The sequence below is a fragment of the Balaenoptera acutorostrata genome, chromosome X (genome assembly GCF_949987535.1).
Source record: "Balaenoptera acutorostrata chromosome X, mBalAcu1.1, whole genome shotgun sequence".
Lineage (NCBI taxonomy): Eukaryota > Metazoa > Chordata > Mammalia > Artiodactyla > Balaenopteridae > Balaenoptera > Balaenoptera acutorostrata.
Window position 1 is genome coordinate 112793622 of NC_080085.1, and position 286607 is coordinate 113080228.

At 46.4% G+C, this 286607-nt stretch overlaps 5 protein-coding genes and 1 long non-coding RNA gene across 25 annotated transcripts; 3 read left to right on the forward strand and 3 right to left on the reverse strand.

Annotated features, from left to right (window-relative positions):
- Window positions 1-30329: 30329 nt before the first annotated feature.
- On the forward strand, window positions 30330-92150 carry BCORL1 (BCL6 corepressor like 1). 13 transcript variants are annotated; one of them, XM_057538662.1, is made up of 16 exons: window positions 31014-31181; window positions 31748-31827; window positions 50338-50467; window positions 53523-53679; window positions 55109-55196; window positions 55475-58747; window positions 63678-63843; window positions 65112-65192; window positions 67296-67685; window positions 71038-71261; window positions 76001-76222; window positions 78335-78501; window positions 79325-79470; window positions 86633-86710; window positions 87785-87938; window positions 91237-92150. In XM_057538662.1, the coding sequence occupies exons 6-16, from the start codon at window positions 55592-55594 to the stop codon at window positions 91517-91519; spliced, it is 5067 nt and encodes a 1688-aa protein (XP_057394645.1). In that variant the 5' UTR covers window positions 31014-31181; window positions 31748-31827; window positions 50338-50467; window positions 53523-53679; window positions 55109-55196; window positions 55475-55591; the 3' UTR covers window positions 91520-92150. The 13 variants fall into 13 exon arrangements, with proteins under 13 accessions (XP_057394638.1, XP_057394645.1, XP_057394647.1 ...); XM_057538664.1 differs by having other exon boundaries at window positions 53523-53599; XM_057538663.1 differs by having other exon boundaries at window positions 53526-53679.
- A 4894-nt stretch (window positions 92151-97044) lies between these two features.
- On the reverse strand, window positions 97045-145223 carry ELF4 (E74 like ETS transcription factor 4). Of its 6 annotated transcripts, XM_057537850.1 has the most exons (11): window positions 137586-137724; window positions 111451-111572; window positions 111298-111351; window positions 106878-107049; window positions 106374-106466; window positions 104791-104982; window positions 103838-103921; window positions 103569-103761; window positions 102504-102881; window positions 101085-101643; window positions 97045-100467 (listed from the first exon to the last, which is right to left on the reverse strand). In XM_057537850.1, the coding sequence occupies exons 3-11, from the start codon at window positions 111313-111315 to the stop codon at window positions 99973-99975; spliced, it is 2184 nt and encodes a 727-aa protein (XP_057393833.1). In that variant the 5' UTR covers window positions 111316-111351; window positions 111451-111572; window positions 137586-137724; the 3' UTR covers window positions 97045-99972. The 6 variants fall into 6 exon arrangements, with proteins under 6 accessions (XP_057393833.1, XP_057393832.1, XP_057393835.1 ...); XM_057537849.1 differs by lacking the exon at window positions 137586-137724 and adding an exon at window positions 145143-145223 and having other exon boundaries at window positions 111298-111572; XM_057537852.1 differs by having other exon boundaries at window positions 97045-99777; window positions 111298-111572.
- On the forward strand, window positions 137546-147698 carry LOC130706359 (uncharacterized). The gene is made up of 3 exons (XR_009006608.1): window positions 137546-137684; window positions 146868-147033; window positions 147198-147698. It is a non-coding gene; the product is annotated as an uncharacterized LOC130706359 (long non-coding RNA).
- A 3865-nt stretch (window positions 147699-151563) lies between these two features.
- On the reverse strand, window positions 151564-180230 carry AIFM1 (apoptosis inducing factor mitochondria associated 1). Its single transcript, XM_057537853.1, has 16 exons — window positions 179974-180230; window positions 172495-172640; window positions 168190-168289; window positions 167076-167200; window positions 166821-166951; window positions 165487-165577; window positions 161239-161323; window positions 160502-160578; window positions 159476-159584; window positions 158615-158722; window positions 158202-158290; window positions 157603-157743; window positions 155836-155978; window positions 154253-154377; window positions 152154-152350; window positions 151564-151837 (listed from the first exon to the last, which is right to left on the reverse strand). Exons 1-16 carry the CDS (start codon window positions 180077-180079, stop codon window positions 151766-151768), a joined length of 1845 nt encoding a protein of 614 aa, XP_057393836.1. The 5' UTR covers window positions 180080-180230; the 3' UTR covers window positions 151564-151765.
- Window positions 180231-185010: 4780 nt separating this feature from the next.
- Window positions 185011-195785, forward strand: RAB33A (RAB33A, member RAS oncogene family). Of its 2 annotated transcripts, none has more exons than XM_028166177.2 (2): window positions 185011-185728; window positions 195241-195785. In XM_028166177.2, exons 1-2 carry the CDS (start codon window positions 185459-185461, stop codon window positions 195694-195696), a joined length of 726 nt encoding a protein of 241 aa, XP_028021978.1. In that variant the 5' UTR covers window positions 185011-185458; the 3' UTR covers window positions 195697-195785. The 2 variants fall into 2 exon arrangements, with proteins under 2 accessions (XP_028021978.1, XP_007181032.1); XM_007180970.2 differs by having other exon boundaries at window positions 185021-185716.
- A 17074-nt stretch (window positions 195786-212859) lies between these two features.
- ZNF280C (zinc finger protein 280C) lies at window positions 212860-269143 on the reverse strand. Of its 2 annotated transcripts, none has more exons than XM_007180969.2 (20): window positions 269019-269143; window positions 258872-258917; window positions 258702-258748; window positions 254015-254161; window positions 251312-251377; window positions 251076-251212; window positions 245618-245732; window positions 242539-242709; window positions 242280-242389; window positions 240489-240709; window positions 235879-236036; window positions 235090-235190; window positions 234181-234327; window positions 228045-228176; window positions 223546-223838; window positions 222935-223075; window positions 218533-218595; window positions 215050-215168; window positions 214599-214635; window positions 212860-213942 (listed from the first exon to the last, which is right to left on the reverse strand). In XM_007180969.2, exons 3-20 carry the CDS (start codon window positions 258730-258732, stop codon window positions 213588-213590), a joined length of 2544 nt encoding a protein of 847 aa, XP_007181031.2. In that variant the 5' UTR covers window positions 258733-258748; window positions 258872-258917; window positions 269019-269143; the 3' UTR covers window positions 212860-213587. The 2 variants fall into 2 exon arrangements, with proteins under 2 accessions (XP_007181031.2, XP_057395000.1); XM_057539017.1 differs by having other exon boundaries at window positions 213803-214473.
- Between the last annotated feature and the right edge of the window lie 17464 nt (window positions 269144-286607).

The window sequence follows — 286607 nt, forward strand, 5'->3', positions numbered from 1 at the left end:
TTGAGTATCTATTATGAGCCAGGTGTTTTCCAGTTGATCTCATTTCACCTTCACCTTATTGGGGTAGGTTCTGTTATCCTGATTTTGCAGATGAGAAAACAAGACTCAGAGAGGTGAAGGGACTTACCTAGGTCCCCCAGATGGACAGTGGCAGAGCTGAGATTCAAATCCAAGTCCTGTGCCCTTCTGCTATGCTGCGCAGCCTGCCTCGAAGAGTGCCAAGCAGGCTGCCACCTGCTCTGCTTCAGTTTGACAAAATGCAAGACACGCTATGTGTGTCCTTGCACTGTAGCATGCATACACACGTGCACGCACAGATGCATGCACACCCACGCAGCAACCTGCATGTTCACAGTAGGATTGTAAAATAATTACACTGATCTTTGTCTGTGGGGTCAGTATTCTCATCTTATAAATCACCCCTTAGCCCTGTAAGCATGGAAGGAAGAGGGGGTACGAGGGGGCAGAGGGCTGAGCAGTGTGTGTGTGTGTGTGTGTGTGTGTGTGTGTGTGTGTGTGTGTGTCCCACGGGTTGAGGGAATTGTGGAAGCCTCTCCCAGATCGCCTGGGGCCAGTGTTCTCAAAAGGGAAACAAAGTCTCTTTCCCTGATCCCAGTGTTCTCAAAAGGGAAACAATGTCTCTTTCCTTGATCCCCCCAGTACAGTACATTCTCTTCAGATCTGCACAATGACCTTGCAACACGCACCCTCCTCTTCAGCCATGCTGCCTCCCTGAACAAACCTTGCTCTCTGCAGCCTTTGTTCTTTTGCACCACCCCCCACCGCACGGGGATTCAGATTTGTGGTGTCCCTCTAGTCTGATACCCTCCCCACCTCTTTCCATACCTGAATTTTCCAAGTCAAGGTTCAAGACTCACCTCCTCCCAGAAGCCTTCCCTGATTCTGACCACCTCTCAACTTTTTCATCCTGTCTGATTTTTTTTTAACCTGAATCTTGATGCTCTGCTCTCTTGCCTTGTTCTCTAGTTTCTTATAATCTGTTTCCTTGCCCACACTGTAAGCCCCTTGAGCTCACAGTTTTGGCTATAGAGAAATAAAGGAAAGTTTTTCAAGAAAGACACGTGGTTAGCTTCCTTTTTCTTCCCATGGTCCTTGCTTCCTCCATGTTGTCACCTGGGTTTGTAGCTTTGCTGCCACTGGCATCTTTTCTATGAAGATCATGAGGTAAAAAGGAGATTCACATGTTTACCTTGATCTCTTCTTTTTACTTTTTCATCCTTGTCTTTCATTTGCTCAGGTGGGCAGAGGGCTAACTGGGGTCTGAAAAGCCTTAAACCACAGAAGATTCACCCTGAAGCTACTCTCTGGCTTTGCGGGTCTTTTTTTCTAAGCATTTGTGGGAGGGGAAACAAAATCTATTGGGCAGGTTAATACCTGCAATACTACTTCCCATTTCCCTCCCCTCTACCTACTTCACCTCCCTCTCCCCCCTCTCTCCCCCACAAACCGCCCCAACACACACACACACACACACACACACACACACACAATTACAGCTAGAAAAAGACAGCTCATTTTCCAGATTTCAGGAACTCCAAACAGCGAAGTTTTGGACGACAGTGTTCCACAGACTCAGAGATGGGGCCACCTTATGCCACCAAAGGAATTCTTTCCACTTGGCAAGATGCTGAACATTGAGGGGTCGCCTTAATCTTTGAGAAGTGATGTTGGAATAGGTTTCCCCTGCCGGGCCAGGGAGGATGGAGAGGCGAGGGTTGAGCCCCCTCCCTTCCTCCCAATACCACCCCTGGAAATTTAAGGGGGGGCGAGGAGCAGTGTCGTAGCCCTTAAAAAGGCCTATGCTAAATGCCCAGTCTTCCAGTGCCTATCAGTAAAGGCACCAAAATGAATTATAACTCTCTTAGTGTGACGTGTACCTCCCTCCCAGCTGAGCCTGAAACTAGAGATGCTTCAACAACGGTGTACCCGATTCTTATGCATTTTCACTTATCTCCCCAAGGAGGCGGGGCCAGGAAGGCTATTGCTGCCCCATTGTACAGGTAGGGGGAACTGAGGCACTGGTCCAATTATCTCTCAGGAAGAGAAATTCCTTTTCAACTTTGGGGAACTCCTTATCCCTCAGGGAGTCCCAGTCCCCTCCGCTGGGGTTCCCAGCACGGCGGAGTTCTGACAGAGCTTCCGGGAATGAAGGTGAAGAGAGGATGGTCCATTCCTTCCTGTAGCTCCAATTCCTTTAACTAGGCATCACGGGTCGCATCTTTTCCCTCGATCTTTTCTGGCGCCCCTCCAGCAGCTCTCAACACTCCCCGCCCCTGCGCCCCGCCCCTGTTTCCCAAAGGCCTTTCAAGAACCGCCCTACACTGGGCCGCTCCCTTCCCTCAGCTAACTCGGGGACCCCGGGAAAGGCCTCCGGGCCTGACCCTTCTGATCCAGCAGGCTGAGGGCCCCAGAGAGCCACATGGACGGATAGGAGAGATGTTCTCAAGAGGAGCCAGACTCTCCCCAAGTTAGAACGCTGGCTCTGAGTATCCTCCGTTGGAGCCCTGGACTTGCCTTTGTCTTTCTAGTTAAAAGGTGCCTGCCTGCCTGCCTGCCTGCCTGCCTATAGGAAAGTGCTGCCCTTGACCCTTGAAGGGAGGAGGTTGTATCGATTCACCCATATTCTGCCCCTGTCAGCCTTTCCATCATACGGATTTGTATGATGGAGGGTGAGGGTGGAGAAAAGGCTCCCTGTGCGACACAGATCTGAATTCAGCCTCTGGCCAGGGCTGGGGAGATTGGTCTGTGTGTGGAGTTGAGGGGTCCATTGAGGCCTGGATTAATGGGGTTGGGTTCAGTCTGCAGCCAGGGTTAGGGCCAGGATTAGAAGTCAGGGCAGGTGTCTTATCTTTGGGGCCTCCTATTCAAGAATGTCTAATCATGCTCCCTGTCAGGAGCTGGGTTTAACTGGGATCCCTTCCAGAAGGCAGTGAAAAGTCCCTAGAGTTGGCCTCAGGGGGCTTGACTTCTAGTCTTGGCTCTGACACCCATTTTCTGTGTGGCTGGCTTTAAACAAGTCACTTCCCTTCTTTGATCTTCAGTTTCTTCATCTGAAAAATGGGATCAGTCTTAGTCTCTAAGGTTCCATCTAGTTCTGAGAATGTATTACTTTGGGTCTGTGGGAATGTAGAAAAAGCTGTTCTACTGATCTTGTAGAGTTAAAAATAAGACAATGTAAGGGAAAAGAGTTCAAAAGAATGCAAAAGACCAGAGGAAAATGAAATGCTATTTTTCTTTCATTAAAAACATTATGAAAGTATCACATGCTCGTTGTAGAAATTTTAAAAATACAGGAAACTGTGAAGATCATAAAAAACATTTGTAATCCTACCACATAGCTTACCATCGTTAACATTCCAGTCTTTGTATTTTACTATATATTTTAAATAAAGTGGAATCATGCTGTATATAATTGGTCTGTAACCTACATTTTTTATATAAAATGTATATTGTAATTTTCAATGTCATTAAATATTTTTTGAAAACATGATTTTTAAAGACTTCATAGTATTCTGTTCAATGAATGTGCCATAATTTATTTACCCACTCTTTTGTTGGGTATTTAGATTGTTTAGCTTTTTCCATTATTATAAATATAATTTATTATGAACATCTTTTGTGCATATGTGATTTTACGAAAAACTGGATCAAGAGGTATGAGTATTAAAATGTTATGATTGGAACATACGCAAAGGTAAAATAGTTTAACAGACCCCCATGTACCCATCTCCTAGTTTCAATAATAATCAACTGATGGCCAATCTTTTTTCACCTACACCTTCACCTATTTCTTCCTGCCAATGGATTATTTTGAAGCAAACCTTGTACATCATGTAATTTTGATAGGTGTATATCATGTAATTTTGATAGGTGTATTTTTAATATTTGACACACAGAACCAAATTGACCTATTAAAATATTTTACTAGTTTACACTCCTACCAGAATGTTCATACCAGCTTTATTCACAATAACCCAGTCAGTGCAACCTGGAAACAACCCAAATAACTATCACCGGGTAAATAATTTTTTAATGGTATATTTATGACAGTGAAATACCACTCAGAAATGCAAAGGAATAAACTCCAATACAGGTAACAACGTGGATGAACCTCAAAAACATTTATGCTGAGTGAGAGAAACTAGCCAAAATACTATATACTGTATAATCTCATTATATGAAATTCTAGAAAATACAAACAAAACGATAGTGACAGAAAGCAGGTCCATGGTTACCTGGGGAGAGAGGTGGGGGAAGATATGGACTATTAAAAGCCAAGTTTTGGGGAAGATGGATATGTTCTGTATCTTGATTGTGGCCGTGGTTTTATGGGTAGATATATATACCAAAACTCATTAAATTGCACGATTTCAATGGACATTAATTGTAGCTAAAGTATCCCTCAATCAAGCTGATTTTTTAAACATGCTTCCCTAAACTCTTACCAACAGAGTATTATTTAAATAACTATTATTAAAATAAATTTAAATGTATACATATATATTTGTGAACTTGATGGGTAAAAAATTCTATGTCAATATCTCAGTATTTGACTTTGCACTTCTTTAGCAATATTGAATATTTTTCCTACTTTATTGGCCATTAGTATTTCTTGTTTTGCAAATTGCCAATTCATGTCCTTTGCCTAGTTTTCTAATGAAATGTTTGTCTTTTTCATGTGGATTTGTAAGACTTCTTTATATATCAAAGATACTTAAACTTTGTCATATATTGTAAATACTCCTTGCCGTCTAATTTTGCTTGTGGTGTTATTATTTTTTAAATATAGAAGTTTTACATTTTTACATAGCCAAATCTATATTTTCATGTCCTTTATTGTTTCTTCGTTTACCTTTATGTCTAGAAAGACTTTCCCTATTCTCAGGACCAGAGGAATATTCCCCTATTTTCTTCTAGGTTGCTTATGGTCTTATTGTTCGCTGTTCTTTTCCACTCTGGAGCAGAGTGTATAAGTGCAAGCATTAGCTCTGGAGTCAGATGGAGCTGGGACCAAAATCAGCTCCACCCCTTACTTACTAGCCCTGTGACCAAGGGCATATTCATCTTCCTCCACTATAAAGTGGGGATAATAATAGTTTCCAACTTACAGGGTGGTTTTCAGGATTAAATGAAATAATATATGTAAAGAATTTGTAGAGCAATGAGGGTGCCATCTCTGGCTGGAAGGGTGGAAACGAGACTGGCATGCAGAGAGTCCTTAAGGAACCCCCATCCCAGGCTTAGGGGGCAGGGTAGGGAGTGGGAAGAGACAAAGATGGCAAGGGGAACATGTATAGCAAATTGATAGTGCTCAGGAAACATCAGCAACTGTATTTGGACATTTTTTATTTTGAGTTGCTCAGTATTCAAGCACTCTGATGATTTGAAGCAAATCCCAAGACACACGAAGGCAGATATTCCCTTTCTCTATCCACCAGCAGCTTGGTAGCAGAGATGTGGCCCAGGGTCTGCCAGTCAGATGCTCTCTCTCCCTCTGGACTTTGGAACTTGAGTGGTACAGCACTGCAGGGGAGAAAAGCAATTATTCCTGGAGATCTCAGCAGCCAGACATCCAGAAGAGCAGCAGTTAAGTCTCTGGAGGGGACCATGCAGTCACAGCATCCTGAGCAAGCCCGTCCTGTGGCATGATCCTGACTGTGCCTGCCTCCCCTGCTTCCTACCCTTTTCCTGAGGCTGGTTCTTTAACATAGTCACGGTCACAGTGAGATCCCCAATAGCCTTCCAACAAACTCCTTTCCTTCTTCAGTTAGTTCGAATTAGATTCTGTGGTTTGCAACCAAGAACCTGACTCATCAGGCTACTATGATTTAACTATGGAATTTACATTGGCAGATGGCATGAGGTGCTAACTTTCCCCCCCAAATAATTAGATATCCACAAACCATTTGTTAAATAATCCATTCTCTTCCCACCGATTTGAAATGCGTGACATTTTCCACCAAATGAGCTCTTGCTCTTGGGACTGTCCCATTGACTAGAATTCCTTGTCTCTCCTAGAACACCAGAGGGTTTTTCATTCTCTTCTCCACAAGGGAAGTCTCCTGTTCTAGAACCCCAGACTGCCTGCTTCATACTGAGCACTCTGGATATCTAAGGACTTCTCTCTCTTTAAGCTGGAGGACTGCATTAAGAAACATGTCTGCTGGGCTTCCCTGGTGGCGCAGTGGTTAAGAATCTGCCTGCCAATGCAGGGGACACGGGTTCGAGCCCTGGTCTGGGAAGATCCCACATGCCGCGGAGCAACTAGGCCCGCGAGCCACAGCTACTGAGCCTGCGCGTCTGGAGCCTGTGCTCCCAACAAGAGAGGCCGCGATAGTGAGAGAGGCCCGCGCACCGCGATGAAGAGTGGCCCATGAAGAGTGGCCCCCGCTTGACGCAACTAGAGAAAGCCCTCGCACAGAAACGAAGACCCAACACAGCCAAAATAAATAAATAAATAAATTTTATAAAAAAAATAAAAAAATAAAAAAAATAAAAAAAAAAAAAAGAAACATGTCTGCTGACTTTAGGTCTCCCCATAGCAAGACATCTATTTGACGATTCCAGCCCCCATTTGGAGAAACTCAGAGGGGTTAGAAGTGCTTACCTAATGAAAAAAGAAATGCCCCAAGATAAGCACCCACTCCCACTCCACCCACCTCACTGGTTCCTTATTCTGTATAATTCTCATTGTCATCTGTGGCAACACCCAGGAGAGAAGAGGACCTACTAAGCTTCCTCCAGACACAGGAGCTTGATCTATAGACCCCCTGAGACCTGCCAGTGGCTACAGTGCTTGCCTCCTGGTCTATTTTCTTGGTGACATCAAAACTGAGGTTGTTGGGAGTTCCCTGGTGGCCTAGTGGTTGGGACTCTGGGCTTTCACTGCTGTGGCTCAGGTTCGATCCCTGGTCAGGGAACTGAAGTCCCGCAAGCCGCGAGGTGTGGCCACAAAAAACATAAACAAAAACAAAAACAAAAAAACTGAAACGGAGGTTGTAGAGCAGTGGAGGTGCCATCTCTGGCTGGAAGGGTGGAAATGGAGTTGGCATCCAGAGAGTCCTTAAGGAACTCGCAGCCCAAGCTTAAGGGGCAGGCTAGGGAGTGGGGAGAGGCAAAGGTGGTGAGGGGGAGGAGGAGAGGGTCCTCTGAGGCAGGGACTGTGTTGAGTTACAACATGGTACCACAAGGCCTGAGAATGTCTGGCTGCCAATGAGTGTATGGAAGGGCAGACACTTGTGGAAATGCCCAAGTGAAAGGACCAATCCATGTCACAGAAAATAACTAGATCTGAACGTGGGGGGTGGGAAACAGGTGGTTCTATAATTGTCTTCAGCAAAGACATGGTGTTGCCGGGCTGGTCATGGGTAAAGGATAAAGGAGACGGTAGGACTGGGAGCTTTCATTTATTTTATTTGTTTATTTTCTATTTCCCAGCTTTATTGAGAAATAATTGACATATAACCTGGGAGCTTTTAAAAAGCAACAGGAATCGACGCAATGGGCTATTACATGGCCACTAAAATGATGTTTACAAGGACCTTTTTAATAACATGAGGAAATTCTTTTTATAATTTTAAGTAAAAATAAAAAAGGCAAGCTATAAAATGGTATATTGAGTTGAATCACAAACTGTATGGAAAAACTATGCCTTTTTAAAAAGACTGGAAGGAAATGCACCAAAATATTAACCGCAGTTGATTGTCTTTGGATGGTAGTTATTTAACAATACTAGGTACAGGCAAACTATCAAAGACCTATTAAGTATCAGGTCTGTGCTTGGCATTTTACTTAGATAAATTATCACATGTCTTTGCACAACAACCCTGTGAGGCAATTACTCCCACTTTACAGGTGAGAAAATTGAGTCTCCCAGAGGCTAACTAGCTGAAATCCACACAGCTCAGAAGTGGCATAATTAAAAATTATTGATTAAAAATTATGTTTCTGCTTTTTTCTATTTTCCAAATTTTTGACAATGAACATGTGCTTTCTACCTTTTCCCAACTGTCCCTTTCTTCAACTAATTAATCCTTCTTGGATTAGGAACAAAGGGAAGCATTCTCTCCCATTCCTCAGAATTTGTGATCTCTTTCTCAGTAGAGCAGTAGTTCCTGGTGGGGAGGGACTCAGTCCCCAGTCCTGAACACAGAGGGGCACACAGTGATGCTGAATAGATGTTTGTGGAATAAAGGACTGAATGAAGGAATAAATGAGTAACAGTCATAAAAAGTTCATTGTGGTGATGTTAATACTGTGTGTCTACAAGGTGTTTGGGGAAGAGACAGCCCTTTCACCAGAATGTTGAGAAGGGTACCTTTAGGACTATACACCTTCCTATGAGACTTGGGTCCCCTTGCCCCGAGCAACCCAGCCAGTCATATCTCAAGTGATATCCCTAATCTTGGGGACTCCATGTACTGGGCCTGCCACCCAAGGCTTGTAGCTACCATGTCCTTCCTTCCACTAAAATACCCTTGTGTTTGTCAGGCCCCAGCTCCTGGCGGGCTGGAGCTGGGAGGGGGTCTAACTAAGGTCAGGGAGATGCTGGAATTTCAGAGCATCCTGGAAGGCCCTGAGGATAACAGGGAGTTGACTGTATTTTGCAAACTAAAAAAGATGAAAGATAAAGGAATTCACACGATTAATATGCCAATATGAAAGGCCTGGGATAGCCAAGGAACACCTGACCTGCTCACAGGGACCTGGAATCTGGATTTGGAATCCCTGCCCAGTGACCCCAATGGTGAGGCCAAGCAGGCAGTGAGAGGGGAGGGCAGGACCAAGGCAAACCTCTCTGTGCCCCTGGCCCAGACTCATCAGTGGGTGGTCACCTCCTAGCCCTGTGGGGCAGGGGGACAGGGGACAGGATACTGACTTCATTTCCTCCTAGCCCGTGCTTCCCCAATGGAAAAAGTGGAAAAAGCGGGCTGAGGAAAGTTTTCATTGAACTGGTAGCACTTTGTAAAATTATAGCCAATTCCCAGTAATCAGCATGAACAAGGGGCCAGCAGTAGGGCCTGCAATTAGATCAAGAAAAATAGCAATGTTTACAATCCAATTTGTTTTAAAACAGCAGATTTACCTTTATAATTATGAACCAGTGCAGGTTCCTGCTAGAAGGAGCTAGCCTGTGCTCCAGCCCTTCTAATGCTCAGATTAATCCCTCCACCTGCACCTACATCCCCCAGACTCCAGAGCTCTCCTCAGTCTTCAAGGCCATGTTCCTCCAAGAAGCCTTGCAGCTCCTTGGTCATTTCTCCTTCTTCCATACTCCCTCTAGCTCTTTCCTAGTGCTGGGTAGAGTCCTTTCACAGTCAACTCTGACTGTCCGACTGTTACCGCCTCTCTTAGAGCGGAAGCTCCCAGAAGGGAGGTCACAGCCTTTCAGCTGTGCTGTCCGTCTCAGCAGCCCCCGGACCCAGCACAGTGCCTGGCACAGTGGACTCCTCACCCAAACCTCGTTTCTTGTTGCCCAATGGGCAACAGTGTCTACCCCGCGGGGTCCCAATTCCCAGTGGACTTGCGGGGACGGGGGTAGCTCTAAGGTCTGGAAGATTCCGGATTCCCAGGGCCCTGGGGAAGCCCCCCTGCGGATAACAGGGAGTTGCCCTTATTCTGCAAGCTAGAAAGGAGTATTTACCAGGCCCAATTACAGCTGATTTTGTCGTTCCAGGAATGGGGAAGCGTCAAGCCTAGCTGCATGGGCAGAGTGAGACAGCGAGGGGAATAAAGGGCTCCTTCCGCGGGAGGACCGGGTCTCCGGCCCTCATTGGATCACTGGTCTCCCCAAGTGGGGGACCTGAGAGTTGAGGCTGGGGAGGAGAGGGAAAGGGAGGGGGAGACCCGGGGCCGCGCTGCCCTCCCTCCGGCTCCTCCTTCTCTCGCGGTCCCCGCCGGCCTCCCTCTTGGGCTCTTTGTCTGTCGGTCGGTCTGTCTGTCGGCTCTCTCGCGCACTGGCTCTCCTGCTCTCGCTCTCTCTCTCCCCCCCAACCCTCGGTTCACGTGACCGACTGCTCTCAACGGCTCCGATCACCTCTTCCTGAGGCAGCACCTTTCGGTTGGTAACAGGAGACACTCGGGTGTTGGGGGCAGGATGGGTTTCCTTCCTCCGTTTTTTCCTCCTCGCCTTCTCGGGCAGCTCCGGCCGCTCCTCTCGGCTCGGCCTCCGGCCCCTCCACCCCTCCAGCCTCTCCCAGCCCCCATAGTGCTCGCGCCCTCTCCTCTCCCCTCCCCTCTCCCCCTCACCCCTCGCCCGGGCCTCCCTCCTTCCCCGATGCCAGCCCTCTTTGGGGAGGGGGCTTCTGCGCGGGGGACAGACAAAAGGGCTCGGACGGACTCCGGGGGCACCCCTCTGCAGCTCCCCACCACGTGGCCCCTCCCTCCGCGGGCGGCGTGCAGCTCCCCCGTCCCCTCCCCAGCCAGAGGTCTGGGCAGTTAGGGCCCCCGAGGCACCATCCTTTCCCCGTTCGCGCCAATCGCTCTGCCGCGGGTGCTGAGCCTCCGGGCGCCTCGAACATCAAGGAATGCACCGGGCGCCGGTGGGGGGAGACGCTCCGAGGACCGAGGCAACGCTCTCGGTTCCCAGGCTGGGGAACCGCCAGCCTCACTGGGGAGACTAGGACCCCGCCGTCGGAAGGCTCCTGGTCCTGTGGGGGTGGATGACAAGGTCTCCAACCTCAGGGAGCCAGAGTCTGATGAGAGAGACTCAGTCTCCCTCTTTTGCAGTACAAACTCAATGAAAAAAAGGATGAATCCGAAAGTGCCCTGCAAAAGCAGAGCTGGACCTACATATTCGTGAACTTCTGGCAGAACCAGATTGTGTTTCCCTGCCCATCTTGGCCAGCACTTAGCGAACTGCTGCTCCCTGGCCTACCAACCCCCGCCTCCAAAATTTGGAATTAAAAGTGAACTCTCTCTCATTCCATACCAGGGTAAATTTTTAAACAAAGGCCATTTAGAGATGGAAGTTATCAAGTAAATCAGGCAAACCATTTTCAAAGCTGTCTCACTGTAAATGCACACTTAGCTGGTGCCTAGAGCCATGGTACTAGCCTGGCCCTAGATACCATGGGCATGTGTTTTAGAGCTTACGGAGGGACAGTTTCCCTGAGCCCCGCCCCCCCCTACTGACCACAACTTAAAACCATTTTAGTCAATAAAGCTAAATTCCCTCAAGGGATACTGCCTGTGGCCAAAGTCACCCTTGCCGCACCTTAGGCATATCCCGAGCCAATCCTGATAACAATTACCCAAATGCTGGGAGGGGAGGGGTGCCGGAAGGAATTCCATCTCTCCAGGATCTTAGGGAGGGACTTGAGCTGAGAAATGCCCCAGGTTTGATAGGTAACAGGTAACACAATACTTAACTTGCAATTGTGAAGCAATTATACTCCAATAAAGATGTATAAAAATAAAACTTATTAAGAATGGTCACCACAGCTACAACGTATTGAGCACGTAAGAAAGTGCCAAGTACATAGTACACATCATATTTAATCCAATAACAGTCTCATGTGGTAGGTACTATTATTATCCCGGTTTAACAGATAAGGAAACTATGGCTCAGAGAAGGTAACTTGAAGAGGTCACACAGCTGGTTAGTGGCAGAGCTGGGTTTGGAATCCAGGTCTGGCCAACGCCCAAGTCCAGGCCCTCAACCACTCACTATACTATCTCGCCTCTTTCCCACAGCGAGTGATTCTAAAACTCTCCCAGAAGGAACAGGGACAATCATGGGCCAGGGCACAATCTTGCTGGAAATTGGCTGGCTACCAAAACGTGGGGGGTCAACAGCGGCCCTGGGTTACCCCACTGGCATTGTAAATGCCACAGACTCCCAAATGAAAGTCCAGACTCCTAGATTCCGAACCTAGAATCCAAAGAACACGTCCTGTCTGCCCATCCCCACAGAAATCATCCCACTTCCGGTTTCTGCTTTTCTGGTAGTGGGGAGATTTGCAGGCTACCAGGCCTTCAGTGAGCTTCTTGGAGGCAGTGTTATGGGGGGTGGGGGTGGGCATGATAATGGACCCCCACTGCCCTACCCCCAGTCCTCCCTGGAGGGAGGACAAATAGGCCCATTGATTTGAAACTCTCCCAGAGGGCATTAGAGTAATGACTCTGGACTGTGTGATGCCTACACCCCCTTTGACCTCCCTACTGACCCCTGCCCTGGGAGGTTCCAAAGGCCACAAATCTCGGTTGCTTGTGGGCCATGTGGTTTGTGGCTGTTTGTAGTTTTGGAAGGGAGGGGGAAACTACGGGGGTAGGGGACACTGCTTCTCACTGTGCCTGGCTTCCCGAGAGAACTAGCAAGGGGCGGGCAGGGCCCCTTCCAAACCCTGCCAAGACACACTGCAACTACTGATACGGGCTCCATCATTTATTTTTGAAAGCAGCAGGGCTCTTGGCTCATTTGCATAAATGTTTGCACTGCCTGCTATATTTTGGTTCGGGAGAAGGGCACCAGAGTACAGAACATACATAACAGATTTGTAACTGGGCAGCTTGAGCCTGCCCCTGGCTAGGTGAGCTAGCCAGACAGCCCAAGACGGCCCCTCCCCCCCCCCGTGTCTACTTTTGAAAGCCCCTCTAACTGCAGAGTCCAGCACCAGGGATATGTGGCAACAGAAAGATCTTGCTCCTAAAGGGGTACTTCTAAGCCGGGTGTGTAGGTAGATGGGTAGATAAGAGAGCATTTAAAAGAAAAATATTTATTTATTTATTTATTTGGTTGCGTCGGGTCTTAGTTATGGGATAAGAGAGCATTTTGACTTGAAAAGGGTTGGGAGTCTGGACTCCTGATTTCCATTGTTCAAAAAAGAAACATTTATTGAGTGACTCCTATGTGCCAAGCATTTTATTAGGCACTGAGATCACATAATAAATATCAAGACCCTGTCTCCATCATTGAGGCACTCACAGTCCAGCAGTGCATGGGTGACAGAAACGCGATTTTAAAAAAACCCAGAAAACAAAAACCCTAAGTGCGTTGTGCCATCAGAGAGAGGATAAGAGAGGATTGCTAAGGTAGCACCCAGCTAGTGGGAGGCATGGAGTCTGGAGAGACTTGGTGGGGGATGTGATTGCTTAATCTGAGTCTTAAACATCAACCCCTGCCCCCCATCTCCAAGGTGTGTTTTAACCTCTATTACTAATTCCCTGTGTGAGCTCAGCAAACGTCCAAGCTCTCTGGGCTGCCTCGGTTTCTTCATCTTCAAAATGGGAGCAATAATCTGTGAAGTGGGCCCCTGTGTGCCCTACCTCCCACCCTGCTTGGTCCTATATCCAACCTCGACCCCAGGTCGAGAGCATAACTACCAGTTTCATCGAGATGCCACGCAAACATGTGGCGAAGCCGGAGAGTGGGGACTATTGAGAGGTGATGGGAGTGGGTGATGCGGTGGCGTTCAGGGGGTGTGGCCCCAAAGGAAGGTGCGGGGGGTGGTAATCTCCTCGTTTCGCAGTTAACTATCTTTCCCCGGCGACTTCTCTCCCCCGGCGTCTTGAAGCGGGAACTAAGTAGCAGCATCGGGGAGGAGAGTGGGGCTGCTGGGGAGAAGGCACCTCAGGATAGCAGTCGAGCGTCGTCTGCTTCAGGCCCCCCACTCCATGCCGTCTATCTTGAGGACGGAAGCAGAGGGAAGGGTTGTCCTTTCCTACCTTCACCCCTCCGCGATTGGGATCACCTTAGTTTCTCTCTGGAGTCGGGTATTTGCCCACACTTTTTTTTTTTAATCCTAAATCTGGCCCACCTTTGGGGAGGGGGGGTCACCCGTTCCGTTAAGTTTCCTCCTCGCAGAGTAAAGAAGGACTTCCTTTTACCCGTCCTAAACGACCCCCCTAGGGCTTCGGGGAGGCGCGAGAGCCGGGGGCCGGGCCGGGGCCGAGCCGGCTGCGCTGCCCCTCCAGGATTTCCTGCACTCGGCGCGGCGAGGTCGGCTCGAACTTCGGCCTCCGAAGCAGGCGACTCGGCTTCCCTTTAAAATGCAGAAACTCCCGGCCCACACCCCCGCCCCTCCGGCCACCTCCTCCCCTTCCCCCTCCGCCCCCGCCCCGGCTTAAGCTCCTCCCAGAGCCCTGGGCGCGGGGGCCTCCCTGCCACCTGCCCGCTGCCCATCCCACATGCAAAGCGTGACCGCCGGGGAAGGAAGGCAAGCGCGCGCCCACACCGGCCCTGCGCCGCGGCGACAGCGACAGCGAGCAGCTCGCCTACTCCGTCCGTCTGCGCTTACCCAGCATGCACTTCCAGGCCCCGAGCTATCTCGGAGCTGCAGCCCCAGGGTCAGAGCGGCCGGAAGAAACAGGAAGTTTGGGACGGTCCTAGTCGTGGGGCCGGGAGTCCTAAACGGCAGGCCCTTCGCTCGGCTCTGCCGCTCCCTTCCCCCGCCCCCTCCCTCTGGCGGACTTCCCTGGGGTCCGTTTCGGGGGCTGGCCCGAACTCCAAAAATCCAGATGTGTTTGGGGGTCATTCAAGGCGCACTCCCAGGGTTCCCTTCGCCGTAGCATCTCCGGGCTTTAGGGATCGAGGGGTGGGAGGGGGAGGGAGTGCTCCCGCCCTGCGGGTGGGTGGGTGGTGGTAGGCCCCGAGGGTGGTTTGTCTTCTGCCCGCGGAGAGGGAGAAGGACGCTAGGTGGGGTGGAGGTTGAGGGCTGCAGGTTAGCCTCCCACAGCTACCTCTTGGGCAGGTAGGGCAGAGGTTGGAACCTGGTGTCGAGTCCAGAGTTACTGTCTTCCCTCCCCTCCGCCAGTTAGCATCGCTCTAATCTGCCCTCCGCGCCGACTACGGCTACCCCATCAGCAACCATCTCACTAACGTGCACTGCTGTTAACCAGGGCCGCCGGGGCAAGGGAGACAGGATGCCTAACGCAACCACGTTCCTCGGGCAGAAAACTCAAAGGGCACGCCCTGTTGAAGGCGCTCTCCATCCACACACCCCTTTGGCCAGGCAAGAAGGACTGGAGTCTCAGTTCCCTTGGCCTCCCTCTCAGTCTCCATCCCTCCAACACCAGGCAACCTCACTCAACTATCTGCAACTATGGCTCTCCCTGGCCTAGAGCTGAGAGGGGTAGGGGTCACGGTGGATCCCAGTGGGTGGTGCTGATCCTAGCATGCCACTTGGCCAATCCTTTTACGGTTGTGCAGACAGGCCCTTTGTGTGGAGGCGCTGGTTCTCTTCTCATAGCCTTATACTCCCAGCCGGGAACTTCTCACTCCCAGCTCGCTAGGAGTTTCTAGGTTCTCCTGGTTACCTAGACCTAGTGTGCATCTTCCTAGATTTCCTGAGAAGAAGGCTGGCTAGGAGAACAAGGATGAATATTTTGGAAGTAGGAAAGTGAAGGTGAAAGCTCATTGGCTGTAGAATGATTGTGAGACTGTCACTGTAGTTTCTGTCCCAGACACCTCCAGGCAGAATTAATTGGCCTTTCCTCTGGGCTCCCATAGCATAGGATATATACCTCTATTATCACATTGTATTGTAATTATTTGTTTACATGTTTCTCCCCCTGCTAGAGGTGAGTTCCTGGAGGGCAGAAACTAAGTCTTATTTATCTCTGCAGCTCCCCCGCACAGATCCCGGCTCACAAAAGGGGTGTTGAATAAATGAATCAGAAATGGAAGGGATTCAATTAAATGACCTACAGGATCTCATTCAGCTCTAATATTCTGTGATGTAATTTAAACACGCACCCATAGTTGCACTCACACACATGTAAACACACAGCAAATAGACAAACACCATCATGCCACAGTCCGGGTGGAAAGCGAACAGACGTTACATGATGCCAAGTAACTGGCCTTTTGAAAGTTGAATCTTCAAACCTAAACATCTGAAGTGTCGACAACCAACGTCACAACTGGTTTGGCTGATTTTGTTTTAAATAAATTTATTTATTTTATTTATTTATTTTTGGCTGCGTTGGGTCTTCGTTGCTGCACGTGGGCTTTCTCTAGTTGCGGTGAGCGGGGGCTACTCTTCGTTGCGGTGCGCGGGCTTCTCATTGCGGTGGCTTCTCTTGTTGCGGAGCACGGGCTCTAGGCATGCAGGCTTCAGTAGTTGTGGCACCCGGGCTCAGTAGTTGTGGCTCACGGGCTCTAGAGCGCAGGCTCAGTGGTTGTGGCGCACGGGCTTAGTTGCTCCGCGGCATGTGGGATCTTCCTGGACCGGGGCTCGAACCGGTGTCCCCTGCATTGGCAGGCGGATTCTTAACCACTGCGCCACCAGGGAAGCCCTGGCTGATTTTTTTTTTTCCCCCGCTGCTCTGACTTTTTAAGTAGCCATAGCCTTACATGTGGAAACAGTGAACATTTGAGCTGAAAGGGCCCTCTGAGATGCTCTGGTACAAGTCTCTTCATTTTACAGAGGAGAAGGTCCAAAGTCAGACAGGAGCAGAAACGTCAATCCCGCATTCGTGCCACTTGGAGCGTGCACATGTATGACACGTTTGTATGCAGACACGGCTGCTGACATGCACAGACGTGGGTGCATCCCTGAAACATGTGCCACCACTACACCTGGGTACACCCTCCCCCCAACACCCACCTAGCAAACAAGGACGCCCCCGCCCCCATGTGGCTGCTGAGCAAGGAAGGGAGGGCAGGGGTCAGCCGGGCCTAGGCAGCCCTTGCCAGAGTTCGAAGGGGACCTAGAAGCCTACAGGTTTGCAGCTGCCATTAACGTGCTTGGCTCGCTCAGCTCCCCTCGGCTCTCCTCGGTCTGCAGAGGGCGAGGAGAGGAGACATTCCGGGCTCATTCCAGCGAGCCGTGTGCACGCTGCAGGCGTGGTATGTGAGCAAGCGGCGGGCTTCCAGCTGCTGCCTTCGAGGGCTGACAGGCAACCCCCTCCCCCCAGACAAAACTCCTCACCCACCGCTGGCCTCTCTTCACATGGGCATGATTAAGGCAACCAGGACCATTGCAAGCCCTTCTCAAAAGGAGAGAAGTTACGGCTTTTTCTCCACCTCGCCCGCCCACGTTTTCCTAGGGGAATCTCCTCTCTCAGACCCACCTCCAAGTGGGAGTCCAGGCGGACTTAAGCCCCCCGGCCCCCGCCTGCCCCACTAGCCCTCTTACAACATGCTCCTTTAACACTCCCGTGGATAGCTTGCACCCTAATCATTGGTGCCCACTCATTTCCCGCCATCAGGGTCCTCTCTCCCACCTCTACCCCACTTATCGTGAGCATCCCTTCCCCGCCTTTGAAGGGTGCTTTATAGCTTTCAAAGCGTGTTTTATTTTACCTTTGCCACAACCCTGTAAGACAAGTATTAGTAGCTTCATCCGACACACCAGGAGACTGAAGCTGAGAAGATAAGCAAGCTGCCCAAAGTCACACAGCTAATACGTGAGGATGGGGCAGGGCCACAACCTCCATTTTTGACTATCAAGGGCATGTTTTGCCCACTCTGCCACCCTAATGCCCAGTTGATGTCCAGCTCCCCAAAGTGAGGGAGGCGCCTTTCTGCTTCTTTTGTACCTCCAGGGTACCTGATGTAGCACGGGCTCTGCACACAATGGGCATTCCGAGGCCTGGGTAGACAACAGACCGATGATGCCACCAGCCAGAGAATCCTGGAAGCTCCAGGAAGGGAGAGGCACTTGCAGACCAAGGGTGTTGTGTACCACCAGAGTCTTTTCAGCAGCCCCCCACCTTGTCTCTTCTCAGTTCTAACTTGCTCAGGGAGAGCAGTGCCAAGGCCAGAGAGGAGAGCATCTCTAGGGTCTCCCCTCCCCCTCTCTACTGGGGCTTCGGAGTGTTCAGAGCTCATGAATAAAGCTAATATTGGAACTAGTCGTCTACTAGTTCGAGAGGGACTGTTGTCTGGATCCTTCTTTGCAGGGACAGATTGTGCCAATAGAATGCCCCAGGCCCCAGCCCTTTCTTGCGGCTGGCTCAAACCGAGGGCGTCCCCCCCCCACCGCCCCACACCGCCTTTTTATGAGTCTCAGCTGATTTCCCTTGAGGGCCGCCCTCCTCGGCAGCCCCGCCCCTCACCAATCGGACTCCCTCACTGTACCTGGGCCCCGCCCCGACTGTCCTCAGGGGCGGGGCCAGCCCTAGGGCAAGCTGGGGCAGGAAGTGGTTGCAATTACACACTCCCGCCCCGCACTGGCTGCCACTGCTGGAGCGACAGTGCTAACTCGGCCGGCCCCAAATGTCAGGGTAGGAGCTGGAAGAGGGCTCGGCCGGGGGCTCCTGCGCTGGAACGAAGCTCCTTTCCTGAAGGAAGGGAGTTTCCAAGGCTGGGCAACGCTGGAAGCCTCAGTTGGCTGCTGGTCACATCCAGGGATGAAGGGAGGAGATCGTGGGTCTCCGTCCCCATCCCAGCATGGCAGCCACTAGGCACAATCGTCCCTTTTAAACCTGGCCACTAGCTAAAAGCAGCTTTTCCCTGCTGTTTGGGCCCCCTGCTTGCGACTGCCAGGACTGACGGCCCTGACCCCTCCTACCAGGGGAGGACAAGCTTTGATCCTCTACTGCTGCAAATCACCAGAGCACAGTGGCTTTATACCCCCTATTCCTCCTTAGTTCCTTGGGCATTCCCATCTGGGGCCAGCTCTGGGCCAGGTGGAGGGTGTGGCTGGTATGGCCTGAGCCATGTGCTAAATACCACGTAGAGAGAGGGATGGGGGAGTTTGAGAATGTTTGGCTGGGATGGCTTCAGAACAATCTGGGGTGGACTTTCACTGAGAGCATTTTTAGCTCAGCAAATTGGGGCTGCATTAGAGGAATGGCGGGAGAAGAGGGCTCAGTGAAGAGACTGGAGAAATGAAGGGGATATGGGAGTATGGGAGGGAATGGGGATGAGTGAACTAGTTAGGGTTAAAAACAAAAAAGCCTAAAAACCCAGTGGATGCAATGGGGGCTCCTCTTTGCCCTTCACTAACATCTTCTCCTGCAAGACCCAGGCTCCTTCAGTATGTCTGCATCCTGCAAAGCCCGCACTCAGCGGTTGCCTCCTCAGCTTCAAAGCCCCATTTCACATCCTACTAAAAGCTTCATCACACCCTCCTTTCCTTGTTCAATTGAAAGTGCTCCTCTTCTCCCAGGCCAGGCCTGCCCAATCCTCTGAGGTGGTTTAGGGCTTATTTGGGGGCTACCCAAAGAGGAGGGTCTCCCCTGCCCACCCCACCCATCCTGGCAGGAGCCAAAGGCTTTGTGGCCCAGTTTGAGGGGCTACTGATCAGCAGCCTTTTCCCATGGGCTTCCAGGCTCCCAAGAGACTGGGAAGCTGAGTCATAGGCAACTCCAGGCTCCACAGACAGCACAGCAAGAGAAAGAGGGAAGAAAAAAAAGAAAAAGGTGCAAAAACAAACGGGGGGGGCAGGTTCATTACCTGGGGAGCGGAGTGGTGGAGCAGGAGGGACTCTTAGCCCTGCCTTAGTCTTGCTTCACTCATAGATGGAGATCACAATCAGAAGATTGTCTCTGAATATGAAAGATGACGACAGGACACAGGATCAAATAAAGAAATAAGGATGGAGGTGTTTTGTAAACTAGTAAGTTCTATACAGATGTGAGGGATTACTATTATTATTGCTATGCATTATGAATTTTCATTTTGCTCCCATGGATCTGGTTTATTCAATACTCTCCTTAATAGAGGAGCATGACATAGCCAGGTTAGCCTTGCGGCTTTTGAGGCCCTGAGTGAAGCAGTGTGTGTGTGTGTGCGTGTGTGTGAGTGTGTGAGAGAGAAGGAGATCCAGAGACACAGAGGGAGGGAAATGGGAGGGAGCCACTGGGTGGAACCCCTTCCCTCAACATTTGTCCCTGGAAAGATAGGGTTATAATGAACAAGGAGCCATTTGAAGGGGAGAAGACCTCACAGATTACATGGCCAGGGAGAACTAGGAGACAAGTCTTGTTCGTCTCTGCACCCTCAACACCCAGAACAAGCTCCTTCTGAGCTCAAGTACTCAATGTCTGCCCATTGAATGACTGATGGAAAGGCTGCTGGAAGGAAAGAGCGATGGGTGTGCCCACCCTTCTGTCTCCTCTGCTGCCCTAGTGCTGACTGTGTGCAGATGAGTCTCAGCTCCTTTCAGCTGTAGGAGTCACGTCCACCAGCCCAGTCCCCCGAGAGCTGATATGCCCCTGCAAGTCTGTGACAGTCACTGTACCCCTGATGTCTCTGCCACAACTAGGTGCCTGGTGTTCGGAGGCCCTGCACACAGCCAAGGCCACTTGCGCCACACGTCATTGCTCTTTGAAGCTTCACAAGACCCTCCAGGCTCTTGCAAAGCCTCGGGACCATTCTGAACATCAATCAAAAAACAAATGGGGTCATGGATGGGGAAGCACTTTGTGACCAGCAAAGCCCCATACAAATGTAAGGGATTATTGCATTGTATCTCAAAAAGAGCATTCCGACTCTTTGAGGGTTGTAGTTATTTGGATTTTGGCAAACAGGAGTTTACCACATTATAAAATGTGTGTGTGTGTGTGTGTGTGTGTGTGTGTGTGTGTCGGGGGGGTGTCTGCACAAGTGCATGTTCAGTGATAAGACCCACAGATAGAAACCTACTTGGCCAAGTAACACAAAGAGTCGTTTAGACCATGCAGAGCCATACTGGTAAGTTAACAAGAATTCGAATTCCCTGGCCTTCTGTCTTTTTCAATATGCTTCTATATAGGTGCTCTCATCAGATTCTCCCACAACACTGTGCCACTGTTAAGTCTCTGTGACTTGAGTTCAGTAGAATAAAGCACACAGTGAGCTCCGAGGAATCTACTTTTGAGACTTGCAGGCTCTGAGAACTTTGCCTGGGAGAAATTTTCAGGCAGAGAAAAACATGGTCTGTGTAGGTCCTGGCAGGGCACTCCAGACCCATGCCAACTTCCCTCCATTCTCTGTCCCCACAGAGCAGCTCTACAATGCCTCCATAACGACCTCCAGACCAAGAAGAAGGCTCTCTTTCAGTCAGTCATTCAATCAACAAACCTGTTTTGAGTGCTTTCCCATCAGTTCCAGGCCTTCTGCTAGACCCTGGGGCTACAAAAATGAAGAAGCTTTCATTGCTCACTATTCACCTCTCGCCTCTCAAGCGACATGTTTTGTAGCATCTTTTCCCCTTCAAGGCTCTCCTTGATGTTCATTTTATTCTGCTGAGTGAAGCCAGGGCTAATGATTTTGAATCCAGCCCTGGTTGTTCGGTCTCTGATTGGGCAACAAGGGGCCCCTTTGGAGAGGGCAGTGCTCAAAACATCAAATGGGGCTCTCAGACATGGGGCGCAAGTATCACAAACCTCCAGAGGAGATGCAAGCCTGACTCTTTTTTTTTTTTTGTCCACACCCTTGAAGAATCAGGAGAAAAATCATGCGATTAGCATTGTGTTGGAATAGCATTCTCACCTTAGGTTTTGTCAGAGCAGATGCTCTGGGTCTGGAAAGCCTCTCTGGTAAGTCCAGCTTAGGCTGTCACCTTTTGGTGGGGGCGGTTAAAGGGCTGTCTTATTGGTCCCCAGTACATGGCCATGTGCATCCTTGGTGGGGAAACTCTAATTAGTTAACTAGAACATTCAAACAGAATGCCTTCCTGGATTTTGGAATTTTCCAATTTAGTAAAGGTTAACTTCCACCTCCTTTCTTGTTTAGCTTCTTGGTGTGGAAAACCTTTCTCACGTGCATGAGACCACTTTCTAGATTGTCAGTAGACTTTAATGAGCAACTCAATAGAACCTCTCTGTTGACTGGGTGTCTTGCAGGGATTTGCAACCAGTGGATCCCAAACTGGGGTCCCTGAACCCATAAAAGCCTGGGAGAGAATCAATGAATTGCACTGGTATTTCATAAAGTCTAGTGAAACGTACCAGCATGAGGTTGCAGAGGTTAACTACAAGGGCAAGTGTTTTTGGCTTTGGCTGGAATTAAATGACCTCAGTGTGACTATCTTGGGCTGATCTGAAGTTCTGGCCCAATTTTGTATGTATCTGATACGTTATTCAATGGAAAATTATTACTTTAAAATATATCCTGTTTAAGTAGATAAATATTTTGAATAGAGAGGGTTAAGAACACAGACTCTGGAACCAGACTGCCTGGATTCAGATCCCGACTTCAAAACTTAGTAGCTGGGGGACTTCCTTGGTGGTGGAGTGGTTGGGAATCCGCCTGCCAATGCAGGGGACATGGGTTAGAGCCCTGGTCCGGGAAGATCCCACATGCCGCGGAGCAACTAAGCCCGTGAGCCACAACTACTGAGCCTGCGCTCTAGAGCCCGCGTGCTGCAACTACTGAAGCCCATGCGCCTAGAGCCTGTGCTCTGCAACAAGAGAAGCCACTGCAATGAGAAGCCCGCACACCGCAAAGAAGAGTAGCCCCTGCTCGCCACAACTAGAGAAAGCTCGTGTGCAGCAACGAAGACCCAGTGCAGACCCCCCCCCAAAAAAAAACAAAACTTAGTAGCTGGGAATGGATAAACAAAGTACTGCACATCCATACAACGGAATATTATTCGGCCATAAAAAGGAATGAAGATACATGCTACAATGCAGAGGAACCTTGAAAACTTGATACTGACCAGAAACTAAAAGCCACATATTATATGGTTTCACTTAAATGAAATATTCAGAATAGTTAAATCTGTAGAAACAGAAAGCAGACAGGAGGTTGCCAGAGTCTGGAGAGTGAAAGGGGAGCAACTGTTTAACAGGTACGGAGTTTCATTTTGGGGTGATGAAAACATTTTGGAACTAGTTAGAGGTGGTGGTTGCACAATGTTGTGAATGTACTAAATGCCAGTGAATTGCACACTTTATTTTTTTTTCAGTGTTGAATTTATTTTTAATGAAAACTGATAAATATTTTCTAGATTTCTAATTTTTGAAATGGAATGTTTTTATAGAACATTTTGTTAGCTCAAAACACTTTAAAAAATTTTTAATTGAAGTATAGTTGATGTAGCATATTATATAAGTTACAGGTGTACAATATAGTGATTCACCATTTTTAAAGGTTATACTGCATTTATAGTTATAATAAAATATTGGCTATATTCTCTGTATTGTACAATATATCCTTGTAGCTTATTTTATACATAATAGTTTGTACATAATAGTTTTATAGAACATTTGTTTATTCTTTTTTACTGAAGTATAGTTAATTTACAATGTTTTGACAGTTTCAAGTGTACAGCAAGTGTATCCGCTATACACACACATATATATTCTTTTTCAGATTCTTTTCCATTATAGGTTATTACAAGATAGTGAGTATATAGTTCCCTGTGCTATACAGTAGGTCCTTGCCGTTTACCTATTTTACATATAGTAGTGTGTATGTGTTAATCCCAAACTCTTAATTTATCTCTCCCCCCACCCCAAATTGCGCACTTTAAAATTGTTAATTTAGGGACTTCCCTGGTGGTCCAGTGGTTAAGACTCCGTGCTTCCACTGCAGGGGGCGCGGGTTCCATCCCTGGTTGGGGAACTAAGATCCCGCATGCTGTGTGGTGCGGACAAAAAGTAAAATAAAATAAAATTATTACTTTATTTTATGTGAATTTGACCTCAGTTAAAAAAACCTACTAGCTGGGCAACTTTGGGCAAGTCACCAAACCTTTGTGGGCTTCAATTTCTTCATCTGTAAAAGGGGAAAATAATAGTATTTACCTTATGGAGTTGTTAGGAGTATTTAAAGAGTAACTATTTGTAAAATCCTTTTAAAAAATATTTATTTATTTATTTTTATTTATTTGGCTGCATTTGGTCTTGGTTGCGGCACACAGGATCTTCCGTTGCAGCACGTGGGCTTCTTTCTAGCTGTGGCACACAGGCTCAGTAGTTGTGGCACGCAGGCTTAGCTGTCCCACGGCATGTGGGATCTTAATTCCCCGACCAGGGATCAAACCCGCATCCCCTGCATTGGAAGGCGGATTCTTAACCACTGGACCACCAGGGAAGTCCCTGTAAAATCCTAAAACAGTGTTTAGCACACACTAAGTGACATATAACTGTGTGTTTAAAATGGGGTCTATGAGGGGCAAAATAATAAAACCTTTGGTGGTGAAAAGTTTGGGGGTCCCTGGTGAAGATGAAAATAGAAAAAGTGCTCAATGTCTTTCAGAGGGTCATCTAAAAATCCTCTGGTTCCAAGTTCCCGGTAGTGCTTGTTAGAAATTCAGAGTATGAGGCACCACCCCAGACCTATTCAATAAGACCCTGGGTGGGAGGGTGCCTTGGAATCTAAATTCTGACAAGCTCCCCACTCCCCCCAAGTGATTATTGTGTATATTAAATTTGAGAAATTTTGGTGTGAGCATTTAAAGTGAGTATGTACTGAAGGCAGAATGCTGGCTTCCTGGATTTTTAAAAAATCTAAATCCCAGGTCTCAACTTGTTTTTTTAATCATCTTGTGACGACTGTCTTCCCAAAATGGACAGTTCTTCCTCTGGAGCCCCTTGAAGTTTAATGAGCAAGAACAGACACACAAGAACACATATAAACACACAGGCCCGAAATAAGCATGGTATCTTTACCAAGTTATCTACAGCAGCAAAACCATGTGCTTACTCTAGTCTGTAATGTTGGAAGTACTATGCTGGGCTGTGTGGAGGACACAGTAAAACATGGCCCTTGCCCTCCGGATACTTGCAAATTCTAAGAGAGAAGATGGCTACTGAAAAGGCTGGGTGGGGTGTCCTGGGAGTGGTTGATTTGAGGAGTGTGGTACGTGGGGGGGGTCGGGGGGTTGGGAGACAATAGTGTGGCCCCGACTTGAAGGGTCCCATGCCCCCACTGAACACCTACTGTCAAACAATCCCAAAGTATTCCTGGAGCTCTGCCTCCTTGAATGCTCCCAGAAACTGTGGGCGATGCACCTTCTATGACTATGACAAGTCCCTCAGATGGGGAGGTAGAACTAAGGCACAGAGCACAGAAAAGAACCAAGTGCTAAGTAGTACTTGCCATGGGGCCAAGAGTTCAGAGGCAGAAGCATTCAGAGAAAGCTTCATGGCAGCGGGGCTTGAAGGATTTGGCCAGGTGAAGGGGCGCTCAAGTGTAGGCACACAGATAGGGGTGAGAATAGTATGTGTAGCTTCAGCAGGGCACGTCAATCCTGTGCCGGCATCCTGAAGCCGACACAGAATCACCACCACAGCCAGAGCAATGCACCGCTCTGGGAACAGGAATTTGGTGAGCTCCCACTGAATGTGGGCCACTGGACTAAGTGCTATTCTCAATCTTCTTTAGCCTCTTTGGAGGAAGAGGTAATAGTTCGACTGACTCAAAGGTCTTGCTAAATTTTATTCCATTCTCCTCTTCAAAAATACACCTCTCTTTTTCTTTATGTTCAGGTTGTAGCTTTTATTCCCAGGCTTGAATTAAGCAGGTGCTCCCAAGTTCTGAACTCTTTAAAAACTCCTCACATTAAAAAAAACAAAAAAAACCAAACTACTATGGGGTGTCTACTAGGGGCCAGGCCCTTTTCTAAGTGCTTAACATACAAGAACTCATCTGATCCTTGGAACATTTTCAGGAGGTATTTATTAGGCCTCATTTTATAAATGAGGAAACTGAGGCTCAGAAGGAGGTCGAGTGTCCAAGGTAATATTGCTAGGAAGTGGCGGAGCCAGGATTCAATCATGTCTGTCTAACTTCAGAGACTGTGTGAATTAAATGGGAAGAGAAAGACTAAAAAGGACCAAGATTTAAAACTGAGTCTTTGGGAATTCCCTGGTGGCACAGCAGTTAAGAATCTGCCTGCCAATGCAGGGGACACAGGTTCGGGCCCTGGTCCAGGAAGATCCCACATGCCACGGAGCAACTAAGCCCGTGCACCACAACTACTGAGCCTGCGCTCTAGAGCCCACGAGCCACAACTACTGAGCCCACATGCCACAACTACTGAAGCCCGCGTGCCTAGAGCCTGTGCTCCACAACAAGAGAAGCCACCGCAATGAGAAGCCCGCGCACCGCAACGAAGAGTAGCCCCTGCTCGCCGCAAGCCACAACTAGAGAAAGCGCGCACACAGCAACGAAGGCCCAACGCAGCCAAAAATAAATTTAAAATAATAATAATAATAAATTTAAAAAAAAAACCCGAGTCTTTAATAACTGGCTAGAAGGGAAGCCAGGTCTGGGCCTCAGTTTCCTCACTATAAAATAAGAGGGTTGGATTAGATGATCCATTCATTCATTCACTTAACAAACACTCATAGAGGGCCTACTCCGTGCCAGGGTGGGGAATGTTTGGAGGAGAGGACGGAGGCTGTGACACACGGATGAGAAATACTGGGTTCCTTCATCCAACAAAGGGAAAATCTGGTTGGAGAGCTAAATAGGCAGAGCATAGAAGTGCTAACTAAAGGGACAAGCTCAGTACTGTGGGGTACCACTAAGGAGGGAGTGAGGAGGTCTTGGGGGTCAGGGAGTGGGGAATCAGGGAAGGTGGCAGGAAAGAGCTGGCTTAAGTAATGGTTGAGTGGCATTTCAACATGCTGAGAAGGGCATAGAAAAAGCTGAGGGAGCAGTCAAAGAAGCGCTCCTCTTGTCCAAGGAATGGCAAGAGGGCCAGTTTGGTGAGAACAGAGGCCCTGTGAGCGACATGGGAGGAAAGGAGGCTGGAATCGGATCGGGGAAGGCCCTGAAAGCTAGGTGAAGGCTCATGGACTTGATTTTGTTGGCAGCTTGCAGCCACAGCCAGTTTTTCAGGAGGGCAGATGATTTCTTAGAGTTCCTTCCACCTCTAACACTGTCTGTTTGATTAAGAACCTTGTTAAGTGCCTAGGAGTCTTAGGGAAGGGGGGAGGCTTGACCCAGAGAGACCTCTGGGGTGATTTTAGTCCCCTTCCTCATTTCCCCCCCTTTGGCTATAAAATCCAGAAAGGTTGTTGGTTGTTTACAGAGTTAAGTTTAACCAGACATACTGTCTCCCCATCTAGACCCGGGGCTCTGAGAGGGCAGAGACCAGGCCTTCCTTAGCTGCAGTGAGCCACTGGAATGCTTCTCCAGCAGCAACCTGCTGCAATAGGGTTTGTGCATTTGAGATTTACGTGAATAGGGGGCAATGAATTTTCCCCTGTGGCCCCTCCTAGAGCATAAAGTGAAACACTTGAGAGCACATAGTGTTTGTAACTCATGGTCAGTCTTACTGACCTAGTACCAGCCCCACTCTTTTCCCACATTTGCAAGGTTCTTTCTGTACCCCAATCTCCCCTGGTCTGCTTTCAACTGGGGTGACTTAGAATGAGCCCTTCAGCAGTCTTGAGACCCTGGGTTCCAAACGTGACTTCACCTTCAACTGACTGGGGTGCAGGGGATGAAGGGATGACCAGAAGCAGCAAATGTGCTTCATTCTGACACTCTAAAGATCTAAACCACTGGGATTTTATTGTTGTTATTGTTGTCATAGGGCTGGGCTGTTTTACCAGAGAGACAAGGCCTGTGATTGCAGAATAAAGCAGAGAATTGAAGCAATTATCCTATGAATTTAGCCAGAGGTTGGTTTGGAGCTTAAATTACCCTGGGACCCCCCCACCCCCAAGTGCCCTGTTTTGTCTGGTAAGCTTCAGGAAGGTAGGGCCCAGGCCAGTGTCACCCCTAGGTCTCTGAGCTACACCTAGGGAGGCTGGTGGTGCCAATGCTGATAATAATAACTCTTGCATGAGCCCAGTGGTTTACAGTGTACAAAATTCTTTCCCATCCATTATCTCATCTGATGCTCAGGGGTGTCCCTGTAAGGGAGGTATGACAGGTGCATTGATTTCCATATTTTAGAGCAGGGGGAAGACCCAAAATACAGTACCGGGCATCAGGCTGGCACTACTTAAATGTTAGGGCTTGCTTGAGGTCACACTGCTAGCTATTGACAAGACAGGACTGGGATCTGATTCTTAGAACTCTCCAAACAATCCTCTTTCCATTACACCAAGCTGCCTCTCTGAGTCCAGCTGTTATCGATGGGAGAAACAATTAGAAAAACAATCCTGCCTGAAAAGGAATATTTTGACATGAAATGGAGGCGCTATTCCATATTAAAAAGAGCTCCGGATGTGGAAACAGGACTACTGGGGTTGAATCTTGGCTCAGGCACTCACTAGCCATATGACCTTGAGCAAGCCACTCATAGCTGCTCATGGACTCAGTTTCCTCAATTACAACATCAAGAGTTGTAGTGAGAAACAAATGAAATAACACAAGTGAAAGGGCTTTGTAAACACTCTGATGTTGTACAAAGGTAAGGTATTATTATGATGATGTTGTGGTTCTAGCCTCAAATAAAAGAATCATTAAACTCTACATTCTTTACAAGGTTTCCCACAGCTCTCCCCACCCTGCTCCTTGGTTTCCCATCATCTCCTGTAGGGCAGGAAGTGTGGCCCCCCAACAGGAAAAGGCTCAGAAATGCTAGGGCTTCAGCCAGGAAATAACCATCTTGCCCCAACCTGTATTTCGCCAGATAAATGATGCAGCCAAATGGTGAGACACAGATCAGTGGGAACGGAGGTGTCCAGAATCTGTTTCAGCCTCAAACCAAGGAGCAAAGTAGCCCTAAGGCCCTAAGGGCCTTAAGAGACGTGGAGATTTAGTAATTACCAGATTAATTAAAATCAGTGAAGACGGCCAATTTAAATCAAAGCAGAAGTGGTGGGGCCTGCATTATCAGGCCTGATAGAGGCAATTTCCCCCCTTAATAATGCATTTCGAGTTCATATGTTGATTAGCTTAAACAAATCATTTCCCAATCTTCACTTTCCCTTGGTGCAACTTAGGCCACTTTTTAAGGTGTGTGTGGGGTGCATGGCAGGGCAGGAGTGGTCAAGTAAAACAGCTAGTGAAGAGGTTCCCAAAGCAAAGCAAAATGGCAAGCGGTATGTCCACACTGCTGGCAACAGATTTTGACGTTGGTGAGGACAAGCAAGAGGGGTCATAGAACACCAGGCCTCATCCAGCAGCAAAGCCACTGCAGCCTTAGTGGCTTGCCCTCCTCCGCAATACTCACACACATCCTTCAAACCAGGTGAGGGAGACATACCAGGCAAGTCTCAACTGCCATCTCTAAAGTCCTTCCAAAGGAGAGAAGGAGAGAAGACACCCCACAGCTTAGAGATGGAACCTCTGGGCCTAGGACAAAGGAGGGGGGCGGGGAGGAGGGGAGGAGGAAGACATTAATCCTGCAGGGCTTCCTTCCAGTCCACATCACCCTCTGGCTTCCTTAGTATAGATAAATATATAATAAATAATATCAATATATCTGCACATTAAAGATTGTTTTTTCAAATTCCTGCTATTCATTTCACATTCCGTTTACAAAGCCCTGAACCCTCCAGGAACTGCAGGGCACCTCCCCTAATACCCTCTAGGTTGAGGCGATGCCTTTGAAGTCCCCACCACCGACTCAGGGTTGGAGCTGCTAAGAAACACCCTAAGACTGAAATAAGTCCGCCTGGCAGCTTCAGCTCCATCGCAAGCTGCTCTCCTCAGAGTTAATGTAAAGTCATCAGAGTTCCAATGTGGACCGCAGGCTTTTCAGCCCTTCAGTGCCGGGGATAGCCTGGGATGTAAACACATACGAGGATTTATTCCTTTGGCCAGGAGAGGAGTCGTTACGGTAAAGGGTAAGGGTCAAGGGGTTCAGTTTGGTGACTGAGGAGCCCGGGGAAAGAGAGCCAGGTTTTCGGCCCGAGTCGTGCAGGCTCCCCCCTTTACAGACCTTTCGTCCCCCTCCTCCTTCCTCCCTCGGGCCTCTCACTCCTACCCGCCCCCCCACCCAGATGCCTCCACGCCCAGGCCAGGGGCTGCCCTTTGAGTTCTGCCCAGGGGGGCTGCAGCCCCGGCCGTTGCCACGAAGGGTGGGCCGCCCCGGAGACGCGAGGCGAGGCAGCGAGCCCCGGCATTTTCCCTTCCCCAGCACCTGTCCCACTTCGGCACCGGGGCTGGGGCTGCACCCGCGGGCGGCCTCGGTGCCCGTGCCGGAGCCACGCACCGAGGTCGCCCGGGTTAGGGAAGTGGGGGGCCGGGAGAGGGGCGGGGCGTCCGGCGGGGCGTCCGTCCCCCCCGCAGGCAAGACCCTACCCCCCCCATACACAGAGGCTAAACGGAGAAAGAGAGAGCCACACATAAAGCTCGAGCGAAAACGCTTGCTCTCCAACCCCGAGCGGCGTTGCTCGCCCCCCCTCCTTCCTGGAGCCAGGGGCTGGCCGGGGAAGGTGGCTCCGTTCTTCCCCCGTGGCCAGTGCGGGGTCTGCGGCTGCCCGGCGAGGTTCCGGCTTCCCCGGGGCTGGCAGGGGGAGCCCCGAGAACTGCAGGCCCGCCCCCCCTTCCTCCTCCTCTTTCCCCTCCTCCCCCACGTGTCCTCCCGGAGCCCAGCGGCCTGATCCCAGCACCCCCCTCCACCTCCCTCCTCCTCCCGCTTCGCCCGCTTCCCCGGCAGCGTGGAGAAGAGCAAAGTTGCGACAGCGGCCGAGGGGCTCTGCCCAGGTGAAGGGGGCTCCGTGGGAGCGGGGAAGGGGGGGGACGGCGCGGCCCTGCGGCGGGGGCGGAGAGAAGATAAAGAAACTTGCTTTCCTCGGCCCCCACCCCGCGCGGGTTCGGATCTTGCGTGGACCCAGCCCTCGTGGCGAGACGCGGCAACGCCGCCGGGACCGAGGCCGGCACCAGGACCGGGACCAGGACCGCGCGCCTGAGTCGGCTCGGCGGGCGCAGGCAGCGGGCCAGGCCGGCACCCAGGCAAGGGCGGGGTGGGTGGCCGTACACCGGACCGAACCGGGGACTCCGGTGGCCTGGGCGCGGGCCGAACCCGGATCGGGCCGAGTTGGGTGGCGAAGTAGGACGTGGATTCGGGGGCGGGGCGCGGCGGGAGGGGGAAACCAGGCCCGGCCGGACTGGCCTGGGCGTGGGGGCGGGGGGCGAGTTCGGGGCACTTGCTGGGCTCGGGACCGAGCAGTAGGGCGGGGCGGCGCTAGGGGCTGGGCCGGACCAGCGGGGAGAGGGCGAGGGGAGGGGGAGCCGGGGGTGGAGTAGGGGCGTGGAGTTGCGAGCGGGGTCTGGCCTCGGCCGGGGGCGAAGGTAGATCGGCGGGGCCGCCAGCGGAGGGAGGGAGGCCCGCGGCAGCGCGGCGGCGGCGAAGGCCAGCTTCCGCGGAGTTTGTGCCCGGGCTTCCCGGGCTCCGGCAGCCTCAAGCGCACAAATGGGGCTAGGGGATTGACTGGTAAGCAACTACGAGTGTTAGACGGTGTTCGGTGGCGATTCCGGGAAAAGCTAGGAGAGACACTGTCTGCAATTATGCCGCACCCCCCCCACCCACCTCTTTAGCATCTGGATTCTGCTCTCAGGGGGCCGCGGACCCTCCCCGCCGCAACCCTTTCACTCTCCAGCACTCCCACCGCCTCCCCCCGCCCCTTACTCGGCCATCTGACTCTCCTAGGGTTGTGTGTTTGGGGGTGGACGACGGCGGGGGGGGTGTAATACTTTTCCTCTCGCGGCGGCAGCCTAGTTCCTATCTTATTCCTACATGTAGCGTCGCTTCGAGTAGCATGGACATTGGGGTTTAGATAATCTACCCCCAACTAACGCCCCCCCGCAAGCGATTTGATGGCTTTTAAGGAAGGGGACGAATCCCTGGATTTCCACGCCTGGGATGAGGTTTGAGGATTGGGATTCAACCCCAGCTCACTTCCACTACCAACCCCTCTTTCCTTGTGAGCCATTTCCACGGGGATCCGAACTTGAGGGGGGGGAACGGGAGAATTAATGTGCTTCTCTGTCTCTACACAGGGTCGGCGTGGCCAAGGACGGCTAGTCTCGGAGGGAAAGTAGCCACCAGTCCAACTCGGGTCGCCCCCACTATTACTTCGGTGAGGGGGGCAACGCTAAGAAGGGGATACTGGTGGGTAAGGGCCCAGTATAAGGGAGGGGGCTGGGTAGTCGCCCCCGAGGGACTCCCTTTCTTGGCTGGGAGGGAGACGCGAGCCCCGGCTTCAAGGGAGGGGTTCCGGGGAGGGAGATGGGGGGTGGCGATGAGGGGGGGCGGGAAGAAGGGGGGAGTCACGCCCTGCCAGCAAGGGGAGCCTCCCTCAGGCCCCTGGGAGAAGGGGACTGAATGTGTCTGCTCTGTGCTGCCGGGCAGGGGAGATCTGGGGTCTCCGGATTTGCACACTGGATCCAGCACCAGTGGCCTGAGAAAGTCAGGTCGGGGCATAAGGTGGAGAGCGTTGGAAGAAAGAGAGAAACCCCTGGCCGTGGTGCACTGATCATTTCCCTTCCTCAACCTCCCCCTTCGTGGGGCGTACGGGGGGGGGCGTGGAGCTCCTGCAGCCTCTCGAATTGAGCGCCTCCGCCTCTCCTGGGAGTCTAGCTTTTTGCCCGGCTTGCTGCAGCCACCGCTGCCTCCCTCTCCGGAATCCGCTCGGTCCTCGCAGCGATCCCCTCCTCCTCCCCTCCCCTCCCAGTGTCACCGGGGCTGCTTGGCTCTGCCCCCTTCGCCGCCGCTTGCTCCCTGCTTTCGTCCCTCCCTCTCTTGCTCTCTCCCTCCCTTCGCCTCCTCCTCCCCATTCCTCCCCCCGGACAGGCGGCATTCTGGGAGTTGTAGTCCCGCGGAGCGGTGGCTGGCGCCGCCCGCGAACCCGACCGGACTCCACTTCCCGTCGAGCCTTGCGACCGGCACCCACTCCACCAGGCTTCGCTCGCACACACAGACACACACACACACACACCGCTCTCCCCCTCACTCTTTCGCTCGCCGCGGCTGCTGCCAGTGTGTGGCTCTGTCTCTCCTCCGCTTTGCTGAGCCCTCCCTTCTTCCTCTCAGTTCCTAGAGTCCGACCGCCGCCGCCGCCGAGAGAGAGGAGAAGGAGGTCGGTGGCAATAAGGGGCGGAGGGGGCATCAGATCGGGGCAGTATTAGGCGGGTGGTGGCTCAGAGGGGGTAAGAGGGAGTCCGGGTGGCGGCCTGAGCCTCCCCGCGGAGCCGACTCGGGAACAGGTGCGTCTTTTTTTTCTCTCCTCCAACCCCTCCACCCCTTTTGACTCCCCGGCTTTCTCGTATCCTCCACCCGCTCCTTTCTACCTCAAGCCTTTCCCCAACCCTGTCCCTTCTTCGCCCCGCGGCCGCTCTGCTTGCCCCCCGGGGGCGCCGTCCTCTTCGTGTCCCCGGACGTAGCGCTCCCTGGAGCTCGCTCTGTCCTCGCCCCTCCCTTCGGGACAGCTCCCCTCCACTTCCCACCTTCGTACCCCATTCTTGCCCTACCCTACCCCCTCCTCACCCCTTCTCCCTTAGCCAGGTGAGACTTGTTAGCCACGATCCGAGAGTCTTCATCCCGGCTGGGCGGGGGTCTCCATGGAAACGGGGGTCGGGTTGATCCTGGGGGGGAACCATTGGAATTACCCCACTCCTCGGAAAGGGAGGTGAAGGCTACGGTCTTGTTAACTACCTGGCCCCAACCCCCTGATACAAGGATCCGACGATCCGAAGGGAGGCTGGCCAGCAGGGCAGGGCGAGAAAGGGCTTGTTTTTTTGGGGGGGGGGGCTGTCCGTGATGAAGTCCTGAAGAGACCAGGAGAAAATACCCTCCAACCTCAGAGGGGAGGTGCGACGGGTGCTCTTAAGGGCTGCTTTCTCCCTGGTGTCGGGGTGCAGGAACCGTAGGGTAAGGGGTACCCCTAGGTGGCGGCGGGGCCTGGGTTCGGGAGTGGGAGTGCTGTGATGGGGGCAGGGGCAATTATCCGAGTCCCTGGAAAAAAGGCGGGGGATGACTTCGGAGCGCCCTGGCTCCGCTGCCCTCGCTCTAGGGGCGGGGGCCGCCGGGCCGGGCGCGGCGGGGAGGGGGCTTAAATTGAAGGAGGATGAGATCGGGGGCAATTCATACTAGCCCCGGCAAGCCAGTGGGGAGATCCGGCGTGCAAGCTCTCCACCCGCTTCGCGCCAGGCCTGGAAGCAAGGGGTCTGAGAGCGAAGCTGAGGGCTGCAAGGAGGGAGGCTCCGGTTACTGGGCCGGGTTTCGGGATCGGGGGCAATCCCCCAGCCCTTGGAGAAGGAGGGAGAGGGATGGCCGCGAACCCCAGGGCTCCCCCACCCCGGGTCCTAAGGGGCGTGAGGAACGGACAGCAGGCCTGGCGGAGCTGGATTCGAACGGATCGCGGCTGGGGACTGGGGTGGGGGGGGTGCTTAGTGGTGGGCTTTGGGGGGAGCAGTCCCGCGGCGGGGCGGGCGGGCGGGGCGTGGGGCTCCGGCGGGCGGCGGGGCGGGGCCGGGGCGGCGCTGCTGCCGCCGCCGCCGCTGCCGCCGCCGCCGCTGCTGCTCCTGCTGGGGCCGCCGCAGCCGTTGCCGTCGCCGCCGCCGCCGCTTCTGGGCGGGGAACGGAGGCCAAAGAGAGTCCCGTGCCGGGGCAGAGGGCGCAGGCGGCGCGCGGTGGGGAGGGGACCGTCCTGGGGGCGGGTGCAGGCGGGGGGTGGAGCCCCCGACGGGGGGCGGTACGAGCCGGGACGACGACGACGAAGAGCCCCGGGGGCCGGGTGCATGGAGGACGAGGTGCTGGGAGAAGGAAGCGGGGGGTGGGTCCCGCGACGGGCCTCGTGGGCTTGGCTTCTCGAGGTTCTGCTTCGGGACAGAGCCCTGCGGGGGTGCCCAGAGGCCCGGGAAGGGACCGGGAGGTGAGCTGGACGATGGAGGGGGCCCTTCTTGCTGGGGTCCCGCCGAGAGGAAGGCTGGGCCAGAGGGACGTCCGGGGCAAGGCTGGGAGGAGCCGGCCGCACCTCAGCTGGGGATTTCGAGTTATGGAGGTGTGGGAGATTGTTGTAGGGAAAGACGTGGTCGAGGGGAAAGGCGGGAGGGAACCACACTGCAAACCTGGGAGGCCGGTGGGGGTGCCCTTCTATTCCGCCCCCCCCCCAGTGGAAGCACTCTGGTTTTGTTTTATTGTTTTGAAAAATTTAAGTGTTGGCTGTATGAAGCTGTCGATGCGGTGATATTTATTCTTGGTGTCTTCTAGAGTAGACAGTAAGGACAGGCGTACCTTGGTGAGGACGCATCTAGCCCAGGGTTTAGGGGCTCTTTATGCGAGTGTGGGAAGGGGGCCCTGTAACTTCTCCGGCAGCGGAATACTCTCAAGGCAGTTTGGAGGCAGTCCCCGTGGCACAGAGGAGGAGTACAATTGCAGAAATGTTTGGTGAGACTTCTGGGGGTGCAACTGTAGGTTTGCATTACCCTGGTTAGCCCGTGGTTCTTTCAACTTAGAAGGCTATTTCTCAAAGTCACACTGCTGAAACGTTTTTCGGGGGAAATGAATGGGGTATGTATTCGGGGTTGGGAGTAGATTAGGTTGATAATAAAATTACAAGGTTGGAAGGGACTTTAAAGGTCATCTAATTTTCTGTTTACCTGTCCTGTCCTTGAATGTTGGGTGAGAGGAAGCTTTATTTGGGGAGAGATGGTAGGCAGCACAATGGAGCAGAGTTTAGGGGTACTTAAATTGGATGGTGATGTCACCATGTAGTACTGAAGAGGACAGTATGTAGGAAAGAAATTTGGAGGATTCCACTGGAGGATTAAACGGGGTAACCTAATCCCAAGAATCATCCAGAGGCTCCAAATAGAAGCAAAATGCAGGAGGAGGAACCTGTAAAATTTTGATGGAGAAGCGAAGTTAGTAGGAAAGACTGGGGGAGCTAGGAGGAGCAGGAGGCTTGGTGATGCAAGTTAAGAGAACCTGAAGGCTGATGGAGTTGAGGAGGGACATGGCCATCTGACTAAGCTATGTGGATATTGCTAGGCAGTCTCATCTTTTGATATGGCAACTGAGGCAGCTGCCCTTGGGGTGGATATAGGGGACAAGAGTCACAGGCCATGGGGCACAGAGACTTACTCAAATTGATGTTAAGAGGGTTGACCCCGTTGCTAGCTTTGCAGCAAAGGTAGGTAGGTTTCTTTTTGTTATGGCCCTGAGAAGTTGCTGATGAAGGAAGGGGAGAGGACTCTGATGTCTCGGTTAAGGAGGACTAGTTCTTGAGGCCACAAGGAAGAGATGGCAAATTGTTGGGACAGGGCAGAGGAAAGCTAAGTCCCTGGGAAGTTCTGCAGTTGGAGTCTGGATTGGGCAGAGTGGAGGGGATTTCCACAAGAAATGGTGGCTGTACCAAGGACACTTGCAGAGCTAATTGTTTTGATTTGCCAGGAGAGGATAGGGAGGGAAGGAGGATCCCTTTCTTTCTCAGTGATGTAAACTTTCTTGGGAAGCAAAGGGGGTTCCTCCAGAGGTCTCTTTGCTTTACTCATGCTACAGTTCACTACATAGGAAAAAAAAGGTTAGTACAGGGGGCAGAGGATCTCAACATGATGAGCCTGGATTATGGGTTTTAGAGAGGGTATTCTTTTAGGGGAACAGAATTATGGGAGAAAAGGACTTGAATACTAGAAAGAAGGAAGGGAGAAAGAGAAGTCAGAAGTGGGTTGGTTGGACAGTGAAGAGGGAAGAAAGGTGATGACACTGGTTCCATGTTAGGGCTAAGTACGAAAAAGTGGAACCTTGAAATCTCCAGGATAATGTTTTCTGAAGTAAAGTTTGAAGAATCTTTAAGGCTCTTTACACTTCCATGCTAGAATCAGTAAGGTCTGGGCAAGAGAGAAGGATGATCTTTTTTTTTTTTAATTTTATTTATTTATTTTTATTTTTGGCTGCGTTGGGTCTTCGTTGCTGCGTGCGGGCTTTCTCTAGTTGCGGCGAGCGGGGGCTACTCTTTGTTGCAGTGGGTGCTCATTGTGGTGGCTTCTCTTATTGCGGAGCAAAGGATCTAGGTGCGCAGGCTTCAGTAGTTGCAGCACGCGGGCTCAGTAGTTGTGGCTCACGGGCTTAGTTACTCCGCGGCATGTGGGATCTTCCCGGACCAGGGCACGAACCTGTGTACCCTGCATTGGCAGACGGATTCTTAACCACTGTGCCACCAGGGAAGCCCGAGAAGGATGATCTTGGGTAAAAATAGGGCTACAGAGAAACTGATATGTAGGAAGAAATAGAAATATATTTACACATAAGGAAATAGGGAGTTTAGAGATACTATACAGGCTGAAAAATGCAGAATAGAGAAAGAGGGTGGGATAACAAGCCAAAGGAGGAAGGTGTTTATTCAGATGTCATTGGGAGCTGGTGTGGGGAAGGTAAAAACTTGCCTTTGATAGCCGCTGCCCTGGGAGGGCCCAGGAAGCAGAGGTTAGCTGGGATCCAGGGCTTATAAGTCTAAGCATGAATTAGAAAATCTAGACTAAAGTAAGGATATTGAATGGGGGAAGGAATTAACTGTCATAAATAGAATGGCCTTGAAAGAATGAGAAAGTGGGAATACACCAGTTTTTCCAGTCTGCAAGTGGGAGGAATCCTAGATATATGGAGATGGATGATGGAAATTCCAGAATGAAACAGGATAAAGAACAGTGGCCTGAGAGCCTTGGGCCAGAATTGGAGGGTGGAGTGGGGGCATGGAGAAGAGGCGCTAATCAGGGGTTGGACAGCTGGAGTGGTTCATTGCTTCTAGGCTGAGCTAAGTTTGAGATGGACTAGAATGGCCTCAGAGGGTAGAGAGCTGTTTTCCAGTGTCAACCAGCATCTGGGATTGAGAGAGGAGGAGTTCATGGTTGAGTTGGGTGGGAAAGTGAACACTAGAGGGGAACGGAGAGAGTGCTGGGGAAAGTGGAAATTGTTGGGATAAAATAGACAGGGAAAAGGAGAAGCCACTGATGATTACATGAGGGGGGAAGGAAGGCCCTAGACCTTTGAGTTTTCCAAAAGAAAGGAAATTTCTTAATGTTGGAGTTCCAGTTGGGTGTGAGTCTCTGCTTGCCAGAAGGTTTAGCGTCTGACCGGCCAAAGAGGGAGGTAATAAGAAGTAATCTACCTTTCGGCCACTAGGATGCTATACAGTATTTTATATAATCTCACATACAAACTAGGCTTTATTAACGCCAGTTTTGAATGGTCATCCTTAAAATAACGTAGAAACTGTTCTCCTTCTAAATCATACGCTTTCCTACTGTTCATAACTTAAAAGCACTCTTTTATGATGAAAACTTTCTTTGGTGAACTAAAGTTGAATTCTAGTCAAGAGTAAAATTTAACTCTGTTTCTATCCCCATCATTCCAATATGCTGTTCTGGTTCCCTCTTTTTTTTTTTTTTTTTTTAAAGCAGAAGCCACCCTTTCCCCATGAAACATTAAAAAGTGAATCATTGTTTAAAAAGTGGCTGCAGGCTGCATGTCAAGGTCATATCCTCCCTGCCCAATGGATTGTGATGAATTTGAAGAGAGATGATTTATTATTTGTAAAATGGGGTAATTTTTAGCTTATTCATGAGAGTATGTGACGCAGGATACATCTTCATTTGGATTTTAAGAAGACCTTAAGCTAAGTATCCATGAAGAATCGAGAGTACTGAGGGGCAGGCAAAGTTTTGTGTTATAGGCTTCTTTGACCGTCTGCTAAGAAACAAAATTTGGTTACCTCATTGCTAAGGTATGCCTAGAAATCTTAGTGTTAGTGCCATTTAAGGGTACAGTCGAGTTTTGTTATAATGCTGGTGTCCGGGGACAAGGAGAGCAAGCAGGTTTTCATTTTTCCAAGTTCTATAGAGAAGTGCACTACATGTGGCTCTGAGCCCAGGAGTGAGTGGATGCACTCTATACCTGGACCTGAGAGGTGATTAGGTGTCTTACTATGATGAGGCTTTACTCAGCGTGACTTGGTGGTACCACGCACGGGTTAGTGTGGTCCAGTGGTTCTCAGACTTTAGCCCGCATCAGAATTACCTGGAGGCCTTTGGAGACATACAGCCCTCAGTTACAGTCCACATTCTTCTACTTCCTAGTCGTGTGGAACTTTCTTGAGCCTCAGTTTTCTCATCTATAAAACGGAGATGATAATCCTAGTCTCACAGGGCTGTGAGGATTACACAAGATGATGCATCTATAGTGCCAGGTCCATAGCAGGTGCCCAATAAATGGCATCTATTATTATAGTATAATCTAGTTTTTCTTATTCAATTGTGTCCTATGACATTACCTTTTTATATCACACGATGGTAAACATGGTGGCAGAAAGAAAACTATCAATAGCTCCTGAGTGCTCCCCTTATATCTTGATTCTCTGTGCTCTTTCTCCATATTCCTGTTGTATTAGTACACATTTAGCATTTACGACGTGGTAGGAGGAAAGAGCTTGGCTCATCACTGCATTATTGCATCCACCTTTGAGGTGGAAGTGGCAGCTTCTTTAACAGCTCTGCTGTAACCCTGCTTAGTATTTCAGAGCAGGAACTGAAGGGTGTATATCCAGTCGAAACTTCACGGCACATTTTGGTCCGTGCTTTAGAAATGACCCAAACGTAGTTTACCAGGGTGACATTTTAAAAAGCCATTGCTTTCTGAAAAGGGCTGCTGTGTTTAATTATGACTGGTTGGGCTTTCCAGCTGTCTCTGACATCTGGAAGTTCTACAAGAGCTGGTAGATAGAGCCCAGGTCTGGTATGGCTCTATGGCAAGGATGTTCCTCAGTGATTGGATGGGAGAGATTAAGGTCTCAAATAGCTCAGGTATCCCCAAACCAAACTTTTGGGCAGAGAAAAATGATGGGCTGTAAAATATAGTCCCTCTCTGCAGCCAAAGTGAAGTTTGATGCCAACAATCAGCTATGCCAATATAGGGAGAGTGTGATACCAGGCCAATTTAAAACTAGATCAGTAAACAGATTAATAATTTCTGTTTGACTTCAGAAATGCATTATTATTCTCTACCTGTCCCCCTCCCCAGCAGATCTACCTTCCTATTTATATTATGCTTAGGCAAATATTAAAATGAGTTGTTCCCTGAGCACACCTCTACTGTAAGTGGCAGAAGGCAGTCCATAAGTCGGCTGGGTTTAAAAATTAGCTGTGGCTAAGCTACAGATAATTGGAAGTTGACTTTATTGTTTTGCCCCAGCCCAATTTTATTTTATTTCTGTGGTTTCTTTATCATGGAAGTAAGGAGAAGAAAGAAGAGAAAGTTTATGAGAGAGCACGGGAAGTAAAAGGAATTCAAAAACCCAATGCTTTTTTAAAAAATTAATTAATTAATTAATTAATTTTTGGTTGCGTTGGGTCTTCGTTGCTGCACATGGGCTTTCTCTAGTTGCGGCGAGCGGGGGCTACTCTTCGTTGTGGTGCGTAGGCTTCTCATTGTGGTGGCTTCTCTTGTTGCGGAGCACGGGCTCTAGGCGCATGGGCTCAGTAGTTGTGGCATGCAGGCTCAGTAGTTGTGGCTCGCGGGCTCTAGAGCACAGGCTCAGTAGTTGTGGCGCACGGGCTTAGTTGCTCTGTGGCATGTGGGATCTTCCCAGACCAGGGCTCGAACCTGTGTCCCCTGCATTGGCAGGTGGATTCTTAACCACTGCACCACCAGGGAAGCCTGACCCAATGCTTTTTACATGGGGTTGTTCTTGGTTTCTGTATGGGGTAGAGGGAATTTTAGTTTTTCCCCGTAGTTTAGCAAGTAATTATCGAGCGCATATTGTGTGCTTTGTGTCATGCTAGACACTATTGGGAAGAACTATTAAAAGAAGTAGAAAATATTTTTTCTAGCCTTGAGAAACCTATAGACTGGTAGCAGGTTGAGCCAATATTGAGAGTTTGAAATTCTGTGAGCTAATTGTGTGTGTACCTTTGAATGAGTAAATATATAAAATGAGTTAAGCCCATATTCTGGGGTGAGAGAATAGAAAAAAAAAATAGGCTGATATGGCCTCTCCAAATATTTGTGTAAGAGGTCCAGGAGAGCTTTTTTAAAAAAGGCCAAAGTTTGGTGAGGAGGAATCCTCTTTAGGTGAAAAATTCCATATCATGAATGCTGTATACTGAAATGGAGGACCTGAGAACCACTGTCACAGTTTATGGCAGGGAGGACACAGAAGCATCACAAAAGGGACTGAAGTCTCAGATTACAATGATTCAACTTTGGAGTGTGAAAGACACACCAAATATTCACATGGTCCTGCTGAAGACCAAATTGAGGAAAGCCAACTCATTTTTTTGATCTAGTAGAAATGAGAAGTGCTCAAAGGATGACCCTACTTACTTAGGGTGACATTTTGAGGTGCCTTTGGAAAAGGACTGATTAATTTCATGATGTTTAGGTTTTCTAGATATCTGTGACATCTAGAAGTTGTACAAAATCTTGTTCCTAGAGCCTAGGTCCAGTTTAAAGCTATGATGAGGTATTTTCCTTAAATGGAGTAAAATAATTTCCTTGCAGCAGGAAATGGAAGTGAGTACTATTTGAATAATAGGAAAAAAGTATCTTGGCAGTGGGTGGAAAAGCTAAAATGATCTGGTGGTATGAAAATATACGTGAGAGATTAAAACTTTTGTTTTTGCTTACTTCACTGCTGAAATCGACTACCTTTGGTCCGTTCAAGTGCTTTTGTGTTATTCTCAGTTTTTGCAGATGACATAGTAACTGCACATAGTGAGATGTCTCAGATGGTTGAGAAGTGGGGGTTGAAAATACCCTCCAAGTTTTGCCCCCCACAGTTTAGGCTTTGGGTACTAGCGTACAGCCGTCCCTTGGTATCTGCGGGGTATTGGTTACACGAACCCCCGTGGATATCAAAATGGAGACGAAAATCCGTGGACACTCAAGTCCCTGACGAAAAATGGCGGAGTAGAAAGAACACAGTCGGCCTTCCGCATCCTCGCGCGAGGTTCGCATCCTCGCGCGAGGTTCGCATCCTCGCGCTAGGTTCGCATCCGCGCACGAGGTTCGAATTCTCGCGCGAGCTTCACATCCTCGCGCTAGGTTCGCATCCACGCACGAGGTTCGCATCCGCGCACGAGGTTCGAATTCTCGCGCGAGCTTCACATCCTCGTGCTAGGTTCGCATCCGCGCACGAGGTTCACATCCGCGCACGAGGTTCGCATCCGCGCACGAGGTTTGCATCTGCGCACGAGGTTCGCATCCGCGCACGAGGTTTGCATCTCCGGATTCAGCCGACTGCGGATGTGAAACCCCCGGTTACCGCCGGTAAACTGTATATCATTCTTCAAGGGTATTACCGCTGTGATTAGATGATTCTGAATGGGTTTTGGCAGTTTTAAAACATCAAAATGACTCTGAATGGATGGATGCAGCGCTCGTGAGGAGACTGAAAAGGCTGTGAGTTGGATTGAGAAAGGTTTGGATGGTAATGCTCACCGGGAGAGCTCCAAAGAGATCGCAAGCCTTGGTCACTGCTTCGAGATGAATGTCTAGCTTTCCAAAGTGACTACTTTGTCGGTAACGACATTTATTCATTTGAATGAGTAAGCTCTCATGCGTTTAGCAGATAGTTAACATTCCTTTGTGTCTAAGTCTCATAAATGTTTATAACGCAGGGCTTTCAAACATGGAGGTACCCAAGGAGTCTGTGAAGGTGTCTGTGCTAGAGCCGTGTGCAGACAACTCCTTAGCCTTCTCGGTAAATACAGGAATGAATGCATCTGGGAACAGGGTGCAGTGTCCCTTATAAGACTTATCCCTTGGAGTAGAACTCGTGGAACTATTTGGATAGAAAAAAAAAAACCTCAGGGTAACCAGGAAGTGCTAGAATAGAAGGTGGGGATGAACAGTGCAAAGGGCCCCTTCCTCCTTTCAATTGCCCAGCAGATTATTTTCAGTTGATTTTGTGTGTGTGTATGTTTGTGTGTGGTGGTGTATAGTGGTAGAGGAACCTGTTTTGCATAAAGGGAAGCAAAGTGATTGGGGCAGGTATACGGGACTCTTCAGTTTCAAGGAATGGTATTTGGTTAATGGTAGAGAAAGAAGAGGGGATAGTGATACTGAGTGGAAAGCTGGAGGAGAATATTAGAATATCATATGGGAAATCATTAAATTAGAACAATTTAAGTTGGAAGAACTTCCTCATTGGGGGGTGAGGTTTAGGATACGTAATTAAGTAGGAGAAATAGGAATGCTAGTCCTACACGTGGAAGAAGGCAGAGGGACAAGGAGGGTAAGACATGTGGTGAGGGTTCTATATCTAAAGTCAGGTAAAGTTATCCTTGTTGGGTATGTGTAAACTTTCCTGTTGAAAACAATGATTTTGAGACATTTTGACATCCCTCTAAAGGCACTCCAGTGACTGGGTGGAAGCCGAGGCCTTTTCATGTTCCCTAGGATCTCAATGCCAGTGATCACTTGGATCTCCTTGGGGGTGTCTTAGATGCTGCTTTTCCCAAAGTGGGGTAGTAGGGTGGCCTTTCCTTTGCTTCTGTGAAATCAGAATGTGAATACCTCTGTCTTACGGGAGCTTTCCCCAGGGCTCTGGATTTCTATTGGAGCAGTAGGTCCCAAAGTTGGTTTTCTTTACTTATTAGTCACTGACCCAGCCCTCCTTCTTTAACTGTCTACTGGCCACGCCTATCCTCTTGAGGACAGATTCAGGGCCAGGCTTCAAGAGGAATATTTTCCGGCTCTTTCATTTTTTTAAAGTCATAATTGCTTCCAGGTCACAAGACAGTGTGAACCAAAAGAGTCCTGGGGGAGTACTACCAGATTTAGTTTAACTGAGGCCTTCTTAATCGAGTTTCTAATTTACTGTCTGGATGGTAGAGTCCAAGCAGGAGTAAATGGGCAGGCTTCATGCTATGTGTAGGGGTCCTAGTTGTATGCCATGCGTTGCCAGCACCAGTTGTTCTGCATGTAAGGGGTCTTTGGCCACAAAAGGAGCTATGTGATTCTGGGGAACTGGTCCACTAGACTAACAAACACCCTATTTGGTCATTTTCTTTTCTTTCCTTTTATTTTTTAATATATTTATTTATTTATTTTTGGCTGCATTGGGTCTTCGTTCTTGCGTGTGGGCTTTCTCTAGCCCCGCGGTGAGCGGGGGCTACTCTCCGTTGCAGTGCACGGGCTTCTCATTGAGGTGGCTTCTCTTGTTGCGGAGCTCAGGCTCTAGGCACGCAGGCTTCGTAGTTGTGGCTCACGGACTCTAGAGCACAGGCTCAATAGTTGTGGCGCATGGGCTTAGTTGATCCGCGGCATGTGGGATCTTCCCGGGCCAGGGATCGAACCTGTGTCCCCTGCATTGGCAGGCGGATTCTTTTTTTTTTTTTTTATAAATTTATTGTATTATTTTATTTTATTTATTTATTGTTTCTGGCTGCATTGGGTCTTCGTTGCTGTGCATGGTCTTTTCTCTGGTTGTGGCAAGTGGGAGCTACTCTTCGTTGCGGTTCACGGGCTTCTCATTGCGGTGGCTTCTCTTGTTGCGGAGCACGGGCTCTAGGTGCATGGGCTTCAGTAGTTGCAGCACGCGGGCTCAGTAGTTGTGGCTCATGGGCTCTAGAGCGGAGGCTCAGTAGTTGTGGCCCATGGGCTTAGCTGCTCCGCGGCATGCGGGATCTTCCCAGACCAGGGATCGAACCCATGTCCCCTGCACTGGCAGGTGGATTCTCAACCACTGCATGGCAGGCGGATTCTTAACCACCGTGCCACCAGGGAAGTCCCCTGTCTGGTCATTTTCGGGGGTAAAAACTAAAAGTTTTTAATAATGTCTACTTTCGTAAAAAAAAAAAAAAGTCAGATAGATGCTCTGTTACCTCTTGTCATGTCCTCCTCTTCCTCACATGCAGGATGAGCATGCTTTTGCTTGTCCTTGTTGTGAAATCTGCTTGTTTTGGCATCTTCCTTTCAAAACAGAACCAAAAATGTCTACCCAATCTGTACAATCTCCTTTGAGATTTTAGTGCTGACTGTCCCTTATTACCAACTCCCCCAACCCTAACTTGGGCTACAATTCGATGTTCTTCCCCTTTTGAGAACATATTCTCTCTAAACTTTTCTAAAATGTCTGCCTTCAGTGCTTCCCCCCAGTGTTTCAGTTTGGCCCACTATGGTGAAATATTTCAGGTTCCCCTATTTCATTTTTTTCCTTTTTGGTTGTTATATGCTATGGGCTTCTCTTTTATGCCTTTCACACCTGCACTTGTCTTCGAGCATTTTTTTTTTCCGTTTGGATTTTTGGGGGAAAGAGTTCTGCCTCATCATGGTTTTTCTTCTACTACCTGCTCGCCCTCAGCTTAGCTGCTCTTTTCACCATTTTAAGGTTATTGCTCTCCTGTTAGTCCATTTCTCTTTGGTTTCCCCTGTTTCATAGTGCGGTGATTGTGCCTGGCTACCTGCTTTTTGCCGCCCGCTTCTTGGATTCATTCCCTTGTATCTTGGTCAGTCCTTTTACTTATGTGTACATGTGCCTTCTAAATCAAAAAGTTTTCTTTATTTATATTTTCAGCCACACTTATCACTTTGGATTGGTGGAGCATGTGTTCTCCTTTGTTCTCACCACAAGTTGGATGTGTCCTTTGAGTTTTTCCCCCCAAAGTGGGGACAGCTCACAGTGGTCCTGCTGCCTTCCAGGCAGTGACCAGCATTTGATTCTGGGGCCGTGCAGCTGTTCATTTCTTAGCAATTACATGGTTGTGACATCTGGGAAAATCCTTTGCGGTATTTCGTATCCCTGTGCCTGTGCTTCCTGGGTCACTTGAGATTACCAGGTTTCTTCCAAGTTCCTTTTAGGAACTTCGCCTTTTGCCTTTGATGTGATGGTTCCCATCAGAGAGGGAGTGAGAGAGAGATTGAGAATTGTACACCACACATGAGTGCAGGCACTACGAGCAAAAGCAAGCTGGGCCCCAAGTGTGTACACCAGTGAAACCTACCAAGTGTGGCGTGTCTGTAGGATTTTTCCTTTCTGCTCACCTCTCCTGAGGCGTAGTGTACAGCTGAGTGGTTATTAATTTGATCGGATATGATAATAACAAAACAAAACCCTGGGCCTACTGGATCAGAAATTCCAGGGCTGGGACCTATGAATCTGTATTTTGAACCAGCACCTCGGTGATTCTGACTTGGGAAATATTGGTGTGCATTGTCCATCTTGACTCCTCCTGTCCTATGTGGGCATTGACGCCACCGGTGCCTCTTTAGAAGTTCCCTTTGCCTACTCTCTGGCTCAGGAGAACCGATCTTTGCTTCTTGTGTAGACCACTTAGCTCTGTGCTCTCCTGACTGCGCTTTCTACCCCTCCCCTCCCCTCCCTGCCTCCGCAAAGGCTACTATTAATTAGCAGCAGAGGACTTCACGTAAGAAGAGGTGTTGGTCTGACAAAATCATAGTGGAAGAGTGGGAGGTTGAGATTAAAGCAGATGCTCTATCTTCAGGATCTTGTGAAAGTGGGGCTGCCTAGGATCAGGTTTGCTCTCTAGGTAGTCATAAAATGCACATTGTATGGTAATTATTTTGGTTTTTACTTGCTTTTCTTGTTGTTGTTATTGTTATTTGGGGATTTGGGGGGTCTAAAAACTCCCTTATCTAGGTAATGATATTTTATACGTTATTCTGTTTCCAAATGCCAGGATACCCCCTCTGATTTCTGTCCCAGGCTGGTCAGCCAACAGGCTGAGCTATTGTTTCCTAAACTGGGATATTCCAAGATACTCTAAGAAACAGTCAAAACTTGATCAACCGGGATGTTTAGGGAGTGGGATCCCGGTGACCTGATGTGACGCAGACAGTCAACCCATTTGTCTTACCCCTTGTGGAAATCTCTAAAATTATGTGTGAGCCCACATAACTGTTTTAGGAATGTTAAAGATAACTTTCAGAAAAAGATAAAATCATCAGTCTCTTACAGATGTAAAAATGAACACGTATTAAAGATTTTATTTTACTCGTTAATCAGCAAGAGAACCAGACAGATGTTATAGCTGGTTCAAAGAAAAAGTCCAAAAAGCACAAATTTATATGGAGTAAAGGAATTGAATTGCAAATGGAGGCAAAACTGGTTTTTCCACAGTGGGGAGGAAAGTTAATCCAAACTGCATGGGACAAGACAGAGTTTGCATATCCATCAGTTACCTGCAATTTACAAAGGTGCAAAATAACTCAAAGACAATGAACTGGGCTAGAATCGGGCAGCTTGGAAGGGTGTGCTATAGATAATGCATAGCGTTTTCATTGAAATACGTTTTTTTAAAATAGTAAGCATGGTGAATACTTTTTAGGGAGGTTTCCTTTGCTTCATGTAATTTCTCAGGGTCACCACCTCAAGTCTCATCCAGGTTTCACTTCCATATAACACGTATATACTGAGTACTTACTATACGTAAGATATTGCAGAAGAACCAGAGACAGAAAAGACAGTATTTCTTACCGTAAGTAAGATTGTCTGGGGGTGGGGGCAAGACAGACGTGCCACATCCCCAACTAACCACACAGCAGAGGGACTAAGAATCTGTGCTGTGGTAGGGGTGGGAATGAAATGTTTGAGGAGAACCAGAGAGGGAGGAGTTAACCGACCAGGGGCTGGGGCTGGGGAGATGACATGATGACATTTAAGCTAGGCTTTGAGAGAGGACAGAAAGGAAGAGGGGACACAGGAGAGGCCACTTCAGGGAAGGGCCAGGAGTCGGGGTGGCAAGGGCGCAGGGAAATAGCAGGATGTGGCTGAAGAGGAGGCTAGAGGGGAGGTTTGAGAGCAGCTTGTGGAAGGCCCTGAATGCTGTGCTAAGAAATGTGGGCTTGATTCTGAAGACAGAGGAAAGCTATTGAAAGCTTTGGAGGAGGGAGGGGGTGATGTGATCGAACTGGTTCTTTAGAAGATGAATTGACTGTAGAATCAAGAGATTGGAGGCAGAGGGACTAGTTAAGAGGCTAGTGTAATATTCTGGTCGAGAAATGATGAGGGTCTGCATCAGGGCAGTGGCGAGAGGGGTAGAAGGAGAGGATGGAGATGGCATTATTAAGGCTTGACTCCTGATTGCATGTGGGTGGTGGGGGAGAGAAGGAGTTGAATGCTGAAATTTCCAGGCTAGGGGATAGTGGTGCTATTAACTAAGATAGGAAACACGCTGGGTGTGGGGGTGGGGAGCAGGTTTATGGTAACATAATGAGTTCGGTTTGAGACACATTGAGTTTGAGGGGCTCGGTGGACATCCAATTAACAGCAAGTTGCTGGCAGCTGGAAATTCTGGTCTGGGTCTAAGGAGAGAGGTCAGGGCTAGAGATACAGATTTGGGAGTCATCAGCGCACGAAGGGGTGAGTTGAAACTGAGAGCTCTTGAGCTAAGCGAAAAGGAGGGGCAGGACACACACACACACACACACACACACAGGGGGAGGGGGTTTAGGGCAGAGGGAGGGGGGCGGAGGGGTTGGGGAGAGCCAGTGAGAGCCAGACTTGAGCTAGAGAGACAGGAAAAGGAGAGACAGAGGAAGACAGAAGGACAAGAGAGGGAGACTGAAGGCTGAGGCCCGAGGACTAAGAGTAGAGGCGGGGGGGGGGGGGGCAGCGGGGAGGGAGGAGAGAGTGGAGCCTGAGGGGAAATAAGAAAAGTGAGATAAAGGAGGGAAAGGACAGGGGCAGGAGGGTGGGAAAGGGGAGAATGTTGGAGGAGAGGGGACCGTGGCAGGGGAGGAGAGAGAAGGAGAAGAGAAGCAGAGGAGAGGGGAAGAGAGAGAGAGCTGGGAGAATAATAGGGGGAAGGGGAATGATGAGGAGGAATAGAGAGAAATGGGAGAGAGAGATTGAGAGAGGAGGGGGAAGGGAAAGAGAGAGATGAGTGGGGTAGGAAGAGAAAGAAGGAGGGAAGGGGAAGGGATAGGAGAGGGTGGCAGAGGTGAGGAGAGATGGAGGGCCAGGTTTCTGGGGTGGCAGGAGAGAAGGGCCCCAGATAGGCCAGCAGGCACTGGGTCTGCAAAGCCAGGAAAGGGGCAAGTACAAAGGAAGGGGCGAAGGCAACGGTATCCTATGCGACAGGGACAGGAGTAGGATGAGGACTGAGGAGAGAATGGGGGATGTGGCCCTGCTCTCCTCTCACTGACTCTCTCCCTTGTCTGCTCCCTCTGTGCCAGCCACACTGGCCTCCTGGCTCTTTTCTGATCTTAGCAGGCACCTCGTGCCTTAAGGACCTTTGCAAGGTTGTTCCTTCTGCCTGGAATGCTCTTCCCCAGATATCCACATGGCTCACCTCTTTGCTTCCTTCAGGATGTTTAAATGTCTCCTTCTCAGCAAAGCCTACTCTGATCACCCACTTACACATTGTAGCCCATTCCACTCCCCGCCCCCCACCATCGCCCTTGCCCCTTAGCCTGTGTTATACCACCTTCTAACATACTGTAACACAGACTCATTTAACGTGTTTATTGTCCATCTCATCCCACTAGAATATAAACTCCATGAAGGCAGAGATTTCTGGTCTTTTTTGTTAATTGTTGAATCCCCAGTACCTAGGACAGTGCCAGCACATAGTAGGTGCTCAATACATATTTGTTGAATGAGTAAGTGATGTTGTGTTGAATATGGATGATCTCTGAAAATTGTATAAAGGATAAATGAAACAAATTCCTGAGGTGACTATATTTTACTGTGGTTTACTTCTTTGGAAAGTGGAGAACAGCATAAAATTCTGATCACTGTAGGGTTTTGTTCAGTTGAGCTTTGATGAATAAGGCTTTTAGCTAATAAGTTAATTTGAGTTTGAGGGTCTCAAGACAAGCTCATTGGATAAACCTCTTTCTCTTGATGCCTCATTTTCTCTGGAAGGTGAATTGGCTGTGCAGTGGTTGTCAACAGCGAGAACCCGACATTGGCTGGTGAAGGGGGCGGTAGGTCATGGGGATGACAGACCGATAGGAAGGGACAAGGGCAGACATGTGCAGTTCTTGCTGGAGCATTGTTTTCTGTTTGTGGTCAGAGCGCAAGGAGTATGGCATCTGATCTGAAGGGCACTTTAAACCAGGTTAGGTATATGCATTATATCTGTATAACTCCTAACTTGAAATTAGAATGAGTATATTTGAAGGGCTTATAAAGAAAGCATGTGCTTCCTCTGGAGAGCTTAAATTGGTTATGTCACTCAAATACTTCAGTACTCATGGATTGGAGAGTTGACAAGAAAAAGATTCCCCAGTAGTCTTTCGATGCCCTGTTTATATATGGGAATGACCCCCTAATTGTAGTTGGTTAGACTAAATGTGTGTAGAACAATATACTGGCATCTCACTTGTCTGAAATAGATTGAATTTCCTCGAACACTCATGCATATCTCTCTTTCAGATAATTTAAAAATCACTCTAGGTGATTAACAGCATCCTCGTCTCCATCCTGAAACCTATGGATTCCTGGAAAGCTGGTGCTCCCTCATCCCCATTTGGACCTTAATTTTCCATAGCAGGCTGGCTTGTGAGAGAGACTGCTTTAACATTTTGGTGCTCTAATTACCTTTATTTATTTAAATGTTTCCGCATAAAAGGTGGTTAAAGCAGCTGTCCGTGTTACAAGTTTTGATTTTTGGGAGTTCTTTTTCCCCAGGGGGAGTGGCCACAGCAGGTCCTAGCTGGTGGTGAGTGGCTGTCATGATCTCTACAGCACCGCTCTACAGCGGCGTGCACAACTGGACCAGTTCTGACCGGATTCGCATGTGTGGCATCAACGAGGAGAGGTGAGGAGGCTGGGAAGGTGGCCGTCGCCGGCTTCCAGTGAGCGGTGCCTGCTCCCTGGCGAGGTAGCTGCAGCAGCGCCTGAGGGGGGACCTTGGGGAGGGGGCTGCTGGTTGTTTCTAATTTTCCTGAGATGGGCTGGGGCTGGGGCTGTGTGAGTGGCCTGCTCTGCCATGCCGTCCCTGTTCAGATGAAAGTGAGGAGGCCAACAGATGACCTTTTACCAACTAGTATTTGTCTACTCATTAAGAACTGTCAGACTGTGGATTAAAGGGAGGCTCAGGCAATTGCAAGTTTTATTTGCTGCATCCATGTTCTGTGCTCAAGGATACGTGTAAGATATTTTTGGTCCTCGATCTAAGCCTGGAAGAAAGGCGATTTTGTCATTCAGCTTTATACTGGAAACTGTTAGTGGGTATTCTGGTGATCAGCACTTTCCTGCCTCACGAGGCTAATGATGATTCGCAGTGAGATCCTTATGAAGTATCAAAGGAGGATCAAACTGCTTAACGTAGTTTTTGTATGAAATTGAGAGTTGGTGATGCTTGCCTGATCTGCGTGTGTTTTCAGTTTTCTGTTCACCAAAATACTGGGTTGACCAGGCTGTTCCATTTCCTGATCATGCCCCGTATGAAGAGCACTCAAAATGGCCTTCAGATTCTACATTTGATTTTCATAACCCTTGGCCAAAGAGCTGTGTGTGATGGTTGCAGTGCCTCTCCCATTTTTAGAGAAGGTATGGCTCCCCCATGCTTGCTGGTTTCAATATATCGACTGTTGAAATCCAAATACATCAAATCAGTCACCTAGAACACAGAACGGTATGGCTTTCCCTGGGATTCAAGATGTGGCATTTCCTTGGGGAAATCTTGGAAGTGTGTGCATGGGTGTGTGTGCATGTGGGGGAGTGTTGGTAATATTGAAGGGAAAAGGAATGGACGTCTTTGTGTGTATCTATTTTCTTCTTCTGTTCTGAACTGGAGAAGTATGTACTTGTGTGAGGTTCAGGTTAGGAGAATAGACCTTTTTATTATTTTTTTAAAGCCATTAGCTCCTGATGGTTTAATGTTGTCTATACTGAGGAACAAGTTAGAGATGGACTTAAAAGGAATTTAATTTTAGAATATAAAAATCAAGATGAAGGAAAATAAGACAAAATTCTTCTCAGATCTGCACGAGAAAGGTATTTTCCTTTGCATATGAGGTATGTCCTTAGATAATAACTAAGAGATGATCTGGGGAAGGCAGAGCGCTGGTATTGATTTGCGTGAGTATTCATTGGCAACTAGTTACAAGTAGTTGAGGCTTTGATGTAGAGATCTGGACTAGAGCCTTCAAAAAATCAATGAACAAGTTACCTTAGTTTACTGTCTATTCTAAATCCCCTCTGAAAAAGGACCAGGAAGTGGGCCCGAACCTGATTTTCCCTCCTTATGGACTTTTCTTGGGATGTTAGATTACCAAATATGCCAAGTGGTTAAGATGACCTTTTTTAAGTGTTGTCACTTCTGATCTCATCTACCCATTGCTGTCACCTTCCCACTACAGCCCAGGCCATGCTATAGCTGATTTCCAAAATGTGATCTCACCTTATTTAAAAACCATCTTCCTTAGCCCTTGACCACCTGTAGAACTTCGACATTTCGGGTGTAAAGCTGCATCTGGGGGTTAACTCTTGAAGTTATGTTTGAGAAGCCTGCCCAGTGCCATCAGATGTAGCTGAGGACTGTAGAAACTGGGGACAGGGGGTTTATGCTGGCCTCAGGTGGCCGACTCTAGACAAGCCTCCAGCTAAATCCCTCTGTTTGCTTACTTGCTGCTTCCTTTCTTGTACCCATTCATGCCATCATTCACCAAACATTTATTAAACTCAATCAGAGCAAACCAGTAGTCATGGGATATTGGTGGTAAGTGCTGTCGAGTGGCATGTACAGGTCCCGTGGGAGTCTACAGGCCAGAATGAAAAACTTCCTGGGGGAATAAGGGAAGGCTTCCCAGAGGCAGTGACCTTTGCGCCGGGGCTTGGGGGATGAGTAGGAGTTTCAGGTGAGGGCTGGTATTTCTCACATGGTGTGTTTGCGGGAGACCTTGGCTGGAATGAAGGCAGTCTTGGGGTGCTATGGGAAGTCTGCAGGGGCTGGGATCTAAGCGAGATGTGTGCCATGTAGTTAGGGCCCAACAGGAACTGAAAAAGGTCTGGTTTGACAGTGATGCTAGCCCTTAATAATTAGGGAAACAGCCCTGAAAAGTTATGGCTGTTTCTGGTTTAGGTTCAACAAAGCCTTGAGTATAATGGCCCAGGGTCATCTCTGTTGGGAAGAAAAGGTGGGATTGATTTGCAGACCTGACTGAAGCCTGCTTTGACCCCTGCTCCCTTCTCCCCGCCACCCACACCCTCCTAATCTTGCCCAGTTGACCCTCCTCTCCCCATGCACCCCTGCCCTGCAAGCTGTCTCTGTCCCAGGTTCTTCTCTCAATGGAGCAATTTAACGTTTGCTTGGCTTTACACACCTCTCTCCTCAGAGGGTTTGAAACGTGGCCGCAGGACATTTTCCCAGAGCCTTGGGGGCTGGCACTCAGGTGTGGGTATGGCTGGAGTAGCCACGACTGCTGTTGGCCGCTGCCACCTCCAGAGTCTCTGGGCCGGTGGCTCTGCCGTTCTCTGGTGGCTGCCTTCGAAGGCAGGGTTTCTACTTTCAAGGTGACTTTATGCAGGGTGGGAGCCGAGCAAGGAGGACCAAATATGCAGCTGAACTCCCCTGTGTATGGTGAGGATGGGGGAAATGGAAATAGTGTCTCCGCTCTGCGGTCCCTCATGTGGGGTTGGTGAAGGGGGGGTTCCCTGCCGCTCCTTTATCCTCGTCACCATCCTCCCCACAAAACCATCCCTGGCCTGGCCTAAGGCTGGGTATTGGTCTTGCTTTTCTGGGCTCTCAGGGATTGATGTCGAAGTATGTTTTCCCTTTCCCTCAGGCTCCCCTTCCTCCCCTTCCTTGAGACCCCCGACTGCATCTCCAGCCCGCCTCTCTCCTTATGATCATTTCTGTTTGTCACCAGCAGTCATTGCCAGCAGTGGAACCCTCCCACTTCTGCCAGCCTAGATGCCTTTTAAAGGGAACAAGCCTTTCCCCCCGGTTAGTCCCTTCTGGAGCCCTGAAAAGATGGGGAGAGGCCCACGGTGATCCCCTTGCCTTTTTTGCTTCTCTTGCCCCAGGTACAATTTTGGGGTCCGTCAACGGTGCCCTGTTCCAGTGGGAGGGAAGGAGTTAGTTCTTGTGGGGGTTGGTTGTGGGTGCCCTGACTGCCCTTTGGTTAGGATGGCTGGTGAGGCAGGTGCTGGCTTCTTCCCTGGCTGTTGCAGAGCTCAGGGCGAGGCTCTGAAGAAGGGGGGCAAACCCCAAGGCAGTCTAGCTCCCCAGAGGTGCACAGAGCATTCCTGTGCTTTGCACCCTAGGAACCACATCTCAGGGCTTCTTCTGGAGCTTTATTCCTGCACCTCAGCTTTCCACTTGGCCACTCACACCATGGCTCCTGCCCCACTGGTGTCTTCCCTAGGGCAGCAGTGGCACGTTCTTGCTATAACTCAAAATACCAAACTTCCAGTGGGTGTTTGTTTTCTCTTCAACTTCACCCTCCCAGTCTGACCTTTTTTTTTTTTTTTTTTTGGTCAGGATATACCATTTCCTAAGATTCTTGCCCAAATTTTAGAGAAGACATTTTGAGGAGGTGAGGGTACAGTTGAGTTTTCCTCCTTTGGGAACCAACTCTCTGGCCTTGAGCATTTCCCTCTGCAATATACCAACTTGAATTCGGGATCTGTAGCTTTGAAGGCTTCCTTCCCTTTGCGATGGGAGAAAATGCAGTGGTGCTGGGAGGCCAAGCGGAGAGTAGGGGAGCTGGCAGGGGATAGGATGCAAGCAAGAGCAGAAAGGTAGGAAGGAGGGTGCTGGCTTGAGCTCTCTGGTACCCTAGAAAAGGGGAAGAGATACCCTAGAGGGAAAGAAGTCGTGCCCTTGAAATGCCCCTTGATGCTCAGTGACCTGCCTCAAATCAGTATCATCATGTGTGCTAATAAACGTGTATCTGCTCTAGGCAAGCTCATCAGGTGACTAGGTGATGATTTGGATTTAGAACATGAACCACAATGGGGGTGGTTATTTGTTTTAGGAAAGGGTTACCCTTATGGTACCTGTAGCCAGCTTTCCTTGTAGACTTAAAATAAGATCATATTTACGAGGAAAGCAGTTTGCATGCCTTTTGGGATCTTCTGTGAATTACCTCTCCCCTTCTGGCAATGCCCAGTACCTCCTGGACGGTCACCTTGATGGATAAGCTCTAGGGACAAGGCAAAGGTGCTGGGGTCCTCCACACTCCTGGTGAGAGCCCTAGAATACACAGCCCAAAGAGGGGAGTCTAGTCAGATCAGGCTCCTTTGCAGGAACTTGAAAAGCTGGGCACGGAGGCTCCGGTTTGCAGCCTGGACCTCCTCTACCCCTAGTTCCTTGTGATTTCCCCCAAGCCACCAAAGGAAGCGAGACAGGAGGGTTTTATGGGAACCCAAGCAGGCAGGGGGCGTTCTGGGGAAGGTGGCGGCCTGAAGACTAGGCCTCACGTCCCTTTTCTGGTTGTGTCTCCCATGCTAGAAGAGCACCTCTTTCTGATGAGGAGTCCACGACAGGTGACTGCCAGCGCTTTGGATCTCAGGAGTTTTGTGTCAGCAGTTTTTCCAAGGTAAGGGGCCATGCAGAACCACATGCCACCTGCCAACGGGTGGAGCTGAACTGCTCAGGCAACGTGCCCAGCCTGCCATCCCAAGAAGGGGGCCAGGAAAGGACAGGGTGTTTCCCAGGAGTTGCTGTATGTGAGACAGAAATTGGCCAGCTTCTCTTTGCTTCTGCCTGGTTGGTCGAGTTGCAAAGAGGACCAGCAGTCACCTCTCCTGGGCCTCGGGACACTTGCACGATCTACAGAGAGCTCGCTAAGATGGGCACGCTGCTCTGTCGTTGCAGGTGGAGCTCACGGCAGTTGGAAGTGGCAGCAATGCCCGGGGGGCAGACCCAGATGGCAGTGCAACAGAAAAACTTGGGCACAAGTCAGAAGACAGGCCTGATGACGCCCAGCCGAAAATGGACTATACTGGGAATGTGGCAGAGGCAGGGGGCCCCTTGGTGTCACTGAGCAGCCCGGGAGAGGGGCTCAAGCTTCCCACTTCCGACGGCCTGGAGGCCAGCAACGGCACGGCGGACTGCTCCTGGACGCCCCTCAGCACCCAAATGAGCAAACAGGTGGACTGCTCGCCAGCTGGGGCGAAGGCTTTGGACTCTCGGCAGGGTGTCGGGGAGAAGAATACTTTCATTTTGGCAACTCTAGGAACTGGCGTCCCCGTGGAGGGCACCCTGCCTCTGGTTACCACTAACTTCAGTCCGCTGCCAGCCCCCATCTGCCCCCCGGCTCCCAGTTCAGCCTCTGTCCCCCCATCTGTTCCAGATCCATTCCAGGTCCCCCTCTCCGTCCCCGCCCCAGTGCCCCATTCCGGGCTCGTTCCCGTCCAGGTTGCCACTTCGGTTCCGGCCCCTTCCCCTCCCTTAGCACCAGTCCCGGCTCTGGCTCCGGCGCCACCATCAGTGCCCACACTCATCTCCGATTCGAGCCCTCTTTCGGTTTCGGCCTCAGTCTTGGTGCCCGTGCCAGCTTCTGCTCCCCCGTCGGGCCCCGTCCCCCTGTCGGCTCCGGCCCCTACCCCCATCTCAGTCCCAGTTTCAGCTCCTCCCTTGGCTCTGATCCAGGCTCCCGTGCCCCCTTCGGCTCCGACCCTGGTCCTCGCACCTGTCCCCACTCCAGTTCTGGCTCCGATGCCGGCGTCCACGCCTCCGGCAGCTCCCGCCCCTCTGTCGGTGCCGATGCCCACCCCGACCCCGTCCTCTGGCCCGCCTTCTACCCCCACCCTCATCCCTGCCTTTGCTCCCACGCCGGTGCCTGCACCCACCCCAGCCCCAATCTTCACTCCAGCCCCCACGCCCATGCCGGCTGCCACGCCCACTGCCGTTCCCACCTCTGCACCTATCCCGGCGTCCTTTAGTTTGAGTCGAGTGTGTTTTCCTGCAGCTCAGGCACCAGCTATGCAAAAAGTCCCCCTGTCCTTTCAGCCAGGGACAGTGCTGACCCCAAGCCAGCCGCTGGTCTATATCCCGCCTCCAAGCTGTGGGCAGCCACTCAGCGTGGCCACACTGCCAACCACCCTGGGAGTCTCCTCCACCCTTACACTCCCTGTCCTGCCATCCTACCTGCAGGACAGGTGTCTCCCTGGGGTGCTGGCCTCCCCAGAGCTGCGGTCTTACCCATATGCATTTTCTGTGGCCCGGCCTCTGACTTCGGAGTCCAAGCTGGTCTCTCTGGAGGTGAACAGGCTCCCCTGCGCTTCCCCGTCCAGCAGCACCAGCACCCAGCCGGCACCCGATGGGGTCCCCGGGCCTTTGGCAGATACTTCCCTCTCCACTGCTTCTGCCAAGGTGCTTCCACCACCACAGCCTCTGCTGCCAGCCCCCAGCGTGAGCTCAGCCCCACCGCATCCTGCCAAGATGCCAGGTGGCAACGAGCAACAAACAGAAGGGACTTCCGTCACTTTCTCTCCCCTCAAGTCACCTCCACAGCTGGAGCGAGAGATGGCCTCTCCGCCCGAGTGCAGTGAGATGCCCCTGGACCTCTCCTCCAAGTCCAACCGGCAGAAGCTCCCGTTGCCGAACCAACGCAAGACGCCTCCCATGCCCGTGTTGACCCCCGTGCACACCAGCAGCAAGGCCCTCCTCTCCACGGTCCTGTCTAGGTCCCAGCGCACAACCCAGGCTGCCGGCAGCAATGTCACCTCATGCCTGGGCTCCACTTCCTCGCCCTTCGTCATCTTTCCTGAGATCGTGAGGAACGGGGACCCAAGCACCTGGGTGAAGAACTCCACTGCGCTGATCAGCACCATTCCCGGCACCTACGTGGGAGTGGCCAACCCAGTGCCTGCATCCCTCCTGCTGAACAAAGACCCCAACCTGGGCCTCAACCGAGACCCCCGCCATCTCCCCAAGCAGGAGCCCATCTCTATCATCGATCAAGGAGAGCCCAAGAGCACTGGTGCCCCCTGTGGCAAGAAGGGCAGCCAGGCTGGGACTGAGGGACAGCCAAGCACAGTCAAGCGTTACACCCCAGCCCGCATCGCCCCTGGGCTGCCGGGCTGCCAAACCAAGGAGCTCTCCCTCTGGAAGCCCACGGGGCCAGCAAATATTTACCCACGGTGTTCAGTCAACGGGAAACCCACCAGCACCCAGGTCCTGCCTGTTGGCTGGTCACCATACCACCAGGCGTCTCTGCTTTCCATCGGCATTTCCAGTGCCGGGCAGCTGACCCCCAGCCAGGGGGTGCCCATCAGGCCCACCAGCGTCGTTTCTGAGTTTTCTGGTGTGCCGTCCCTTGGCCCTGGTGAAGCTGTGCATGGACTTCCCGAGGGGCAGCCACGGCCCGGGGGCCCCTTTGCTCCAGAGCAGGACACGGGCACAAAGAACAAAACTTGCCGAATTGCTGCCAAGCCTTACGAGGAACAAGTGAACCCTGTCCTCCTGACGCTCAGCCCTCAGACAGGGACCCTGGCACTGTCTGTGCAGCCTAGCAGTGGGGACCTGAGAGTGAATCAGGGGCCTGAGGAATCAGAGAGCCACCTCTGCCCCGACAGCACTCCTAAGCTGGAAGGCCCCCAGGGGGCTTGCGGCCTGAAGCTGGCAGGAGACACGAAGCCTAAGAACCAAGTGCTGGCCACCTATATGTCCCATGAGCTGGTCCTGGCCACCCCCCAGAACCTGCACAAGATGCCCGAGCTGCCTTTGCTACCTCATGACAGCCACCCCAAGGAACTCATCTTGGACGTGGTCCCGAGCGGCAAGAGGGCCTCCAGCACAGACCTTTCACAGCTCGGAAGCCAGGTGGACCTGGGGCGGGTGAAAATGGAGAAGGTGGATGGTGATGTGGTCTTCAATTTAGCCACCTGCTTCCGGGCCGATGGCCTCCCAGCAGCTACCCAGAGGGGCCAAGCTGAAGTGCGGAGTAAGGCCGGGCAGGCTCGAGTGAAACAGGAAAGTGTAGGTGTCTTTCCTTGCAAGAACAAGTGGCAGCCAGACTCGGTGGTGACCGATGGGGTGACCGAATCTCTGCCGCCCAAGAAAATGAAGTGTGGCAAAGAGAAGGATGGTGAGGAGCAGCAGCCACAAGCCAAGGTTATGGTCCGGAGTTCCCATGGACCCAAGGTGAGTGCTGGGCTGAGGTTGAGGGCCGGGCCAAGACACCAGGGGTCTGCTTTGTCCTGCAGACGTCAACCTCGTGCAGTGTTCTTTAATTTTATTTATTTATTTATCTATCTATCTATCTATTTATCTATTTATTTATGGCTCCATTGGGTCTTCGTTGCTGTGCGTGGGCTTTCTCTAGTTGCAGCAAGCGGGGGCTACTCTTCGTCGCAGTGCGCAGGCTTCTCATTGTGGGGGCTTCTCCTGTTGTGAAGCACAGGCTCTAGGTGCGTGGGCTTCAGTAGTTGTGGCACGTGGGCTTCAGTAGTTGTGGCTCGCGAGCTCTAGAGCGCAGGCTCAGTAGTTGTGGCGCACGGGCTTAGTTGCTCCGCGGCATGTGGGATCTTCCCGGACCAGGGCTCGAACCCATGTGCCCTGCATTGGCAGGCAGATTCTTAACCACTGTGCCATCAGGGAAGCCCTCGTGCAGTGTTCTTGAGTAGCTCTGTGAACTGAGCTGATTGGAAGGCTTGTGTAAAGTGAATCATGACCCTTACCAAGTAACATTCTCCATATATGGTGTTTTAGCGTGGGGAGGGGTGGGCTTCTATTTTGTAGATGTGGGAAATGATTCGGTCCCTGAGGCTAGGAAAGCCATTGTCCCAGATGAGGTTGGAAAGTGGAAGAATACCGTACGATACGGGGAGGGAAATCAATTAATAACAGGCCCTTCCTTGCATGGCCATTCTTCCTTTTCCTTTTCTAAGATGACTGCTGGCCTTGAGAGCTTAGGGTCCAGGGAGGCAAGGGGCCTTTGACAAGGTTGTTCTCTGCACCACCGGGGTAAGCCTGCTCAGGATTTGCTTGGAGTTTTGTGGGGCTTGAGCCAATTCAGCTTCTGGGCAAATCCACCAGTTTCCTATCCCCCTAATGCTTGGGGTGGCAGCTGTGGGTTTCAGCCCATTGGGAATTTGGTGTCCAAGGCAGATGGGCATCTGGGTCTGGGTTCTTAATAGGCTAAGGATGATGGCAGGGTTCTAGGCAAAAAGGTGGGCTAAGAGGACTTGGCCTGAATCCAGTGTTCCTCCAAAGAGGATCTGAAGGCCACTAGTGATCAAGGAGATTCTTGAAGCAGTTGAGGATAGGGCTTATTCAAAATATGGAGCAATTTGAGGTTATGTTAACAAGCCTTCAAATTGGATGTTGAATAGATCTCTAGCCAGAGCACTATGAATTTGTTTGTGGCAGAAGCTCTTAGTCTTTTTTGGACCATAGAGCACTTTGGGGAGCTGATGAGAGCTGTGAACCCTGCTCCCCGAAACATGGCCTCAGAATTTTGCCCATAATTTCAAGGGGCTCATGGACCCAACCCGCTCCCCAAAGCCCACCCATGGACTCCAGGTTAAGAACCCTGGGAGTAGAGTTTGGGTGGGTTTTTCTCAGTGACCCCATGACCACCTCAGTACGGCAGAGACATGCCAAGTAGGAACATAGGTCATTACATAGTAGAGCATATGTCTAGCATTTGCTCAGGTAACTGCAATCTGCTCTTGGTGGTAATAATAGTAGTTCATGTCGTTATGGTTGTTACCGTTTGTTGAATTCCTGCTATATACCAAGTGCTTTCTACATATGTTATCTAACTTAATCCTTCAAATAACCCTATGAGGTGAACACTACACCCAATTCACAGATAAGAAAATGAGTAAGTTGTTACCCAAAGTTACACAGCTACTAAATGACAGAAGTGGAACTCAAGCTCCAATCTAATTGGTTCTGAAGTTCACATTCTAAAACAACTATACCCCAATTTAAAAAAATTAAAAGAAAAAAAGAAAGATAAAGTTCATGTTCGTCTTGAGCTATGCCACACTGTCTTCCACTCTGCTTATGTATAGCTGTTTCACTGACCATTTAGCAAGTGTTTGTTGAGCGTCTACTATGTGCCAGTCCTTGCCAGGCAGTGGGAATACATCTTCAGGAGGGCAGTACAGCATTTTGGTGAGGAGTATGCTCTCTGGAGCCAGGCACAGCGCCTGAGTGTGAATCCTGGTTCTGCTTCTTCCTAGCTGTGTGATATCAGTCAAGTTACTTCATCTCTCTCGCCCTCAGTTTCCTCATCTATACAATGAGACAGTGATAGTATCTACTCATAGGGCTGTGTAAAGATTAAATGAAATGATGATGTGAAATGTCCAGAATGGGCAAATTGATAGAGACAGAAAGTAGATTAGTAGTTGCCTAAGGCTGGCGGGGATGAGGAATTGGAGAGTGACGGCTTAATGGGTACAGGGTTTCTATTTGGGGTGATGAAAAAGTTCTAGAACCAGATAGTGATGATCCTTGCACATATCCGTGGTTGTATTAAAAACAGTTGAATAATAAACATAAATCAGTGTATGATATATCTCAGTAAATTATATGTCAACAAAGCTATTGTTAAAAAAAGATAAAATGAAGTGATACGTGTAAATGCTTAGAACAGTGCCTGGCACATAGTAAGTGCTCAGAAAGTGTTAGTGGCTGCTGTTGATATCATTAGTATTACAAATAGGATAGACCCTCATGGAGCTTATGTCTTGCAGGTGACTCGCTGACAGGCAGGCACTGCCCCTTCCTATATTAGATGAACAGTTCACTGACAGATGCAGAGGGCAGAGAATAAAGTCACGGCATCAGGAGCCTTGAAGCAGCCCTTGGCAACTGCCTGTAATGATACAGTAAATGTCCATTTTTCCGGAAAGCAAATAACTTAGATCTTTCTTTTCTTATGTTCCATTTTCCTGAGAAAGAAACCATTGATAAGCAAAACTAAGATCAGGGGTCGATTCAAAGCAGCCCCTTTCAGGGTATGGCCAAGAATCAGAATACTCTCTGTAGTGTATACAGCAGTAGGAATATAATGTTATGTACATGAAACTTATATAATGTTATAAACCAATGTTACCTCAATAAAAAAATTAAATAAAAATTTTTTTTAAAAAAGAATCAGTCTCCTGTCTCCTACACCACCTGCCCCAAGGCCGCACGGAATCCTGAAGGACCTTCTGAATCATCAGCAAAGAAAGTTCTGCTTCATCTGGTGCTGGTTGTCCTCTCATCTTTTGGAAAATTCTTTGGAAAACCCTTCAAAACTCTGTTAACCAGAACATTCATCTTACATGGTCTGTTCATCATCGCAACTTTTTGCCTAAGTTGGAGTGTGCGATATATTTTTACTCTGAGTGTTGCCCTTGCAGAACATACAGACACAGATCCCTTCTAGATGTTCTGTTTTACTTGTTTTTGTCTCTCTTAGGAAGTAAAAGTTAATGATCTGTACTTGAAAGAGCCAGCTAAAAATGATATTCAGAAATAAATACGACATGTTCAAATTGACATGCACTGAACTTTATTCCGCCTGACTTGAGGTAGTTGTTCTGTGGCCATACCTGAAGGTCACACTTCAAGCAGTAGTTGCCCATATTCCTCTTTCCTTCCCATTTCTTTCTTTCTCCTAACACTTTGGTTTGTAGGAACTGGCAGCAAGTAAAGGGAGAAACTGAATTTTCAACTCAGCCCTCTGCTGAATAAGAAGCAGGAGGAGTTCATGGGATAGCAGGAGTCCCTGGAATTTGATGGGGAATGGTGACTCTATGGAGACATATTCCCCCCACCTCCCCCGCCGGAAAAATGTTCCATCAGTAAGACATCTGCCATCCCCTTAGCTGGAGCTGGACCATGATAACTTTTTAGAATGTGGTGTGCGGGTCTGCTTAGGGGGAAAACAACTCTTCCTTTCTTCCTAGGGCCCGCTGTCATTGTTAAAATGTTTTGCTTACTCTGCACTCCCTGGATCCTACAATACTAGAAACCCCTACCTTGCCCTATTACTTGTTGGGTGGCATGGAGAGATCTCAAAGCTTGTGAGAATCTGTGACTGCTAGGCTCAGAGTGTCCTTGCAATGTGTAAGCACAACCATTGTGCCTACCCCATGCGCCGGGCAGTAGGTATGAGTGCGGATGACCAAAACCAGTGGAGGACACAAGTAAGGAAGAAGAGGAGTGAGAGCTGAGGTGAAGAGGCCCGGGCTGGGTGCCAGGAGCCCTGGGTCTTAGTCCTAGCTCAGCCGTTTTCTCACTGCAGGCACAGAGCAGCTAACTTGCAGGTTTGCCTAGTCCCTGACGGCCCCTGAGCAAGTGGACGCCTTGGGCTGTGTTGCCCTGGACAAGTCATTTAACCTCTTATCTTGGAGGCTCAGTTTCCTCGTCTGTTCAAGGGTGTGATACTAGCTTTTTCTCTCTGGGTTGTTGGGAAGAACAAATCGAATATTAGAGTCTTTGGAAAAGGTGAAAGGGCCTCAGAGTGTAAAGGGTCGTTATTGAAAATGCCTGGGCCTTTTCGGTGTCTTTCCTAAGTACGGGGAGATTGGAATTGCTGCCGTGGTAGACTTTTCTTCTTGCCTTAGTTGAATCTTTTTTCTGGTATTAATCTACACGTGAAAATAGATAATTTTTCTTGAGTTGGCCCATATGAGAATTAGTTTCAGTTGTTGGTGTCAATACTATTCACAGTGAAGTTATTTGAACAATGTAGTCATCCAACTTGCAGAAGAGGCATTTTTGTTTTCTGTCCACCTCTCTGTTGCTGTTCGGATATAGAGAGTATGGGGCCTGACTTTGCACCTTTTCAAATGACTTTGGGTGTTTATTCGGCTTGTGAATGCAGACTCTGTGGACGTGTTTCAAATGATGGGGTATGGATGTCTATGGGGATTAGCTAGGGCACTGGATTCAGTCCAAAAAGCCTCTGTAGCCCACTGTGGAAGGCAGCGGGCGGCCCCTTCCCCCCAGCCTCCACCTGGGCAGCTCGTGTCCGTGTGTCAGTATCAGGGCACAGGGCTCAACATTAAGAGGGCTTTCTTAAGAAGTGAAACTGACCTCAGACCTGACTCTCTCCACCTCTCCACAGTGCCGGAAGCCACCTAGTGACCCCCAGGAACCCACCAAGAAAAGCTCCAGGGGGGCTTCAGATTCAGGAAAAGAGCACAATGGAGTCAGGGTAAAGCACAAGCACCGGAAGCCAACAAAGCCAGAGTCCCAGTCTCCAGGAAAACGAGCCGATGGCCACGAGGAAGGTAGGCCCCGTGGGTCCTGGCCCTCTTGATGGGCTGCAGAGGGATCCCTATGGCGGGTGGGGGGGGAGGGGCTCTGAAACTGACCAGGAAAGTGAGACTTCCTCACTGTGGGAGAAAGATATAATTTGAAAAAAGTATTTATTTATTTATTTGTTTGTTTGGCTGTGCCGGGTCTTAGTTGCGGCACACGGGATCTTCGTTGCAGCATGCGGGATCTAGTTCCCTGACCAGGGATTGAACCCGGGCCCCCTGCATTGGGAGCACAGAGTCTTAGCCACTGCACCAGCAGGGAAGTCCCAGGAGGAGGATATAATTGACACCTCTGAAATCTAAGCGGAGGGAGAAGGGAGACGGGAGTGGGGGCTTACGCTGCTCACCCTGGTTGCTAGAATAAGGCACACTCTGAAGTGGTGCTTTTCAGACAGACAAGAGTCAGTCCTACAGCAGAGTAGCCAACCTATTACCCTGCAGTGGGTCTAGGCTCAGAGAAGAAATGGGTTTAATGAGGATTAAGACCAAATGGGGGTTATTTACACTGTTTTCTCTACCTTTGGTATATTTGGAAGCTCCCATTATAAAAGTTAAAAATTAATAGCTAGCTAGCTAGAAGGGTTAGAGGAATCCTAAACCCCTATTATTTAGGGACACACAGGATGTTTGGGTTGGGGAGGTGTGTATGTAAGCCGTATGCTCTGCCACTAATAGTGCCTTGGCGCCCTCAGCAGAGGGAAGCCCGCGTATTCCTGCCCATAGTAGCCAGTGTTCACAGCCTTGCCTGTCTGAAGTGACCTGCCTCTTTCTAGTCTGTTCTTATATAGCAGTTTTCCGCTGTCCGCCGCTCCCTGCTCCCATCTTCCTGCCTCGCTCAATCCTCTACGATTCACGGAGGTCGCCCTTCTCTGGGACCTGCTCCAGCTCAGTTAGAACGCTGTGGAGGTGCAGCAGCCTCACAGTCGTCCAGGCAACCGGGCCTTCCACTTTGTGGCGTGCCGGCGAATCGATGCCGTGCACTGCCTTTTTTGGTGTCAGCAAAAATGACCCAACTCCCAGTTTTCAAAAACCACCGGGAAAAGCTCCTTCTCTAAAAGAGATACGTAGGTGATAGCAGCATAAGGGGAATTAATAAATGTAATGCAGGGAGAACACAAACCCTCCCTTGAGTTTTCCATTTGAGCCTCTTGGGTTGGGAGGGTGGGGGAGGCTTTCCTGTCCTGAGACTCTGATTGTGATATTCCTGCCTTCTGCCCTGAAACCACACACCACTCCAGGTTCCTTGGAGAAGAAGGCAAAGAGCAGTTTCCGTGACTTCATCCCCGTGGTCCTGAGCACCCGGACGCGCAGTCAGTCTGGTGAGTGACCCTGAGGCTGAGGCCCATCTTGGCACTTCTCTGCAGAGAGGTAGAAGTCTGCTCGAGCGATTTTGCCATTGGCCCAGGTGGAGAGTTGGAAATTTGATTCACCGTGCCAAGATGCCCAGTTCCTTGAAGAGACGAGAGAGCCCAGGGTAGGAGCTGGGTCGTTGCCCACGATTTTAGGATGATTTACTTAGCTTTTCATAACAGAGATTTGACATCTCTTGTTGGCAGCCAGTGGTGGAAAGAGGAAAGGCCTGTGCCACTCAGGAAAACTGGTTCTACTCCAGGCTTTGGCATCTCGTGATTTTTGGGGCCAGTCTCTGGCACAGACATTTAACCTTTGGGCCTCTGTCCTCTTGCCCTGTGTGCCAGGCATCATCCAAATTGGAAATGGTCACTGAGTCGTCAGGGCCAGCAGAATCACCTCTGGTCCCCTGAACTTCTATTGGTCAACCCCCAGTGTCCAGAAAAGGATAGCCCTTTATAGCTACTACTGTTGTCTGCTAGCCTCCAAGTTGGTATTTAGTGATAGAAATGGTTGCCCCAGTTCACCCAGATTTCCATGCAAAGTGGATGGAATGGGGAAGCAGGGCACAGTGTAAACTCAGTTATCTGACATTCTATTAATGGGCACCTCAGCACATGGAGAGCACGGTGGTAATTGGGGCTCGTAATGACAGCCTGGAGGCCTCGAAAAATCCTGAAGTGTCCTCTGAATCATCAAAGAACGATTACATTACAGCCGTTCCCATTTTAGTGTTAAACACATTGTAGTGTATTTGATTCTTTGGAAATTGGTGATCCCTGTGTGATCTCTATGGTGATTCGTGTTAACCAGAATATTAGATTAACTAGAACACTTCATTCCCTGCCTAGTCTGTATAATGGAAAGTTTGCCGGATATTTGCTGTCTTTAAGCGGTCTGACTGACTTGAAGCTTTGGTCAAGAGCCACTGCCACTCTGTTGGCCTCGAACCTTTTCTTTGTTTTTTTGGCTGCACCGCGCGGCTTGTGGAATCTTAGTTCCCCAACCAGGGGTTGAACCTGGGCCCTTGGCGGTGAAAGCGCGGAGTCCTAACCGCTGGACCACTAGGGAATTCCCTCGAACCATTTCTTTCTTCTGCTGACCTCACTTGGGTTTGGGGATTGTCGAGTTAATAGCCAGGCCTCAAGAGAAAGATGGTGGTATCTCAGAGCTGCTTCTGAGAAAGATGTCAGATCTCCTGGATCACTGAACCGGGCCAATTTAGGACTGTGCTTGTTGTTAGCAGAATTGAAGGCAGGCGTGGGGAGGAAAATGGCCTCTTGGCCGGGTGGCAGAGGAGGGTAGTAAAGGTCCCATCATCCTGGGGTGGTGGGGAGAGGAGGGGGAAGTGCCTGCCTAATGGTGAGGAACAGCTGCAGTGGGCGGGGGGGTGGAGCTGGGGAGAAAGCTCCACCCCTGGACTCTTGGCTGCTCAATAGGAGGTGGGGTCAAGAAGGGAAGAGGGCCTGGCTGAGGAGCATTTGGGCGGGACTAACGCAGGTTATGTCACAGGAAAGGGGCTCCTTCTTGCTTCACTTTTCCTGAGACTCTTTGGTGACAACTCTGCTTGCCCAGGGTGACTCTGTCAGCAAGATTGGGGGGGTCACATAGTGAGCATGGGCGGGGGCGCCATGTCAGTCTGCCCTCCCTCACCCTCTACTAAACCCTGTGGCCCTTTCCTGACCCTCAGACAAGTCTCGGCACCTTATAAGCACAAAGTAAGAGTTTGTGGAATGAATGAAAGTGGCAGGGCAGCGTGGATGAGGAAGGGTGTGAGGTTTGGATACTTGATAGCTGTGTAACATATTGGACTCTGTAAAGCGCTTAAGGGTGAATTATCTCATTTGAGCCTCAGAACAGTCCTGTGAGGTCAGTAAGGCAGAGAACAGTATTCTCATTTTATAGACGAGGAGACAGAAGTGAAGGAACTTTCTGAGAGCATACAGCCAATAACTGGCAGAGCCTGAACTCGAACCCACCTTCAAACTCCTAATCCAGGGCACTTGCTTCGACACCATACTCTTGGTCCTTTGAAGAGGTACCTGACCGTCCTCTGTACATCCCGTCCACAGGAAGCATCTGTAGCTCCTTTGCTGGTATGGCAGACAGTGACATGGGAAGCCAGGAAGTCTTCCCCACCGAGGAGGAAGAGGAGGTGACCCCCACCCCGGCCAAGCGTCGCAAGGTGAGAAAGACCCAACGGGACACCCAGTATCGCAGCCACCATGCCCAGGACAAGACCCTGCTGAGCCAGGGCCGCAGGCACCTGTGGCGAGCCCGAGAGATGCCCTGGAGGACAGAGGCTGCCCGGCAAATGTGGGACACCAACGAGGAGGAGGAGGAAGACGAGGAGGAGGGCCTGGTGAAGAGGAAGAAACGGAGACGGCAGAAGAGCCGAAAATATCAGACTGGGGAGTACCTGACTGAACAAGAAGAAGAGCAGCGGCGGAAAGGGAGAGCAGGTAAGGCCGGCCAGGGGCTGCTGCCCCAGGGAGCTGCTGTCCCCCGTCCCCAAACCACAGTGACTCTGGCTTCTGGGGACCCTCGGGCATCTTGGGTGTTCCCACCTCTGCCTCCTCTACGCCAGCCAAAGGCCTCTGCACCCAGAGAAACATGGTGCTATGAGCTCCAGCTGCCAGAGGGGGTCACTCAACTCCATTCCCGAGGTCTTGGCTTGGGGTTGAGATTGAATGACATTGGACTGACCTACAGGTGAGCTGAGGACATGCAGCCCCGAGCTCTCCAATTTTTTATAAAAGTCTGAACCTGTGGGCAAGGCCACAGTGACGTCCTTGGTGTGGGACAACTCAATACCAGGGAGTTCTCTGGTTGGCTTGAGGGAGTTGGGTCTTTTGGGAGGTTGGGTTTTCTCTCCTAGAATCCTGGCTTCAAGAAGAAAGAGGTTATTGGCTGCCTTTCCTGGGATGCCTCCAGCCCCTAAACTAAAAAGAAGCACAATGGTTTCCTCAACCCAACAGAAGAACTTCAAGTAGAAGCGGGCACAACTTGGCTTTCTTGGTTAAAGCCACAAAGGTTATTAAGAGGCAGAGTGAAGCTTTCAGATGACATCATTTTTGTTGGACCTGCAGGCATCATTTTTGTTGGAAAATCAGGCAGCCCAAGGAGAGAACACCAGGCTTTGTTTGGCCACGTTAGACGCTATAATATGTAATCACGGAGGCACAGACTGTCACCAAGGCTAATATCAGTTTGTTCTGCTAAGTGCTCTTCGGGCCCATTCCTATAGTGGATTTCTAGATGAGCAAAAAGCACATCTCTGGGTTCAATGAGAACACCTCTGTCTCTCACTCTCTTTCTCTGACCTCTGCCCTTGAAACAACAATTGATTGGCTCCTATAATGTATTCATCCTGAGCTGCCGGTAAATATCTGCAGTCTCCATATTAGTGAAAACTGAATAACCACATCTGAGTGGGTAGTAGATTCTGGGTTTGCTATAATGCAAAGATGGCTAAACCTCATTTCCAGCTCTGTTTAAGTAGAGATATATACAATACCTATTCCTACACTTAAGAGAGTGATCGAGCCAATTTTCATCAACCGTGTGAGAGAGGGGGGATGATTTTCCCAGTTTTCTGCCATAGCCATATGGATTGGTCAGGAATGAGTTGTCAAGCAGTTGGCCTCAGCCACTTGTGTTAGGATGAAGAGGAGCTTTTGTATCACCCAGTCTTCTCTAATGAGATCTGGTTTCCTAGAAGCTTGGAAGCTTCTTATGGAACTTACCGGCTTTTGGAACCAGAAGGACCTTCGAGATTACCTGGCCCAGTTTTCCACCCAGTGCGGAGATCTCCACAGCACTCTTGACAGGTAGCCTCAACTTAACCACCTCCAGGAGCATGGGAACGCCATTCAGCAAGGCATCCTGCTTGTTGTGGAGGCAGCTCCAGCTGTTGGAAAGTAGATCATTCTCCCTTTGAGTTGAGTTTGTTGGCTTTGGCCTGTGGTCTGGTCACCTTCCTCTAGATCTGATGGTGACTCTTCATGAAGGAATTGCCTGGCAAACATCTCTTTTCTCCGAAAGCTCTGATCCCTCCTATTGCTACCCTCTTTCAGGTTGACATCAGAGAGTCAGGCAGAGACCAAACTAGACAGGTCACTTTACTCCTGTCTGGGCCTCATGATCTTTCCTTTCGTCCTTGGCTTGGGTCTCTCTTTTCTTGATTTGCAGAAGGGGATAGGAAGAGCCATTGCCACTCATACACCTGCTACCTTCACTCTCTGTTCCTTTCTGTGCTACTGTGAGGCTGCTCCACTACAGTTGAATAAACTCCACAGCCTGCCCTGCCCTGAGTACATAGGGAAGGGGCTGCTGCTTTTTCTGTGGCATTGAATGCTGTAATATGGCTTCCCTGTGTTTCCTGAGGTCCTCACAAGGCATGGTTCTGTTCCTTCCTCTTTTGCCTCAGCCCAAACTTGTTGCATCAAAAGGCCTGGTTGAGAACGTGCTGGCTGGAAGTGCCATTAGAAGCCATCCAGCACAGCAGTTCTTAGACAGATGTGGGGACCCACTAGTGGGTTGGAGCTAGTTGGGAGGAAGGGGTGGTATGGCAGCTGGCCTTCTAAGAGCTGTGCATAACCTGCAGACAATTCCTCATGCTGTAATGATGGTTCCTACATCCGGATCTGCCCTTGGCGATTTCACACGTAAGAGCGCGTGCAAAGGTCAGGGGAGGCGAGTTGAGAACTCTTGGATCTTGCTCAACCCCCTCGTTTCACAACCTGGAGAAACTGAGGCTGCAGTCACTCACTTCACAGACATACTGATCTTTTGCCGTGTACTGGGCACGGTGGCCAGTCCTGTGGGGGAGATAAAGAACACATGGGCATGGCCCTACCTAAAGAGCTTACACTTAAATTATACGATAATGATACCTTATTCTTTATAACACTTTATAAAGGGGTGATGTGGGTTATATGCTCCCATTTTACAGACATGGAAACTGAGGCTCGGGGAGATTATGACCTGCCCTCAGCAGTCACACAGCTAGTGGCCAAGTCATGTAACACTAATGCTAAGAGATAAGGATAAACTCAATCTGTCCCCCTACCTCTGGAGTTTAGGACTGACCCTGTGGGATGAGGCTCTTGGTAATGGAGTTCCCAGCAGGCCTGTTTGAAACTGGAATGTGCTCTGTTCAGTGAGCTATGGCTAGAATTAGAGACGTTGCCCAGTGTGTCCCAGTGACTTGATTTCCAGCCACGGAGGGCAGCAGGTTTCTGTGATTGCCCACCAGTTAAGTCGGCCCATGGCAGCTTCTGGTTTCAGGGAGTTTCTGTGGCTTTGATCTTTGTGTGCTTGGAGAGAGACCAACAGGGCAGTCAGGCGGGTAGAGCTGAGGCTATGAAGGAAGCCTTCTACCATTTACTCCCCACCCCAGTATACTTCATATTTCACTTCAGCAGAGCTGCTAAATTTGTTTTCATATTAGAGTGGAAAAAAAGACAAAGTGGGGAAAAGCTGAAAAGAAAGTTCTGATTTGCTCTGGGCTATGGGGAAATCCTTTTAAAATTACCCTCATCTTGGGGACAGCCAGATGGGCCACCCCCTGCTAGCAGGGCTGGGAGCTGTCTCCTGCGTGTAGAAGAGGGACTTTGATGCGGAAGCACAGTGTCCATTCGAGAAGCATTTAGTGGAATAGTCAGCACCGTGCCAGATATGGGTAGCGAATAGTTACACAACTTTGTACTGAGGTTCTAATCCCCAAAGTCCTCTGATTCAGCTTAGAGGAAGGCGTTGCTTTTCTGTGTTCCATTTCCCTGACATCCATTCTTTCCTGTTTCTTGCCTTCAGATTTAAAGGCCCGTAAGCAGAAGACTTCCTCCCAAAGTTCGGAGCACCACCTCAGGAACAGGAACCTTCTCTTGCCCAACAAAGCCCAGGGGATTTCAGATTCACCAAATGGTTTCCTCCCAAATAACCTAGAGGAGCCAGCCTGCCTTGAAAATTCAGAAAAGCCATCAGGAAAACGAAAGTGCAAGACCAAGCACATGACGACGGTCTCAGAAGAGGCAAAGGTACATTACCAGCCAGGGGAGCTGTAGAGGAGGAGCATTGTGGCGGCCGGGGCCGGGCTAGGTTGGCACATTTTCCAGGCAGGCTCCTCAGTCAACAGTCTTCTGAGTGAGTGAGTACACGGGGTGGGGTGGGGGGGAGATCAAATTAACCCATATTTATTAAAATATTTTAAACTAGTTCTAAAAGGGTTGGGGTGTGGATTTGAAGAATGGGAACTAAAGTTAGAGCTAACAAGAAGCATCTGCAAACTATGGGGTTTGGCCCATGATGGCTTTTCCTTGACAATCCTTGAATCTCCTTTGAGTTAGGGAAGAGCTAAAGAATATGGCAGGATGTTACCCTGAATAGCTTGTTAACATCCAATCAAGAAGCTTTTGTATGGGCTTAACTCACTGGAAACCAATCAGGGAGCTTTCTGAGTCAATCAAGGTAGAAAACAACTTACAGAAGCAAGGATGTTGATGTCCAGGCCAAGGTTGCCTAAGGGTGGGGCCGAAGGAATTCTTCCACTTGGGCCGGTCATAGCTGTACTTCCCCAACCCCACTCCTCAGTTCCTTTGCTTCTCATGGAAGCAGAGGAGCAGGTGAGTGGGCACTCACCAATCAATAGCCAGGCAAGCGTTCTAGAACCCCTGTTCAAAATTGACGTCTCTTTTGGGTCTGATGTTCATGGCACTGGTGTTGAGTTCCGCATTGCACAATTCAAAAAAAATTACACCGTCCTTATCCTGGGTGAGCTGTACATTTGAGAGAAGTGAGGTTCAGGTTCAAATGTTTACCTGTAATATGTGTTTGTCTTGACAACCAAAAAAAAGGTCATATTGGGCTTGTTTTGGTGGTTGTGATCCTTACGGTTCTTTCCAGCTCCAGAGCAGGGATCCCTGTGTGGCACTGGCAAAAGGTAGGAGACCCAAGTGCTTGAGTCCCCCCTCCTTTCCCCTTCCTCGTTCTGGAATCTGGTTCCAGCTCAAACAAAGTACTCAAGCCTATTTCTTCTTCTTTAAAAATGGAGATGATACTTCATGTCCTTTCCATCTCAAGAGGGTGCTTGGGGGAAGAAAGGAGGCAACGGATGTGAAGGGCTTTGAGAACAGTAAAGTGCTCTCTCTGAGGCTGGTGTACATCCTCGAGTTTCAGGCCGAGGTAAGAATGAGGAGACAGAGGCTCGGAGAGGCAAGGTAGCAGTGCCAGTTCCCTGCGACCCCCAGAGGAGGCCTAGGCAGGAGAGGGGAAGTCTGGTCTGTGCCAGGTGCTCTGCTTGCGTGATCGCTCTTAATTCCCACAGTAGCTGTCCTTATTCTATGGTGAGGAAACTGAGGCTTGGGGAGGTTAGTGGACTTGTTCGAGGTTACTCGGTGACCCGAGTGAGAGACTTGGGGTGTGAGGCCGGCCTGGCTGCCCTTGGCGCACGCCCCCCACTCTTTGCCTATGTCTCCACCCTGTGAATGGGTGGCTTCTGTCTATCCGGGAGACACTGGGGGAGGGGGCAGCTGGGCAGGGAGACACTGCAACCCTGAGCAGCTCTGGCGAAAGGTGGGCTTCCCCCTCCCCTGCTCTTCCCCACACACTCAGATGGCCCCGTCCCACACAAAGGTGGCCAGCTGCCTGACGTTCAGCAGCACACGCTGATGCTTCTGTCTGGTTATTCTGCCTGGCGGTGTGTCCACTGACATGTTCTCCCAGAGAGGTTTTCTCCCTTCACAGGGCCTCCCTTTCTCCCTCCCGCCTTTCTTTCTCTCCTAGTCACCACCACCTGCTCCAGTTGCCCCCATGGCACGGTGCTTTGTAGTGGGAAGCAAGGTGGTGGGAGGGTGGGGGACGCACGTGCAACACTAAAGCTGGGGCATCGGCCAAAGGCTTCTTCCCACAGGGGTTCCGAGCCAGGGAGGAAGGGGGGAGGGGGAGGTGGTCCCCATTTGCTCTTTTTTTTTTTTTTTTTTTTTTAAGATTTCTTTATTGATTGATTGATTGATTGCTATGTTGGGTCTTCGTTTCTGTGCTAGGGCTTTCTCCAGTTGTGGCAAGTGGGGGCCACTCTTCATCGCGGTGCGCGGGCCTCTCACTATTGTGGCCTCTCTTGTTGCGGAGCACAGGCTCCAGACGCTCAGGCTCAGTAGTTGTGGCTCACGGGCCTAGTTGCTCCACGGCATGTGGGATCTTCCCAGACCAGGGCTCGAACCCGTGTTTCCTGCATTAGCAGGCAGATTCTCAACCACTGCGCCACCAGGGAAGCCCTCCCCATTTGCTCTTGCTCCTCCCTCAGGCAGCCTCCCTTGTCTCTGGCAGCTCTGGCCCCTAGAAAGAGAGTCACCCTTTGGCTCCTGGCTTGGCTTAGCAAAAACCTGGGTACTTTACCCAGCGTCCTCCAGTATCGCCATAATACACCTCTATCCTCCCGGCAATAAAGCGGCATTCTACACTCATAGCCGGTGCCTTCCTGCTAGCTATCGTACCTCTCTGCCCTTTTGGGATGTGGACATATAGCAGCTCTTGTCTTGGGATTTACCAGAGGAAACAAATGCCCTGGGACCTTGTCTTTTCCCTGCTGCCATTCCTTTCCTGGCTTCGTGTCTTTCTAGGCAACTCTTCTGGCTGCCCAGGGCTCTCCATATAGCTGCCTTGGATCAAGTCAACAAATGCTTGTTGCAGTGACGTGCCCAACCCCGAGTTAAGTGTTGTAAGGAACAATGTGAACCCTGACCCCGGGGAGCTTCAAACGTAGCAGGAGAGGCCAGACTTGTCCGTGAAACAACGGGAGGAAATTGACAGTCAGACATAAGGCATTGGATTATGTGATTCAGACTAGGTGTTCTGGGTGTTGCAGAGAAAGAGGGCAGTGGGGACCAGAGTGTTGTAGAATGTTGTAGAAGACACAGGATTTAAGTGAGACCTTGATGCTCTAAGGGACTTGGGTAAGTGGGATGTATTAGTTATCTATTGCAGTGCAACAAACTACCCTAAGAGTCAGCAGCTTAACCCAACAATAAACATGTATTATCTCGTACACTTTCTGGGGGTCGGGAATTCAGGAGCAGCTTCACCGTGTCTGGCTTGGGGTCTCCCGTGCGTGAAGTTGCAGTCATGGTGTCAGCCAGGGCTCCATTCATCGGAAGGCTTGACTGGGGCTGGAGGATCTGCTTCTAGAGTGGCTCCCTCACATGGTGGCAAGTTGATGCTTGTTGGCAGGAGGCCTCCTTTACTTGCCCCGTGGGCCTCTCTAAAGGGATGCTTGAGTGTCCTCATGACCTGGCAGCAGGCTTCCTCCAGAACGAGTGATCCAAAAGAGAGCAAAGCAGAAGCAACATTGTCTTTGAGGACCTAGCCTTGGAAGTCACACACCGTCATCTCTGCCTTCTCCTGTTGGCTACACAGATCAGTCCTCTCCACTGCAGAAGGGGGCTACACAAGAGCATGAATATCAGGAGGTGGGGATCATCAGGGGCCATCTTAAAGTCTGATGAGGGCACATTCTTGTCCTCGGCCCCCCAGTGATTCATACCCTTCCACATGCAAGTCATACCCTCCTCTCCCAAGGCCCCCCCCAAAGTCTTGTCCACTTACGGTATCAACTCCAGGTTTCGAATCTCATCATCTAACTTAGGTCCAGGTGCAGATGAGGCGCCTTGGGTCTGGTTCCTCAAGTACAGCTCCTCGAACACAGTTCCTCCCCATCTGAAGTCCCCTCCCTTCATCTGAAAGAGACAAGTTACCTGCCCCTATAGACTCACTAAACCGTGCTGGGCCAGGCATGGGAACTTGCTCTAGACTTTCCAGTTCAAGATGGGAGGATAAAGGAGACATGCAGGGGTCATTTCATGAGGAAAGGACACTAACGTTTTGTGAGCACCCACCTTGTGCATTGTTCTGGAGCTGCTCTAGTTCATTATCTCAAAGACCCCGCAAGGGAAAAAGCGAGGCTCCGAGAGGTTGGGTCTTGCCCCAGGTCTTACAGCTAGCGGCTGGCAGAGGCAGGATTCAAAACCCGGTCTGTCTGCTTCGTGAGCTTGATGGCTTTCCACCAGCCCAGGTGGGCATGAGTGTGATCGGGGACACAGTGTGGTGAGAGGTGGGAAAAACCTGGTGAGGGTTGGATGTGGGGGGAAGGTTTTTTTTTTAAATTATTTATTTTATTTTATTATTTATGGCTGTGTTGGGTCCTCGTTTCTGTGCCAGGGCCTTCCCCAGTTGCGGCAAGTGGGGGCCACTCTTCATCGTGGTGCGCGGGCCTCTCACCATCGCGGCCCCTCCTGTTGCGGAGCACAGGCTCCAGACGCGCAGGCTCAGTAATTATGGCTCACGGGCCTGGTTGCTCTGCGGCATGTGGGATCTTCCCAGACCAGGGCTCGAACCCGTGTCCCCTGCATTAGCAGGCAGATTCTCAACCACTGCGCCACCAGGGAAGCCCGGGGGGAAGGTTTTTGCAACAAGAGTGAAGGCTTCCACAGCCGTGCCTCTTCAGTCAAAGCTAGCTGTCTCCACTTCTCTTTACTCTGAGAGTTTGCTCCCGCTTATTTATCGAGATGACTTGTAAAAACCACAATAAACGGGGACTGAGGCAGGTAAAGAAGGCATGCAGAGTGCTTGAGAGAGGCTGGGATGTCTCCTCAACCTGCGCTTTCCAATCCGGTCGTTATTCCTTGGTTTCTGGGGTTGAGGACTTGAGCCCCTTAGCGTCTGCTCACCAGGTAGAAATGAGCGGGGACCTGTGCTGATCTAGGACTGCGTCTCTGCTTTCCAGGGCAAAGGGCGTTGGAGCCAGCAGAAGACACGCTCTCCCAAATCTCCCACCCCAGCGAGACCCACAGAACCATGCACGCCCTCGAAGTCCCGAAGTGCTGGCCCAGAGGAGGCCTCCGAGTCACCTGCAGCCCGGCAGATCCCCCCAGAGGCTCGTCGGCTCATAGTGAACAAAAATGCTGGCGAGACCCTCCTGCAGCGGGCGGCCCGTCTTGGCTATAAGGTAAGGAGCCGCCCCAGCCACAGGATGCCATTGCCCGAGCATCTGTGGAGAAGCTTCTCGCCACTGGCTCTTCTGTGGCCTGGGCAGGGCTTGGTTTGGGGCTTGAGCCCAGGCTGGCCTCCTCCTACTGCGCAGACGGCCTCTGGGGCCGCCTTGACCCTGGCGTGGTGTGTGGGAATGCAAACCCTTTTGAAAGGCAATTTAGGATGAACAGAATTGAAATGGTAACGCAATATCATCCAGTACATTCCTAGGCCAGAAATGGGATTTGGGGGTTTTTATGTCGTCTTGAATTTCCCTGTGCTGTGGCTCCCCCACTCAGGGACGGGGGTGATCATTGCTCACTCTTTACATCCCTCTCCAGCTTCCCCTCGTTTCGGCTTCTGGTAGTGGGGGCGTCAGGAGTACATTGGAGGGGCAGAGATGAGCTCACCTGACCTTATGCTACTTCCCTATGGATCGAAAAGAAATTAGGAAAGGAAGCTGGTGTTTATTTTGTCGTGTTGAGTTCTCATTACGTCGTGTCCTTTCATCTTCACTGTAAGCCTATGACAGTAGGTTTTATTAACCCCATTTTATAGGTGAGAAAATCAGGGGTTAGCAATGTTAAGTGATACATCCACAATCACTCAGCTACTACGTACATGTGAGTCTGAATTCACACCAAAGTCTTTTTGATTCCCAAATGCCAAGGTAGGGGCAGAAGCCTGACTCATTTGCCATCATTCAGTTACCTTGTTGGACATTTTTGTTGATATGAGCTCCTTGACCATGCGCCTTTGCCCGCCACACCACTTATTTCCCCAGGATTTGCTCTGAAGGGTGGAGCTGCTGGGCTTTAGAGTAGGCCCTCTTTTTTTTTTAAGGCTTCCGACACCCATAACTGACTCATTTAAAGACAGCTGCACTCCCAGCCAGCCTGGTTGGCACGGGAGAGCCGCTTTGACAGTGTCTTACTGGCAAGCCACGTATCTGTCTCGAGCACCTCGTGTGGGGGCCTGGGTAGCTGCCAAGGGAGATCGAAAGAAAAAATGATGACCAACACTTGCCCTTTAAGTGAACTTCTTTTACCTGGGGCCAAAGCAGCGAACAGGAAACCACAGGCCAACCAATCAGGACAGGGCAAGAGCAGGTTGGACAGCCTGTCATGGGAGGGAGGGAGGGAGGGAGGGAGGAGTAGTCTGAGGCCTGGAGGAAGAGGCAACATCTGCACTGATGAGGAGGGTAGGGGGCCTTGTGGTCCCCTGGGTAGAGGCAGTGGGCACACACAGGCTCGCGCGCTTGCTAGCTCTAGCCAGCCAGCCAGTGAGCTAGCTGTCAGTCAGGACGACTGAGTCCCATCTCACCAGGGCCTGGGGGAGTTGATGAGAGGCCCCTGGTAGCTGCTGTCAGCCTCTTTCCCTCAGAAGAGGGGCTGCCTCTCCCCTCCCCGTCAGCGTATTCACCAGCTTCATCCTAGACTAGCTAGGCTGCTTCTCGGCCTGGAGTCCCACTTCTGGTCCTGTCGTCTCAGCCCAGGGAAGCTAATCATTACTATGGATGAGTGACCATACTGGCTTATCCTTGGAACAGTCTTGATTTGAGGGGAGGGCTGGAATTGACTGCCCAGGGATAAACATCCAGCGATAGTACTTAAAACAATTAAAACCAGCATCCAGGGATAGTACTTAAACCAATTCTTTCTTCCTTTTTCTCGAATTACTGCCAGGGGCTGTGCTTGCCAGCACATGTCTCATTTCTCTGGTCTGGGGCTGTCTCGAAAAGCCCCAGACTACAGAAAGGGTGCTCAGACACTTGAGGCCTGAGGGTGTAAGCTCTGGGTGGGCAGGTGAGCCTCTCTGAGGGCCTCACGCCAGCAAACCACACCCAGATGAGTATTCTCGGTCACTGGAATTGCCTCCCCACGGCTGAGGACACGGCCCAAAGTTGAGCCCCTGGCGATGGCACCTCAGGACTGATTTTGTTGGCAAAAGATTTTGAGATTTGCCTGTCAGTCTCTGGACTAAAGAGCAGGTTCTGAGACTCTGGACATTTGGAGAGCTTCACACCTAACTCGGGTGATTTCCGGAGTTTGGCCTCTGTTTGCTCACGGTGCTCTCCCTGTTCCCACAGGACGTTGTTCTCTACTGCCTCCAGAAAGACAGTGAAGATGTGAATCACCGTGACAACGCTGGCTACACGGCCCTGCACGAGGCCTGCTCCCGGGGCTGGACTGACATCCTGAACATCCTGCTGGAGCACGGTGCCAACGTAAACTGCAGCGCGCAGGACGGCACAAGGCAAGAAGGCTGCTCCCCTTACCCCCCGCCAGCCCCCCCCCCCGCTCAGCCCCCCCACCGCTCAGCCCCTCCCTCAAGAGAAGCTGCCCCGGTTCGCACAGGTTTAGGGCAAGGCTGGATGAGTTCCTGCTGGCCAGTGCACAGTGCTCACTGAGGGGGGGCTGGTGTTGTCTAGGGGTCATCCTGTGCACCTGTCTCAGGCAGAATCTCGGGCTTTAGGAATTGGGAGGTTGACCTTAGGGTAACATCCCAGATACGATTCTTGAATTGATGTCTATATACTTAAGAAAAAAAAAAAAGACACCTGCCATTGTCTTAAAGAAATTGCACCCGTTCTCCTGTGCTCTATTCGAGGGACTACTTCCTGGGTAAAACTGACACAAGTTGCATACCGTGTGGGGGGACTTGGGTCAAAGGATGTAGGCTCTGCTTGGCCACCGGCCTGGCGTGTGGAGCAGCTCTGCTCATCCCTGCTCTGGGGCAGTCGTCTGGGTTTTGCCGTTCCTATCCCCCAGCATCTGCTCTAAGTTTATCCTCAGTCAGGGGCCCGTTCTCTCCTGAGCTCCAGAGCTAACAGTGGAGCTCCATTGTGCCACAGGGACTGTCCCGTCATGGTGGGGGAAAGATAAGAGAGAGAAATGGGAGGGAGGAGAAAGGTAGGGCTAGAGGGCAGTGCAGGCCAGCAAGTGGTTCCCCTGCCCTAAGTCTTACCCACGTTACACTGCGGTCATCTCAGTTTGCTTTCCCTGATGAGGTGGCGTGAGGCCTAGACACCCAGCTTCCCACTTGGGCCCTGCTGTTCTCACCCTGTATCACCTCGCAGGCCAGTTCATGATGCGGTGGTCAACGACAACCTGGAAACCATCTGGCTCTTGCTGTCCTACGGGGCTGACCCCACGCTGGCCACCTACTCGGGACAGACGGCCATGAAGCTGGCCAGCAGCGACACCATGAAGCGCTTTCTGAGCGGTGAGTAAGGCCCAGACTCAAAACCTCGTTCCTAGGTCTGGCCTCTGATCCCTGAGCTCCCGAGATGCCCTTCATCTCCCTCCATCTCAAGCACCTCCCATGAGGGGCGTCAGCCCTCTGCACGGGCTTTCCTTCTGGCGGCTCAGAAATCTCTGTGAACTTTAAAAAGTCAGAAGGTCGCTTCCTCTTGTCCCTGTGCTTTGAGTGTCCACATCACACGCATCCTCTTCAGGGCCCTGGTAGCCCGCGGGGACCCATTTCCCCGCTCGGTATGTGGGGAGGCCTCCCTGTGGGACAGCAGCCCCACTAGTAGATTTAGTTGGGGGCAAAATGTGTGGACTTGTGCTTTGAATGGTATGTCGGTTGCAAAGAAGTGACACTTAACATTTTGCTTTTGTTTTTGCACTTTGTACTTTCTCCCTGTTGGTGATCAAAGTCCAACCCTTGGGACCCCTCCAGTGCTTTCTTCCTCACACTCTGTGGCGACTGTGATGTTCCCTCTGCATCCTCCTGCTTCTTTTTCCTCCTCCCTCACCTGCCCCCTCTGGAAAAGTAGTGTTAAGGCCCATGGCAAGGGCTACAAGCCAACTTGCATTTATTTTCTTATTAGCGGATGACAGCTGTTTGTCTGCAGTTAGATAGCTCTGCCGAGTTGGGCAGCAGGGAGGAGGGAAGGAGGGAAGTCTAGCTTGGGCATGCTCAGTGGGAATCTCCTCAGACTTGACCTCTGAATGAAGGAACCCCGCCTCCTTCGTGACATCACAGCTTGGCCCTTGCACTAGCGGTGACTTCTTCAGGCTGCCTGAGCGGCAGTTGGTCGGATGGAGCAGCTGGGAGTTGTGTCGCTGATCCTCCGCGGAGGCTTCAATGTTTGTGGTACAGCCCCTCTCGCCTGGAAGCCCACAGGGCCAAGGATTCGCCCGAGGCCGCTCCCTCTCTCCCAGGCTGTGGCCTCAGTCCCCAACTCTCCCCACCCCCTGCCTCCCCCAATACAGTCCTGGGCTCCCAACCAGGGGCTCATTTGTTTATTGAACAAAGGTTAACTAGGTAGCTGATGATGGAGGAAGAAACAAAGGAACCTGAGCTAAAGGTCCCCATGGAAGGAGGACTAGGTGGGAATTGCCTTCTAGGTACTAATAAAAGCTGGAGGGGGAGCGACAGGAGGCCGCTGAGGGAGCCCTTGACTCCTGCTCGGCCAGCCCCCATCCAGTCCACAGCCAAACCCACGCATCCCTGCTGGCCACCCGCTGTGTGCAGGCCTCCCGCCCCTAGCAGGACCCAGCCTCTCTGGCTGCAGCAGGAGGACTGCCTCCTCCCTCTGCCAGCTCTGGGGTCCCAGGCCCCTGTCTGTGAGGGGTGGAGCCGCTTGGGGATGCTCCTTCAGGCCTTTGTTCTGGGGCAGTGAGGACTCTTGTTCACTTTAGCTGGACCATCACCGGGGCACGGGGCTCGGGGCAAGCCACCCTCTGTGGCCTCTTCCTGCATGCCGCGCACCGCACGCACTCTCCTCCACGCGCACACGTGTTGTCTGCACTCCACACAATTCCCAGGAAAAGCTGGCACACAGGAACATCTCAACATGATAAAAGCACTGCACGAAGCTCTCCTTTGATCAGCGGGTCTCATCTAGGGGTCTCTTTGGGCTAGAGACTGCCCTCCTGAGGGCTTGGGGCCCTCTGGGTCCAAATAAAGCTGTCTCTGACCACCACTGCACGCAAAGTCTTTTCTTCCCCGACCCCTTCTCCAAAATCCCCAAGGAGTTTGAATGTTGAAACCATTTTAAGTAGTTAAAGAATTAGAAATAAACATGTTTTTCTCTCTTCTTCTCATGTCTGTTAACTAATCCCAACTACTAGAAAGCCTTTTGATGCCTCCTTAAACTAACTTGAATGCTAGTCTGTGTTGCAGACGCAAGAGAAGACTTTTCTTTCTTTTTTTTTTTTTTTTAGGGAGCATTTTCTTTTTTCTTTTTTTTTTTTTAATTTTATTTTATTTATGGCTGTGTTGGGTCTTCGTTTCTGTGCGAGGGCTTTCCCCAGTTGTGGCAAGTGGGGGCCACTCTTCATCGTGGTGCGCGGGCCTCTCACTATCGCGGCCTCTCCTGCTGCGGAGCACAGGCTCCAGATCCCACGGCATGTGGGATCCTCCCAGACCAGGGCTCGAACCCGTGTCCCCTGCACTGGCAGGCAGATTCTCAACCACTGCGCCACCAGGGAAGCCCCGAGAAGACTTTTCTTAATTCTGGCACTTCCTAGCCTGTCCAGGCTGAACACCCTCATTCAAATCTTGACATTGTTTCTCAACTTTATGGGCATGGAGCTATAACTTCATAGTGGGAGCCGGGAGCTGAAAGGAGTGTTAAAACTGGGCCACCTCTTTTCCATGCAAATACTGAGTGCCGATTGAAGACAGAGCTCTGACTGGCTGTTAGGGAAAGTGCTCAGTCTGGCTAGGACCTTGGCAGCCGGGAGATGCAGGCACCGGGAGGAGGGACTTGAGCCCAAAGGCTGTTCTGGGGGTATGAGAAGTATTACTCAGGGCCTTTTTTAAAAAAATAAATGTATTTAGTATTTATTTATTTCTGGCCGCGTTGGGTCTTTGTTGCTGGTTGGGTCTTTGTTGCTGTGCGCGGGCTTTCTCTAGTTGCGGCGAGCGGGGGCTACTCTTTTGCTGCGGTGCGCGGGATTCTCATTGCGGTGGCTTCTCTTGTTGCAGAGCACAGGCTCTGGGCTGCACGGGCTTAGCCCGCTCCGTGGCATGTGGGATCTTCCCAGACCAGGGCTCAAACTCGTGTCCCCTGCATTGGCAGGTGGATTCTTAACCACTGCACCACCAGGGAAGTCCCCCCCCCACCACCTTTTTTTTTTTAATTGAGGAGAAACTCACTCAACAGGACCATTTTGAAGTGAACAATTCAGCGGCATTTTGTACATTCACGATGTTGTACAACCATCACCAGGAGCTTTTTTGATTCCTTGAACCGGGTATTTCTCTTTTTTCATCTCCATAGCGCTCCCCTGCCCCAAACCTCAAGGAACCACTGGGTAGAGTGGCTGCAGGAAGCACCATGAGGTTGAGGGTTGGGGAGGCCCCTACACCTAGATGCGTCCGTGTGAACTTCGGATTTCTTTTTACCTTGCCTGTCTGGCCGAGGTAGTTAAAAAGCTTTTTGCTTTTCATCTCCAAGCATTTGCCTGACCAAATTCTCCATAGATTAATTGTCTTCTTCCTCCCCTAGTGGAGATCCCACTGGGCAGCAAATGAAGGCGAGTCCCTGTAGGGTGTAAAGGGCAGAAACGGCGAGCCAGAGAGATTATCAGGGTTGTGCCTCATGTAGAGCATCCCTCGTTTTGTGCAAGTCCCCTGCTCTGGAAAAGTCTGGGAATCAAATCCTCTTTTAAATACAAGGGGATGGTATCCGGTAGTGAATTCTTCTGTAAAGCAGAAGATGCTGGTAATTTGTGTGGGTTGAAAATGTGGATTTTCCTACATTGGCTTGGCTTAACACGAGGCCCATTTCTCCTGAGATCCTGAAGGGTATAGCGGTGCTCCTTCATGCGTTCGTTCATTCGTGAGTTTATAGAGCACCTGTTAGGTTTCAGGTACAGTTCTGGGTACTGGAGGTCAGACAGTGAACCTTTTCTCTCTCGTCCTTGGGCTCGGAACACCAAGCCATCCAAACCCTCCGAGAGAGGCCTTTGGAAGACCTCCTCCTTGGGCCAGATTACAGGCAGGCATGTGACCGATTTCCCTTTTACCCTTTGAAGAAAAGAATAATATCCAACCTACCCAAGGGAAAACAGATTCGTTTTTCGTCCTCTGTCAGAAAGAATGTGGGAGCTGGGGGGAATTGTTGCAGTTTGGGTTGGGGCATTGGAGGAAGTATCAGGACTGCTTTTCCTTCCACTGATGAAAGGGTTAGCAATTTACCACTTGAGGTCACTGAATCACAGGTTTTTGTTTTTCCTGCCAGAGACCTCAGCCATATGACCCCATGTCGAAGACCGCTTGTTTTTTGTTTTTCTCTCCTTTCATGTCCCTCAGCTGGTGACTTGGTTGGAGGAGATGGGGAGGGGTACGATGGGACCCTGGGACATAGAGAAACTCTGATTGCCAGGGTCACGGCTCACGTTGAGTACTTTAAAAAAATGTTTTTTTATCAAGGCAAAATTCACGTAACATAAAATTAACTATTTAAAAGTGAACAATTCAGTGGCGTTTAGTGTGTTCACAGTGTTGTACAACCACTACCTCTATCAAGCTCCAAAACATTTTCATCCCCCCAGAATGAAACCCCATATGCATTAAGCAGTTGCTCTCTACCACCATGCCCCGCCCCCTCAGCCCCCTGGCAACCACCTGTCTACTTTATCTCTATGGATTTGCCCATTCTGGACATTTCATATAAATGGGATCATACAATATGGGGTCTTTTGAGTCTCACTTCTTTCACGTAGCATCATGTTTTCAAGGTCTGTCCACGTAGTGGCATGTTTTTAAGGCTGAATAATATCCACTCGTATGGATAGATCACATTGTCTCTTATCCATTCATCAGCTGACGGACATTTGGGTTGTGTCCACCTTTTGGCAGTTGTGCCTACCTTTTGGCAGTTGTGCCTAGTGCTGCTGTGAACACGCGTGAACAAATATTTGTTTGATTCAATATTTGTTTGTTTTCAATTATTTGGGGTATATACCTAGGAGCAGGATTGCTGGGCTGAGGGTTCTTTTTGAAGGCAAGGTAAGAGAAAAGAACTGAAAGTTAAGGGGACGGCAAGGGAGAATCAAGGAAAAGGAGTCACTCCTCATCCTGATTGTACGAGAAGACGTGAGGAAACGTGCCTCAAAGCTGCCCCGTCAAGCAGACCTTGATGGTTCCTCTTGTAAGCCACTCGTGGGCCTGTTCCGACTTTGGCATCTTTGCCTGTGCCAGTTAACTTTGGGCTGTCTCAAAAAGGCAAATTCACCTGCAAATGACAAAGATCTGTTGCCAGCGAGGAAAATTAGAGGAATGTGCTGGGGGCTCTGAAGGCAGCTCCAAGAGAAGCTTGGAGCCCCAGGAATGTGGTGAGCAAGGGCTGCTCTGATGGAGTCCTCGTGTGACCTGTGCGGGGGACAGCAGTCACTTGAATGCATATGTTCCGGACCCAGGCTGAGTAAGCACATGACTTTATAGTCTCACCTTACAGTAATTTCTGCCCCGCCGCCCACTTTTTTCCCCATGTGTTTATTATGCTCTTACTGTGTGCCAGGCACCTGGGCTTCGGTACCAGGGAGGCAGTGATGAACAGGACAGACGTGGGCGCTGCCTTTAGGGAACTTACGATCTCATTCCTTTATCTTCCGGGACACCTAGCACAGGGCTAGGCACAGAATAGACACCTACCTGACAGATGCCTTTGGAAGGAATTACTTCCAACTCCCAAATGGCACAGGGTACAGAAGAGGAAATAAGCTGGCAGCCGTGACCTCAGAGTTTTTTCACATAGAATGCACAAAAGATCTAATGTACATGATGAAAGGTTTTCCGCTCTGGCTGCTCGGCCATTACTTGAATGCTTCTCTCTGACTGCCTTTTCCTCTCGGAAGAAACCCTTCATCTCCTAGAAGTTTGCTAAAAAACGACTGCTTTCAGTAGCTCACAGCAGCTGATGGGCATTTTTGCTGATAGAATGTGTGACCCAAAGGGAAGGTATATTGGACCGTGGCGGTGCCTTCCATCCAGGAAGCTTAGCTCTGCTCCTTTAAGAGTAGCTGCCAACTTCCTCCTGGGATTTGGTTTTCAGGGGGCACCCTCACCTCACCTGTGCCCTTTGGACTCTCTCCTGTCCTGTTGCCCAGGTGTCACAGCTAAATCAGCTTGCCAACTGTACTACGTGGCATATTGGCAACCACTGGGCCATGTGCCCACAGATGACACAGTTGAACTTGTCATGGAAACCTGCCTTTTGTCCACATGGGGCTGAGAGGTGAAACAATTCACCTAGATGATGCTTAGCTAGGGAACAAGGAGGCTAAGGGGTGACCTGATGTCTGTTCTCAGATCAAGTAAGCAAAAGGTTTAAAATGGGGTTTTTTTGGAGAATTTGGTGGTCCAGTGGTTAGGACTTGGTGCTTTCACTGCCAGGACCTGAGTTCAATCCCTGGTCGGGAACTAAGATCCCACAAGCCATGTGGTGCAGCCAAAAAAAACAAAAAACAAAAAACAAACCACTGAGTCCTAACCCCTTAGCCTCCTTTTTTCCTAGTCTCATCCATGTTATAGTGTGTAACAGTACTTCATTCCTCCTAATGGAGGATTGGATAATATTCCATTGTGTTTATCCACATTTTTTTTAATCCCTTCATCAGCTGAATGACATTTGGGTTGTTTCCACTTTTTGGAGATTGTGAATAGAGCTGCTGTGGAACATTCATGTATGAGTTTTTATTTGAATACCTGTTTTTAATTCTTTTGGGTATATACCTAGGAGTGGAAGCAATAGGTTTTCATGAGGATAAACTTGGCCATTCCCCTCCCCACCATGTTTTCAAAGATGAAACAGAAGGAATTATGCTTCCTTATCTTACTTTGAATTGGCAAGATCGCGATTGGATATATGAACATTGTGACCAACAGGGAATTGAAATCCTGGGATAGGTCTAGGATTCTGCTTGCAGAGTAATTCCCTACATCATTTGAAGCAGGGGTCGCAGGCCTAAATGCCTTCAGGCTGATTGTGTTAGAGAGCAGAGCAGGCTGGGTGGGGCCTGCTGAATTGGAGAACGCACATGTCGCCTCTCCCTCCAGCCAACTGTTGACAAGTAGGAATGTGGATGCAGTGTTGCCAGATCTCCTGATTTTTTTTCAAGAAAAGTTGGAAATCCGAATTTTTAAGTGAAATTTCCCGATTTTAAAATGTTAGAAGTTAATTAAATTATAGGGGTTTAAAACACTGGACCAAAACCTAGACAGTAAGCGGGCTAGATTTGGCTGTTGGCTGCTGGTTTGTAACCTCTGATGGATAGCAGGAAGCGGATTTCTCTTGGGTCGCTCCCAGCCCCTCTTATGGTCCTTCCTTTCCATCTTCCATTCTCCTAACCCCATATGGATATACTTTGCTTCTAGATTCCTTCTCTAACCTACCTCCTTTTCTCATTTCCCTCTCTTCTTTCATCAGATCACCTCTTGGATCTTCAGGGCCGGGCAGAGGGTGATCCTGGCATTTCCTGGGACTTTTACAGCAGTTCTGTGTTGGGTAAGCTTTAAGTGGGATTCTTCCCACCCTTGTCTATGGCTCAGAGGTTTGGGATCTGCTTTGGGTTTCACTGATTCTTCTCAAAGCTAGGAGTGACCTAATGGAGGTAGCCCTTCTTCACCCATTAGTAGCTTACAGACCCTTTCAGCCCACACTCTAGCCCATGCCTCCCCCAGACTCAGAACTTGTTGGCCAAAACCAGGAGATGCCATTGATTTGGAGAAAGCCATCCGTCATTAGCCCTCTACCACTCCCCACCCTGGGTACTTTAAAAATTCTCTCTTTTCCAAGTCCCTTTCTCCTCCGTTGCTTTGTCCTAACCCTGCCAGAAGCGCCTGTGTGCGTTGTCACCTCTTCTGGTATTGCTCACGCTCCAGAGGGACCCAGCCCCTCATCTGGCAGCTACCATTCCCTCCCTGCCCTGCCCCCAAGATGCACACAGAGTTTCTGAGATAGCTGCTGTCTCCCGAGCCCTTAGCCTTCTTGCCCGAGCTTTCCTTTGTTGGAAGAGCAGTGAGCCTTTATCTGTGGCCGTCATCCGGCATTCACGCATTGGACCAGGGGCTGCAGATCGAGGGAGGCGCCCACTACTAAGCTTGGGGGGAAGCTGGAGCAGGAGAAACAGGCCACACCCGAACACACGGCTGGGGAAGGGAACAGGTTGAGCCCCCTCCGGGCTTCTGGGGACGCCAGCAGGCAGTCTGGTGGCTTGGGAAAGCTGCGGTTTGAAGGGCAAGTGTTTTCCCTTGCCTTCGACTGCTGATGACATCTTCAGGCTTCTGTCTCCAACAGTTGGGCAGCGTATCCTTCACACCACCTTGCTTTTTTCCGGTTGAAAGGTGGAGGAGTATAAGGAATCTCTGGCCACAAAGTACTACCTCCCAGGGCTAGAACTTTCACGTGCCCTCCCAAGGATGTGAGCCACGAGATGAGAGACATTTGGCCCTGACCGGGGATCTGGTTGTTGGTCTCCTGATCACCCACCGCCGCACCTCTTTGTCTTGTTGGAACATTTCTTTTCTTTGGTTTTATGCATGTAGCTAAGTCCTAATTCCCTGTATGATGTCTTTACAGAGGAAAAAGAAGGGTTTGCCTGTGACCTCCTACATAATCCTCCTGGGAGCTCCGATCAAGAAGGAGATGATGTGGAAGAGGATGATTTTATGTTCGAGTTCTCAGACAAGCCTCTTCTCCCTTGCTACAACCTCCAGGTGTCAGTGTCCCGCGGGTGAGTGTTTGAGAGATCTATGAGGACCAAGCACTAGCAGCCTGGCAACCCTGGCCCGCCTCCCTGCGAATGCTGGAGTTCTCCAGAAGGAAGCTGAGACCTGGAGAACAAGTGCTAGAGCATAGGAAAGATAATATATGACCAAGTCCAGCCTGACTTTCCAGCCCAGATTAGATATGTTCAGAATAGCTCTAGGTACATTGACTATGTGTGTTTTCCAAAACCAAAATCTAGATTCACTCTCTGAAGGATTTTTGCCCTGTTCCTGGGTGTAAGAGATGATCTGGGAGATACTTGGGCTGGTGAACTATTAGAATCTCTGGAACATTTTTGTGGTTTCTGGGGACAGCCAGACAGAATATTTGAAATTGAGATTCTTGGAAAAGCCGGGACATATGGTTGCCATAGCTATGGGGCCACCGGGGTCCTTAAGTAATCCACAGGCTGGTTTCTCATTTGCCTTAATGTTGGCGAGATGATGGCGTGGCCGCTGTCCTCTCAGATTACCGTGCACATTATAACGAGGATCACCCGTTTGCGGAGGCTAGGATATACTTGATGCTTAGCATTAGACTGAACCCAATTTAACCTTTATTTGATGATTCAGAAGGGAGTTCAGCGGCCTGCAGGGCCGTGGCTGTACTGGTTAGGAGGATGCAGGATACACTGTCCTTTTGTTCTTGGCCTCCATCATTAAGTGTCCTCTTCTTGGTATCTTCACATATTTCAAATACCTTTGCAGACACTTTTAAGGATACTTTTTCTTTGATATCTATTTTTAAAATACCAGACCCTATTTTTTTTAAACGAAAGCACATGAAGTGCACTTGATAGAGAGACGGGGAGGAGGGGGCAATGGATTAGGAACCCTGTGAGGGAGCCCCTCAGTTGACGACTCTAACCACTAGACCACAGTTTCTTTGCATCCCTTCCCCCCTGGCCTGATAAGAATAAAAATAGCCTCTATGATGACACTAGTAGGGATCAAGTTTCACGGGGTTTTGGTCCTTATTCTTCTGGGCATAAGCTGATCCCTGAAGGCGGGGCTGGGCCTCTGGGATATAGTATTGCACAGTTAATTAATTCCTCCAAAGTATTCAGCACCTCCTTCTCTGAAACAGGATCTTGGGCCCCAGGCAGTAAAAGGACCGGGGTAGTGTGCTTTAGGTGCGGACAGAACACGGGGCAACCGAGGGCCGCGCACCACTCAGCAAGCTGGGCGGCAGGCAGGTTTTCCGTTGAGAGCTTGGTACCAGCAGAGCTGGTTTTCCTGATGTTACATCCTCCAGCGCCACTTCTGAATCTGCCCTTCCACAGGGCTACAGCACGATGTGAACGTTTATGTTCTTAAAGAAGTGTGTGTGTGTGTGTGTGTGTGTGTGTGTAGAATGATGACTCCGAGGCCCTGTGGCTTTCAGAAGTGCCTTCTGACTCATCAAAGCAAGACTGAATTGTGATCACCAGTGTTAATGTTCTGAGGGGGTTTTTCCTCCATTCTTTGAAAGCGATGTCCAAGTGTCTGGCATCTGTAGTCCCTTTCCCTTAACCCAGAACACCCCATTCCCTGATTGTGTGAGATGACAGAGGTTATTGTCATTTGGAAGAAATGCTGCATTTTAGGGATGAGGACTGTGGGTCTGGGTAGAAGTTTTAGGTGCTGTACAGAACATTCAATTCCAGAAACATGTCTTAATCAGTTGTACCAGGTCAAACCCTGAGGGCTAGAATATAGCTCTGGCCTTCAAAGAATCTCCAGTCTGATAGAGGACACAGACAAGTATACCATTAACTCTAATAAAAGACCAAGTTCCTAAGCAGATTTATTATTGTAAAACACTCAAACAGTTCAGAAGGGTGTCAAGTGAAAAGTAAAAATTCCGGTCCACCCCAAGTCCCCATTCCTGTGCCACAGAGAGCCACAGTTTACATTTCTTTTATATTCTTTCTGAAATGGGCTCTGTTACAGGTATTATAATAGGGGTACAAGCCAAGTGCCATGAGACTGTGGAAGATGGGATGAGCAACCGGTTACATCGGGGGAAGGCTTCACTGGTGACAGGGAGTCTGCACTGCGCCAGTGAGGAGAGGAGGATGGAGGGTGTGGCACGAGCAAAGGCATTGAGACATTCAAGTTCAGAAAACAGGGCTAGTCCTTCATCAGATGGCTGGCACTTGGTGGGATGGGGATACAGTGCGTGTGTGTGTGTGTGTGTGTGTGTGTGTGTGTGTGTGTGTGTGTGTGAAAGAGAGAGAGAGGGAGATTGGGTGGAGACAGGGATGAAGGGGTTGAATGGGGTCGTGTTTGAATGGGGTCTTGCATGATAATCATGCTAAAGAGTTTGAAGGGTTTTTTGCTGGAGATACTGGGGATCCATTGAAAGTGGTTTAGGGAGCGAGTGAAAAGGTCCGATATTCTTTTTAGAAAACGAAGAATAACAGAGGACCCAGTGAGGGTGGGTGGGGGGTGGCTCTTGGCAGAGGGAAACCAGTTAGGAGGCTGATGCAATATAGTCCAGGCTAAAAGTGGTAAAGGCTGGAAGTGGGACAGTGGAATGGTGAATGGCGAGGAGGGACAGCCCTGGAAACAGGGACCACTGACATGGGGATGCAGCATTTCCTCGTGGTTTAGTCAAAGCAAGCGTTTGGCCCGGGCCAGGCTAGCAGCCCCCCCTCCCAGCTGCCCCCAGGCTGTCGCCCAGTCGGGTGTGCTCAGCAAAGTCAGACTGGCTGTAGCTGTAACGTGAGCTCTGGCCCTGCAGAAATGATGGTGCTCCGCTGGAGAAAAAACTTGTCTAATGCATTCCAGAGCCAAAGAGAAATGCCTTTTGGATTACCCGCAGTTTAGGCCTTTCTCCACGGCTCCCCCTCTGCCGGGGAAGGTCTTGGAGAACAAGGAGGCAGGGGAAGCAGGAGTGAGAACAGGAAAGGGAAGCCAGACAGGCTGGCAGGGATCGCTCGGGGCAGAACTGGTCCCAGCAGATGGTAAATTCCAGGTCACGGGTGCGGGTAAGGCCTGGGGAAGCCTGCTCAGAGTTTTAGGTTCTGGAAGGCCCATTTCCCTCCCGCTCCCAGTTTTTGGAAGAGGTCACTCATGGGTTGAGTGCTCGCCATTTAGCTGAAAGCTGGGCCTGCCAATGTGGGGGACAGGAGAAAATATGCACCTCCGCTACACCCATGGGGTCTGTGGCTTAGTGGAGGGTGGCCAGACTGGCAGCCCTCCCACCTGCTCCCAGCACCCCACCCCCGCCGCCCCGTCCCCTTGGCCCCCTCCCCTAACTCCCATTCTTGCCTTTTCTAGGCCCTGCAACTGGTTTCTCTTTACCGACGTCCTGAAGAGGCTGAAGCTTTCCTCGAGGATCTTTCAGGCTCGGTTCCCGCACTTTGAAATCGCCACCTTGCCCAAGGCCGAGTTCTACCGGCAGGTGGCCTCCAGTCAGCTGCTGACCCCCGCCGAGTGGCCTGGAGGCATGGACGCCACCTCCGCCCCGGGCTCCTCTGAGACTGTGGAGCTGGTGCGGTACGAGGCGGAGCTGCTTCGGCTCCTAGGGTCTGAGGTGGAGTTCCAGCCTTGGAACAGTTGACCGGGAAAACAGCCCCTCCCTTTTCTTCTTTCTCCTCCCAAGTTCACCCTTCCCCCACCTCCCATGTCTTTCCCCCACCGAGCACCAGACTGCAGAAAGAGGCAATAATACGGACCAACAAGAAGCCGCCTTATCAATGCCAGCATTAGTGACTGGATTGTTTTTTGTTTTTTGTTTGGTTACAGTTAGTTCTCATCTCCCTGTCATCGTCATTGTTGTCGTGGTTGGTGACGGGGGTGGAAAGTTGAACTCCACGTCTGAGGACAAGAGGTCCCAGGGGTGGTGGGAGGTGGCGCCAGGGTCCCTTGGACTGGCCTCCTTGTGTGTGACCAAGACCAAACCTGGGCCCTGGGTGGCCACGGGCTGTCCGGAGGAGAAATGAGAAAAGCCCAAATCTCTGAGCGCCCCCTCTGTTCCCCTGTGTTCTTTTGTCTTCCATAGTATTTATTTTATTAGTATTTAATTTGTATTGTTTCATTGGTTTCTGATAAGTCTGTATCACTGTGACGATTTGAGACAACTTGTTGTATTGAGGGACTTTCTTCACCTCCTTTCTTTGTCTTTCTCGATTAAGCTCTGAAGCTGTTCCCTCCCTCTGAAAAAGTTACTCCCAGGTTTTTTTCCACCACTGGGGAGGGGGTGGGGAGGGGTGGGGGGGGTCATTGGCTTGTGACTAATGATGGTGGCTGGTGCTGGCCCAGGTCTGGGGGGTGGGGGGTGAATCCTGAGTCTTTGGTGCTCACCCCTCCCCCAGTTTTTCCCCGTTTCACCCTCCTGCCCTTTGCAGCAGCCCTGCTGTCTCGAGATTAGTGTTTACTGGGGAGGGGAGGATTATGGGAGTAAGGGGTTAATGAGTTACTCTTACGGAGGAGAGTTGAGAATGGGTCTGAAGGATAAGGTAGCCCCCTCCTTGCTGTCCTCACCGCCCTCCTCAGAGTGCACAATATGGGTTTGTTCCTGCAGCTTTCCCCCCTGAGCCCCCGGCCGCCCTGGATACTGAGCCTCTCAGCTCCCCACCCTTGTCCCCATCTCTCCCCCTTGCCTGACTCAGAGCACCCCTTTCCTCTCTCTTCTCTCTCTCCTCCCTCTGCCCCCCACCCCTGTTCTGCTTTGGAATCTGCAGAGGGCTCTGGGATTGCCTGCCAGATGTTGAACCCAGGCCTCAGCTATTTCCTAGGTTGAGGGCAGGAGTCTGGTCTCCGGCCAGCCTCCACTCCTGCCTGGGGACCTGGGGCTGAGTGTGCGGCCCTACCAGGCTTCCCTTCCAGCGCTGGGTTTGTTCATGGAGAGAGAGGGAGGGGCTTGGGCTGCTTCCCTGTCCCGGCTCCCTCTGTGGCGTTGTCTTTCCCACTCTTGTTCTTATTTTTCTACCAATTGCTATTTTTCCGAACAATCCTTGTAGAGAGTATGTGCCATCCAAAGGCGGGAGGGCCTCCCTATGGCCAGCTCTGGTTGGAGATGGTACAATTTTATTGTACAGGTGCTAAAACAACAACAACAAAAGAAGAAAATGGAAAAAAAAGGACAAAAAAAAAGGCAAAAAAAAAAGAGCCAGTTTGAGGATGGGACAATCTGTTCATTGGAGACTCCTGACCCTTGCAGGAGCATTGGTGGTTATTTTCTTTGTATTGTGTTTGTTCTTTGTTCCCAGGGGGAAGTTCTAGGCCCCCTTCTGTAGGACTGCTCCCCGCCCCCACCATACTGCCCAGTTGGTTTTGAACAGTTGTTCTCCCTTTCTAAAAAAAAAAAAATATATATATATATATATATGTATGTGTGTATATATATATATATATGAAATTGAGGGGTTTTGGGGGTTTTAATTTTTTGGTTTTGTTGGGGTTCATGGTATTGTGTGGTTTATTTTATGTTTGCCTTTACTTTTTTGCATTTGGGTGTGTATTCTGGCTGCCCTTTATGTTTAATTTTAAGCAACTGGCTGTGGAGTCAAAAACACTTGCATACTGAAAAACCTGTGTCAGGGCTTCTGTCTCCTGTCTTCTCTCCTCCCCGTATTGGCTCTTCCGTGGTTACAGAAGGTGGGCATCCCCATGAAGTCAGTGGGGAAAGCTCTGATCCTGCTTTGCAGTTTTGGGTCCTGATGGGCACAGCAAATGAGGACAAGGTGGAGTGGCCAGTGAGCATTTGGGTCACTGGGGCAAGATCTGGAAAGGAAAGGAAAGGCAGGGGCAAATCCTGGGGGTGGGCCAGTGGGGAGAGTTGAGCACCTGCGTTGATTGGGCGCGGGGGGGCAGGGGTTGGTGGGGTCCCCCCGCGCGTGTGCACACGTTCCTCGTTCTGCACAGGAGGAGCATGATCGGAGGGAGGGACCCTCTTTAGGTGGCTGTGAAGGATGATCCTCTTTAACTCAAGGAAATCACCTGCCTGCCAGCTCTCTTTCCTGCCCTGGGCCACCTGTGTCAGCAGCTGACTTCATGGTCTTGTCACTGCCCTCACTGTCATGCCGGTGTCCCCCCTGCCCCCCTACCCAGTGCAGTCTTTCTGTGGTTCTGCTTTCCCAAGACCCAGCTACTATGGAGGCAAGATGCCCATCCTGGATTTTACAACTTTTCTCCCTACTTCTGAAAACCAGTGGTAGAAGCTATGATTCCTTCTGACTGCTGGCTCCAGAATGAGCCCGTTATTGTTTGAGGGGAACGGGATGCCTTCAGGCCTGGGATGAGGCCCTTTTAAGCTATGTTCTTAGGACCTCTCACTGTGGCTGCAGTCTCTGGAGAGCCGTATCAGCATACAGGCCAGGGGTCTGTGTGTCTGGCCGACGGGAGTCCAGCCAGCCCCCGAGTGATCTGTGAGCTGCCCAGATGGAGGAGTGGCAGCAGTCCTCCCCATTGGCCTCCACTTACCCACTTTCTGATCCTGAGGCCTCGGGTTCCCAAACAACACCTGAGGCCATGTGGCGAGTGCAAGGATCCAGCTAGGCCAAGGATGCTATGGGAGCTCAGAGGGATGGGCAGGGGCACAGGGTTGTTCAGAAGTGATGCTTAGTTGACAAGTAGGAAAATGGGAATTAGAGGTGGCAGGGAAGAATCTTTGAACTAAGGAGACATCTGAGCACAGGCTTGGAGACAGACAAGGGTAGTATGTGCAGGAAACTACAACCCACTTCAGTGTCACTGGAGCTAGAAGGTACAGGTGGGGGAGGAGGGTGTAGGAGCCCTGCCAGCCATGCCAGGGAGTATGGCTTTGACTTTTGCCTGAGGTGATGGGGAACCATGGGAACTCTTTAAACCAGGTATGACAGAGTATTTTTTTTGTTTTTCTTTTAATACATTGGTAAAAATGTGCTGGAGGTAGGTAGGACAGGCAGAGGGAGGGGAAAAGGTGATTCCTTGAGATTCAGAAGAAAGGATGAAGGGAGAGTCGTGGGGATGCTATAAGGATTTCCATTTAGGGCAGGAGGGAGATGCTGTGGGCAAAGTCCGAATGACCCCAAAGGAATAGGTGATGGTCCTTTGGGCACCCGTGGACAGCCATGGGCGTTTGGGGTGTGTGGGTGTGCACACCCCTTTATTTCTCTGGAGAAAGGGGATGAGTTAAAAGCGGGACCAAACAGCAGTTTCTTTTCTTGCTTTTGGGTTCCCTTCCCCACACCTTTTCTGGAGTCCTCTCACTGCCCTTCTGCCAGAGTGGGAAGATCAAAGCAGGAGGTACGGACTGTGAATCCCATAAAGCAGGAGGTAAATCTGCATCCCTGGTCCGGACGAGGGTGAGGACGATGGCCTCTTATTAAATGATCTAATCCTTTCAGTGCGGCCTAGGGGAAAGAGCCAGCCCACCACTTAGCATCTAGGCTGACTTCGGGTGAGAGAGAACCTAATCTTTCGAGCCTTCATTGCTCCATCTGCCAAATGGGGCTCAATTTACTGCCGACGGAAGAAAATCATACTGAGTAAACATGGCTGTTTAGCTGAAGTTAGTTCCTCCTACACGCTGAGGTCACGAGCTTACAGTTAATGATGGTCTTACCAGAATGTTCATTTTTGGGGTGCAGTGTTGAGAGGGAGGCCCTGTTCAACTCTCCGTACTCCGAGGAAGGATGACCCGCGATCCGTTTGGGTTGGGAGGGGCGGAATTGGGCGGTAAGCTCCTGCCCCTTCCATATTTTACCCTATGACGGGGAAGCTTGTTGGGTGCTTTACTGTGTCCCGTCCCTGCTAAGACAAGTGCGTGTGTGGTTCGCGGAGGATGAGGTCCGCCCCAAGGGCGGCCTGCTTAGCTCCCAGGGGGAGGGGCCAAGTGCTGGAGCCTTCTGGACCCCGCAACGGGGCGGGCCAGGCTCCACGTGTTCCCCGAAACCACGGGTTTCCATGGCGAGGCGGGCTGCTAAGCTGCAGCGTTGGGCAAACGGACTCGGACGCCTCCCAGGAGCCCGGGCTCACGCCGCGGGCGGTCGGGGCCCTCCGCGCGCAGACGGCTGTCGCGGGTGCCTCGATCACTCTCCGATTTCAAGGTTGAAAGCGGCGGTGCGTGCAAGTGTAGCTAAAGGCAGGCCGCGGTGGGGAGGTGGCCAGGCCGGGCGCCCCGCGGCTGGGGGCGGCGGCCCGGTCTCACTCCCGCCGCCCGTGCGAGAGTGGCGGCCGGCGCAGGAGGCCAGGCCCGCCGCGTGCTCACCTGCTAGTCCCGGAGGCTGGGGGTGGGGGGCGACGGGGCGGGGCCAGGGCGCGACCGGCCAATGGGGAGAGGGCATTCATTCGACTGCTGAATTCCCTCTGGAAAGGGGAGGGGGAGGGGGCCGGGGGGAAAGTTCCAAGCTACGGAGCGATGGAAAGCCTTGGTGGGGGCCGGAGCCGCCCAGGGACAGTTTGGGGCGCAGGGGCAGGACTGAGGGAGAGGAAGATGCCGGCCGCGGCCGCCTCCGCCAAGAGCGGCGCGCCCCGCCCTGGCCGCCTCTCCCTTCCCGGGCTCCGCTGGGTCACCCGCCCGCCTGCGCCGGCTCCATAGCGCCACCTGCTGGACGCCGGCCGCACGCCTGGAGTGCCAAGGCGGAGGCTCTCACAGGCTGCGACCGCCTTGGCCTCTCAGGCCTGGGAGCGGCCGGAGGGCAATGAGCTCACCTCGGATCCAGCGGCTTTGGAGCCGGAGGCAACCGTCTCTTTAAAAATACATGATGGGGTCAGAAAGACTGCGACCGTGAGAATAACTTCTTGTTCTGCCCCTCCCACAGGGCCTGACACTTCTACCACTCAGTCCCACCCAGGGATGAGGAAATAGTGATGAGTCTGTCCCAGGAAGGGGGCAGCAGAAAAGGGCAGGAGTTCAGAGTCTTCGGGGCACCCGGTGGCAGCAAGGCACTGCTGGAAGCAGCCTTGGTCTCCTTGTGGACCCTGCTGTCCTGGGGTGGCCGCAGACGTGGGCAAGGGAGGCAGCTGCCTGCAGTGCTGTATGAGGGGAAAAAAGCCGTGGTAGCCCCCAAGTATGGGTTGTCCTTTTCTCGCCCCTCTTGCCTGCCTTAGTATAGGGCTGAAATCCCCATGATTAGAAACAGGACTCATTCATTCTTTCAATAAACATTTATTGAGCACCTACTGTGTGCCAGGCACTGTGCTAGGCGCTGGGGATACATCAGTGACTAACACACAGTCCCTGTCCTTGAGGAGCTCACAGTCTATCGGAGGGGAAACATACATAAACACATAGCTAAGGAGCTACCATGTGCTAAGTGCTACAATAAGAGGTATATACAAAGTGCTGTGGGAGCTCAGAGGAGGGAGTAATGCATCAGCTGCTGGGGGTGAGGAGCAAGTCTCTTGACTGTATTAAACCATTGCAAAGGCAGGGATGTTGTTGCCACGTGACCCTGGTTGAAATGAACCTGTCTCCTGAGGCTCTCCTCTAGCCCTCTCCCATAACTATATCAGCACAGGTTAGTTTATCAGATTAGCTAATTTAACACTTCGAGTAGGAAAGAAACTGGACAGGTAAGTTTCTTTAGGGGCAGGAGATGTTCAAAGTAGTAACAACTCTTGGGTGCTAAGGCTGGGGGGGTGGGGTGGGGGTACCATGAGGGCACTGAGCCAGGGAGGGCAGGCCCTGGGCAGTGGAGCACCTGGGGTGAGTGCCTGTGCAGAGGGGAGGTCGGAGGTCACCTACCTCAAACTTTGGTCCCCCATCTCTCACCAGCTCAATCAGTAACCGTCCGCTGATGCTCACTAGTTGCTTCGTAGTGTGCCCTGCTCTTTGGGTGATACAGTCCCCTGCCCCTCAGAAGGTAACACACTAATTGGGGAGACTAAATAGGTTCAGGTCACTGAAGATTTGAGTAACAGTTTGTGATTATTATAGAGGAGATGTCACAGGCTGCTCACAATCAGTTGCCAAAAGAGTGGCAACTGCAACAAGTTTAAATGAACTCACTTAAGGATAGGCTGGTCTGGGGAGGCAGCTTCCATGAACCAAGGCTTGAAGGATGGATACAACTTAATTGGTACTAGCGGGGTGGGAAGACCATTCCGGTTGAGCAGAAGCAAGTAAAGCAAAAGCACAGAGGTGGGAAACTCCAACAGAGGCACATTCAAAGTCCAGCCAATCCATCCCTTTGACTGGAGCAGTACACAGGTCAGGGGAGCAATGTTGAGCCGATTGGGGAAGTCAGGCCCTGATGGTGAAGGGCCTTGCCAGAAGGTCAAAGACTTGGGAACCTGTCTGAAGACAGAGCTGATGCTAAGCGCAAAATACTTCTGGAACGGCTGCCCTGAGCCCTCAAGTGCTCCCCCACACCTCCTCCAGGACCCCTGGACTGCCTCACGATTCAGAAAATAAAGGGTTAATGCCCAGCTGCTCAGAACAGATTGGAGGTGAAGTATTTTGAGTGTCACCCCGACCTGGAGGCATCCTGGCAGAGGAATAACAGAGGTGGTGCCCTGGCAGATTGGACGGGCTGAGTCGGATCACCCTGGGGGGCTGCCAATATGTCTGGGGAGGGGGTTAAGCTCTGAGTGAGTTTCAGCTAGGCTGGGACTGTGGAAGAACGGCCAGATTTGAGAGACAGTGGGGAACTGCGCTGGAGTTCAGGAAATGGGGAGGGGACAGGGTCAAGTGAACGCAGCCGTCAGCTGGCTCTGAAATGTCAAGCTTAGAAGGTCAGGAAAATGGTGGCACCATTAACAGAAACAGGCAAGTCATGACGGCCGTTTTGTTTCGAAAGGTTTTGTGTGTGTGGAGGACTTTCAAAAATCCATTTTTGACAGAGGGGCACTCTTTGAGGGACTGACAGGCATCCAGGTAGAACTACCCAGCAGACCGCTAGAAATGTGAGCCAGAAGCTGAGGAGAAGAGTGAGGGCTGGAGCTCTAGATTTCAGACCCAACCCAAAGAGCCCTCCTGGAGCCAGGAGGATGGATGAAGCCCTTGCGGGCACCCACACGTAAAGTGGTAGATGTGGAGCCAGCACGGGCACAGAGAGAGAGGGTGACAGAGGGCTCGGGTGAGCCCAGCTAGTGCCGAAGGGGATGGGAAGTAGTGTCATGTGCCGTGAGGGCTCACAGGGGCCAAGAACTGTGAAGAAGACCTTCGTATGATGAGTTCTATGGGGTTGGGGTGAGGGGGGGCCGGGCCACTCTTAACCCATGTGGCACCTTTGTGCCAAAATTACTTTTAAAGGTGACCCTTTTCAAGATGCTTTACTTTCCACCACCAGGAAATGGTCATAATAAACTGATTTTATTAGAAAAAGTCACGTTAACGCCAAGCGCTGGAGACGTGTAAGAAATACACCTGCACAACCATATATGCTTCCCTCCTGGGGGGAGAAGAGGGAGAACAAGAGGACGATAATGGGCTTGGCAGTGACCAGGAGAGAAGGGCAACCAGGGGAGGTAGTTAGGTCACGTGGCTGGTTTTGTGCCAAGGACATAGCAAAGGTCCTGAGGCACTGATTCACATTAACCAAATTCATCAGATAATATCACTGTTTCCAAGGCTGACACATTAGAGCTCTTAGCCTGGCTCTGAAACTTGGCGGAGAGAGGAAAGCGAATTCACAGAAGAGAAAGGGGACGGGATGGAGGCCCCAGGTCGAGGGGTTGACTTCACGAGAAAGTTGGCTGAGCCCTTCTCAGAAAGAGGAAAGACGGAAGGAAGGCACGTGGAGAGACAGGAGGGACGGGAAGCTCACAGCTGCTGGCTCCCATCTTCGTGGAGGAGGAATCAGGGTGAGGTGAGAAAGCTGGAGATCAGGGGCCGAGGCCCACTGGAGGTGGTCTGCTGCAGCCGTCGCGGGAGTGGCTGGGTGGACCGACCTGTGAGGGGAGTAGAAAGTAGGCTGAGCAGCAAGTAGGCACGAGCGGTGACGGAGGCGGGCCCAAAGCACGTTGCTACTGGATTATCCGACTGTCCCCGGCACCACCTGCCAGCAGGGAAGCGGCAGGGGCAAAATTAATCAGGAGGGAAGCCAGGATCCGGGGTGCAGGGCAGGGCGCCCATGAAGGCTGGTGTTACAGCCCGAGCCCTTGGCGCAAATATCCAGCTAATTTAGCCCCCCTCCCCCTGGGGACTTTGTGGCTGGGTCTGCCCCCGGAGGGGCGCTTCAGCAAAGCACTCCGGGGAGCTGACGTTTCCGGCCTGCTGGCTGATGACTGGTGGGCAAAGAGGCTGAGCCCAGGAAGAAAGCGTCTTCCCCAACACACGTGCCCATTGAAGGTCTCCTCCCGTGGACCTGCTCCAGCTCTGTGACATCTCTCCAGATTTGGGGGCTCCAACCTGTACCCCATAGGCTCAGAACAACCGAATCTTGGTTTGTACAAAGGGAACCGGAGAAGGCTTTCCCTTAAAACAGAAAATTCCCCATCTCTGTGGCTGACCCACAGAGAGACACACACCCTTGAAGACCTCACAGCTACACCCCCGTCCTCACCAAAGAAATGGAGATACAGACCCACGAGTACACACAAATACGTACAGAGATATTCACATACGGGATAGTAAATACTCTGTGGAGGGAAAGAAGATGGTGAAATACAGCCAGGTGAAAAGACTCTTTTCACGAAGCCCCTACCCCAGCCCTGGCTACAAACGTCTCAGGAGGTCTGCCCTCCATCACCAAGTGAGCCTATTACCCCGACAAGAACATATCCCCTAGTGCTCTTGAAAGCCGTGGTCTGACACCAGGGATGCTCCGACTGGGCCTGTCTTGGCCATGGTGACGCCAGGCAGGGGTGGGGCACGGGGGTGTGGTGTACTGACACCCCACTGAAATATAAGGGCAGGTGCACTACTTAAGTCAGTCTCTCTTAGAGGAAGTCCGTATACAAATGCTGCTCAACTTTGCCTGGTGGGTCACACTTCCCCCCAAGCCCTCCGTTTATATGTCATGGGGCTCCATCTTAATGAGGGAAGTGGGGTTGAACGGGGAGAAGGGGGCTGGGGTTGGGGATCTGGTCAGCAGGCTCCCAGATGTGGTCACACTAGGCTCAGCCGTAAACAGGGACCCTGAGCCCGAGGAGAGCTCAAGTTCAGCCACCGGGGTCAGCCCAACAGTGGGGCGGCTGGGAGGAGAGAAAGTCTGGTTTCCCAGAAGGCTCGGATTGTGGGAACCCCTTGAAACTACCTGGGTTGGAAGTGGCTGAAGGTGAGCCTGATCCCTCAGGAGCTCCCTCAGGGTCTCTTCAGGAACCAGCAGCCCCTCCATGGGGGCCCCAGTCATCATGCCCTGTACATAGGAGGAGGGCCTCAGCGGCCCCTCCTTGACCCCAGGGGCTGCTGTGGCACCGGAAGTCCTGATGAAGGCCGCAATCACAGTCCCGGGGGGCTGAGAGCTGGGCCCGGCTGGGCCAGCCCCTGTGACCGAGGGTGGTGCTGGATTGGTCGCACAGTTGCCCCCAGCCAGAATTTGGGGGAGGCTACTGAGAATCAGCGGAGCCCCTGGTGCGGCCACCTGGTTCTCTTGGAAACTGGTGTTCAGGGGGAAGGAGGCCTGCAAAGTGAAGGTGTCCTTGAAGGTCGAAGCAGGCGGAACACTCTGGAGAACGAGCTGGGTTGAAGCAGTAGTACTGGCAGGAGGCCCGTTGGTCAGCACGGTGGTCAGCGGGATGGTCTGCAGGGTCAAGGCCGAGCCTGACCCGACAGGGGCCACTCCTAGGTGGATGTTGCTGGGCACTGAAGACGTACTGAGGAGAAACAGAAAACAGATTTGGTTCAGGTAGGAGGCTCAGAAGGAGGGCACAGGAGGAACGGAGCCGAAGGCGTTTTCTTTCTTTGTCGTCACTTTGGCTACCGTTTGTTGAGCACTTAGTAAAGGTCAGGGATCATTCTAACCGGCTGGCATGCAGGATTTCACTCAATCTTCCGATCAGCCCATGAGTTGAATAAGATTAACAATCTGATTTTACTGTGTGAGGAAACAGGAACAGAGAGGTTATGTAACTTGCCCTAGACCACACAGCCAGTAACAGGGACACATCAAGGCTTTCTGACTCCAGAGCTCGTGTTTGTCACCGCTCCACTCTACTGCCGGCCCTCTTCAGAAGAGCATCCCTGTGGCCCACACCAGCGTAGTAACAGGTACATACATATAAGCCAGGCAAGGCCCAAAGTTTTCATGGAAAATTGGAGGCACCTTAGTGTGGACAAGAAGTAGCAAGAGCTTTCCTGGTGGGCTTGGAGGGCCTGAGGAAGGCAGGATGTAACATTCTCTGTTGCCTCTTTTCTGGAGTGGAGGAGGCTTGGGGGGATGGGCCCAGGAGTGGAGGCTCCCGGTGGCTGCTTGGGGAGCACTCTGGGGTAACAGAAACAGCCCCAGCTGGCAAGAGAAGCCCCCCAGGTCAACAGCTGGCTCGGCCGTTACATTGGCGTGTGACCTCAGGCAAGTCACTTTTCCTCTTTTAACCAACAAGTGTCCCACTGGCTTCCCAGGGATGCCACAAGGGTCCCAGGAGACCCGAGAGAGTGCGGAGCTTTGCAAGAAGCTGAAAACGCCCCCCATCACGAGGTACTATGGGAAGACTTGGAACGACCTGGGTGCACTTACCTCACAGCTTTGGTGCGTTTGGCCTGGCTCTCTGGTGGAGAGACAAGCACCGTGGAGGTAGTGGGGATCTCCTCGTCTAGAGACAGTCCCGATTCCAGACTCGCAGATGGCTGTAGACCAACGTGCTGAACCTTTGGCTTTTCCCAGGAAGTGGCGCCCCTGCCATGCGGGGCAGCTCTGGATGATACCCTGGAGCTGGCTCGCCGGGTGGTGCTGCTGGACGAGGTGCAGGGAGCGGAGGCCTGAGGGGATGTGGCTGTGACTTCACTTCTCTCATCTTCGTCTTCAATCACCACCAGGTCCTTGGGCATCTCCTTAAACTGGTACACCAGCCTCTGTCCTTCCACTTTGGCAAGGATGCCTCTTTGGTAGTAATATCTGTGGGACATGGGGCAGAAAGTGGGGGGTGAGCCAGGGACACACCACCCTCCCGGGCAGGGCGCGCATGAGGTGGAGGCTGGTCAGGGAGCCAGACAGGAGCCCAAGGGCAAGGGAAGGGGTAGGGCCAACTCTCGGACTTGGAAGGCTTTTATGAAATTTCTGATCTCTCCCCCTGATGACTCAAAGGGTCCACAAGAAGGGATTGCAAACGCTGATCCCCATCCTGCTTTGGGGCAGAGGACGGGGGTGAGTGAAGGATGGGAGGGGGTGGACGATGGGGGTTCAGCGGTCCCCCAACCTGAGAGACCGACCGTGGGTAAGTCAGGCCCATCTTCCTGGGCCCCTAGCTTGCAGAATGTGAAGGAAGCCCTTCTTGGGGATGGGGAGCCCTAAAGTTCTCTTTCTGCTCTAAAAAGAAAAAAGGCTAGGACAGAAATGCAAGAGGAAGGGGACTGTCCCTCCCAGGCGGGACCTGGGAAATGGGCTGGGGGGCAAGCAAACGGGAGGGTCACAGGAATTCCCTCCTCCGAAGAGTGTCCCAGTGACCCAGGCCACAGGAGCGAGGCACTTACACATCACCCAGACAGAGCCCAGTCTCTTCAGGGAAAATTGGAGACCCCTTAGCGACGGGACTCCTTGGACAGAAGGAAGAGCTTGGTGGCCCCTCAGGGCAGGGGCTCCTACCTTAGTGCCCGCCCCATCGTCTCATAGTTCATGTCAGGCTTGTTCTTCTGCTTCCCCCACAGCTTGGACACCGCTTTGGAATCCACCAGCTTGAAGATGCCTTTCTCTCGCTGGGTCCACTTGATGTACTTGGGGCAGGTGTTCCGGTCTTGCAGAAGTGCGAGGAGGAACTCCCACAGGTAGATGGTGCTGCCTGCAGAGCGGCGGGCGGTGAGGGGGCGCCCAGGCCCCCCGGCTCCCTACCCGCCTCACCTGCCTCCCCGCCATACCTTTGCCATCCTTCGATTTCTTCCGAATGGGGATGCTGGGGTCAGTGACAGGTGAGGTACTGCGGTTGCCCTTGGTCTTCCGGACTGTGGGGGGATGGTGGGAGCAGGATGAGGCTGAGCCCAGCCAGCATGAGCGCTGAAGGGCAGGCTCCTGAGAGGGAGGGCCCAAGCGCTCGCCGAGTTAGGGGTGGTGAGGCAGACAAGGAAGAGGCAGGTTGGGAGGCCCAGGGTCACTCTCCACAGGCATAGCCTTCAGGTGCCCGCACCTGCCCAATGGCCCGCCCTCGTTTTCAGGCCCCAAAGGTAGAGCAGAACACCGCTCCTGTGTGCGGCAATGGAGTGCTTGCCGATGAGCCACCTTTAGAAGATCAGAATCTGCCTCGCCTCATTTCTGAAACAAAAAGGCAGCCTAAAGGCGTGACTGTGGTGCGGATAAGTGTGGCACCAGGGTTTGCTTGCCGCACGGACGCGGCAGTATCGACCAGCCATCGCCTGAGTAAATCAATAACACTGGCGCTTGGGAAAGCCCAAAGTCCTCTCCCATACGTGGTCTCGGCTCCGTAAGCTCCGAGAGGGAAGATAAGAGCACGGGTTGAGGCAGAGGCCCCCAGAGGGCCAGGGACTGGCCAGGGGGCCAAGCCTGGTGTCTGAACACTCAGTACAGGATGCAACCCATGGGGATCATTGGGTTTTTAAAAGTTTACATATCTGCTGGGCAGATGGGGGTGGCCTGGGCAATGTCAGGCTTTGGGCAGGCCACCTGATGAGGCCCGTCTTTCCAGAAGGGAGGACTTTCTGTCCACCCCGCCACACCAGAGAGCTGTTCTCTTAATGTGTCTGTGAGCCTCACCCCGACACTCACCCCTACTTATGGTCTCCCTGAGCCCCTCCTACTGCCCACCACCCTGAAGGAACACTCTCCCTCCCCCCCCCTCCCCCTTTCTCTCTCTTACTTCTCTTCTTCGATTTTCCAGTCTTCTTGGCACTTTCTTCTCTGGGGACCTTCTCCTCCAGACAGTGTTCCTCCTGGTCACCAGTGTCACCAGCCCTGTTCAGGGCGTCGGGCTCAGAGACAGGAAACAGGTAGTTGGGCAGAGTGACAGCTGGAGCAGGGTCCGGGTCTGGAAGCATTTCGGAGGTGCTGACTGCAAGAAGAAAGGCCTGAGGTGGCTGGGGCCCAGGGCACGGCCTCCCAGTGCGCAAGAGAGCGGCGGGCTCCTGGGGGGGGCGGGGCGAGGCGCCATTCCCCACGGTCCCAGACACAGGATACACCTGAAAACGCCTCCCGTGTCTCACAACACTAGGAGAGGAAACATCTGCAGAGCTGTGGGCACGAGCTGGCCCCAATCACGGCGGCCACGTTTATAGCCCACTGCTGGTGGTGGGGAAGTTCCAGGTGACACCCAAGGAAAACAGCCACCTTGATTTAGTCATCTACTCATTTCACAACCGGAAGGGGCCTTAGACATCATTTAGCCCAATTCCTCTGCTTTTCTGGTGAGGAAACTGAGACCCAGAGATGGCAGAGCATGTGCCCAAGGTCACACAGCAAGCTGGTCACACATGCCTGGTACATGCAGGCACTCAGAAAATATTTGTTGAATCCTGAATGAATATTAGTGACAGAGTCGGGGTTAGGAATGCTAGGATTCAGAATTTGCAGCTTCAGGGCTTTCTTTCCCCCACTGTATCCCAGCGCCTCCTTGGGAAGGGGCAGTTGGGGCCAGGAATCCTCCTGTGGAGTCACGGCAAATGCCTGGGGGGTGCCGAGGGAGAAGCCTGCCTCGGGGGCCATCGGAGGAGGTAGGGGCCAACCTCCCAGAACAGTGAAGGGATGAGAAAGCTCCCAGCCTGGTCCATTTCTAAATAAGCCGCACCCTGCACGGTCTTCCTGGGAGCTCAGCAAGACAGCAGAGGGGCCTGAAGTTACCCTGGCCAATAGTATTCAGCCTTAAAAAGGAAGGAAATTCTGACACATGCTATACATGGACGGACCTTGAGGACATTACATAAGTGAAATAAGCCAGTCCCTCCAAAACAAGTACTGTAAGCTTCTACTTATCTGAGGTCCCTAGAGGAGTCGAATTCATTGACACAGAAAGTAGAATGGTGGTGGCCAGGGGCTGAGGGGAAGGGGAAATGGGGAGTTAGTGTTTCATGGGGACAGACTTTCAGTTTTACAAGATGGCAAGAGTTCTGGAGAGGATGGTGGTGGCCGCACAACATAACAAATGTACTTAATACCACGGACCTGCACACTGAAAAATGGTTCAGGTGGTCCATTTTATGTTATGTGTATTTTACCATAATTGAAAAACTAGAAAAAAAAAACCCCAAAGAGTCACCCTGGCCATCTTTGCTTGTCTCCAGTGCCGTCCTGCCCTTCCCATTCCAGTCAGAGCCAAACAGCACGTGCACGTGTATATGGGTGGGTGTGGGTGCGCACACATGTCCCTGAGAATCTAATACACGGATGTGATATTTTTAAATGGAATTTTGTATTGCTTCAACTTAAGGTGCCAGGGTTCAAACTTACAGATCTGCTTCTCATCCAGGATGTCATTGGGAGACTCGACGTTGAGCAAGACTTCAGTGGTTGACATGGTTTGCGAGGTTGCTTCATTGTCATCTGGTGCCGGGTTCCATGATGTGGGGGAGAAGAAAAGTTCCCTCAGGGCATAAGGCAGTGGATGCAGCTACAACCAGGGCCAGCTCAGAGAATGGAGCTAAGGAGCCCAGGGGCAGCCGGGAGGGGACCAGAGCGCCTCCCACCCTGGTTCTCCACCTTTCTCTACACCCATCCCAGCTGGTCTCCCCTCACTGTCCCGCTCCATCTCAGGAGATCATGAATCCATTTAGGTGGTTTCCTCCTCTCTGAAGTGGTACTACCTCCTGCTTATCCTAATCACCCCATCTAATTTCCACCTGTTGGGGGCCTTGACCTTGGCTGCGTGGGGTCACTAGAAGCCATTGTGGACTACTGTTCCCTGAAGACAGAACCCCTTTCTCCACACCTTCTCTGCCCAGGAAGGAAACAGACCTGCCAGCAAAAAACTGCCCTCCAGGATCTGATCCTGAGTCATGCACAAGGTCCCGTCTGTTATGATGCCATTGTGAACGTCGTCCAGCTCCAGGCCTGAGTACAGATGCAGTAATTCGGGGTAGGGGACCTGCTCCACGATCACAGCTGGGAACACTGAGGGGTCTTCCAGCTACGGAGAAGAGAGGGATCTGGTTCAGGGCTCACCCGCCTCTCCCAGGAAGCCCTCCGTACCAGAATCTGGCCCTTCTTGCAATTCCTAATTCTTGGATCCCTCAGGGGCTGTCCTTTGTAGGGCATGACATTGCTCTGGGTCCAACCTCACTAGGTGATGCTTTGAGTGGGTTCTTAATGAATAGAGATGGGTTAACTCTGTACCAGCTGCACTCAACCAAGGGCAGACAGTTCTAACTGGTCGTAGTTATGGGTTAATCAGTGACCAGGGTTAGTGCTCAGTCTATGAGGATAAGGCTCATTCTGAAGCCAGTAGGAAAGGATTCGTCAATGGCAAGGGCGAGGGACTCAGCCTACCCTCAGGGTTGGGTACCAGGGTTAGGGGCTCAGATTGTGAACATCTTAGGGCTCAGTCTGTGGTGATGAGAGTAGGAATGAAGACAGAAGAACAGAGGCATTATAGAGGTAGGAAGGTGAGGGCCTAGTCCCTGCCTGGATGGGGGGAGGGTTCAGATTTCCAGCTTGATTCAGTGGGTGCATGGGGATACTGTTCTTGTTAAGGGGGAACCCAGAAGGACGTGGAGCAGGTTTTTGGAGAAAGATAGGGAGAAAGTGTCTGAATATGGTGAGTTGGAGGTACCACTGAGGTATTTAAAATGGAGATACCTCAGGGAGACAAAAATATGTATCCAAGAGCTCATCCCTGGGAGTGGATAAAATTATTGGCATGAGAATTTGACCCCCAGAGGACATAGTTGTTCTAAAATCAAACAAAGCTAAATTTAAAAAATGAGTGCAATCACCACTGTTTTTTAAAAATGACGAATAGGGGCTTCCCTGGTGCAGTGGTTAAGAATCTGCCTGCCAATGCAGGGGACATGGGTTCGAGCCCTGATCCGGGAAGATCCCACATGCTGCAGAGCAACTACACCCATGAGCCACAACTACTGAGCCTGCGCTCTAGAGCCCACAAGCCACAACTACTGAAGCCCATGCGCCTAGAGCCCGTGCTCCGCAACAGAAGCTACCACACCACAACAAAGAGTAGCCCCCGCTCGCTGCAACTAGAGAAAGCCCGGGCACAGCAACGAAGACCCAATGCAGCCAAAAATAAATAAATTAAACAAATTTTTAAAAAATGACGAATAGAAGGAAATATACCAGGATGTTCATAATAATTATATTTTGGTTGTGGGACTTTGGGTGATTTTTTTTCTTTTCTACTTGTCTGTATTTTCCAAATTTTCTTTCATGAGTCTGTTAATTCTTTCTTCATGAAAAAAAGAATGAGAATGCTCAGTTCTGCCTAATGTTCCTGAAGGATCCAGAAGAATAAAATCGATGAAACTGGCTTTGGGTTTGGCTGCTGGGCAGTCACCCGGCTAGAGCAGTTTCAGGGGAGTGCTGGGGTCCCAAAACACATTACAACAGATCTCAGAGAGGACGGACAGAGGGAGGCAGGCAGGTGGGCGTAGTGATTAAGGCCACAGAGTCTAGAGCTACCTGTCCAGTACGATAGCCAGTAGCCACCGGTGACTGTAAATTTTTTCAAGATTAAAATTTCAGTTCTTCAGTTGCACCAGCCATAGTTCAAGTGCTCCATAGCCACATGGCCCCACATTGGACAGCGCAAATCTAGAGCATTTCTAGCATCTCAGATAATTCTATTGCACTGTGCTGATCTAGAGCCAGACTACCTGGGTTTGAAACCAAACTCTGCTATTTACGAGCAGTGTGATCTTGGGCAAGTTACCTAACCTTTCTGTGCATCGGTTTCCTCCTTTATAAAACTGGGGCGATCATATTATTGACCCCATAGGGTTTTTTAAACAGATCAATGTAGATAAAGCACTTAGAACAGGGTCTGGCATAGAGTAGGTTCTCATTAGGTGCTTTAGACATCAGGGGCTTCTAGGAGACTAGTAACGTTTTATTTCTTAACCTGGGTGGTGAGTTAATGCGTATTCACTTTATAGTTATTCTTTAAAAAAAAATATATATATATATAATTTATGCACTCTTTTGTATTCATTTTTTAAATTGAAGTATAGTTAATTTACAATGTTGTGTTAGTTTCAAGTGTACAGGAAAGTGACGCAGTTATACATACATACACACACATATACACACACATATATATGTTCTTTTACAGATTCTTTTCCATTATACGTTACCTCTTTTGTATTCACAGTATATTTTGCAACAAAAATTGTTTCCTAAAAAGAGTGAGAGAAGGGAGGTGAAAAAGTAAACCCGGAGGGTGGAGGCTACACTGGGGAGAAGAACAGAGCTAAGAAGGTGGTATGTTGGAGGAGGCGGGCAGAAGGGAGGAAAGGGTTTCTTTTAGGGTTGGGGAGACATGAAAATGTTCTAGGTTGAGGAGAAAGGTGTGGGAGGTCTGAAAGGTACAGGAGAGAGAGGAGGTGATGGATGGTGTGAGGTCTTGAAGGCGGCAGGAGAGAAGAGATTAAGCACTGGGGTAGGTGTTACCCTTGGAAGGAAGAGGGACACTTCTTTGTCCCAGGCCGGCGGAAAGGAAATAGGAACAGGTGATGTTATTGCTAAGAGGGAGAAGGGAGGGAAAGTGAGGGCGTCCTTGGGTTTGAGCTTCTCTGTGGATTGGAGGAGCGGCTGTCTGCTGAGGGTGGAGGGGCAGGCGTGGGGTCGGGAGGGAAGAACAGCTTCGGTGAAGAGCAGCCTTTATGAAGAACAGAAATAATTGCTGAGTGGACTAGAAACAAGTCAAAAAGTGACTAGCGGAGTTGAGAACCCAGGTGAAGTTAGATTTTCCTTCCCTTCGTCCAGGAGGCTAGGCACGCCAGAGATGCTGGATAAAACTGAGCAACTTTAGGTTAAGACCTAGCTGGACAGTAAGTACCATGTACTCCAAGCCCACTAGGGGGCAGCCTTTGGTAGGTCACTAGAGATTGGACAAAGTTTCCCATCCTCACAGGGATCTGGGATAGACAGCATCAGAATTAGGCTGGGGTGCCCTTGGAGATAATCCAGCTGGACCTCCTCTTGGTGAAGACGGGGAGATGGCAGCCAGATAGGGTCGGGGACAGGACTTGCCCAGGTGACACTGTGGCCACACTGGGATCAGAGCCCAGGACTTTGGACTTCTAATCTTCCATTCCTTCTACCGGACCTGGCTGCCTCTTCTTCTCCAGTGTGTGGAAGGAGGGTAGTGGAGGGTAGGGATGAGTGTGCCAGGACACCATCCAATGGGTACATATAAGTACCCTCGTGCCAGGCAAGGTATGGAGCAGTGGGGGCCTGAGTGCCAGAATTCTGTCCTATTTTCCAATTTCCTCCCACTAGAGGAACCTATCTCCAGTTTATCCTGAATCCTTAGATCGAGGCTGAAAAGACGGTTATGGAAGGGCTCATCCACCGGGCTAGAGACATGAGTCTGAAGGTGCTGGGGGTTGGACTGTACCCTGCGGTGCCAGCTGGCAGTTCTCAGTCCCGCTATGTGGTTGTCCCAGCACCTTACTCACTGTGACACTGGAGGTGAAGCAAAGTGGCCAAAAATGCACATGGAGGTCAGTGTACACCTGTGCATTCAGCCCCTGTTGCTGACTGACAGCTCAGCTAGTGTACTCAGCAGCTGCTTGGCTGGCTTGGGAACTATACGTGCCCTGTAGTTGCACGTGGGCAAAACCAGCTCACTAAATGACCACCCGATGACTACTGCCTGGCCGCATGGGACTCGTTGGTGCACAGTCTGGCTGGCAAGCAGCCCCTATGTCCTGAACCTAGTAGGTGCTTGATCAATATTTGCTGACTGGGACTTCCCTGGTGGTCCAGTTGTAAAGAATCTGCCTTCCAATGCAGGGGATGCAGGTTCGATCCCTGGTCGGGGAACTAAGATCCCACATGCTGCGGGGCAACTAAGACCGCGTGCCACAACAACTGAGCCCGCATGCCTCATCTAGAGAGAGAAAACCCGCATGCCACAACTAGAGAGAAGTCCAAGTGCTGCAACAAAGAACCCGCGCACCACAACAAAAGATCCTGCATGCCACAACGAATATCCCGTGTGCCGCAACTAAGACCCGACGCAGCCAAAAATAAACATACATACATAAATAAATAAAATATACATTAAAACAACAACAACAACAACAATATTTGCTTTCTGGCTAGCTGGCTGGTCGGCCGGCTCACTGGCTGTCTGCCTGCCTGTCTGTGTCTATCTGATCGTCTGCGCTGGCTGACCAGGCTCTGTTCTCTGGGGCCATACCTGGTGGATGTCATCCATTCCGTTGCTTGCAAACTCAAAGATCAGGTCACTGGGCTGCAGAGTAATAGCCATGCTGTCTTCTCAGAGGGCCGACTGCGGGATCCGCAGGGCCCTCTGGAGGCGTGGGGTTTCCTAAATGAAGAGATGCTGTACCTTGGAGCCTAGAGCCTACACCACGAGCCACGGTAAAATAGGGGTTGTAGAGAGCTGGAGTAGGTGGTGGCCTAAGCCAGGTTCAAGGCTGCATGCTGGGCTGGGCCAAGCGCAGGAGCGACCTATAGAGAAGGGAGAGATGGGGGCAGTGAGTAAGTCCCCTTCCTTGAGGTCTGTTCCTAGGACAGACTGCCAGAAGAGGGATAGCCAAAAGTGGAGGACAGTGGGAGCAGAAGGGGGAGGGAAAAGAAAAGGAGGCAGGTAAGGAAAGAAGGAAGAAGAGAAAGTTAATTGAGTCACCTTGAGGGGGAAGAGGCTGAGCCTCGATGCCAGTCTGGGTCACCAGCATCTGCACCTGAGCTGGCCTCCCTCCCTTCCCACGCCCTCTGGAGAAGGTGAGAGATAGCGGGAATTTGGGCTCTCTCCACTCTGAAGATTAATCCCCAGGGTGCGCCACAGGGGAAGCCAGGGGCAGCCCATCTGGCCTCATGGATGGAGCATGAAGAATCCCTACAGAACCCTTGGCTGGGGAAAGAATCTGTGTGCGAGACTTGGGGTGGGGACATTTGGGTGCACGGGATGGCCTTCTAGGCTCTGCCTGGCTCAGTTTGCCTTGGGAGTAGGGGCCACTTAGTTCTGAAGGGCAGAGTCCACAGTGGAAGTAATGTCTCACTGTAGGGGTTGTGCTGTCAGGGCCAGTGACAGCCTGACCCTGCTTGAGGGGATGGGACTCTCAGACTCAGCCACGCCTCCAGAGAGCCTGGAGACAGAGGGACAGGTGGGCCGCATGTCCTGCGCTCTCGTCAGCACCCAGCCACCGCCGCCGCCTGCCAGAGACGATGGCCTCTGTGCCGTATGTGGCTTGTGCTCTTGGTTTAGCTTTGCTTTCAGTTTCAAGACTGAACTGTCACCCTGGGAACCGGCGAGGAGAGCCGCAGCTGGGGGAGGGGCGCAGGGAACCTTCCCCATCGTCCAGGGCCAGCTCAGGGCCCCCCTCTTCCAGGAGATCTGTCTGCTGCAGTCCACACGTCTGTCCTCTGTGGCACTCACAGTCTGTACCTCAGGTGCTCACGTGGCACCCGGGCCTCTGATTGTTTCCTGTGCTCGCTGCCCTTCTCGAGTCATCTGCGCAGCACCCAGGCCTGCCTCCCAAAGCCCTGGCTCCCCTCCCACGCCCCTCCCTCCACCGCGGTCAGCATCTCCAGCCCGAACACTCAGGTAGCACAGCTTTGGCCCCGAGGGTTCTGCTCTGCGTGGTACCCGCGTGTGTGTACGTGTGGCAGGTCTATGAACAGCCTGGTTCAACCATAAGCGTCTGAAGAACTGGCTCCACGCACCATAGGAGGAGCGACACACTTGACCCCCAGCTCCTCGACACTCCTTTGGCTGTGTCAGGGTGGCAAAACCTTCTCCTGGCCCGTAAAGAAAGGAGGAACTTCAGAGAGGGACAAAGGGGAGGAAAGGGAGGGGGATCACGGGTGACCTCCCTGATGACCGCTCTCCCCCACAGGAGACACCCAGGCCTCTCCCACTTCCTTTCCGTTAGCCCACAGGGCTGGCTCCGCCCTCCCCCCCCACACCTTTCCACCCACCCCCAAGCAAAAACTTTGAGAAGTCGCTCAAGTCAACGTGGCAGGTCTTAGTTTCCCTTTGGGTGAATGAGAGGCTGAGCCCCGCTAGCACGGCTTTCCACCACAACCCCCCCACCCCCCCCACCTGCACGTGACCCGGGCGCCTGTGGCCTCCTGGAGAAGCCTCCCAGGGCCATTTATGCTTGGAAGGTCTGTCTCCCCCAGCCAAAGTGCCCCAAGGCCCGCATTCCGCAGCTCCCGCCCTCCCACAGGCCGCCGTCTGCCCCCAGGAAGCATTCTCATACTAATCAAATGAAAGGCGATCACTTTCACCTAATCCCACTTTGTCTAAACATGAAACTCCTGTGTCTGCCCCCTCTCTCCTCCGAGGTCATTCCGCCATGGCCTTTCCCTCCAGGTTTGCTCATCAATTTGGCTTCTCTTCACAGTTCTGTGCACCTCCCTTACCTCCCCCATTGGAACGTGGCTTCACCGAGGGCATGGATGAAACTTTAGCACCTTGCACCGTGCTGGGCATGTAGCAGGCGCTCAATGTATGTTTGTGGAACGAACACATGAATGAATGGTACTGGTCAGCTAGTACCAGTGAGGTGTGTTTCCTGGGCAATAAGTATACCCATGCGTACACTGGGTGTGGGGTGGGTGTCACGTGCTCTAGCTTACAGGAGAGAGAGAAACGTGTGCACTCTGTGTGTGTTACATCTGTGTATTTCTGCACTGTAATTTACAACGAGGGGAGCTCGGGAGGGAGTTTGCTGTGGGTGTGCAAACACACTGTAGATATACATATGTGCAGGGTGTGGGGATATGTGCGTGAGAGCCTCTGTGTGTCAAAGGGCTCTGGTCCTGGCTGGGCCAGCACAACGACAAGCTCAGTCGTCGGTTCCTCCTCCGCCAGGCCTGCCTTTGTGAGAATGACAAGCCCGAGCTAATACTGGCTACACACCAAGCTGATGCCGGCTGGCAGAAGCTGGCTGTGGTGAAGTGGGCCGGGGCGGGGCCCAGGGTTCTGCTGGCGAGAGGGCAGCCACGGCCACCCAGCCCCCCCCACGGAAAACTCAAAGTCCTCTTGCTTCCCAGGAGGAGAATGCCAGTAGCAGAATGTGTACGTGGCCCACGGGTCCTTGGTGTGAGCCCCCGCCAGGCCCGCTCTCCTAGGGGGGTGGTGGGAGAGGGAAGGCAGCTCCGCACTGGATTGGATGGAACCCTTGGCCATCAAGGCAAAAAGGAGAGGTTTGAAATACAAGACAGAGACGAATCCAATTGCCTTCTTTAGGTATCAGCGTGTCTAAATATCCAAATTCAGGACTTGGTTGGTGCAGGTCCCGACGGCCCAGAATTGTGACTACTGTGAGGCTGCACCCAGCACCCAAGGCTGATCCTGGTTTCTCGCTCTGCCCCGAGCTCGAGCCTGAAGCTAAGGTGAAGAGGTGTGTGCGGTGGGGGTGGGGAGCTAAGAAAAGTCTCCCCTCACCCCCATGGAACCTTCCAGTCCAGAAGGTTTCACCCTTCCCCCTTCAGATGTTTGAGGATTTGAAAGTGAGAGGTGGGGAGAGGCTCATTTGCATGTTCACTCACTCTCCCCCAAGTCCCTCAAAATAACCTCCCTCTCCCAGGAACCTGAAACCAAAGAAGCCACCAGCACAAGAAGGCCCGCCCTGCTGGAGGCAGGGGAGGCCCGCACAGGGGCTCCCCTCCCTGGCGTCCTTACAGACGCCCTGGGACACACATTCACTGGCCTAGAGCCCTGGACACCGCCTCATGGGTGAGTGGGGGGCTAGGAAGGTCCACAAGGACACTCGGCTCAAGGAATCGGGCACCTGGTTACCCTTAGTAACCGGTGCTGAGTTCCTCCCACCCCGCCCCATCATTGCAAAGCTCACAGCTGGCTCCAGTCAAAGTCCACTCCCAGGGTGGCAAGAGCTCCACTCCCTTTGAGGCCACTGCAGTATCCCTGGCTCCCAGGGCCTGTCCTACTTGGGCTGAAAGCAAAGCCTTTGTGAGAGCATATGGCCCCGGCCTGTGCGTGTGCGCGCACATGTGCGCATGCGCCACAGGAGGGAGCAAGAAAGCGAGGGCGCCCACACCCCCGGCCTGCAAACGCACACCTCTGGTTCTCTGTGGTTGTGATTGCATTTCAAAACCAAAATAGCAAAATAGAAGTGGTTTGGGCTGTTTCTGCGTCATCACAGCTGGGCCCCCTTCAGACGTACAGACCCTTTCTGGGGCTGTCACTGGAACACGTCAAGCGGTGTCCAGCACCCACCCATCTGGGCCTCCCCTACAGGAAACAGCCCCTATGTGAAAGCCACGTCCACAGTCTCCGTGGAGCAAGTTTAAATCTACACCCGTTCGGCTGAGCCAATGGCTCTCACAGAATCACTAATAACACCCGTGGCATTTTCACACACGCCGGCAAACATGGGGGCCAGATGGTCAGCTCGGCCCACAGAGCAGAGCTCTCCAGTTCCTCGCCCTCTCGCAGCCAGCTCTCACTCCTGAAATACCCCGTCCTCCCTGAAACCTTTCTGGAATTCTCTGGAAAGGAAGTGACAATTTCCTTCATGCCATTTCCCACTCCCTCAACACCCCTCCCCCACAACCACAAACAAAATGGAAACTACCCCAGGAACAGCTGTACCCTCTACTTAAAAACAGCCCCTCCTCCGACTAATAGTCATCAAGCAGCACATTTGCACACTGCACCACATGACCAGTGGCGTGTATTTAAGAGGCAGAGGGCCAGACTCGGGGGTCCAGTCTGTAGCCGTGGACGTAGCAGAAGTAAGCCAAGTGTGGGACTCCTGCACAACCTTGGTCCAACTAGAGCTGGACTCCAAGCAGCCAGCTAAACCCCCCTCCTTGAACAGATGCCCAGCGAAGGGGCCCTGGCCACAGCTATTTTGTCAGCTTCTTCTCCTCTATTCCTGCCTTCTTACCACTCCCTCCATTTGAGATGAAATCAGGAAGAGGGAGGGAAAAAAATAAAGGTTTTGCAAGCTCTGTTGGTTGGGGTTTCTCTGTGCTTATTTACAAGAAACCCAGTTTCCTTCCTTGGCCCTCGGTCACTGCCTGATTCTCGTGTAGGGTTTGTCACAGCTCTGATGGTAAGGCAGGCCTAGAGCTCTTCTCCAACTGCCCCTGCCCTTTCTCAGCTCCAGGCCTGCCCCTACTTTCCCGGGCCGGAGCTGGCGCAGTGGAGGGGGGGTTAGGGCTGCAGGTCGCAGGCACAGAGATGTCTGCTCCTCTTTCTCCAAGAGACCCAACAGCCCTCTCCTGGCTGCATCCCAACAAGAGGTGTGACCCCGGAAAAGTCAGCCATCTTTCTGGGCTGTGGTTTCTGTCATCCTTAAGATGGGTGAGGGCTGAGGGGAATCCAGGCCTAGCAGCTGCTCACCAGGGAGTCTCGGGTGAATGAAGATGGTGGTGGGAAAGTGCTTTGAAAATTAAAACACACTCATTCAGATGATGAGTTCCAGGTGACCTCCCAGAGAGCAAGGGGGGCTGGGGACCCCATTAAGCTCCTGGATGCCCCCCCATGGCTCTAGAACATAGACAGGGTGGGCTGCAGGCTTCCAGTTGTCAGCTTGGAAGGGGCTGGCTCCTCTCCTGGGATGGGGGCCCTGTAGGGAGGGACAGGCTGCTGTGGTTGAAGGAGTGCTCCCAGTCCCGTCCTCACCACCTCCACCCAGCCCCAGCCCTCTGGGTTGTGGTTATGTGGCAAGAAGAGCACTACAGAAGCCTCAGTGGGGGGGGGGGGTGAGGGGGGGAGGGCTATGACAAAGGGAACCTATTTCCCTAGCTGCCCTGACTCCCAGGGGCTTGGCCTGAGAAAGCCAAAAGAGCGCCCCCTGGAGGTGCCTGCAGCCACCACACCCTCATCTCCGGAGCTCCAGGGACCAGGAGGAGGCAGAGGGGCACCGAGCGCTCCTGGGAAGCGAAGAACAAGTCAGTGATGGGGAGAACATGCTGCGGGAAAGTGGGCAAAGCCAAATCCAGGGCAGCTACTGAACCCCAGTGGGGTGCGCTACCAGCCACAGCCTAGAAGACCCCAGAAGTCCCTGCAGACTGTAAGGGCATGGGCTTCCCAGCGAGAGGACCCAGCTTTGCCTTGGGGCTTAGGCAGGTCACCCTCTTCCTCTGGGGAACGAGGCCATCCTCCCTAGCTCACGGGATTGTTGTGGAAGGCCAGCAGGTCAATGTAGGTGAGAGCCCTCTGTTACTCCCTAAGTGTGTTTTTAGATTTCCTGGTCAGATCCGTGTCTCTCTGGCTGAGGTCATGCATTAAGCATTCAGGATATCTTTACCTGGATGGACAGGAAGAAGGAAAGGGAAATGGAGTGGTGGGATGAAATGGAGGCTGAGGGGGGACATAACCAACAATTATCAAACATGGTAGAGAGCGGAAACCAGTTTGACTATGGGGAGGAGGTGGGGCTGGCTGGGGGCGGGGGCAGGGAAATCAGGGGGATAAGTGCTTAGGCCTCGATTCACCAGGTGGTGGAATTTGAACTTGATATGGAAAGCAACTGGGAGTTACTGTTGATTCTTGAGCAAGGGAGGGGCATAAGGCAAGCAGTTCTCAAGGAAGATCAGTTTGGTCTGAGTGCATGAGTGGAGCAGATGGAAGGGGACCAGGTGGGGCACCTGGAGCCAAGGAGGTGAATCCCAGGGCCACCCTGAAGGAATAAAATGACAGAGTACAGGGCCATACAGTAATTGCAGAGACCCCAAGATTGCAGCCTGTTCTTGCTGTGAGAATTGTAAAAGATAGAGAGTGACTGGGGCAGGAAATATGGCAAGAACATGAGCTCAGTTTGGACATTTTGAAGTTGGGATTATCTTGAAAAATCCAGGATTAATGGTGGAAAAAAGAGGGCCCAGACAGTCATTTTGCTAAACACACACACACACACACACACACGCGCGCGTGCGCACACACACACACCCGGGCAGGGGGCCCTCAACAGGCCTTCAGTGGCCAGAGGAGCAGGCCTGGCCTGGCGAGGCTGGCATTCTGGACACTGTAGCAGAAAGCTGCATGTGCTGAATGAAAATGCTTCGAATGGCACACGCTCCACCCCCACCCCTGCCCCCAGTAAGGCCTGCCCGCTTCCACGGGGGGGGGGGGGGAATGGGCGGGGGACAGACACACTGACCAGAGACTAATTAAATTTATTAGTGGGTTTTTTAGAAGCTGGGGCAATCTGTGGCTGGGCACCAACAGGATATTAAGTCAGATAACTTTTATTGAAGGGACAGTGTTCTTTGTCGAGGCCCCTGCCAGCACGTGTCCTAGAAACGAATGCAGAGGCTCCCTGCTGGGATCTGGGGCTCCCCCAGGTGGGAGGGGCGGCGCGGGGTTTGAGACCTGCTTGGCTCTTGGTGCCCCTTCCAAACACCCCCTTCCCCTACTGGCTACTTTCCAGGCAAGGAAAAGCAAGGGGCAGTCCAGCATCCCCTGTACAGAGGGGCGGGCTCGAGAAAGGATGAGGTGGAAAGAGCCAATGGGCTGGGGTGGGCAAACAGGGAGGGCACCTTCAGCCCCGAAGGCACCGTGAGCTCGCGGGGGCTCCTCCCTCCCCCTCCCCCACATGGCTGAAAGCCTCTCCTTGACGCAGTCTCAGGATGCCAAAGTTAAAAGAGCCTGAAAGATCATGGCATCCATCCTTCCTGTCATCCAGCTGCAGACACCGAGTTCTCGAGGAAGGAGAAGTGACTTGCTCAAGGTCACACAGCTAGTTGCCGTGACTCCCAGGTGACCTTTCTTTCTCCCCTCCTCTTTGTCTCTCTGGCATCCTCAAAAAAAGCCAACCCTTTCCTTTGGTGAGAACAGACAGCAGCCAAAGACCCAGGGCTGGCAAACAACAATGAAGCCACACATGTGCAGAACACATTTAACTTTCGCAATGACTTCCCCACCTCCGTGCCTTTGTTCACACTGTCCCCTAGGCCTGATATGCCCTTCCCCAATTTCTGTGGCTCCAATTCCCACACGGTATTCAAGATCTGAAGCAAATGTCACCTCCTTTACAAAGCCTTACCTGCTTCCTCCTCACCTGATATATCTCCTCCTCTTCTTAACACCTTAGCTTGACTTACATTAAAGCAGGAGGTCTTCAAACTATGGCCCATGTGCCAAATCCAGCCCACCGTCTTTTTGTGTGGCCAGTGAGCTAAGGACGGTTTTTGTATTTTTTTAAGGATTGGGGGAAAAAATCAAAAGAAGAACAATATTTCATGCCACAGGAGAATTATACAAAGTCCAAATTTCAGTGTCCACAAAGAAAGTTTTATTGGAATGCAGCTACGTGCATTCGTTTACATATTGTCTGTGGTGGTTTTGCATCATAAGTTGAGTTGCTGTGACAACAGTTCACATGGGCCGCAAAGGCTAAACTATTTACTATGTGGTCCTTTGCAGGAAAAGTTTGCTGACTCCTGGACCAAAGGCTTCACTCCCCTTCAGAGTGAATAAATTCATCAAGTTCCTTTCGTAGAAGAATGTCACAGAGACTCAGAGGTGCCTGGAGGGAGGCGTGGAACATCAAGTACAAACTCCTAATTTTCATCAGAAAGTTCTGGCCCTAGCTCTGCCCATACTGTGACCTTGAGGAAGTCACTTTTGCTTTGTGGGCCTGTTTCCTCAGCTGCACAGCGAGGGGGGTTGGCCTGGATGGCCTCAGGCCCTTTCCAGCCCTACAATTTAGAGACTCAGCAAGCTGCTGCATTTCCAACTCACACAGTTTTGAGCAGGCACCATTCTGATCATTTTCTCTCCGAACAAGACCTTACAGAAGGTTCCCCTGCCCAGCTGTGGCTTTCCCTACCATTGTGGGCCCCCCTCACTTATACTCACCTGCCCCGCCCAACCCTTCCCTTCTGCTGACCTGTCTGCCCTTCTCTCCGAACTCCTCTTCCGGCAAAATGAACATGGCCTCCTCTGAGGAAGCACCGCCCCCCTTCACCCGGTGGTCCAGGAGCCTCCATTTTGCAGGGTGGGGCGGAGGCAGGGAAAGAAGGGCTCTCGGCTCTCCTCGGCCTCCCAGGGCCCACAGCAGACAGGCAGTGGAGCAGGAGATAGGGCCAGCCCTCCCCGCACCCCTGCTCTGCCAGAGGAAACAGCCCCTCTCTGCCACTTCCTGTCCCAGGGGTTTCAGCAGTTTCCCCTTCAGGGCCTGCGGGCCCTCCCAGCCCCGCCCCTGCCCCACACAGGTCAGAGAGTGCAGAGAGGGGAGGGGCCCTGTGGGTGAGTGGGGAGGATCCCTCACAGGAAGGCTGAGGAGACAGCTGTCTACACAAGGGGACGCCCCAGCAGCTCCTCTGCCAGCCTGCTCGGGCCGGGGGAGCCGGGACCTGGGAGGGAGGTGGGACTGCCTCCACAACCGGCTCCTGTTAGCAGATGGGCACACGTGAGCTCATCACCTCACCTAGCGATCACCTTGGAGAGCACAGGGAGCCTGCTGGGTGAAAGAGTGGGCTGTAAGTGCTGAGGTCAATTCCGCCTGGGCTGAGGACCAGCCCTGGGTGGCTTCAGATGGAGAGCCGGGTTGAAGCGAGAGAGCCTGGGGAAACCAGGCCAACCACGGTGGTTCATTCGGAGCAGCAGGTGACACTGAAATCAATGGCACGTCAAAACTTTGCATGATTTTGTCCGTAGCGCCGATGGACAGAGGCAACAATGGAGAGCAAAGTATTCTATTACATGCGGGTCAAGGGTAGTGGCGTTTTCTGGGTGATGGAACAGGAAGCTGTCACGTTCCACAGCCGCTGCTGATTTGGTGTGGTGACTTCTACTTGTAAATACCTCCCAGTTGCCTTTGCAAGGTGGGGCTCCTAGCAGTGGGGCTGTGTGCCCGTGAGGGATCCGGGCAGGTGACCAGCTCTGCCAGGCCTTCCCAAGGCAATGGGTCAGAGGCGCAGTAGCAGCCTGAGGCTCTGCACCTCTGCCCAGTTGTCAGCACCCCTGAAGACATGTTAGAAGTACATGATGATGGTTCTAGAAGCCTTGGTGCCTGGGATGGGGGCCTAATAGTGGATAGACACAACCACCTTGGCCCCCTGTGGTAATATTGTTCCATGAGGTGCAAGTAGCAGTGAGCGAAGCTAAGGGTAAGGGGACCCCTCGAAATGAGGGTTCTGAATGGGCCAACGAAAATGGATGGGAAGATGGTCTTGATACCTCTCCCGGCTCTGAGAGGTCATCTTCTTGTGCTTTTGGCCAAGAGCCCTGACCAGCCAGGCCTCCTGTCAAGAGAACAGTCCGGCTTCGCCCTCTCCCCTCTCCCTCCATGCCTCCAGAGCCAAAAAGACCCAGTGTCCCTGCGATAGAGCCCCATCGCCCCTGAGGGGAGTGCCCGCTCCACCCCGCAAGTTGGAGTAAATACTGCTTCACAGCTGGTATGGAGGATGCCACGGAAGCCTCAGAGACAACATCTGGATGTGCACCTGGGCTGCTGCCAGCCCCTCCCTACATCTGCAGTGCAAACCCAGGGCCAGGGTTTGGTTACAAGCCCAACTCAAAGCTGGTGGCACGTGTTTGGAAAGCACACCTGACTGGGCGGAGCGGGTGGAAGCACTTGAGACCGGTGCCAGCTCAGGGCAAGCGCTTGCGGGGTTGGCACCGATCTGAGCTAGTGCTGGACCCGGGATGGCGGGTGTAGCCACTGTGGCCTCAGCCGTGGGCCTGTTGCAGGATGGGCAGAGTGGCGTGCGTACTCGTTTGAAGTGGGCAAGATTTTCTTTTGTGCCCTCTGATATCACGCCAGGCTGTTCCCTCTGCTTCTGGGGAAGGGGACCGAACAGTAAGCATTACAGGGTGACAGGGCGGAGCATAGGGAAGATGGCACGGATTTACATTTATTGGGTACAAGCTGTGGGGGTGGTGTCGCGCCAGTCACTTGCCGTAGGGCTATCTCCTTTCATTCTTACAGCATCCCAAACAAAGTAGCTCGTCAGTGGCAGAGCCCGGGTTTGAACCCAGGTTTATTTCCAACTAGTACGCTCTTTGAACTTTGTTTTCAGTTACATCTCTTTTGGTAATAATCCTGTTTTAATAGTTCCATTTTACAAACAGGAGAAGTGAGGCTTAGAAAAGATTAGGTAACAGGACCAAGGTCACACTGCCTGTCAAGAATGGAGGCAGAACTCAAACCCAGGCCTGTGTGACCTCAAAGTCTGTGCTTTTTCCCACTGCTCCATGCTGCCGACCATCTGCTCAGATTCCTAGCTCAGAGCTTGCTCGCAACAACCAACGTTGAAGGCTCGGAGCCCCTATGATGTCCTTCAACGAAAGCTTCCCAAGCCTGTGTCCCAGACGCCTCCAAGCTCCATCTGATAGGTGAAACCTAACTTTCTGGGCAAAGATGCACCAAAATGGTGACGAGTTGAGCCCCTGTGGCCAGCTGTGGAGGAAAGGTATTGTAGAGCACAAGGCTTCCGGCTCTGTTGATGAAGGAGGCTGACTCTACTCCTGTACCTCAGGAGACTACTGTCTCCAGAGTGTTGCTGGCTCCAGACCTGGAGTGGCTTAGGCATGGTCCCTGCCCCATAAATATACACTTGCTCTCGGCTTACACATAATTTAAGTCTGGGTTCTTATCTCAGGGTGTTGGTTCACATGTTTTTTTGAAATATTTATGGGAAGTCAGCCCCGAACACCTCATAGGTGCCAGGTCTGTGGCCAGGGGCCTATCGCTGGGCCCACCCCATTCTTCTCTGTGGTAGGGTCTATTTGTATCTAAGTTCCCGGTAAGCTGGGTTAGCCCATCTGCCTAAACAACATTGCTGGGGTTTTTTCCCCTCAAAACACTCCCATAGCAAGTGTCTCTTCAAAATTGAGGCTCGGAGGTTGGGGGAAAACGGGGAGTGACTGCTAATGGGTATAGAGTTTCTTTATGGGGCGATAAAAATATTCTAAAATGGGTTGTGGTGAAGTACATACAACTCTGTGAGTATACAAAAAGGCATTGAATTGTATACTTTAATTGGGTGAATTGTATGGTATTGAATTATATCTAATAAAGCTGCTATTAAAAAAAAAAAGTGGCCAGAGAGGGCTCACTCAAGGCCACACGAAAGTTCATAGAACAGCTCAGGCCAGACTCCAGGTCTTCGGATTTCTGATTCTGAAGCTCCCTCCTCCCATCAGCCTCCCCATAACCCTGAACAAGCATAACTGCTGAGGTTCAGCGAGTATGCAAGGCAGCCCTATGCATGATGGTTGGCGGCTGGATCTAGAGCAACAGCGTAGGAGTAGAAAATGCTCTAGAGCTGGGGCTTCAACTTAGGTCTCCATGAGCGTGGCCAAGTCCCTGCCCATCTCTGAGACCCAGTGGTCCCATCTGTTAAGTGAAGTGGATGAGTCTGGTGATCCTTTGCAAAAGGCTCCACCAGCTCTGACCATCTGCAGTTCTAATTATAAAGCCCTGCAGGATGGAAGAGACTGGCATGTCGGATATGGGGTTCTTCTTGGAGTGCTGCAGGGGGCCTGGACACGATTAGGTGTTCCAACTGATGCTCCTCACGCAGAGTGACGAACAGGACTTTCCCGTGAGAGTCAGATGCTCTCAGAGGATTCCACTGCTGAGTTTCTCTATGGGGGGGTAGCTGGTTCTGATTTCGCTCCCCCCCCCACCGCCCCTGCCCACCAGCAGTGCTAGGTGGTGGAATAACCCACAATAGAGACCCGTTGATCATGTCCTTTGGAGATGTCTGGAACCAGGTTCTTGGCCTGGCCCCTAGGCAGCCCCACCGCGTGCTGAGCTTGCCTCCGTGGTGGAGGGAATGATTGCTGATGGCCACGAGTCTAGTCCCCACTGGACAGGATGTTTCCACATCAAGCCCCACTTCCTGCAGCTAGGCCTGGGCTCCGGTTTCCCCCTTCTCCTGCCATCTGGTTGCCTGCCCTCTGCCCCCTCCCCTTGCTGGGTGTTTACAGGCTGCCTTATCAGCCTGGGGAATCTGGGCCTCACCCAGTCGGCTGCCCTGCCCCGCCCGGCGCAGCCAGCCTGCCCAGGGCCCTACCTGCTGTGGTTTCGTCACTCCAGGCAGGCACCCCTACACCCCCGGCAGGCAGGGGGTGTGGATGAGGGCTTGCTGCCTGCCGGAGTGAGAGCTGAATATTCATAGCGCGTCGTCCACCTTGTCCAAGCTGGGGGAGGGTATGCCCTCTTTCTACATTGTCATTGTCTCTACCTGCAGGCTCTGGGGACAGAAATGAGGCGCTTGGGTTGCTGAGGAGGCTAACTTTGGCCTGGAGAGCCTCAACGGCTCTTCTGTTCTCAGCCACCAAGAGGTGAGCGGGGGGCTGGGGGCGCAGTCGTAGGCTGGAAGGCTCTGAGTGTATAGACAGTTGGTTGTTTTTTTTTTTTAACTGCAGAGTACTGTAAACACTTCACACTACAGGTGGGGCAGAATGAGGGGCTGCAGACTGAGTGTGGTGGAGTAGGGAAGGCTGGGGAATCCGTGGGCACAGCCTTCAGAGCCCAGACCTCAGAGCTTCCTGGGTCCCACGCTGTCTCCATCTCACCTTGGGATCTGGTCACCCACCCAAAGGCTAGGATGAGGCCAGAGCCAACCACTGAGCAAGTCCGATGACTTCCCCTCAGAGCACAACAGCTTAGATTTTTCCATCAAATGAGCTTGAACTAAGGAAGGGGACAGGAATGGGGACAGTGGGCAAATAAACATGCAGGAGGTGATGGATTTCCCTTCCAGCACTTTGGGCTAAAACCTTGAAAGTTCACGTCCTGACCTGTTCCTAGGCGGGTCCCACAGGGACAGGGCTTGCTTGCTAAAGCTGACCAGTCCCCAGAGCAGGGATCAAAGCCACAGTCCGAAACTGCTCCTCTTCCAGGGGCTTCCATTTTGTTCACTGAGAAATCAATTAAAATATGCTCAGGCAGTACATTGCGGCATTCACACTACAGATAAAATGCCACACTTCAAAGAAATTTTATGCAGCTGTGTCTTTCTAGGTCTCTAAGATACAATTCAATAGTTTGGGGCGCTTGGGTGGGAAAGTTTGGAAAAACTCTGCTCAGGCAATTTTGCCATTAATGGGCTATGTAACCACAGGCATGCCATGTCACATGGCTCTCACAGCCTCGGGCTTCCCCCGCCCCCCTCCACCAGAGATTTCATGCTACTCAGAGCTTCTCACAAGCTTACTGACCCTAGTAGCAGTCAGGGCTCCGCAGGCCACCCCACCTCCCCAGGAATAACTTCCCACCACTCAGAAAAATCATAAACCATTTAGTGTTAATGTGTTAATGGGTGATACTGGGTTAATGTGTCACCTCTCTCCTCAGCACATTTTCATTTTAAAAGGCCATCCGGAGCTACCCTGCTTTAACCTAAGGAGTGGCTCTGGGGTTAATAGGGGTGCCAGTGAGCCAGGGAGTGTTTCTTGCTGACACCATTAGCCCTGGAGCGAGCCGGCCTTCCCCATCTACTCCCCATGCCTGTGGTCTCTGTTGGGAAGCTGTATAGAGGGGATGTGAAAGTCTTTGAAAAGCTAACCAGGCCTGGTGCAGCAGAAAGCCCACTTGACTGGGCATGAGGAAGAGTGAGTTCCAGTCATGGCCCTGCCTCTGCCTAGCTCCTCCCCTAGCCTCTGAGCTGGCGCCTGCTCCTACTCCAGGGCACACATGTACATCTACGGCCGTGGCCACACCAGCCCTACTCGGCAGAGCTTTACAGTCCAAACTCATCTGCTTGCTTTCCAAAGGTCTTTCACAGTCTGACCCCACCCTACCTACTCAGCCTTGTTTCCCATGATTTCCCAACTCAAGCCTGGGCTTCAAGCCCAGTGGTCTCCTCATGGTCCCCTGAGGGAACATTCCAGGCTCATTCACGGAGTTTCTCAGGCCTGCCAGGCCCTTGCTGCTCTGTTTTGGTTAATCAAATAGTGCCCATCCAGCAAGGTCCCAACCAAGTCCCCCAGATCCACGGAGCTGGTTGTGCCCTGATAACGAGAGTCCACACCAATGGAGCCCCCTTCTAAACTCCCATAGCCCTTAAATTTGACCACAAGATCTCTTAATCCCATGCAATCTTGAATTGCTCTTTATTTCATGTGTATGGCTTATTTCCCCAACAGGTGGTAAAATCCATGGGATCAAGGTCTATTTAATCTTCTCCTGACTCTAACACAGGTCTGGGCATTCATGAACTAAGTCCATGTAAATTCTCAGCCCAAGTGAGATCTCTAGAAAAGAGACCCCGAAACCTGATAGATCTGAGGGCTACAGTCTATGGGTGGGGATAGGGATAGAATTAGGGGGCAAAGGTCTCCAGGCTCAAACATTACTCGTCTTCTCTTGCTCCAGGCCTCTACTAAGGGAAACACATACCAGCTAGAGTCATTTATTCCAAACGGCATCAAGAAGGCGGTTGATGATCAATCAGGTCATCATCAGAGCATTCTCTCTTCGTACAAAACCACAGTGTTTCTACCTGGTGAATATTGGGTGCTGGTCGGATCACTGGACCCTTGGGAAAGACTTCATGATGCTGGATCAGTTCTAAGAGCTAAAGTGGTTCAAGAGAATGCGGTGTGAGGATAACTTTTTTTTTTTTAAAGAGGTCTTTTGTTGGCTAGATAGACAAGGTTGAAAAGGGATATGACTGTCATCTAGAAAATGATGTATGGAGCAGATAATCATGGAACCCTGCACCAAAAATAGGTTATAAACGAAGGGCAAATAATAAATAGTTCTCTTTTGCAAACGCATAGTAAAGTTAAGAAACTCTTTACTGAAGAATATCAATGAGGGACTTCCCTGGTGGTCCAGTGGTTAAGAATCCGCCTTCCAATGCAGGGGACATGGGTTTGATTCCTGGTCAGGGAACTAAGATCCCACATGTCGCAGGGCAACTAAGCCCACTTGCCGAAACTATTGAGCCCACGTGCCTCAACTAGAGAGCCGGTGTGCCACAAACTATGGAGCCCACGTGCTCTGGAGCCCGTGAGCCACAGCTAGAGAGAAGCCAGCATGCCACAACGAAGATCCCGTATGCTGCAACTAAGACCCGACACGGCCAAAAATAAATAAATAAATAAATAAATAAATAATTTTAAAAAAAGAATGAGTTAAAAAAAAAGAATATCAGACTTCCCTGGTGGCACAGTGGTTAAGAATCCATCTGCCAATGCAGGGAACAGGGGTTCAACCCTTGGTCTGGGAAGATCCCACATGCCGCGGAGCAGCTAAGCTCATGGGCCACAACTACTGAGCCTGCGCTCTAGAGCCCATGCACCACAACTACTGAGCCCATGCACCTAGAGCCTGTGCTCCACAACAAGAGAAGCCACTGCAGTGAGAAGCCTGCATACTGCAATGAAGAGTAGCTCCCGCTCGCCACAACTAGAGAAAGCCCCTGAGCAGCAACGAAGACCCAACACGGCCAAAAATAAATAAAAATTTAAAAAAAAAGAATATCAATGAAGAAATTAAGCATCTTCTAAAATGACAGTAACATTAGGGTCATCCATGATTATAAAATAAGATCACAAAAGCACAGCCAAACATATCTGCTATAACAGTTAACGTAAATAGAATAAATTCAAGTATTAAAAAAAGATATTATAAATAAGCCATAAGGATATATTGTACAGCACAGGGAATATAGCCAACATTTTATAATAACTCTAAATAGAGTATAACCTTTAAAAATTGTGAATCACTGTGTTGTACACCTGAAACTTATGATATTGTAAATCAACTATATGTCAATTAAAAAATGATACTGACAATCTGATTCTAAAATTTACATGGAATTGCAAACGACTTAAAATAGGCAAGAACAACTTTGATAAAGAACAAAGTTGGAGGGCTAATACTACCTGATTTTAAGAATGATTATAAAGCTGCAGTAATCAAAACAATTGGCATTAGCATAAAGATAAACAAATAGATCAATCAACAGAGCAGAATATAGAGTCCAGAAATAAACCTATATATAAGGACAACTGTAACAGACTAACGATAACTTTTTCAACAAGTGGTGCTGGAATAACTGGATATCCATATGTAAAAAGAAAAAAATGAATTTGGATTTGTACCACTCATCATAGAGAAAAATTAACTCAAAATTGATCGAAGACGAAAATGTAAAACCTGAAACTACAAAACTTCTAAAAGAAACCATAAGACAAAATATCTGTGACCTGAGGCTAGGTGAAGCATTCTAAGATACAACACCAAAAGCATGATCCATAAAAGTAAAAACCGATTGGTTAGAATTCAACAAAATTGAAAACTTCTGCTCTTCAAAAGACACTATGGGACTTCCCTGGTGGCGCAGTGGTTAAGAATCCACCTGCCAATGCAGGGGACACGGGTTTGAGCCCTGGTCTGGGAAGATCCCACATGCCGCGGAGCAACTAAGCCCGTGCGCCACAACTACTGAGCCTGTGCTCTAGAGCCCATGTGCCACAACTACTGAGCCCACGTGCCACAACTACTGAAGCCTGTGCGCCTAGAGCCCATGCTCTGCAACAAGAGAAGCTACCACAATGAGAAGCCCGTGCACCGCAACGGAGAGTAGCCCCCGCCCATTGCAACTAGAGAAAGCCCACAGCAAGGAACACCCAATGCAGCCAAAAACAAACAAACAAACAAACAAACAAATAAATAAATGTAGTAGTAATATTCTGAAAAAAAAAGGCACTATGACTCTGAAGGCATGTCTACATTAATAAAATAATAACTTAAAAATAATTCTTCTAGGGCTTCCCTGGTGGCGCAGTGGTTGAGAATCTGCCTGCTAATGCAGGGGACACGGGTTCGAGCCCTGGTCTGGGAAGATCCCACATGCCACGGAGCAGCTGGGCCCGTGAGCCACAATTGCTGAGCCTGCGCGTCTGGAGCCTGTGCCCCGCGATGGGAGGGGCCGCGATAGAGAAAGGCCCGCGCACCGCGATGAAGAGCGGTCCCCGCACCGCGATGAAGAGTGGCCCCCGCTTGCCGCAACTGGAGAAAGCCCTCGCACGAACCGAAGACCCAACACAGCCAAAAATAAATAAATAAATAAATAAATAAATAAATAAATAAATAAGAAAATCCTTTAAAAAAAAATAATTCTTCTAGCTCATTGTAATCACTAAATGGCAAGGATTTTATGTGGCTATATTTTGTCTTCAATAAAAAATTTAAACCCCTCCCCCCCCAAAAAAGACACTATGAAGAGAATGAAAAGACAAGGCACATACTCAGACAAAATCTTTGCAAAGCATGTATCTGATAAAGGTCTTATATCTAGAATATATAAAGAATTCTCAAAACTCAACTACAAGAAAACAAACAAGTCAATTTAAAAATGGGCCAAAGATTTGAACAGACACCCTCACCAAAGTAGATGTATGAGTGACAAATAAGTACATGAAAAGATGTTCAACTCCTCAGTCATTAGAGCAATACAAATTAAAACTACAGTGAGATACCACTGCACACCTATTAGAATGGCTAAAATTTTAAGACTACCCACACCAAGTGTTGACAAGGATGTGGAGCAACTGAAACTCTAATACACAGCTGGTGGGAATGTAAAATGGTACAATGACTTTGGAAAACAGACTGATAGTTTCTTAAAAAGTTGAACCTACAACTACTGAATGATCCAGCCATTCCACTCCTAGGTATTTGACCAATAGAAAAAGACACATATAGCTATAGAAAGATTTGTACAAAGATGCTCACTGCAGCCTTTTTGGTAACAGCCAAAAAGTAGAAAAAATCAAAACCACCAAATGTCCACCAAGTGATGAATAGATCAACAATATATGGTATATCCATTCAACGGAATTCTACTTAGCAATAAAAAGGAATGAAATACTGATATAGAAAACAACATGGATGGATCTTAAAATAAATATGCTGAATGAAAGAAGCCATACAAGGAGAGAGTACATCCTATATGATTCCACATATATAAAACTCTAGAAAATGCAAACTATTACAATGGGTAGTGAATAAGCCCTAGAACTCTACTGCACAGTGTAGCGAATGTAGACAGCAATATTGTATTAACAACCATCAAACTTGCTAAGAGACTAGAACTTAATTATTCCAATCACTAAATAGAAAGGATAATTATGCAACATGATAGAGGTGCTAATTATCACTACAATGGCAACCACATTACAATATATAAACATATCAAATTACCATGGTGTACACCTTAACTTTACACAATGTTATATGTCAAATACAGACGGTCCCCAACTTAATGATGGTTCAACTTATGATTTTTCAACTTTACGACGGTGCGAAAATGATACACATTCAGTAGAAATTGTACTTCAAATTTTGAACTTTGATCTTTTCCCGGGCTAGCGATATGTGATGCTGGGCAGCGGCAGCCACCACATCGCCCAGTCAGCCACACGATCACGAGGGTAAACAACTGATAGACTTACAACCATTCTGTATGCAGACAACCATTCTGTTTTTCACTTTCAGTACATTATTCAATAAATTACATGAGATATTCAACACTGTATCATAAAATAGGCTTTGTGTTTGTTAGATGATTTTGCCCAACTGTATGCTAATGTAAGTGTTCTGAGCATGTTTAAGGTAGGCTAGGCTAAGCTATGGTGCTCAGTAGGTTAGGTGTAATTGATGTATTTTCAACTTAAGATGGTTTCAACTTCCGATGGGTTTATCAGGATGTAACCTCATCATAAGTCAAAGGAGATTTGTATATTTCAATTAAAAAATGAATACTAACTGATAGTCACAGAAAGCAGATAAGTGGTTGCTCGGGATGAGAAGGAGGGATTGCCAAGGGGCACAAGGAAACTTTCGGGGGTGACGAGTTTCGCGAGTATATACATATGTCAAATATTATCAAATTGTACACTTTAAATATGTGCAGTTTATTGTATGTCAATATTGCCTCAATAAAACTGTTAAATAAAAAGAAAGAAAAAGGTCCCCAGATTGGGTAAAATAACAACAGCAGCATTTACTATGTAATTTTAGCAAGTAATATTACTGCATAATTTAACTATGCAATAGTATCACTATATGAGAGCAGTGAAGACAAAAGAGGCAAGAACACGCACGCTCTCCTAGAAAACACATTCCTTGATGCCACCAGTGGAGACAAATTCTGAACCCTGGAACTTACTGAGTGTGCTGATTCGAATGTGTTTTGTTGTTTTATCTTTTGCTCACGCTCCTGCCGATGTTATTGTCCCACCGAGCCTGGAAGGCCCCTAGAGCACAGCCAATGCGCTCTCTTTCCTCTTTTGAAAGGCCATCTGCCCTCTCACTTCCAGGAGACCTTCCCCAATTAAGTTAAGGAGGGAGAAGAATGATCTTCCTCTAGGTAAGCCCTCCTCGAACCCACCATCACCTAATCTACAAACCTTAAGTGCCACAGGCTGGTTCGCACTTCAGCTCCCGCCCGCTGTGAGGCTAAGTGCATGTGTATTACTAGAGCTCCAGAATTGGGTTTAGATTCTTCAGAGCAGCGGCCTGGGCCTGCTGTGTTTTTTTTTTAGGATCAGGGTGGCGCCAAGAAAGTGGTCACCTAATGAGACAGGTGTTTTCTGTGCATGGATTCCCACAGAAGCAGCAGAGCTGAACTAGCCTCTCTTATCCTCTGGGGGAATTATGGGAAAAAGACAGATTATCTCCTAAATCTATGTCTTAAGTACCTCCTTGTTATCAGGTCATCAGGAATTTGGGGAGGTTAAGACTAATTGCCCACTCTCCCATCCCCCATCCCATCCCATCCTCCAAGGCCTACGGGTGGGGACCAAGGGACTGAGTGAAGTGGCTCAGGGGTGGTCCAAGGGTGGTCCAGGGCCTCCTGCCCTTGTGGGTGGTCACAGGCTTCTCAAGCAAACAAAATGCATTTGCTAGCAGATGGAACCTCCAAGTTACTTTCTGGGAGGCCTTTGGAATGGGAGTGGCCCCCAGCCCCCCAGGAACTCTTCTGGGCAAAGGCAGTGTCCCAGCCCCAACCCAAGGCCTCTGGGCATGAGCGAAAGGAGGCAGAAAGTGAGCAGTGGTTGGCCAGTCGGCTCCCAGAATTCTACACTCAGTAGGGTAATAACAACAAACTGATGATTGCTAAATACTTGCCAGGGATGGAACATGAGGCCTTCTCTCAAAGGAACGAACTCACTCGTATTCCTGCAGAGAACGAACCTTGAGATGAAGTGGTGAAGAGATAAAGATGGCAATGTTAATAAAAATGTTAAAGACTTGATTTTTACTCTTCACTACAGCACTGCCTGCCACTCAGAAAGATTTTTAACACACACACACACACACACACAGTCTTCTTCCACATCCCTTCCTTATCCTGTGTGACAGCAGAGTTAACAAAAAGTTAGCAGAAAGTTGTGGAAAATCTCCCTGTTGGTTTTATGAATGGGCATCGCGTGCCCTGCCAGCACTGCCAGAGAAGCAGTTGATCCCTGGAGCCTGGCAAAGTCAAGGGTGTGGGAGGAGGAAATGATAAGAACAACAACAACAATAATAATAAGAGCCACAGAATAATAGCAGCTAACACTTACTGGGTGGTTACCATGTGCCAGGCACCATGCTGAGCGCTTTACAGGCATTATCTCATTTAATCCTCACTCAAACCCTGGGAAGTGGGCTCTGAGACTCAGAGTGGTTATGTGACTAGTCCATAGTCACACAGCCAGTAAGTGATAGGTCTGGGATATGAACACAGAGAGCCTGTGCTCTTCCTCCTCCGGACAATATTGGTCTCGAGAAGAATATTGGGTTAGACTGGAAGAGGAAGGGAGCTTCGGGAAGGGCAGGTGGAGTGAGAAGTGGGAAGTGCCAGCACTGGGACAAGAAAATGGTCCCTCGAGAAGATGGGAACCTAGGGCAAAGCTTCCTCAATCTGGGCAAGTTGTTTAACCTCTTGCTTCTTGTTGGTCTGGCTGAGAAATGTTCTGGCACTTTCCCTCGCAGATCCTCCTGCATGAAACACCCCTCCCTGCTCTGCCTGACCCTCGTCATCACCCTGGGAGAAGGCTGGGTGGGGTCTCTTTGCCAAGAAACTCACGTTAGGACACAATTTCCCAGGCGGAGAAGTCAGGGCACTCTGGTGTGCCTCTGTAGTTTTGCAATGTGCTGGGGAGGGTGCAGGGCAAGAGGGCAGTGAGAGAGGAAAACTGATGCATGGCGGGGGCGGTATGTGTGTGTCCAGGTGTTTTTATCCAATTAAATCCAACAAGGACCAAGTCCCCCTCCACATCCAGGCATGGGAGATGCAAAAGTCGCAGAACAAATACATGGCTAGTCCTCGCCCTTCCCCAGGGGGTCTGGACAGAAACATGTGGGACATTTTAGTTCTCGGCTGGCTGAGAAAATGGAACTCTCTATCCTCTACCTGAACCTCTGGGCTTCCAGAGCAATCCGAGGACCCTGGGGAAAGATGGGACTCAACCAGCCCGTGCCTGCAGTGAACACCTGTGGCGGGGCAGTTTTCCTGTCCCTTTGGTGCCCTCTGCCTCTCTTTTTCCCCTCTCTCCCCTCCAGGGCCTGTGCATGGGTGGTGGAGGGGACGGAGGAGGCAGGAGATCAACCTGAAATCCCCTCAGCTTGTGGGGCGGGAAAGCCTGGCCAACCTTTGTGTCTTATCAATCCGTCCTGGGGGCGCTGGGCTCCCCACCTGGGCCATCCACTTTGCATCTCCCGGGATGGAGACTGGGGCTTGCACCGAGCCACCCACACTGGCTGACCTGGTCTTTTATGTGACATGCATTCGCCAAACAATTATCGAGGCTTTGAAGGTCAGCCTGTGGCCAGGGAAGAGAGAGAAAGGCGTCTTCTCGCCCTTTTCTGCCTAGCCCAATCTCCCCCGCGCCACCCTGCCCCCTTCAAGGTCTAGCTCAGAGCCGAGGCCCTCACAAAGCCTTCCCTCCCTCCCCCAACTGCTGCTGACCTCAGAGCCCCGGCCGCCTCTGGCCCCTGCTCCAAGGAGCACAATTAGCACCTGACCAGCCGCTGGCCTGGCTGCTTGTCCTCGCCTCTGATTGTCTCAGTGTCTTAGTCATCTCCCCCACCCCGCCCCCTTCGCTGTCTCCCCTACAGCACCTAGCACAGGTTGGGCACACAGTAGGTGTTAATAAATGTCCATTGAATTGAAACTCAGCAGCCCCTATGAGGTCAGAACCGTCATAAGCACCCCGACCAGCAGTTCCTTGGCAACCAGCGCTGGGGTCCGAGCTATAGGGCATTAGCGGTGCGGCCGCTATTACAGGCCACGCAAGACTCAGCAGCCAGAGATTTGCAGGCAGGTTGGTGTTGATGAGAAAAGCCCCTGACCCCTAGGAAAGCGCCCATGGGATTCTGGGTACCTCGGATCAGTTTCCTCTCTCCCCTGCAGAACTAGTTTTCAGTCTGAGAACCACAAAGGGAATAAATTGGCGGTGAAGCCAGAAACCTCTTTGCAGCTTAGAAATCCTGGAGAGAGAACCAAGCCTGCGTTGGGGTCAGGCCCAAGCCTGAGGGGAGAAGGCTGCCCAAGGCCCTTCCAAACTTGGTGGGGGACCTCCGGGAGGTGCTGGGGGCGTGGCAGGCAGAGGGGCTAGAGGGGCGTCTGGGGGTGGCCCTAAGTAACGCCGTCCTGTCCTGCAAACCAACAAATCACACCACTGAATGCTTGCCACCTGCAGCCCACACAGGAATTGGGTCTCCCACTCCCTCTCATTCACCCAAATCCCAGGGCAGGCCTCTGTCCAGGGGTGGCGTCCTGACCAGAGCCCAGCCAGTGTCCCCAGACAAGGAGAAGCCTCCAAGTCTGGGGTACCTGGCTCCCCACACTGGCTTTGAATTAGGCATTCGAGCCTGGCTTCGAATTATGGTTATTTATATAGATGACTTAGCCACCCTCTCTGGCCCCCTCCCACATTCCCCACCCTGACTCTGGCCCATGCCAGAAGGTACACACAGTCCCGGAAGACAGGCGGTGTCTTCTTCACCTCTGTATTTCCCTCACTGCCCCTTCGCTGATGCCTAATACGGGGACTGGTTCTCAGCAAATGTTCGCTGAGTTCAATCTGAGTTTTAGGCACCGTGTAAGACAATACCATAATGCTCGCTTGCGCTTACCATGTGCCGTGCACTGTTCTAAGAAGCAGCTTATGTGTATTGATGTATTTGATCCTTGGCAAAACTTTATGAGGTGGGTCTGATTTGACAAATGAGGAAACTGAGGCATACAATTGGCTGGAATCACACAGTTAGTAAATAACGGAGCTGGGATATAGACCCAGACAGTCTGGCTCTAGGGATGGGAGGGAAAATGAAAAAGTTGAGGGGTGAGGGGTGAGGCTCGCAAGGACCAAGGCCAAACTTCGGCGCAGGGCTTTCCCTGGGAAAGCAATCCCCTCAGCCTGCGTCTGGCTGGGCCTCTCAGGGAGGCCCTGAATTTTGCAGGCTAGGGATATTTTGGACATCCTATTAATCAGGCCCCTGAATGACAGACCACAGCACCCTCATTTTTAGATTCCCATATAGGACAGAGGAGACAGAAGCTGCTGTCCCATCACTTAGCTCAAGGCAGGGGGAGGGCTGCTTTCAGGCCTCCAGTTTGTCCAGGGGTGGGCGCCAGTTCCTGAGCAACCACCGAGCAAACAGTGCAGCAGTGGGAGGAATGCCAGACATAGTTGCAAACAAGCCACTCCTTCGGCTCACAGCTAGAGGCTGGGTGAGGGTGGCAACGTGGAGCCTGCTCCACGACCCCCACCCCTGCAACTCACACCACCCGGGCTTTGAACCCAGAGACAACCACTAGCAAGGCAGCCTCTTCCCCACACTGGCCAGGATAGGAAGTCCTCCAGGATAGTTAATTCCTGCACTTAACTCAAGATAGCTCCCCGTAATCTGTTACTGCTGTGCGTCTACTGAATTAATGGTTGAGAAAGTGCCTTATAACCGGTAAAACCCTACATAACTAACTGCGAGGAGGAATTTGCATTCTTGCCGTGCAAACGTGACCCTGAGCATTTTCAGTGCCAAAGTGTCCTGTCTCCCCAGAGGAGAGAGTTAGATCTGATCCCTTCACCTCCCCCCTCCAACCTAGCACTCAGGCCAGGGGTCAGCTCGCAGTGGGTGAGTCCCTGATGGGTGTGCCCACCAGCTGTTGGGGCCAAGCAGTGGTGGCTCTGGCCCTGGGGTGGTGACCTCACTTCCGCTCCTACCTCCCCAGCACTCCTCCCATATGAGGCCCCACCAGGCCAAAATCGAGAAGTTCAAGGTTAACTGATCCTCCCCACTTTAAGAGCTAATTAAAATGATTAGCCACAATGAACCGCCAAACATTAACCAGAAGAAGCTGCAGGACCAGACAGGCCTCTATCTCGGGCAGAAGGATGAGGGGCAGGAATCCAATGGCCATCAAATCCCATTGCTGGCGTGTGGGGGGTGGGCAGCCGGGGAGAACCTGGCCGAGGCGCGGAGCCAGTGGGGTCAGGAGGTGACTCTGGTCAGGAAGGCCGTGTAGTGAGGGAAGGGCGGCAGACCTCGGGTGCGACGGAGGGACCGGGAATCCATAAAGCCGCCGCCTCAGCAGTCTCCAAAAGCAAGGCGCTGTCGGCAGGGGACCCCGCGCTGCGCGGCCGCTGAGTCCCCATGCCGGCAGCAGAGGAGGGAACAGAGAGGCGGGAGAGCCCGGGAGAGCGGGAACGCGGGAGCGGGAAGGCTGGCGGCCGGCTCACACGGAAACTCCGGCCCCTCACGACAGAGGTCTCTATTTTGGCGACCCAATTATCCAAGTCATAGGTTCATAGGTGTGTGTGTGTGCGCGCGCGTGTGCGTGTGCGTGTGTGTGGAGAGAGGGAGAGAAAGAGAGAGTGTGTGTGTGAGTGTGTGTTACCCTAAGGCGCCTGGTCCCAGAAGCCCTAGAGGCCGCCAGATCAATCTAGCAGCCCCGCCAGTGAGGCCCAACCTCCTGCCCTCGGGCACCGAGCTTTTGGGGCGGGCTGTCACGATAGGCCCAGTCACGGACCCCGGGCTGCCTGGGGAGAGGGCAAACCGGCCTCCACCCCGACTCGGGAAATCGACTCAGCTTCTAACCCAGGATCCGTAGTCCGGGTTCCACAACGCACACGCGGTGGGGCGAGGCAAGGGCGGGACGCAACACGCCGCCGCTCTCCCACCCCGCCCTGGGCCCCCAGCCCCTACGCTCCGGGGCCCAGGCGTCCCCTATCCCGCCCTCCGGCAAACTTTCCGAGGTCCCCGAAGGCTCCGAAAACCGGCGCCATCGACGTACCTGCCGCCGAAGGGGCTCGGTAGCGGGGCCGGGGTCGATCGCCGCGGTCCCCTCCCCGCTCCGAGGGCCGAGACGCGGGTCCCCAGCCCGGCCAGCCCGCTTTCTCCCCTCGGAAGCCGGGCCGGGCGAGTGGCGCCGATACCTCGGCGCCGGCGAAAGGAGAAGTGGAAGTTGAGCGCGGCGCCCGGTCGGTCCCCGCGCCCGCCGGGGCCACCGTCCCCCTCCCTCCTTCCCTCCCTCCTCTCCTCCCTGCCCGCCTGCCCCCGCGGCCCCGCGCCCGTGACTCACCTCGGCGCCGGGGCAGGCTGGTCCGGGCGGGCGAGGCGCAGGGCTCTCCCACACGTCGCGCCGCCAATGGCAAGTTGGAGGGCGAGATGCAAATACCAGGTGAGACGGCGGCGCCCCTGATAAAGCGACTCCGGGGGGTGGGGTGGAGTGCGGGGGGAGCCGGGTGGACGCTGGGGAGGGTCAGGCCGAGGGAGGGGGCGGCGGGGGCGCCCGGGGAGGGGGCGCGAGCCAGCGGAGACCTGCACTCAGACAACCGAGCGAAAGGGGAAATTGCACTAGAGACACACACGTCCCCGCAGGCGGCGGCTGGGGCGGGCGCGAAGGAGGCAGGGCGGGAGGGAGGGAAGAGCCGGAGGGAGGGACCGACGGGAGGGACCACGGGCGGGCGGGGTGGGGGAGGGCGCGAGGGAGGGACGAGGCGTCTTGGTGGAAACAGCGCCCCTCCACCCCCGGCCCGCCGCGGTCGCCAGCACGGCAGGGGGAGCCGTGCCAGGGGCCCGCGCGGCCTCTCCTTCCCCTCCCGGCTCGCTCGCCCCCGGGGAACCGCGAGAGCAGGACTCCCGCGGAGCCCACTTCGCGTTCCCAGCGCCCCAGCCCCCACCTGGCGCGTTCCGGGGCCCGCAGCTCCGGCCGGGAAGCCCCTACACAATGCCTCGCAGAGAAAGCCGCTCCATTCCCGGGGGACTCTGGATGGCTATGTCCGGCCCCCTTGGCCTGCGCGCTCCACTCGCTTGACGCCTTTGGCCCCAGCCCTGCGCTCCAGATTATTACTGAGCGCCTGCTGTGTGGAGGACCTGGCGTGAGGGCGGGCCGAGCGGGTGGGTGAGGCCAGGAGATGCCCAGAGGATACAATTCGGGAACGATATGCCAGATGCCGCGGAATCCCTGGCCAAATGCTCGTGCACTTGGCGCGACTGGAGAGTTTTGGGGATTTCTTAGGGAAGTCGAGCTTAGGGCTCCGGGTGGGGGAGGCCGGGAGGATATGAATCCGGGGAAGGATTGGGGGGAGAGGGGCTGGTGCAGCAGGTGCAAAGGTAGCCAGAGTTGGGGTGCTGGGAAAAAGCTCATGCCCCTTTCTGTCCAGAGCCAGGCTGCTCTGCTTGAGGCATCTACTTGAACCCCAGTCTCCCATTCTGCCTCCCCTTTACCCTCTACTCTGACCTGCCCCAGCATCCATACCAGCCCGCACCCTCCTCCGTCCCACAGCTAGGAGGTTCTAGGAGGGAGTTGGCTGGGAATTCTCACTTCTTATGGCACTGTATGGTCTGGAGGAGGGGCCCAGCCAGGCCTCAGCCCGGCATCTACCTCCCGGGCAGAAAGCAGCAAAGCGGAAAGGGCCCCGGGGGAGGAGGGCTCTCTGGGGGTGGGGGTGGACCAAGGGCCTGAGGTTCAGTGACCTGCTCAGCCACCAGCATCTGTCTGCTTCCCCAGCCTTGGGAAAGGAGAGTCCCTGGCACAGGACTGGGGAGCAGGAGTGGTGGTGGATGATGGTGGCGAAGGCAGCTGCAGATTACAGGTTTCCGGGGGAAGACCTAGGGGCTGGACTGGGGCACCGGGGCACCTTGAGACCTCTTGGCCACCTAAAGTTAAGACCCTGAAATAAGTGCCGAGAGCAAATTTCCAGTTTTTTTTTTCTTGTAAATGGGCACACTTTCCCCAGGGGATTCTGGATCAGGAGACACAACAATTTTCTGTTGTTCTCTTGCCAGGGAGGCTCCCCTCTCAAAATTGTGGTAGGTCCCAGTCATCCTTAAGCCCCCTTTACTTGACCTTCACACACACACACACACAAACACACACACACACACACTTTCCCATTTTGCTGAGAGTTCAGTGGTCTCTAACATCAGACAGACCTGGGTTCCTATTCCAGCTGCACCATTTAGCAGCTGTGTGTCTTTGGGCAAGTCGCTTAAACTCTCGGAGCCTTACTGTCCTTATTTTTAAATTGAGGATAATAAGAATCTACCTCCCAAGGCTGTGGTGAGGCTTGAATGAGATAGCCTGTGTCTGTGGCAGTGCCTGGTGCTTAGTAAGCCCTCAATAAACGTTAGCTGCCTTCAGCACCATCTCTGTCTCATCTCGTTTTTCCTCAACCCAGCTATTGGGAGAAAGTCTGCCAGGGCCGGAAGCTGCTGAGGATGAATGGTGGATGCCTCCTATGAATGTTTGTGGTTTAAACCAAGGTTGAAGCCTCAAGGCATGGAAGTGCCAGAGGAGAGGCCTTCCTCTTGGGATGGGCAGGGAGAGAGGACAGCATCCGGCCCACCAGCTTATGGTGACAGGCCCTGATGCCTGCCAGTGACCTGGAGCCTATGGCTTGTGGGAATCCCATAAGTTCCCACCTTCCGCAGCCACTCAGAACTAACCGCAGCCCCATGATCTGGGAGTTGCAGCCAAAGCAAACCCCACCCCCTTGATGAAAACCTGGTGCTGCCCTCACCTTAGGGAGCCATAGGCCACCTGAATGACCTTCCTGACTCCACGGCTCCAGGTCAGCCAGGCTGCCCTTCCCGATGACCTTGCTGCTGCCCAGCCCTTCCCCACCTGGCTCCCCGCTCTTCCACTTACCCGTTGGGTGAGCCCCAGCCAGGTGGGGCCAGCCGGCTGAGATCACCACTCCTGACGACAGGCATGATGTCTCTGCCAATGGCTCATTCCCTGACTTGGCAGGAATTCCCCTTCTCGAGTTGCCCGTGAATGCCCAGGCTGCGCCATCCAGCTCTCAGCCTCTCTCCTTCCAGCCCTGTTTCCCCCCCACTCTCCAACCCCAACTCTGTCCTCTCGACCCTCAGAACTGGGGTCCTCCTGGAAGAGAAGGGGCCTCCTGGCTGCCCAGAGCCTGTGTAGGGCCACCTCCCCGCTTCTGCACTCAACTTGCCTTTCCACCTTGGCCACTTTCTCAGCCCCTCTTTTCAGCGGTGCCTGCTAGCCTATGTTCTCCTGCAAATCACCCCAGGTTCTCTGGAAACAAGGTGGCTGGTTGCTTCCTCCCTCCCTTAACCCCTTAGCCTCAACAAATTCTATTCAAACCTGTGGCCAGAACAAAATACCACAGTGCCACAGCCTCTGTGGCCATGGCCCTTACTTTCCACCACAGACACATGCTAGAACGGTCGCCTATCAATCAGACTTTCAGAATGAGAAGCATATTCAAAAGTCAGGAGAGAAGTTATGGTTTAAAAGGAATCCTCCCACCTGTAAAGCTGAGATGTCCCCTCTAATCCTTTCTATACAGCCCGCAATCATTCCTCTGTTGATATGTTCAGTAACTCCAGATTTGCCTCTGTTGGGTTGACACGACGAGGCCCTAGATAGATGCAAATGATGGACAGAAATCTCTAAGTCCCAGGCTGTGGCTGGGCATCATAAGGAGTTTTTGTCCTAAAAAGATTGTTGAGTAGCTGCAAGAGAGAAGAATTCCTTTGGATAGGTTATACCAGAGTGCTCCTTCCCGGGAGACGAGCTGATCTACTGTCTGGCACATACTGGGGGGTGACGGAGGTGGGGTGCCCAGGCCAAAGCACAGGCATGCCGGTGGGAGAATGTAGTTGGGAGCAACTTCCCAGATTATGACTTTCATCTGGCCAGCCACCTTCCTTGGCTGGGGCTCTTGGAAAGCCGCTTGGTCCCCACCCCTCACCCACCCCTTCTCTCATTAAAATGGAGAGCTTTCCATTTCCCCTCCAGGCCTTTACTGGGACAGGACCTGGCATCCTCAGAGCCCCTACAAAATTTCAGAGGAGCGCTGGGTTTCACTTTTTGGAGGGGCCAGACAGCAGCTCAGGGGCCTGCCTGGAGGGAGATGATAGCCAGATATAGGAGGTGCCACGGGCCCTGAGTGAGTGCTCTGCGTGTCCACCCTGGGCTCAGCGGCTGCGGGGAGGCGCTGTCCCCACTGCACGCACTGCCAGGGGAGCCGGCCTAATACTGTATTTGGGAAACAGATTCAGTGCCTCTGGGCTGGCGGGAGATTTGGAGGGTGGGTGTAGGGGGAGGGACCCGATCCTGTGGTTCATTTGCAAAAAATAAGGAAGAATTGGCTCAGGCAGAGTTCAGTAAATGAGGGCAAGCCCTCTGGAGTCTCTAATCCCACTGGTCCCTAGCCCCGATCTTGGGGCCTAGGCTCAGCCTGGAAAAGTCCCTTGGAGAAGAGCCGAGAGCAGGCGCCTGCTCTGGGGCACCTATCAGAGGCAGCACAGCATCCAGAGTTTTTGGGCCACTGTCCAGTGGAACTAGAGTTAACCCCTCAACCCCCGACATCTGCTGGCTCAGCACCCATCTTGTGTGGTGGGCAGCCTCGCTGTGCCCCTCAGCCCTGCGGGGATTCCAAATGACACTCCAGAGGTGCCTCTCCTCAAGGCTGCAGGAAACACGAGTGGACCTAGGGAGGCCTTGGCCCAAGGAGCTTCTGCTAGGGGGCAGGGCTCGAGACGGGGGTGCAGAGGGATGCCAGCACATGGAGGCCCTGCCAGAGGAGAGCAGCGAGTGATTTCCCTGGCGCTTGAGTGTGCTGGGGGACAGGGACACAAGTAGCCATTGGGCTGGGCGGTACCTCCTCAGATGGAGAAGAGGCTCAGGAGAGAGGAGGGGGCTGCAGTCACGTTATATGGGGCGCTCATGTTCTATACGGCGAGTGGCGCCTCCTGGAGTTGTGCGGGAGAAGGCAGTAAGGACGAACCCAGGAGAGCTGGGGAGGGGCGCTTGAATGGATGGAGAGAAGACGAAGGGCTCATTTTGGAACACCAAGTGGGGGCACTGGGCCTGACTGCAGGTCCTCGGGACTGGGGATGTGGTGGGATAATGGAGAGGGGCTGTGAGGGGGACTTGGTTCCCGACTTCACCCACTTCACCTCCTGCCAAGGGGCGGTTCCAGGCTGAGCTTTGTACCAGGAGGTAAAGGACTCTGCCCTTTCAGGATTGCCCCATCCCACAGGGAGGCGAGGACAAGCCTGAGGCGGGCGCTAGACAGAGGCCCTAGAGGAGTGCAGGCACGCCTCACTTCCCCTACCGTGCCCCCATGACGCGGGGGGGCGAGGGTGGCGGTTGTTGTTGTTGTTGTTGTCGAATCCAGAAAAATACAACATTTAATGTCTATAAAGGTGCAGTATGAGTCATTTCACGGAATGTCTAGGCCCCTTCACTGGCAGCAAACAAACTTTCCAGCCCTCTTTTGAGGAAGCCATCCAACTGGGCTGCCGCTGCTGGTGTGTGTGTGACAGTGTGTGAGTGTGTGTGTGGGTCTGTGTGTGGGATGGGTCTCTGGAGGGCCTAGCCTGCCTATGTGTGACTCCGTGTGTGTCCCTCAGATGTGAGCGAGGGCGTAACCGTGGCCAGTGTGTGCATACACACACACACACACACACACACACACACACATACGGGCTCGACTCTTGGATGTGAGTGTCAAGTCCCCTCGTGCATGCATGTGTGTTTGTGGAGGGCGTGTGCATGTGTGTGTCTGCAAGGCAGTGTGGTATGTGAGCCTGTGCGTCTGAGGGTGTCTACGTGTACATTTTTTCCTCATCGCTGCCAAATTATCTTCCCATCTCTCCCCTCACGAAGTGAAGGGCTGGCTGAGGGAAGCTAGCAGTCTAAAGGGGGGGGCAGCCGCGGAGGGGAGAGGGGTTGGAGGAAAACCAAAGCAATTCCACTCGTCAGAGGAAAGTGTCAGCCAAGGATGAAACTGAAACCGAGGCAGCAGCTCGAAGGCACCAGCACCCTGGGATTGTCCCGAGGCTTGGGTTCCTCCCACTCCCCGCCCCCCCCCCAGCCGGCTGTGGAGATTAGTCAGCCTGCAACCTCGACTTGGGGTTGAGGTAGTGAGGCAGTGGTTAGCACGTGACCCCATTAGTGCCCATTATCACATTAACACAAATTAGTATATCAGATCCTCTCCCAGTCACCTAGTGGGGCGCAGGGCCAGGCTGGAGGGAGAGGCCACAGCTCAGGCCCTGCTCCGGGAGGAGAAGCCAGCACGTGGGCATCAAGGGAGGGGGCAGGCTGAGGACTGCGGCAGGTCAGGTTGGGGACAGAAAGTGGGGACGGGGGACATCAAACTCTGACAATACGATCCTTTTCCTAGGTCGTGCTCTGGGAGGAGACACTTTGGGGAAGGGGTTGGTAGAAAGGAGGGGGTTTCCAGGAATAGCTGGGCACCGCCCTGTAGGAAGGAGGCCCGGGCTCTGAGGTCTGGGCGGGAGACAGACGGTATTTCTCCTGGCACACAGTGAAACCTGGGAACGTTTAGGATCCTTTGGGTTTTTTTTCCCCCTTTCCTCTCCTTTATGGAAAATCCTTAGATAACTTTCTCAGATGGCTTTGGACATCCTGAAAGCAGAGGAGCTGGACTGATTGACGGAGGAGAAGAGGCACCCAGAACCCTAGTACAGGGCATAGCTTTTGTATCTTGGCACCGATAAGGGAGACACACTCTATCCATATATTTATATGTAAAGTTCTATCATGGAAAGAGCCAGCCACTGGAGCTTCTGGAAAGGGTGAGGCTGGAGCCCCTAACAACTTTTTTCTTTCAGCTTAAAGGTGTCTGGCCACAGGTTATTTTTGTGCCCTGATACTCTCAATATGTTAACTAACCAGCGACCACATAACCATGAACCAACATGGGAAGGTCAGCTGCATCATGACTACTAGAGCTCAGGGCTTGCATGGAGGTAGAGCACAAAGCTCTATCAACCGAGGCCAAGGTTGCAAGTTTGAGCCCCAGATGGGCCTCTTCGCTTTTTTTTTTTACATAGTTGCTGAAGACCGGGTTGACAAGCATGGAATCCCTAACCATCGCCCTACATCTAGCCCAAAGCTGAGCCCCTACCCCTCATCTAGCACGAGCCCTGGTCCCAGACTGCACCCCAACGCCGGCCACAGCCTGTCCCTTTGCAAAAGATGCATCCTTGGTCTCAAGGGAGCCAGGCTGGAGAGTGGCTGCTCAGGGAAACCCACCCCTAACGCTGGAGAAGCGATTCAAAATTTCCATTCTACTGCCCGCGGGTTAAGAGCGCCATCCCTAGAGAGGAAACGCTGTCCCTAAACCGCGGTCCCTTAGCTGGAGGCGAGCTTCCCCGAGCTCTGCGGGACCCGGTAGGTGCCCCGAGGGACCCTGAAGAAGCGCGCACCAGGCGGCCCCACGCCTGGACGCTAACGTAGCAGGTCGGCTCTCCGAACTCTGCCGCCACTCGGGTGGGAGCGCCGGGCTCGAAGGACAGTGGGGGTTATGGCGGCCCCTTGCGCCTTCCCCTCGCCATCGCTTTGCATGGGCCGCCCACCCTGCACCCCCGGGATTCCCCGCGGGGGCAGAGCTCCCCACCCAGACCCCCAGCAGCGCGCCCACGGCGCCTCAGCAGCGCCACCTACAGGCGGAACTCTCGCCACGTCTCGGGCCGAGGCGGGAACTGGCTGCGGCGGAGGAGGAGAGGGGGAGAGGTCGGCGCCGCTGCCCCGAGCGGTCCCCGCTCGCCAGCGGCCTCCTAGCGCCGCCCCGGCCCCGAGCGACCTGGCCAGCCCCGAACCCCGTCCCGCAGCCCCGCCCAGCGCTCCGACCTTCCACTCCAGCGGCTGCACTCCGAGCGGCCTCTTGCCCCGGGCGCCTCTTCTCGGGAAGCAGTGAAGTCACACTGAGCCCGATCCGCTGACTCATGAGAATCCTGCCCCCTCCCCGGCACACCCCTTGAAACTTCCCCTCAATCCCTTCTTTCCTGCCCACCCCCCTTCCTCGCTCCCCGTCGGGCGCGAAGGGGCGGGTCCGGACTCCTGGAGAAGGACTCGGTGGGGCAGCTGGGAGAGGAGCGGCGGGAGGGCGGGAGTCCTCGTGGAGACCACCAAGCTCGGTCTCCGCCCCATCCACGCCGCTCTATTCTGGGGAACAACAGGTGATGCCTGGGAGGGCAGTGTACGTTTGCAACTTTGGGCAAAACTCCCATCAAGGTATTCTTTTGCAATTATCCATCTCACGCAGTGAGCCTCGCTGCTTCAGGACTGGCTGGGGAGTTCACTTGGAAGCTGAGGTCTCTTTGGAACCTCCTGTTCTAGTGAAGAGGCCAGCACAAGGGCTGGCGCCACCAAGGGGACAAAGGCGGAGTGCTCTGAGCTTTGAGCTGCCCTCCACCCCCTGCATTAAGTCAAGCTGATCAATTGCCTGAGAGGTCGATGTGGCCTTTCTCCCTTTGGAGAGAATACCTCCCAACTTGGTATTGGCCCAGGCCAGGTTGAGGTGGGGGTGACTTTGAGGCCAAGGATTCCCTGTTTTCATCACCAGTCTCTGCCCCTCCGCACTGTGCCACTAGTTTGAGGACTCCCACTGTAGTGGGAGACCTGAATCTCACTCAGGCTGCTTGGGATATTAGTCTCAATAAAGGTGGCCGAGGACCTCAGGCCTGGGCCAAGGAAGGCTTCACGCTGGCGGGGCTCTGCAGGCCTGCTCTGAAACACCTAAAGCTCCCCTTTCCCTCTGGAGGCACAGAGATCCTTAAGCATCCTTTTCCACCTAGCAAATCACAGTGCTGGATTTTCTTTCTTTCCCTGTATGCAGTTTCCTTTTGTCTCTATGGTAAGAATCGGGTGGTGAAGCTTGCCAGCTTCCTGGCTCACTTGTCTCTGCACTTCAGGGCAGGGCTCTGCCAGGACCATGGCCAACGTGGAAATGGCCATGGACTTAAGAGCAAAGGGGGTGTACAAGCTAGTCTCAGGACTTGGGGCTTATGTGGTATGAGGGGGGTTTTCTGAGCTAATTATCTCAGCATCAAGTTGAAAGCTGCCTGGGTTAAGGTGGCTGTTCACCGGCCAGCTCTGCAGGGTGTGTTTGTTGGGGATTGGGAGCCACTGAATGGTTGTGTAGGAATATATGTGCTAGGATCATGGCTGAGCATTGTCTCACCATAAAGCCTTCCTGGGGAAATTCTGGGCTTTCATGGAGCGTAGTTTTAAGGCTGTCAAACTCTCCATGGAGAGCAAATCTGGCAAGCAGCGATTTCTAGGGGCCTAGGTCTAAATGTTGCTTGCTGAGTCAAAGAAGAATCATAAGCCTCAAACTAAAACAAACAAACAAAAAATCTGTTGAGCCAAAGGGACAGCAGAGGCAATGTGGGGAGACATCTGCCAAAGGCTTTGGGTCCCATTAGCATCTGCTCTAGACTTAGAGATGAAAGGCAACTGAGTCCATGGAGAGATGAAGAAAGTCCTGGGCAAGCACCTGAGAGACTTTTCCATACACAGGATGTTAGAGCTGAGGGTGGAGGGATGATCTAGTCTGTTCTCTTCATTTTACAGATGAGGCTGCCGAGACCTAGGAAATTAGCTGCTCTGGGTCATCCAGGAGTGAGTGGCAAAGCTGAGACGCAAATCCCAAAGAGCGCTTTTTCCGCTGTGCTCCCCAGCTTCGGGAGGAAGAAACACGGGCAGGGAGCACTTACTGGAACCTGAAGAAGAAACACAGGTAGAGGGAAAACAAGTGGGCGAGGAAGGAGGGAAAATGAAGGGGCTGAGGAAAAGTGAAGAGGAAGAGGGGTGATCTCTTTGGGCAAGGAGGCTGGCAGCTCCATCCTCTGTATTCAGGATATTATACATATTTAAGAAAACATATTCATGTTCTGCTCCTAGAGATGAGAGAAGTTACAAGCAGAGAATGGAGGAAGAAACACGATTTGGTCAGTGGAAGAAAAGCCTGGACTAGATGGAAGCAGAACAGTAAAGCCATCTGAGGAGTGACGAAGTTCCGATGTGAACTCACACATCATACTCCCAGCACTTCTGTTGCACTGATGGTTCCTGTTGACCCGTCTGTGTCCGCCACTAGGTTCTAAAGCCATTGAGGGCAGGGACTGTATGTTACTCATCTTCTTATCTCTGGGGCCTATTGGCCCACAGCATGCAGCAAGTTCCGCAGTATGTTTGCTAGCTGACCAATAAATCCATTTACGAACGTATGTATGTATTCATAAATTCAACACCCATGTTGGGTGTTCCTCCAGAAGCATCTCTGTGTTGTGCTGCAAATGCCAAGAGAGCACAGGCGGGAACCTGCTTGGGAAGCCAGACACCTCTGTCCAGGCACCAGATGCGACTCCTGGCCTTCTCCAACTGAGACACAGACCTTGGAGGCTCCACTGGGACCAGGTAAGGTCTTCAAGAAGGTACGAGACTAGGCAAAACTCACAGGTGGGCCTCCCGAAGGTATTTTGGCTCTTTGTCTCCAAATTGTCAATGCCCACCAGCCAAAGACCACCAGGGCACTCTTGCAGTCGAACCAGTTGAGTTCATTGCTCACTGCAGCGAGGGAGGATGCATGCCCTGGGGAACCATGGGGTGTCTCAGGAAGAGGGTGCTGGGAAGGACTTATTATAGGATTCAGGCCAGGCTGGGTGATTTGGGGGAGGGTTTAAGGAAGCTGGGCTTTGCTCTGGATTGGATGCTGTCAGGGAGTGTCTTACTGAATCAATCATATCCAACAGGAGGGCAGACTGGAGCGAGGCTCAATATGTAATTGGTAAGGAAGCAGCAGTCACTTAGATTAGCCAGGACGGAGGGCGGTATTTGGTCATTTCTGTGGCTTGGGCAGTGTTCATATTTTTGCCTGTGTTCACACATGATTCTGGAGTAGTCTTGCTTTTGTCTCCATCCACCATGATCAGGGTGGCCTTGTACGATTCTAATGTCCCGTGAACCTGTTTACGTTCAACAGAACACCCAGGCCTAGTGGGGCGTGTTAAGCCAGTTTTTAGTGACACCAAGGCCTTGCTGACAGTCCCAGACCAGCTTCCAGATGTCAGGGGCTGCGTTTCTCTTTCCCAAAATGTTCATTTTGAGACGATCCCTGTCTTCCAACCAGGGCTTAGCAGTCCAGAATTTAAATATTCAGACCCTCCCTATACTCTGACCCAGTTCACACCCATCTGTAGAACCAGCCAGGCAGGGGACGTCATCACTGGCCTGAGCTGTGTGTCTCTGTGTGTGGTTCTGTGTACATTTGTCTGTGCCCGCCAGAAATTCCCTGATAAGATGGGAAAGAGGCCAGAGGCGGTCTTACTTCACCTCTGGGCCCGGAAGGACTTTCCCTCTGCCCAGAGAGCAAGGCACTGGAATTGAGTCCCAATGGTCTCTAGGGCAGCAAGGGTGCCCAGCTTTAGGTGGAGTCAGGGAAGGACAGAAGGGATATTGCAGCAGCCAAACTTGAGAGGAGCGGGAAAGGGAAGGGGTAGTGGTGGAAGGGAGGGGAGAGTTCCTTTGTATAAATGGGTCTCTAGAGGGGCTGCTGATTTTCCTTCAAGGAAGCAGCCTGCAGTAGGTCACTGTGGATTCCCCACCCCCCCTCCCTTTCACTTTAAGCCTCTTGTCTCCAAAACAGACCCTGTTGATTAGAACAACAAAAAAGTCACACATGTTGACCTCATCCTCCACTAAGAGGCTTACTCTGACCCCTTTCCAATCAAACACACTTCCTTCCCTCAGGTCCATTTCTCCAGCTAAAGTATGAGAACATCCCTCACCGTGCCTTACAGGTGGCCAGGCAAATGTTAGTACCATCGTGAAGCGGTGCCAAGGTACCACCAGATGTCAGTTGTAAAATGGCAAAGAAAAGCGAGGTTGAAGTCAAGTGGGTGAGCCCTGAAAGCTGGATACTTTGGCAGAGCCCCAACTCTGCAGGGTGTGGCTAGCCCTGTACTGCGCTGCGCTGTGGCCCGGCTAATCACAGGCCAGCTCTCAAGGGCCAAACCTCAGCTGGCATTGGTCGTCTGTACAGTCAGAAATTGGTCCTTGCGATCCTTGGGGGCCTCAACAGGTTAAATGCATCCTGGGTAAAGTGGCAAGTCGTGGCAGTGGGTGAAGTAATGGGGGTCTGATAACCTGGATTAGAGAGAACTGAGGCTACAAGGCAGAGGCTCACTCTTACAATAAGCCCTGTTATCTAGCATCATCCAACCAAGCAACCAAGGACTTGGTCAGCACTTTGCCAGGGTTTTGGGGAATGGCGCATGTTGTCCCCATCCTGAGAAAAAAGTCTCTGCTCTGGAATAGCTTGCAATCAATTTAGGGAGTGAACACTAATAATGCAGAGAACGACTTAAAAGAACAAAATCAAGTTCAAAGGCAGTAGGTGCAATCGAAGTTCAGAGATGAAATCATGCGTGGGCACTAGTCCAACTGGTACTACATCACCACGGTGGGACTTCATCTGGGCCTTGAAAGATGAGCAGGATTTGGATACGTAGAAGGGAATAGGGATGGCGTTCCAGATGTGAAGAGCACAAACATAAGTTTAAAGGTGGCAATAAACCAGATGTATATGTGCGTGTGCACATGCACGTGAAGTTGTGGCAGAGGAGGCCCGCAGGGCAGAGTGGGCTGAGGTCAAGAGCGCTATGGAAGGCTTCGGACTTGATGTGATTGGTGACAGGGAGTCAATGTCACCAGGAGGTAGGGTGGGGGGATATGGACCAAGTGATGCTTTAGGAAGTGATCTAGCAGCAGTAGTTGACAAAGGACGGATACTCTGGCTGATGTCCATTCTTGGTGTGTATCTTCCTGTGGACACAACTGACTATATTATACTTCTGCGTTCACATGTCTGCTTTCCTCACTGACACCAGGAGCTCCTTAAGAGAAGTGGCCATGTTTTCTCCATCTTCCTCTTCTGCCATCTACCTGGCTCATGGTAGGCACTCAATGAACACTGAATAGAAGAATACATCCTTTCATTTTAATTAACTGAATTATTATGACATTCCATACAAGGATGACAACTGTCAAAGAATTAGACTAAATTGTACCTGATACTAAAACAAGGCAAATCACAATTCGATCCGTTTAAAAAATGATTTGTGAAACACTTCAGGATCTTACAGTTGTTAAGATCTTTGTAAGCAGCAATTACTGTATAATAAGTCCCGTTTCACAGGATACTAGATGAGTTTTCTACCTACATTATGGACTTAGATATGTCATGCCTCAGATCATATTTCACTAAACCTGTATACATATAGTAAGAACCTGTTCTAGTACAGCTAATTCTTAAAGTGGACATTTGTCCTGTTCTAGTGTTCAGAAGGGATTTCATTGTAGCTGCAACTCCCTTTAAACAAACCCAATATCGAAAAAATCCAGCCTGGTAATAATTTTCTCTTTAGAAGAAGATTCACAATAGGACTCTTGAAAGTAGTAAAAATTTCCTCTTAATTGAAATAAGATTTGATTTTTAAAAGTTAAGTAATTTGAAATGCAAAAAATGAGTTGATTTATGAAAACTTTGACTTCTCTTCCCAGGAAATCATTTGTAAAGTGAGGCATGCCTATAAGCCTATTTGAGATAAAAGGGGTTAGGAGAGGGCAGATTTCTAGTTTGGGGGACAGTGGGTGGAGGAGTTGAGAGGCCACAATCCCTCAGAGTCAGGCTCCAGGCTTAGCCATGAGGCGGCAGGTCTCCGAACCTTCGTTTCTGTCTGCAATAAATGTCTTTTCTGCCCTCCCCTCCCAAGACCAGTTCAGTTCTGGGCTGGGGGGGTACACAGGGGAGCTGTCCCAGGTAGAGCAGAGTCTAGTCCACATGTTTATGTGTACACTCATTCAACGATTCACTAAGCACCCACTGTGAGCCAGACCCTGTGCTCAGCTCTGGAGAGAGAACCATGAGCAAGACAGGAGAGCCATGGTTCTGGCTTCCAGGAAGCTGAAGAGCAGCAGGGAGACATGTAAACAAGGAACAGGCTTGGAAGGATCAGGAAAGTCTTCAGAGACCGGGACGTTCCCCAGAGGAGGGGAGAGGGGTCAAGTGCTGCGGGCAGAGGTCACAGCAGGTCCGTACAGGATGTCTGGAGGGGCGAGGGAGAAGTTCAGTGAATGAAAGAAGCTGAGAGTGTGTAGCAGGGATTACAAGGCCAAGGAAGATGATGCACTTGGGAGTGGCTCCAATTGACTTGCTCTCTAATATGCAGAGCTTTCCTCCCTTCACCCACTTGCTCCCTTTCAAAGAGAAGAGAATTTAATTTAGAAGAATCGGGTTTTATTTAGTGATGTGAACATTAAGAATTTGCCTACATGGTTGAAATATTCACAAAGGACTTGATTATTCACACTCATACATACAGAGGAAGTCTGCTGAATAAAAAACGCTCCTTTACCCATCCAAGCTGCTGTCGGGGACAGCAAAGGGCCTGCCTGTTCCACAGCAGTCTTCAGTCTTCATGAATGTTGAAAAGCTTCGCTACTTCGTTGAGATCTTCATGTTCCTCACCGTCCTTAATGATCTGAGGGACAGAGGAACAAGGAGTGTGTGGGCTGGGCCGCACACCAGGGCAGCCCGGGCCAGTCGCCACTTCACACTGGGAGGGAGTTGTGGGAATGGCTTTCTACGAAGCCCAAGTGAGCATGTGCCAACGCCCGTGCTACCCAGCCATGTCCCGAGTGAAAAAGAAACATACCCGAGCCAAGGCGATACCTTTGTTCTGCTCAGGCACAGTCTGACCCGGGTGGACAGTGCGTGGCAGGACATCCGACGAAGTCACAGAGACGGCTTCCGCCCACACCTCCCATCTTCCTCTCAGAGCCCTGACGGGCACCTACCTTCCTTGCTATTGGCATTCGGTTGAAGATGTTCCACAGCACGATTCCCACCACCACTTTGTCCCTGAGGTAGAAGATGATGCCTTTGCCGTAGTCCTCCCCTTGGGCGGGGGCCTGGGGGACTACAGGGTTGCTGGGAGGAAGAGTGATTTCTGAGGCCTCAGACTCTGTCTCACTCTCTGATCGGATACCAGTCCCTGTAGCCAATCCCCAAAACAAACAAGCAAAGTCAAAACAAAACAAAGTCAGTTCTTATGAGCTTGGAAATTTTAGAAGGCAAGTATCTTTCAACACCTGCTTCAAGCTGCTTCTAAATGATTTGTTTTTCTATGCCGCCTCAGTAAACACTGGCCTATTCTAGCCCCTCTCCATTGACAAAGCCAACAAAAGCTCTTCCTTGCCAGCTCCGGGGCACTGGGTCAGTCTGACCCCAAACTATCTCATTTTAAATTTACACTATGGATATTTCCTGGTATCTTTTTTCAAACTACAGAAGACTTGCTCTTGTCCCCTGAGAAACATTCTAGTGCTACATGGTCAGTACAATAGCCACTAGTCACATATAGCTTTTCTAATTAAAATTAATTCAAAATTGAAGTTTATTTCAGTTAAAATTAAATAAAATGTAAAATTCAGTTCCTCATTTGCACTAGCCACATTTCAAATACTAAAGAGCCACATGTGGCTAGTGGCCAATGTATTGGGCAGAGTAGAGATAGAACACCGCCATGATAGCAGAAAGTTCACTTGGATAGCACTACTAGAGACACTCTGGCCAAAGCAGAAGGCACTTCCATATGGAAAAACCATAGTGCAAGTGCTTCCTCCTGTGCAGGGTGGTGGCAACAGCCTGGGGAGAGGGCATTTTGTCTTCCGGGAACAACCAGGCTTCAAGTAATACTGCCCAGTGGACAGAGTAGTGACCTGGAGTTTGTAAACACCTACTGTATAAGTCCCTGGGTCCCCCTCCTGGATCCACTTCCCAGGAGAGGTCCGAATTAAGGAGTGGGTATATGTAATCCACTTAGATTACACAGGAAAAGGACCTCATATCCATATAATGTCTTGCTTCCTCCTTCCTAAAGAGCAACTTGTCCTTGAAACGCCTCTAACAAGAGGACACAGAGGTTAAATAACTTCAGCCAAGGTCACGAAGGGAGAGAGAAGAGACCTGGGAGTTAATGAAAGAGATGTGTGTCGGAGAGAAGTTCATTCCGAGAGGTGCCTCCCGTCTAAAGAAAACCCACTATTAAGATCTGACAAATGGGGCTTCCCTGGTGGCGCAGTGGTTGAGAATCTGCCTGCTAATGCAGGGGACACGGGTTCGAGCCCTGGCCTGGGAAGATCCCACATGCCGCGGAGCGGCTGGGCCCGTGAGCCACAACTGCTGAGCCTGCGCGTCTGGAGCCTGTGCTCCGCAACGAGAGAGGCCGCGACGGTGAGAGGCCCGCGCATCGCGATGAAGAGTGGCCCCCGCTTGCCACAACTGGAGAAAGCCCTCGCACAGAAACGAAGACCCAACACAGCCAAAATCAATCAATCAATCAATCAATCAAAACATACGCATCTGATTCAAGATCCTCATTAAAAAAAAAAAAAAAAAAATTATAAAAAAAAAAAAAAAAGATCTGACAAATGGAATTAGAGGCAGCTCAAGAACTACTCAGCCCAGTTCTTCACTGTTCAGGGCCCAAGGAGGGGAGCAGGTCCCAAACTAAGGTTCTCAGGCCTAGTTCTTGGGATCAGCAGGAAGCAAAAAAAAAAAGCCATTGAAAAAGTTCAGGTTTTCTTAATCACGCAGGTCTTCCTAGTCCCTTGGGACAAACTAGACTTACAGAGTCGTTGAGTTAGCCACCGTCCAAGAGTCCAAGATGACACCCACAATCCACAATATCTATGCTTTGACCGGGATACCTGATTTCGCCAGCTCTCAGACCACTAAAGAGCGAGGACTTCGGGTTTGGTTTATTTTAAAGCACAACGTGAAGAGAGGCTTTCACTGACAGTTCCCTCTGGCCAATACAGATACCCCTTGTTCAGGAGGATTTGGACCATGGTTTCTCAACACTCTTCCAAGAGAAGTGGTTGGGCTTCCTTACCTGACTGCTCTGTGGCAGATTTGGGGTTGTCTTGTGCGGTTGCTTTTGCAAAAACGCCGACTGTGGGCAAACTACTGTCCACAAGACCAATAGCTTCATAGCCAACATCGGGGCCCAAGTCACTCCTAAGGAAGGAGAGAGAAGAGGGTGTTCTGTCAAAGGACTGTAAAGGATGGTGCGGTAGAACGCTTCCTCTAAGGCACCACACTTTTATGCCAACCAAAGAAATTGGTATGTGCCACAGCAAGAGAAACGCCAAACTGATCTGTCGCCTGCTAGGACATCTGGGGACGATTGTGAGAAAGCACAATTATTCCAAACAGGTTTTATTTTCCTAACAAGCCACTATGCATATCACAGATCCATACAATGATCTATACTTTCTTAAATTTAATCATTTAATTTTTACCATATCACATTTGGTGGGGGTGGGTTCCCCACATTTACTATTCACTACCTTCCTTTACTCTTTTTAAAACTGCCTTTTTGAAACTTTAAAGAGTGCTCCATATTTATGGAATCCAGAATCTGGGATATTTTGTGGTTCTAATAACTGACAATACTTCCTCTTAGCCTTCAATTTTCAAGGCTGAAGTGCTTTCTATAAAGTGGCACCTTCACTCACTTGGTCATTTTATTTTCATTGTTCTTCTTGGAAACTTTTCCTATCATCATCATGCTGTTTTTAATATGCTAGGAACTTCACAGAATACTTGTGGCACAGACACACTATGGTTTTGTAATCATCCAAGCTACTTGAGCTGTTTTGTTTCTGGTGCTCTACATTTTGTTATCTTCTTGGCCACAGAAGCTCACTGGACTGGTGTCTTCAGGGAACAGTCTACAATGACTTCTTGGATTCTGTTCCTGGAACCTAACTGATAATTGTATAGCTACAAACTACTTTTTTTCCTAACTGCATTATCTTACACGTGTTGACCCTGAAACCCATCTGTTATATGTTTTTTGCTGCCCACTCATGAAACTGTGTGTGATCATCTTAAAATGTACTCCCATCAGCTGAGAATTTCCCCAACAGAAACTGCTTAGAGGCTTCTGAAACCTTGAAGTTTTATGTACCCCATCTTTCAAATCAACAAGATGACAGTGGGCCAAACAGGGGCAGCTCCAGTATTCAAGAATGTCCATTGTTAACTTTCTACTATCCAGAGAGCTGCCTATATACGTCTGACTCTGAGTTGCTGATCTTAAGGGTTACATATGAGTGAGCTGCCTTTTCTGTCAGTAGGTTGGGCTCAGTAGAATTAGCAGCAAAGAGCAAATAAAATATACTGCTGTCTGTATCTAAGAGCACACTTTTGTACTACCTACTGTAGCTCTAACTCTGAGCTATTTTAGCAGAAGTGCTGATGCCATTTCCATTCATTCACCTAGTCTAACTTATGTCAGATGGAACCCTTTTACCAGAAGATGGCTCGGGGGTAGGCTGTGTGGACACGAGACGGAATTTTTTCACCCTCTGTATGAAGCTAACTGGCCCACCAGGAAACCAAAGCATATAACTCTGGTTCCATTAATTCTGTGTTCTAACCAATTGAGTCCTCAAGGCACAAAACTATTACCAGAACATTGACTGATGCCAGTACGGCTTAGCAGCTCCAGTCATATTTTCTCCAGCCAATCTTCCGCTCACAACAGCGTGATCATGGTGCTCCACCCGCCTCCTACCCAACTTTATATCGTAGAAACATGCAGCATCTCCTGCCTTTGGAGACAAATACATTACATGAGCACATGATAAAAAAGCAAGTTAAGGACAGAACATACACTTTTGGGGCTCAAAAAATGCTTGTGATGTTAACTAATGATTTCCAACCACAGGCCAGAATCATACCTACACTATCAAAAACAGTTGAGCTTCCATTTTCACAAAAACCATTCTATGCTTCCACAAAGCTAACCTTAATCTTCCATGCTCCAGCTTACACCTATTTCTTCTCATTCTGCCCTCAGCAGAAACAGGATATTTAATAACCATGATTTGCAGAATATTCTTTCCTGTGTGGAATCCAGTTTTTAGATGTGACTGCCTCTTACCTAGACATCTTTTCCAAGATAAAAGTTTTTTGGTCATTCACTATTCATTCATTCATTCAGCAAGTATTTACAGAATACTTACTCTGTACAAAGCATTATACTGTCTGGGCTGCAGAGACACGCCTGACACAGACCTTGCCCACGAGGAGTGTATAAGTGAGTTGAGGAAGGCGCGGCACTCTTCCTCACTATGGTGTACCATGCCAGAGGTGCGCAGTGAGTGAGCTCAGTGTTTCAAGCAGAGAGAGAACCCCCGGCTGGAGGTGAACAAGGCCAGCTTCACAAAGGATGTGGTATGGGAGCTCTCTCACCCTTTGTTCATCTTTGTGGCTATTCAGACACCCCCAAAGCAACCTAAAAATCCAACATGTGAGCAATGGCGAGATAAACTCTGAAATCCACCTAATGAAATATTATACAGTCGTTACACTGTTTATGGAATCTGAAGCAATGTGGAAAAAACTTACACTCGAATGTTAAGTGAAAAAGAAAATACAAATGTTTATACGTAGTATGCTCGCCATGACTGTCTACAACAAAGAAAAAAACTATGCGCGAGAAAATGGAGGGAAGAAACTACACCTAAACATCAGTGGTTGCTGCAGGGGAATGTCCCTTTCTCCTTTTTGCCTGTGTTTTTCATACTGAGCGTGTATTGCTTTTATAACAATTTTTAAAAATCCAGTACACTGTAACTTTAAAAAAAAAATCTTTACGGGAAAAACACCCTGCAAAGTTCCTATGTCCTCAGTTGCAGAGTCCATAATCAAACACAATACACTTGTAATGATCTAACAATAGGGAAATTACCTCATGGTTCCTACATACTATAGTCTTGTTTGTGTCATAACAGATTTTTAAAAACAGCTAAAAATAGTACTCAAGGAAAATGAAAATGGAGTAATTTTCCTTTCCAGAGAATGTTATAAAACTGCCTCATCCTCCATTCCCTGGACTCGTGTTCAGGCAAGGGAATAGCAGATCAGTGTGAAAGCTGCGCACACGCCCGCCAGGGTCATGCTGATGGCTGCTGCCAACAGTGGAACCAGGAGAGACCTACTCCTGTGGGCACGCACACTGTTCATTTCCTTTTCCATGAGCCTGCAGTGTGAGGCCAGACCTGATCTCGTAAACCAAGCAGTTCACAAGTTTCTGCTCTCCACCCTCAGCTTCCAAACACGCTGACCCTATTTGGGTGGGCTGCTGCTGAGCCTTCGCACACCACCGGGCAGACCTGCTCCCAGGCCGGGACCAAGGCACCGTGACTGGTCAGGCTGTCATCGCATACTTACCACCCAGATGTTAGAGCGGGCCTGGAGCTCTGCATTTACCCGGAAGCCACCAAAATCAGAGTCTATCTCCAGTCCGCCAGTCTTGGCCAACTCAACATTGGGCTCCAGGCCCACGGCTGCCACTATGTGGTCAGTTTCTACCTGAGGACAAAAAGAATTCAGTCAATTATTACAGTTTCCTCGTATGCCTATGAACCCAGCGACTATAAATCACAGTCACAAAAAATCACAAAAAATCGGGGCTTTACAAAAAAAATCATCGGGTAACTCTGGTCAAAAGACTTTAAGTTCCATTTCATAAAGTGCCACCCCTCCACATATACATACCCCCTACCATCTGAACAGAAATCTGCCGCCCTAGGAAGGTCTCAAAAATCTGTGATACACATAGGAAGAGGCTATGGGAAATGGTTCCCAGGCGGCTACTCTGGCTCTCATCATTCTTCTTTTAGCAAAAGACAGTTCATTAAGAAAATTATGACAGGTTAATGGTGACTGCCAAGACAACTAATCTACTGGTATCAAATGAAGGAGTAAGAACGAGGAAAGGGCAGAGCAGGCTTGGAAGGTGTTCTGGCAGCCTGTCTTCCCCTCCTTACCTTCCGGCCATCTTTCAGCTTGATGAGTAACCTGCCACCGCTGACTCCAACTGATTGCACAATAGCACTGGGCAGCACCTTAACCCCCTCTGTAAAGGCAAACGAGACCTGAGGCTGAGCCTGTGAGCCTACCACCTTCATGACAACCAGAGAAGCTGACGAGAGTAATCATTAGTACGTAGGCAGCCTTGGAGAGCCACAGGCACCCACGCCCACAGTTCACTTCCAGCACTTCCAGGAATCTGGTGTGTCAGATTCAGAACACCTACATGAAGCTGGCTGACAGGAGGATGGTGGAAACTTTTCATAGGGCAGCTGGTAAGGCTTATGGACAGGGGGTTCCCAAAGAAGCAAATTTTGCCTTAGTCCTCACTCAAGGCAAGAGTGGGAGCATATGGAAAGAGTGTCTCTACCTTGCCTGACTTTTTCCATGGTCCAGTTGCTGAGGTATTCGGGGAGGATCTTTCCCATATTTCCTTTCTCAGGGAAGAGCTGAATCACTTCTGTGCCCGAGGCTCGAGCTGGGAAGAAGAAACAGAGTAGGTATAGTGGAGGCAAAAGTCAATCCTAGAAGACAGGAAGAGAAGTAAAGGAGCCACAGGCAGCCATCTACTGCACACAGGGCAATGCCGCGGCCCAGGCCAGAGCGCCCATTTGTGGGGCACTAGGGCACAAGGACATCCACAAGGCAAATACAACAGATGCCAGAACTTGTCCCTGGATTCAACTACATACTGTGAACTCAGTGCACTTATACTTAGGCTTACACAAGTGCCTTGCAAGCTCTGAATAGTAAGCACCCTCCCGAGAAGATGCCCTGATTTCACACAGCTGAAAAATAACATTAAGAAAAAAATGGTTGCCATGAAACATTCAAACTGGAACTCACAGATCTGTCAAGCTGGGAACCATCATGTATCTGAAAGAAGCCTTTGACTTTTACAGGGAGCAGCAGTTCAAAGATACATACAGTTCTGTAGTCTACATTGTCCCTACCATCTTAATAACTCACTTTCCTTAATATTTTATTTCTAAGGAGTCCTGGCCTAGAGGCGAGAGGAAAGGAAAAAGGAAAAAAAGCAGCACTGCTCAGCTGCTCAGATGACAGCTTTTCGATCACTAAGGCATCCCTCATCAGAGCTAAGCTCAGTGATTAGTTTTTCACCATGTAAACCTTAATCAAACTCTTTCTACTGATCCTGGTAAATGCATCTCTGAAAAGCATGTGATATAAGACCAGAGAAAGAAAATCGAGGTCACTCCCCAATACTCACCCTTTCTGCCAAGAGCACAGGCCAGTTCGCTACCAAGGAAGCCCCCACCGATAATTGTAATCGACTTGACTTCCCGGGAAATCTTCTCTAAGGTTCTAAAGTCTCCAATCTGCAGGATCACACAAGTTTAGTCCACTGATTTCCCAAAGGGGCAGAGGATGATAATACCAGGAAATATTTTCGCTAAATCTTTGACAACAGTAATTTGCACATAAAATCTTCTCCTTGTATAAAGTGGCTCAATTATAGCCTCTATTTTATTGATGTAAATTTCTTTCTCCAATGTAACATTCTTTCTAATAACAGTGGTTCTCAACGGGGGGCAGATATACTCCCCCTCCCCCAGGGGACATCTGGCAATGTCTGGAGACATTTTTGGCTGTCACGACTAGAGTGGTGAGATACTAGTTGAAGCTAGCGGGTAGAGTCCAGGGACGCCGCTGAACACCCTACAATGCACAGGACAGCCCCTCACAACAAATGGTTATACGACCCAAAATGCCCATAGTGCCAAGGTTGACAAACCTTGTTGTATCAAGAACTTAAAGGACAGTACAAACCTTTTCCGGTACCCATAGCGGTGGCTGAAAATTTTCAGCAGTTTTCATAAGTAAACCATGGTGTTAAGAAGCAAACCCCCGCTTCCTTTTTCACTTAGGTACTCTTAACTTTTCTCCCTAAAGTCTCCACAATAGCACTTGCAGTGAAAAATGCCGAGAGGCTATAAGGAGTTCCAACGACTCAAATGCATCAGGAAAAAACAACTATGGAAGGGCAATCGAAGGAACTATATAGCAAGCAATAAAAAACGCTAAATCTGTTTTTCTCCTAGGAGCTCAAAACCCTTGAGTGAGGTATCTGAGGTGCAGAGAGAGGAAGTGACTTGCTCAAGGCCAGATAACAAGCCTGTAGAAGAGCCATAGTTAGAACTTCAATCTCCCAATTCCCGGGTGGGTACTTGGGGACCACAAGATTGTGCTACCTCTTCAAAACCGCCACAACGAAAGCACTAAAGCTGACAATTACCTTTCTGAAAAGTGTTGTTCTACTCTTCACCTCTGCTCCAGCCCTATCAATGGCAGACAGACTTCTTGGAGTGCCTCCTGGAAATAAGAGGAGAAAAATCCTTTAGCCCAACGAGCAGGAGCTAGCCCAAACAATCCCCCCACAAAGGTGGTGCTGTGGTGTGTGCTGCTGGTGTCACAGCGGCATCAACAGGACACAAGGCTTTGTTTTCCCTCCACTCGCCCCACAGTGGGCTTTAATCAATTTCCTTTGAAAAGCAGATTTGAGAGTCTCTCTTCAAAGGGCCCACCATTCCCGTAGATGGCCAGAAGCCCTCACTTTTTGCTCCCGTTCTCTTCTACTTTTTCATGAGGATTCACCAGAAAGCACGGCTACGTTTGTTTAAGCAACTGCATCCTTCTCCTCTCTTGATTTCTGATTGGAACTGGCAATGAAGCCATGAGGTTATATCACTTTCAGGACACAGGGCAGAGGGCAGAAGGCAAAGGCTAAGCAGGGAGAGAAAAAAGAAAGGCAGTCCTCTGCAATACCCATCCATCATGCCTTTACCAGAAGGAACAATACGGATAATCCAGAGGGGCAACTGATCAGATGCTTGTAGTCAGCCAAGCTTTGCACCAAGAGAAGACACCCACTTCAGAGTCTGGGTTTCAGTTTTCTTAAGATTAAGTAATGCCTTTATACTAAAACTTGAATGAGCTGTATCAGGGAATAAAGCCATCTCCAGAAATACTCACCTGTTGCAATCAAGCACTTTTCATAGGTTATTTGAGAGCCATCATTAAGTTTCGCCACATTGCCTCTCACATCCAGCTGTACTACCTGGTCCAGTCAAACACATACACAAACAGAAAGATATAAATTGGCTTTAAAATTTTTTACTGAGATATACAACATAAAATTCACCATTTTAAAGTGTACAATTCAGTGGGTTTTAGTATATTCACAAGGTTGTGCAACCATCACCACTATATAATTCTGGAACATTTCCATCACCCCCAAAAGGAACCCTGTACCCATCAGCCCAATGAGAAGAGTTAGTTCTTGACCTAAGGTGATCCTTAAGAAACCATTTCTAGGTAATCACTGGCACTACAGTTTCTGGTACCCAGTTTCTTCAAGTAGTCATAATTTCCTAAGCAGCCAACATTAGAGTTAAGTCCCTACTGTCCCAAAGTTCCTGCCCAATTTGTGGAAATGGAGAACAGGGACAGACTTTTCTGCCTGGCTCTTTGGGACCCTTACTTCCTTGTTAACAACTCTCCTACATCCTCAACAGCTTTGCAGGATGCTTTCTCCAACTTCTAGCTTTCACTAAAACTGAGCCCGCTCCCCCCGCCCCCAGGAAAGCTCATACATAGAGACTGCTCACTCACCCACACTCCTCCCCATCACAAGGAGAGGGTGTTGGCTGCTGGTGGTTCCAAGTTATTCTTGTACTATCATCCCCTCTGAAGGACACCGACATATATCCCTACAAATCAGTGTTATCCAGCCTCCTCCTGGTCACTCCTCATTCACTGAAGTCCTTGGCAGCTGGCTTATACTTCTCCTCTGAGCCACATCTAGAATCCTATCTCTTAAACTTATACTTCAAACATCTCACTCTTTGGTCACAATTTTCCATCCTTCCAGCTTTCTCTCGGTTCCACCGTCACCTATCCTTGCTTTTGATTTTCTCCATTTACCCAGTGGGCTGTTCCATTCCAACTAATCTGGGCCCATAGTAGATCATCCAAACTGTGCTCTTGCCAACATCCCTAATTTCCTTGCACCCTGCTCCTTAGGGTGAAAAGCTTGAGCTTTGCAGTCAGAGAGACTGGGGTTCCTGGCTCTGCTCTACTCCTTATGAGCAGTGAGATCATTCATTCAAGACATATTTATTAAGCACCTAGTATGTGTCAGGCACTGTGGTAAGTGCTGGAGACACAATGTTGAGAAAAACAGATACCTTCCTGCCTTCAGAGTGTAGTAGCCAAGACAGACAATTTAACAAGTACTACAATCAAGAGTGAAAAATCGAGTGAGAAATGCTCTAAGAAGGACAGTACAGGTAGCGCTAGAAACATATGACAGGTGCACTCAATCGAGTTTTCCGGGGTGGGGGGTGGGGGTGGGCAACGACATAAACTGAGATTGGATGGGTGCGCAGCCTCCTTAGCCGCCTTTGATTTGTCCTGGGTAAGATCCCTCTTCAATCCAACCCCTGTACTCAACCCTCAAACTGCTCACTCTCAGATAACCACCTGGTGTCCTAGTTTATTGCAAAAACAAGTAAAGCCATCAGATGTGATCTTCCTCAGCTTCCCGTACGGATTCCCACCTCCCAACGCCCAAATAAAAACTTTACTTCCTTTCTTCCAGCTTCTGGGATGAGGTGGCCTTTCTGTTCTGTTTCTATGCCTGACCCCCATCCCTTTCTTTCTCTCCCAGAACATTCCCCTATTAGTCACCTGCTCATTCCCCCATCTCTCTCCTGACATCTTACCCCTCAGCCCATTGACATGTTTAAGTCTGTCCCATCCTAAATGTCCCACCTTTGATTCTATGTCCTCCTCAAGCTTTTGTCCAATGTCATCTCCGTTTTGTCATTTAAACTTTCTGAAAGAGAAGTTTATCCTCTTTTCTAACTTCACAATGATATCTGAACACCTAAATGTAATGGGTCATTTTATGATTCTTTTTTTAGCAGATTCCTTTGCTGCGGTAATACTATGGATCACATCCTGCTTCTTGAAACTCCAACCTTGGCCCCTGCCCTGGGTTCTCCTCATCCTATGCTTTTAGTACTTCTTTCCTAGTCTCCTTTTTGGACACTTTTTCTTAAACCTGTTTCCTGAAATTTGGGTTCCTCAGGGTTCCATCTTTGCCTCACTCCTTTTCTGACTACCTCAGTTCTCCACGGGAGGCCTCAACTACTCTCATGGTTTCAAATCCTACTCACATGTGGATGATTCCCAAATCTGTATCTGAGCCCAGAACCCTCCTCTGAACATTATAGTCATGTGTCCAACTGCCCTTAGGACATATCCACACAGATATTCCATTTAATACTTAACAGTCCAAAATGAAATTTTATGTCCCCCTTAAACTAGGTCTTCCTCTTGCAATGTCTCTCTCAGCTGGAGGTGTACCACCATCTACCACACAAGCTGGAAATCAGAAAGTCATCTTTGCCTCCCCCTCTCCCTCATGTTCTGCCTCCAATCAGTTGCCACCACGCCCTACCAAGTTTGCCTTTACGCCGTCAGTCTGTTCCCTGCTCTTCACCACCTTTCTGTTAGGAAGCTATACAATGATGTAATTAAGAGCTTGGGCTCTGGAATCAGAATTCTCCATTCAGAGAGATCTGGGCTCAAATTCTGTCTCCACCACTTATTAACTATGTGATCTTGAGCAAGTTACTTAACCTCTTTTTCATCTCAATTTCTTTCTCTATAAAATGAAAGTAATAATAGTACCTACTTCATAAGATTATTGTGAGGGTAAAATTATGTAATACACGTAAAGCACTTAAAAAAACTATACTTACTTCATCTTCTTCATCATCATCATCATCACCACCACCACCACCACCACTACTGCCCTAATTTTGGCTCCCATCATCTCTCACCTGGATTATTATAATCGTCTTCGAAATGGTTTCTCTCTAATCTTGTTCCCCTGAAGACCATCTTCCTCACAGCCAACCGAGTGATTACTTAAAATTCAATCCAACTGTTTTATATCCTTGTTTAAAACTCAACAGCTCCTCAGTGCCAATGGGATAAAACTCAAGCTCTTTCACACAACAGAGCTCTCGACGACCAGACCCTGCACAACTTCTCAGTTTCATCTCCTGCCACTCCTTAACTTTCTGCTCTATCGGTACCTAGCTGCTTGTGTTCCCCTGCACCAAACATGCTTTTTCATACCCTTGTGCCTTTGCTTATGCTATTCTTTTTTACTTGAATGTTTTTCACTTTTCTCTAATCTGGTGAATGCCTCTTCATTCCCTAAGACTTCTCATTCTGTAAGACTGCCTTCTCCAGCAAGCCTTTCCTGAAACCATCATTATACTGGGCACACTTCCCAATAATTCCCACAGTATACTGAATTTCTTTCTTACTCCAAAGCTGTGTTATGATTATCTGTTCATGTTTCTGCCTAATACTGTTAGCCCCTGGAGGGCAGGGCCTGTGTGCTATTTACCCATAGGTGATACTTAATACATAAGGTCTTCTTACCAGCTTATCCACAAACCCATATCCACCTTCTCTGCCTAACATCCCCTTACAGGAGAAGTGGACCTATCCCTATCAAAGGTCAATGCCTCCACTTGTGCTCTGGATCCCATCTACTCTGGGCTTTGCTCCTTCTGATAACCCTTCCCTCTCTACTGGAACATTGCCATTAGTTTACAAACACACTCTAGACCTCCCTCTTGTTAACAGAAACAAAACATAACACAACAAAACAAAACCCTCCCTGGACCCTAAATGCCCTCCAGTAACTGCCCCCAGTATGCAGGCACTCAACTTTGTAAAGTCTAACAATATTTTCCATGCTGATGTCATGCCTGAATCATTTTACTATCCTGAATAATATACATTTGTCAATGTCTTGCCATCAATAATCCCAAAGAAATGTTAGTGTGGAAAAACAGGAAGAAGAAGGCAGAGGAGCAAATCAGAAAAAGGAACAGCTTCAGAGTCATGGTCCCCAGTGATTTGACTTCCCCGGGAAAGTTTAGCTAGCCTGCTATTCTAGGCTTGAGACTAGTGCTTTCCCCAGGAAGACACACTAATTAGTGTAGACTGGCAATATTAAACCTAAAATGACTTGATCTTTCTTTGATGAACCACAATGGCAGGACAGACGTAAATGGTAGTGGGAATACAAGTCACCATGTTCGCTGCCCACATGGGCAGATAGGTGGAGCCTGACAAAGGAAGCAGCCTACTAGCTCACCTTCTTCCCACAAAGGAAGCAGCCTACTAGCTCACCTTCTTCCCAGTGAGGACGGCCACACCACCATTCTCAATGTGAGGCAGCTCCTGAGCAGAGACATAGAAAGAAGGTGGCTGGAAATATATGCTGTATGGAGAAAAGGGAAAAAATGTTATAAGTACCTGGAACTGCTATCAACTTCCCCAGAGCTTTAGTAAAATTGCTTCCACCATGGAAAACTTTTAGGAACATTTTCTAAAGTAAGTCTCCAAGGCCACTAAATCTTGGTCGCGACTTACTTATACAGAGGTGTTTTACACTAGTGAGTCTCAACTGGGAGCAGTTTTGCCTATCAGGGACATTTGACAATGTCTGGATACATTCTTCGCTATAATAGCTTTGGGGGAGGATGCTTCTGGTATCTAGTGGGTAGAGGCCAGGGATGCTGTTAAACATCCTACGATGCACAGACAAGGCCCCCAAAACAAAGAATTATCCAACCTTAAAGGTCAATAGTGCCGAGGTCGAGAAACCCTGCTCTGGATTTAGGTTCCTTTCAAAGTTAGAACACGAAGAGTGTCCAAGGAGCTGGTATGCACATCCACCCAAACGAGCTGTCCAGAATGGCACTGGTCAATGGACAACTAGGTCTAGCTCCTGAGACGATTTTGCCTCAAACAGTAGACAGTAACCATGAAATATTAATTAAGGGATGGATAACATAACTGGAAGTATGCATCCTGCCTGAGAAAAGGACATGATAATACGAGTGAGGGAGGCAGGTAGATTTATAAAATTTAGTGCAGTGTCAAAGGGATCCACTAATGAGAAAAAAAATTGATACCCAAAGAACACGGTACTGGACTCAGGAGATCCAAGGAGTCTTTTAAAAGGAAAGGGCTTCTTGACTTGTATTTCCAAGTCTCTCATGCAAACATTTTAATAGAGGTTCTTCCTTACAGTGTTCCCACTATATACCCCCAATTCTGAGTGCCTCCTAGGGCATCCAAGGAAGTGCCACTGAACAGTTTCTTTTTTTTTTTGCTTTTATGGGACATGCCTAGGCAGGTGTGAAGAAGTGACAACACAGGCTGAGCTGCTCTTCACTAGAGACGTCTAACACAAAGGTCCTGGAAACAGGAGCATTAGTGCTTCAGAGGCCAACATTACATCTTCGGTTGTTGGTAGATCTGGTTAACAGAATCCAGGACTCTTGCCACTATAGCCTGTTGTTGCCTATAAGCTATACCAAGTGTGTACCACAGCGGACTCCAGTGTGCAGCCAAGTCATCTGTCCTACTCACTACATGCGGTTCATGCAAAATCCTGACCTACTCTTTGTGCTTAGCTGAAGTTGCTGGTCGGACCCATTTTACATAAGTCAACAGACCTCCTCTCTTTCCCATTCCATTGTTTGAATCGCAGTGTCTTTGTGACATTTGGATCATCTGAAAACCACAGTTCTTTTGAAAGAGGAGGTCTCATGTATGGCAGCTCAGGATCTTCAGATACGATTAGTACCTTTAGACACAAAACAATGATACTTATCAGAGCCAAGTCATTTAAGAGGCAAATAAAGCGTTCACATTGGCTAAGTGCTTGCAGACCGCACCCTCCATGCCAAGCAAGACAGTATGTGCCTTACCCTGGCCCCAGGATCCCGAGCCCGGATGGATCTGGCTGCAGCAAAAGCAGCAGTGCCTCCACCGATGAGCAGGAATGGAATGTGACTTGGTACCCTGACTTCAGGAACTGGCTCTCCTTCTGGAGCTGTAAGCAAAAGACCAGACAGGGTGAATTTTTTTTTAAGTCTCAGACAACTCCTTGCCACTATTTAAAAAAAAAAACAAAAACACCTTGCACTTGACTCAATCCTTTACATAAAAAGCTAGCAAAACACTGCAGCTACATTAATCTTATCAAATTTCATTGCATTCTGATAGTATAGGAGAAGGAAGCATTCCTTGCATTTCATAAGTGAAAAATACCCAAAAAAGAGGTGAATAATTTGGCCAATGTCATTCACTCACTAAGTCTCTCAGAACTAGAACCTAGCTTAGTGTTTAGCTATTTCTAAAATATATTAGAAAGTATATATTAGAAAGCTTCTGCCCTTCCCATTAATTTCTTAATGACCAACAGGAACATATCAAGTTCAGTTTCACCTTTTGTTAGCAATAAAGGGGGAAAACCCAGCAGATCAATTGTGGATTATTAAACAATGTTCAAAACTAAGGAGGTGGTATGAAGGAAAGCAATGGAAATTGCCTACCCAGAGTCGTGGGGCTTATTAAAGGATTAAAACACTCCTCTCTGAAAAATCAAGCCAGATGTGTGGGATGGAAGTGATGGCTAGAGCTATATGCTTTAGGGAAACAAATATATCTTTAACAAATTGAAACTCCAAAGACTCAAAAGGGGAGCAAAACAGACCAAAAGAATGTCCTCATGGAAAAAAAAGGCCTTCATCTCTTTTCCAATAATTTTCCTTGCCAAGCTTGCATTTTTTATTTAAAGCTTGCCCTTAAGGGTCTAATATAAAGAAAAACAACCAATCATAATTATCACTAATTTTATTCTCAAACCCAAATTACAGTCAAACACTGTAACAAATTGCTCCCCGGTCTGGGGTAATACCACAGTTTCTGGAAGCTTACAATCTCACAGCATCATCGTGTCTAAACAATATACCCGCAAAGCATAGCACCCAAATTGTTTATAACTTTCCCTTTATATATTGAGTCTCAAATCATACTCACCAGATGATGTGGCCCTTTTCTGTTTCTCTTCTGGTGTCAGCCCTAACCCTGAAATTCTTTCATTGTATCTTTTTTGGTCATCTTTTATTGTCTTGTAGGCCTGAAGACCCAAACATGGAGAAAATTTATTTCATCATACAGCTAGCTAGCTCATACCATAAGTAACATTCATTATCTTTCAATTAAATGAGAAGCTTTTGTCTACATGAGGTAAGTTCTTCTATGTTAGAATCACTAAGGCAAAAATTATTTTCTTAAGAAATAAAAAATACCGAGTGTGTACACACTTGGTGTGGAAAGAATACAGGTAAGCAGATGGAAATGCTGCAGTTTCACATTTCCTTAGGCTCTATGTGAAGAATTTTCCTCATATTTAATTCTGAAGGTACAGCTAAAAAAAAAAGAAAAACATTTTATACTGGAAGAAAAAAGTGCTAGGAAGAGCTAAACTTTATAAAAGGGGTTTTGGACTATGCTGGATACTACCTGTGAAACCAATCTATATGGTCCTGAGTAGGAAGCTGGGACATAGGTTTTCTTGGTAGATGTCCCAAGTTTCGCTAAGTACTTAGATAATGCCCTGAAGCATGTCTGCCAGTATGCCTAGTCTTATAGAGTAACCCATCTTTCCCTCAATGGCCTATCCTTTTATGACACTCAGATACTTAATGGGCAAACGTCTCGCTTAAACACCTACTATATTTCAAATATACTATCTTCTCTATCCTTTCAAATTAAGAAGGGTACCTTAGCACTGACTAGTTTTTTTTTTTTTAAATACAGCATCAGAATTTATTGAAGATTTTTAAAAAAGCAGTAGGCAAGAATGACTTGTTTTAATTACAACACTTTTGCTCTTTTGTACCCCACAGGGTCAATAAGATAGGAATTTAAGTGACCATATGTCAGTTGAAATCCCAGATTGTTAATTAATTGGAGGAGAAAGTAAGGACAATCAGAGGAAGTATCATAAAACATGTTCTAAGAATACGTCTATGAGCCCCTTACAAAGCAGCCCACTAGGCAATGTGCTGCAGTAAGGAACCTGGACTCTCAGACCTGGACTTGACATTTATGAGCTTGGAAACATCTAACATATGATATGAATGGACTAGAAAATTAAGTACTGTATGTTAAAAGATAATGGTTATTCCTTGAATTTACCACTAAATTCATCAAATTCATAAATTGAATTCAACTAACATTAACTTCAGGAAGAAAGTTTTTTTTATCTTGGCATCAGATATCATACACAAGTCCAGCATTTACTCATTCCTTAAAAAAATATTTATTTTAAGAAAGGGACATTTACCTAAAAAGACGGCTTAAGCTGGTCAGTGTGAGCGAACAGAGAAATAAACTGGGGTCATGTTCACATTAAGAGGGATATCCAAAAATAGCCTATGGCCTCTCATACCTCCTAATGGCTTCACACACGAGGGGAAGAGCAGACCAAGAAATATCTTGAGGTTTAGTGGGGAAAGGACAAGAAAGAGGTTTGTCACATATTTATATACATATATATTTATATATTTAGCTTTTAAGTAAATGTTCCGATATAAAAATAAGTTTACAGACATGCTAAATAAAAATTTACCTTTTTCCCCCGTGTGTTTCTGTCTCCCCAGTTTGCACAGATTTTCAGTTAGTGACATGAATACATGTCAGGTTAAGAAAAACTACAAACTTATGAAATATGTTAGCAGACAACTTTTCTAAACAGATGAATATAACGCCATATATTCATCTTAAAGGAATATGAAAGGAAACAGTTCATTTTCTGAGTCAGGCAATGTGGTCCTATCAGTTGAACAATGGCAAAGGGCCCAAATACTAAATCTCACTAAATATTCTAAAGGCCACCTTGACTCTGCTCACTGACAAATCTAAGCCACCTCATTATTTAAAATGTAATATAAAACTATACAAAATAGTTTGGTAGACAAAAGCTTATCATTTAACCTGAAATCACTATAATATAGCAGCTTTATTATTACCAGTGTTGGATAAACTCAGAGGGCAATGAGGCATTTAACTGAATGGCTTGAGAGGAACTTGTGCTTCACAGGCATTTCTAGGCAGGAGAAAGCAACAGTGAGTGGCCCTATCTTGTGGCCTGGCATTAAGAGATTCGCCTGGCCAGCTCTGTGGAGGCCATCCAACTCTGGTACAGCAACATAAACCAGAGGTTTAATAGGTTTCAACTGTTACAAACATATCAGGTGCAAACAATTTAAATCTATTTCTGAATGAATGGGGTGGAACTGATGGGAAAAGTTGAGAGAGCTATAAAATGGAAAAGTTAAGGTTTAGAGGGTAGTATCTGAATTATGAAAGAGAGGCATTTAAGAAAGCTATCCACATGAATGCATTAGCTTGTACCACTTCAGCCACTAGTTTGACCAAATTACAGATTACAAAAGGGACACTGCCAAATGAATTTACTTGAAATAGAGGCTGGGGGTGAGCGGGAAGAACACTGCAATTTCTATGGCTTTTTGGACCTCCTCCGAAGCATTCAATAAAATGCCTTTTCACAATAAAAGTAGGGTTAATTTACTGTTTCCCACAAAACACAAAAATTACATTTTACCTAAAATGATTCAAAATGGATGGTGTTCAAGTTACCTTTACTTGCATTCAATGTTTACTCTTTGAGACTGTCTTGTTAGGTATGCAGCACTAAAGCACAATATAATTTAGCATCATAAAAAAAAAGAATTATGAAATTGGCAAAAGTTTCAAAGAAAGGGTTGATGATGAGGATTTATAATAATCACTAAATGTATGGCTTTAGATATATCTGGTAAGACTTCCACAGTCTGAAGAATGAGACTGGAGGACTCCCTAGTGACTGACAATGTCCTTTTAATAAATACCTAGAAAGCACATGTTGTGAATATTTCATCGTATTCTAATGGATCAAGTTTTCATTAGTGCCATGGTCTCACCCACCCTACCCCAAAATATATTTTACTGTAAGTATCTTACATAATAAACTCCTGCCCCAGTGACTGTTGCTCCTACAATTAAGAAGTATACTAGGCTGCTGCCATCTTTCCCAGAAGCACCTGTAGACGCTAGTGATCTAGAAGGGGATCCTAGGTGATGACACTGCACAACTGTAGGTAAAGATAAGGCCAAGAAAGAAACAAAAGGAAATAGAAAAAGCACTAAGTATTAATGAAGAAACATTCAACACAAAGGCAGGGAAGCATTTTTGGTTACCCTGTGCTAAAAAAGAAAAAAATGCTGCTCCAGGAATGGAGGAGAATGTATATTTCCTCAAAGTCTGTTATCAGACAGAGCTCACCTATTTCTTACTCTGATTTGACCCACAACTGGCAAGAGCTGTCTACTTTTCTTGTGCACTTGGGAGTTAGGTCAGGGAATGATAATCTAAGTAGCTGCAAATAACTTTCATGTCCCCCCTTTTTTTTAACCTAGATCGAGTAACAAAGATAAGTTCACCGTCTTACCAGGGTAGAAAGAACTAAAACTGTAATGTCATCCAACCATTTGCTCTCAATAAGTAAAACAAACAGCTTCCTTCAATCAAGGGTGTTACTAGGTGTTATCTAAGTTGGTTCACTCAGCCTTACATGATCCAACTTTAGACTGATCTGCTTAGTCACAGTAAACCCTGCCAAGTTAAAGAAAAATGCCCACAGAATAACTCCTCTGTGACCAGCTAAGCTGATCAGAGTTCATTTAAGGAGATATTATTGTGGTACTACCACATAGCAGTTAAAACCATACTTCCCACCTCACACAAACTCCATCCTAAAACTGGAGATACTAGGCCTACCTCTATAATTTAGTATTTGGGTGAGATTCAGGGATAGTTTTCCTTTCAGGAATGCCAGATTGAAGGTTGTTGTTTTTAAATGTTTATTATCCCAAACTAAGGAAAAATAAAATATTTGACAAATGGGTCAAAATCAAATATTGTGCTAAGGAGCTGCAATAAATTTTGACCATATTCACAGGTTAGTGTGTCACATCCAAGAGAAAAGGTACAATTTTGTGGATTAGTCAAATCTAAGAAAACGCAGAGGCTTTCAAGTAAAGTGTAAAAAGACAAGTGAAAAAAGCAAAGATAATCAACGTGAGATTAAATTTCAGTCATTCCCAAATCGGCTCTCATAGGAAATTAGACAACAGGCACTTTAAAGAAGGCTTTTTGGAAATTTTTCCAAAAGGAGAAAGGAGAATTAGTTGTAAAAGTCTTAAAGCAGAGAAGTATTGAGTCTATTAGTGGGAGCTGTTTGGCAGCTTCTTTACACAAGCTGCTTTTCTACTTACATATGCACCAGCTCCTATTGTTGATAAGCCCACAATAAGGACTAATACAGAATTATCGATTTTGCCCCCTGATGCACCAGAGCTAGTCATTTGTCTTGTCATCTGGAGTTCTAGAGGAACATGCCATCGCTGGAACAAGTTGTTGCCTAAGGAACACAATTTATTAAGACACACACACATACAAAAATAAAATAGTTAATACATGTTTATGACTAAACATCAATGCACTGTACAAGTAAAGACTTAACTGCCCATTGGGCTGTGTGATAGTCACTGTCAAATGACCAAGGGAAAAAAATCTTCAAAGCTGTACACACAAATACAACAGATATCAGAATGCACACTCTTAAGTTGTTGGAGTTTTAACAGTACAATTTAATGCTGTCCAGGGAGGAATTTATAGCTTCCAGAAAAGGTAATGAAAAACACACGGGCAGTTCATCAAATAGCTCTCTCTTCACATCTTCACCGTAAATGAAGTAAACATGGAGAGATGACTGAATAGATAGATATAACAAGTTAACTACAGGCTACCTGGGACACGCTAACAACTACTTAAGGAGTAGTCTAAATGGCTGGTTCAAACCTTGAACAAAATAATAAACTCTTGCAACACAATCTAACCAGAATACAGTTTAGTCTTGTGTGAAAGGCAATGTGTCCTGGAAGACAGAAATGGTAAAGCTTAGAAGAAAACCAGAAAAAAAAAATTAGGTGAATTTATCTCCCCCAAAGAACTGAAGAATTTTGGACTACGAAATATTTTTTACAATGACAAAATTTAAAATATCTACCAACTATCAATACTTGGCTCTCAGTCCTCCAAAATAATACAAGGATTATGTTGATGCAAAAACTCGGTACAGCTATGTAAGAATCTGAGGATCATAACAACGCTCACACATGGAAATGTAAGAGTTTCATAGACTTCTTTCTCCAGGAGGATGCTGGCATTTTCAGATGAAGGAAGAAGGTCTCAACACCTTCTCTGCTTGTGATATTTCTCGTGTTGACTATTGACCTAGAACAGGGGTTTGCAAAACTTTTTCTGTAAAGAACCAGATAGAAAATATTTTCAGGTTTGTGGGCCACATGGTGTCTGCTGCAACTACTCAATTCTGCTGATGTTGCACAAAAGCCATAACATATAAATGAATGGGCGTGACTGTGTCCCAATAAAACTTTGTTAATGGACACTGAAATGTGAATTTTAAATAATTTTCAAAAAATAGTCTATTAACAATTTTTTTCAGCCATCTGAAAAATGTAAAAACCAATTTTAGCTCAAGGGGCATACAAAAGCATGTGGCTTTGGCCTGTGGGCTGTAGTTTGCCAATCCTGATCTAGAACAGTGGTTCTAAAACCTGAGTGCGCATCAGAATCCCCTGGAGGGTTTGCTAAAACATGGATGGCTAGACCTACCCCCAGAGTTTCTGAGTTGGAGGATCTGGGATAGGGCTCAAGAATGTGCATGTCTAACAAGTTCCCAGGTGATGCTGATGCCGCCAGTCTACACTTTGAGAATCACTGGTCTAGAGGCAAGTAGATATGTTCTGATCTGACCAAGCTTTAAAAGACAAACAGAACGGCGCCGGTAGCTATTCCATATGTACTTGCAGAGATGTGAAATAGGGAGCTTTCCCCCTTGCTTTCACAATAACAGGGCTCAGAGGGGTAAAAACACGTCCAAAACGGGGCTGCAGTCTCTTACCTGAAATCCTTGGGAACATGTGCATTCCAGAACTTGGAATTGTTAGGTTTTAAGTATATAATGCACACACCATATAGGAACACCCAACACAGTAAGGGGCAGCAACCCAGTCACACACATTAATGCTTCTATGACCAAGCACACTGAGTGGAATAAACAGGACTCTAAGTAGCTTCTCTCCAGTTCAGGTCAGGTTTTACTGACAAATGACTTACAAAAACTTGATTTTTAGTCCTATTTTGATTTCTAGATTATAGATAAGAGACTATGGACCTATATTCTTAGAACTGGAAATGTATTTTTCTCTACTGTTTTTATTTCTTTCCTGTTTTAGAATCCTTCATCACCACATGAAATAAAACGGCTTATATTTGGAAATAACAACAAATCACGAAAATAAAAACATGTGCAAGAGTGGAGAAGCTTATCTCGATCTGGGCAAGCTTTTGATTTTCAGAAGTCCATAAAAACGATGAAGCATCGGAAATAGAAACTGACAACTCTCAGAGCTTAGAAAATGAAACTGGGTAGAAAAAGTTCCACATGGCTTAGTACAAATAATTTAGTTTTGTCCCTTACCTTCACTCCAACTTTTTTTTTACTGAAAATAAATGCTTTTAAAATTCCGTTTATCCCTCTAGAAGATCCTAAATACAGAAATAATAATAACTTTGCTTTAATATAATAATTTAATATAATATTCTGATTTTGCTTGCTTTTCACAAACATAAAACTAAATGTGTAGATTTGGGTTAGTTCAGCAGTTCTTGCCTCAATTTGCACACAAAAAAAGACATTTAAAAGTAAATTGGTTTTCTCAGGGTATATGCCCAGCAGTGAGATTGCTGGGTCATATGGTAGTTCTATTTTTAGTTTTTTAAGGAACCTCCATACTGTTCTCCATAGTGGCTGTATCAATTCACATTCCCACCAACAGTGCAAGAGGGTTCCCTTTTCTCCACACCCTCTCCAGCATTGATTGTAGATTTTTTGATGATGGCCATTCTGACCGTCATACCTCATTGTAGTTTTGACTTGCATTTCTCTAAAAAAAAAAAAAAGGTTCTAAAGAACCTAGGGGCAGGACAGGAATAAAGACACAGACGTAGAGAATGGATTTGAGGACACGGGGAAGGGGAAGGGTAAGCTGGGACGAAGTGAGAGAGTGGCATGGACATACATACACTACCAAATGTAAACTAGATAGCTAGTGGGAAGCAGCCGCATAGCACAGGGAGATCAGCTCCGTGCTTTGTGACCACCTAGCGGGGTGGGATAGGGAGGGTGGGAAGGAGATGCAAAAGGGAGGGGATACGGGGATATATGTATACATATAGCTGATTCACTTTGTTATACGGCAGAAACTAACACACCATTGTAAAGCAATTATACTCCAGTAAAGATGTTTTAAAAAAAGTAAATTGAGGGCTTCCCTGGTGGCGCAGTGGTTGAGATCTGCCTGCCAATGCAGGAGACACGGGTTCGGGCCCCGGTCTGGGAAGATCCCACATGCCACGGAGCAACTAGGCCCGTGAGCCACAACTACTGAGCTTGCGCGTCTGGAGCCTGTGCTCCGCAACAAGAGAGGCCGCGATAGTGAGAGGCCCGCGCACCGCGATGAAGAGTGGCCCCCGCTTGCCGCAACTGGAGAAAGCCCTCGCACAGAAACGAAGACCCAACACAGCCAGAAATAAATAAATAAATAAAGGAGTTCCTTTAAAAAAAAAAAGTAAATTGATTTTTTACAAAGTAAATGGGTTTACATTTAAACTATTGCTTGAAAAGAAATATAATACAATACTGTCATTAGCAAACCAACTTTTTACATACCTAGTGACTTTAATTTTGTAAAAGGTGATAATATTGTATGGATGTTCATATTTTCCCTCCAATTTTCTTTTACCTATAAAATTATTCCCACTCCTTTCCCCCCATAGCCTCAAAGTTTTAGGAGATTTTACATTATGACTGAAACATGCCTTTTCACTTATTAATGTGGGAAAGCCACCTTACTCCTTGACTTCTTATTGCCCCAATCTACTTGTTTTAGATCTTCTGCAGTCAGACCACATGTACAGAGGTAGAGCTTCCTTCCTCACACTTAGGATTCAATTCTTTTTTTTTTTAATTTGATCATTTATACATAATAATATGATTGCCATTTTAGTGATAATTAGAACCTCTACTGTGTCATATAATTATCATTTCTTTCTAGTGATTGGAATAATTAAGATCTAGTCTCTTAGCAAGTCTGATAATACAACATTATTGCCTATATTCATTATATCGTGCAAAGATTCAATTCCTGTAGGTGTTTGCTCAACAAATATTTCTTGAATTAATGAATAAAATAAGGAAGTAGAAATTCTTCCCAGTTCTACTGATAAGGACTGAACATTTTGAAGAATTCTTTGCAAAGAAGTTTTGGCCATATCCCATTGTACAGGCTGCTTAATAATAAATTAGTAACTTCAAATACCACAGGCTAGCATTAGAATAGTACCTAAATTAGCAAATTCATTTCTGTAGATTTCATAATCTCCTGTTTTTCCATACTCCCAGAAGGCCTTTTCCAGAAATACATCCACACAATTGAGGCACCTAGGAATCTCAAGTGGTTAAGAGGTCTATATGCTCTTGAATCTTGTTTTCTGAATGTCAAACTTATTTTTCTGACATGGATAAAACACAGGATAGGACAAGCCTAGATGATTTGTCCATTGTAGTTAGATGCCTCTTGTGTGAAACACTCTGAAGGCACCAGAAGAAAAATGATTTAGATGACAGAAAAAAAAAATCTAACTCTATTCTGCAAAGTTAAGTCCTTCACAGTACTAGGGTTCAGTCACTGAGAATTCACCACGTGCCAGAGACTGTACAAAATGCTGAGGACACAAAGATAAATATGACATAACTCCTGTCTCAGACAGTGTATAGTTTAGGAGGGGAGAACGGCTGCTACTATTCTGAATATCAGAAAATGAACCTGACACAAATCACAAGAGACTCAAGGCTGCTCAGTTTGGTTTTTAATCCTTAGGTCAGAGGAACGGAAGGGAAAGAGTCATTATTCATCAGAACAGTAGTTTCCAAACTTGCCTGATCATATGAATTACATCAAGGGGCTTGTTAAATATAAATTCCCAAGGCTCTCTCCTAGAGATTCTCATTCAGTACTTTTAGGGTTGGCCCTCCACTCAATTTATATGACCAGGCAAGTTTTGGAAACATAAAACTTACAATATGCAACAACTCCCTTAAAATATTAGAAAATGTCTAGAAAATACAACATATTAATTGGTTGCAGAAAATGCTGACTTGCTAAAATTTTCTTCTGGAAAGTTTTGCCTCAGCAGAAAGAGTGGGTAAAGGCTCATCTTCTAGGCTTCAAAGAAAGTGTCATTTGGCAGTGTCCAGGAAGCCTGGATCCTTGCCCACAAGATGTCCAGTTTCCTTTTTAAAGAGGTGAGAAGGATTCTGAACAGAGAAAAATGTTCAAACATTTGACCCTCACCTCAGGGGTCGGTGATCAGTCTGATCACATTGGTGGCACAATGTTTGATAACCAAATAAAATACTACAGAACAGAAAATATCTACTACCTAACCAATCTGCTCAGTGCTGAATGCAGATATAAAGTGGTGACTATTAATTACCTTTAATCATTTCTGGAAAGAGGCAGAGCATCCAAATAAAGTAAATAAACAAATAATAGCAATTATGGTTTTAAGGTAAAAGGCAACATATAATGGAAATGAACCTGACAATGGTGACAGATGTGGATGAGATGTTTCAAGGGAGGTTTCAAGTTTGCTGTAATCCTGGCAAAGAACTAGTGGGGAGGAAGGGAAAAACGGAGGGGAAATGGCATATCAACAAACAATGCCTCTTCCTGATCTACGCAAAAACATATGGTAAATGCTGCTATGCGCAAAAGAAACCAGATTAAAAGCAATCAGTAATTAAGCCAGAAAACAAGGTTGATTCCTTAAATGACAGAAGCATTGCTTTTTGAAATTGTAACCACCCCCACCCACTGCTAAAGGTAATGATGTTATACTCTGGTGCTTGGCCAAAGGACAAAGAGTAAGTGTATACAAAGAAATGATGGATATGTCGAGAAGTCAGAATATATTCTACAGCAGACTGCCTTAAAATAAAGTCATGCAATGGAAAAGAACATTTTCAGTGAGTATTTTTCAGTAGTTCTAATATCACCAACCACCTCAGATGTCTCATAAATCAATTTACCTTTGCAAATCCATACTTAATTGATGAGAACTTTTGGTCAGACTTCAGAATGCTGGCAAAAGTTGTGAGTTTTAAGCAAAATAAGTACACAAAGTTTGAAAGCCCAGTGTGAATGAAAATCTTCAGCTTACCTAAATTTCTGTCCAACTTACATAGAGCATCCTCATTTCAATGCACAAAACCCATACAGATGACATCATAGACAGGAGGTTAGTTTTTAAAATCTAATCTGGTTTTTAAGTTCCCAAAGCAACATGTCTTAGAACATACGTCAGGTATACCCATCAGGAAACATTTTCTTGAGGCATAGCAACTGGAAAAACTATTCAAATGCACATTTCCGTAGACTCTCACAATCTAAGGGAAATATTTTCCACTTTTTTTTTTAAAGCACCCAGAAGGCAGTTCCAAATTGAAAAGGCCTCAAGGCAGTTCCACACTGACATAGCAAATGTGAATATCCTCGGGTGGCCAAAGATGATTGATAAAAAAAACAAGAACAACAAAACAGCACCTCCTACAGGTGGATAATTCTTTACCCCCCTGAAATTGTGCAGGTTGGAAATCAGCAGGCTCAAGACATGCTTAGATAAATTCAAGGAATCTGATGCCCAATGGGCTAAAGGGGAACCGGATTCATCCTTAACCTTTTGAGGTCAAACTTTAGGAAGCAGTGTGGAGTTGAGGCAAGAGGATTAGGGACCTAGAGACTGGCAAACTAACCTTTGCTCTGCCTGTTACTTAGGTATGTGACCTTGAGCAAGCAATTTCACCTCTCTGTGCCTCGGTTTATTATCTATAAAATGAGTGGGTTGAACTTTACTACGAAATCCCTTCTAGCTCCAAAATTTGCTGAAACAACTTCAGGGAGGGCAAATACAATGCGTTCTGCAAACTGTTTCTTCGAAGCATTGAGACTACCAAGAATTACACTGAGCAGGCATCTCAGACTAATTCTGGGCCAACTCTTCCCCGTGGCTGGCGCACGGCGTACTGACTCCTTACTTGCACTGATTGCACTGTTTCTGTTTCACAGGGCACTCAAATCTATGAGTCTGATCTGGGGTTTGGAAGGTAGGCAGGTAATATGCTCATTTACAGAAGGAACTGAGGCGTAGGGCTTAAGTGTCCTGCTTAAAGTCTCTCAATCGATAAATGACAAAGTCTACTTCACCTCATTGCTCTAAAAAGGCGAACTGGGGGTGGCCGGGAGGTGGCATTGGACAATACGAGACAGCCAGCTGTTCTGTTATACCTGAACAGCAAACCCTCCCAGGAAAAGGCCTCAAGCCGACTGACTACTGGGCTCAAATCCCTTGAAGGTCAGGCCGGCACGGCTTGCGAAACTCACGGTTTGGATCCCGCCAATTCGGAATTCACGCGACTGTAAGTGTGTTTATAGTTTTTCCCCAGGGGTGGGGGTGGGGTGGGGGGGAAGGCCTGAGGGGCATAGGGAGCCTGTAGAACCCAGGCCCTTGGTCTTCAAGGTGGAGTTTGCCCGGGATGGGTCAGTCACCTGGGAGCCGGTTCCTCTGCCTCGGGCCTCGGACGCACACCGTCCGCACCAAGGGCGTCAGCTTCTGCTTCAAAGCACCCGCCGCCAGGCCTCCACACCGGTACATTTCGGCAACCGCTACTCTGGACCTCCTCCTCCTTTCCTTTCTTCTTAAGCACGTACCGACAGGTCAAACACCGTGGGCCTTGGCCCGTTCCTCCGGCTCCCTTCACACGCACTCTACGTAGGCTCCTCCTCCCAGCCCCGGGTGGGCATTGGACAGCTAAGCCGGCCTTCTAGAGCAGGGGAAGGGGAAGCGCGACTGGAGACCTACTGCGCAGGCGTAACGCTCAGCGCCGCACTGCGATTGGTCCGCACGGGGAGAAGCTGGGCGCATGCGCCTCGCTGTCCGAACACTTGGAAAGACCCCAGGCTGAGTTGCTTGCAAGCTTCTGCGGGTTGATGGCAACGCGTTCCGCTAAGCGAGCTCAAAAGCTGTCCAAGGAGGGACCGGCGGGGCCGCCTTGCCTGGCGGTTGTGGCCGGTGCTGCCGCTGTGTCGATGGCGGGAACCTGTAACGGCACCTCACAAAGCGTGGCCCCAGCACCGCAGTTTGTTCTTCTGTTTTAGGCCACTAATTACTAGGTACTAAGCTTTCCGGGTTCTCTGGCTGTAGTCCACTTCCAGTCTTTCCGTAGGTCCAGCCGGGGGACCTGGCTTCCCAGATTCGGAGTGGACTTCCGTCTTTTACAAATTGCTGGCGCTTTCCCACCCAGCCCCTGTTTGCAGGACAAGTAATCATTCCGCGCTCTCTTTTCCAAATCGCTTTTATATTGTGCAGTTCTGTGTCCTAGATGCTGTACGAGGTGCTGCGGACAGTCTCCTGCTATTATGGCTTCCGTGCTTGAGAGCAAGATGCTGGCAAAAAGAGTTCGTGCTTCACAGACTTTCTGTGCGAGTATTCCTAAGCAGGATTTTAAGAGTTGTGGGAGGAGTAGGGTGAGGGGCTGAGTGTAAATAGGTGTTTTGACTCTACCAAATGTAAGCTAAATTGGAAATAAATTATTGGCTGTATGCAAAACATAACATATGCCTATTTCAAAGTTTTGAGTTACATGTTCATTTAACAGGTATTTATTGAGCACTTGCCACTTGGACTGTGCTATTAAAGGAGCTCTGGGATATGAAAAGTATAGGAAGTGGTCACTGTCTAGTTGGGGAGATGACATATACTGGTCATTTAAATAATAAATAATATCTGATGTAGTGCAAGAGCAAGAGAAAATATGGGATGGAATAGCTAAGGAAGGACTTCATGTAAGAAGTGTTACTTGAGCTGTGTCTTGAAGGATGAGTAGTAAAATTCAAATAGTGGAGGAGAAGGAATGATATTTCAGATGGTGAATACTCTGGGACCAAAGGTAATATTTTCAGTGGTTAAGCACCATTGACTTTGCATCCGGTCTGCCCCAGGTTGAATCCTGGCTCTGCCACTTGGGCAAGTCACTTAACTTGTGCCTCACTTTCCTCTTCTACCAATCTCATAGGGTTGTTATGAAGATTAAATGAGCTAATATTTGTAAAGTATCTTAGAGGAAGCACCATACTGCTTGGAGGTATAAAACAAAACCCAGCACGTTTTCAGGGGACAATGGTAGAGAGTACATACTAGGAAGTAAGTAAGGACAGGTGAATATGGTGGGGCCAGATTTGAACAGGCAAAAGAGTTTGGCCCTAATGTTGTAGGTGATGAAGTTATTATCTTTAGTGGAATAGGGATAGAGAATGAAATTACAAAGTTGTTTTAGGAAGTTTAACCCAGGAAGCAGTATTTATTGGGTGAAAATGATCCAGGGTTCCCTTACTCATTAAGAATAGGTTAATGTTCAGAAGTGCAGGTAGTAGGTGCCTTTTTTTTAAAAATAAACTTATTTATTTTTATTTTTGGCTGCATTGGGTCTTCATTGTTGCACGCGGGCTTTCTCTAGTTGTGGCTAGCAGGGGCTACTCTTTGTTGCAGTGTGCGGGCTTCTCATTGCGGTGGCCTCTCGTTGCAGAGCATGGGCTCTAGGTGTGTGGGCTTCAGTAGTTGTGGCACGTGGGCTCAGTAGTTGTGGCTTGCAGGCTCTAGAGCGCAGGCTCAGTAGCTGTGGCGCACGGGCTTAGTTGCTCCGCGGCATGTGGGATCTTCCTGGACCAGGGCTCAAATCCGTGTCCCTTGCATTGGCAGGTGGATTCTTAACCACTGCGCCACCAGGGAAGTCCCAGTAGTTGCCTTTTAACCTAGTGCTGTTTGGGGGGATAAATATTGAAAATATCAATTCCACAATAAGGTAAAAAATTATTTCTACTTATTTCATATTTTAAAGGTCTTGCAGACATTGAAATTTATTGCTATTTCTAAAAGCCAATAATAAACATGGATTGATTAAATACAAAGTTAATCATATCTGTTGGTGAAAGAAGCTTTGGAAAACACTATCAAAATCATGACGATCAGATACCTATGAAAACAACTGGGTGTATTTGAAAGACAGTCATTTAATGATGCACAATTAACATACAAAAAAGACATTGTACAGCACATTTATTTTTGCAATAGGTACCATGAGGTTTTCTTGTCCTCTTAATAAAAAATTATATTTTATCATTTTGGGTGGCAAAAGCAACTTACACATATTGAATAACTCCAAAAATATAAGTGAAATTTCCCCCAAATCTCACTCCACAGAGTATTTTATTAGGGCATGGGGCCCATTTTGATATACCACATTTCCAGAAATCAGTGTTTCTACCTTACAAATATAATGTGAACTCTCAGACTCAGTGACAAGTTTTTGCTCGGAGCATATGTCTAAATAATCTTATGTGGATGTAATATTTTTTTATATCTCCCAGAAAGTTAGCATTAATTATGGCTATGAATTAGCAAAGCTTCTTTTCACTCTTTTTTTTTTTTTTGGCTGTGTTGGGTCTTCGTTGCTGCACGCGGGCTTTCTCTAGTTGCAGCGAGCAGGGGCTATTCTTCATTGCCGTGCGTGGGCTTCTCATTGCGGTGGCTTCTCTTGTTGTGGAGCACGGGCTCTAGGCGCGCGGGCTTCAGTAGTTGTACCACGCGGGCTCAGTGGTTGTGGCTTGTGGGCTCTAGAGCGCAGGCTCGGTAGTTGTGGCGCACAGGCTTAGTTGCTCCGCGGCATGTGGGATCTTCCTGGCCCAGGGCTCGAACCTGTGTCCCCTGCATTGGCAGGCGGTTTCTTAACCACTGCACCACCAGGGAAGCCCTTCTTTTCACTCTTACCTACTGGATATGCCTAATTAATAGTTACCTTTTTTTAAAAATAGCTACTCTTCTGTAGATAATGATCACCAGGAGCATTAGCTTCAAATTCAGAGGAGAATGATTCGGCCAACTATTATCTAGACATCAACCAATCAAAAACAAAATACTGTACAATGAGGATTACTGTTCACACTGGACAATGATAATTGGTATTCATAATGATGACCTTCGATTAGCCAACTAAGATTAAATCCTTCTCGAGGTTTAATATTGAATAGTATAATCTAGGGTTTTAGAAATGGGTGACCCACGTATATGCTAAAAGAGTTAGCTATAAATATATCTGCTAACTCAGCTTAAAAAGCTTCTTAACTAGAAGACCCCATTTTCCCAGCCATTTTGAGTAACTTGCACTTGGCTGAGCAGTCACATTCCAGTTTGCTTACAGATCTATCGCTGATGCACTGAATTGTTTTCCTCATAGTGGGAATGGATTTAGTCATATTTGTCTCTTCTGCAGCTCAGCCTCACACACAAATAAGATGGTAACTCACGTGTGCTGCTGGAATCCCTGACCTTGATGGCGTTAGCAAATAACTCATACGTCGGTGCTATTGGTATGTGTCAATATTACCTTAGCTTATGAAATATGTGGGAGGAGGGATAGAGTCTTAAAAGCAAACATAAACGGGCACATTTTATTGTATGTAAATTGTACCTCAGCAGAGTTGATTTCAAACAAATTCTGAACCTGCAAATCACTTTCGGCAGAGGGAATACTGGTCTTGACCAAGATGTGTGATGCTTATTAAGCCTTGGGAAGCTGCCCCCTAACACCGTAAGAAAGTTCTGTTCATTTATCATCTTCCAAGCATAACCTAGGCTTCTGGCAAATTAGACCCAACCACTTTGTTCTACATTCAGTTGCAGAGGGGTGAACGCTCCTAGGGGTTTCTAATTCCTTTTGAAACTCCACCATTCTGGAAGGATTTATGATTATATGGAGGGCTCGGGAATGCAACACACTGTGAGGTTTATGCCATGTCCCAAGATCCCTCCACCTGGACCTGTAATGGTTAGCCCCGGAAACAAAGTCCCCTTTTGCTGAAGCTGCCACCACCAGCTTCCCCCTTCTTCTACCCCATGTTCGGCCCTCTCCCGTGGCGGGCCTTCCCCATTGGCCAGACAAACACAACCGACTGCGGCAGCCAATGGGAGCCACTCTCCTGAACATTCAGAGGATGGGTGCTCGTGGTGTGATGAGGGGAGGTTGGCGCCTGGCACGCGCCCCCCTACATCTGACAAGTCTGTGACAGAAACACTAACTCCCCCTACACACGCACACCCGTGCCCCTGCCTACCTCTCGCAGCTGCGCGGACCCCCATAACCCACAGCGTGTCTTGGCAGCGCCCTCCCCGGCTCCTTGGAGCGCGCGAGCGCACCTGCTTTCTCAATAAGACAGAGCATCGTTTTATCCTAAGGCTTGGGAGGGGGCTGCGGAGGCGCGGCGCAGCTGCCGGCCGCTTGGTGAAGGCGGTGAAGGAGGTATCTCTGCCCCGCACCCCACCCCCGCCGAGTAGTGTCGCTCCGAGGCCGAGGTGCTCCAGAGATGCCTGAGGGTGCAGCTCTCTTTGTCCTCCCCAGCTGTGCCCGCTGACCCCGTGCGCTCCAAGAAAGTGGGGGTGGGGAGCCCGAAACCTATAAACCTATAAAATAAATGGGGGCAAGGAGAAAAGAAGACCATCCTGGGGTGGTGTGTGCGGCTCTCCCCACCCACCCTTTCCTCCTTAGGCTTCCTCCCTCCGGTGTGTCCCTGGAGTCCAGGCAGGGGAGGGTCTAGGTGAAGGTGCGGTGGCGGCAGCGGCGGCCTGGGGAGCGCGGTAGGATCGCACGCCCGAGCGTCCCGTCCCAGCGCACAGGCGCAAGGAGAACGCTTGCCCACTCTCCTCCATCTCTCCTCCCCTCCCTGGCTTTTGTGTCGCTGTCTCAGAGCTGCTAGGAGGGTGCGCTGGAGGAGGGGGGGGCTGGGGTGAGAGGCACCCCCTTCACGCGCGCGCGCGCACACGTTGCTGGCGCACGCACACACGCGCGGATACAGACACGCACGCACACACACACATATACACACACGCACAAAGCTCGCTCGCCTCGAGCGCACTAACGTGGCCGTTTTCTTTGTGTGGAGCCCTCGAGGGGGGTTGGGGCCCGGGTCCGGTCCGGGGGAGATGGCGCAGCCCATCCTGGGCCATGGGAACTTGCAACCCGCCTCGGCCGCTGGCCTGGCGTCCCTGGAGCTGGACTCGTCGCTGGACCAGTACGTGCAGATTCGCATCTTCAAAATCATCGTGATTGGGGACTCCAACGTGGGCAAGACCTGCCTGACCTTCCGCTTCTGCGGGGGGACCTTCCCGGACAAGACTGAGGCCACCATCGGCGTGGACTTCAGGGAGAAGACCGTGGAAATCGAGGGCGAGAAGATCAAGGTGATCCAGACGGTCAGGTCCGGGAAGGGAGGGATCTGGGAGGGGGCCTTGCCAGAGGCGTTGCTCTAGTGGTTGTAAATGTCCAGCGCGTGGCTGTGTCGCCGCTTGCTGAGCCCAAGACCCTTGGCACGTCCTCATCCCCTTCGCCTCTCTCAGTGGCCCAGTACCCACCTCACCCGTTTTTTGAGGACGGGCGGGAGTGGTTGCATTCATGCCCTTTGCCCCTGCCTGACAGCTCCCGGTAGGAAAAGCCTGTTTGATCCTATCCTTGACCCTGAGCTGGGAGCAGCGGCACCTGTGGGCAGAGGGCGGTATGAGGGATCTCCGTCCTGGTCTGTGGGATGGATCCCAAAGCGCTTTACACATCTTGAGGTCCCTTCTACCTCGTGGGTGCCAATAGGTTGCAAAAACCTGCTTTGGCTAAGCCCCCAGGCCTTGCGGGGGTGGGGGGAGATGGAAATCCATAGAGAATGAAAGCTGCTTTATTTTAAATTACAAGTTATAATTAAGTTTAAGGCTGATTTGGAATAGGAGTGGTGTGGGGTGCTTCTGGCACAAAGCCATGAGCCCTTTTAACGAAATTGAGACAGGGTTACCTGCCAACACTTCATAATAGATAAAACTAGTTCTTTTGGAAAGTACCCCTTAAATGATATCTTCTTTATTTGTCTGGGTACCTAATGCCCGTTACTCATTCTGTTGGTATTGTCTTCAGCAGGCCTTTGTAAAAATGCAGAGCAACTTATCTGAGGGCTAAGGAAAGTGTCTTGGTGCCCCCCTCTCTTTAGTTTGTCAAGTAGGCTAAGTACAGATATTCTTGTCTGACCATTTGTGCTCACTTTTGGTTCAGAAAAGGTAGAAACTCGATAGGACAGTAATATTTCAATGTGCAGAGGACGGAGGGAGGGAGGACATGGCAAGGGCAGCTTCATGTGTCAGAGGAGCAGAGGGGGCAGGGTTATGGGCAGGAAAGCCACCTCAGAAGGCACTGGGCACTAAAGACCAACTTCTTTAGACCCACAGCTGGCCTTTTCTTAATTCTTTTTGTCTTTTAATTAATTAATTAATTAATTAATTAATTAATTTTTGGCTGAGTTGAGGCTTTGTTGCTGCGCGCGGGCTTTCTCTAGTTGCGGCGAGCGGGAGCTACTCTTCCTGCAGTGCACAGGCTTCTCATTGTGGTGGCCTCTCTTGTGGAGCACCAGCTCTAGGCGTGTGGGCTTCAGTAGTTGTGGCATGCAGGCTCAGTAGTTGTGGCTCACGGGCTCTAGAGCACAGGCTCAGCAGTTGTGGCGCATTTGGCTTAGTTGCTCTGTGGCATGTGGGATCCTCCCGGACCAGGGCTCGAACTCATGTACCCTGCATTGGCAGTTGGACTCTTAACCACTGTGCCACCAGGGAAGTCCCACAGCTGGCCTTTTCTTGAGCCTATGGTCGGACACTTTCGGGTGAAGGTAACCCTCCCTCCTGCTGGGTAAACAGCCCCAATGACCACAGGGCCTCTCTTCTGAGTGATGTGGAGAGAAGGACTGAGTAACTGAGGAGAATGATGCAATGCTCTAAACTGTACAAGATTCCTGACTCCTTCATTATTAAAATGAATGTGTTTTAAAATGGCTTCAGAGACCAGGCCAAGGCAATAGATGTCAGGAAGATGGGCAGCTCAGTATTGGTAAGGGAGTGCTCTTGAAAACAACTGAGACCCAGGATCAGGAAGATAGGGCACTGTTTGGAAACCGTGATATTTTTTGCCCCTCGCATTTTGGAGGGAATTGCTACATTTCCTTTTAAAAGTCAAAGTAGGTATCTGTCTCCATCCTTTCCTAGGGCTCTTATGTCAATATCTGCTTGGCTAGGACTTCTTTAATGTAACATTGTAAGACTCTGGCATTTCTAAAACATGCCTTCTAAAATCCAAAATAGAAATGTACTTATGGATGTGCTCTTAAACCCTCAAAACCTTTTGAATTTAATGCTATCGCTTGTTTAAAATTGTGTCACATTGAGCCAACGAATCCTCTGGATTTAAGAGAGGGGGAAATAAGTCCCCTTGAAATTTAGATGGAGGAAAAAGGAAGCGTTTGGGAGTTTAGGGAAGGAGAACAGGGGGAGAGGAGAGGAGGAAGCCAGAAAGTGGGAGGTGAAAACGAGTGGAAGAGGGTCACTACCCAATGGCCTTGGGGAAATTTTGCAAAGATTCCTTCCCTTCTAACACCCAGTACTTGATCAAACTGGATTTTACAGTCTATGCCAAAGATTCCGGACTTTTTCCCAGAGGGCAGAGCCTGTGACAATGTGACTCACTAGAAACAGAGCCCAGCACAGCACCACGTGCAGATAAGTGCTTAACACAGGCTTTTTTGGGAAGATGATATTTTCAAGAGGGCAAAACCTTGTGACACTGCTCATGGAGGAGCCCTCTGAGTGCAGATTCTGAAGGAGCTCAGGGTGGGGTGTGGGCGCAGCGGGATGGGGACCCTGCCTCTGGCAAAGCTGCTGCAAGCTCAGGGCCCCAGCCAGCAGGCAAGACCAGCATGTCCTTGGGGAGATGGCAGAGAATGGCAGCTAGCAAATGAGCTCCATAGGAGATGATTTTGCCCCATACTCCGGCTGGCCTGAAGTTTCTCAAGGAACAGGTACCAAAATCACGCTAGGAGGTGACTGCTTTTGGGGAAGAGAGAAAAGTCCCCAGGCTGAGGTGGCCCTAGACCACAGCCAGCGAGAGAAGGCTGTCAGGCTCTAAAATGCCAGTGTTCACAGGAGAGTGGCAGAGAGGTCTCAGCAAGCTCTTCTCTCAGTTCAAGAGTAGGGTGTGGCCTCTCCTGGGCTGCCCCCCTGTGTCCCAGGGTGGCACATACTGTCAACCCCTGCAGGGGGACGACTAATTTAGCATATTTGGAGCTACTGTCTTAATTACCAGGGCCATCCCTAGGGCCTTGAAGCCCCATTTGGTGTCTCCAATCAATGTGTCCCCCATGCCCTCACAAGATTTATAATCCAGTATTTCCTGGTTCACAAGAACATCAAGAAAAGCCTACAACGAGTAGGCAATAATCATAATAACAACAACAAGTTCTATTTATTGAAGAAGCAAAGAGCACAGGCTAGGCACTTTCCATGCACTATCTTATTTGATCTTCTCAGCAACCCTATGAAATTAGGACTATTATTACCATTCTTGTTTTAGAGATAAGGAGACCAAAGTTAGAGAGATTAAATAATTTGCCCCAAGGTACGTGGATCTGAGCTTCAGTCTTTGACTCTTGTGCCCAAGCACTTCGCCATCTCACTATCCTGCCTTCCCCGTGACAGGGCCAGGATTTCAACCTAGATGCCGAGCTCATGCTCTTTCCTACTGCTCTCTCCTCTAGCGGGGCAGTATCTGGTTGGGGGGCATTGTGCTCAGGGCGAGGTGGCATGCCAGGCAACCAGCCTTATGGTCTCTTCTAGGCCAGGGGCCCAGGGTTTCAGCCTCAGAACCCAGGAGCCTTCAAGATGTCACCTTCAGCTGCACCCCAGACATTGAGCCGGGTTTTACTTTTTGCACCTTGACGGTCTCACCTTGGGTATGAGAATCAGAGGATGTTCAGAGATGGAAGAGACCTTAGAGCATCTCTAATCTGACTTCCTTATTTTACAGAGAGGAAACTGAGGCTCAGAGAGGGAGCGTGACTTGCTCAAGATCACCCAGGGCCCGGCCTACAACTCAGGTCTCCTATTCCCTTTTCAGTGCTCTTTCCACACACCATGCTGCCTGGCTTAGAAGAGCATGTAAATCCCCACTCTGGGCCAGCCCCATCGTCCATCCAACCCACAAAGTTACCTGTGACAGGGACATGGTGAGACATCATATGGGAAAGCTGACAGTCCTTCCTGACATCAGCCTAGGAAGGATGGAGGCCTCCCCCAATCCCCAAAGGCAGGGTGGAGCTTCCCTTAATGACCATTAAGTGTCTGTCACCTTACAGGTTTAGCTAAATATTGCGCCTGTCTCAGTCTAAAACATTGGAAAATGCCAACTGGGGCGTGTGTTTGGGGGTGGGCAGGTAGTAGAGGGGAGGCTCAGTTCTAATTTTTGAGCCATTCCTTGTAAATTTTCATGCAAGCACCCCCTGCCGTCCAGTTGGGTTCCTCCTATAGCCTGGGCACCCCCTCTGCCCCAGCACTCCAGACCAGGCACGCTGCAGGACAGCCGAGGCTGTGGGCAGGTGCCGCTCAGGATTGTGGATTTCTCTTCCTCCGCTGATCACTTGGAAAAACACCTTCGTGTGTTACATTACCGAGTGGCTGAGCTAAGCGTTCCCTCGGAAGCTGCCCGCAGTCAGAATGACATCATGTCTTCCTTAGGGCTTCTGAGCTTCCATCTCCTGCCAGTTAGCTGAATGGTTAATTATCCAGCAGTTTTGTTGTTTCTCTGTCTCCCTTGCTGCCTCTCTTGCTGTGGGTGAGTTTCTCTTTGTCGTCCTCCTTTGCCATTCTCTGTGTCAGCCTGGTGTGTGAACGTGGTGTATCTTAGATGCAGATGGGACAGCCAGCTAGCTGAAGAAAGATTTATCTTAAACTTTTCCCGTCATCCACTCGGGCATCCTCCAAAGGTTACAGATGTATTTTCTCTCTTTTTCCACTTCTACCCCCGCTCCACCAGCCTCCAACAAAAGGACATTCATGCCTTATCTGTAGAAAGACGCCAGATGTCTTCCCTAGGGATAAGAAATACCCATGTCAGCTAAGAGCACGTGCAGGGGGGAGGGACTTGCCGAAGCCTGCTCAGGCAGCGGTAGCCCCAGGAAAATGGTTTACAAGGCTAGATTTATCTTTGGCAGCTCCCCACCCTGTGCCCCTTGACTCTCCAGAGTCCCTGTCACTTTGGGCCTGCCCCCAGCCACCCATGGCATGTTGCTGGCCTTCCTCTCTCTTCCCCCTCCCCACTGACTGTGTTTGCCTTGGCTCTATCTCATCATCAAGAAGCCAAGCTTGGACTTCCCTGGCGAGCCAGTGGTTAAGACTCCACGCTTCCAATGCAGGGGACACAGGTTCAATCCCTGGTCGGGGCAGAAGGATCCCATATGCTGTGTGGTGCAGCCAAAAAAAGAAGCCAAGCTTTCTGCGCTTTCCAGGATGAGAACCAGCAGATCCAAGGAGCAGTGCTACCAGGACAGGGCTCATGGGCCCTCTGAGACGATGGCAACAGCTAATATTTGCAGAGCACTTTATATTGTGCAAAAGCTCTTCCTCGCATGTTATTTCATTTGGCTGGTCATTGACTCAGCTACAAAGCTGAGGGGCTAGAACCCGGCTTTCCCAATTCCACATCTACTGCTGCGTTTCCAACAGCGCCAGCTCGATTAGCTGTCTGGCCAGACTTGATGGTGGCGGTTTCAGGCCAGGGACGAAGCGGGAGTGTATTAGGCACTGTGTCCTGTACTTACGAGGAATGCTACCAGATTGCTGTGTTTATCCTTAGTTTCCAGAGGAGGACACTGAAGATAAAGTAACCTGACTGAGGACACCTAACTAGTAGGACGTGATTGGGTTGAGATTTGCACCCTAGTTGGTTTGACTCCACTATACCCCACTGGCCCTTCGGGAGAAAAGAGGGTCCTGGGGGCATGTGTGTGGCTAAGGGGCAGGCGTCAGATGCAGTGCCCACAGGAAGGGAGGACTGGGTGAGGGAGCGCCAGCTGCCAAAGGGAGAGGAGATGCTTTCATTGTCCGACAGAGGCCAGGGGTTTATGAGGATGCTGAGAAGGACAGGGACACTAAACCCAGAAACAAAATGAGGTCAGTCGTGTTCCAGCGAGCCTGACTGCCGTGCTCTCCCTTCGTGATAGCTCTTGAGGCCACAGCATTGGCTCTTCTGATTCTCTGCTGTGAGCAGCCTGCTTCCTGGCTCCCCTCTCACCACAGACAGGGGTGCAAAGAACTTGGGGTGGGGTTTCTAAAGAGCTGGAATGAGAGCAGTCGTTGAAATTCTGAGCCTCCGAATAAAAGCTTCAAGGCTCCCCAGGCACTGGAAAGGCAAAGGAGGTCTCCAGCAGAGAGGGCCCTCCCTGCAGTTCTGGCAGCTTGGGTAGCGTGCATAATTCTGAAGCCATAGAAAAGCCAAACAGCCAAACTACTCAGCACCAAACACCTCATACACTCCCACCCACGTTCCTGCTAGTGGCAGGTATTTTTAGAGTCCTGAGCTCATGGTGTTAAAGCATCTGCCACATGCCTGAGGGCTGGTAGGCATTCAGCCTTACTCAGAGGCAAGAGTTACGACTACCGGAGGGTGGGGGTGGGAGCCAAGTGGTAATGATATTCTCGCAGGATACCTGCCCTCTTCCCACTGACCTCCATTCCTTTCCTGGCCTGCTGTCCTCTTTCTTCCTGCTCAGAGCACCAGAGAGGTGGAAGAAATGAAAATCTCTTCTGTCTCTGCTTGCCGAAGCAAATCAGCCTTTGAGGACTTATGTTTTTCTGGGTAACCAAAGTCGAATGTTGTCTCTGAAATCACCTTGGCAGGTACCTAGGATGCCAGACAGTAGTTTTGCTGGCTCAGGCCAATACTGCTTTTTGATCACGATGACGATATTGATGACAAGCATGATGACGAGTGATCTGATGCAGAAAAAGACTGCTTACAGTCTAGCTGGAGGAATGCCAAGAACACTGATGAAACGACTAGAGAACAAATAAATATATTCTAAATGGTGTGGTGCAGACTCAAAGTGCGATAGGAATGCCTAAGGAAAGAGAATTGAAGAAAAGTTGGAGAAGGTTTTAGGAAGAAGGTGCAGTGTGAGCCGAGCCTGGAAGAATGGGTGAGCTTTGGATAGAGCAATGAGGGGGCAACCACCAAAGGTACAGAGGAGAGAATGAAGCAGGTGCAGCTGAGTAGTTGGAAACCAGGTTGGGTGGGGTCCGATTATGGCAGACAGAAATGTTTCCATTTTGATGCCACATGCAGTAGAGGGCTATCGGAATTGGCGGAAGAGGAGGGTGACATGCTGATGCAAGCAGGGATTTAGGAAGGCTAGTTTGAAAGCAGTGTGCAAGAGGCACTGGAGTGGAGACGTCTAGAATCCGAAAGACTTTGCTGTAGTCCAGGGGTGAGGAGAGGAGAGTCTGACCAAGAGACATGGAAATCTAAATAGAAGAAGGAGATGAATTCGAATGTCGTGCCAAAGGAACATGGCGGCCATCTCCATTGAGGAGATGAAGGGAAGCCTGGACAATGAAAACTGATGTTCACAATGATGACTCTGGGGCCCTGTAAGATCTTCATTCAGCAAAGGGATTTAATTACTAGATTATACTTACTGACTGCTAACTCCAAATAAAGGCTATACTTCGTTTTAAGAACCATAGTAGTCAATTAGTGACCATAATCACATTTTCTTTCATAACTGAAAATTGTATAAGGCGTTGGGACCATCGTTCTCAGCATGATTTCTCTTGTCCAAGACTTTGGATGTATAACGGGAAATAGATTGGGCTGAATGTGTTTAGACTCCAGAGTATCCCCTGGGAGTTGTATTTTTACATATGTTACTGATTGGCCTTATCCCAAAAGCTGAGATGCAGAAGAAAAATCCAGCGAGCTAAATTACCTTTTACATAACAAAGAAATGAACTTAAAATAAATTGAGCCACACGGTGAGATTTTAACACTAACTTTGTTTTCTTTAAAAAGTCATAAAAAAACCCCCAAACCAAACCAAACCAAACAAAAAAAACCAAAGTGATGTATGCATGCAGTAGAAAATTTGGAAGATCCAAAAAAAAAAAAGGGCTTCCCTGGTGGCGCAGTGATTGAGAATCTGCCTGCCGATGCAGGGGACACGGGTTCGAGCCCTGGTCTGGGAAGATCCCACATGCCGCGGAGCAACTAAGCCCGTGAGCCACAATTACTGAGCCTGCGCGTCTGGAGTCTGTGCTCTGCAACAAGAGAGGCCGCGATAGTGAGAGGCCTGCGCACCGCGATGAAGAGTGGCCCCCGCTTGCCGCAACTAGAGAAGGCCCTCGCGCAGAAACGAAGACCCAACACAGCCATAAATAAATAAATAAATAAATAAATAAATAATTTTTTAAAAATACAAAAAAAGAGAAGAAAGTAAATATCACCTAAGTTCCACTGTTCATAAATAACCATTAATGTCCTGGCATATACACTTCCAGTCCTATGCATTTGTCTATGTTTAACTTTTTTAAAAAAAATTGGGACCATAGCATATGAAGAATTTTGTTTCCTACTTTTTTCACTTACTTATATTTTATGAGCATTTTCTACACCATTTATTCTATGAAAAGGTTATTTTAATGGCTGCATAATAGCCCATTGTATAGATATATATTGGGTTGGCCAAAAAGTTCATTCAGGTTTTTCATAACATTATATGGAAAACCCCAAACGAAATTTTTGGCCAACCCAATACATACATTTTAGCTGCTCCTCTCCTAGTGAACATTTAGGTTGTTTCCTGTTTTTTTGTTTTTTTTTTTTAAGTGATTAAGATCTTTGTGCAGAATTTTGACCACATATCTCTTTTTTTCTTTTTTTGCTCCCCCCCGTTTTATTGAGATATAATTGACGTACATCACTGTATAAGGTTAAGGTGTGCAGCATAATGGTTTGAGTTACATATATTGTGAAATAATTACCACAGTAAATTTAGTGAGCACCCATCATCTCATACAGATACAATAAAAAGAAAAAGCCAAAAAAAGAAACAGTTTTTCCTTGTGATGAGAATTCTTACGATTTATTCTCTTAACAACTTTCATATATATTATACAGCAGTGGTAACTATGGTCATCATGCTGTATATTATACCCCAAGTACTTATTTACGTTATCTGCTATTTCTTTTTTTTATATATAAATTTCTTCATTTCATTCCATTTCTTTTTTTTAAATTTTAATTAATTAATTAATTAATTATGGCTGTGTTGGGTCTTCGTTTCTCTGCAAGGGCTTTCTCTAGTTGTGGCAAGCGGGGGCCACTCTTCATCGCGGTGCGCGGACCTCTCACTATCGCGGCCTCTCTTGTTGCGGAGCACAGGCTCCAGACGCGCAGGCTCAGCAATTGTGGCTCACGGGCCCAGTCGCTCCGCGGCATGTGGGATCCTCCCAGACCAGGGCTCGAACCTGTGTCCCCTGCATTGGCAGGCAGACTCTCAACCACTGCACCACCAGGGAAGCCCTGCTATTTCTTTTGTATAGATTTCTGGAAGTGGGATTCTAGGCTCTAAGAGTTTTGTACATTTTTAAGGTTTTTGATAATATTGCCAAATTGCCCTCCAGGAAAGTTGACCGATTTACATTCCAGTTTTTCAACTAAAAACCTTAAGAAAGACTTAATAAACCTTGAAAGAAACTTCTCTCTATATGTTGATAAGTCCATTCTGCCAATTTGTCGAAGAACCACTTCCTGTGTCAGGGCTTGTCACCTCATTTTTATAATGCCACAGAACCATGTTTTCTCCTATCTGTTCATGTTTCGTTTTCTGACTCCAAATACGGGTCTTTGTATCTTCCAGGTTCAGGTGTGGGACACCGCCGGTCAGGAACGCTTCCGAAAAAGCATGGTCGAGCATTACTACCGCAATGTGCATGCCGTGGTCTTTGTCTATGACGTCACCAAGATGACATCCTTCACCAACCTCAAAATGTGGATCCAAGAATGCAATGGGCATGCCGTGCCTCCACTAGTCCCGAAGGTGCTTGTGGGCAACAAGTGTGACTTGAGGGAACAGATCCAGGTGCCCTCCAACTTAGCCCTGAAATTTGCCGATGCCCACAACATGCTCTTATTTGAGACATCGGCCAAGGACCCCAAAGAGAGCCAGAACGTGGAATCAATTTTCATGTGCCTGGCTTGCCGATTGAAGGCTCAGAAATCCCTGCTCTATCGTGATGCTGAGAGGCAGCAGGGGAAGGTGCAGAAACTGGAGTTCCCACAGGAAGCTAACAGTAAAACTTCCTGTCCCTGCTGAAACCAAACGGTGTAAATACAAGAGCAATTATCACTGGAGGTTTTTTTCTTTCCCTTTTTTCCGTGCCTGTGTAACACTGACACCTGCTTGTTTCCATACAAATTGATATTAAAATAAAATTTGTATAGATTATCATATGCCTTCATGCCTTGCTTTCCTCCAAGAAGACATTTCTGATTGTGATGAGTGGAAGAGGCAGCTCGCCCTACTAGAAAGGCACACTCCCTACCAGCCTTCTACGCTGCCTGAAATGCTCATCCTTTGAGTCACTTCTTCAGGACTAATTCATTCTCTCACATGATGTCATCAGTGGGCAGAAACACCCGGAGGGGGTGGAATACAGGACAGGTATGTGGTTCTAGAGAGCCAGTGCAGGCGGAGGGATAGAGAAGTTTTGAGAGCAGACATTGACTCATCATTATTTCCTAGGTTCCTTGGATGTCGAGAGTAGGCTGCTCTCTTATTTCCCAAAATTTAAAAATAAAAATACAGGTTGCCCAGGCTTCCCTGGTGGCGCAGTGGTTGAGAATCTGCCTGCTAATGCACGGGACATGGGTTCGAGCCCCGGTCTGGGCAGATCCCACATGCCGCCAAGCAACTAGGCCCGTGAGCCACAACTACTGAGCCTGCGCTCCACAACAAGAGAGGCCGCGATAGTGAGAGGCCCGTGCACCGCGATGAAGAGTGGCCCCCGCTTGCCGCAACTAGAGAAAGCCCTCGCACAGAAACGAAGACCCAACACAGCCAAAAATAAATAAATTTATATATACAAAATATATATATATAGGTTGCCCAACAGGCCCAGTTCCTTCCAACGCCGTTAGCTCCTGCTTCCCCATTTTTCACCAAGTAGCCCCTGATACCAAAAGTATTTCTTTCCCCCTGCCCTTTCTTGAAGAGGGCAGGGTTCAAGCTAACATAGGTCTATGATGCCCCCAGATCTTTGCTGGAAGAAATGTAACAGGAGGATTCAGCCCCTATGTTCCAAGACCCTCTGATTTAGTTGTGAGAACAACGTACACACTGAAACTACTTGGGAACAAAAATTAGACAAGAATATTACCAAGGGCAAGACTGTGCTATGGAAATTGAAAGCATCATATACTCAGCGTCAGGGAGGAGTCACCAAAAAAATCACTGAACTTATTCTGGTTGTTGAATAAAGTGTAATATTTGGATTGGTAAAGAGGAGGGGAGTGGGCAAAAGTAGGGAGGCAGGAATGACCCTGGGGCTTGAGCAGAAGGACAACTAGGAGTCTGGCCCACTGACAGCTGAGAGCCCTGGTGCGGAGCCAAGGCTGGGGAGGCCCACGCCTCAGGCAGGACAGTTTATTGCTTTTTGAGCCAATGGGAACTTCTGGTGGCTCTCCAGCAGAAGTCCTGTAGGTATTTCTTGTACATCTGATCCTATGGATGTGAAAGCTCCTTATCCGATGGTTAAAGAAACTAAAAGTGGCTCTGAAGGCGTATCTACTGTACAACAGCCCCAGGTAGATTTCTTTGCTTGGGGGTGCTTCTAAAGGCAGCCCTCCTGTTGGAAGCCCAAGAGGAGGGGAGGGGGTCCCAGACAGATAGCCCCTGAGCACTGTCCTCTGATAGGCGAACGCAGCTCTGGCCCTGCCCCTAACAGCAAAGGGTAACAGACGTGCTTCCCACCCAAACAGCCTGTCTGCTCCCGCGTCCCTCACTGACTACTTCCCCGCCCAACCCCACTCCCGCCTGCTCTCAGCCTCAGCCCAGCTGCCAGTCTGGTTCTCATCACTTTGTTTCTGCCTGGATCCTGGTTTTTGGAGTCTTCTTAGTACCCCCAGTTAAGGATGTGTTTTCTGACCGGTTGTCCCCACCCAACGTCCTGCCCCTGACTCTCACCCGAGGGGCTGGGGTCCTGTTGTCTATTGGTGAACTGCCCACTGAAGCCCCTGTTGCTGTGCTTCTCCCCGATGGAATACCCCAGGACCTTGTCTCAGGCTTCAGATGCCGACTTCTTGCCCAGGATATGGACTACTGTTGTGGCATCTTTTGGCTCTTGTGACCTGGCTGCAGGGCTGGGCCACCTCTCAGTGGCTGCGGGGACACTTGTCCATCCTAATGGATGCGTTTTAGTCCGGGTCCCGGCCCACCTTGGTCACGCCCCTTTCTGCTTTAACAGGGTCAAGATGACAACATTCCAAGTCCTCTGACCAGGCTTGCCTCTGACACCTTTCAGGCATTCAACAAACGTTTACTGAGCACCTACTGTGTGCCACTGTTCTAGGCCCCAGGGATACATAGGTGAACAAAATTAAATCCTACTCTCATAAAGGAGACAGACACTAAACAAGAAATGAGATATATAAATGAGATCGTTTGAGAGAGTGATAAGGACTCTAAGGGCCGTAAAACGGGGTAAATGGACAGAAAGTGCGGGAGGTGGGGGGAGGGCAACATATTAGATAGAGTGGTCACAAGAGGCGTCTTTTTTTTTTTAATTATTTTGCTTTTTTTAATTTTTTTAATGCTATTCTTGTCTGCTTACATTCTTTTTATGTATGTATGTATGTATGTATGTATGGCTTTGTTGGGTCTTCGTTTCTGTGCGAGGGCTTTCTCTAGTTGTGGCAAGCGGGGGCCACTCTTCATTGCGGTGCGGGGGCCACTCTTCATCGTGGTGCGCGGGCCTCTCACTATCGCGGCCCCTCTCGTTGCCGAGCACAGGCTCCAGACGTGCAGGCTCAGTAATTGTGGCTCACGGGCCTAGTTGCTCCGCAGCATGTGGGATCTTCCCAGACCAGGGCCCGAACCCGCGTCCCCTGCATTGGCAGGCAGATTCTCAACCACTGCGCCACCAGGGAAGCCCCAAGAGGCGTCTTTGAAGAGAGAACATCTGAGCTGAAACCTAAATGAAAGAAAGCAACCAGCTGTGAGGGAAAAGAACCCCAAGCAGGGGAAACAGCAGATACCAAGGCCCTGAGGCAGGGGTAAGGTTGGTGCATTTGAGGAACAGAAAGGGGGCTGGTGTGGCTGAGCAAGCAGGGAGGAGAATGTCGGTTTATTTAAGTGCAGTGGGAAGCCAGTGGAAGGTCTTAGCATCATCTAGATTTAGTAACCTTTGGGAAGATTCAGCAGGTTTACTGACCGGCAAGAGGGAAAAGCCTCCACTTTTCTTAGCTCCTCTGAGAGGAACGGGCAGCCTTCCCGGGTGCCTCCTGAGTGTGGGCCTCAGGGCTGTCCCTTCCACGCTGGCTGGTCCCCACCTTAAAATCCAGACTCTGAAAACTGCCCCCAGACAATTACCTTTTGGTAATTGGTACCGCCAAGGCTCTGGTAGTTTTGCTGCCAAAAGCAGGCACTCACCAATCCTACCTGCCTGTATCTTCTGTAGCTCACCTGCCCAATCCCGTCCCTTCCTGTAGGATGACATTGCTCTTGCTCAGGCACCTGGGGACAGCCAAGAAGTCAGGGGGTTCCCCACTGTGGCCCCAGGAATCCTGAGAAGCTCTGGGCTCCATCCAGTCTCCCAGCCCCAGAACTTCCTGCTGGCAGCAGCAGGGTGGCATGGTGGCCCCCAGGCCGCCCACAGACCGAGCAAGAGGACCTGGGAATGGGCTGTTCCCAGAGTGCACCCAGAGGAAGGGGACTCAGGAGGCCAGAGAACGGTGACACCCTTGTTGCTGTGAGGGTGGTGAGGAGCGGGGGGCTTCAAGAGATGCGGGCTCCTCATTCAGCCTCAGTAAAGCTCTGGAACGATCCATGATGGCCAGTATCTCCCCTCTACAGCCCCCCTTCACTTTCCAGACCTGTACCCTTGAGTCTTCAACTGTGCTACAGAGACAGGACCTGGAGAAAAAACTACGAACATTTCAGTGCCTATTGGATACCAGACCCTGTGCTAAAACATTTTATATTCTTTCACTAGCTCATTTAATCTTCCTTCAACCCTGTGAGGTAGGGATAATGCCTTCCATTTTACAGATAAGAATATGGGTGCTGACCTGTCCAAGGTAGTAAGTGGTGAAGGGAAATTTGTCTTACTTCAAGTCGAGGCTCTTTCTATGATATTATACTGTCTTTCCAGCTGGTTCCAAGCTCCAGGATTTCTCCCCTTGCAGGGATTGTGAGTTTGCTCCAGCCAGTGCCCCTGACCCATGGAGGCTTGACCAGGAGGCCACTCAACATCCGGGAGGCCAGACAGGGACATTCCTCCCTGAATGGGACACCCCTGACCACATCCTCCAGGAAACCCAAGTGGCTGACAGAAGAAATGTCAGCTCCAGGCCAAAGGAGTCCCTGAGATGTCCTTGGCTTGGACAATAGCTAGGAACCACACAGCCAGCCGGACTCCGCAGCTCAGCCTTTGGGGGCTGTAGGATCCTGTCACTGGGACCCCCAGCACCACCCTTCCCCCAGTATTGGAGCATTTGCTCAGGTCCCCGATTCAGCCTGAGGACTGGCTCTGGCTGAGTTCAGTGTGGCTGAGAACTGTCTCAGCAGGGCCCTTCAGTCAGGGAGACCAAGACCAAATGCTTCTCTGAGCACCGCCACCTGGAGCGGTGCTGGGGAGGGCGGCCCAGCCCGGAATAGCTGGAGAAGCCCACCCCCCAAGTGTAGCTGACTGCCGCCCGCCCTGTGTACATGCGGGGCCGGGATGGAGGGCTTGGAGACGTGCTGAGAGCTCCCTGGAAAACAAGGCTTAGCTCCTCCTGCAACTTTGAGCGGCAGATGCAGAGAGGGGTCAGTGATTATTCTGTTATAACATCTGAGGGGACAGAGTTGCTGCCTTAACTTATAGAGACCTCCCTCCACCCACCATCCCTCATCCCCTCACTGGGAGGGGCCTTGCTCCCTCTGGAAGGGCTGGCCTAGGCCCCACTGGTTTCACACCTAGTTCTGACTCCATGACTGTCCATGTCCCTAAGGGCTGGAGCTGCAGCAGCAGAACTGAGATGTGAACACCAGAGATTGCCCTAGATTAGCAGTTCCCAAACGCCGGTTCACATCTGACTGAATGAAATCCGTTGGCACCGTGTTAAAGTATAGATTCCTGGGGCACCAGCCTGGACATTCTGATCTACTAGATCTGGGGGCAAGGCCCAGGAATTTATTTTTTTTTAAATATCCATAGTTGATTCTGACGTGCCTCCAGGTCTTTCTCTCTCCCCCCCCCCACCCCCAGGCTTCCTGATAAACCCTAAGATCTGCAACTACCTTTCCTGAGCCACGCCTTCAAAATTAGTGGTCTAGTTAACCATGGAATCCAGCCTGGTGAGGTGGATCCTTTCCTAGGATAAATGAAACTGTTCCAGTCATAGCAAACGTCCTTGGGCTGTGCGTCTGAAACTAGTAGGCAAGAGCCTCTTAACCATGAGAGGCAAATGAAGAACTAATTCGGAGCATAAACAGCTCTGCTCTATGAGGACCACTCTGGACGCAAGGTTGATAATTCAATAGAAATTACATGTCTGTTGTGCGCCCTCTGCTGGTAAAATTAGTGAAGGCTGGAAAGTGTTTACCGGTAGTTTTTTCTTTTTCTTTTCTTTTTTTAAAAAACATCTTTATTGGAGTATAATTGCTTTACAATGGTGTGTTAGTTTCTGCTTTATAACAAAGTGAATCAGGGAAGCAGCTGCATAGCACAGGGAGATCAGCTCAGTGCTTTGTGACCACCTGGCGGGGGGCATAGGGAGGGTGGGAGGGAGGGAGACACAAGAGGGAAGAGATATGGGGATATATGTATATGTATACCGGTAGTTTTTCTAATGGGTGCTGACCATGTCCTGGCAAGCAAGCCCATACAGAAGGAGCTAATCCTGGTCCCAGTTTGGGCACTTAAGACACTGGGAACTAGAAAGGTTACTAATTAAAAAATATTGAAGTGGACTTCCCTGGTTGCGCAGTGGTTAAGAATCCGCCTGCCAATGCAGGGGACACGGGTTCGAGCCCTGGTCTGGGATGATCCCACATGCCGCGGAGCAACTAAGCCCGTGTGCCACAACTACTGAGCCTGCGCTCTAGAGCCCGCGGACCACAACTACTGAAGCCCACGTGCCACAACTACTGAAGCCCATGCGCCTAGAGCCCGTGCTCTGCAACAAGAGAAGCCACCGCAGTGAGAAGCCTGCACACCACAACAAAGAGTAGCCCCTGCTCGCCGCAACTAGAGAAAGCCCGCATGTGGCAACAAAGACCCAACGCAGCCAAATAAATAAATAATTTTAAAAAAAATATTGAAGTGTAATTGATATATAAAAACAACATATTGACTTTACACAATTTGATGAGTTTGGACATATGCACACACCCTGTGAAGTCATCATCACAGTCAAGGTAATAAACATATCCATCACCTCCAAAAGTTTCTTTGTGCTCCACGCTTTTGTGTCAAGAACACTTAAAATTTGTTAAGAGGGTGGATCTCATGTTAATGGTTACTCTTATAAGTAAGCTACCTTCACTAAATCACTGGGGCTTAACTCTCCTAAGGGAAATCTGTGACCCCTGGTGAGAACTAGGAGCCTGGCAGCAGAGAGGGAGGGGAGACATTGAGAAGCACCTCACCTGTCCAGGAAGATAGATTTTGAATCTATCCCAGGTAAGTAACCCTGGGAGCCTTAAGAGAGACCCCTGGGGTCACAGGGAGAGTCCCCTAAGCCATGACACAGTTGAAATAGACAGAAATGGACTTCATGACCTGAGCTGACTGTGGTTGGTCCTTAGTCTCTTCTCCAGTAATAAAGTAAGTATTGTGACCGGCCGCGTTTAACCTTTTTTTTTTTTTTAAACATCTTTATTGGAGTATAATTGCTTTACAATGGTGTGTTAGTTTCTGCTTTATCCCGTTTAATCTTAAAGTATTGGAGGAAGCGTCAGGTAAAAGCACGGATAGGAAACCTGGCTTATCTGATTCTTACTCACCAATTCCAGGTGGAAACCCCGATGCTTCAGATAAAGGGGAAGTACACAGGTATAGTGGTCCTGCCTATCCTTCCAGGGGGATCATTCCATGGGAAGGATGATATCAGATCTAGCCTAATTTTCAATCTCTATACCTCCAACTCAAATAATGACAATTATTAATGGCAGCTAATCTTTATTGTTTACTCTGCACTGCTAAGTACTCGGTTATGTGCTTAACATGGACTATCATGCTTGATCCTCACAGTAAACTCTGAGGCACAGAATGATCAAAGCAACTTGCCCAGACTGACACTGCTGCCCAGGGTCAGAGCAGGGGCTAACCCAGGTCTGTCTAACTGCAGAGCCAGAACCACAACGCTAACTTCTCTTATCTCTATTTCTTTCAAGCCTGGAAGGAAGCTGTGCTCCTGGGCCTGAGACTAATGGCTCTGCTCCTGCTGCATTCAGGACTAAGTAGCAGATTAGTTGGGAGTTGATCCTAGATGCCAGGGCTTGATCTGGTGAAATCACTCTTAGCCCAGGGGTAGGTCCAGAACCTGGGAGTAGGGGCTGAGTAGGTACCTGAGGATCGAACTGTCCTCCTAGGAAGAGAGGGCAGGGCAGGGGGATGGAAAGGCTAGGAATGGGCTGGCTCTAACAGTTGGAACTTTAAAAAAGAGATACTTTAGAAGAGCTTCTTGCACCATTTGAGAGATGGGAAGAAATGACCTTTATGAACCTTTCCAGTTCTCCATTCATACGGACAACACCGAGAATAGCGTGATTGTGCGCTAGCTTTTTTCTATGGCCGTACGCATTTTAAGCCAGCTATGAAGATAATGACGTTTTAGGCCTTTGGATAAGGGTTGCTTCCTTGTCTGCAGATCAGAAGTCAGCTTTGAAATTGTGCAGATCTTCCATTAGAGAAAATGCTCAGATTTGACCAAAGCTGGGGCAGGGAGGATGGTGCTTCCGAGTCAGTACTTCCTGATACCATTTTATTTTCAGAATAAGTAACCTGTTTGTTCCTCTGTAAAATGGGATTGAAAATCATCTTTACAGGATTTTTTGAAGATTTAAATAAGATAGCATGTGAAATGTAGTGTATGGGTAAACATTTGTATATTATACTTTATTCAATTCCCCTAATATAAAGGGCATTAGGAAGAAACAAAAATGGAAGACTATTCAGGTTTTTCCAGATCATTCAGTTTTAAAATAAAGCAGTATTGAATAAATTCTTCTCTTAAATTATTCAGAACTGAGGTAATTTGACCACAAAGCCACTTGAAAGTCACTGAGATAACTAAATCAAGTTTTTAAAATAAATAATTCATTAATTAATTTTTGGCTGCATTGGGTCTTCATTGCTGCACGTGGGCTTTCTCGAGTTGTGGCGAGCGGGGGCTACTCTTCATTACAGTGCGTGGGCTTCTCACTGCGGTGGCTTCTCTTGTTGCGGAGCACGGGCTCTAGAGCGCAGGCTTCACTAGTTATGGCACCCGGGCTCAGTGTTGTGGCTCACGGGCTCTAGAGCGCAGGCTCAGTAGCTGTGGTGCACGGGCTTAGTTGCTCTGCGGCATGTGGGATCTTCCCAAACCACAGCTCGAACCCGTGTCTCCTGCACTGGCAGGCGGATTCTTAACCACTGTGCCACCAGGGAAGTCCCTTAATCAACTTTTAAAATCACTTCAAACTGTGGTCTTTAGGACATTCGAGTCAATCAATCAATCGACAACTGGTTAAATAGCCTAATTTTCTAAGCTTGAGATATTTATTGATTTACCCAAGGATTCTTATGCTTTGAGGCTCTGAAGATTTGCTAGATAGAAATACCCCATTCTGTTCTCAACATTTTATCAAGAAAGAGAAACTTGTACAACTTCAAACGTTCCTTCTGTTCTATGTTATAATTATTCAGGTAGATATACTGGAGAAAATGGAGGACAGGAAAGGAGATAAGGGGCAAACAGATGGAGCAATTCCCAGGTTGAATGAAAATATCCCTAACTTCTGAGAAAAGCAGGTACTTTTTAACCATTTCAAAGTCCTATTAAAGGAAAGGCCACTTTACTGCTGGTACTTACAATTACACTTTTTCATAAAATTACTGGTATTAGATAAGAAGCCGGGATTCCTGGAAATGAATTCCTGGTAATAATCATTAAAAAATTTCCTGTAAAGATGGGATTCTCTCAGCACAAAAGGAATGTTTTCCCCCAAAGAAAATTGGATTCTGTACTCATTTTTAACAAGGCGGTGTCTTTTCATTGTCTTGACAGGAAAAGCCAGAACTACCCTCATTTCCGACATTAGACAATTATACCACGTGTAATTGAAGCATTGTGGTAAGATGTCATCCACACTGCAGTCTGGAGGAATGTACTGCAGGACATCTGAACTACAAGCCAAAGTTACGGATAACCACAGCGCTGACGGATTGCCTCTAAAGCTGTGAATGAGAAGATTCCACTGATGTGTAGTTCCCAGGGTCTCCTTCCAGCGGTAGCAATAGTAGTAACAGCAATGAAAGCAATCACAGCAGGAGCAGCGGCAGGAATAGCACTAATGTTAGCAGTACTAGGGTAAGCAATAGCATTTATCGAGCGCCTACTTTTGTCAGGCCAGTGCCAAATTATTTATATATATATATATATATATATATATATATATATATATATATACACACACACACACACACACACACACACACACATACACTTTTCACTGATGAGGAACCTGAGGCGTGACAAGTTTAGGTAATTCACCCGAGGCTACACAGCTGGCTAGGTTCAAATCCAGGATTTAAACCTAGGACTGTCTTATTTCAAGCCTGAATTCCCTTCATACCACCATATAACCCAGTGGTATTGATACATAGATATTTTTCAGTATGAAGGATTAAAAACAGTAGAAGAGGGGCACAATAGCCTCTCCAAGTTGCTTGACGACAGCAAGATTTTCCACGTGGTCGAATACCAAAGTGACAGGAGTGAGGCCATGGAAGGATCTCAAAATCAGAGAATCGAGGTGTGTGAATATGAGTATGAGGTGAACCATGGTGTAATCAAGTACAAGGCAGTGTAATTTAGGAGAAATACCCTAATACTATTTATAAAAGACAGTTATGACTCAAAGGAACCTAGGAGCGTTCATACACGTTCCCTAAAAATAGAAGTCTGGTGAGCTTGAGACACCAAAAGCTAATGGTATGCCTACCTTTAGTACTCTGTGCTTCAACCATGATTCTCAAGAAAGACATACTGGGTTAGGAAAAGAAAGTTAACAGAAATGATTGTGAAAGTGGTGTTGGAAGGTGGGAATGAAAAATAGGGAGGAGATTGGTGGGAATGTAAATTGATACAGCCACTATGGAGAACAGTATGGAGGTTCCTTGAAAAACTAAAAATAGAACTACCATATGACCCAGCAATCCCACTACTGGGCATATACCCTGAGAAAACCATAATTCAAAAAGAGTCATGTATCACAATGTTCATTGCAGCTCTATTTACCATAGCCAGGACATGGAAGCAACCTAAATGCGCATCGACAGACGACTGGATAAAGAAGATGTGGTACATATATACAATGGAATATTACTCAGCCATAAAAAGGAATGAAATTGAGTTATTTGTAGTGAGGTGGATGGACCTAGAGTCTGTCATACAGAGTGAAGTAAGTCAGAAAGAGAAAAACAAATACTGTATGCTAACACATATATATGGAATCTAAAAAAAAAATGGTTCTGATGAACCTAGGGGCAGGACAGGAATAAAGACGCAGACATAGAGAATGGACTTGAGGACATGGGGAGGGGGAAAGGTAAGCTGGGAGGAAGTGAGAGAGTAGCACGGACATATATACACTACCAAATGTAAAATAGATAGCTAGTGGGAAGCAGCCGCATAGCACAGGGAGATCAGCTCGGTGCTTTGTGACCACCTAGAGGGGTGGGATGGGGAGGGTGGGAGGGAGGGAGATGCAAGAGGGAAGAGATATGGGGATATACGTATACGTATAGCTGATTCACTTTGTTATACAGCAGAAACTAACACAACATTGTAAAGCAATTATACTCCAATAAAGATGTTAAAAAAAAAAGAAAAATAGGGGGGAGATTAGGGTCATTCTATCTGAATAAAATGAAGGTAGAAATAAAATCAGGAAGTTTAGTAATAGACTAACAATAATAGTAACAAAGATGACTTACACTCCTGGGTGCCAGTCACTGTTCTAAGTGCTATATACATGTATTAACTCGTTTAATTCCCTCAACCCTATGAGTAGGTGCTGTTATTTGCATTTTACAAATGAGGAAACTGAAGCACAGAGCCCAGAGTAAAATATCTAGCTGCTGGCGGGGTAGGAACTCCAACCTAGGTAGTCTGCTGCAGGCCCTGGGCTCTCAGCCACCCCACCAAACTGCCCCTTTAAGGTACAGGGAGGCTTCACTGTGGAGTTTGGGATTGAAGCTCGTAATCTTAGTATCAAGGAAAATCTCTTGAAGCTGTTTAAGCAGGAAGTAAACTTTACAGAGTAAGAAACTCCTTAATAGATAAAAATTGGCTGAAAATAGTAATAGTTTCAAGAAAAGTAGGCAAATGTGTAGATTTGATAAGCATGAGTTACAGAGAGAAGTTAGACATAATTTCAATAAGAGTCTGAAGCCTCTTGAGTTTGAAACAATGTAAAGTGACCATATACTCCAACACAAATTACTGGTCTCTTCCAGTTATGTATTTCTTATACTTTACGACCACAATCATGAGCACACAAGTTTCTCCTGATATAATTTCCAAAACTATGAAAGTGGATATTGCTAGCCTCCAGTTTCATACTCCATCTTACAAATGATTCATGAACATGAATGAAATGTCTAGAAGTTCATCTTAGTCAACACTCTCACCCAACTATTTTTTATTTCCCAGTTCAGAAAATCTGACTAATGATTATTCTAGGTCAGCATTCTCCACACTGTATCTTATGGAGATTAATATTTAGAAGTTATTACGTATTGGGGGTGAAATTCCAGAGTCAAATAAATGTCTGCTGATTTTTTTCTTAGAGAACCATAAACCACATGTAGCATGAAAAATCCCACAATAAAGAATCTATTTAACTGTAACCCAGCATTTCCTAAATTTATTTGACCATGGCACTTTTATTATGCAGATCACTTACAAATTATGGACAATAGCTCTAGACCTAGATCCCTTCTTTTGCAGAAATGGTAAGAGTATTACTTTTACAAGAGTACATGTAGAGAGTTAACCATGACTAGGAATAATTGGGGTATTTCATTCTCTCAATGTATAAAAAAATCTGTTTCTGCTATTGGGGAGAGTGGATGTGACATTCTGAATTCACTTTCCTCTAAGAACAAATTATAAGTGATGTTTAGGTATAACAAAAATACAATAATAAAATCCAAGAACTTCAGAACAAGTTAGTACCCACATTTTACAAATAGGGTATCTGAGGTCAAGGATACTGCCACTTCCCTGGTGTTCTTCTCCCATCACTAGCCACGCCTCAGTCTCCTCTGCTGATTCCTTCTCATCTCTCTAACCACTTATTGTTGGAATGCCCCAGGGCTTTATCTGTGGACCTTGTCCGTTCTCTACCTCTCCTCTATCCCTCGGAGATCTCATATCGCCTTGTGACTTAAAAAAATTTTTAAATGTTATTGACAGCCTGGACCTCTCCCCTAAACTCCAAGCTCACACATGAGAATGTCCTTGACATCCCCACTTGGATATCTAATAGGCATCTCAAATTCAAACATGTCCCAAATCAAAGTCCTCATCTTCCCTCCCAAATCTGCTCCTCTTTTAGTCTTCTCCACCTCAGTTAATATCAACATTATCTTCCCAGGTGATTAGGCTAATGACTGTGGTGTCCCCTACAACACTTTTTCTCTCACACCTCACATCCAAACCATCAACAAATTCTGTTGGCTCAACTTTCACGATATAGCCGCAGTTGAACCACTTATGAACGTACACTCCTACCATCCTACTCCAAAGCCCTGTTATCTCCCACCTGGATTATTACAATAGCTTCCTAGCTGATCTCCCTGATTCTGCCCTTGGTCCCCTGCGTCTTATTCTCAAGTCAGCAGCTAGAGTGATCCTGTTCACTGTACTTAAGAATTTTTGTTTTTCACTGAGGTATAAAACACTCCTGTATTCATCTGGAGAGGGTGTGGAGAAAAGGGAACCCTTCTACACTGTTGGTGCGAATGTAAATTGGTGCAGCCAGTATGGAGATTCCTTAAAAAACTAAAAATAGAGTTACGATATGATCCAGCAATCCCACTCCTGGGCATGTATCTGGAGAAAACTCTAACTCAAAAAGATACATGCACCCCAATGTTCATTGCAGCACTATTTACAATAGCCAAGACATGGAAGCAACCTGAATGTTTACTGACAGATGAATGGATAAAGAAGATGTGGGATACACACACACACAATGGGATACTACTCAGCCATAAAAAAAGAATGAAATAATGCCATCTGCAGCAACATGGATGGACCTAGAGACTATCATACTAACGGAAGTAAGTCAGAGAAAGACAAATATCATACTGTATCACTTATATGTGGAATCTAAAAAAATGATACAAATGAACTTATTTACAAAACAGAAATAGGACTTCCCTGGTGGTGCAGTGGTTAAGAATCTGCCTGCCAATGCAGGGGACACGGGTTTGAGCCCTGGACCGGGAAGATCCCACATGCCGCGGAGCAACTAAGCGCCGTGCATCACACCTACTGAGCCTGCGCTCTAGAGCCCGTGTGCCACAACTACTGAAGCCTGCGTGCCTAGAGCCCACGCTCCGCAACAAGAGAAGCCACCGCAATGAGAAGCCCGCACGCCGCAATGAAGAGTAGCCCCTGCTCGCCGCAACTAGAAAAAGCCTGCGTGAAGCGTGAAGACCGAACGAAGACCCAACACAGCCAAAAATAAAATAAATTAAAATTTAAAAAATTAAATTAAAAAACAAAACAAAACAGACTCACAGATATAGAAAACAAACTTCTGGTTACCAAAAGGGAAAGGGGGGAGGGGTGAATTTGGAATCTGAGATTAACAGATACACACTACTGTATATAAAATAGACAAACAACAAGGATTTACTGTATAGCACAAGGAACTATATTCAATATCTTGTAATAACTTAGAAAAGAATAAGTATATATGTATGTATAACTGAATCACTTTGCTGTACACCTGAAACATTGTAAATCAACTACACTTCAATAAAGAATAAAAATTAAAAAATAAAAAACACAACACTCCTTTGTTCAAAATCCACTAATGGCTTCCTCTCCCAGAATAAAAGCCAAATCTTCACAATTGCCTGTAAGGCTCTATACTACATGGTCCACATTACCTCTCAGGCTCCATCTCCTACTACTGTCCCCCCTCTCCCCAACTCTACTGCAGCCCCATCAGTCTTGTTGCTGTTCCTTGAGCCAGGCATGATCCTACTTCAGGGCCCTTCTTTTTCTTCCTCTCATTATGCTAGCTGTAGATTTTTATTAGGTTTAGGTTAGGTTAAGGAGGTTTCCTTCATATTCCTAGTTTGCTAAGGTTTTTTTTGTTTGTCTGTTTTTGGTTTTTTTTGTAGAAGATTCACATGCCATAGAATTAACCATTCTGAAGTGAACAATTCACAGTTGCATTTAGTACATTCACAATGTTGTGCAACCATCTTCTCTGTCTAGTTCCTCCACACTGTCATCACCCTGAAAAGAAAACCCTGTACCCATTAAGCAGTCGCTCCCCATTCCCTCCTCCCCATAGCCCCTGGCAAACACCAATCTGCTTTTTCTGTCTCTATAGATTTGCCTATTCTGTATATTCCATATAAATGTAATTATACAATATGTGACCTGTGATTTTTTTTCACTTAGCATCGTTTTTGAGGTCCATCCACATTGTAGCATGTATCATTACTTCATTCCTTTTCATGGCTAGATAATAGTCCATTTTATGAATATACTACAATTTATTTATCCCTTCATCTGTTTATGATATTTAGCCTGTTTCCCTCTTTTGGCTATTGTGAATAGTGCTATGAACATGCATGTACAAGTATCTGAGTCCCTGCTTTCGAGGCTTTTGGATACATACCTTGGAGTGGAATTGCTGGGTCATGTGGTAATTCTGTTTAACTTTTTGAGCAACCACCAAACTGTTTTTCACAGTGGCTGAACCACTTTGCATTACCATCAGCAACGAATGAGGATTCCAACTCCCCCTTCAAGGCTTTTGCCTTTGCTGTTCTCTCTTTGGAATGCTCTTCTGATAGATACCCAAGTGGCTCACTTCCTTATCTCCAGGTCTTTAACTCAGTTGTCATCCTGTCATGGAGGCCTATTCGGATCACCAAATTTAAAACTGCAACCTCCCAACTACCAATCCGTACTATCTTCCTTCCGTACTTAATTTTTCTCAAGAGTATTGATCATCATCTAACATACTATACACTTTTCTTATTTTCTATTGTCTATCTTCCGACACTGAAAAATAAGCTCCACAGGGGCAGAGATTTCAGTCTGTTTTGCCAGCACCTAGAATAGTGTCAGGCACATAGTTAAGTGCTCGATAAATATTTACTAAACAAATAAATGAGGTCCAAAGAGGTGTTTTGGCAAAGTTTGACAAAACAGAGTAAGAAACAGTCTTTGTAGTTCAGAGGTTATTTTTCTAATAATGGTGATGGATTGAAACTGAGCCAATCACACTTTTTATTCAGCTGTAACCAAGATGCATGCGTGCGTAAGATGGCTATTTCTAAATCAGGTGAAAGGACTATTTAGAATCGCCTGAAAGTAAAGAGATCAGACTGTCAAGCTAAAACTCATTTTGGTGCTAATTAAAACTCAACTAACTGCCTATAATAAGCAAGCTTAGTATTGACTGAGATGCTTTATTTAAATGAAGTAAAAAAATGATGCTACGGGACACAGAATTTTAAGAGCATTATACTTTAAGAAAATGAACCTAATATATACTGTAAGAAATAGAATCCTATGGAAGAACACAAAGGTTCACCCCTGCCTAAAATATTCCTATAGCAAGAATGTGGTTTATCGTATTTGTGAACTATGACAGAGGCAGAGAAAATATTGGTATATAAAAAGAGAACCTATGTTAAAACCACAAAGAAGTTATTTCTGGGCAAAAGTTTAAAGCTTGGTGCAATTAATACTGATGAATTATTCACCTGAAAATGGTTAAAATGGTAAATTTTATGTTATATATTTTTACCACAATTTTTGAAAAGTAAAAAAAAATGGATAAATGGTGAATGAAAAAACATCTTAGAGACAGATATGGAAATAAAGACTAGAAATATCGCCAAGTCCACTACTAAGAAACAAGCAACTTTTGGAAATTTTGTAAAATCATTTACAGCAGAAATCAGTCTGGAAAATTAAAACTAATAAATTCAACTCTTTTGACTATGAGTTACAAGTAGACTACATAACAAATGGTCCTTGAAATTGGCTTTCAATATGTTTCTGCTATAGGCTGAATATTTGTTTCCCCCTCCCCCTAGCCAAATTCAAATGCTGAAACTTAATCCCCAATGTGATGGTATTTGGAGGTGAGGCATCATTAGGTGATTAGGTCATGAGGGTGGAGCCCTCATGAATGAGATTAATGCCCTTGTAAAAGAGACCACAGAGAACTCTCTTGCCTTTTCCACCATGTGAGGACACAGAGAGAAGACGACTGTCTAAGAACCAGGAAGCAGGTCCTCAACAGACAATGAATCTGCCAGCACCCTGGTCATAGACTTCCAGCCTCCAGAACAATGAGGAATAAATTTCTATTGTTTATAAGCCATCCAATTCTGTTATAGCAGCCCAAACGGACTAAGTTTCAAAGTACAATTCAAGAAGTTCTAATGTTAAGAGGAAAAAAACCACTCATGATTGAGCCAAACAACTTCTGAGCCTGCCCACCTTTATGGTTATTAGGATTACAAAGGGACTCTTGCCACCCTTTAAAGTTCTAAAAATTAGTAAACTATACATAGTGAGCTTTTAACTGTGCTGAAGGAAAAACCAGAAGATGGATTCAACAGATAAAGCTCTCAGTCTGTAGGCCAAGTAATCAGGCTTCCATGTAAGAAGCAAAGCAATGCTCCTAGTTGTATGACAAAATCTACAGCTTTTATTCGAAGTTATTTATTAGAAAATAATTCCAGAGGCATTTTAACAATACAACTTTTATTAAAAAAATAAGTAATAACATCAAAACTGTTCAGCAAATCTATATTCAATGTAACCAAAATAAACAAACACCAAATAAAAAAAAATATACATCTATATATATATGGGCAAGAAACAAGTGCAGTTTTTGGTCCCAATATTTTCTGGATATATTATCTTTATCCAAAGGAATTACATTAATGGCTAAGAAGACATTATGTGTTAGATGTACAGAAAATGTAACTCTAAAATTTGTTTTAAGGTCTGTAGGAAGTGTTTTTTGCCAATTCTTTATGTCTTTGACCTCACAATCACTAAGATAATGTTAATGATAGTCCCAAGATAGACAGAGGATAAGGGTCTGAACAATTACCAAATTAAGAAGCTACCAATAGGTAGCTACATAAAATCTTGGAGAATTGTAAGGACTTTTTGGAGAGTTATTAATGAAACAAAACAAACACAAAACAAGTTTTAAAGACAAGAAATAAAAGAGGACATAACAAAATGGACGTTAATAAATTTGGTGAAGACAACATAAAAACAAGACAACAAAATTAAATTAGACTTAAAAAAAATTGAATATTAGTATTGCTGAAAACTCCTAGGGTTTAACACTGGATAAAACTTTAAATGACAGTAAAAATAACTAATTTTAGAACTGTTTTAGAAATTTGTTTTCCAAGAACATGAAAGTAACCTTGGTTCCCTACATAACCAGTTTTTATATTCCTTGGACTGCATGCATGCTAGAGAGAGATTAAAGGGCAGCAGCCAAAATGATTAAACTTCAACTTCGATGTTGAAGCACTGATTTGATGGGCTTTTTTCCTGGTCAGAATCGACCCATAAGCTTAAGATCAAGAACCAAAGCCCCCAGTGGGAAGTTGTGCTCAATTTGGTGGGCCTTGAGGTCATCTCTGGCCACATTAGCATCAGTCTTATGGGAGGCCAGGCATGAAGGAACGGACTCTCCCTAAGATCTGATTTCTTAAGGCCACAACCTAGAGGAGGTCTCACAGTCAAACAATTCACATTCCTTGGAAAGAGAGAACAGGCATCAGATGTGTCCATCGAAGGGGGACACTGACCAGGAGTACCCTGGACTTTTTTTGAAATTTCTGTGTTGCTTCTGCATCTGAAAAATATGAAAAATAGAACAATGACAGCCAAGGAATGAGGAAAAAGACAACTATCTGACCTAAAATTTTAAGACTTATAAGAAATTAATGAAGAAACCAGACAAAACAGACAAAAAACGATGAACAGTCACATCTTTTGGAATGCAACATTCTGAAAGCAAGTATAGCAGAGAAAAACACAAATTATTTTAAGCAAAGCAAGAAAAGACCATAGCAACAAAAGTTATTTTTGAAGAGAGCCAACTGGAGAGAAAAGCATATGTTAAGATATGTTAACCTGACACAAAGATAAGGTGGAATAAGACTCTAGTGCCATCTGAAAGCTGAAAAGAGCTGAATAATGAGAACTAGTATCATGAACTTGGCTGTTTAACCGCCTTCGTATGAGAAAACACTTCAGAACTTTGAACTTAGGAAACTGCCTTTGTGTAAGAAAACACTTCAGAACTTTGAACTTAGGAAATTCCAACTTGTCTTGCACCAGGTTGCACGAGCTCCATAGAGCAGGAATCTATTTCAACAAGTGGCTTTAAAAACAAAAACAAAAACAAAATACTTTAATATTTTTCATTTCTATTAATGATACATTTAAAAAATGCAACAGTGCTAAAATCCATCAAAGAAAAATGCGCTGAATGAATATTAAACTTACGCAGAAGTGGGTCCAGAAGCTGAGATACTTCCAGGAACTGAAATTAGAAGAGTTTTACATTTAAAATAGACTATATGAGGAATGAAAAGGGGAAAGGGGGGAAGGAATAAATTAGGAGTTTGGGATTAGCAGATACAAACTACTATATATAAAACAGATAAACAACAAGGTCCTACTGTATAGCACAGGGAACTATATTCAATATCTTGTAATAAACTATAGTGGAAAAGAATCTGAAAAAGAATCTATGTATATGTGTATAACTGAATCACTTTGCTGTACACTAGAGACTAACACAACATTGTAAATCAACTATACTTCAATAAAAAATTTTTTTAAAGAATATATGAGGAATGAAACTATCATTTCAATATGTAAGAGCCGTATTGTGGCTGATCAAAAACACTGGAATAAGTATCAGAAATCCAAAGTAACACAATTATATACGTACCATTCTCTACTATAACTTGGCAAGTATGAGTTTTACGTTGACTTAAGTGTTTAGCCATAAGATCTAAACCAGAAGAATCAGTTAGGAAATTACATTTAAGGCACACCAGAGTAATGCCCCTATGAAAAAAAGAAGACAGAAAGGTTTTTACCTTTTATGAAAATCCATATACAAGTTCAAGCATTAGTTTTCCATGTAATAACTTGATTTGTTTTTTATGTGTCATGATCACCATTTGCAAATTTTGTTATATAAGCCCGATATATATGAAATGGTATAACCATGTCTCTAGAAAATGGCATAGCCATGTCTAAATTATGCTAGCATTTAGTGCTCTATAAGCTGTTCCCTCTCATGCCGGTTTCCAAAAGATATGAGTGAAGAGAACGAAAGCCCAGTCATGACTCCACTAACTTATATAACTTGTGCAAGGTACAATCTTTCCATGCCTTTGCCCATCTGCAAAGCAAGGCTACAATATTCATCCATTCAATACACATTTTCTGAGAACCTTCGTTACATACTCTGTACTACTAGGTCTTATGGATACAAGAGTGAACAAAAAAGGATACACTCTGTGAAGCCTACAATCTAATGTCCTATTTAATTGATGATAAAATCAGAAAAGAAAGGAGGCCTTAAAAATAAATCATGCAGGGAGCTTCAAGATGGTGGAAGAGTAAGAGGTGGAGATCACCTTTCTCCCCACAAATACATCAGAAATACATCTACACGTGGAACAACTCCTACAGAACACCTACTGAACGCTGGCAGAAGACCTCAGACCTGCCAAAAGGCAAGAAACTCCCCCCGTACTTGGGTAGGGCAAAAGAAAAAAGAAAAAACAGAAACAAAAGAATAGGGACGGGACCTGCACCAGTGGGAAGGAGCTGTGAAGGAGGAAAGGTTTCCACACACTAGGAGCCCCTTCGCGGGCGGAGACTGCGGGTGGCGGAGGGGGGAGCTTCGGAGCCACGGAGGAGAGCGCAGCCCCAGGGGTGCGGAGGGCAAAGCGGAGAGATTCCCGCACAGAGGATGGGTGCCGAGCAGCACTCACCAGCCGGAGAGGCTTGTCTGCTCAGCCGCCGGGGCGGGCGGGGCTGGGAGCTGAGGCTCCAGCTTCGGTTGGATCCCAGGGAGAGGACTGGGGTTGGCGGCGTGAACACAGCCTGAAGGGGCTAGTGCACCACAGGTAGCCGGGAGGGAGTCTGGGAAAAAGTCTGGAGCTGTCTCTTTTTGAATTATGGTTTTCTCAGGGTATATGCCCAGTAGTGGGATTGCTGGGTCATATGGTAGTTCTATTTTTAGTTTTTTAAGGAGCCTTCATACTGTTCTCCACAGTGGCTGTATCAATTTACATTCCCACCAACAGTGCAAGAGGGTTCCCTTTCAGAGCCCATATTCTTAAATGTGACATTACACCACCTCGCCACCTTAACCCAGGTTATCTTATTAAATCAGTGTTAATTACTGCAACAGTCTTAACCAGTCTATGTGCCTCATGTAGCTACAACTCACCTTGTATACCCCTCCAAACTGATCTTCTTTCAGTACCCTTGATTCTACACAAAACCCCAATGGCTTTCCCAACATCCTCAAATTAAAATTAAGTCCAAGTTCCCCAGCCTTTTTCAAGGATTCCGCAATCTGGATCTCAGCTCAAAACTATTTCCCCAGACTCTGAACTTAATGCTATGTTACATGAACTTCATGCTCCATTCAAACTGTACTACTTGTCATTCATTGTGTATGTCTTCTGCTTTTTTCCTGTCTGCCTTTTTATTCATGCTACTTCTTCCAACTAAAATGCCCCGTGCCTCTTCTTATAAGTAGAAACCTTTCTTTCTTTTGAAATCAGTAACTCTCATTGCACTTATTACAAACCTCCTTGCATTAATTTCTGTAGTTATTTATGTTCACACCTTACTGTAAATGGTACATTCCTTGAAGGTTGGTACCAAGCCTTCTTCATCACTGTCATCTTTATAGGACTTGCTACACTGTGTTATACATAATAGATGTACAATAAATAGTTAAAGAATGAACACTGCATTTTAACAAAATATTAACCACAAAATTTATTGCTTTGTAAAATTACAAGTATGAAAACTCCCATATACAGAAAATAACCAATTTTCTGTTTAAATTTGAGATCCACCCAAGGTAAGAAAAAAGCACCTCGGATCTTTAAAGTCATACAGTAATTTAAGAACCAAACACAAAACTGTGTTTGACAATAGTGAGGTAAAAATCAAATTAAATTCTCATCTTTACAAATCCTTTTCATTACTATAAAAACTTTTAGTACAGGTTAATACCTAAATATAGTTTATCAGAAACTTCTAATGCCTTGAATTTAGTAATATTTTAAAAATAGCACTAATATATTTTAAAAATGGAATCAAACTTTCCTCTGCCTATGAGCTATTTGTCTATCATCCACATACTCCACATATGTCACTTTCAATATGGAATGCCTATGATGTGCCAGGCACTATTCAATACCCAGCAAATGTCTGCTCAGTATCTGAACTCCACACATTCTAGTGAGAAGATATAGACAATAAACAAGAGGGTGAAATATACAATGTACAATACATTGAACAGTAAAAAGCTGCCATGAAGTAAAAACAAAACAAGAAAGGGAGATAGGGAGTGCTGGGGGTGGGGCCCGGGGAAAGGATGCTACTTTAAATGGGGCGGTCCAGGAAAGGCTCACTCATTGGAGGAGAGACCTAAAGGTAGCTACCATGGGAGCTAGCTACCCATGCAGATATCTGGGGAAGAGGAAATGAGGCAAAAGGAATAATAAATACAAAGGTCCTGAGACACAGCATCCCCTCTTCTACTTTTCCACTAACCCAAAGCATCAAAACAAGTATTGGCTAAACTTAAAGTCTATGTCTTAGCCTCCTGCTACAAAGATCTTGACACTGGTATTTCAAATAGCAATGAGAACTTAAACAAAGGAATATGGAGTGAAAATGAATTAGAAGAATGTGAAAAAAATGGTGCTTAGTGGATTCTGAGCTAAGTGTGTGTGGTATAACCAAAATGAATTATCAATGCCTTTAGAAATGTTCACAATTCCTCTGAACAGTAAACAAGTTGTGTACTTTCATTTCAAAAATTAAAAAGCCCCAAGGATTATGAAGGCTATATATTGATCACAACCAAAGTAGTGTTAGTCACTTTACTAGGCATCTTAAAAGTCTTTTAAATTTTCAAATATTGCTGGAGAGCCTTATTTTTTTAATTTTATAATGCAAATTCATGGAAGTTTCACCTTAATGCCTGACATCACTGAAACAAGTTTAGCTAGAGAATATAGGCAACCCCCTCTTTGAGCTAAGGATATAAAGTACAGAACTCTATTATGTCTAGTAGCAATCATTTCATTTTCCAAACTAGGCACTCCAGCATCAGGTTAAAAAGCTACTATAATTTTTCAATAGAGAGAATGAAAAAAGGTTGAGTAGTTACCTGAGAGTTCCAGAATGCTTCTTAAAAATATAAAACCGTTTAGTTGGCTGGTCGCTATGAGAGCTGGAGAGACAAAAGACAAATGAGATTTTATTATACAATAAGCCATTAATTAATTTTATGACCAGTTTTCAAGCCTATGCTTAGTTTCTTAGTTTTGAATAAAAGACCATGATTTAAATTATAAAGCTCTATTAGCATCTCTGTTTAATTCAAGATTTTTATCTTACGTTTCATTTTCCCTGTGTGTTTTCGAACAACATATTTCCCTGAGAATATTCTTAAATGATCATACCTCACCATTATTAAAAAAAAAACCTTTAGAGTTAAAAATGCAAAGAGCATCAAATTAATTTTTTCAACTGTTAAGAGTTGAGAACAACTTAAAAGGTATTGGCTAATAATGTATTTTGCTGTAATATAAATTGTTATGAATAATAATTATTACTTTCTAATCTTGATATACTTAGCCCAGGGGACCAATCTGAATGATCCTGGAAGTAAATGTTTCTTGGGCTAAATGACATTACTTTCCATCAGTAAAATGAAACATTTAAAGAATCTTTTGCAATTACTAGGAGAGCTTTTAAAGAACGCGAATTAAAAGCAGAGGTCATGAGTTAAAACAATACTTTCTCTACGCACAGAACAGAAAACCACTAACCAAATTTTGCAGCCAATGCTAACAGCTTTTATACCCCCTTTTAAACTGATAGGGAAAGCTTTCCTGTATTAGAAAGTCAGGCAGAATTAGCTGGGATTAGTGTAGCACAGTATTACTCAAACTGTGGTCCATAGACCAGCAGCATCCGTATCACCTGGGAGCTTATTAGGAATACAAAGTCTCAGCTCCCACTCCAGACCTACTGAATTAATCTCTGGTGGTGGAGCCCAGAAATCAGTTTCAACAAGTTTTTTCAGACGATTCTTACGCAAGATAAAGTTTGAAAAGTACTAGCCCTAGCTTGCACTGACAGACCCAAACCAGACAACACATCAAGTCAATGGTTACCCTTAGACACACAGTAACTATCATCAGCATACCATGTATACATGGGCAAAGAATGGCTACCTATAATCCCAAGAAAAAATCCTCAGGATAGGTGCTATGGTGAATACAAAGAACTGCTCTCTCAAGTAGGTAAGACATAGACACATATTTAATATGAGGCAGAATAGCTGAGAGCTGAGTAGTACAGAACTCAAAGAAACAACTGATTCCTACGAGTGGCTGTGGTGATCAGATACTTCACAGAAGGTAAAATGAAAGGGAAGGAGAAGGGCACTCCAAATAATAAGGAAAAGTCACTTTAGATATTGAATATGGGACAAACTATACACTGGGGAAGATTAATTAATCTGGGAGGCTTGACTTCTCTATGATTACAGAGTTGGTATGGGCTGAGAATAAAGATACTCAACCTCTGAGAAAAATGAAGCTTCTGTATGTACAGAGCTTAATCCTATAACAAAAGTCCACATGGGTCGGAGTGAGGGTATCCAATTAACGGGGAGGTACTTGAGGCAACCAGGGAAGCAAGGCACCAATGAAGTAGGGGAAACACAGAGAGAGCTTCAAGGCCCTTAGAAGAGCAGAAGTGGAAGGTTTCAGTTCTACATGAGGCTGACGATGAGTAAGCAATCAGTGTGCATGACGACAATGCAGTGCAGGGTTGGGGCTAACTGGAAATTAGAAAAAGGCTATGAAGGAAGCCTGGAGCCAATTGGGAATATTTTGGGATAGAATGGGGTTAGAGGTCCTACAGGACAGTTGAGGAGCCTATGGAAAATGGGAAAGGAGAGGACAGAATGATCCATGGGTTTAAGAAACACCAAAGATAATTTCCAATTTAATCTCTTGGAAATTAGGGGCAGAATTAAAGCCCCATTGGGACAGCCATGTGTTTGGCACAGAATAAGAGACCAGCATTCTCCCCAGCAGTATACTGAGAGAGAGGGTGGCTGTGGTCTGGTTTGGAACAACTGAGGTATGGGTGCAGAACCACTGCAGTAGTTGTGAGGCAGAGTGGTAAATTACAGAAGATGGACTTTCAGGAAGCCATGATGAATGGTGGCAGATCAAGAGAACTCCACAGGCTTCAGAAACTTAAAGTGTATTATTTCCAGGTGATGCTCCACATTTATGGAAATAATGCATGGAGACAGACTGAGCTTAAAGGGTATTGGGGTGATAAGAGTTTGAATCCCAGACAGACAAAAATGTTTGACTTATTTGTGTCCTATATAAATGCCAGTGAGTTAAAGGTGAAAATATCTATCAAATAGTTAGAGATGAAGAGTTGGATCTCAGGAAAACTCAGCATTGAAATTGGAGGATTTACAGTTGAAAGGTAAAAGATAAAACTCTGAGAGTGGTTGAAGTACCAAGAAAAGAAACGTAAAGAGGCAAGAAGAGCTGAAGAAAGAAAAGGTAATGAAACAGAGGAGTAGCAAACAAGAAAAAAATGGTGGTAATAGTTTAAGAGAAGTTGAGAAGAGTTTCAAAAGTGAGTGATCGAAAGTATCAAATACTCTAAAGAAGTCATGGAGGAGTAAGAATGAAAAGCAGTGAGTACACTGAGTGATTAGGACATGACTGATAACCTTCAAAGGGGCAGCTTGAACTGATAGATGGGGGTGATACTCAAATTACAAAGGGTAAAGAAATGACAAACAAGATAGTAAAGAATACTCTTTACAAATGTTGACAGTAAAAGGAAGATAAGAAAATATGCAAAGTAAAGGCAAATCTCCCTCATCCTAAAAAAAAAAAAATACCTGAAAGTATTTGCAGGCAGAAGGAATGTGGTAGAGAGAAAAAGATGAAATGAAGGTGCATAAGATTATGGAGGAAATGGAGGAGATGAGGGGCAGGATTAACTTTGAAAAAGAGGACATATCTTTTTCTGAGATTAATGTCTGGATGAAGGAAAAAAAAACGAGGTAGAAAGAGGTCAACCTTGGGAAAAATGAAAAGGATGACCTCTGAGTAACTAGTAGGCAAGGTTAACAACTGAGACTAGAATAAAATCTTGAAAGTACTGAAAAGGATTTAAACATGTGGTAGATAAAAACAAAGAGGTATTTTTAAAAAGACAGGACCACATTAAAATTAAAGATCAGGAATTCAGAGCTGACTGAATCAAGCACAGTTTGGTGGTCTATTGAGCATAGAGGAATATCAAAAAGGATAAGAGAGTCAAGGATAGCAAGGTTAAGCATGATTGAAGATGTAAAGGATTCTAGAACAAAAAACAAAGCAACATTCAAAACAGATGAACTTGAGGGTGAAGCTGACTATACGATTGGATTGGTGATGCTGGACTGGAAAGAGGGGTCAAGACTGAAAGTCCTGGGGTAATGAGATTTCAAAACGAATGAATATTGTATATGATGAGGTAAAATTGGATGGTGGTAAAGAAGGGGGTACAACACCTCAGAGGTGGATGTGAAGTGCTGGCATTAAAGAAGTTAAGGCAACATGATGACAGGCTGATCATCAAGGGGAAAAAAAAAAACAACTGAGAGCTAAGTTCTGAAGGCATTAAAAAATGTGGGCAAATCCTTGAAAGTGGTAGTTAACTATGACCATAAAGTAATGTAGAGGTCTTGTTATGATTTGCAAGAAAACCACTTTTATTGGTTATACCTTATTTCTGACTGAAAATAAATGGAACTACCTCAATCTGAATAATCAACTTAGTATATTTATATCTGAATAATTTTTGTCTATTAAAAAAAATCTATCCCAGAGGCATAAAGTACCAATGAGGTTCAAATGAAAGTAATGTGGGCTCTGAAGTCTTTCTCTAGCAATAGAGTACATGGTAGGTGCTCAAATAATGTAAACAGAATTGATATATGAAAAGAAATTCCAACAGTAGCGTCATGACCGGAATATCCCTGTACTCCCTCATTTCACATTCATCAAATGAATGCAAAGATAGATGGCTTGAAAGACAAATGGACAGACAGATGGATGAGAGAGAGAGCGAGCGCGAGAGAGCGAGCATGTGAGCACTGATGACGTTCCTGGCGTCTCTGACAAAGCTGAAGTCTCTAAAAGTTGACTGCTTTGAAGTGCATAACACTCACGTGGTTACATGTATTTATTTGATAAATATTTTGGAAACATTTAAAATTTTATGGACCACTTTTTGAAAGACTTCAAAAAATAATTTCCCTAACAAACCTATTCTAATTTCATTAGTCTAACTGTTCTTGAAATTTTTGTTCCACTAATTTCATGAGTTATTATGCTGGAAAACAGTATTGGGTAATATCCTAGAAGTTCCCTGTTGCTAGATCTTTTTAGATCCTTGATGTGACAAACTGGCTTTGTTTTCAAAAACCAAATATCTTGAATGGCAGTTTTGACTGGCAGTGTACATGTTTAACTCACCTCACCATATGATTTACAAAGGCTTTGTTACAGTTTGTTTTGTATCTGCAAAAATTACAGTGCATATACATTGAAAAGTGGCTTGCAAAATCTTTTATTCCGGAACGACACTCAATGCACTTGTGAACTCCCTGAAGACACCTTATGGAGACAGAAAAAAATGATAAAAATATATTGTAAAACAAAAAAATAAGGTAAAGCCTTATTAATGTTTTATTAATTGAAGCCAAGGTGTTTAAATTAAATCTTTAAATAGAGACTTATAATTTGAAAATCTGCTTGGAAACAACAGGCTAGAATAAGTAAAAAAGTCTAATACCAGTTAATGTTTCCTTGGAATAAAAAGGATCACGTTAACAATCCAACTATCACAAGATATAAGCATAAAATATAAGATTAGTGTAAAAGATGACAATTATACAATAAACTCAGTAATTCAAGTTCTGTTCAGCAGTTGTAAAAAGTACCTTTTTATTATCTTCTTGGCCTTCACGCCAGATAAGTGATTATCATGTAAATGTGCATATCTAGTGATATGCTAAGCTATATTAAAATAACCTTTAATATTTAATATTAAATTAGGATTGTATATCAGGAATAAAAGATATTACCTTAAGTTCTTCAAAGCTATGCTGATTTTATTCTTCCTGTTGCGCTCTTGCTTTTGCTTGTAATAGGTTTTTGCTTTATATTCAAATGCACCTCTACCTTGCTTACTTGCAGTGGACGTAGCTGCACAAGGCTTTCTTGTCTTATATTTACTTTCATTAGCTCTTGTAGGATTTTCAGCAGTTGTACTTGTAGACCTTGGAGGTGAGACCTGAAGAGAAGTGCTTGGAGTATCCTTGGAAGATGTAGTTGATGACCCTGAATGAGGAGGTCCAACTGAAGCTCGAATAGTAACCTATAAAAATGAAGGCAATATACATTTTTAGAAAATTAAGCATCACATTAATATTAAAAAGATCACACATTATGCAGGCCATAACTGGTTTTTGACAAGGATGCCAAAACAATTCAGTGAGGGAAACAACAGTATTATCAACAAATGCTGCTGGGACAACTGGATATCTACATGCAAAAGAATGAATTTGGACCCCTACCTCATACTAAATACAAAAATTAACTCAAAATGTATCAAAGACCAGACGGTAAGAGCTAAAACTCTAAAACTCTTAGAAGAAAACATAGGAGTAAATCTTCATGACCTTGGGTTAGGCAATGATTTCTTAAATATGATACTGAAAGCACAAGCAACCAAAGAAAGAATAGATAAATGGACTTGGTAAAAATTAAAACTTTTGTGCTTTGAAGGACACTATTAAGAAAGTTAAAAAATAACCACAGAATGAGAGAAAATATTTGCAAATCATATCTCTAATAAGGGACTTGTATACAGAATATATAAAGAACTCTTACAACTCAATAAAAAGACAAATAACCCAATTAACAAATGGGCAAATGATCTGAATAGAATTTCTTCAAAGAAGATATACACATGAAATAAGCACATGAAAAGATGCTCAACATCATTAGTCATTAAGGAAATGCAAATCAAAACTCCAGTAATGTATCACCTCAGACCAACTAAATGACTATAATGAAAAAGACAGGTAGCAGCACGTGCTGACAGGATGTGGAGAAACTGCAGCCCTCATATATTGCTGGTGGGAACGTACAGTGGTGCAGTAGCTTTGGAAAACAGTTTGGCAGTTCTTCAAAATGTTAAATGTAAGAATTATTATATAATCCTAGGTGTTCCACTCCTAGCAATTCTACTCGAGAGAAATGTACACACAAAAAGTTGTACATGAATTTTCATGAGAGCATTATTCATTACAGCCAAAAAGTGGAAACAACCCAAATGCTCATCAACTTATGAGTGAATAAATAAAATATGGTATATCCATACAATGGAATAATATTCAGCCATAAAAAATAAAGTACTGGGCTTCCCTGGTGGCGCAGTGGTTGAGAATCTGCCTGCTAATGCAGGGGACACGGGTTCAAGCCCTGGTCTGGGAAGATCCCACATGCCACGGAGCAGCTGGGCCCGTGAGCCACAACTACTGAGCCTGCGCGTCTGGAGCCTGTGCCCCGCAACGGGAGGGGCCGCGATAGTGAAAGGCCCGCGCACCGCGATGAAGAGCGGTCCCCGTACCGCGATGAAGAGTGGCCCCCACTTGCTGTAACTAGAGAAAGCCCTCGCACGAACTGAAGACCCAACACAGCCAAAAATAAAAAAGAAATAAATAAAGTAGCTATAAAAGTAATGGATTTAAAAAAAAAAAAAAAAAAAAAAAATAAAGTACTGATACACAAGTACTAATACAGCCTTAAAAAGGAACGAAGTACTGATACAAGCTACAATATGGATGAACCTCAGAAACATTATGCTAAGTGAAAGAAACCAGTCATAAAAGACCCGTATTGTATGATTCCATTTGTATGAAATGTCCAGAATAGGAAAACCAACAGGGATGGAAAACAGATTAAAGTTTGCCTGTTGCTGGTGGAGGGGAAATTGGGAGTGACTACTAATGGATATGGGGTCTCTTTAGGGGGTGATAAAATGTTCTAAAATAGATTGTAGTGATGTTTTCACAACTCTGTGAATATGCTAAAAACCACTGAATTGTATACTTTAAATGGGTGAATCATATGGTATATGAATTACATGTCAATAAAGCTGTTACCAAAAAAAAAACCACTGCAATACAAAAAGTTAAACATCAGAGTATAAACTACAATCAGGTAAGTCTCGCATTTATTCTAAATGGTCATACCAATTAAATGAAATTTACCTCAGTATTTATTTACTGTTGTAATACTAGTTTTGTATTGATAGCATTTATATGTTAACACAGATAGTAATGGGTCAAAAGAGCACATTCCATGGCTATTTTATGCTCTGATATAACTAAACAGCTTTGGCAAATATAGAGGTCAAAATTTAAATCTCAAATCCTGAAATAACTCTGGAAAGGCATGCATTACTCTTTGGTAACTATAAGACAGATCTCCAGAATCACTGTTAACACCTGAAACTTATATAATATTGTACATCAACTATACCTCAATTAAAAACAACAATGCACCCCCCCAAAAAAACCAGATCTCCAGTAAATGTGACCTTCTCTCTCTGGGGGTTCTTCGGGCAAAGGTTACTACTGTGGAGGTTACATCAATTCATCATACAGCATGGAGAATTTAATAATATTCAGAATTTTCTTAGAGGGAACTAATATAAAATTTCTCATTTAATATTCAGAAAAAGAAATGTCTGATTATACCCATTGGTTGATAATGAAAAACAGTCACCTATATATTTGGTATCATACAAAAAGCACTGAACTAGGAGTCAAAAGACCTGAGGTTAAATTTCACTACTACCTCTTCCTAGCCATGTGACCCTGAGTAAGTAACTTATCCTCTCTAAGCCTCATCTGTAATATGGGAATAATACCTGCCTTCTCTACCTCACTGGTTTGCTACAGGGATTAAATAATAGAATGTATGAAAAAGCACATGGAAAGCTTAATTCTGAAGTGCTAACAAGACATTTAGTATCATTTATTAATAATATCATAATTATAGTATACTAATTATTACTATTATTATTAATAAGGGAAGATACGAGAGAGGATTGCACTGCTTATGTTAGTATTCTGCGTGTCTTGTTCCAGCATGGAATGAATGGACTACAGGGAAGGATACTGGATAGCTTCTCTCCCTCTAGAGCTTCAGAGCATTGCTTTACATTATTTTAATGAACTCAAATAGCAGACATACTCACATCAAAGTTTAGTACTCAAATATAAGTACTGAATGCTTGGGAATTATTTCACTTTGGATTGTGCATCCCTCTACTGGAGCAAATAGTCAAAAGCTGACTTTACATAAAAGAAGTCAAAGAAAACAGATGTACATAAGGCAGAGGGAAAATGAAATTTGTAGTCAGATGTGTGTTTGCTCACTTAACACTGCAATGCTAATCAAGAGAATTTGCTTCTCTAAGAGTAGACTCAGTAATACCAACTTCAACAAACTACGGCATTCAAGGCATTATGACAGATGTTGGAGACACAAAGATAAATTAAACATGATTCCTCACCAGATGAAGCAGACATGTACGCTGCCAACTGGAAAAGCTCAAAAACAGACTACAGAATATTTTTTTTTTAAAGTTAAGGTTTTTTAAAATAATTAATTAATTTTTTTTTTTTGCTGCGTTGGGTCTTTGCTGCTGTGCGGGCTTTCACTAGTTGCGGCGAGCGGGGGCTACTCTTCGTTGCGGTGCGTGGGCTTCTCATCGCAGTGGCTTCCCTTGTTGTGGAGCACGGGCTCATAGGTGTGTGGGCTTCAGTAATTGTGGCTCACGGGCTCTAGAGCGTGGGGTCAGTAGCTGTGGCGCATAGGCTTAGCTGCTCCGCAGCATGTGGGATCTTCCCAGACCAGGGCTCGAACTCGTGTCCCCTGCATTGGCAGGCGGATTCTTAACCACTGCGCCACCAGGCAAGTCCCCAGACTATAGAATATTGAAACAGGGCTTCCCTGGTGGCACAGTGGTTGAGAATCTGCCTGCCAATGCAGGGGACACGAGTTCGAGCCCTGGTCTGGGAAGATCCCACATGCCGCGGAGCAACTAAGCCCGTGAGCCACAACTATTGAGCCTGCGCGTCTGGAGCCTGTGCTCTGCAACTGGAGAGGCCGCAATGGTAAGAGGCCCACGCAACGCAATGAAGAGTGGCCCCCGCTCGCTGCAACTGGAGAAAGCCCTCGCACAGAAACGAAGACCCAACACAGCCAAAAATAAATAAATAAATTTATTAAAAAAAAAAGAATATTGAAACAACACAATGACTCAGTCTACAGTTAATATAGTTGCACTCACTGCAAAGGAATATGCTCCAATATAGCACATTTCAATCAAATCAAAAAACAATGGATAAAAAATTTTCTTTCCAAGCATAAGAATGATAAAACCTAAAATTAAAATTTTAATGACAACCAGAAGTCAATTTTTAATATTATATTGAATAGATAAAAACAGGCAGGGGTTTATTTCTATTATCATACAATGTTAAAATACAACATATTTAAAACTCACTTTTGTACCAGGAGGCAATCCTTCTAGCTCTTTAGGCTTTATAAATGTCCGATGCTGGGTCTTGTGATCCAGTTTCTCTTTGTAGGTCAAAAATTGTAGTCTGCATTTTGTACAACGATAAACTCCTTTCTTCTGTTTACAATAAATATTAGAAATAATATTAGAAAATAATTTCTACCACCACAAATCCCGAGACCTGAAATTGCTAATTCTAATAGCTAAAGAATTTTAAAACCAGAATTTTACCACATCCTATCATAAATAATTCCAAAATATTTCATTTTTTACAAGTACTTCTTGCATTAGTATTTGAGTTTCAAAAGTATTTGTTATCATACAGGCAATCAATATGATAATTATATCAATTAGATTACAATGGGACAAGTCCTATACTATTTGTAGTGTGAGTTTATCTAATTATTAATTTGAAGTATAAACTATTCAAATATATGATACCATGAAAATGAGCTATATTATATTTTTATTCTTGGAAAGATCAAATAATTTTTGTTACTTCCATTTGTTTCACAAGTTGGTAAACTGAACTTTCTAAAACCAAACAAATTTAACCAGACACTCCCAAGAAAGTTATGTTATAGAAATGGTTGTATATGTCAGTGTTTGTCCAACAGAACTTTCAACAGTGATGATAATGTGCTATACTGCACTGTCTGATATGGTATCCACTGCCACATGTGGTTATTGAGTTCTTGAAATGTGGCAAGTGCAACAGAGAAATCGATTTTTTAAATTTTATTTAATTTTAATTTTAAATTAATTTAAATTTAAATAGATGCACGTGGCTAGTGACTGATATTGGACGGCATGGTTACAGAAGCATAAATCAGAACAACTGATCTGAATTTACTATTTGAGAACCCCTTGACTACGTTCCTTCTGAAACCTGGTCATATTATTACCTTACCAATAGGAAACAGGACCGAAGAGAGATGTAAGGCACTTGCTCACAGCTAGTTAGTGTTCTTTCTACTACATATTAGCAACTGCAGTTTTTTTGTATATGCTGTCATCAATTAAAATATGTATTGTACATTCATCTGTAAATTTGGAACAACGTACAAATATAAAAATGTTTTCTCTAAAGCTGTATCTCCACAGGTTCATCACTATTTGCATTTAAAACATAAATAAACATTTAGGAAAAATCAAATGAAGTAACATACGTTAAAGTACCTAGCCATTACTGGTGCACAGCAGGCATTTGATACATAAAAATTCCTTACAAAGTTCAAAGCAATAGGTAAATATAATGTACTTGTATTACTATTTTACTTTCATCTTAAGAAGTATGGTTAATTGGATCATATCATAGGTACAGCCAACATAAACAGATTCACCTATATGTACTCAAGAGAGGGGAAGAGGGGGGAAAAAAAAACTCAGTCAAGAAGCCGACAGCAAGGTAACATGACAGAAAGCTCCCCAGATATAGTTCCCAGAAATCTTTTCTCTACCTGTACCTGTATCTCATCCAGTTTCATGACTTTAAATAGTATTCATCCAACTGCCTACTCAACATCACTACTTGATATCTAACATGCACTTCAAATCAACATGGACAAAATTAAACTCTAGATTTTCCCCCATCCACCCTGAAAAAAAATCTGTTCCTTCCCTAATCTTCCCAATATCTCAATAGATGGGAACATCATTCTTGCAGCTGCTCAGGACGGAAGAACTTGGTCACTCTTAACTCTTTCTCTCACACCCCACTGATAAAACCTTTTAGCTCTACCTTCAAAAGCATAATCTTTCCACTTGTCATCACCTCCGACCACTGCCACCAGATCAGTCCAAGCCACTCACCCGCACTCTCACAATAGCCTCCTACCTTCTCGTTTCCACTCTTCCCTCCCAACAGTCTATTCTCTCTATAGCAGCCAGAAGAATCTCTCACATGCCTAAACACTCCAATGGCTTCCCATAACACTCCAAAATCCTGACTCTGGCTTACAAGGCCATATACTATCTTCCCCGCATTCTATTGCTACAACCTCATTTCCTACTACTCTTCCTCCCACTTGTTTACCATGCTCCAGCCACACTGGCCTCCTTGTTGCTTCTTGAACATCTAGATATATGCTCACCTCACTGCCTACTTACTGTTCCCTCTGCCTGGAACATTCGCTCCCAGATAGCCACATGGCTTAATCCCTTATTTCCTCTGGAGAGGCTTCTTTGACCACCCCATATAAAAAAACGGAAGCTACTCTTTCACCTCCTAAGCCCTGGCATTCCCTATCCTCATGTATTTCCTTCCTATGGTACTTATTATCAGCTGGCATACAGATATATTCAGACATAATACACATTCTCATTCTCTCTCCCCCCTGCCACAATAATGCAAATTCCAGAGGGCACAAACTTTGTTTTGCTCACTTCTGTAAAACAGTCCCTGGCATATATTAAACAGCAAATATTTGTTAAATAACCAGTAAGGCAGGCAGCAAGAGACTGACAGAGAGTGCACACGAGAAGCAAGCACAATTAAACTAGTTCAAAATGTCTGCCATTCCATTCAATGAGCATTTATTTGCCCAGAGCCCTGAGATGGGGACATTGACCTACTGTTCCCTTAGATGGACTCAAGTCTTTCATATCTCTCTTATGCATGTATACCTGTGATGTGCTGAGAATAATACAGTACGTTTTTTATTTTAATTTTTTAATTTTATTTATTTATTTATTTTTGGCTATGTTTGGTCTTCGTTTCTGTGCGAGGGCTTTCTCTAGTTGCGGCAAGCGGGGGCCACTATTCATTGCGGTGCGCGGGCCTCTCACTATTGCGGCCTCTCTTGTTGCGGAGCACAGGCTCCAGACGCGCAGGCTCAGTAGTTGTGGCTCATGGGCCTAATTGCTCCGCGGCATGTGGGATCTTCCCAGACTAGGGCTCGAACCCATGTCCCCTGCGTTGGCAGGCAGATTCTCAACCACTGTGCCACCAGGGAAGCCCCCAGTACGCTTTTTAAATAACATGTTCAACCAAAAAAATGGTGACCTATTCCAAGGGTAGAGAAAAAAATTGTGTTGAACTTTTTGACAAGGATACTATATCTTTTGGGTGATTTGAGGGTTTTCAAGGCTAATTCTGACTCTTTGTAATATCTGCCTTTAGACCTAATGTCAGTGAAGAATGACTCTGTGGTAAAAGCTTGGGCCCTAGGTCAATTTTTGGCTCTGCCAACTATTAGAGAATGTGACACTGGGCAAGGTAACTTACTTACTTTCTATAAAGCTTTGTTTCCTTATCTATGAAATGGAAACGACTGCATACCTGCTTTGTAGAGTGGTTGTAAGGATCAGACAAGATAATGCAAGTAAAAGCACTAGTGGCTGTCATACAGCAAGTGATTAGTATATGTTAACTGCTTGTTATTACTATAAAGATCTAATGAGGCTATTTAACACATCTGAAATCCTTCATCCTTTCTTAAAAGTTGTACAAACTACATTGTTAGCTCTGAAATCACTCAATACATAATAATCTATTCTTTTAAGGAAAAGGTTACAACCAAAGTCTTTAAAAAGAATAAAATGAGCCACAGACTCAACAATTCTTATGGTCTAAAATTGCCCTAATATCATCTCAATTACAAGCTTATAATCTTGCTCAGCTATGGCTTGAGTCTTTTGTGAACAATTACATACAAACTGAAATACTTTGAAGGATGCCTGACGACGCTTCTTATTGATAGAGTCTTTCCTCTATTGATTGCTGACTGCCTACCTCTTAGGTACTCCAAACTTACAAAAAAATTGGGCACCCATGGTGTGTCAGTAGTCCCAAGACTACTCCCCGGTTTGATGATTCAATAGAAGGACTTATAGGGCTTAAAAGCTGTTATACTCACAGCTATGATTTATTACAGTGACAGGATACAGAACAGGATTAATAAAGGAAACAAGTGCATCGGGTGAAGTCTGGAGGATACTGGCGCCAGTCTCCAAGTGCCCTCTCCCAGTGGAGCTGCATAGGATATGCTTATCAATCCCCCAGCAACTAACTGCAGCAACAGGTATGAAGTTTTTTGGTTTTGTTTTGTGTTGTTTTATTTTGTTTTCCAGGGAAACTCTCTTTGAGTCTAAGAGCCCAGGTTTTTCATGGGGTTCAGTCACCAAATCTTCAGACTCCAGAAGAAAAGCAGGCGTTCACCATAATCATATTTTTGCACAAGATCTAGAAAAGCTGGTACCACATGGCTCAAGGTTCCAGGCGTGTAAAACACTCATCAATTAATAACAAAGGCTCAGTTTCCAGAGTTAGCCAAGGGCTAGTTATGCAAGCAGACTCTTCTGAAAATGTGCATGATTTGAGCAACTCAGACCCGCTGGGTTAACGCTTTCCTATATATGTGGCAAGTTAAGACATACAACTCACGGCAGCAAGAGTGACTACAGATCAGGTTAGACCATTTAGGAGACACAGTCCACATAGCAAGCCCATCCGTCTCTTTCTTACCTTTCTAAGCATCTATTACTCCCTCCACATCTACACCTCACTCTGGAGCTTAGTAAAGCACAAGAGAAAGAATTACATTAAAAGCTTCATAATAAAATAGAGCTACTGCTTTATATCTCGTTCTTTCTTTCAAAATCAAAGGTTAAAAGATGAAATATAGAGCACCAAGATCAGTGTTTCAAAAACTCTATTCCTCAAGAAATCTTAATATGTACTGTGCAAATAAAGGATTCAATGGTCAAATAAGTTTTGGGAACAACATATACAATATCACTTGCTTGGAGATTTATGATCTTTTAAGCATGTTTTACCATGTTAAAAGCTCTGAAAAATCCTATTAAAAAATAAACAAAAAAATATTCATTTTGTAAGTGCAGCCATTTACTGAATTTCTTTTTCCAGGAACAATTTTAGAGTAGAACATCTATTTGACATCTGATGGAACATGGGGGAAACTCTAGAATAGAAAGATTTTGCCAGAGTTTAACAGTGAGGTGACATACCAGGATAAAAAAATAAGCATGTTGCCATAACACAGGTGATCTTGAATGTATTTGGATATTCTATATTTATGATTTTTTCCAATTAACAACTATAAGTTGATTTCATGATTATATAATGACTGGAACTGAAAGCAATGTTAGCACAAGTGCTGAATAAAATGGCCATGATAACGCATTCAATAATAAGGAAATGTAATGAGCTAATCAGTGAGGAGGCAAAACTTGATTACATAATCAGATTCAGTAAATTCACTGACTTCTGATTTTGGCAAATGTATGACTGCTCTTTCAAGCACTCAAGAATAGGCTCACTGTTCTATCAAGTTTTCAGCCCAAATAAAGGATGGTCTAATTGTGTCAGGAAAAGAACCAGCAAGCATAAAATGAAAATTCAAGGGAAAGGTGCAAGCACTAGTACTGATATTCCAGAAATTACAAAAGCAGAACTGGTAAAAGTCATCTAAGAAACAAGTTATAACCTAAACACTGTTCTTTGGCATAGTTCACATATCTAGAAATGTGTCATTGCTGTTTCCTTTGTCACTGCACTGGCTGCTACAAGAGACCATCCTGGATCACTGATGACAATCACATGTCTTCTCATAATAAAAAGTGGGCTAGGGAATTCCCTGGCGGGCCAGTGGTTAGGACTCTGCGCTTCCACTGGTCAGGGAACTAGGATCCACAAGCCGTGGGGCCAAAAAAAAAAAAAAAAAAAAGGTGGACTAGAAAGTGGAGATAAAGTTTGAAGAGAGAGGAAAACAAAAGATTGTGAATCCTCAATCTTATCTTCCTTAGTTCAAACTTATCCTTTCCCCTGCTCTTTAAAATCATTCCCATTCTCACCACTCTTAAACCCTTGAAATGTCCAATGTAAATATTCCACTCATCTTTCCTCTTCCCCTCCACACTAGGCTCCTATTTGTACCTACCTTTCAGAATTTTCGCTATCCATGAGCCTCATCATCACCAGGAAGCAGACAAAGAAAAGAAGTGGAAGTTTCACAAGTATTTCAGCATAAATTATAAATTAATGGTGTCATTTGGAACAACTTTGCTTTCCTTCTAGAACAAATCTAACCAATGTTCTAAGTTTATATATATAACCTTTACACTAAGACAAAATGAACAAATAAGAACTGCTAAATCTCACCTGATGCTTCATGTAATGATTCATGTAGGGGGTTGCCATTCTACTAACTTTGAGGCAAAATGGACACAGCAAGTTCTTAGTATTTTCATGGGATGCTCTAAAATGAGTTTCTACATCAGAAAATGTTGATGATCTAAACTGGCAAACCTAGAAATATAAAGAAGATTTAATTTAACTTGAAAATTTATAAACGGTATGCAATTATATCAAAGTAGCAACAATAAGTCATTTGTTTAGAGTAACATGATGTACTACTAATTCAGCTCTGCTGCCTATACAACCAAGGATCCTGATACTGCAAGTAATACAGATAATCTCTGAAGCAGAAAAGTTGTCTTTCAAAGTTTAGGGATATATTCCTAAACATCAGTAGATTCCCTTCTTTTCAGATCTACTATCCCCCATCCTGACTTGAATTTTCAAAGTCTGACACCTCTTGACCTATAAAGTTTTTCCTGTTACATCAAATGAGGATTCTCTTCTTTGGATTTTAAATAGCATCCAGGCTGTAACAGAGGCAATTTATCTTTATCTTGCTATCTTACTGGGAACCACTTGAAATTCGGGAAAAATACTGGCCCCAAAGCCTTTAGTTGAGTTCCCTGTAACTAACAGTATTTATTTCTCTAACACGTCTATATTCTTCCCTACAGGGTAAGAAAGTCAATATGTTTGCCTTTCTCCAGCAGGGCTTTTTGTTTGTCTAGTAGAGGGGTCAGCAAACTATGGCCCACAGGTCAAATCCAACCCACCATCCACACATACATGAGTTAAACCAAGAGTTTCAACTATTGAAGAGGGTCTTCATTTTAGTAACTCATTTTTATTTAAAAAAAAATCAAAAGAACAATACTATTTCATGGCATGTGAAAATTAAACACCTAAATACACAATAAAATGTGTGTGTACCTGGCAAACATATGGCATTTCACCGGGTTTATGAGTGTCCTTCATATGTTGTAAAAGAGTCTGTTCTGTTTCAAATGATAATTCACAGATTTTACAAATAGCTGAAAGTGGAAAAAAACACATTACATCATTTTAAGGATGTATAAATCAAAGATTCAGTTTGCACATCCATAACAACAGCAACAAGTAATAATAACAATAATAATAATAACAGTGGTGATGGTGGTTCCAACAATTCTACAGTGGTTAATTTTGTAACGCTGTTCTAAGGACTTTGCTTAGTATTAGCTTGTTTCATTCTCATACCATCACTGAGAGCTGTACTGTTAAGTTTTATCCCCATTTTTCCGATGAGGAACCTGAGGCACAGAAAGATTAATTAACTTGACTGACATCTCACAGCTGTATTAAGAGGCAGAGCTGGGATTTGAATCCAAGCTAACTCCAGACTCTGTGATTTTAACTATCACTGCAGTTACTTTTCTTATTAGAGTGTAAATGAAGACCATTAATTTTATATTTGCAAACCAGGGAATCTGAGTTTTATAATTTACTTCCTACGTACAATGCATAAGTTATGCCAAGGAAGCTTCAATTTACAAGAGGGACTTCAATTTTAGTAAGTAATTTTATTGAAAAGTTTATACAAGTTAAAATATGCTTTCAACTTTGCCCCCAAATTACAAAATCTCTTATTCTTATTTTTTCCATCAGAATTCTTAAGGATTCTTCATAGGTTAGATAATCAAAATCATTAATGTTCAGGATTTTAACAAAATTGTGACTTACTAGAAAACTCATGGGGAGTGTGTGTGCTCTCAATGTGACACTGCAGCTGAAATGGTGTGGGATACTGACGGTAGCAGTGCTGGCAGGTGGTGTGGTTTTCCCAGCTCTCAGTGTTCTGTTTCTCAAGTTCCAAATGATGTTTCATGTGGTTCATAAACCTATAAATGATTGTTAACAGATGCAAATATTCAAATTTATAACCAAAGACAAATCTCACAAATAAGTATCTGAACCTAAATGCTAAAAACGCAGTTGTATGACTCAATAACACCTCCAAAGCCATATAGTCCTCTGGAAAAGTGTGCACTTCAAATGATCACTTTCATTAAGTGCATCAGCAAACATTCTTCTTTGCATCTTTGTTTTAAAATAATCCATTAATATAGTTAATACGAAATACTGCTAATTTGCTTCTTCACCATTATTTCAGATTAAAATTTTTTTGTAAAGAAAAACAGCAGGCTTCTTTACCATACATGAAATACTATTTACATTTTAAAATAAAATACTTAAAGGAAACTCTACCACCAAGAGCAGCTACAGAATCATGACAGAAATCTTTTGACGGCCTTGCGATATAAAATAGCTTTCAGCTGCTCAAAAGACAAATTGTTAGCATTTTTATTTGTGCCTTGGTTTCTACATGCATGTAATAGCAATTTTAATACCTATAATTACAAGAATCTTTTGTTTTATTTAATGATACAGGTTTACTGTTAGCACAAACAGTTCATTTTAACTCGCAGACTGTGCCCTTTGTAGCACAGTCCATTTTTCAGTTCTACATTCTGCTATGTCAGATTCCCTAAAAGGCTTCTTATGAGAAGGAACTATGACCTTTAATGGCAGAGAGTACAATATAAACAGGCATATCTATTTCAAACGGCTTACTGAAATGTTCTACTGAATTTCAACGTAAAGTTATTTAATCAAAATTACAATCTCAAGTCTGGGTCAAATATTAATAGCTAGTCACTATGAGTCCCTAAAGGAAATAATCTTGAAATGAAGTAATAATGTCAGCAACCTAGGCAGCAATTATTACAGAGGCTTTAACATTTATCTCTTCACACCTTCAAAACACCACTTCTCTTTAGAGCTGCTTATGGTACACTGTGAAATATCGTTTTTTCTCCTTTCATTTTAACATCATCTCTATTAAATCTATTTAAAAATCCTAGTCTTGCCTAAATATTTACATATAAAGGTCACGAGCCATTAACCTTTCAGCTCACAACTTTAGTAAAATTTATTTGTATAAAATAATCTGTTAACCAACTAGCTATCTCTCAGTTATTACCCTGCCCCCATCAGCAGCTCACACTTCTTAAACCAGTAGATGGAGATGTGGAAAAAAGGAAACCCCTCACAAGGCTATTCTCAAAATAAAATAACCCTAACTGGTTTTGGTGACACTCACTGTAGGGAAAAATATACTACAATATGTTGACAGGGCTGAGAGGAGAAATCTTGAGCTATTAGCATCTACCATCCCTTAAAACCATCAGTTTTCCATCCTAGTTTTTACCATTAAGGTAAAATGTTATTTAACACATATAGCATCTTCGGTTATTCAGTGTTTACTGTTCCGGTTTCATTTACTAAACAGTATGTCAAAATGCCACAAAATTCCTAGGTATTACAAAACATGGTTAGTTTAAAATTTCTAGATATTCTGATAATCTAGAAATCTGTAGCCAGTCTTTTGAAATGAAAACAAAAAAACAAAGAAAATTTCATGCTTAATATTAAGTGGGCTAATCTTAAAGAAAAGCCAAAAAGCTAATGCTGGAAGAACTTCTAATATCATATACATAATATTTAAGTATAACAAGGAACTTAACTAGTGAACCACTTTTCTATGCATTTTACGAAATTTATCAACACTATTTTCTGATTTTTTTTTTTTTTGGCTGCATTGGGTCTTCGCTGCTGCGCGCGGGCTTTCTCTAGTTGCAGTGAGCAGGCCCCTCACTGCGGGCTCTAGGCACATGGGCTCAGCAGTTGTGGCTTGCGGGCTCCAGAGCGCAGGCTCAGCAGTTGTGGCGCATGGGCCCAGCTGCTCTGCAGCATGTGGGATCCTCCCGGACCAGGGCTCGAACCCGTGTCCCCTACACTGGCAGGCGGATTCCCAACCACTGCGCCACCAGGGAAGTCCCTTTTCTGATGTATTTTACTATAAGAATGATAATATGGAATGAGGTCTCAGAGTTGGGTGTGTTTTTTGGCATTATTTTATTTTTATTGCGACATAATTGACACATAACACTGTATAAGTTTAAGGTGTATATCGATTTGATAATTTATATATTGCAATATGATTACCACAGTAGCATAAACTAACACCTTTATCACATCAGATAATTATCATTTCTTTTTTTATGGTGGGAATAATTAAGATCTAGTCTCTTAGCAACTTTGAAGTTTATAACACAGTATTGTTGTCTATAACCATTATGCTGTGCATTAGATCTCCAGGACTTATTTATCTATAAGAAGTTGCAAGTTTGTACCCCTAAATAACATATCCCCAATTCCCCCATCCCTGGTAACCACTGTTCTACTCTGTTTTTGAGTCACAGAGTTTTATCGTAACGTTGTTTCAGTGTTATATCGCAAATAACAATTTCTCTTCTGTTAAGCTACTGGGACCATTAGCAATTGATGGCTGGTAGGGCTTGATAAAAGGAGGTAAAGAAGTGTGAAAACTCATATGAATAATATAAGTGAAAGGTCTCTGAAAACTATAAAACGCTACCATAAAGGTAGCATTCACAATTGTTTTAGGCTTATATTACAGTGTATTTCAGTGTTTTTCTATGTACTTCATTTTGGACCCAAGAATTCACCAGAAAAAATAAATGCTGAGCTTAGAAATGACCTATCTATAGAATGTTTAAGAATGCTAGTTATAAATGATGGTTTTTCAAGGGTAAATATTTTTAAAAGTTTATAAGCATGTATGTGTCACAATATAGGTACAGACATACATATACATATATGTATCTCACCTAAGGGAAGTGCATTGATGTCTGCAATTTACTCTGAAAAGTATAAAAAACTCAGATGGGTCTATGGATAAATAGATATGTAGTAACGCAAGTAGAGTAAAATATTAATGGTAGAATTGAGGTGGTAAATATATAGAGATGTTCACTGTAAAATTTTCTCAACTTTGCTGACTATCTGAAATTTTTTATAATAAAATATTGGAAAAACAATGTCAGGCTATATAGCCAATTAAAAAATACCAATCAATATGTCTCGTTACTTTGTTCTTGTTATATCTCACTTAGGATGATAGATATGTAATATGCCATATAACTCAAAGACTGCAAAGTATAAGTTCCTAAAATTTGAAGCATACATGTATAACTCCTCAGAATTCCATTGAGAATTAAATCTCTACTTTGAAAATGTGTTAAATTATAAAATCAAAGCAGACATGTTGCATAGAACTGGTACTTCTGGGCTTCCCTGGTGGCGCACTGGTTAAGAATCCGCCTGCCAATGCAGGGGACATGGGTTCGAGCCCTGGTCCGGGAAGATCCCACATGCCACGGAGCAACTAAGCCCGTACGCCACAACTACTGAGCCTGCGCTCTAGAGCCCGCGAGCCACAACCACTGAAGCCCGCGCGCCTAGAGCCGGTGTTCCGCAACAAGAGAAGCCACTGCAATGAGAAGCCCGCACACCGCAACGAAGAGTAGACCCCGCTCGCCGCAACTAGAGAAAGCCCGCCTGCAGCAACAAAGACCCAACACAGCCAAAAATAAATAATAAATTAAAAAAAAAAAAAGAAAGAACTGGCACTTCTCTAAAGAAGACGATCAAAAAAATCACTTTTTCTGTAAGGAAAATGTACTAAAATTATAAATATGAATTGTAAAAGAGAACATTAAGGGACTTCCCTGGTGGTGCACTGGTTAAGAATCCGCCTGCCAATGCAGGGGACATGGGTTCGAGCCCTGGTCCGGGAAGATCCCACATGCCACGGAGCAACTAAGCCTGTGTGCCACAACTACTGAGCCTGTGCTCTAGAGCCCATGTGCCACAACTACTGAGCCCACGTGCCACAACTACTGAAGCCCGTGCACCTAGAGCCCACGCTCCACAACAAGAGAAGCCACTGCAATGAGAAGCCCGTGCACCTCAACAAAAACCCAACGCCTCCAATAAATAAAGAAATAAATAAATTTATTAAAAAAAAAAAGAACATTAAATAAGACAAACATGGTGGAGGTAAAATTGGATAAAGTGGTTCTTCTTGTGATAGGAAAAATAAGATTCAGAAGCAGTTAAAAAATAAAAATATCTCATGGAAATTCCTAGTTCAATGATAAATACAGAGAAAAGAATGATTTTCCCCTAGCTTAAAATAAATTTTGTCCTTTCTTAAGCTATCTGAAATACATACAACTAAAGTGGATCCAAGTGTCAAACTCCTAAAAATACAAGAAAAGATAAAAGCTTTTCAACATGAAAATCTGCCTTTATTCTTAGCAGAAAGTTAAAATTGCTTATCTAGGATGGCACAGAAAAAGAAATACAATATTTACATCTGTAGCATCCCAATTTTCAAATAGAAATAGAAATAAGTATTTACATACCTAATATTATTTTTAAGAACTTTCAAGCAACTGAAGCATTTAAATGTTGTATAAGTCTTCTGTTCCACATCAACAGCTCCTTCATGTCTTCCATAGTAAAAGTCACTAACTAACATAACCAATTTTCCTTTCTCTGCACCAGTCTCATTTTTATCTTCAGTACTGGAAAGTTCTACTTTACTCATTTCCAAAAATGCATTTACCATGTCTGGACAACAACGCTGAAAGAGAAAAAAAAATACAAGCCTTATTTATATTTCTTTTAAAAATTAGACATCAAAAAATGATTCTGTGTTTATAACTAGGGCCAGCTCATGTGGAAAGACAGTCTCACACAGTTTTAATCACAAACAATAAATAAAAGCTACATTTTAGAAAAAGTCTGTCACTTTCTCCAGGTGCAGAAGTATATATAACATGCTATGATTTGTGTATATTAATAGATGGAAAATAAGAACATTCACGTGTGCCTGTATATGCACAAAGAAAATCAAAGAGGATACAAAACAAGTTAATAAAAAATGATTCCTTTGTGAGTTGTATTGAGAACTAGGCAAACAGGAGTCGGGGTGAGATTTTTCACTGTATTCCTTCTTATACTTTTTGAATCATGTGACTATAATTACCTCCAAATTAAATAAACTAAAGATAACTAACAAACTCATTCCTTTCTTTTCTCTATGATGCAAAACATAAAAACATCACTTGATTGTGTATCTCTATACAATATTACATAAATAGGAAACCTGAAAGCATTGTAGAAGTTACTTCTTACTTTTAAAACCAAAGCCCAAAGTCCAGTTAACAGAAGTCACACTCAGGGAGATGGAAATAGTGATAGATCAAATACAGTTTTGCCCAAGAATAAAGAGACTGTAATTGGAATTCTAGGATGCTCCTTTTCTTTCTACATTTTTTTGTAAAATGCTGAATTTCAATGAAAAAATTGCCAATCTTTGAAATAGTGAGCAATAACTTTTACTAAATAGTTTTCTTTACCTTGCATTCTTCTCATCCCTTGTTTCCTGCATATATTCTACACTACCTTTTTTCTTGCCTCCTTCCCCGCTTCCTGCCATTTATACTGGGCATACAAAAAGAATACGGACTATCTTTCCACAGACACAAAGGACACTGTAGTATCTACTAAAATATTTTTAAATATTTTCATTAGTACTTTGAAAATTACCTAAAACCTAATTTCAAGAGCTTCTTACACCAATATAAATCTAGAATTAATTTATAACAACTACACATACTATATTCTGGATTGAGTTAAAATTATCATTTCATATGAAATGCTCCATTAGTTGTTTATGTCTAAGTGCTAAAAATTAAAATGCAAGGCTAAGATTTTCATTGAGTAATGTGACATGCATATATCACCATGGACAAAAAATAACGTAAAAAAAAGGAATTAAGTTACATGAAAGATTAAGCACCTAATAAAATGCCTGCTTTCCAAGAAGTTTGAAGAATGGCATGACCTAGTCAATAAAATATTCTGATTAATATATTATTTCATTAAAAATTAAAATATAATATGTAGTGTTTGTAAACTTAATTTTAATAATTTAATGATTGGGAAGGATTTTAAAATCTCTTATAAAGTTAATCATTATGAGTATCAATTTTTACTTAAGTTATATGAAAATACCAATGAGAAGATTTCTTATCTAAATACCTGGATAAACTAGCATTTACTATATATATCAATCCTTAATATTTTAATATTAATATTTTCAGAGATTTGTGAATATTTTTAAAAATCAAATTTTGAAAAAGTTTTACCTTCATGTGATATTTCAAAGGATCCAAAAGACTGAACTGAACATTGCACTTTGGACAAGATCTTAGAAAAGGTGGTCGAGCTTTATGGAGACTTGGTGAGGTATTTGTACCTAAAATAAATTAAGGAGTTTTATGAGTCAAATTCTCCTTTTTTAACCTTAAACCCAACCAGTAATAACAGTTTTAAACTTGATCACAATTTCTGAAATTTATGTATAAATAACACAATTTCTTTTTTATACGCCAGATTCATATTTACCTTTTGATAGCAAGACATGGGAGGATGTCACTGAAGGAGAGTTAGTTAAAGACAATGAAGCACAAGGATTTATGTCAGAAACTCTTTCGCTGGTCTTTGGCTTTTTTGAAGTAACAGTGTCTACTTTAGAAACAGAAGAACGTTCTATTATAGGCGGAGTTTCATCCACACCTACAATGATTAAAATAGTGGGAAAGATATTTGAAATTGCTTTAGTATAGAGTATTGCTTACAAATGCTACTAAAATGGCCTTACATTTAAAAATTAAGTAAGAATACTTTGGAGATAAAGGTAATATAATTGAATTACCATATCATACAACTGACAATGAAGAATGACCAAAATTTATATGATCAATAGGTAGAAAGAAACTGCACATATAGCCATTATGGACTACACAGTTTGAACAATTCATGAAATAAACTTTTTATGCAAGAAAATTCTAAAGATGCTTTCAAATTAATATATAAATAGGTTATCATGAAAGAAGTCAGACCAAAAAAACCCAGGTCCCCACCCCCCGCCAAAAAAAAAAAGGCAGCAGAGAGAATACTCTAAAAGCTCAGTTCCAAAAAATGAATTTCTCTTCAGATGCTTAAATGCATTTGAGCTTGTGAACAAAAACAATTTATATTCTAATCTAAAAATTTAGAGAAACTCCTTAAGATACTTTAAAAAATATCCTAAGATATCTAATGGAAAACCAAGCTGGTTCTTTTCCCACTTAACAATCTGATGGGTAGTTTAAATTATCTATTTAATTCCTACATGCAAAGTAGAAACAACTAATCTTAAATATCTTGAATGACAATACCTCACTTATTCATATGAAAAGGTTTGGAGTTAGTATGATGGCTTTCAAACTATGTTCCCCTGAGCCTAATGGTTCTGTTTTAGGGAATTCAGTGGGCATGTCAGATAGAGAAATTCTCATTTTACTTTAAAAAAAAAAATGAGACTTTTACATATTTTGTTTGAATAGAGATTTCATTGCTAAAAATAGTTTTAAGTTTGAAAACCATCACCTTAAAGGCTAAAGAATTATGCAATTCAGGGTATTTGCAAGAGAAGTGGGGCTATTTAGGCTATAACCAGACCCAGAAAAAGTCCCTTTTGAAAATAACACACAATTGTACTTTGTGATAAAGATTCTAAAACTGCACATGTTTTAATGCTCCCAACTGTATACTAATAGAAGCAGAATAGATATATGCCAGGAAAATAAGAGTATTACACCAGTGGGCTCCTCTGTCAAATCTGCGTTTCATTCTTTGAGATAACACAGAAATGATTTTTTTCCATCTTCAAGCACATGATTACTGACAGCTATATTGCAGACACTTGGGACTGATTTCTGTGTAATCACACTAACATTCTTCTCAGTTGCTTAGGTTAACTGAACAACCAATGAGTGCTGGTATTTTGGACTAGGCAACTAGTTATCTAATAGGCTGTTTTATATATAATTTTTTAAGCATGCATAAATCTCCAAGTTAAATAAAATCACTCTGAGCTCAATAGCTTTAAATTCTGATTCTTCAACTTATTTATCTGTGTTGCCTTTGGCTTGTGCTGTTCGCTATCCTCAACAGTGCCAATAGAAACCCCATTCTCCTTCTTCAAAATCAAGTTCAAATCCAGCCGTCTCCAAGATCTTATGATCATCCTAGACAGGAGTCCATTAATCATGCTTCTGAACATACAGTACATATTATTATTCCTAATTATCATGCTAACAATGTTTATTGTCAAGTCTTCTAAAGTTTTAATGAATTTTTCACTTCTCACTTATCTCATTTGAGCCTCAAAAAAGCCCTGAGATAAACAGAGCAAGAATAAAAATTATATAGCTAAATGGCTGATTTCAGGTCTAGAAAATGAATGCATTACGTGAGAAAAATAAAAATATCTATTTTAATAATATGAGAAAATTGAGGTGTAAAGAGGTTAGGTGATTTAATAAAGGCTACAAAAATATTTAGAATAGAGGCTCAAGCCTACATCTTCCTAATCAACTATAACCTTATTTACCATCAGGGCAAAGTTCCACTCTTTGCAGTGTAACAACTTAGAGAGAGAGAGAGTGGAAGCTTCAAGAATTCAGATTTTTTCTATGAATAAAGACTGTGTGCAGCATTACAAAATCAGATTTCAGACATCTATTTCATCTTCTTATTTATTTTGGTTCTTGGTTATTTTACTCACTAGATAAGTGGCGCCTAGATAAGTGATTATCAAACCAAGTATTATCAAGGGAAAATGTTTTTGGCGCACATATTGCTATAAATTTCTTTCTATTTTGGTTTTGTAAATATATACTAATTTGTTAGTAAACAATTTAAATATTCACAAAAATTTTTGTGTACCTTTCTCCAGTTAGTGAAATACATCAAATTTGCTAACATAGAAACAATAATTGCTTTGGTAACAGGGAATTTTTCAACTAGATAAAACTCCTTCATGGCATACTATTTCAGGTTAATGAAGAACTTTGTTATGGTATACAATCAAAGAATTGTTAATTCTTCTTTAATTGGAAATTTTCATTATTCCTTCAATGGATATTTACTGAGTAGTTACTATGTGCAAATCACTTATTTCTTTAGTATTGCCATTTTATACTACTACTCTATAACCATATTTAACTATCACATCTACAACATTAATTTCGATAGAAAGACTCTAGCCTATTAAGAAATCAACTATAACCATGCACTTTTTCTCATACTAATTACCAAGTAATTAATACTTTTTTTTTAAACCATAGTATTAGGGTATCAGGGGACTTCCCTGACTCACAGAAATTATATTAAGATTTTTCAGTGCATGGCTGGCTCCAAGTTAGAATGAGCTCAAAGAATATGTTCGCCAACTTAATAAAAAGAAATAAAATATTCTACCATGAAATACGATTTTATATAAAATCACCCAAGAAAGGCATTCAGGAACGATTAGCTTCCATTTTACAACATATGAAAAACACAGCATGAAGATACAGGCTTCAAAATAGAAATCCATCGTATATGTATATTCATCAAGTCTCTTTTTATTATATTTATAAAAACTGCCAAACCAAACCTTCTATATAAGCTGTTGATCCATCTTGGGATAGTGGTATTGTAACCTGGGTGAAGTCGAACACTGAATCTGAAGAATAATCCAATTCATCTTGTGATGAATTCTTTGTAAAATCCTGTAATAAGTTACAATTATTTTGTTTTACAAAGTTTTATAAAGGTAAATTTAACTGTATGTCAATACTATAAAGATAACCTTAATGATTCAATTACTAATAAGTTATAAAACACAAAGATATTTATTACTTGCTGTCAAAATCAGCATCTACTAGGTAAAGGGTACATGAGAACTCTCTGGATTATTTTTGTAATTTTTCTGAAAATCTAAAGTTAGTTTTAAATAAACAGTTAACATTTAAAAATAATGATAATATTACTAGCAAAGTAGAGGTTATATTTTGGTACAACTTTTCTGCAAGAAAATTTTGGGAGTATCTATCAAGGGCTTTAAAAAGTTCATATCCTTTGATCCAATTATTCTAAATAGTCCATTTCCAAGAATTTATGCTAAGGAAATGAAAATATTTAATGGAGAATTATTTATAATAGCAAAAATTTAAAACCTGTATGTCCAACAATGGTGGAATGGTTAAATAAACTAAGTAATAGACTATCATGCAACATTAAGTTTTTCAGAAACAGCCAATGACAAAGAAATGTTTCTAATATAAAGTTCAGTGAAAAAAAGAGGACCAGACATCTGTGTATAAAATATAGTCCTGATTGATATACTCTATATACCATACTAACCATCTGCAGAAAACAAAATTCTCTTCCGTTTCTTTTCAACCCCTGCCCCGCTCCGCACCAAACCCCATACATATTACCTTTATCATGGGAATATAAGGATCCTGCTTGCATGTTTTGTGCTTTCAAGTTGAGAGACAATCAGGTATTAAGAATTTTACTTTGCTACTAAGTTTTCTGTTGACAGAGACTTGTTAAGAAGTTATGGAGACAGATATCGAAGTGACACAAACCATTCTATTCCTAGAATTTGAGGCATTAACAGGCAGATTTCTGCATTTGAGCCTTACACCATGTATTATATAAAATCAATAATAGCTATATGACTTAATTGTAACCAAGCACAATCTAACTACGAGGTAAATATTTTCTCCAAATATTTGCACTTAAAAATGGAAAATATTCACTAGCAATTCCCCAAATAGTTCTTTAACAGAAGTTCCTCCAAACAAACTTAACACTTTAAATCCTTTCCTAGGTGATAACTCTGGTCAATTAAGTACCACCGTTTCAGAGAGCAGATACATTATTAAACAAATAACTTGTTAAAATAATTCTCCAATTGGGATTTTTTAATATCTCATAAAGTAGTTCAGAAAGATACCAAATACAATGGTAAGGTACAAAAGGTGATAGACTGGGATTCGGAAGACTTGTCCATTTATTTAACTATGGAACCTTGGGTAAGTCACTTATGAGATTCAAGTTATTCCTTTGCAACTGAAATAATAGCCACCAATTACTGTCTATTTAAAATGTACTTGCCTCTTTCACAGTACCCATGGTCCCAGACCTACGATGGTTCAACTTACGATTTTCCACATTACGATGTTGTGAAAGCCATACGCATTCAGCAGAAACCATACTTCGAATTTTGATCTTTTCTCAGGCTAGTGATATGTGGTTCGATACTGGGCAGTGGCAGCAAGCCACAGCTCCCAGTCAGCCACGTGATCACGAGGGTAAGCAATCAATATACTTACAACCATTCTGTTTTTCACTTTCAGTACAGTATTCAATAAATTACATGAGATATTCAACACGTTATTATAACATAGGCTTTGTATTAGATGATTTTGCCCAACTACAGGCTAATGTAAGTGTTCTGAGCACGTTTAACATAGGCTAGGCTAAGTTATGATGTTTGGTAGGTTAAGTGTATTAAATGCATTTTTAACTTATGATATTTTCAACTTACGATGTGTTTATCAGGATGTAACCCCATCATAAGTCAAAGAAGATCTGTACTACATGTATTCTATTAAGAAGTTGTCACAGCAGTACTAATGAAGACCTAATATGATCTCCCATTTTATAAATAGGTAAGCTAAAGTTAAGTATGGTTAAGTAAGGTTCCCAGTACAACCCAGCTTGTTATTGATGATGAAGCTGGAATTAGAACAAAGGTCGGCCTTATTACGAAGCCTGTGCCTTAAGCTATATCACACTTACTTTAAAACGGGTAATAATAATTATGTCCCTGCCTGCCGAAAAGAGTTATTGAGGTTAAAGAGAATTCTTAAACTTAAAAAGTTTAGAATTTCAGAGAAAATTCCCTAACATAGGATTCTCAATTCATTTGAGAATATATGTCATCCTCAACTGTGGCTGCATAATAGAATCACCTGGAGATTTTTCTGTTTTAATCTATTATGCCCAGGTCTCACCCAAGACCAACTGACAAAAATCTCTATTTTTAAAAAACTCCCTAGGATTGGGAACCTGATTGAGTAACTTTGATTAAACAACCATGCCCACAGAAACAAAATTCTGAGTTTGGATGAGCTCTAGTTTCTAACTTTCCTAACACGAAAGATATCCCTCCTCCTTATTATTCTTCTTCCCTGGGTCCAACATAGGAATGATTTTCATCTATCTGTATTTAAATAATGATGTTTCCTTTATTGTTTTTTTGGTTTGTTTTTCCTTTTTTTCCCCCCCTTTTTTTGGCCTCACCGCATGGCTTGTGGGATCTTAGTTCCCCGACCAGGGATTGAACCTGGGCCCACCGCAGTGAAAGCGCCGAGTCCTAACCACTGGACTGCCAGGGAATTCCCTGGTTTGTTTTTCCTAAATGCCAAACAGCTTATTACAGTATGAGAAAACCACTGAGTTAATCTGATTCCAGCTAAAATCAAATAATTTTTGCATTTCTTGTAGCCTGCAATCATCAGGTGCACCTATTAAGTTTATAAAAACATTAAGAACAGCCTGTGGATACTTAGAGAATCCAAGTTTGAGAGCCAGTGGTCTGGGTAAAGGTTCTCATTTTAGAAATGAAGAAAGTGAGGCCCACAGAGGTTGTGACAATGCTCTACTTAGGAACAAAGACAGAATCAGCATTCAAGTCTCATTTTCAATCCAGGTTTCTTGGACTATTAGTCCAGGGCTCATATTATGATTGATAATAATTTCAGAATACAGATATAGGTTTTCCAAAATTGAATTTTTTGCTTGAAAGCTCAAATTTTATCATTGGCAAGAATAGTATCAGTTTTCTTCCATGATAGGCATGCTTTGTATATTTCTGAGTACTGAAAAACTGTGTGTGGCAGATAGACTCTAAAGGTGGCTCCCATAATTTCCTCCTAATATTTACACTTGTATAATCTCCCCTTGAGTGTGGACGGGACCTGTGATTGCTTTTAACCAAGAGAATATGGCAAAAGTGACAGGATGTACATGATTATGTTACATAGGCCATCTTTCCCTTGCTGGCTTTGAGGAAGCAAGCAAGTCATGTTAGGAAGGCCCACACGGCAAGGAACTGAGGACGGTCTCCAGCTGACAGCAGCAAGAACTGACACCTTCAGTCTGACAACCCACAAAGAACTGGATACTGCCAACAACAATGTGAGCTTGGGAGCAGTATTAACTGATACTGCAGCTCTGCCTGACACCTTGATTGCAGCCTGGCCCAGCAGAGGACCCAGTTAAGCCATACCCTGACTCCAGACTCACAGAAACCATGAAATAATAAGTATATATTGCTTTAAGCTTCTAAGTTTGTGGTACTATTGTTAAGCAGCAATAAATAATTACTCCATGGTGCTTTGTCAGTCATCCTTTCAAGTAAAAATGGCATTCTATTTAAAAAAAATCAGCTAGTTCAGCTTGCAGTTCAATCTCACAAGTGCTTTTCCTCAAGAAAAACTTTATACTGCAGATACAGAAATGCTTTATGATGCATACTAGCCATTTCGTCACACAGAATATTTAAAAACAAGTGTATTCAAGGGTTGAAAGTTAATAAAATTAGAAACAATTTATTACTTCTTCAAGAATATTCTTAAGTGAAAGTGAAATTTCTCTACTGTGAGTGTTTGGTGGCCACCAATACAAAAACTACTAGTACAGTTAGTTGGGTGGCACTGCCTTGACTCATATTAAGGCACCAGCAGTTTCATCCTCCATTGCCTTTGTACCACTAGTGCAAATGTTAACAGAGTGAAAAGGGAAAACGTCTTAGGGTTAGTATGACAATGGTTTTGACCTCACAGACTACTGAGAGTCTCAGGGAACCCCAATGGTCTGTGAAATACACCACTGCTCCAAGGCAATGCTTCTGTTTTTAAAAGCACATACTTAAATGTATGTATGGATGTGTGTATGTGCATATTTTAAAACACTCTGGGCTAACCTGGACTGAAATCCCAGATCCATCATTACCAGCTGTGTGGCCTTGAGTGAATCATTTAGACTCTCTGAGCCTCAGTTTCCTCAACTACAAAATGGGGGAAATAACTGCGCTTACCTCAAAAGAAAGTCATAAGAATTAAAAGAGATTAATTTATATATAGCATCTAGAAATAAGACTTACCCATGTTGACAGACTAACAAATGTTAAATATTACCATTATCTATTATTTCTGTTAAAAGTTTTAAAAACTAAACTATGAAAGTATGTTTTCAAAATAAACAGCAATAATGACCTTGGAAAAATCTTCCCAATTAAGAATACCTGGTTCAGTTTACTGTCTTAAGAATTTTGCCATTATGCAATATTCATTACTGATTATACTTTTTTACTCACCTTTAGATAGCATAGTTTTCAATATTACACCTATTTAATTTAATTCAATATTACACCTATTTAATTTGATTTATTGACAGGTTGGATAGTTAGTTCCTGCAGCTATTTTTCTGGGTATTGGCTGAGCCATCATAAAGATGGTGACATTTTCTTTTTCCTTTTTTTTTCTTTTTTTCTACTCTAATAAAGATGTTAAAAAAAATGGTATATATGTGTCAATCCCAATCTCCCAATCACAGACTCTTTGTTTATAATAGCCCTTCCACTTTCCCTTGCTCCTTTTTTTAACATCTTTATTAGAGTATAATTGCTTTACAATGGTGTGTCAGTTTCTGCTTTATAACAAAGTGAATCAGTTATACATATACATATGTCCCCATATCTCTTCCCTCTTGCATCTCCCTCCCTCCCACCCTCCCTATCCCACTCCTCTAGGTGGTCACAAAGCACCGAGCTGATCTCCCTGTGCTATGCGGCTGCTTCCCACTAGCTATCTGTTTTACGTTTGGTAGTGTATATATGTCCATGCCACTCTCTCACTTTGAAGATGGTGACATTTTCTGATAGTGATTATGTTTCTACTGGGATGGTGACTAGCTATGACAGTCCACAATTCTGACTGGGTATTATAATATCCACTGTGTCCCTGATCTAATTCTGTAGTTTTAGAAACACTTACAGGTTTAGACATGTCCTGAACAATAGCAGGGCTACGTGAAGATTTAGATTCAGGATGAAATCTAGGCAAGGCAGCCACTGGATCTGATGTCGGGTCTTTGTAGTGTTCACTTGTAGGCGTGAAATCATCAGTAACATCTGTATTTTAAAATTACACAAATATTGAATATTTCTCTACACAACCAATTTTGTCAAAATATTTCACTTTAAAATTAAAATAATACAATGATACTATACCTTGACTGACTGTCTCAATCTCTATTTCCTTTGAAGATGAGCTGGGATTACCTCTGTTCAAAATATCTGTAAAAATTATATTTATTTAAAAAATTTTTATTTGAATGAAATATATATTAAGATAATAGAAAAAACTTTCCAAAAATATATCCATATATAACCAATAGTTGAAGTATATTTTTTTCTCTTAATGGTGACAGGGTTGTATATAGACTTGGGTTACTGTGACTGGAAATCAAGCCCTTCCCCAATCTCCATGCCACATGCACACCCTTAAAAGCCTGGAAGTTTCATTATGGGCAAGCTGATGGATTATCTGTACCATTACTCTTGACTTCTGAAAGGGATACCATCAGAGACTGCAGACTAAATTGAATCTAGAGTTTACAAAAGTATCTCATATCTACTTACTACACCAAAAGTCAATTTGAGCCTGACATGACCTTCTGGGTCAGTTTAATATTGCTCACTCTTATACCCATGTGAACCCATAACTTCTAGGTTATTGAGAAATCAAATGAAAATTTGGAAAATTGCTAATCAGAAGAAGATACAAAGCAGACAAAAAAATCCCATAAGACATGAGAAAATTTCCTTTTTCCCCTCCTAGTAGAAAAGAACCAGATCTCATAAAATAATTCTATAAAGTAAAGGGTCACACAGAAGTAGGGTTTCTGACTAAGCGCTACAGAAGTCTTCTAGGAGAAAAATCTGCTCATTCAAACAACTTGGTATTGTTTTCGTTCAGAAATTCAAGGTAAGTATTTACCCAAGCCATTAAAGAGCTATTCCTATAGTGCTTTTTGGTGACTGCAGTGTATCAAACACAAGTTTTTATCCCCCCTCTTATAGTGGTTCTTTTTAAATATTTAGCTCATGTTCCATATGCTAAAATATTTTATGGCTCACACATAAAACATCAATAAAATCATTTAAATTTTGAGTTATTTAGAAAAGAAATTTCACTGGGGTCAATTTTCTTTCTGACAGAATCACTTAAAACTAATACAGGACTTCCCTGGTGGTGCAGTGGTTAAGAATCCGCCTGCCAATGCAGAGGATAAGGGTTCGAGCCCTGATCCTAGAAGATCCCACATGCCGCGGAGCAACTAAGCCCGTGCACTACAACTATGGAACCTACACTCTAGAGCCCACGAGCCACAACTACTAAGCCCGTGTGCCACAACTACTGAAGCCTGCACGCCTAGAGCCCGTGCTGCACAAGAGAAGCCACTGCAATGAGAAGCCTGCGCACCGCAATGAAGAGTAGCCCCCGCTCACTGCAACTAGAGAAAGTCCGCACGCAGCAATGAAGACCCAATGCAGCCAAAAATAAACAAATAAATTAATTTTAAAAAATGGATATTAAAAAAACTAATACACATTATTCTAGTTGAGTACTAGTCATCTATAACTGATATAAATCCAATGTGAACTGTCATGCTTTCAATAAGATGATTTGAATAATATTGAAATATGGCAATATTTCAGTATAAAAATAATCACAGTGACTAGGAAACATTAAGAGAATATAATATTCTGTTCCTCTATCAGCAGCAAATATGCCAACATGCCTACTTCTTTGAAGTGGCACTCCACTTAGCATCTCTCAATTTGCCACAGGAAGTGATACCGAGAATTAAACGAATTAAATTATTCTACCTTTTATAAAACTGAATAGAAGTGCTATTCTAAGTTTAGAGTCAAGAGAAGTAAGAACTAAGCTTTCAGAAAGTTACAAACTTTTCTCTAAACTACACTATTATGCACTGCCATAGTAAGTAAGAAAACACTGGTATGCTGGCTACATTCTTTGGTAAATTCTCCTGGCTTAACAAAAGTAAGTATAATGAGAAAGAATCTGTTTCTTCATTCTCCGCTGAAACTCAGTATATTGTTCCTCTGCATTTTACACATTTCTGATTGGACATCTTAACAAGTATCATTAATATCTTCACTTTAACATTATAACAATGTCAAGTCTAATTACTCTACCAGAAATCCACAAAGGTACTGGACATATTCTCCTAGAAAGTGTGGATTAAGGATTAAGTGTGCTGACTGCCTGCATCATCCCAATATAGTAGCTGAAGATCAGGCCACTGTATATTCTTCATGAATACACAGTCATCAGGAGTTGCTGAAAGATGGGTGCGGCCAGAAGCTACCGGCCATGTTGGTGCACAGACCAGCACCTTTTTATTTTTGTAGCCATGAGTCAAGATGACACTGATGAGGCACTTGCCTGGGTGTAAGAAACTCCATCAGAGACTAACACAAACTTATTTAGTAGTCTGATATTTTAAGCAAAGCATTCCAACACTTCCTTTTCCGGGTACATTTGGGCTTAAGGGGAAAAAAGAAAAATTAACAAATAAACAAGTAAATAGGCTACTTGGCTCCAATAAAATTATGATTGCTAATCTCAAAAAGCCTACAATGTTGTTAGGTAATCTTAACCTTTAGGTAATTTAGTTAACATTTTCCTTTTCTCTCATATGATATTTTTACCTCTCACACCTCCTTATTCAACTCTCCAACCACATTCTCCCTCTGATTCTCACAAATTCTTACTGACCTCTATGCTCTCTCTCTCTCACCTCCAGATCCTTATAGAGTAACAAGGACATATAAGACAGGCCCAGGTTTTCCATTAGAAGCAACATCTTATAAAACTTTGCTTCACTGAAAGTGAATGCTTACTTGAAATGGCTGGTTTTGAACTTTGTATCTCTCCAACAAAGATCAGCTCATCATCATCTTCATCCTGAATTCCTTCTACTTTCTTCTGCCATGGTTCCAGCTCTTCTTCTTCACATTCCATGAACAGTTCTGCCATTTTGGGATTACCTAATTTTCAAAAAGAGAGAATCAAATTTTATTTTTTTAAATACTTTTTTTTGCAATACATAGTACGATATTTAAGATGCACTTTAATATTCTGATAGCAATTACTGAACTGATATTTGTCAGTAAATGGTAACAGAAGTATGAAACTTGGAACTCAACCTCTAGTATCTAAACTAGTAAAATTAATCTAGCTAGATAGATAATGGATGACAGTAGTTATTTACAGTGGCTAATAAATTTTAGGAACAATCAAATCCAATCAAAGTGAGTTTGTTTTTTTTTTAAATTATTTTTACTTATTTATTTATTTATTTATTTATTTTTGCCTGTGTTGGGTCCTCGTTTCTGTGCGAGGGCTCTCTCCAGTTGTGGCGAGCGGGGGCCACTCTTCATCGCGGTGTGCAGGCCTCTCACCGTCGCGGCCTCTCTTGTTGCGGAGCACAGGCTCCAGACGCGCAGGCTCAGTAGTTGTGGCTCACGGGCCCAGTTGCTCCACGGCATGTGGGATCCCCCCAGACCAGGGCTCGAACCCGTGTCCCCCGCATTAGCAGGCAGACTCCCAACCACTGCGCCACCAGGGAAGCCCGAGTTTCAGTTTTATGACTAGAATATGATTATATCCATGAAAAGGACTGTACCTATTATCTGAAAACCCCCCCACAAACTTCTGTATTAACAAAAGGGAGATAAACTGAGAATAAGAAGCAACAGGTGGGAGATATGCTAGAAAAACTGAACCAGATTCAGGGATACCAGGCACAGGACAAGGCAGGGATGAGATGCTGGAACGAAAATAGGATAATTAAGTGAGGCTTATTCCATCCCAGAGCAGATTACGCATTTCTCACCTGAAGAAACTAAGTAAAGAACATACTGTGGATACCACCAGCCTACAGGTGCTGACCAATCACATAGAGCTACCAGGAAGCATTTTAGTGCCTCATTCTTAAATATGGATAGACACCCAATAAGCCCCAGAAATATGACTAAAATCTCCAATGTGAAAGACCAAAGTAATAAAACGGACCAAAAGATATTAAAGAAAACACAGATAATACAGAGGACAAGAGAAAACATTAGAGACTGTAATTAGCATTTTTAAAGAGATAAGACAGGAACATTATAAAAAGTAATATTCACAAAGCAAAAAGATTAAAAATAAAATAGCCAAAATTCAGTAAAGAAAAATAAAATGCCAAAGTTGAGTAAACAGCCCATAAGTGGAACTAAAAGTCAAAAAGTATACATATACTAAATAAAGACAAGTTTGTTATAAAATCAATTTCAAAGGTACAACTCACGTAATAAAGGCCCAGAAAAGAACAGAGAAAAAAGTGGATATAATCAAAGGAAAAATGTAAGAAAAATTCCCAGTTCTAAAGGACATAAATCTCCAGATTGAAAGGGCCCACCAGCACCAAGCACAATGATCAAGAAAACAACCTACAGTAGATGGACAAATCATGAAATTTCAGAATGCTGGAAATAAAGAGAATATCCTAAAATCTGAGAGAGAGAGAGAGGGAGAGAAGAAAGTTGGAATAATGATTTCAAAAGTCTTAGTAAAAATAATTTTCAATTTAGAATTCTATACCCAGCCAAGATTTTCGTCAAGCATGAAGTTACATATTCTTTCATCAAGAATAAAGACCAGTGGGACTTCCCTGGGGGTGCAGTGGTTAAGAATCCGCCTGCCAATGCAGGGGACACAGGCTCGAGCCCTGGTCCGAGAAGATCCCACATGCCACGGAGCAAATAAGCCCGTGCACCACAAATACTGAGACTGCGTGCCACAACTACTGAAGCCAGTGCGTCTAGAGCCCGTGCTCTGCAACAAGAGAAGCCACCACAGTGAGAAGCCAGCGCACTGCAACGAAGCGTAGCCCCCGCTCTCCATGACTAGAGAAAGCCCATGCGCAGCAACGAAGATCCAACGCAGCCAAAAATAAATAATGAATAAAATAAATAAATAAGTAAAAACATAACCTTTAAAAAAAAAAAGACCAGCAACATCACACAAAATTTACCTCCCATTCACCCTTTCTTTCTTAGGACCCCATCAAAATATGAGACTTAAGGAGGAAGACACAGAACGCAGAAAACATGACATTCACACAATACAAAGACAAAGGGAAGTCCCAGGACAATAGCTGTTCAACAGGTCTAGAGAGCAACCAGCCAGAGTAGAGACGACCATTACTCCCAGGAGAAATGTCTCTAGGAGACCACACACACACACACACACACAGATTAACAATCAAATTGTTAGATTACCTGACAAGTTTTACCACATAGAAAATCAACTTAAGAGGCTACAGAAGGGTGTGAGAAGACTTGGCTATAAATTTTAATAAAATTTAGCAAATTTTAAAAACCAAAAAATTTAAATTGCTGGATATATTAAAAAAAAAAGAAAAAGGAAATGTATCCATAATATATTATTACCATCGTATCAATACTATGCTCATCAGCAAACAATATTTGTTATAGTCATCACAATAAAAACATCAAATATGATTTAACCAAAAATTGAGATATAACTACATTGGGAGGTGCTTGCGGGGGGTGGTTAAGTGTACGAAAACTAAAATCCTCCTATTCCTTAATGGAAAAATCATTAGATAATGGCAAAAACTGATGATTCAAGAGACAGCAGTACATATTTCAAAAATTTAGAAATATGAAACTAATTATTAGAAAAACAGCTAAACTATTCAAAGTGGATGCCTTGAAAAAACAGGGAGTACATAGGCCCAAAACACACGCACACCTCTCTCTTGCTTGCTCTCTCACTTTTCAAGAATCTGTGGGTATGCAACGTATAAACTTCTGATTGTCTTTTTTAAACTATGTATTATTTTTAAAAATGCACCCAAATTAAAATAATAGCAATGAAGATGGATATAAGTGGCACTAGATATATGGAGTGAGATGTGGATGGGGTAACAACTTTGAAAAAATAAAAACAAAACAAAATAATAACTCTAGAGTTCTGGCTTACTTAGACAATAATATCCTTTTTTTATTAGACAATGATACCTAAAATTTATCTTTTAAATTAAATAATTTCTAAAGGTAATTTTACTAGATTAAAACAATGTCATTTCTACTTTTGACTCAAAATTAAAAGGTACTATGTGAATATAATGATTTGGGGATGGCATACAAAAGAAACAGTTTAATAAATTGGTGCTATTTTCTAACAAATTTTTAAAATGTAGTTTCCCCTTCTATACAAATAATTTCTTAGCATAGTGTTGTTTAATGCTTAGTAGTTCACCTAACATAAAACAAAATAAAAAAATCTTCCACCCTCCCAAATGTAACCAATTTTAAGAACTGATCTCTTTTCTAAACCTTACTTAAAAAAATATATACAGCATGCTCTAAGTGAAATAATTAAGAGTGTAATTCATAGTTTAGCATTTGCATATTTTGTCCCTCAGAGCCCTCATTTGTACTGTTTTTTCCATCTAAAATACCCTTCCTCCTTACCTTATACTGTCCATATTATTCAAGTATAGTAGAAAGAGCATGGACTTGACATCAAATTGAATAGTTCAAATCTTCATTGCACCATTTCTAATGTAACTCTGGAGAAATTACTTGAATCTGTTTCCTCACCTAAAATATGGGTGTAATATCTACCTAATAGAAGTGGTAATGTAGATTTAGGGAAAAGCTGTATGAAGTATCTAACTTCAAGCAATACTCAACAAAATATTAATTCCCTACTCCTTCCCAACTCTTGGTTTAATTGTAACTCCTCGATAAACTATTAGACCCTGTTTTTCTTCCACCTTTTACTACACTGACAGCCTATGCCAGGCAATTCAGAATACACTATATATAATCTCAAACTACTATTTCTTAATGTGTCTTAACTGTACATGTGTAACTCCAAAGTAAGCTCCTTGAGAGTAAAGGACATATTTTCTTCTTCCTTTACATTTCCTTTTACACACAGTAGTCTACTAGATATGCAGTATGCACTTAACGTATGGTAATCTAAGGGCTAAGGAACTAGGCAAAGTCAGGCAATGCCAAATTTAAAAAAATGAGAGACCCATGTATACTGATAATAAAGAAATTTATATCTACGTTAATACCATGGTCTTAATGCCATGTTGATACACAGGTCTTCCTCATTCTTTTTAACTGGGTACCGACACTGTCAATATATTCAAGATAGATGGTTGAGTAAAAAATTTTAAGGGCATATAACAGCATATATAGTATGATCTTATTTAGAAATAATTTATTTTTTTGTCTATGCATAGAAAAAAGTTTGTGATTATGTATACCAAACCGATAATAGTAGTTATCTCTGGAAATGAGGAAGAAACACTTCATTTCTACTTTACTGACATTTTTATTGTATGTAGTTCTTTTTTACTATGGTATTACTTTAAAAAATTTAAGTGTTTTTGTGTGTTTTTTTTAACGTGCCCACCTCTGTCTCTCTCACCTTTTCTCATGAAGCAAGGTTATCAGTACAAGACCCAAGTACACTAGTATCACTTGCAGCAGCAATACTTACTTTTTGGTTGAAAAGGGTTGTTGTTGTCCATCAAGCTGCAGAGTCACCTAAGCATTAACACATGACATCAATCAATTTTATGAGTCACTTTAAGTAACACCAAATATACTGAAACATGATACTTGGGATTCAGAAATCTTTGGGTCTAATTGCAATCTCCAGAAACTCACCATGTGACTCCAGACAAGGTAGCAAGTTAGGTCTTAGTTTTCTGCCCTATAAAATAAAGATACTTACTATTAGGGTGGATTTGTTAAATTAAATGTACACACATTAAATATTTTTCTCTACAAAAAGTTTACCTGTTGAGTTTGATATACACATGCTACTCACTTTCCATAACTGGTTCATTCCTGAATGAATGCAAATTTCGTAAATAAAATGCTGAATGTAATAAGCATTTATTATTTGAAGAAATCTGAAATTATTAAATTACAAATAGTTTTTGAAAGACATCCTTCTGTAAATGAGTAATCACCCTGTAATACATGCTTTAGTAAATCTGAATTTTGAAATGCTAAGTTAACATTAATCTTTAACTGTTGTTCCTTACATTTCAGAAATAAATTAATATTATAAAAAAACACATTCAAAGAAATTTTTAGGTTTTTTTTGTTTATCAACGCTAACTGAAAGGAACAGAAAATTAGTTGGATACATTTTATCATAGATTAACTCATTAAAAATAATTACTCATTGCCTTCTGTACTCAATGTAATGTGCTCAGTTCTAGGGAAAAAATTAAGATGAATAAATCATAGTCCTTGCCTTCAGAAGTTTACAATCTAATGTCTATGTTTCTTTGGGCTTTTTAAAAAGCTGTTATATTAAACATTTTCAAAAAAGCATTTAAATTGCTTTCTCTAAAACAGGAATTTCTGTTCTGAATTCTCATGCACATACATATTTTTTTACATACAAGATAAACATGCTTAAAAAACTATTTCAGCTATTTAAACAAGTTAAAACTTAAACATCAATAATCTAAAGTATTAAGATAAATAGAGTTAACTGAGTTTCCACATTTGTCTTTATCCTCAGAGTAGCAAAAGCAAGCTTTCTTGCTTTTTCCAATTCCAAATCATTTAGACTGAAATAGATCAAAGGAAAAAAATGACTTTAACTCCAGAAGAAGTTACTGGTATAAATGTTTGAATTACTATTACAAGAATCTCTAGTGAATTCTGTACTTAAGTAAATTCCCCTATTTCTGAGGTTTGGCTATTGAAACCTCTGAACTCAATTATTTGAATAGTTATTGCTTGTCCCTAAATGAGAATTAAGGTAATGCATATGTCAAGTAGATAAATACATGACAATTCTTGCTCAGCATTAAGGACCTACTGCTACGAAGAATACAGAACATTTTTTAAGAGTCACAACTGTACAGCATTTGAGACTCATATAGAATCCTTTTATTAAATGATCATATACAATATCTACTGGTACAAATACCCTAAATTGGTACTAAATGTTCAAGTAGTCTATATAAACAAGTCATATCCACTGCCCATGACTACAGCGGTACCTTTTGAGGCTGATAGCAGCCACCAAGGAGCCTCAACTGGTACATTCATAAACACTCTCAGATGCCATTAGAACCACAACTTCAGTCTAAAGCTGTGCTATCCAATAAGGTAGCTGAGGCCCCCCAAAACTAACAGTTCTGGTGGCAAGGCAAGGAATTCCATGGGACATTAAATCATCTGTTAGAGAAATGGAATATCTAGCAAAATATGCAAGAAGTATCTTAGAATCCCTGTAAGAGCAACTCCAGAGGGTCTCTAGGTTCTGCAACTCAGAGCTGGCACCAAAATAAGCGGAAAAGAACTCTCCACCTCAGCTATTGACAAGTAACTGACTAATTCCAAGTAACTGACTAATGAAAGACCTCTTCCAGCACAACCCGATCAGTTTTTGGAGACTGCGTGTATAAATAATTATAATTTACATATATATATTTTGTTTCAGCTTTTATACATCTAAAATTCAACTATCTTTTTTTTTATTTTTATTTTTTATTTATTTATTTATGGCTGTGTTGGGTCTTCGTTTCTGTGCGAGGGCTCTCTCTAGTTGTGGCAAGTGGGGGCCACTCTTCATCGCAGTGTGCGGGCCTCTCACTATCGCGGCCTCTCTTGTTGCGGAGCACAGGCTCCAGACGCGCAGGCTCAGTAGTTGTGGCTCACGGTCCTAGTTGCTCCGCGGCATGTGGGATCTTCCCAGACCAGGGCTTGAACCCGTGTCCCCTGCATTGGCAGGCAGATTCTCAACCACTGAGCCACCAGGGAAGCCCTCAACTATCTTTTAAGAGTTAATTCTACAAAAATTTTTAAAAAAACATTAGAGGATTAAAAGTTACAATAGTAAATTGTATGTTATGTGTATTTTACCACAAAATAAAATATTTTAAAAAGTAATAGATACAATAAATATAACCATCCCACTAGGATGGTTATAACCAAAAAGACAGACAATAACAAGTGTTGGCAAGGATATGGAGAAACTGGAACCCTCATACACTGCTGGTAGGAGTATAAAATGGTGCAGACACTGTGGAAAACACTTTGGCAATTCCTCACAAACTTAAAGTTACCATATGACCCAGCAATTCCACTCCTAGCAAGAGAGAATTGAACACATATGTCTACACAAAAACTTGTAGATGAAAGTTCATAGCAGTATTATTATTTTTTTTTTTTAAAGAAATTCACGTTCTTTTATTTATTTATTTATTTATTTATTTATTTATTTATGACTGTGTTGAGTCTTCGTTTCTGTGCGAGGGCTTTCTCTAGTTGTGGCAAGTGGGGACCACTCTTCATCGCGGTGCGCGGGCCTCTCACCATCGCGGCCTCTCCTGTTGCGGAGCACAGGCTCCAGACGCGCAGGCTCAGTAATTGTGGCTCACGGGCCCAGTTGCTCCGCGGCATGTGGGATCTTCCCAGACCAGGGCTCGAACCCGTGTCCCCTGCATTGGCAGGCAGATTCTCAACCACTGCGCCACCAGGGAAGCCCCATAGCAGTATTACTGATAACAGCAAAAAGTAAACAACCCAAATGCCTGATTAATGGAGAAACAAAATGTGATATATCTATACAATGGAATAATATTGTCATAGAAAGGAATGAAGTACTGATATATACTACAAAATGGATGGATGGACCTTGAGAACATTATACTAAATGAAAGAAACCAGTCAAAAAGACCACATACTGTATGATTTCATTTATATGAAATGTCCAGAAACGGCAAATCCATAAAGGCAGAAAGTAGAGTAGTGGCTGCTTAGGGCTGGGAGGGTTGCGGGAAAATAAGGAGGGACTTCTAATGGGTATGGGGTTTCTTTACGGGGTGACTAAAAGGTTTTTTTTTGGTTTTTAAAAAATTATTTATTTATTTATTTATGGCTGCACGCGGGCTTTCTCTAGTTGCGGTGAGCGGGGGCTACTCTTTGTTGTGGTGTGCAGGCTTCTCACTGCGGTGGCTTCTCTTGCTGCAGAGCTCGGGCTCTAGGCGCTTGGGCTTCAGTAGTTGTGGCTCATGGGCTCTAGAGCACAGGCTCAGTAGCTGTGGTGCACGGGCTTAGCTGCTCCGCGGCATGTGGGATCTTCCCGGACAAGGGCTTGAACCCGTGTCCCCTGCATTGGCAAGCAGATTCGTAACCACTGCACCACCAGGGAAGTCCGAAAATGTTTTAAAATTGATTGTAGTGATGGTTGCACAACACTGTGAATGTACTAAAATCATTGAATTGTACATTGAATGGGTGAATTGTATGCTATGTGAATTATAGCTCAATAAAGCTGTTAAGCATATAATAAGCTGGTAGGATATAAGCCTGGTGGTGATGGAAGTCCCTATGTGGAGAAAGACTACCTAAGAAAGACGCCAACAAAGAGAATAGCAAAACCATAAGATTATGGAGTAGAGAAAAAGAGGGTAGGACAGGGAGACATTCAGGTTCTTTTGCTACCATTTAAACACCTAAGCCATGCTTGGAGGCAAAGTAGCTACTAGAACTTTTCAGTTAAGAGAGGGAATAATTGTTCATTTCTGGTCAAACTACTTTGAGTTAAGTTTCTGGTATTTACATTCAAGATTAATAATACACTTTCCAACAAATTACCCCAACATTTTTTTTAATAAATTTATTTATTTATATTTATTTTTGGCTGTGTTGGGTCTTCGTTTCTGTGCGAGGGCTTTCTCCAGTTGCGGAGAGAGCGGGGGCCACTCTTCATCGCGGTGCGCAGGCCTCTCACTATAGCGGCCTCTCTTGTTGCGGAGCACAGGCTCCAGACGCGCAGGCTCAGTAGTTGTGGCTCACGGGCTTAGTCGCTCCGCGGCATGTGGGATCTTCCCAGACCAGGGCTCGAACCCGTGTCCCCTGCATTGGCAGGCAGATTCTCAACCACTGCGCCACCAGGGAAGCCCACCCCAACATTTTTGAAACTAACAGACCTCTGGGAAAATACTTATATTCCAGATGGTACAAGAAAGCTCTAAAACAATACATTGTTTTGCTATCTAAAAAATTAACATAAGCATACTCCAAGGATCATCTGAATGACTACCTTATAACTAAGCTCAGTCACATAATTTCAGTACTCACATTTTAAAAAACTGAGATATAACTGACATACATTATATTAGTTCCAGGTGTACAGCACAATGATTTGATATATGTGCATACTGCAAAATGATCACCACAGTAAGTCTAGTTAACGTCCATCACCACATATAGTTACAATTTTTTTTCTTGTGATGAGAACTTTTAAGATCTACTCTCTTAGCAACCTTCAAATATACAATAGTCTTTTTTTTTTATAAATTTATTTTTATTTATTTATTTTTGGCTGCATTGGGTCTTCGTTGCTGTGTGCGGGCTCTTCTCTAGTTGTGGGGAGCGGGGGTTGCTCAGCAGTTGTGGTGCAGGGGCTTAGCCGCTCCGCAGCATGTGGGATCCTCCCGGGCCAGGGCTCGAACCCGTGTCCCCCGCATTGGCAGGCAGATTCTCAACCACTGTGCCACCAGGGAAGTCCACAATAGTCTTATTAACTGTAGTCACCACACTATATTACATCCCCAGGACTTATTTTATAACTGGAAGTTTGTACCTTTTGACCACCTTCACCCAATTTTGTCCCCCCCATCCCCCAACCACCAATCTGTTCTCTGTATCTATGAGGTGTGTGTGTGTGTTTTTAAAGATTCCACATACCAGTGAGATTATATGTTATTTGTCTTTCTTTGTATGACTTAGCATAATGCCCTAAAGGTCCATCCATGCTGTCGCAAATGGCAGGATTTCCTTCTTTTTTATGGCTGAATAGTATTCCACATTTTCTTTATTTGTTCATCCAAAGATGGACACTTAGGTTTTCCCATGTCTTGACTATTACAATAATATTATAACATTATATTACAATAATGCTGCAATGAACATGGGGGTGCAGATATCTTTTTGAGTTAGTGTTTTTGTTTCCTCTGGATAAATACTCAGAAGAGGAACTGTTGGATCATACCACTACTCATGTTTTTGTCTGTATTTACTACTGCATTGTCATCAAGTACTATCACTTTTACTGCTGCTGGCTAATAATAAAAGAACAGAGGGAGGGAATATCTAAATGATGCATTTGTACTAAATGCAAGGAAAATGACAGTATTTATGGTTAGCCAGAGAAATGAAGGTATTGATAAAGTTTAAACAGAAAAATCTTGCTACTGTTTAGATAGATATGAATCATGGATATGAAAAACTCAAAAAAAGTAGTCAGTGACTTTGTTTCACCAAAATACATTATTCAATGTATTAAAGTTGATTCGAATGGCATTGATTTTGCAGTTTTGATTATTTTGTTTTATGACTGTACAAGAACTCTAAGAATATTTGAACATTTTAAGTAAGAGGGTGTCTGTGAAAATGTTTTCCTTATAATAGGAATTAATTGGTACCGTACTCAAATCCAAGAAACACTGGATTATACCTTGGTTTCTTAGACAATTTCACTGGCACCTAAACAATTCAAACTCTCAAACCAGGTTTTGGGAACAAATCACATATAATTTAGAAGAAAAATATAGACTCATCATCTTTTCTTTGTCCAAGAAGTTTTTATACTGTGGAAATTTTTTATTTTTTTGAAAGCCTGAACACATGAAGTCCAGGTACATTTTGAGCAGATCTTTAATAATTCTACTATTTCCCCCCTAATATAAGTTTTCAACTTTTGTCTGTTGACTTTCATACTTCATCTATATGTAGAACATAGCTAGTTGACGCTAAGATTTAAAATTCATCAGCATAATACTTTGCAAAGATTGTCTATATTTTAAAACATTTTAAAATTAGCTCTTGGGATGGACCACCCCTCTAATAAAATTTACTTTCTGCAAAGTAATTTTTAGATCATATTCAGGGTAAAGATTTTATCTATAAGGTGTTTTTATTGTAATTGATATGTAAAAGATATAACCTGGAGAAAAGAAAGACAAATGCATAATTGGCCTTTCAAAGACAAACTATATAATAAATGTTTTAGTAAGTTTCGTAAGATATTCTTTAAAAAAAATTATTTATTTATTTGGTTGCACCGTCTCTTAGTGGCGGCAGGTGGGCTCTTTAGTTGCGGCACGTGAACTCTTAGTTGTGGCATGCATGTGAGATCTAGCTCCCTGACCAGGGGTCGAACCAGGCCCCCTGCATTGGGAGCACGGAGTCTTATCCACTGTGCCACCAGGGAAGTCCCCTTCATAAGATATTCTATAATCACTAATTCCTAAAGTAACTTCAGGAAGTATATATTCTTAATTAATTCACATTTTATAGGAGTAAAACTGATCCACTAGGAAAATATCAAGTAAAAACATGGAGCACAATTATGGGAATACTGGACATAGGGGCTGAATAACTGAGTGGGAATTTGAAGTCTACCACTTTCTGGTTGCCAAACGTATAGGATATTTAACTGGCCTCTTTGAACTTAGTTTTTCTATCTGTAAAATGAAAACAGTAATACCTTCCTTGCAGCACTACTGGAAGGTTAAATGAAGCACATGAAAAATTACTGCACAATACTTTGCATTATTTTGCTCAACTTTTCCTTCTTTACTGAAAATCACACAAGTTGATGAATATAAGCACTAAAAAGAAACAAAATTCTAGTTCATGTATAGAACTGTTAAAATACTGTCACAAATAAAGAACACCAGATCAGTAGTTCTCAAACTTTTTTGGGCTCAGGTCCACTCTTCATTCTTACAACTTACTGAGGACCCCAATGAGCCTCCTGTTTATGTGGATTATATCTACTGATACTTACCATATTAGAAATTGAAACTGAGAAAAAATTTAATATATATTAATTTATTTAAAGTAATAATAAGCCCATTACATGTCCATATAAATATTTTTAATTAAAATAACCAATTTCAAAAACAAAAAATTTAAGGAGAAGAATGACAATGATTTACATTTTTGCAAATGTCTTTAATATCTGTCTTAATAAAAGACAACTGGATTCCTTTATCAGCTTCTGGAATGTATTTTTTTGTTCTTCTAAGTATATACAAAGAAGTACACCATGTCTAAACACATTAAATATCTAATAAAACTGGTTTCACTATTTCTTTATTCTTATGTAAATTATTTCTAAAATGACTTAAAATATAAAAGATGAAATAAAAATTGTCTATTGGACCCAGATGGTACATAGGGATGACTACTTTTCCTGATATACTGAGTATTATTAAAAACACTCCTTAAGGGCTTCCCTGGTGGCGCAGTGGTTGAGAATCTGCCTGCCAATGCAGGGGACACAGGTTCGAGCCCTGGTCTGGGAGGATCCCACATGCCGCGGAGCAGCTGGGCCCCTGAGCCACAATTGCTGAGCCTGCGCGTCTGGAGCCTGTGCTCCACAACAAGAGAGGCCACGATAGTGAGAGGCCTGCGCACCGTGATGAGGAGTGGCCCCCACTTGCCACGACTAGAGAGAGCCCTCACACAGAAACGAAGACCCAACACAGCCATAAATAAATAAATAAATAAATAAATAAATAATTAAAAAAAAAAACAAAACACTCCTTAAAAGAAAACTGCTTTGCAATGAATGAATTTAAAAAGTCTAGACACATGTTTGATACAAATTACTGAGTAAAACAAGTCTTCTGGGGTCATTATTTAAAACAACCTGACTGAAAATCATATATATTTTAAGTCCTTCTCTGAAGCAAGAAGAAAAAATATTCAGGGCTACGTATTTAATTAGTCAATATGTCAAATATTTCTGATCTTTGAAAAGTCACTTTTGAAATAAAACACATTTTCAATATAAATTTCCAATATCCTATCTGTCACTAAAACTATGGGTTACTTTCTATTCACAAAAATTGCTGTTCATTTAGGTATTGCCCCTGTCCAATTGGTGTAACAAGAACAACAGAAAAATTTGGGTATGGTTCTAAATGTCCTCTTGAATAAAGAAAACAAATTGGATAGAAGAGGAGGTACAGAATTATATATCCTTTCCCCTTACTCTCCTCTTCCACTAAGAAAGCTGATGCTGAGAAGTAAAACCCTGGGCTGAAAAAATCAGCTTGGACTAGAAAACGTAACTGGGGAAAAGGGGTTGAAGAGAAGAAGCTGAAATTTGGACCCCTTCAACGTAGAACTTTTTTCAACTTTTCAACATGTTTGGAAATAATAACAATATTATTTAAATACTAAAAAAGTTGAAAAGATATGAAATCTTTTAAAAATATTTTACTGAAGTATAGTTGATTTACAATGTTGTGTTGATATGAAGTCTTAAATATTTTAAGTATAAAGGAAAAGAGAATTGAAAAGTGTTACTTATATATTTTAGGTGAGTCTCCATGCTTATTCTCCTTGACCAACTCACTCTCATAAAAAATGAATCATAATATAGTGAACTGAGCATTGGGTGAGGAGTCAGAAGACCTAGGTTCGAGAATTGGTTCTATCACTCCTAGCCACATGACCTCGGTAAAGTCTCCTCCTTGAGGCTGTTTCCTCACCTAAACAGTTCTTTCAACACCCCACAGCCCACCTCAAAAGAGGTGATAGCCATGAAATATACAAATGCAAGATACAACTGCAGTGGGACTTGTACAAATGTTAAAACATCAAGGGCACACAGCCTTAATTTTATAAGCAACCCAGTGTCTTCATAGACTTAGTAAAGTTTCTGCTTAAGGAGACAGTTTGAGTTTTCACTGTAACCCCCCCAAAGCAAGACACATCACAAATGCTAAGACCAGACTTCTGTAGTTAAAACTCTACTGTTTGTTTTAATTTTATGTTTAATGGCACTAAAAGGCATTAAAAATCACAGTTCAAACCTGAAAATAATAAAAGCAAAATATAAGTTCACAGATTAAAAAATCTTTGCAAACAAAGAGAATTCCTTGGATGTAGACCCCCTGTGCTTGTAGAAGCTGGTTCACTTGACATTTTCTCCTCTGATTTCTCCTTTTTAAAAAAAGCATTAAAACTTGACATAAGAGGAACTCCCTCCGTGTCTAGAGAAGGATAAAACCTCAGAATGAGATAATTTTTTCCGTCTCAAAGTAAAACCTGCAAAGATCACTTAAAAAACTGTGTCTCTAACTCCACGTTTCTCCTTAGGGCTCTTCTCCTCTAGACAATAACGGAATGGAGCACGATTTCTATGACGGAGGAGCGAAGTCCCTGTGGCAAGAACAAGGGTGTGAGCACTGAATGACCAGTAACCTGGGTGTGTGTGTGGGGGGGGGTGGAATCAGGACAGAAAGGAGGGGCCCAAGAGGCCCTGAGGCCAGAAAGTTCGGAACCCTCTCTGGTCTCTATTCCCATGACTGAAGAGCCATGGGGATGGGCGGGTCTCGCCAAACATCGGCATCATATATACAAAAGACCAAAGGGAGTTGCCTCCAGAAAGAAAAGCCAAAACCAGGCTGGGACCAAGCGACACATAGGCCCCGGAAGGTGAGGAGGCAGCAGTGGCAACCCGGGCGGCCCCGGCCCTCAGGCCGCCAAACGCCAAACGCTGCCACCAACCAACTACCTTTCCGAGATGCCTCCCCCCGCCCGGCTGGTGCAAGATGGTGGCCCACTCGCCACCGCGCCGCCAAGTCCGTCCCCTCCCCCGCGCCCTGGGCCATCCTGGCGACGCACGCCAGCATCCAGACCCTCGACCTGCAGTCCTCACGGCCGGGCCACCTCAGCTGCCCTCAGAGTACGGTGGCCATAGCCTCGCGGGAGAGCCCCTGCCTGCTTCCGCGCGGCGCAGGCGGGGGCGGGGGGCACTTACCGCGAGCGGAGCAGGTCGGCCTGACTGGAACTCGGAGGAGGAGAAAGAGGAGGAGGAAAGGGAGGAGCGTGAAAACACTAGGCAGCAGCCACAGCCACAGCCTGGGGCGACTCTCAGCGCGGAATGAGCGCCTCAGAAGAGGGCAGAAATATATAGCTACGCGCGCTGATTCATGGGTAGACGCCAGCTTCTCCCCCGCCCCCCAAACATCCGGGTTTCTTTTCTAACTGACCAGGGAGGGCGGGCGCCGACATGTGCGCGGCCTTACACATTCTCGAAGGCAGCGGTGCTCTGCCTGCGGGTGGTGGGCTGTGGGCCACATTCCGCGGGTCAGGGCGAGGGTCTGGGCTGATGCCTATCTCCTCGGCCAGACCACTGTCTAACCCGTGTTGCAATCCCGAAATCAGGGCTACACATGAAATGTGAGCACATGGAAACGTGAATTCTGGGTCCTCCCAGTGTTTAAGGGCTAGAAGCACCAATTTAAAAAAAACACTGTACCCAAGAGGTGAAGACATAAATCAGATGAGTAAAAGGAATAAAAATCAGGTTATTTTAAATAATTGGTCAATTTTACTAAATTTGTTTTTAAAAATATGATTTTGGTTGCATCTCTGTTATTCCTAACCCGGTCATATAGTTGTCTATAATAGTTATTAAAATGTTAAGAAAAAAATACATTTACAAGAAAAACACTTGCAAGATACTGCTTGCACAAACATATTCTAAACAATGTGTAATAAACAGTATAGAAAATTTTCTCTCCCAACTTTCCTCACAAGGTCTATGGCACTAGTGTTCCTCCTCTCAAGACTTAAAATCTTGCCTCAGTAGTTCCTTAACACACATGTAAGTTCAATCAGCCACTGAACTCTACCAATTCTTCTATTTGAGCTAGCTTCTTCTTTCTCACCTATACTGCTCTTTGCTACTGGCCCTGATAGACAGAGAATAATCAAAATAACAAACATGGAAAGTTTAAAGTTCAAAAATCTTAAAGTATTCATAGATTGCTCCCCACTTCTGGACAGGCTGATAAGAAAGCCCAGCTCCCTCTTCCATGTTGTCAGTAGCAAACTTAAAACTAGCAAATTTACAGTCCTGGCGCCTTCACCCTCGTGGGAAATTTCAAACTCGCAACTCTCCAGCCTGACTCCTCCTTTGGTACAGGTGGGAAATTTAAAACTTGCAAACCAATAGCTAATGAGGGAGTGCTTTCCCCCAGTCCCCTGCCTAAAGACTATAAAGGCCCAACACACTCCCTCTGCCTCTCTCTCAAGACAGTCCTAACCATATTGGCCCCCCTGCTTTCCGTGGGGGGGGTCCCTTGAGTAATAAAATTTCTCTCAAATTCTGTGTATAGTGTCATGAGCCTGCACATCTGAACTAAAATCAGGAGGAGGGAGAGTCAATCTGCCTCAGAGGGAGGACCAGAAATTGTTTATAAAACAAACCAAAATTCCAATCCAATTTATTCTTTTTTTCAGGAAAAATGTAACAGCCAAGAAGACTGGAAAACTCTGGTCAGCAAATTTTCTTTCAAAAGGAAATGTACATGAGAAGCCAAATTATAATAAAAAGGACACCTGGTGAGAATGGAATCAGCACAAGCGAAATTGTTTGGATGATTTTGACTACTCTATCCTTAAAACTCCTCCCCAAGCTTCTAGGAAACCACTCTTTTGGTTCTCTTGACTTAACTGTCCACGTGTTCTTTTTTTTTCCAGGACCACCATTCACCAGGCTTTACTCCTGTATAGCCTTTTGTGGGCAATTTTTAATTGAGATAAGTTAACATAAAAATACACCATTTTAAAGTGTAAATACAGTGATTTCTAATATACTCACAATATTGTGTAACCATCTCCACTGTTCAATCAGAACATTTCCATCATCCCCCAAAAGAAACCCCATACTTGTTAACAGCCACTCCCAATTCCCTCCTACCCACACCCTGTGGCCTTTTTTAACCAGTGGAGGGAAATAGAATCAAGGGTATCCCACAAAAGATGCAACACTCACATGTTTTTCTACTTGAGTTTGGAATAACTTTTTATCATCTTTTTATCAATTTTGTGTCTCTACAGATCTGCCTGTTCTGGACATTGCACATAAACAGGATCACAGTATGCAGCTTTTTGTGTCTAGCTTCTTTCACTTACCATAATGTTTTTGAGGTAGGTTCATCTATGTAGTATAGCATGTATCAGTAGTTCATTCCATTTTTATGGCTGCATAATATTTTATTGTATAGATATACCAATTTTTGTTTATCCATTCTTCAGCTGATGGATATTTGGGTTATTTCCACTTTTTGGCTATTATAAATAATACAGCTGTGAACATTGGTGTATAAGACTTCAAAAAACAGCTTTATTGAGATATAGTTCTCTATTGAGATACAGACATATATTCAAATGAAGATAAAAAATTATTCCAAACTCAAGTAGAAAAACATGTGAGTGTTGCATCTTTTGTGGGATACCCTTGATTCCATTTCCCTCCACTGGTTAAAAAAAGGCCATTTCTAAGCAAAACGGTGACACTGTGAAACAAGTTTGTCTGCTACTCCTTTTCCTTCTTCCCTTTCCATGTTTCTTCCCCTACTGCCAACACACTCCAGTTCCCTGGAAATTCATGATGCCTTTGTGTGTTTATGATACCTACCTGAGCTTGCCTTCTCCAGAAAGTGTCTCATTCTATTTCTTTTTATTCTTATCTCTTGCCCTTATTTTTCTCTGAAACCTTACTTATCTCTAGCATAACCCTCAGAGACTTGCTCTTTGCTAGGTAGCTATTGTAACTGACTGACCTGGGCTAATGGACTGGTTTTGCTCCTAAAGAGTGGTTGCACACAGAAAAGTATGGCAAATTTTAACCCTTGAAAGTTGGCCATGGTAGGAAAATGACTAATCAGGGCTCACTGGTTCTAGGAGAACTGATTTACCAACACAACACTGATTAAATTCTGTGGTTTCAATGCCTGTGGCCCAGTGCTTAACTAAGAGGTGCCTCAGGAAGCGCCTCATCTTCTTTTTAACCAAAGGAGCAACTCCATGTTTATATTTTGAACTCCTACCTAATATTTATGTGAAGAAAAGTTTCCACTGATATAAAATAAATAATAAACATTTGAAAACTACTGTTCTAGGCCAACCAACTAATTTTGAAGATGAGTCAACAGAAAATTAGAACGGTTAAAAAGAGTTGTCCAATATCACACAAAGGACAAGAGAAAAATGGCAGGGCAAGTACTAGAACCTAGGCTTCCCTATTCCCAGTCTAATGCTCTTCCTATTTTTACTCAATGGTCCCACATTAAAACTTCCCTGTTTTGTTTCTCATCCCATGAATAAAACAAAGATGTCAAGCAGTATATCTGATAGACTAACCAAAGTTCCCAGTAATGTATGCTGATTATGAGTGGGGCCTTCTAGAGAAAATGCCCTCTCAGAACATTTTAGTGAATGGAAGAAACTGAATGCAAGAAAGAAAGGAGAAGTAGCAGTAGAGGCACTGGGTATATAGTAATGATTACAATTGTAATGAAAAAATTATAAAAAATTATATAGCACTTAGTGTGTGCCAAGCACTGTTCTCAGTACTTTATAATATTAATTATTCAATACAACAATTCTATCGGGAAAGTACTCTTTTTATCCCCATTTACAGATGGCACAAAGATGGTAAGTACTTTGTTTGCAGTCGTACAACTAGAAAGTGATAAAGCCAGGATTTGAACCCAGGCATTCCTGCTCTAGCATCTGGAATCTAAGCCATTAGACTGACTTATCTCTTTAGATGTTCAATAAATATATGTTGAATGAATGAATGACTGAATAGATAGTAGATACTGGGATCAGAGATTCTGGGGGACATATCAAATAACGGGAATATCAAACAATGCTGCCTTCATGTAGAATAAGTGCAATAGAGTAAGTCGAATGAATCTTTTATTAAGAAAAAGTCACTCTTGTCATAAATTTTGGTGGGAAAAAACATGTTTAATCAACTACGCCTCTAAGATTCTAGTTAAGCCTTTCTATGCCCTAGCTCATTTTATAAGGCTAGTATAGCCTTAATACCAAAACAGGAAAAAGATATTATAAAAAAGAAAATCACAGATCAATATCCTTCAGAAATATAAAGGCAAAAATCCTTAACAAAACATTACCAAATAAAACAGTATATAAAAAGAGTCATACTTGAAGGCTAAGTAGGGTTTATTCCAGAATGCAAGGTTAATTTAACATCCAAAATCAACCAATGTAATTCACCATATTAACAGGGTAAAGGAGAAAATCTATACAGTCATTTCAATAAATGTAGAAGGAGCACGTGACAAAATCCAATGTCCATTCATAATTAAAATTTTCAGAAAATTAGAAATAGTAAAGCACTTCCTCAAATGAATAAAGGCCATCTATAAAACACCTATAGCTAGCATCATTATTAATGGTGAAGGACTGAATTGTTCTTTCTTAAATGAATGCCATTTTGGACCTGGCGAGTTTTTTTTTGTTTTTAAGAAATTCACGTTCTTTTATTTATTTATTTATTTATTTATGACTGTGTTGAGTCTTCGTTTCTGTGCTAGGGCTTTCTCTAGTTGTGGCAAGTGGGGGCCACTCTTCATCGCGGTGCGTGGGCCTCTCACCATCGCGGCCTCTCTTGTTGCGGAGCACAGGCTCCAGACGCGCAGGCTCAGTAATTGTGGCTCACGGGCCCAGTTGCTCCGTGGCATGTGGGATCTTCCCAGATGAGGGCTCGAACCCGTGCCCCCTGCATTGGCAGGCAGATTCTCAACCACTGCGCCACCAGGGAAGCCCCCTGTTCTTTCTTAAGATGGGAACAAGGCAAGGATGCCACTATCATCACTTATATTCAACATGGTACTGGAGGTCCTAGCCACTGCAAAAAGAAAGAAAAATAAATGGAAGGCATTAAGATAAAAAAATCCCTATTTGTAGATGATATGATTATTAATGTAGAAAATCCCAGAGAACCTAGAAAACAAATATTAGAACCAACGGGTGAATTTAGCAAGGTCACAGGATATAGGGTTAACATAGAAAATCAACTGCATCCTTATATACCAACAGTAAATGATTGGAAAATGAAACTCAAGGGTTTCCTGGTGGCGGAGTGGTTGAGAATCTGCCTGCCAATGCAGGGGACACGGGTTCGAGCCCTGGTCTGGGAAGATCCCACATGCCGCGGAGCAACTCGGCCCGTGAGCCACAATTACTGAGCCTGCGCATCTGGAGCCTGTGCTCCGCCGCAACAAGAGAGGCCGCGATAGTGAAAGGCCCGCGCACCGCGATGAAGAGTGGCCCCCGCTTGCCACAACTAGAGAAAGCCCTCGCACAGAAACGAAGACCCAACACAGCCATAAATAAATAAATAAATAGAAAATTTAAAAAAAAACGTTTAAAAAAAATGAAACTCAAAAAACAAGTCTATTTACAATAGCACTAAAATACAAAATATTTATAAATAAATCTAATTAAATTCCTCTACGTGGAAATTACAGAGTTGAGAGAAATTAAAGAATACCTAATACAGAAATATAGCATGATTCAATATTGTTAATGTGATAATTCTCCCCAAATCTATAGGTATAACACAAACAAAACTCCAGCAAGCTTTTTTTTTTTTTTAATGCTTAAAATACACCATTGAGAAAAAGAAAAGGCAAGCCAGATACTGGGAAAAAAATATTCACAATACATACATCAAACAAAGGACTTATATCCAGAATATACACACAGACATACACACACTCAATAATAAGAAAACAAAACAATAGTGGGCAAAAGATTTGAACATACACTTGACAAAAAGAAGACATATATATATATATATATATATATATATATATATATAAATGGCCAATAAGGTCATGAAAAAATACTTGATGTCACTAGTCATCAGGGAAAGGAAATTAAAAGCCACACAGATACCACCACATACCCATTAGAATAGATAAAAAGTTAAAAACTGACCATATCGGGACCTCCTTGGTGGCGCAGTGGATAAGACTCCGTGCTCCCAATGCAGGGGGCCCGGGTTCGATCCTTGGTCAGGGAACTAGATCCCATATGCATGCCACAACTAAGGAGCCCGCCTGCCGCAATTAAGGAGCCCACGTGCTACAACTAAGGAGCCGGCAAGCCACAACCAAGGAGCCCTGGAGCTGCAACTAAGGAACCTGCCTGTGACAACTAAGACCCGGCACAACCAAATAAATTAAAACAACAACAACAACAAAACTGACCGTATCAAGTGTTAGCAAGGATGTGGAACAACTGGAAATCTTATACTCTGCTGGTGGGAATATAATATGGTACAAACACTTTGGAAAACAGTTTGACAGTTTCTGAAAATTTTAAACATAAACCTACCATATGACCTAGCAACTCCACTTCTAGCTATTCACCTATGAGAAGTGAAAACATATGTTCATATTAAGACTTGTACACAAATGTTCATAGCAGTTCTATTTGTAATAGCTAAAACTGGGAACAACCCAAATGTCTATCAACAGATGGATAAACAAATTGTGGTATACAATGGAAATTGGGGTATACCTATAAAATGGAATACAGCAATAAAAAGGAACAATTATTAACACAAGGAACAATATAGATGCATCTTAAAATCATCAAGCTTTGTGAAAGAAGCCATTAAAAAAGTGCATAGTGTGTGATTCCATTTGTTTAGAATCCTAGAAATGCAAAGTAATCTATAATGACAGAATGCACAGAATCGGTGAGTACTTGAGTTGGGGATGGAAGGAGAGATTCACAAGGTTGAGGCACGAGAAAACTTTTGGGAATGATGGAAATGTTTTATATTTTTCTTTTTTCCCCTTGAACTTATATTTCCATTCCACTTCTCTACAGAATTTTATCCTAATTATATTTCTATTTTTGAAAGTCTTTAATTAAACATCCTCGAATACTTCTATGCAATAAAATCAGAGGCATATTCTTAATCTGATAAATTTTAGGGAAGAATTCAAAATGAAGCAGAGAATCTGGAAATTCTAGTTTAAAGATGATGGACTATAACATTCATTTGGCATTTACTACGTTAAATTACTACATAACTTATTATCTATATGCCTTATTTGACTAGATAATTAGTTCGTTGAAGGCAGGGATGCATCTCAGATCTTCTATAGCACAAGACCTGTATAGCATACAGTAGATGGCTCATTGATTTATTTTCTTATTCATCCATGCAACAAAGATTTCTTGAGCATTTGTATATAAGGTGCTTACCAGGCCTTGGGCATATAATGAAGGGTACATGCAGGGCTCAGTAAATTCCTCTTGATAACTGATTGATAACTACTTATTAGGTACATTTCAGAAAGGGTGTAATTCTCTTTTCTCCTGTAAGTACAGGTGCATCACAGGTCCTATTAACCCTGTTGTAAAATCAAGGACTCTAAGACACATAGATTAAGTGACTCACTTAGGGTCATGCGCTTCGTTGTGAGTGAAGCAAAGATTAAGACCCTTACAGATTCTTTCCTGAAACAAGGTGCTAGAGGAATTCATTCAGATTGACTGGGGTTCACATTTCATTTAAACGCTCTCATTTCACTTCTGCTACATCCACCTTCTCAGACTCATATTTCTGAATTGCTTTACTTCCACTTTAGACACTGTCAGGATAAATTAGACACCAAGGGTCCATGATATCCTCGGAAGCAGAACTGCTATATAACAAAGGAGTTTTGTATTTCTATATAGTGTAGCACTTTTTTGGAGATTTTTTTCCTAAGAGCAAAAATGGAAATGATAACTTGGGTGAATTTTGAAGCATAAAAAAAGAAAATAAATTTTTACTTTACTACATATCCTCCAGCAAATGCAGCCAAAGGAGTGTAAGTAATAGTAAATATTTTATCGCCTGACAATGCATCTACAAATCGTTCTGCTGAATAATCTGATAGATTCCTGACGATGAGCAGAGAAAGGAGAATGACTCTGATGATACATAAACTTGGATCAGATATAGGCTCCATTTTTTTTTTTTTAAAGGATTTTCTTATTTATTTATTTATTTATTTATTTATTTTTGGCTGTGTTGGGTCTTCGGTTCGTGCGAGGGCTTTCTCCAGTTGCGGCAAGCGGGGGCCACTCTTCATCGCGGTGCGGGGACCGCTCTTCATCGCGGTGCGCGGGCCTTTCTCCATCGCGGCCCCTCCTGTCGCGGGGCACAGGCTCCAGACGCGCAGGCTCAGCAATTGTGGCTCACGGGCCCAGCTGCTCCGCGGCATGTGGGATCTTCCCAGACCAGGGCTCGAACCCGTGTCCCCTGCATTAGCAGGCAGACTCTCAACCACTGCGCCACCAGGGAAGCCCTAGGCTCCATTTTTGCTGTTATCATCCATCCATGGCCTAGCCCACTCAGTTGACATGGCATATTGTTAATAAAGCATTAGTACCACAAGTACATTGCCCTACACTGTGTTTATCTTGTTGGAAACTGTAATTGTGTGAAACAATGGCCTCAGTGAAAACCGTAACATGTTATGAATTATATAAAGATCAAAATAATTTAGACTAATAATAGTAGTTGTTCGTGAAGGATAAAAACATGGGTTATACTGTGTAGAGTTTACAACTCAGCATTGCTCTTAGGTTTTGTTTCCATTCTAGTCCCTGTGAGAGAGCCATGAATTTCAAGCCGAGCCTTGTGGGAGAAACAAAGTTCCCGGACCAGAATGTGAGCTCCATGAAGGTGGGGAACCTGATTTATTTAGCAATATCTTCCTAGCACATTGTTCTTAGAACAGAGTTTACTATTTGTTGAATGAATAAATGCATAAATGGGAGTGTAAAAAGAAAAACAACTTTCAGTTTCAAGCTAAGTCATTCTCTGATTTCCTCCAGGATGAGACACAGAAAATTAGAGTGAACCCAATCTCCAGGGGACTGTGGCTGGTGGGGGTGCAAGGGAGCTGAGGATACCACGTGGCACTCCTACATCCCAGAGTGGGACAGAGAATCCTTGCGTATAGAATCTTGGTAGGAAACAATAAAGCATGCTCTTGGCTCTTGCCTCCCTGTCCCCACTCCTGCCCCACCTCATAGAGTTTGAAAGAGTTCTTGCATCTTTATTTTTATTTTTTTAATAAATTTATTTATTTATTTATTTATTTATTTATTTATTTATTTATTTTTGGCTGTGTTGAGTCTTTGTTGCTGCGCGTGGGTTTTCTCTAGTTGCGGCGAGCGGGGGCTACTCTTTGTTGCAGTGCGCGGGCTTCTCACTGCGGTGGCTTCTCTTGTTGCAGAGTACGGGCTCTAGGTGCACGGGCTTCAGTAGTTGTGGCACGCGGGCTCAGTAGTTGTGGCTCGCAGGCTCTAGAGCGCAGGCTCAGTAGTTGTGGTGCACAGGCTTAGTTGCTCCACGGCATGTGGGATCTTCCCGGACCAGGACTTGAATCCATGTCCCCTGCACTGGCAGGGGGATTCTTAACCGCTGCGCCACCAGGGAAGCCCCAGAGTTCTTGCATCTTTAAATTCGGATTCCTCTGGCACAAAGAAAAGGGCTTCAGATCTCGCCTGATTCTCACTAATACAGTGCCAGGTGGAAAAGCCTGCAGATGTGGTTCAGGGATCACTGTAAGGGGCTAGAAAAAGAGCAAGGTCAAGGATCAATCAGGTAGACTGATAGAGGGTCAGGTTTTGAAATGGATGGGAATTACCTCTCTGAGATAGTACAGAATCTGGGTGAAGATAGAACAATTCCGAGGTGATTAAAAGGGAGCAGATACAGAAACGTTTTGCAGTAGAAGGGAGTATGTACAAACATTTTGAAGTAGAGGAGAGGGAAGGTGAAGGAACTTCTTGGGACCTAAGCCACAGACACCTTTCCTTACTTCTTTCTGGTAAAATTTCATGTTTGAGCCTACTCTGCCACATATTCTGGGAAGGTGATTTTCCTCCTCAGCATGAGAGATGGATTATGAGTATTGTCATTACCTTGACAAGCAATGAGTTTAGCATGGGTGTATGACACAATTTTGCCCAGTGGAACCCAGGGGCAATTCTGCTATAGGGCTCCTGAAAGGGTTTTTCTTCCTTTGGAGAGAGAGAGAGAGAGAGAGAGAGAGAGAGAGAATATGAATATCACAAGTATGGGAGACAATATCCCTGGTCTTTGCTGGATGCCCCCATTTGCATCTGACATCAAGGAATGCTGAAGCCATGGTGTAGCCTTGCCAGGAAGTGCCAGGAAATATACCATCATGCTGAGGATGGCAGAGCAGGAAGAAGAAATCCACTTGGGTCTTCGATGACATACTTGAGCTACCCAATTAACCAATCTTGGAACCATCTTCCCCCAAACTTATTTTATGAGCTAATACATTTCTTTATTTTTAAAAAGTCACTTCTGGGGACTTCTCTGGTGGTTCAGTGATTAAGAATCCACCTTCCAATGCAGGGGACGCGGGTTGGATCCCTGGTCGGGGAACTAAGATCTCACATGCCTCGGGGCAACTAAGCCTGTGCACTCTGGAGCCTGTGCATCACAACTAGAGAAAAGACCACTGTGCCACAAGGAGAAGATTCCGCATGCCACAACAAAGATCCCACGTGCCGCAACTAAGACCTGACAAGGCCAAATTAGTAAATAAATATTAAAAAAAAGATTTATCAGGACACAGCCATTAAAAAAAAAGTCACTTCTAGTCAGGTATTCTGTTGCACTTGTACTGATGCCTTCCTTGATCCTTTGGAGTAAAGTAAGAATTGAGAGCATGTGTGATAAATATGAGGTGTGGGATTTGAAAAGTTTGAAACAGATATTTCAGCTTTCACCTTGGCCCCCCTTCCCTCACACCATCCCTACCCCACCTCCCACTGGACTCAGACTAGGGCCAGGAAACACAGGACTGGAGTCAGAGGATCTCTCTCTTCTGATGACATGGGCTTTGCTTTTGGCTCAAGCTTATTGTGTTTGGCTCCTTCTTCCTTCACGACATGTTCTCTCCCAGGAGGCTCCTCAGTCACTGAGGTAATCGGACCTATCTGAACCCCAAATCACAGCTTAGGCTCAAGTGGGGGACCTCAACTTCAGCACCATTTTGTGCATTATCTAGAATGCTCTGCTGACTTTGAGCATGAATAGAGTGAATGAAAACAGCCCAGACTCAGGGCTGGGAACTGGCACAGGCTTGAGAGAAGGTCAGAGTACGCAGGAAGGAGCGGGGCTCCACTAGGTTATAACGTCTATGAAGGCCACATACCACACAGCCCAGAATGCTGCATGTACAGAGTTAGTGCTCAACAGATGTGTACTGAATTTATCTGAAGTTGACTGGTTTCTAAACTGAAGGTCAAAAGGCTTCTTTCTACTGAATTTTCATTCAAAGTGCCTTTTACCTGCCACTCCCTTCCCTCCCAAAAAAGAAACCTTCAGTATTTTCACCTCAGATATCTGTTTATTTTATGCCATTATTTGTGAAATAGGGAAGGATAAGAATAGTCTAACTTGATTTATGAGAAAGCAGCTAAGACACAAAGACATGATCTAACTTGGCCAAGGTCCCAGAGGGTGTCTGTGGCCAAGCTGGGATCGCCCACTAACTCCTCAGGCTCTCAAGCCATTGTACTGATGTCCCTGTACGTACTTTTTTTTTTACTTTATTGGAGTATAGTTGACTTACAATGTTGTGTTAGTTTCAGTTGTATAGCGAAGTGATTCAATTACAAATATACATATATTTTCCTTTTTTTCAGATTCTTTTCCCATATAGGTTACTACAGAATACTGAGTAGAATTCCCTGTGCTATCTACTAGGTCCTTGCTGGTTGTCTATTACATATATAGTAGTGCGTGTATGTTAATCCCAAGCTCCTAATTTATCCCTCCCACCCACATTTCCCCTTTGGTAACCATAAGTCTGTTTCTGAAATCTGTGCAGACAAGCAGATTAAAATTTTATTGAGCTCTGCCCACCAGAGCAACACCCAGCTCTACCCACCACCAGTCCCTCCCATCAGGAAACTTCCACAAGCCTTAGATAGCCTCATACACCAAAGAGTAGACAGCAGAATCAAGAAGAACTAGAATCCTGCAGACTCCGGAAAAAGAGGCACATTAAAGGACCTAGAAGAACTAAAGAGCAAACAAACAATGAGGAACAACACAATAGATGAAATTAAAAATTCTCTACAAGGAATCAACAGCAGAATAACTGAGGCAGAAGAACGGATAAGTGACCTGGAGGATAAAATAGTGGAAATAACGACTGCAGAGCAGAATAAAGAAAAGAGAATGAAAAGAAATGAGGACAGTCACAGAGACCTCCGGGACAACATTAAACGCCCCAACATTCGAATTACAGGGGTCCCAGAAGAGGAAGAGAGAAAGAAAGAGACTGAGAAAATACCTGAAGTGATTATAGTTGAAAACTTCTCTAATATGGGAAAGGAAATAGTTAATCAAATTCAGGAAGAGCAGAGAGTCCCATACAGGATAAATCCAAGAAGAAACACACAAGACTCATATTAATAAAACTATAAAAAATTAAATACACAGAAAATATATTAAAAGCAGCAAGGGAAAAACAACAAATAACTCACAAGGGAATCCCCATAAGCTTAAAAGCTGATCTTTCAGCAGAAACTCTGCAAGCCAGAAGGGAGTGGCAGGACATATTTAAAGTGATGAAGGAGAAAAACCTACAACCAAGATTACTCTACCCGGCAAGCTACCACCTTTTAATTCACTGTTTGCAAGTCCCACTCTAGAAGCAGGTATCTCTAACAGGTGAATGACGCACACTAGTTTATGCGTCACGCCCTAGGTGGGTCAACTGACTAGGCTGGTAAAAAATATTAAACAACAGAGAAAACAATTATAAGGCCATCATCACTCACTGATACGTACTATTTCTATAAAACATCTCAGTATTTAATTTATAATAAGAAGAGTTACAGAAACTTTCTAAAGCTCTTTCCCTCCAAATAGTGGACTGGTTAAATAAGAACTCGTACATACATAAGATGCAGCCATTAAAAATCATCTTTTCCAGGTTTTCTTGGGGATATAGCTGACTGTAGGATTGGAGCAGGAAATTACAATGTGATTCTGGAACATCCTGTCATATCAGAAGTTAAATATCAAAGTTCACTGGACCATGCTAAAAAGGACTCAGGAAGCAGAAAAGTTACCTGGGCTGGACCGGGAGGCCGGCTGCGCCGCGGCGCGGGGAACGGGCTCGAGGGCGCGTCCTCTGCTCGCTGCGCGGAGGCTCGGGCGTGGAGAGGAAGCCGCAGACGCGGGCCGCTCGCCGAGCTCCCCGCCCCCTTTTGCAGGAGCCAGGGGCGCTCCTCGGAGCACACGCCCAGAGATGGCACGTGGCCAGGCTCGGCCGCCGCGGGACTTCAGGACCGTTGCTCGCCTCCACGGAGGGAGCGCCGCGGGACTTCAGGACCGTCCCGCCGCGGCTGCCTTCTCTATCCTGGCGCAGAGGCGCGCTCCGAGGCCGCCCGTCCTCTGCTCGCTGCGCGGAGGCGCGGGCGTGGAGAGGAAGCCGCAGACGCGGGCCGCTCGCTGAGCTCCCCGCCCCCGTTTGCACGAGCCCCGGGGCTCCGCTGAGCACACGCCCAGTAATGGCGCCCTGCCAGGCTCGGCCGCGGGGGAGGGGGCGCCACCTGACTCAGGACCCTCCTACCGCGGCGGCCTTCTCTAGCCAGGCGCAGAGGCGCGCTCCGAGTCCACGCCTCCAGACCGTGCCAATCGCTTGAGCCTTTAGATTTCCACTGCGATTTCCGCCTGGCTCTCTATCCCCCGCCCCTCCCAGACACACCGCCCCCCCGACCCCCTCGCCCCAGTGGGGGGAGGGTGTTCCTGACCTTCAGCCGCGCGGCTGACAGGGTCTCGGTGCTTCCTCCAGGTGTCACGCCTGTGCCTGTGAGGTGGAAGAGCCGAGTTCAGGACGCTGGTCCACCAGAGACCTCCCGGCTCCACTCCACGTAATATCAAACGGTGAAAGCTCTCCCACAGATCTCCATCTCAACGCTAAGACACAGCTCCACTCACCGACCAGCAAGCTACCTTGCTGGACACCCTAGGCCAAACAACTAGCAAGACAGGAACACAACCCTACCCATTAGCAGAGAGGCTGCCTAAAATCATAATAAGGTCACAGACACCCCAAAACACACCACCAGATACGGTCCTGCCCACCAGAAAGACAAGATCCAGCCTCATCCGGCAGAACACAGGCACTAGTCCCCTCCACCAGGTAGCCTACATAACCCACCGAAACAACCTTAGCCACTGGGTGCAGACACCAAAAACAATGGGAACTACGAACCTGCAGCCTGCAAAAAGGAGACCCCAAACACAGTTAGTTTAGCAAAATGACAAGACAGAGAAACACACAGCAGATGAAGGAGCAAGGTAAAACCCACCAGACCAAACAAATGAAGAAAAGAGGCAGTCTCCCTAAAAAAGAATTCAAAGTAGTGACAGTAAAGATGATCCAAAATCTTGGAAGTAGAATGGAGAAAATACAAGAAACGTTTAACAAGGACCTAGAAGAACTAAACAGTAAACAAACACTGAGGAACAACACAATAGATGAAATTAAAAATTCTCTAGAAAGAATCAACAGCAGAATAACTGAGGCAGAAGAACGGATAAGTGACCTGGAAGATAAAAGAGTGGAAACAACGACTGCAGAGCAGAATAAAGAAAAGAGAATGAAAAGAATTGAGGACAGTCTCAGAGACCTCTGGGACAACATTAAACGCTCCAACATTTGAATTATCGGGGGCCCAGAAGAGGAGGAGAAAAAGAAAGGGACTGAGAAAATACCTGAAGTGATTATAGTTGAAAACTTCTCTAATATGGGAAAGGAAATAGTTAATCAAGTCCAGGAAGCACAGGGAGTCCCCTGCAGGATAAATCCAAGGGGAAACACGCCAAGACACATATTAATCAAACTATCAAACATTAAATGTACAGAAAATATATTAAAGGCAGCAAGGGAAAAACAACAAATGACACACAAGGGAATCCCCATAAGCTTAAAAGCTGATCTTTCAGCAGAAACTCTGCAAGCCAGAAGGGAGTGGCAGGACATATTTAAAGTGATGAAGGAGAAAAACCTACAACCAAGATTACTCTACCCGGCAAGCTACCACCTTTTAATTCACTGTTTGCAAGCCCCTCTCTAGAAGCAGATATCTCTAACAGGTGAATGACGCACACTAGTTTATGCGTCACGCCCTAGGTGGGTCAACTGACTAGGCTGGTAAAAAATATTAAACAACAGAGAAAACAATTATAAGGCCATCATCACTCACTGATACGTACTATTTCTATAAAACATCTCAGTATTTAATTTATAATAAGAAGAGTTACAGAAACTTTCTAAAGCTCTTTCCCTCCAAATAGTGGACTGGTTAAATAAGAACTCGTACATACATAAGATGCAGCCATTAAAAATCATCTTTTCCAGGTTTTCTTGGGGATATAGCTGACTGTAGGATTGGAGCAGGAAATTACAATGTGATTCTGGAACATCCTGTCATATCAGAAGTTAAATATCAAAGTTCACTGGACCATGCTAAAAAGGACTCAGGAAGCAGAAAAGTTACCTGGGCTGGACCGGGAGGCCGGCTGCGCCGCGGCGCGGGGAACGGGCTCGAGGGCGCGTCCTCTGCTCGCTGCGCGGAGGCTCGGGCGTGGAGAGGAAGCCGCAGACGCGGGCCGCTCGCCGAGCTCCCCGCCCCCTTTTGCAGGAGCCAGGGGCGCTCCTCGGAGCACACGCCCAGAGATGGCACGTGGCCAGGCTCGGCCGCCGCGGGACTTCAGGACCGTTGCTCGCCTCCACGGAGGGAGCGCCGCGGGACTTCAGGACCGTCCCGCCGCGGCTGCCTTCTCTATCCTGGCGCAGAGGCGCGCTCCGAGGCCGCCCGTCCTCTGCTCGCTGCGCGGAGGCGCGGGCGTGGAGAGGAAGCCGCAGACGCGGGCCGCTCGCTGAGCTCCCCGCCCCCGTTTGCACGAGCCCCGGGGCTCCGCTGAGCACACGCCCAGTAATGGCGCCCTGCCAGGCTCGGCCGCGGGGGAGGGGGCGCCACCTGACTCAGGACCCTCCTACCGCGGCGGCCTTCTCTAGCCAGGCGCAGAGGCGCGCTCCGAGTCCACGCCTCCAGACCGTGCCAATCGCTTGAGCCTTTAGATTTCCACTGCGATTTCCGCCTGGCTCTCTATCCCCCGCCCCTCCCAGACACACCGCCCCCCCGACCCCCTCGCCCCAGTGGGGGGAGGGTGTTCCTGACCTTCAGCCGCGCGGCTGACAGGGTCTCGGTGCTTCCTCCAGGTGTCACGCCTGTGCCTGTGAGGTGGAAGAGCCGAGTTCAGGACGCTGGTCCACCAGAGACCTCCCGGCTCCACTCCACGTAATATCAAACGGTGAAAGCTCTCCCACAGATCTCCATCTCAACGCTAAGACACAGCTCCACTCACCGACCAGCAAGCTACCTTGCTGGACACCCTAGGCCAAACAACTAGCAAGACAGGAACACAACCCTACCCATTAGCAGAGAGGCTGCCTAAAATCATAATAAGGTCACAGACACCCCAAAACACACCACCAGATACGGTCCTGCCCACCAGAAAGACAAGATCCAGCCTCATCCGGCAGAACACAGGCACTAGTCCCCTCCACCAGGTAGCCTACATAACCCACCGAAACAACCTTAGCCACTGGGTGCAGACACCAAAAACAATGGGAACTACGAACCTGCAGCCTGCAAAAAGGAGACCCCAAACACAGTTAGTTTAGCAAAATGACAAGACAGAGAAACACACAGCAGATGAAGGAGCAAGGTAAAACCCACCAGACCAAACAAATGAAGAAAAGAGGCAGTCTCCCTAAAAAAGAATTCAAAGTAGTGACAGTAAAGATGATCCAAAATCTTGGAAGTAGAATGGAGAAAATACAAGAAACGTTTAACAAGGACCTAGAAGAACTAAACAGTAAACAAACACTGAGGAACAACACAATAGATGAAATTAAAAATTCTCTAGAAAGAATCAACAGCAGAATAACTGAGGCAGAAGAACGGATAAGTGACCTGGAAGATAAGAGAGTGGAAACAACGACTGCAGAGCAGAATAAAGAAAAGAGAATGAAAAGAATTGAGGACAGTCTCAGAGACCTCTGGGACAACATTAAACGCTCCAACATTTGAATTATCGGGGGCCCAGAAGAGGAGGAGAAAAAGAAAGGGACTGAGAAAATACCTGAAGTGATTATAGTTGAAAACTTCTCTAATATGGGAAAGGAAATAGTTAATCAAGTCCAGGAAGCACAGGGAGTCCCCTGCAGGATAAATCCAAGGGGAAACACGCCAAGACACATATTAATCAAACTATCAAACATTAAATGTACAGAAAATATATTAAAGGCAGCAAGGGAAAAACAACAAATGACACACAAGGGAATCCCCATAAGCTTAAAAGCTGATCTTTCAGCAGAAACTCTGCAAGCCAGAAGGGAGTGGCAGGACATATTTAAAGTGATGAAGGAGAAAAACCTACAAC

Excerpts from the sequence above, each read along its gene's own strand:
- BCORL1 (XM_057538655.1), top strand. The coding sequence starts at position 50,382 with ATGATCTCTACAGCACCGCTCTACAGCGGCGTGCACAACTGGACCAGT. Across the intron at positions 78,502-79,324 it reads AGCGCGCAGGACGGCACAAG|GCCAGTTCATGATGCGGTGG; the intron begins GCAAGAAGGCTG and ends ATCACCTCGCAG. Across the intron at positions 79,471-86,632 it reads CATGAAGCGCTTTCTGAGCG|ATCACCTCTTGGATCTTCAG; the intron begins GTGAGTAAGGCC and ends TTCTTTCATCAG.
- AIFM1 (XM_057537853.1), bottom strand. The coding sequence starts at position 180,079 with ATGTACCGGTGTGGAGGCCTGGCGGCGGGTGCTTTGAAGCAGAAGCTG. Across the intron at positions 166,952-167,075 it reads CTCGGGATCCTGGGGCCAGG|GTACTAATCGTATCTGAAGA; the intron begins GTAAGGCACATA and ends TTGTGTCTAAAG. Across the intron at positions 159,585-160,501 it reads GAACAACACTTTTCAGAAAG|ATTGGAGACTTTAGAACCTT; the intron begins GTAATTGTCAGC and ends GTGATCCTGCAG.
- RAB33A (XM_028166177.2), top strand. The coding sequence starts at position 185,459 with ATGGCGCAGCCCATCCTGGGCCATGGGAACTTGCAACCCGCCTCGGCC. Across the intron at positions 185,729-195,240 it reads AGATCAAGGTGATCCAGACG|GTTCAGGTGTGGGACACCGC; the intron begins GTCAGGTCCGGG and ends TGTATCTTCCAG.
- ZNF280C (XM_007180969.2), bottom strand. The coding sequence starts at position 258,732 with ATGGACAACAACAACCCTTTTCAACCAAAAA. Across the intron at positions 240,710-242,279 it reads CTTTGAAATATCACATGAAG|CGTTGTTGTCCAGACATGGT; the intron begins GTAAAACTTTTT and ends TTTCTCTTTCAG. Across the intron at positions 218,596-222,934 it reads TTTGTAAATCATATGGTGAG|CTCTCATAGCGACCAGCCAA; the intron begins GTGAGTTAAACA and ends TTGTCTCTCCAG.
- ELF4 (XM_057537849.1), bottom strand. The coding sequence starts at position 111,369 with ATGGCTATTACTCTGCAGCCCAGTGACCTGATCTTTGAGTTTGCAAGC. Across the intron at positions 102,882-103,568 it reads ACGATGGGGCGGGCACTAAG|ATATTACTACCAAAGAGGCA; the intron begins GTAGGAGCCCCT and ends CATGTCCCACAG. Across the intron at positions 100,468-101,084 it reads TTCAGCCACTTCCAACCCAG|AGTATTTACTATCCCGTATG; the intron begins GTAGTTTCAAGG and ends TTCCCTCCACAG.